This window comes from Cetorhinus maximus, chromosome 8 (assembly GCF_964194155.1).
Source record: "Cetorhinus maximus chromosome 8, sCetMax3.hap1.1, whole genome shotgun sequence".
Lineage (NCBI taxonomy): Eukaryota > Metazoa > Chordata > Chondrichthyes > Lamniformes > Cetorhinidae > Cetorhinus > Cetorhinus maximus.
Window position 1 is genome coordinate 102,477,109 of NC_135886.1, and position 288,358 is coordinate 102,765,466.

General features: G+C 41.7%; 2 protein-coding genes across 14 annotated transcripts in view; both read right to left on the reverse strand.

Annotated features, from left to right (window-relative positions):
- Positions 1–23,861: 23,861 nt before the first annotated feature.
- LOC144683844 (ribosomal protein S6 kinase alpha-6) lies at positions 23,862–182,818 on the reverse strand. 4 transcript variants are annotated; one of them, XM_078547341.1, is made up of 22 exons: positions 182,597–182,693; positions 164,035–164,164; positions 115,300–115,416; positions 107,193–107,274; positions 105,692–105,767; positions 99,553–99,637; positions 98,872–98,978; positions 98,471–98,508; positions 89,404–89,546; positions 88,055–88,125; positions 85,529–85,617; positions 74,934–74,998; positions 74,383–74,485; positions 63,094–63,218; positions 62,786–62,908; positions 43,742–43,831; positions 35,024–35,182; positions 33,043–33,204; positions 30,440–30,516; positions 27,600–27,717; positions 25,868–26,008; positions 23,862–25,039 (listed from the first exon to the last, which is right to left on the reverse strand). In XM_078547341.1, exons 4-22 carry the CDS (start codon positions 107,221–107,223, stop codon positions 24,914–24,916), a joined length of 1,929 nt encoding a protein of 642 aa, XP_078403467.1. In that variant the 5' UTR covers positions 107,224–107,274; positions 115,300–115,416; positions 164,035–164,164; positions 182,597–182,693; the 3' UTR covers positions 23,862–24,913. The 4 variants fall into 4 exon arrangements, with proteins under 4 accessions (XP_078403467.1, XP_078403466.1, XP_078403465.1 ...); XM_078547340.1 differs by having other exon boundaries at positions 182,588–182,693; XM_078547339.1 differs by lacking the exon at positions 164,035–164,164 and having other exon boundaries at positions 182,588–182,818.
- Positions 182,819–229,219: 46,401 nt separating this feature from the next.
- Positions 229,220–288,358, reverse strand: part of hdx (highly divergent homeobox) — a 105,069-nt gene continuing 45,930 nt past the window's right edge. For 5 of the 10 annotated variants that reach the window (XM_078547333.1, XM_078547327.1, XM_078547330.1 and 2 more), the window contains 8 exons: positions 285,960–287,090; positions 277,472–277,525; positions 255,149–255,295; positions 246,507–246,705; positions 245,329–245,462; positions 239,285–239,380; positions 233,769–233,891; positions 229,220–229,472 (listed from right to left, as the gene is read on the reverse strand). In XM_078547333.1, the coding sequence (XP_078403459.1) occupies positions 229,401–229,472; positions 233,769–233,891; positions 239,285–239,380; positions 245,329–245,462; positions 246,507–246,705; positions 255,149–255,295; positions 277,472–277,525; positions 285,960–287,090 (1,956 nt within the window). In that variant the 3' untranslated portion in view covers positions 229,220–229,400. Of the gene's footprint in view, positions 229,473–233,768; positions 233,892–236,206; positions 236,308–239,284; positions 239,381–245,328; positions 245,463–246,506; positions 246,706–255,148; positions 255,296–277,471; positions 277,526–285,959; positions 287,091–288,358 lie in introns of those variants that run through there. The other 5 variants (XM_078547334.1, XM_078547331.1, XM_078547332.1 and 2 more) reach the window with 5 other exon arrangements.

The window sequence follows — 288,358 nt, forward strand, 5'->3', positions numbered from 1 at the left end:
GAAGGTAGTGATTATAACATGCGGAGTTTCAGAAAACTGCGCAAAAGCAGCTACAGTGACACTCAGCCCAGATACTGTAGCAGAAGGAAGGTTAAAAGGATATTGCCAGAATGTCCATAAAATTCCCCAGTTTGAATTGGGATACAGCCGACCTACCATTCAAATTCAGAATGTTTAAACAGCGTACTGAGCTATGGTTCCTTGATTCAGGTGTGTCTGAACCAGACAAACAAGCCATAAAAATTCGCCTAGCAATTGGGAATGAAGGTCTACACAGGCTGAACACATCAGGATTAACAGCAGAAGAGCTAAAGGATCCCTAAAAGATATGGGCTACATTGGAAGACCAGTTCAGAATCAGGTTAAGCTTCCATATTCATCAACTAGAGTTCATGGGGAGAATTTTCACGAGGATGGGCCCAGCACGCCGACGCATAAAATGACGCACCGTGACATCGGGCGTGCGTCCCAACATCACCACACGTCATTCAGATCTTTTATTCGGCCGGCAGGCGTGCAGCTCCGTGCATCAGGGAGATTTCTGCGCTCTTTCGCGCACATGCTGGGTGGGCCTTAATTGGCCCGCCCATGTAAAATGGCGGCGATCGGTTCTGTGCTCGCCTGCGCCTGCTCCCAACCGGCCCGCCCGACAGGGAGAAAATTCTCCCCCATGTCATTTTGACAAGAGCCTACAGAATCCATAGACCAATTTGTCAGCAGATGCAGAGAAAAAGGTATGTGATGTAATTTTTCAAACACAGAGCTAACAGACAGAATTGTTGAGTTGGTGATCACATCCACTTCCTTAGAAGAATTCCAGAAAGATCTGCTAGACAAGCCCAAAGCGTAGAACAAAGAACTGCTCAAGGATGGACACAAGTACAAAGCAATCCTCACAGGTTGACCAAGCTTACAAGTCCCAATTGTTGACGCATTTACTAGAACTCCCAAACCTAGCAAGGCATGTAGAAGTGAGGACTTCTGCATGCAACAAGGAAAATGCCCAGCTTTTCATCAGTTTTGCAAGGCATGTGGCAGAAAAGGCCATTGTCAGCAGCAGTGCACTAGAGCAAAGGCTGATGCAGCTACAAAGAGCCATGCATGGAAAAGATAGATACCATCACACTGTCTGAAGTGTTTGCCAAGGTTCAAATTATCTGCCCCAAGAAAGTTGGTAACTACTCATTATCGGCCAAGATCGACAAAGGGGCAAGTGCTAACATACTACCCCTGCGAATTCTAAAAGACATGTTTCCACAGACATGCAAGGCCATGGCGAAACCTATTGCTATGAAACTTTCGGCGTACAACAGTTCACTAATTCCATGTGCAGGATCCATAGTCCTGGAGTGCAAGTATAACCAATCCTCCTGGGTTCCACAGATGTTCTACATTGTGGAGACTAAAGACCCAGTGATTGCAGATCTACCAGCATGCCATGACCTCACAATAGTAACAATACATGGAATCAGTCAGAACTCATGTGACAGATCAACCTCAGAAACTACTCCTATCACCTCAGTTCACAACTTAACATTGAAATATCCAGAATGTTTCAACAAAATTGACAGTTTCAAGGGAACTGGAACATTACACTTGCAGGAGAATGCAAGTCCATCAATTGATTTTGTGCATTTTGCGTAATGCAAATGCCAGCAGCTGAGAGGAGGAACGGTGAAAGATTCTACACTACAGAAACAGAAAACCATCAGCAAAGGATAGTCTAATTCAATTCAGCATGTTCACCAACACGTGAGACCATTTTGGCCTTATTGGGCGAGCTACCCAGGGAGTCATTTTTAAAGGCAGGCAGGTCTTCATACCAGAATCTTTGTGATCTGATATTCTTCAACAACTTCATCACTTACACATGGGCATAGATCGGACGAGAAGACATGCAAGAGAGGCCGGGTATGAACAATGACATTGAAATCATCGTCAACAAGTGTGAGGCATGTCAAAAGCATATGCCAAGTCAGCACAAAGAACCATTGATTCCACATGAAGTTCCTACCAATCCTTGGTTCAAAATCATATCCAACCTCTTTTGACATCCATTACTCTGACTTCATCGTCATCGTTGACTACTTTACCATGTACATTAGTCATTAGTCAACAATTGCACAATATGTCAAGCACAACTGTCGCATTCATTTTAAGTGCTATTTTCAGTTTATTTGGTGTGCCTAGAGAGATCATCACAGTTAACAGCCCACAATTTATTGGTAAGCCATTTCAAGATATGTGAGAGAAGTGGAATATTGATCACAATACTTCTTCTCCTTATTTCCTTAGTTCTAATGGCCTAGCTGAATGAATGATTCATACGGTGAAATCCCATCTTCTCAAACAGACCAAGCAAGATCAACATGTTGCAATGTTACATCTGAGAACAGCACCTTTAAGTGCAATTATTCCATCACCAGCAGAGCTCATGTTTGGCAGACCAGTGCATAGCAATTTACCTACTTTTATCCATTCTACTCTCTCAGAAGCTAGAGAGAAACTTTTAAAACCGAAAGAGAAGATGACCAACATGCACAATAAAAATGTGGGAACAGAAGTGCCAAGTTTACAGTTGGGACAATAAGTTCACATCCAGAATCCCACAGAAGGTATGTGGCAACCAACCAAAGTGATAAGGATTTGTTCAGAAACAGAGTCCTATGAAGTCATTATACACCAAGCTGCAATGGTGAGGCATAATCAATGATAAATCAGATCCATTCCAGATCCTCAACCACTATACAATCCTAATGCATCGAGGACAAGATCCTAAATGCAGCCAGGAACAACATCCAAGAATGACAATCCCACAGATCACTGTGAGCAATTACAGGCACCTCCATGAAAGGTTAGCATTATAAGATCTGGGTGTATCAGTAGATTACCTCTATGCTTTAGAGACTCAAAGATTGATCAGTTCTTTACACTTATGTAATGGTAACTAAACATGAACACGCATTGTAAATAATTATACTTCTTTGGAAAGGGGGAAGTATCTTTAAAAAGAAAGGGGGATGCTGTAAAATGCCTTTAAGGGATAGAGGCATGACATCATTAGAAAGGAAATGTGTCATGCGATCCAGTTTAGTTTCACTTTTATTTTAAAGCAGAGGGCACACACACACAGCTTTATTGCTCGTGTTTTCAAGATTTATGCCTTCGTATAAATGCTCCCATGTGCCTAATTTCAATAAATGAAGCCACAACATATTTACACAATCCTTTATGAGTGATTGATGCCTGTTTATCGTTATAAAGACACAACAGCATGGACTGCAGTGGTTTAAGAAGGTGGCTCATCTCCACCTTCTTAAGGGCAACTAGAGCTAAGCAATTAATGCTGGCCTTTCTGGAGACACCAACATCCCATGATTAAATATCTAAAAAGTGGACGTCATTAGAATTCCTGTGTTCTTCTTTGAAAGTGTTGTTGAATCTTTTACAGGTGGATGGAGTGTCAGTTTAACATCTTAGCTGAAAGATGGCACCTCCATCAATGCAGGAGCCCTTCAGTCCTACACTGAAATGTCAGCTTTGATTTTCTAATTTAAATTTCATCATTAAATGTGCATCTGAGAAACAAAGAAGTAAAGTTGGTTGGAGCGTGGAGAGTTTCTCTGCAGTATAGGTGGAAGACTGGAAGGTGCAGAACTGAACTGCCGCAACACCACCACTATTCAGAGGACAGTAATTACAATGTGATAAGTTGTCAGTCACCACGTAAATGGAGCAATTTATAAAGGAAGAAAGTTGACACAAAAGTTTGATTTAAAAAACTGTGAAGAAACAACAGTAAGGTTTCAGAGCCAGGAGGTGGACTCAGACAGAAGGTTTCCAATATACTATGTTTAAGACAACTATAAAATATGGTTAGCCCAAGTCACAAGGTGCCGGTGGGCATCAAAGACTAAATAAAAACCTAGATATTACAGATGGTGATATCAGTGGGTGATTGCTTGATGTATTCATAAGACATTTCTTTGCTAACTGTTTTAACTCGCTCATTTTAAATAAAAATTGGAATTTTCCTCTGCCAGTATCACATGGTACTTTCTTAAGGATTAAATGTGTCTGCACAGGAGATCAAAGCCTGAATATAAATGGCAGGAGGGTGGAGTTTGTGTTTTACCTTTGAACAGCATAGTTGTCACAAGTGCACTGTAATGTTTTGAAATACTGCTTGGGTGCAGAAACATGACTCTCTCCTGCCATCTAGAGACCAGTGCATGGCCTTATTCCAAAACATTGAGTTTAGCGGGACTAAGTGCTCATCACAAATTCAAGCACAAAGCGGATCACAATTTTTGATATAGTGCAAGCTCAGGTTGAAGAAGAGCAAACTCCTGCCAAATCTTATGAACAGCACGTAAAGGGTAATTTTACCAAAATTTGGAACATTTTTTCAGTGTAAAAGGAAAATGTCGATTCTGCTTTTTTATGATTTGTTCACACTCCAAGGGATGATCAAGGACTCTCAATGGAGGTGAAATTAAACATTTCAATTCCACCATCAGTATTCTGAAAAGACACCTTTCATATTACAAAAGAGCACATTCTTGCCTACGTTCGTTAACTCCCTATGTCTACAATTATCAGTGAAAACTATGACATAACACCATGACCACGTGACACCTATATATGCATTTTTCTATGGGCAATCTTTACCAGTGCAAGCCAAAAGGTTGTGGGCTTAAGTCTCATTATAGAGATTTGAATATGCAGGCACTTCAGTGCAGTACTGAGAGAGTGCTGTGTTGTCTTTCAGATGTGACATTAAATGGAGGCTCCACTGCTCTCAGATGGATGTAAAAGATCCCATGGCCCTATTCGAAGAAAAGCAGGGAGTTATCCTTGATTTTCTGGTTAATATTTATCCCTTAACCAACTTCACCAAAACAGAATATCTGGAATATACTGTTTTCCCTTTCTGGGAGTTTGGTGCATACAAATGGGTTGGCACATTTCCTGCATTACAACAGTAACTTCACTTCAAGAAGTACTGGTTTGTCTGTAAAGCACTTTGGAACAGCACAATAATTTCTTTTCATTTCCTTTATGTTCTTATCTGAAGTTACATTTAATCACATTACATTAATCATATAACATCCCAGAAGCAGCTATAAATCAGGAAATGGAATGGAGGGAGGAACTCAGGAAAAATACAATCACCGGAGAAGTGGTACTGAGTAAACTATTGGAGCTGTGGGCTGACAAGTGCCCGGGTCCTGATGGACTTCATCCTAGGGTCTTAAAAGAAGTGGCTAGTGAGATAGTTGATGCATTGGTTTTAATTTTCCAAAACTCCCTAGATTTGGGAAAGGTTGGATTGGAAGATAGCAAATGTAGCTCCATTATTCAAAAAGGGAGGGAGACAGAAAGTGGGAAACTACAGGCCAATTAGCTTAACATCTGTCATAGGGAAAATGTTAGAAGCTGTTATTAAAGAAGCTATAGCAGGGCACTTAGATAAGTTCAAGGCAATCAGGCAGCGTCAACATGGTTTTGTGAAAGGGAAATCATGTTTAACCAACTTATTGGAGTTCTTTGAGGAAGTAACACGTGCTGTGTTTAAAGGGGAACTGGTGGATGTACTGTACTTAGATTTCCAGAAGGCATTTGATAAAATGTCACATCAAAGGTTATTGCAGAAAATAAAGGCTCATGGCATAGGGGTAACATATTGGCATGGATAGAAGATTGGCTGACTAACAGGGAGTAGAAAGTAGGCATAAATGGACCTTTTTCAGGTTGGCAAAATATAACGAATGGTGTGCCACAGGGATCAGTGCTGGGACCTCAACTGTTTACAATTTATATAAATTACTTGGATGAAGGGATGGATGGGATAGTTGCCAAATTTGCTGATGACACAAAGATAGGTGGGAAAGTAATTTGTGAAGAGGACATAAGGAGGCTACAAAAAGATACAGATAGGTTAAGTGAGTGGGCAAAGATCTGGCAAATGGAGTATAATATGGGAAAATGTGAAATTATCCATTTTGGCAGGAAGGATAAAAGAGATGTATATTATCTAAATTTTGAGAAATTGCAGAGCTCTGAGATGTAGAGGATCTGGGTGTCTTAGTGCATGAATCACAAAAGGCAAGTATGCAGGTAAGTAACTAGGAAAGCTAATAAAATGTTATCATTTATTGGGAGGGGAATTGAATACAGAAGTAGGGAGGTTATGCTTAAGTTATACAGAGCACTAGTGAGACCACATTTGAAACACTGTGTACAGTATTGGTCAGCTTATTTAAGGAAGGATGTAAATGCGTTGGAAGCAGCTCAGAGAAGGTTTACCAGATTAATGCGAGTTGTTTTATGGGGAAAGGTTGGACAGGCTAGGCTTGTGTCCGCTGGAGTTTAGAGGAGTAAGAGGCAACTTGATTGAAACATATAACATCCTGAGGGGACTTGACAGGGTGGACGTGGAGAGGATGTTTCCTCTTGTGGGAGAATCTAGAACTAGGAGTCACAGTTTAAAAATAAGGGGTCACCCATTTAAAATGTTGATGAGGTGAACATTTTTTCTCTCAGAGGTTGAGAGTCTTTGGAACTCTCTTCCTGAAAAGGCAATAGAAGCAGAGTCTTTGAACATTTTTAAGGCAGAGGTGGATAGATTCTTGGTAAGCAAGGGGGTGATAGGTTTTCGGGGGTAGGCGGGATGCAGATTTGAGTTTACTATCAGATCAGCCATGATCTTATTAAATGGTGCAGCAGGCTCGAAGGGCATATATTTGATCTGACTAAATCATAATAAATCAACCAGATCTTTACAAACATGGCTCTATCTACTGAGCAATGACATACAGCACCATCTATTGGCAAATACACACTTCAAATATCTTGCCCTATTTGAGTTCACTCTATCAAATTTCATATATAAATACTTACCATTAAAATCTTGGATTTGTTTTAAATTTGCCACAACAAATATAATCTAAGAGTCTACAGCAGTTTCACCCATTGTTAAACCAATCAGCTTGCTACTAAATTTGACATTACGCCCTCCTATCATTGAAACATCACTCCTCTTGAAAATTAAATGCAGTTAGATGGAAAACCAAAATGACGACCCCTGTTACTGTCAATTTCTGTGATCACAAGAAACACCTATTCGCCAGCAACCATTCGTTAGGATGTTCTATCCGCATGATCACATTTGCTTTCAAAGTAGGATACAAGCCAATACAGTGGTTGACACAAAACTTGGATGTATTATGAACTGAGAGGAGGATAGTGATAGACTTTAAGAGGACATAGAGAGGCTGGTGGAATGGATGGACAAGTGGCAGTTGAAATTTAATGCAGAGAACTATGAAGTGGCTCATTGCGGTAGGAGGCTGTTGCCCTTGGAGAAAAGAAGATTAAAAGAAGATTTGACAGAGGTGTGCAAAATCATGAGGGGTCTGGGCAGAATAGATAGGGAGAAACTGTTCCCATTGACAGATAGGTTGAGAACCAGAGGCACTGACTGACGATGTTTAGCAAAAGAAACAGCAACATTATAAGGAAAACATTTTTTTACAAAGGGACTGTTTAGGATCTGAAATGCACCTATGAGTGTGCAGTGGAGGCAGATTCATTCAAGGCCACCAAAAGAGAACTGGATAATTATCTGAAGAGAAAATAATTGCAGGACTACAGGGAAAAGTGGGGAGTCTGTGACCAGGTGATTTGATCTTGCAGAGAGCTGGCAAGGGAACAATGGGCTGAATGGCTTCCTTCTCTGCTGTAACCATTCTATGAGTCTAAGTGCAAGATTAATGCTCTTTCGTCTTCCTATAATTCCTTAGTTTGCCAATCCCAGCTTTTGAGTGTTTTTCTATCATAAAGTGAAAATGAGGCACTATGAGACAAATTTTAAGTTGGTCACCAGTGATTAACCTTTAAAATACTTTTTCCTATAATACATTTTCAGGAAAATGCTACTGTTGATGTTCCTGCAAAACACAAATGGAATAATTTAACAATCTGCTTTTTATAAATGCTTTTCTTTTAAATTTCTCCCTCTTCTTGCTGTTAGTATAGGGCATTCTGTCAGTTAAAACGTTCATTGAACATATGCTGGTTGTCATGAATACCTTATTGTATTTCAAATGATTGTAATATTTTATTGCTAATGGAACACTGTGTTCATGGAAGGTATTTGTAAAACATTTTTTGTCTGTGGAGGGTGAGGGACCATGTGTCATTTATATCAAAATTCACATTAAACACAAGCAGGGGGATGATGTATTTGAATGCAGTTTATAACATGGTGTCTGCAAACAAATGGATAAAGCTTTGCCAAACACTTCTTCATACTATTAAGAAAAATAAACTGCTGTTATTTATTTAGTAGTCCATGTCCAAATGCAACAAGACCTGGACAATATCCGGGCTTGGGCTGACAATGGCAAGCAACATTCACGCCACACAAGTGTCAGGCAATGACCATCTCCAACAAGAGAGAATCCAACCATTGCCGCTTGATGTTCAATGGTATTATCATCGCTGAATCCCCCACAATCAACACCTGGGGGTTACCATTGACCAGAAACTGAACTGGACTAGCCATATAAATACTCTGGCTACAAGAGCAGGTCAGAGGCTAGGAATCCTGCGACGAGTAACTCACCTCCTGACTCCCCAAAGCCTGTCCACCATCTACAAGGCACAAGTCAGGATTGTGATGGAATATTCCCCACTTGCTTGGATGAGTGCAGCTCCTACAACACTGAAGAAGCTTGACACCATCCAGGACAAAGCAGTCCACTTGATTGGCACCACATCCACAAATATTCATTGTCTCCACCACCAACGCACAGTAGCAGCAGTGTGCACCATCTACAAGATGCACTGCAGGAATTCACCAAGGCTCTTTAGACAGCACCTTCCAAACCTATGACCATTACCATCTAAAAGGACAAAAGCAGCAGATAGATGGAAACACCACCACCTAGAAGTTTCCCTCCAAGTCACTCACCATCCTGATTTGGAAATATATCGCCATTCTTTTACTGTTGCTGGGTCAAAATCCTGGAACTCTCTTCCTCACAGCACTGTGGGTGTACCACATGGACTGCAGCATTTCAAGAAGGCAGCTCACCCCCACCTTCTCAAGGGCAATTAGGGATGAGCAATAAATGTTGGCCCAGCCAGCAAAGCTCACATCTAATGAATTAATTTTTTAAAAATTAGAACCAAACACTTGGATGTATCCCAGATTCTCTCTCTCAGCTTCATCATCCCTTATGTGAGCATTACAGGGTTTGAAGCAAATGGATGATGACTTAGCTGCTCCACCTAGTGGCAAATTTAGTTATAAACAGTATGAGCTCCAGAGTCCAAGTGTGACTTAGCTGCTCCACCTGCTGGCCAGGCTAACCTCACGGGACAGCAGCTTGCACTCTAAGGTCCTCCTAAGAAATAATAATTTCCTGATTTTCCTTCTAAGGCTAGGTTAGATGCGCAGCAATGCAACTGTTAAGAGCAAACTGAAAAATAGTATTCTATACCATCATAGCAGATCTGCTGGATTTGATCAGAGGCATTAAGTGAGCAGATGCATGGGGCATCTAAGAAACAATCCCTGATTGATCCAAGCAACAGTTTAGAATGAGTGAATCTTCCTATCCTTTTGCCAAGCTGTCAAGCCTGAATTTCCTCTCTGCCCCGATTCATGGGCACCATGTAACCATGGGCACCTGGCACCAGTACTGGGGAAGGAGAGAACAGTTCCTTTGGAACAGGCTTCATTTCAACCATGCTGGGACCAGTGTCCTGGCAAATCATTTAACTAGAGTTGTAGATAGGACTTTAAGCTAATTAGTGGGGTGGCGGGGTGGGGGGGGGGGGGGGGGGAGAAAAGAATTCAATTGAAGGGAAGTTTAAAAAATCAAAAAGAAACGAGAGAGCAGAGGTGCAGGGTAGTGAAGAGGCAAATGATAATCAAAGTGTGACAAGAAGGGACAGAAAATATAAGCAGAAGAGTGCTGCAGAGATTGGAACCAGAATGAGTAATAATGGTAAAAAGTTGAAGCTTAAGGCTCTTTATCTGAATGCACGCGGCATTTGTAACAAGATAGGTGAGTTGATGGCACAAATAGAAACAAATGATTATGATTTGATAGCCATTACAGAGACAGTGGTTGCAGTGTGGCCAAACTGGGAACTCAAATTTCAAGGGTATTCGACATTCCAGAAAAATAGGCAAAAAAAAAGAGGTGGGGTAGCTTTTTTAGTAAAAGAAGATATCAGTGCAGTGGCAAGTAGTGATATAGGTGCAATAGCTCGTGATGTGGAATCAGTCTGGGTGGAAATAAGGAATAGCAAGGGGAAGAAGTCACGGGTGAGGGTCGTCTATAGGCCCCCGAAGAGTTGCCTCACTGTAGGACAAAGTATAAATCAGGAAATAATGGAGGCATGTAAGAAGGGTGCTACAATTGTCATAAGTGACTTTAATCTGTATATTGACTGGACAAATCAAATTGGCAGAGATAACATGGAAGGCGAATTTGTAGAGTGCATCAGAGATTGTTTCTTAGAGCAATACATTGCAGAACCTACCCAGGAACAGGCTATTTTAGATCTAGTAATGTGTAATGAGGTAGGATTAATAAGAGATCTCATAGTTAAGGATCCTCTAGGGGCTAGCGATCACAACATGGTAGAATTTCAAATTCAGTTTGAGGGCTAGCAACTCGGGTCTCAAACAAATGTCCTCAACTTAAATAAGGGCAATTACAGAGGTATGAAGAAAGGGTTGTCTAAAGCGGACTGGGAAAATAATCTAAGGGGAAGGTCAGCGGATGGGCTGACATTTAATTAGATATTTCATAATGCTGAGCAAAAATTTATCCTGATCAAAAAGAAGGACTCGGTGAGAAGGTTGAACCACCCATTGTTAACAAAGGCAGTCAGAGTATCCCATCAAAAACGAAGGCATACAAAGCGGCGAAAACTAGTGGTAGAGCAGAAGATTGGGATAAATTTTTTAGGAACCAGTAGCAGATGTCTAAAAAACTAATAAAGAGGGAGAAAATTGATTATGAAAGTAAATTGGCAAGAAATATAAAAACAGCAAAAGCTTCTACGGGTATATAAAAAGGGAGTGGCTAAAGTGAGCGTGGGACCCTTGGAAGATGCAACTGGAGAATTGATAACGGGGAACAGGGAAATGGCAGATAATTCAGACCAATAGTTTGCATCAGTCTTCATGGTGGAGGACACTATAAATATCCCAAAGTTATCAGATAAGCAAGGAGCTAATGGGAGGAAAGATCATGTAACAGTCTCTATCATGGGGAACAAAGTATTTGAGAAACTAATGGGACTAAAGGCAGACAAGTCGCCAGGACCTGATGGCCTTACATCCAAGGGTTTTAAAGGAAGTGGCTGCAGTGATAGTGGAGGCATTGGTCAAAATATTCCAGGACTCACTGGATTCTGGGAGGGTCCCAGCGGATTGGAAAACCGCTAATGTGATGCCCCTGTTTAAGAAGGGAGGGAGACAAAAAGCAGGAAACTATAGACCAGTCAGCCTAACATCTGTCATTGGAAAAATGTTAAGGAAGAAATAGCAGGACATTTAGATAAGCTTAACGCAATCAGAGTCAACATGGTTTTGTGAAAGGGAAATCATGTTTGGCAAATTTACTAGAGTTCTTTGAGGATATAACAAGCAGAGTTGATAAAGGGAAACCAGTCAATGTAGTATACTTGGATTCCCAGAAGGCATTCGATAAGGTGCCACATAAAAGGTTATTGCGCAAGTCAGGAGCTCACGGTATTGAGGGCAATGTATTAGCATGGATTGAGGATTGGTTAACACACAGAAGACAGAGAATCAGGATTAATGGGTCTTTTTCAGGTTGGGAAGATGTAACCAGTGGAGTGCCACAAGGATCAGTCCGAGGGCCTCAATTATTTACTATCTATATTAATGGCTTGGAGGAGGGAGCAGAGTGTATAGTGTCCAAATTTGCTGATGATGCAAAAATAGGTGGGAGGGCATGTTGTTATAAGGACATAAGGAATCTGCAAGGGAATACAGACAGGTTGAGTAAGTGGGCAAAAACTTGGCAGATGGAGTTTAATGTAGGAAAGTGTGAGGTCATACACTTTGGTGGGAAAAATTAAAAGGCAGACTATTATTTAAATGGAGAGAGACTCCAAAAAAGTGCAGCACAGAGGGATCTGGGTGTTCTTGTGCATGAAGCATAAAAAGTTAGCATGTAGGTACAAGAAGTAATTAAGAAGGTAAATGGAATTTTGGCCTGTATTGCTAGGGGGTTGGAGTTTAAAAATAGGGAAGTCTTGTTACAACTGTAGAGAGTCTTGGTGAGGCCACACCTGAAGTACTGTGTACAGTCTTGATCACCGTATTTAAGAAAGGATATGCTGGCATTGCAGGCAGTTTAAAAGAAATTCACTAGGCTGATTCCTGGGATGAAGGGGTTGGCGTATCAAGAACGGCTAAACAGGTTAGGCCTTTATTCATTAGGTTATGGAAGAATGAGGGGTGATCTTATTGAAACGTACAAGATTCTGAGGGGGGCTTGACAGGGTAAATGTTGAGAAGGTGTTTGTGGGGGAATCTCAAACTAGAGGACATAGTTACAGAAAAAGGGGGCACTCATTCAAAACTGAGATGCAAAGGAATTTCTTCTTTCACAGGGTAGTGAATATCTGGAATTCTCTACCCTAGAGAGTTGTGGAGGCTAGATCACTGAAAGTATTTAAAGAGGAGGTAGATAGATTTTTGAAACATCAGGGGATTGAGGGCTATGAGGAGCTGGCATGAAAGGGGAATTGAGGCCTGAAGCAGATCAGCCATGATCTTATTGAATGACGGGGCAGGCTTGAGGGGCCGAATGGCCTACTCCTATTTCTTATGTACTTATGCCCCAATAGGAAATGAGTTGCTTCCACCTTGCTGAAAATCTCAGCAGGTCCGGCAGCTTCCGTCGAGAGAGAAACAGAGTTTCAAGCCTGGATCCTTTCATCAAAACTTTCAGGCCTTTCAGGTTTCCAGCATCCGCAATATTTTTCATTTGTTCTCCTGGCCCTAGCTCACTTTCTGGAGCCAGCAGTGTGTAAGATACTTTATCAGGTGCCACATCATAATGACACAGCTCAGCTGAGGTGGCGTGGGGGTAGCTACGATAGTTAGAAACTCTAGAGAAACCAGTCTTTCCTAACATGACACCCACCCATCCACCTACCACCTTCAGCAATGCTGCATACCAGGAACATGTTGCTCGAGCACAAATTGTGATCAGACATTGTATGGCAGATTTCCTTCATTCACAGGGGATCCTGCGGGAATTTTCAGGCATCCAAACACGGTTGAGCAAGTTTACACATTGTATTTTGGGGAGACAGGTGCAAGTCCTGACGGATGGTGATGGATTGTAAATATGGAGACAGTAGTGGATCAGAATGAAAGCATCATTCAGAGCAGCAGCAGAAATCCTTGATTGCTGAGGGAATCTGTTCCTTTAGCATTGCTAGTTCTGTGTAGGTACAAATTTTGCTGTCGGGCTTTATAATGTGATCCTTACATTACATTGTCTTCAAAAGTAACTAATCAGTGTCTAATTACAGTTGTAAGCAAATGGTTTAAACAGATGGGTCTTGATTTCGACAGGGGAGGGCAGTTAGTGGATGACAAGTCCAGCAAGGTCAAGGATGTGGAAGTCCTTCCAACCATAACAGTAGTGCCTCATTAAATGAATATTTCCAACACCTAGTCAGACCACCTGAGGCAGGAATGGCAAACAGCAAAAGGTTTAAAGTGTAAAAGTGATTAAAGCTATTTAACATACCAAAGATTACACTGAGTATTCTGTTACCATTTTCAGTCACCATCTTGAATCACACGTCTCCTCAAGCATCTTTTACTTTGAGACGGTGTGTGGAAAGGATCTCTTCACATCACAGTGTGAATGGCTGTCTTTTCAATGAGTATTAAGGGGATGCCAAGGCTGATGAGGCCCCGTGACCCCTTGAGGGGATTGGGAGGGGATTACTGCTCTGCCTGGCCCAGAAGGAGTTCAAAAGTTTTAAAACTTACCTGGGCCTCTTCTGCTGTCCAGTTAGGCAGCAGACAAAACAGGACTCACCCAGACTGGGGCATAAAATTACACTGTGGGCCCAAATCATTGTCATTAATACTGCAGCAGATGAAAGTGTGGCAGGTTGCAGGCAGGATCCCAACTTTTAGGATGGTAACACTTCATCGTATCATTTCTTGCCCCTCATGGGTTTGGTGGTGGGGGGGGGGGGGGCGGTGGAGGGCAGATTAATATCAAATTCATGTCTTTTGAGTGGGCGAATGAAGAAAAATAAATGGAGACGGGGATGAAGGTTGTGGTTGGAAAAACCAGTTGACTATGGGCAGGTTTTCCAGCCCCGCCCACCACCGGGATCTTCTAGTCCCACTGGAAGTCAATGGACTTTTGGCTGGGCTGCCGGATCTCCAGCAGCGGGTTCCACCACGACAGGGCCGGAAAATCACGACCTATATCTTGGCAATGAAATATTGCACTACAGGATGAGACATACAGACATGGAAGCTACCAGGTTCTTGAGAATGAAGTAGCAGCAGGCCTTTGTTTAAATTTTCATGACCTCAGGACAAGAAGAATGCCCCAGCTCTTCTTCGAATAATAGCGTGGGATATTTTGCATCCATCTGCAAGCAGCCAACACTTTGGTTTAACGTCTCATCAAAAACTCACATATTCAAAGACACAGAACATGATTATCTAAAAATGGGGAGGGGAAAAGAGCTGGAAACCTGGTGCAATTGTTTCTTGTCCCTACTCCGTGCCCAACTACATTACAGTGATTTTATACCGACAGGCAGTGGGAATTTAGGGACCATATTTCCTTAGTGAAAAGAATATAAACATTGACTAAAATTTCATCATTTCACATCTTTCTCCAATTTCCTTACTGAACTGAAATTGCACATCAAATATAGCCAAATATTTTCTTTCAATGTCACCTGTGGGAAGTACATCAAATATTTACACTACCTGCAGCCTATATTAAGCTGATGTTAAAAACAAATTTTTTTACTTTTATTTGAGGATTCCAAAAATACAAGGACATTAGTTTTCAATAAACTATGTAAGGCACCATGGCACTTCATAAGGTAGGCACTTAACAGCTATTATGAACTCACTGTTAAAGACATTATGAGATCACAATCCACCTCTCATACAAGAAATTTACCTTTTGAAAAATGAACTGTGTAATCATTGCTTATCATCAACCTTGAACAGGGATTGCACACACTTCTGTCCATGAAAGAGATATACTTTCTAAATAAGGCTGTGATAAGTATGTAAGTGAACAAATTATTTGGGACACTGACTTTTTGAAAAGTGCGTTTTTAGGGGTTATCACAAGAACATTGCAGTCATGTATTTGGTGTTTATCATGATATGTTCAATTGTATTTTTGCTTCATTTAAAAAGTGGGAGATATATCTACAAAATACAGTTATCGGTACATTATCAATAATTTACCAGAAAGTGATGTAGAGGAATGCTTTAAACTTTGTAACAAAAAGTGCAAGTTGAAAGGAGCCAGCCAGAAGGATTAATTTCTGAAAGCAAGTTGAGGTTTAAAGCTTAAGAATGATTGTTGGTGAAGGGTATGTCCACTAATCTCTCCAACAGCCCTTTCAAGGCTTTGGTTTGAAAGTAAAAGTTTTGGCATATTTATTTCTGAAAAACACTACTTGTTTCTCCCAGCAGAAGGCAGCAAATTCTAGCAATCGCCGTGAATAAGGGAACCGAACCGATTTAGCCAAAGAGACTAAATTCACACAAATTATAATGGATGAAGACCATGCTGAATGCACTCCTCCTGCTCTACCACAAACACTGAATGAAGACAAGTATTTGGAAATCTCTTCTAATCAGAAAACATTAGGTTTGTACAGCAGGCATTGGTGTTATTTTTTACCCAAGAGAAACTTAAGTATTCTATTCTATTCCTTTACTATATACTTTCCCCTTGAGATAATATTCCCCTTCAAATTACCTGTCCTTTGCATCTGATCAGTGGTCTCTGATGATACAGCTATCTCACATTGAATATTTACAACACAAGTATAGAATTTCTAGCATGGCTTTGCTCAGGTACAAGAATTGTTATATATTTACTTCAATGTCTTATAATATTTGCATAACCTACTAGTCCATTGTTTTTTTTTGCCTGTTTCACACTTACATTTTATATTGTATAGGGAGAAAAGGTTGAATCCACCCCTAATATTTGATTTCTGATCCTGGAAACACTTCTCTGAGGAAAATTTGTTTGAATCTGTTCATGAGGTCACAATATGCTTGGGATGTCATTGCTTTTTATGACCACATGGTTACCACTGATCAATGACAGATGAACTTTTCACATTGGCTCCCACAGACCAATCCCAGTACTCAATAAGTTACCATGCAATAAGAGTGACATGGCAACCAAAGGACCAGTGAGCTATTGATGAACCCCGTCCATCTCTATTAACTTTACAACAAATGGAAGGAAAATGCTGAACCTCCATTTGCGATTACCTCTTAAAGTACATAAAGAACTTGTATTTCTGTCACAATTTTAACATAAAAAAGCTCTCAAGGCGCTTCAAAGACATGTAGATGAAAAATTGACCAAAATAATAATGTGGACACTGGTTATCATCATTGTTTTAGGGAAAGCTATTCAGTTTAAATATACTCAAAATTGTAATATTATGGGCAATGTAATCTCCGACTTGCTCTTTACTTAAATTTATTTAGTAATAGACCACAGGATAGTTACAAAGCCTGCATTATATTTGCTAAATGGCAAACCAATATTGTCACTTTCCATTACAGATCTGGATGCTATTTTCAACTTGGAACAATCAAAGCTTCAAACAAACTATAGCTTTGAAAAGCCTAGATGCCCGAATAAAAAGATGCCATCAAAACACCCAATACATCTGCATGAAATGGAAGTAAGTTTTACAATCACAGAATGTAAACCAATCAATATTTAATTTTTTTTAAAAATCAGAAGGCATTAGAGGTGAGAAAATTACTGTTGCTTGTTTTGGTGGATGATGCTTAATGAAGTGAAGTTATATAAACCCATAACACATCCATCTGTTTTATTGCCAGCAGACATCGCTGCTCTAAGAGTCAAATTAATATTTTTGCTGATATATGCAAATCTCTTGAGTCGACAAGTGAGTTATTAAAACCCAATTTGGACCCAATATAGTGTGAACCTGTGTAAGGGTAGAGCTCTGAACTCTGTACCAGTCTAGCTCCGGACCTCAGCATCAACAGAGTTCTTAATCTTAGTATAGGTTATATCTCCTGACCTTAGCACCAGCGGAGACATTAACCTCTATACTGATATAGCTCTGTTTATGGTTACAGGATTGTTATAAAATAATTGAAGCTCTCAAATAGATGATACAAAAAAAATTGAATTCACGCCAGTCAGAACTGTAATGTCAATAAGATATGAATGGTGAAAAGCTGTTTTCTGTTAAATAAACTTCCATTTTTCTTATACCTAAAGAAGATTTTAGCAGAAGAATTTGCACAAGACAAGACAGAAAACTTCAAGCCAGGAAGTAGCAAAGTAGGAGAATTCAAACCAGATGAATCTGGATATCGATATTTGAAGATTGGTGGTATGAGAGTCCTGCCTGTGCCTGTTTCTGGGCCAATGTTCTGGTCTGAAAAAAATAAATAAGCTGTGGTTAAGAATTTGTATGGAGTTTACTTTAATTTCAGCATGTTGCACAGTGTGAAATTTATTGGTTCAATCAGTACCATGTCAGGAAGATTTACTAATCTATTGATACTGTGACTCCCTTAGGAAATTGGTGAATAGGATAACATTGGACCCAGAGTTTTCTGGAGTAGGGTATGTCATTGTTTACAAGAATGTTGCCAGGGTTAGAAAAGTGTAGCTACGAGGAGAAATTGGATAGGTTGGGGTTATTTTCCTTCAAACAAAGAAGGCTGAGAAGTGACTTGATTGAGGTATACAAAATTATGAGGGGAATAGATAGAGTGGACAGGATAAAATTGTTTCCCTTGGTGGAGAATTCTAGAACCAGGGGACATAGATTCAAGTTAAGTGGCAGAAGGTGTAGGGGGGCATGAGGAAGAACTTTTTTACAGAGAGGGTAGTGGGTGTCTGGAATTCGCTGCCCAAGTTGGTGGTAGAGGCAGAAACTCTAAACTCTTTCAAAAAGTACCTTGATCTGAATCTTAAGTGCTGTAAGCTGCAGGGCTATGGGCCGGGTGCAGGAAGGTGGGATTAGAAAGGGCACCTGGATGTCCTCGGGCTGGCACGGACAAGATGGGCTGAATGCCCTCCTTCTGTGCTGTAACTTTTCTATGGTTCTATGGTGCACATTGTTAGTTTGACTCCCTCCCTTACCCTTCAGCATCCAAGTTTTTGTTACTTTGTAAGCAGCTCCTCTAAGCAGCTCGTCCATGCAGCAACCCAAAAGTCACCCCTACAGAAGGAAACAGGAATGGCAGTGAAGGAAATAGGATGAATTTGAGTCAAATCAGGTACATAAAGAGAAATAATAAGAGGGAAATATTGGATTAAAAGAGGGAGACAAAAAAGGAAAAATTAAAACATTTGACTTTTTAAAATCTATCAATTTACTGGCTGTAGGAATGAATATCTAGTTTCAATTCCATTGCAGGCACATAAACCTTATTGAAAAGTTACTTAAACTGTTAAGTAGATGCCCTAATTTTTCGCCGACTGTTTAATTGGCAATTAATGTGCAAATCCAACAATTTTATAAAACTTACAAGGAGATTGAGGGCGAGTTGTCATTTGAGAGTCTCACAATAGCACAAATAGGCTATTCACAATTCATAGGGTATCTTTTCCTTGGTACATGTTGCTGGACAACTTGCACATTAATTACGGTGAGCGCCATTATTTTGGCAGCAATATCTGCGGCTCAGCATTTGACAAGTAGTTTTCATTCAAGAAGATCAATTGAAGGTAGTTTTGCCCAAGAATATCATTGATTTTAGCAGCTGTTAATGTGGTTCTTTGAGCTGTCAAGAGTATATATATCAGGTGCCAAGTTTAAAAGTTTGTTATATTTTGGGGCTGTCTTTTTAAGGTAAAATGAAGTAGTGAAGAGGGTCTTGAGACCTGCTCCAAATCCTACCTGGCAAGCCTGGATGGCTTGGTTGCTATGGGGACAGGGGGAACCCCAGATTGATTTACTGGAAAGAAGGTACAAGATGTTGACACCTGTGGACAATGGCAAGGGCATCTGTGATGGGAACACCATTACCTCCAAGTTTCCCACACCATCCTGACGGACACAAATTGGCATTCCTTTATTGTCACTGGATAAAATCCTGGAACACTAACAGCACAGGAGTAGCTTCACCAAATGGACTGCAGCATTTCAAGGCAATGGCTTGCAAACACAATGTCAAGGGCAAATAAGGAGGGGTACCAAGTGCAGGCCATGTCCATATCCTGAAAATGAATTTTAAAAAGATGTGGCTGTTGTCAGAATTTAGATTGCTGGAGTCCCATTGGTCCCAGTAAGCCCCAAAAGAGGAAATCTTGCTCCTTCTGGCAGGGTTATCATCCGCTGACCACCGGTGAGTTGATTGTGCTCAGATTCCTGTTTTGAGAGATGTTGCTGTTTTCAATGCAATCAAAGGTAACATTGAGAACCCATGGGAGTGATGCAGCTGGAGAAATGCTGTGACAAATATTTTAATAAAATGAGCTATGCTTAAGAATTCCTCCTTGTAGTCTAAGATATTGCACGCAATGAAATCCTTCATAAATTCTCAGTCTCTAATCCACAACTCGCTCACTCTTAAGTGCAATTAGGGGGATTGAGGATGTGAAGTATTTCTTCCTTTGGACAATTATTTATTGAAACAAAAACCAAGGTCAAGTAGAGGGCAATTGTTTTGCACAATGCCACTTGTGGTGTTTCAAGAAAAAAATCAAGCAAACCTTGCTCTATTCACTTCCTTAGCAATGGTACATGGTGGCAGCAATTTGGCTGTAAAACCCCAATAAAACAAGAGCCCCCTACAAATGCTGGAAATCTGAAATAAAAACATTAAATAGTGGAAAAGCACAGTAAGTCAGTCACCATCTTAAAAAGGAAAAGAGGGTTAAATTTTAGGTGTGCCCCCTTCTTCAAACTTCAGTTATGGTTATTGCAGGAAGACTGTTTTGACAAACAAAAAGGAAGTTCTGTCTTTAGTTTTGTATAGTTTCACTCCAGGTAATGCAGTCCTAACAGCAGCTCACAAATGGGCATCAAACTCTCCACCAACGAGCTCCAGATTAATTGTGGCACTTCAGATAGTGATCCATGATTATGACAAGATTGGCCATCAGTGTGTACTCAACCTGAATGGAACCTAATTGACATACTTGAAAGGTTCAAGTATATCAGAATTAATTTGATAAACAATAAAGAAGTAAACAAATACCAGAATTTCCAAGGGTAGCTATTTTTAAAAAAAACTCAAGGCTGGTTTTGAAGGTGAGGTTTAGGCACCATGGGAAGTTGACTACCTTCAACATGGTATGTATGTGCAAGAGTTGAACACCATGCCACAATGACGGGAAGCTGTGACTGAGTGAGACCTACTTACAACTTCACCAGCTAACCACAGACATATTGAGCTGTTTCAATGTCTGTTTTTTTTTAAATACAAGATAAGACCCTGATCAAAAAAGGCTATGAGTCACCTGACGTCTGATACTGTAAATTGACCACTTCTCTGGAAATTTCTATATGCATTGCACTGCAGACCTACTGCATGGAATTTTATACCGGGGGGTTGGGGGGGAGGCGGGTTTGGCAAAGTCCGCTTCAAACAAGGACTTTCTTGAAAGGAAGGCATTAAAAATGCTGGCTTTTGATGAGCTGTAGTTCCTTCAAGATAATGGGAACTACTAACCAGCCAGATACTCATCAGGCATTCAAAACCCCCTGTGGAGGACGAAATAACCCCATTTCCTATTGATTTCTATCTTAAAAAGTGTCAAAAGTTTTGGAGATGAAAAAATGAGATTACTTGCCTGCAACACAGGCTAATCAACTTCCTTTCTGGGAATATACAGACAGGAGTTTTAAAAACTGGTTCTACACATCACAGCCATCTGAAAACACTGCTGGAAAACAGAACAGATCTCTCTCTCTTCAACAAAGTGCAGGCCTGAACCAAGTCAACTCCAGAATTCTACAGAAAATTAACCAACTTCAAACAGCCACAACGCTCAACAACCTACGCCTCAAAGACAAAGGACTAAATTGTATATTCTTCTAACTTTTTATTGGATGCCAACTTCCTTACTTTTGATATCTGCGTGTGTGCATCATCAAGTCTTTATTATTTTTTCTCAGGTTCAGTAGCTAATAAACTTACCCTTTGAAGCAAAAAAACCTGGTTTGATTGGCTCCTTGGCCTGAATTTTACCCTCAGGGTGCGTCCAAAGTCAGTGCAGCCGGAAGTGGACATAAAACCCGTTCCTGGCTAAGATCGCGCTGTGAATGCGATCTTACGCTGGTTGGCTAATTAACAGCCAGCCAGCGTGCAACACGCCCAGAGAAAGGCTCTGCTCTGCCATTGGGGGCAGGAGGAAGGTGGGTGCCAACGCACCACAGGTGTTGGTAAGCACTTCATTGAGTTCTCTAAAGGCAGACAGCTGCCTCAGGGGGCTGCAGACCTCCAAATAATAAAATAAAGCACAGAACTGCGGCAAAGAATGCCTGTGCAACACAATCAAGCACCTGAAAGCATACCTCATTAAAAAAAAGTCCCCAGATATTTCTTTTTATTTTAAATCCTAACAGATTCCATCCCGCCCTTGGACGAGGTTTCAACAAAAATGTAAAGCTGCCTGGCCAATCGGCCACGAAAAATTGCTTTCAATTGGGCCGTTAATGGGCTTAATTGCCCACTTAATTGTTGGCGGGCGCTCTTCCAGCTTTTGTGTGCGCCCGCCAAGCGAAATATCGCGCTAGTGCACCATGATGTCGGGACGCTCCCTGACATCATCTCACACGATCTTACGTCGTCCGGATCGAGCGCGTGCCCGCCCACAGGACGTAAAATTCCAGCCCTTATTAACAAATAAATACATTTTGATTGGAAAAGGCATTTATGGGGAGAAGAAATTTTAAAACTTTTGTTGCGACCAATCATGGGCTGAATAGGAGAGCCAGCTCTCTCCTCCTCACCTGGTAATAACAACCATCACTGAAAGATTAACGGATGTCCCTTCAAGATAGTTAAGTTCCAATTGCACAGGTGCCAAGAAATGCTCATTTTCAGCCTTCTGAGATTGGAGTTATGGTGGTCTTACAAATGCTACTAGAAAAGCTAGTTCTTCAAATCCTCTCTTCAGGCTTGGGATAAGCTGTTCTTGAACAAATTGTAGGCCAGAATCAAAATCTTTAGAGGCTCTAATTTAGCCATGACCATTACTATTTTAGCAGTCACCATTACAATAAAGTTAAGATATTTACAGAAAAAAAGGCTTGCATTGTACTATCTGCAATCACCAGTAATGGCCCGGAAATTTGTTGAGAGCAAAGAAGGAAAGACTTGCACCAGTTCACCTCAAGTAGTTGCCCAGAGACCTTTAGCGGATTTGTCAGCAGAGATTTCTACTCCGCAGGAATCTAGTTGATTTGAGCTCTATGGAGGACCTGTGGCTCTGTGAGCAGATCAAGCAGAAAGATGCCATTAGACCAATCAACATGAAGATCCCTCATAGGTGGCAAAGCATGAAGCAAAAAAAACAGGAATTCTAAATTACATTTAAATCATTGCACAGGAAGTAAAGATGAAGATATACACATAGATAAGACATAGAAGACCAAAACACAAAAAACAATATAAAAATTTTCTAATTTTATTTTATAAATCCAACTTTAATTTTCATTCGAAGGAATGAAATTTCACATTTGTGAAATTCATTTTTCAGAGAGGTTGCTCAGCGGTAATTAGGCTTACTACACTGTTAAAAACTCAGAATTACTCCTGACTGAACAAGGCTTAAACACTCCCATTGGTCTCTAGTGTGAGAATAGTGGATAATAAGAATCAGAGTCATTAAAGGACAGGAGGCCATTCGACCATTGAGTCGATGTCAGCTCTTTGAAGATTAATCCAATCAATCCCATTCTCCATTCTATCCCCATAGCCCTGCAACTGCCCATCCAATTTCCTTTTAAAGTCACCAATATTCTCCAATTCCAGCACCCTCGTAAGCAGCGAGTTTCAGGTCACTACCGCTTGCTGCCTAAAAGATTCTTCCCCACAACCCCTAAACGGCCCAAGTTCGCAGTGCAGACTCCATCTGCGAAGACTGCAACAGCACCATCCTGTGGAGGAGCAGAGTATCACCAACAGCAACTATTGGATTTCCGCCATCAACTACACCCATGCGGGCACAAAAAGTTGCTGTCGGTTTTACCCAGTAAAAAGGATGAGTGCAAATAGCCTCGCTGTTATCAGTACAGCAAAATCAGGGCCAGATTCTGCATAAATACCTCTGCACAATTCACCAATGTGACACATGAATTCAAGAAAATTGGCACATTATGAATAATTGCAATGATGTCCCTCAGAGACATTTAGTTCACCTGGCTTGCAGGCAATTTCATAAGCATCAAGGGATTATAAAGAGACACTTATGTGAATTGTACCAGTCAGGCAGCAAATGTCAAGGACTTTCTTTCACATATGGACAGCAACGATTGTAATCAACACTGAAGTTGTGCAGGACCCTCATAACTGGACGAGAATATATAATATAAAAGTGAAAGCAACGTTGAAATGTCTCATCTTTATTGTAGTTTTCCATTTGTTTAGGGCCAAGATTCCAATTCGGTCCAATTACACAAGTTGGTTGATTTTGAAAATATGACTAGAATATGGGACAAGTAGTATTGCAGTTTTAGTCTCACCATGCAAATGACATCATTAGCTATCTTCAACTTCATAAACCACAGAAAACTGAAGAAATCAAAATGTTATTGTGGTGAACATGAAGATGAAGCACATCAACACGATACAGTACTGTTTTCATTTGTGTCTTTAGAAATTACTTGAAAAAAACTGCAGGATCTTCTACCTTAGCATGGTTAATGCGCCTGCCCTAAATGTTAACATTTTCTAGATTTCACTGTAATCTCAACAACAAAAGGTGAAACATTGTCAAATGTATTTCTTGGATAATATTTATCCAATTACTAAAATGCAGAAATTCAAGTGCTGTCTAGCAATTTCAGAAACAGTGGAAAACCAAATAAAGGACATTTGTTAAGGAGCAATATTAAGGCTGTTGGACAATTTTATACAATCCAGAAGTGATGTGCAATATGACATTTTAATGACAATATATAAATTGACATCAAAATAAAACTTTATCTAAAAGTACTGTATTTCTTGAAAATAAAAGTAAATAAATAAAATACAAAGTTTAATTAACCATTGTCTCAGAACAAGATCACAGAAAAGCAAAATAGCTCTGAATGTGGCCACCAGTGACTGACCTCCTTACTTCTCTGATCCCATTGCCACCTTGATTAGAATTATTTTGCCCTTTTCAAAATTGCAATGATAAGATTCAACTTTCATGATGTAAACCTGTCTGTGTTTAATGAGATGAATTAGCCTCTGTAACCTTTTTGTAATTGATAAAATCTTATCATTCCATCTTCCAGTGAACCTAATCCTTCGTCTTGATTTGGTAGCGTGATCGCCCAATACTCAAAGTAAAAAATAAGGAAAAGCAAAAACTCTTAAGTTAGTGCAACCTCCAGGAGCTTGCTGCCATTCAAGTCAATTGAAAAAGTCAGATATTGTTGGTTCATACATATTTCATAAGTCTGTTGAGGTAAGTTTTTTCATGACTCTGCGTTGGGCTAAACTTGAAGCTGCAACTGGCTCCAACACCGGACGAAGGGTTTTGTGGTTGAGGGCAGAATATGTAGCAGCCATGGCACCCTAAGGATAAGGATAGATCTTTATTAGGAAACACAACACTGAAATATCATCTTCCTTATTTTAGACCATCAAAATTAAAGTTTTTATTCCTGCACAATTTTGGAAATAGACATTTATGAGGATAAACTGGGGCTGAAAAAAAAAGGGTTCTTCACTCTGATGGATCATTAATTGATCACTGGCAGTTTAATTGCTTACCAGAGTTACATTACACTCTTGGCTGGTATCAATTTCCATAATTACAGGGAAAACATGTTACTTCAACATATCACAGACAAAAACATTTTAGGGAAACTCTTTTTTTTCTGTCCTTGAAATTTTCCCCCCAATAACTCCTGAATATGCCGCTTCTGTGGTGGGGTATAGTACCACTGGAGTCAGCTGCCCCCCAAAGTCCCTCCATCTCATCTGCCCATGTGACTTCTGCCCACTATCACCTGTGTAACACGACAACACATGAACAAGCAGATTTACAGTGAATACTTGTTGTGGATCTCAGCCGCTTTTGTAATCATTTCACTTAACTCATCGCTGGACTGAACAATTTTGGACATATTTAGTGCACTATATTGATATTTTTGAAAAATGTATTACAGCAAAATGCAGCTTTTGATAATTAGTAATAGAAAAAGTCATTAAATTTAACAAATTCCTGTTGCATTTAACTTTTGGAAACTGTGTTGGAAGCAAAATTTTCTACGGAGAAAACAACAGCTAAGAGTACTTTTAGAACTCTCATGTAAAACATGTAAACATACATGGGCTATGCAAGTTTTCATGTTTAAACACAACAGGCAAAGTATCATTTCATCATGTGATAATACCTACTTTTACCAGATGAGGTGCATCCTGTCGATTTAGTTGGAAATGTGGTAGCTGATCCCGGCAAGCTATCCAGGGATGCTTAAGCACCTGTTCTGCTGTGAATCTTTGATGGGGATCAACATGAAGCATATTGGACAATAAATCCTAGAATTGAAGGAAAGTATTAAATAACGAAAAAGCACTCTTCAAAGATAATTGCACAATTGGATACTTTGATATTGACATAAAGTATTTAAAGAATAATTGCAGATTAATTGATGGACATGGCTACTGCATTGAGTTAAAGACTTACTTTTTAACTCAGGGACATTAGTTTAAACCTGGTTCAAGCTGAGTATGAGTGTCTCTGGCAAAACTAAGAGGAGAATAATATGGGAGAGACGAGCAGAATGTTCTCAGTTTAAACAATTGCCCTATAATAACTCACTCACTACTGAACTATTCCTTATATTGATTATATCCAGATCAACATCTCAACTGTCTACCAGAAGCCTGTACCTATACAGAATTAAGCTGCATTAAAAAAAATCCTCATGTCACCTCTGGTTCTTTTACCAATCACCTTAAATTTGTGTCCTCTGGTCACTGACTCTTTAACCACTGGAAGCAGTTTCTCCTTATTTAGTCTATGAAAACAATTCATAGTTTTGAGCATTTGTATCAAAATCTCATAAACCTCTGCCCCAAGGAGAACAACCCCAGTTTCTCCACATACCTGTAGCCCCTCATCCCTGATACACTCCAGTAAACCTCCCTGCACCCTCTCGAAGGCCTTCTCATCCCTCCTAGTGGTGCCTTTAGCTGAAAGCAACACTCCAGCTGTGGCCTAACCAGTGCTGTATGAAAGCTTAGCACAATTTTCTTGTTTTTGTACTCTACATCTATATTTTAAAAATAAGGATCTTGTATGCTTCTTTAATGGCCTTCTCAACTTGTCCTGCCACCTTCAAAGGTTTATGTACAGACACCCCCAAGTCTCTGTGCTCTTGCACCCCTTTTAAAATTGTACCATTTAATTTATATTATTTCTCCTCATTCTTGTTACCAAAATGTATCTCTCACTTTTTGCGACTGAATTCTATTTGCCAGGCCACCCATAACAGAGCTCATGCAAGCAATGTTCTGGTGTGAGCAAAGCCCTGATATAGTAGTCTTCAGTTAGGAAGTTAACATTGAGAATTTGAGGGGGAATGGGGGAAGATTTTTACCCACTGTCTGACAATTCAAGACTGAAGAAGTCCTTTAGCCTGAACATAATGGCCCATTCAACATCATGAGAGAAGTTTCCCCACTTTTAACTTAGGTCTCATTGACTTGTGCCAACACCAAAAAATTCCAATAGTTCCACATTAATCAAACTCAGAACCAACACAAAAGGAAGCAGTCCAATTGCTGAAGCACGGTGTGAATTTTGCTGTTGAGCTGAAATGTACAAGTCTCAAGGCTGCATAATGGTGCTTCTAGGTGCAAAGAAGAAAAGTATTTCTCTCTCAACACTAATACTCACCTTGCCTAATCCTGGATGACAACTCAACTCACTTAAGTGATAACGTAATCAAAACTCACTCAAGGAGAAATGCAGTTTCTGGGATATGCTTTTTTCACCAGTCAATTAACCCACCAACATCACTGGATTACACTTTGCTTACCTTTATTTTCAAAATGTTATGCTTGCAAGCAATTTTTTGGTAACTTAAACGATACGCAATTGTCTGGCATTATAAGTATGTTTTACCTTAGCTGCATCTGAGACTGTATCCCAGTTGCCTCCGCTCAGTGAGAATTTGCCACTTCCTATTCGTAATAAAATTTCTTCTGCAGTATCATTTGGTCCATTGGCAAAAGGAGTATAACTAGTGCATGAGAAAAAAATCAGTGATTTAACAAAAACTCATATGCCTATACCTTCCAATTTTCTTCCCTTTCTTGTGACAGCACTGAATATGGCTCTATGGATGCCAGTTGCCCTCTAATGCCTTTCATCAGTGGCCATGTTTCACACATAAGCCTAATGCAGCCTATGTGTGGCATCACAGCCGAACCTGACCTCATCTCACTTGACGCCCTCAACATGTGCTTAATCAGCAATAGGAAGCTTGGCCAATTATTTCTTCCCAATCTAGGGCCAACTATAGCATTCCGAATGCCACTGCAGCTTGTCGAATGGAGGCAAATTGTGCTCATCTGTGTGGCTCATTTGTACATCATGCCCCAGCCATTAAGAGAAGCAAAGTCATTTATTTTTCTACAATAATTGCCCAATATAGGCTGAAGTCAGTAAAGCTGGAACATCAATCAAGAGCACCAGTAAAGCCCATCTGCGTTTCTTTGGGGTTTTGGGCAAGAGAGGGGGTGGGGGTGTCAGGAAACGAAGTACTTTATGGCTATATTGATAATGTATTTTCAACAATATAAAGACAGCTGCAAAGTAACTTTGAGTACTCTCCTTCCTTCTAAAAGGCACCCTCACTTGCTGCAATCTGCCCCAGACTTGATAGCATTTATCAACAGGGGACTTGCACACCAGCTGTGTTTAAGAGTGAACAGTGCTAAGATGTTCGATCCGATATGCTCAGTTGTACAATTTGTAAAGTTTGAAATAATTGCTGTTTTACACAAATAAAACTTCCTCACCGGTTATGTTTGATGATAAAATATAGTAATTAATATTGAATGGGTGTAAATGTCCATAATTCAGTTTAAAGAGATGTAAAACCAGAAACTGGTAGCCTTTCTTCCAAACCATTTACTAAGTTCAACTTAATTCACCAGATAAAACTGACATAACAGATACAATTAAACTGGAAATTATGTTAATAGCAAATGAATATTTAATGCACTTACACAGCATCCGTTTATTATTCCAGTTTAGATGTTACCCCATTTAAAATAAACAAATCCATTTAATCATTTTAAATGGATAAGCCCACTCTTAAATAGTAAATATAGAAACATCATGAAAGCATGTAAACTATCTGTTCATTAATATCAGCAACAGTACTTTCTAATCTATTTATACCCACACGTCACTACAAGATCACCTGAGCCAAACCTAAAAGGTTCATGCACTGGCCATTACACTGACCAGGATAAATTTACATTCAAAGAGAGTAATGAAAGGATAATTCACTGAAGTAACAGGCTCCTCTTATTAAAGCAATGATTAAAAAATCAACCAAGGTGCAAAGGCAGTGGAAAAAATTCAACTTTTCGAAAAAGTAACACTGCACGATAGCAGTTCATCTGATAACACTTTTTATAGCGAGCGAGGAAAAATTTCAGCGAGCAATGAATGGGGCTAAACTAGGACTGTAGTATACTCAAATACCCTTAGAGATCCAAACTTTCTAAAATGCTTTCAGTTGTATTTTAGCTTGGATTTTGTCATCATTTTACAGATTAGAAAAGCTCACTAAACAGTTTTGGTTTGCTGGGAGTTTTGCTGTTTAATGAAGACTCAAAACCTGAGCAGGAGCATGGACTTTAAGTTACATAAGGTTGAGTAGGCATTTTGGGTGTAGTGGGAAGGGAGGATGCAGCTAACAAGTGAAATACTTGTGGAGACAGAAGACAAGTATGGAATTCCATTGAACATCGAGGAACCTGGCACTGGCCACAACATAGGGAAGATCACTAATTATCATCTCTTATCACATCTGATTATGTATTGCAGGAGAAAGCATGACAAGCTATTCTGGTCTGGAACTTCCTGGGCAGCTAAAGCGAGGTGCAAAGATTTCAGGCAAGGAAAAATTGGGATAAAAAGGAAAAACGTATTTGGAGATTTTACTGGGAGTCCTCACTAAAAACATTCTATGCCAGAACAAAATCAGAAGCAACTAAACAATCTGCGCAAAGGGCAAAACTGCATACTTCCAGGAGCCCATTTAAACGTACTAATTTAAGCACTAATTTTGTCTTCATACTTGGAACTTTCATTTTCACTTCTCTTTCTGCATCATTATAGAGCAGTGGTCCAACATTGTTATTCATTAACAATCTAGGCACCAGAAACACGACGGTCTGCAGCAGTTCAAGGCGGCAGCTCACCACCACCTTCTCAAGGGCACTTAGAGATGGCCAACAAATGCTGGCCTTGCCATCAACACTCATATGCCATGAGGAATTAAGGGCAAGAAACATCAGGTTTGACTTCACATTTTTGTTTAACCACAATCAGAAGAGAATAGTATGGCTTACTCAACAGTACCCAAGATCAAGATAAAGGCAGTAATGTAAAACAAAGTAAATTAAGAGATTTAAACACTAAACTAAATAACACTTCCTAATGTAAAGACAGCTCAATGCAAAACTATTCTGAAACGTATTCAGTTTGCTAAAACTGAAATGATGTTGGAACACCAGAAATCTCCCTCAATTTAAAACACTTCATGAAACACAAAGGTCAATGCAGAAGCCTGATAGCCAAGTCAATTCTGCAAGTTCTCAAAGATCTCGTTTAATATGTTGGAGAAATACTGATCTGAGAATAATACTGAACTGTGACATAACCCTAGATGCAAAGGCCAAATGATGCAACACAAATAAAACCCTGGCGCGTTTAGTTGTACTTACCCAGCCAGCATAGTGTATAGGAGCACTCCAAGGCTCCAGATGTCACAGGCAGCATCATAACCCTGTTGCATAAGAACCTGAAAAGCAACAAAAGGGTGCACTTTCAATAAATTTGTCACAAAAAAAACAAGCCTGATTACTAAAATATTTTTGTCTGATCTGTTATATGTTTCCTTGTTTGAAAAAACCTCGATCATATAGCATCAGTTTTGTTTTCAAAGCAGCTGAAGAGTCTTCAACTTTGTTTATATCTTTTAATTTCTCATTATATCTCCTTTCTTCTCAGGTGAATATCATTTCTGCCATTTAATCAACTCTTGTTCTCCATCAAGCACTTCACAGGCCATTCTATTCATTTCCTTGTGCGTAGTCATTCTTCAATTCTACTCTTTTTTAAATGCTTCTCATTCATAATATCTTTCAGTTCTGAGGAAGGATCTAGACTCAAAACATCATCTCTTCTTTCTCTACAGATGCAACCTGATTGCAGTGCACTCAATGTTTTTGCTTTTTCAACCCTCACGGGTCACAATAAAGTTTAAACCAGTTGTCTTTGAGCACATGGCCACACTTCGCTTTAGCAAATTCTGCGTTATCAATATGTTTCTGATGAGGCATTAAACCAAAGCTCTGTTTGACCATTCAGCTAGCCATGTAAAAATCCCATGACCATATTCAAAGAAGAGCAGGGGAGTTCTCCTGGTGTCCCAGCCAACATACTTTCCTCAATCAACACCAACAAACCAGATCAACTGGCCTGTAATCACACGGTTGCACGTGGAACCTTGTTAAGTGAAAGGGTCGCTTTGCTCCCTACTCCATTGTGACTGCATTTTGTTGTAAAGCACTTTGGGACATTCTGAAGATGTGATAAGGAGACATGTAAATACATTTTTTTTTCATTCACTTGCACATTTAACAAGGTGCTGGTGCAAACAGATACTGGCACTTTGATTTAGAGTTTTCCACAAAGGTGGTGGTATGTTAAGAAAAGCCCTTTCCAAACACACAAACTCTCAAATTCAAACAAGGCAAATGAAAAATAAAGAAACAGAAAATAGGACAGTTTTCTGGCCTTGGTTAAAAAAAAAGCTTGCAATCATACAGTGCCTTTCATGATCTCAGGACACACTGAAGTTCTTTACAGACAAGGAAGCATTTTGGAAGTGTAGTCACTGCTGTTAAGTAGAAAAGTCAGCAGACAATTGGCACAATGTCCTACAAATAACAATGTGATAATAGCAATGGGCCAAATCTTGCTGAAATGATGCGTTTCGTGATGTACCAAATTGGTTCGATCTTTTCTTGCAATCTTCAGCTCAAATTTAATCTTCACCATATCTTGCTGGAGTGCAAGCTGACAATGTAGCATCTGGGACTTTAATGAAAAACTGATTCAACAAGGTATCTCCTTAACCCAAGAGATTTAAGAGTTGAAAAAGAAACAAAAGGAATGACAGAGGAGGAGGATGAATTAGTCAAATCAGATACAGGAAAACTGAGAAGAGAGCTGGAAAGGAAAAGAAAGAAAAACGTTTAAAATTTGAAATTAAAATCTCTAACAATTCAATACCTGAAGGAATAAGATTCAGCAGATTAAATTGTTCATTTTCTCAGCCAGGGAGATTGACTAGCATTACATTGATTATTATGCTGTGAAAAAGATATTTAAGCTCTTAATTATGAGCCCTAACTTTCTACAGTGAGTTTAAAATGGGCAATTAATGGACAAGTCCAGCAAAAATAACTAGAAGGCTAAGGGTGAGATGATGCTTACGAGACACAAATGGTAAAATGACATAAATCAATCAACAAGTCTGGAAATACACACCTCGGCCTCTGAAAGTGCTGGCCAATTTGGACATGCATGTTGTAAGTGCACTGTTAAGTTTCAAGGAAGGTTTGGTCCAATATATTTCAATTACATGGGTTGGGGGCTAAATATTGATCAGAGCACTGGGAGAACTCCCCTCGTCATCTTCAACTACTGACAATGGGATCTCTTATATCCACTTGAGAAAGCAGACAGATACTCGGGATAATACGTCATCTGAGAAACAGCAATTCCAGTAGCGTAGTCCCGCCCTCAATACTACTCTGAAGTATCATCTTAGCTTCTGTGCTGAACAAGCTGCTGGAATGGGACATCAACTCAAAAATTTCTACCTGAAAAGCAAGAGTCTTACCACTAAGAAAGTGTACGTTGGCTACATCGCCAAGGCTCAGGCAGTGCATGGTCCATATGAAGTAGCTTGGGGATGGAGTAATATCATCTCAGTTACATTTTGATATAAGCTAGTTTTCATCTAGGGCAGTCCAAGTAAACTGCAGTTCAGGGGAAATCTGTAGACCATTCAGCACCTGAGCTACTTGATTATTTTAACTCTTGCTAGATTCTTTTGTTCTAATCTTACACCTTCTTGACTTCCATTTGGCGCTGTTAGGTCATGTGGCAGTTCCACTCTTTAGAATAGTAAGTAAAAGGTTATAACAACTGATTATAAACTTATCCCAGGTTTCAGGTGAGGGGACTGGCAACTCTCAACAGTTTATTAATAAAGTATTAGTTTAAGTACAGGAGGTAAAGAGGGATGTTGGCATACCTCAGGAGCCACAAAGTTGGCTGTGTAACACGGGGTCATAAGCAGGCCATTTTCACCACGCAGCTGTTTAGCAAAGCCAAAGTCACATATCCGGATAGATTCAGGATCACCAGATTCATCCATATACAAAATATTACTTGGCTTTAAGTCCCTATGCACAACCTTTATATCAAAAATAACAGATTATTCAAACATTAAATGAGATATTGAAAGATAGTTTCTATCATAGGAACATTATGAAAAGTTACAACAAGTCTTACAGAGAGATCCCTCTTGATGAAATTCTGCAGTCTGAACAGGAAATTCAATGGTGGGGTCATGGTCCAGGGAGAGGTAGGAGGAGGTGTCTGCGAGTTGACGCTCAGCATCTGCGAGGTAGAGGTCAGTGCGCCAGACAATAATCCACCCACGGTGGTTGACAGGGCCCTCAACCGTGTCCAGCCCATCTCCCGCGCATCCGCCCTCACACCTTCTTCTCCCTCCCAGAAACATGATAGGGTCCCCCTTGTCCTCACTTATCACCCCAACAGCCTCCGCATTCAAAGGATCATCCTCCGCCATTTCCGCCAACTCCAGTATAATGCCACCACCAAACACATCTTCCCTTCACCACCCCCCCCTCACCCCCGGCAGTATTCCGTAGGGATCGTTCCCTCCGTGACACCCTGGTCCACTCCTCCATCACCCCCTACACCTCAACCCCCTCCCACGGCACCTTCCCATGCAACCGCAGAAGGTGCAACACCTGCCCCTTCACTTCCTCTCTCCTCACCGTCCAAGGGCCCAAACACTCCTTTCAAGTGAAGCAGCATTTCACTTGCACTTCCCTCAATTTAGTCTACTGCATTCGTTGCTTCCAATGCGGTTTCCTCTACATTGGAGAGATCAAACGCAGACTGGGTGACCGCTTTGCAGAATACCTTCGGTCTGTCCGCAAGCATTACCCAGACCTCCCTGTCGCTTGCCATTTCAACACTCCACCGTGCTCTCATGTCCACATGTCCGTCCTTGGCTTGCTGCATTGTTCCAGTGAAGCTTAACGCAAACTGGAGAAACAGCACCTCATCTTCCGACTAGGCACTTTACAGCCTTCCGGACTGAATATTGTGTTCAACAATTTTAGATCATGAACTCCCTCCTCCATCCCCACCCCCTTTCCGATCCCCTTTTTTTTTCCAATAATTTATATAGATTTTTCTTTTCCCACCTATTTCCATTATTTTTAAATGTATTTCCATCCATTGTTTTATCTCTACCTTTTAGCCTTTCTTGATTCCTTCACCCCACCCCACCCCCACTAGGGCTATCTGTACCTTGCTTGTCCTGCTTTCTACCCTTAATTAGCACATTCCTTAGATAATATCACCACCTCCAACACCTCTTTGTCCTTTTGTCTGTGACATCCTTTGGTTATCTCCACCTATCACTGGCCCTCTATCCAGTTCTACTTGTCCCACCCCCCCTTAAACCAGCCTATATTTCACCTCTCTTCTATTTTTACTTAGTTCTGTTGAAAGGTCATTCGGACTCAAAACGTTAACTGTGTTCCTCTCCGCAGATGCTGTCAGACCTGCTGAGTTTTTCCAGGTTTTTTTGTGTTTGAGTTGAAACTGTTGTTCAGCCACTGAATAGCACAGCAGGCTCAAGGGGTGGCCTATCCCCAACCTATTTATTTCACTTTCCTTCTAAAAGTCATTGTGTGCAATATGAAAAAAAATTCAAATAGCTTCCTTTAAGGGCTCACCACTACCTCCAAGGACAAATAGAGGTGAGCAACAAATGCTGGCCTTGCACTTAAAGAATTAACAAAAATGCAAGGCGCTGTATTCAAGTCGTTCAAGACAAAGAATCAGAACATATTTTATTGGCATTTATAAATGTGCATTTTTAACAGTGAAACAAAAACTTAAAACACAAGAATGCTGCACATGTAGGCTAAGGCTCTAAGGAATTATGATCTGCTACAGGCTTAATGACTTACCCCTTGGCAGTGAAGATATTCTACTGTTTTTGTTATTGTGAATAGCACAGCACTGGCTTCTCGTTCAGAAAAGTACTTCTGCCGAAGGAGCCTATCGAGCAGCTCACCCCCTTTCAATAGCTCGCTGACAAGGTAAACATATCGGCCATCATCATACACCTGTGCATGCAAAACAGCCAACATCGAATTACACCATAATTTCCAATTTAGGGTCCTTCCTAAATAAACTTTAAATTTAAACAAATATATTTGCAGCACTATTTACACAAAATATAGCAATCCCACTATAGTTTAAACTCACATTCGACAGGCTGACACAGAGTTGATAATACGTTTTGGAAAAAACTAGGTGTGCATTTTTAAAATTAACCAAAAGCAGCCAAAATTAATTATGTACAGGTACAAACATTTATGCACTTGCACAAACAGACATTTACACATTAACAATTCATTTGCACAAACAATCATGAGCGTAGATTTATTCAGTTACAAACATTCAGAGTCCAGCACCCCTGCCCCCACCCCAGAGTCCAGTGGCCTGCACCCCTCCCCACCCCCAGGTTCTTGCTGCCTGCCTCGCTCACAGAGTCCAGTGGGCTGCCCCAACATCCCCCAACCTCCCCAAAGTCCAGACTCCATTGCTTTTGAATACCATTTCTCGTCACATTTCTGTTCAACATTTGGACAGATATAGCACAAGGATTGCTTTAGGGTTTGCGCATTTCTTTATATTATGCCTTAAACTCCAATGACCAAGTGATGTTATTGTTTGGAGGGATTGGGGGGGGGGGGGTGCGCAGGGCAGAGGGCGGTGGCGGATACTTAATTCGAGGAGACAAAGTTACTGGAAGATATATCCCAAATTTTACCAGTTACAATTTTCCAAGAGGAATTACCTTTTGTCATGGACACTTTAACCACAGAAAATGGTTCACCTTCATGGACTAAGAGCATTCTGCAAGAATCTGTGTTTTAAGAGATACTGTCCATTAAAGGATTAATGCAGCACTGATTGCTATTCCTAGAAAAAGCATCCTTTTAGAAGAAAAGATATTTAAGCAGTTTAAAGATGCTGGAAAGCTCTCGACCCTGGTGGGCTGCGTACAAAGGGGGTCACATGGCAGTTTATGGCTCTGGCCATGACAAAAGGCAATTCCGCTTGAAAAATTGTTACTGGAAAACTGTTTTTAAAAGTTGGTTTTGCTTTGAGAAGAAAAAGGACTAACTGCTTATGAAAGGAAGACAGCAGCCTTTTTGCAGTCCAGAGCCAGCCCACAGTCAGAAATGAATATAAGCTGCTTCTAAATTTCTCCATGCTGGAAAAGAGTACCTCCAAGTGCTCCTCAAGTTCGCCTGAAAAGCAGTGCAAGAGTAATGGACTATTTGGCAGATCAGTGCTGAAAGACCAACTGTATACCCCGGATGCCACTTCAAGCACTCCACCATCTCTGCTTTTCCCTCGAAGCAATGACTTTTAACATTTAGCAGAGTTCCCCTATTTTTTTTGGTGGATGGGGCAGGGTTGGTGAGGGGGCAGGCACGAGGCTGGGTGAGTAAGCAGGGGTGGGTGATTGCATGAAGGAGCGGAAGCGGGTGGGAGGGAGGGAGGAGGAGTGCATGGGAGGGAGGGGTGCATCATATTCCATACTGGATGTGAATAAGCTTTGCCGTTTATTGAAAGGGGCCTGGTTCAGGTCTCTTTCAGAGTAGGTTGGCAGGCAGAACTCATGAGGTTTATGCATCACTGTCAAAAGAGGTTTCTGTTTATTATGATGTAGTAAAAAAGGCTCCCTGAGGCGTACAGGCAGAAATTTCGAAATGTAAGGAAACAGCCTGAGCAGACCTATACTGAATTTGAGAGGGTAAAGCAAAGTAATTTTGACCGCTGGTTGTGGGCATTAAAGATAAAGATGTTTTAAGCTTTTAGGGAAATAATTCTCCTGGAAGAGTTTAAAAATTCATTTCCTCCAGTAGTTAGAACCCATGTTGAAGACCAGAGGGTTAAAACAACTAGACAGGCAGCGGAGATGGCTGTTGATTATGAGCTTGTCCATAAATCCAAACCCTTTGTCCATCACCGTAACAAACCCGAGAAGGATAAAAGATGGGAAGGTGAAAGGAAGGCAAGTAGCCAGGGAAGAGAAGTTGGGAATACACTGGAAACTTCTCTCAGATCAGAAAGGAAGGTGCTGAGGGTAGAAGTGATATTCGAAAGCTTATGTGCTTCCATTGTAGCAAAGTTGGACACATTCGTGCAGATTGTTGGAAGTTGTGCGAGGAATCATACATATTGGGCTATGTATGGGCAATTCAGGAAAAGGAGCCCTGATTGAAAATACAACAGATCAAGTTATAGCATTAACTGTAGCTGCGAAACTGAATGTGAACACTGCTGAGAGTTCAGGAGAGTTGAATGAGATACATGAGAGTTAAAGAATTTTTGTCCAGCAGAAAAGTAACCCCATATCCCTCAAATGAGACAGCTAAACCTATAATCATATTAAGAGATACAGGAGCCACTCGAACACTTTTGCTGGGGAAAGGTATAAGTTTCCCCCAGAAAGAGCTTTAAAAGTTTTAATAAATGGTATTGGCAAAGAGTATATACCCGTACCTTTGTACCAGGTGCACTCAGAGTGTGACTTAATGTCTGGGACAGTGACAGCAGGGGTTGTTCAGAAGCTATCCATAGAAGGAATTAACTCACTCTTGGGAAACGATTTAGCTGGAGCGAAGGTAGGAGCTTCGCCCATAATTACAGAAAGCATAACTGAGGTGAAAGAGATGAAACACTTACAGGAAAAGGTTCCAGAAATTTTTCCTCCTTCTTGTGTAATGACCCAAGCAAAGTCCATCATCGGAAGTCAAAGTAATACCACAGGCAGATGTTTGGTTATCTGAAACTTTCTTTAAAGGCTTAGATAATCCAAAAGAGATGTATAATAAATCTTCTCTAGTTGAGGCTCAACAAGCTGATCCAGAGTTAACTAAGATAGCACAATCAGCCCAAACTGAAGCTGAAGGTGAGGGAGTTCCAGAACATTTTATATTAAAAATGGGATACTAATGAGAAAGTAGAGGCCTCCTCATAGACCAGCAGATGAAGAGTAGACGGTTGTTCATCAGATAGTTGTACCGCCCAAATATCAGAGAGAGATATTACGGATAGCACATGAAATTCCTATGGCGGGATATGTAGGGATACGGAAAACCGACAATTTTACTGGCCAGGTCATCACAAGGACGTGGTACAGTTTTGTAAAACGTGACATACATGCCAGATGGTGGGAAAACCACAACATACAAAGGTGCCTGCACCTTTAATTCCCATGCCAGTTTTTGGGAAACCATTGAGTGGGGTGTTGGCAGACTATGTGGGACCATTGCTGAGAATGAAAGTGGGACGTCATTGCATCCTTGCTATTGTGGATGTGACTGCTCGATTTCGAGAGGTTATCCCTTTAAGAATGATTACAGCTAAAGCAGTGGTAGAGGAGTTAACCCAATTTTTTACTCGATACGGTTTACCAATGGAGATCCAGTCGGAACAATGTTTCATTCTTAAGTCTAAACTTATTCAAAACATAATGAGTAGTTTGGGTATAAAACAGTTCAAGCCCAAAGCATATCATTCACAGGCACAGGAAGCCTTAGAGACATACCACCAAATTGCAAAACAATGCTTAAAGCATATTGTCATGAATATCCCCGTGATTGGGGCAAAGAACTGGACTTTCTTTTATTTGCTACCCGAGATTCACCAAATGCATCTACTGGCCTTTTTAGCTACTTAGCCCTTTTTTGAATTAATTTATGGACATGAGATGAGGTCCTCTGAAATTACTCAAAGAAAAGTTTTTAGGACAGAGGGATGAATCCCCTGTTAGCTTGTGTCTGTGTTCCAGAAACAGCTCACGGGAGTCTGAAAATTGGCTCAAGAAGTTTCATAAACAAAGGTGAAAGAATGAGCAGATAAGCAAGCTATGACCCAAACACTGCAACCAGGGGTGAAGTGTTAGCGTTATGGCCTTTACAGGGGAAACCTCTGAAAGCACGGTTCAGTGGTCCATACAAGGTAGTTAGGACAATTGCTAAAGTAAATTATTTGTAGGGCACCCCAGATGGTAGAAAGAAGAAGCGGCTGTGTCATGTCAATATGTTGAAACAATACCACCGTAAAGAGGGTAAGAAGGAGAAGATCTAGTGAGGTTTCTTACAGAATTTAAAGGAATCTATAGGGACAAACAAGGATGTACAACCTTAGCCATACATTATGTAGATGTAGGAGAATCCCCTTCTATAAAACAGCATCCTTATCACTTAAGGCCAGAGAGGCAGGCTTAGGTGAAGGCAGAGATCCAGTACATGTTGGAAGGTCACTTCATTGAATCCAGCCAAAGCAGCTGGAGTTCCCCTGTTGTGTTAGTGCATAAGCCAGATGGTACAACCAGATTCTGTATAGACTACAGAAAGGTCAATGTAGTAACAAAAGCAGATTCCTACCCAATTCCTCACTTGGAAGGCTGTATTGGCAGAGTTGGCAGTGCCATGTTTCCTACCAAAAAAGGTCTGTTAAAGGGATATTAGCAAGTTCCTTTAACACCCAAAGCAAAAATAATATCAGTCTTCGTCACGCCAGTCTTTTCCAATGCTGAGTGATGCCAGTCGGGCTAAAAAGACACCCCAGCGACTTTTCAGAGGCTAATGAAGCAAGTGGTAGATGGTGTTCCTAATTACGTGGTTTATCTTGATCTACTCATATATATTGACACTTGGAAATCCCACTTACAACACGGTCCTTAGATGGCACCTTCCAAACCCATGAAGGACAAGGGCAACAGACACATGGGAACACCACCACCTGGAAGTCCCCCTCCAAGCCACTAATGATCCTGACTTTGAAATATACTGCCACTCCTTCATTGTCGCTGGATCAAAATCCTGGAACTCTCTCCCTAACAGCACTGTGGGTGTGCTTACACCACATGGGCTGCAGTGGTTCAAGAAGGCAGTTCACCATCACCTTCTCAAGGGCAATTAGGGGTGGGCAATAAATGCTGGCCTAGACAGCGACTCCCACATCCCATGAACAAATTTTAAAAAAAGCTGATTTGGTAATAAACTTTGCAAAGGTAAATTCAAGTAACTTATCTAGGACATCATAGGACAAGGACAAGTGTTGCCAAGAACAGCAAAAGTACAGGCATTGGTGGAGTTCCCTGCCCCTAAAACTAAGCAGAAGATGATCATGAAGTTTTTGGGGATGTGTAGGTTTTACCACAACTTTGTACCAAATTTCAGTACCATAGCTGTCCATTGCCGGACTTGCTGCAAAAGAAAGTCAAGATAGTATGCGCAGGGCAATGCCAAGCATCTTTTGATCAAAATTGCTTTCAGCCTTTCAATGAACCAGTGTTGACTGCTCCAAATTTCACAAAACCCTTCAAAGCAGCAATCGATGCTAATGACCTGGGGGTAGGCGCAGTCCTATTACAAGATGGTGAATTGGGCATAGAAAAGGTCAGTGGGATACTTTTCCAAAAAGCTGAATCAACACGAAAAAAGATACTCTGCAGTGGAAAAGGAAACCCTGGGCTGTTAGCTCAAACATATTAACGTGCATGTCTGCCATGGATACAGGGAGACACTGGTATATACTGATCACAACCAGTTAGCCTTTGTGGAAAAATTTAAAAACAGAATGCCAGACTATTTCGGTGGAGTTTATTATTACAGCCTTATCACTTAAAGACTGTCCACATTGCGGGGAAAAACAATGTAATTGCTGATGCTTTGTCTATGTCATGAAGCTATTAATGTATGTAATATTTTGGTAAATATTTTTCTTTTAAAATATAGGTTTAGTCTGCAGGTATGTCTTAATTGGATTAAAGCCAGCTAGATATGTACTAGTTTTGATATGTAAGAGAGATGGCGTGTATTTGCATTTTTTGAATAGAGCATTCAAGAAGTGGGGCGAAAACTTGACGCCTTTCTAACAGCTACCAAGCAATATGTTTATATTACTAATAAAATTGGTACAATGAATGGGGTTTCATTGTTAAAATGTAAAGTTCAAAGAGACTACTGAGACAATGAGAATGTGAATTCAATCAGTGGTGGTACTTCAGTTTTCAGGTGTGCAGGCAGAATCAATGTAAGATCGAAAGGCAGCTGCAAGCCTCCAACTGGCTCCACAGTGAAAAGAACCTCATTTTGAATTCTTAAGGTGAAAATGCTTTGCCTGGTGTTTGGTTAAGTCTATGGGTTGCTGTAGCCTTAATGGAGATTAATTTGGGAATTTGTTAAAAGTTATGATAGTAGTAATTTGTAGCCATGTGTCCATATATTTTAACCTGCGTAGATTAATAAAATGTTTCATTTAGTTAATGTAAAACCTTGAGAACTAGTGGTCTGATTCCCGCATTTAGAGTCGCATCTCAAACATAACACTTAAAATTATTGGTTATGACAGTTGTTTAAAGTTTTCCTCTGGGATTTTTAAAATAACTCCACTTTACCAACTGCATCAGTTATAACAGCCTTAAATTTGCGAAAGGCCAAAAATGAGAGAGAATAATTGTATTAGGCTTTACATAAAAAGTGAACGAATGATGTGTGGGTGTGTTTTAGTATTTTTGTTTATGTTTTATTACAGTTTGTCATGAAATGCATATGAATATGGCATTGCCTTTCTCCAAGGCAGAAGTATCATGAACACTTTAATCACAGATAATGGTTCATCTTCAAGGACAAAGAACATTCTATAAGAATTTGTTTTTAAAATGCACTGTCCCTTAAAGGGTTAATGCAGGACTCTGATTGCTATTCCTGAAAAAAACATCCTTTTACAAGAAAAGGTAATTAAGCAGTTTTAAAAAAGCTAGAAACCTCTTGACCCTGGCAGATTGTGTACAAAATGGTAACTTATAACTCTGAAATAAACCATGCCTGGAAAAAGGAGTGTTTAAAAGTCGGTTTTGGTTTTGCTTTGAAAAGAAAAAGGACCAACTGCTTATGAAAGGACGACAGCAGCCTTTTTGCACTCCTGAGCCTGTCCACAGATGTTCCTCAGTTGCTATGTGCTGGATTGGAGAATCTGCAAATGTTCCTCCAGTCTGCCTCAGAAGCAGTGCAAGAGTCATCAACTGTTTCGCAGATCAGCACTAAGAGAACAATCGTGTAACTCGGACGCCATTTCAAGGACTTCATCTTTTCTTTTCCTTTGAACCACTGACTTATAACCTTAGGCAGAGTTCCTCTATTGTTATTGTTTATTTTTTTGGTGTGTGTGTGTGTGTGTGTGTGTAAGGCAGACTTAGGGTCTCTTGAAAGACCAATTAGTACACTTTCATATTCCATATTGTGTGTTGATTACCTTTGCCTTTCTATTTGACTAATAGACTAATAAGTTTGCTGTTTATTGGAAGAAGTCTGATTAAAGTCTCTTTCATTCTGGGTAACGGTAGTGAAGGTAAATGATTGGTCATTTTGGCGAGTGACTCAAACTTTTAAACTAATGGTGCGACCTGTGGAGTAGTGGGGTTAGATAACTGTGCACTCCTCCCATCCTGGTCATAACATTATCGACCTGTGCAGACTTGTGAAAGCTGAATTATATTGCTACTATTCAAAGCAATCCAAAAGTAATGGTATAACTCCAGTTTCAGGCCAGGGTCAAAATGTCGAGTGTAAAAGTAGTTGGGGAGTGGTGGGGTGGGGGAACAGGGTATCATGTTGCATTGATACTATTTTGTTTATGACTCCCACACAGAGTACAACGAAGCCTCAATTAAACAAGATCAGGGTGGTATGAGTTTATGCAAAGATTAAACCTTTAGAGAATGACACTGCTCCAACATGCTGTCAATACATTCGCAGCAACCATTCAGGAGGGGACCTCTGGATGCAAATATGAAAACAGACAATATGTGGATTTGCATTGGATCAACATAAACAAGGTACTACAGCTATTAGAGGTTTGTATCAACTACCTAAACTGTCCATCTGAGTCACTTTCGTTACGACAAACTCTTCAATGTTATTTTAACTGGCAATGTCAGTATGTGTTGCCCATCCCTAACTGCCCTTACTGGGTGGTGGGTCTCTCCTTGAGCTGTTGCAGTCCTTGTAGTGAAGTTGCCCCCACAATGGTGTTAAGTAGGTAGGTAGCGAGTTCCAAGATAGTGACCCAGCAATGATGGAACAGCAATGCTTATTCAAGTCAAGATGATGTGTGACTTGAAGGAGAACTTGGTGGGGGGGAAGTGGGGAGGGGGGGGCGGCGTGGGAGAGGGAGGGCATGGTGGTAATGGTGTTCTGACTGTGCATTATTGAAGATGTTTGATCATGAAGTGTCAAGGGTATATTTTGACGCTGACAGTTTGCCATACCAAAGGCTTTCCTCCGAGGAGCCCTCAGTAAGTAACACTTCGCCAGAAAGTGCAATTCTAAAACACAGTTTAAAGGAATACACCACCATATTGCAGCAAATATATTTTGTTGGTAAACAACATAAGTAACAGGCCAGTAAGGCGACTGATACAGTATAATTCAGAAACTCAATTAAACAAATAGAAGCCCGATTGCCTTGAATTCTTCAAACCCTGTTTAATAGATAAAAGAAATGTAAAATAAACACCTAGAAACACCTAGCAGAATTAGCCTTCAAAAATGTTGCATTTTATAAGAGCAATTAGAATTAAACAATGAGCTTACATCTTTCAAAGTAATGATGTTTGGATGCTGTCCATAGCGCATTAGTATCTCAATCTCCTCTGAAGGGTCTCGTTTGCTCTTATCAATTATCTGTAAATTTAAAACAATTTAATTATCAAAGACAAGCTGATGGATATTTCAGTTAATCATAAAACCAATCCCCAACGACTGAAGTTTCTGTTCACTTGTGCATGCTTACTGACCTCATGTGTTTGTTCTGGATAACTCCAGAACACAAAGCCACAAAACAACTTGTACATTTAATGTATTTATATCAAAAAAATTACAGAGCACTTCACAACAGCATACTGAGCTACAGGAGGAGAAAATCTGAGGAATGACCAGAAGCTTACTCGAAGAGGTGGGTAATAAGGAGGATCTCAAAAGGAGCAGAGAGAGGAGAGGATCCAGTTGTGATCCATGACGGGACCAACATATGATGAGTAGACAAGAGGTCCTCTTCCTACCAGGAACTAAATTAAAGAGGAGGAACTCAAGGATTATAAATCTCTGGATTATTACCAGAGTCACCAAACTGGTTTAGGGATGAACAGATTAGGGAGGTGAACACATGGCTGAAGTAATAATGTGGGAAAGAGACGTTCCACTTCATGGGACACTGGCACCAGTACTAGGACAGGAAGAAACTGTAACATTGAGTCAAGCAACACCTGGACTGGGTTTGGACCAGGGCCTTATGATAAAAGTAAACTGGACAGTCATAAGGACTGTTACAATTCTCTCTCTCAAGACTGAAGTTCTTTTTACAAAATGGAAGGACCTGGCATGATCTGGTCAGGATGCTAAGCTGGGTTTTTTTTTTAAAAAAGGTCATAAGTTCACCTTGGAACTATAAACAAGCAGGCCTCCTCCAAAAAAATCACCTGACGTATACAGTAGTTGAGTTGTTGTTTGTTTGTGTTGAGCTGCAAAGAACTTTAACTAATGAAGCTGGGAGACAAAAGGGCAATCACTTGGCAGAGGGAAAACTTAAATTGTGAACCTGCTTGTTTGGAAAACAGTCTTGTTCTCCCTTGACTGGCTCCTTCTCTCCACCTTGCCTAAAATTGTGTGTGGCTATCAACTTGTAACCAGAGAACCCTCATCTGAGTGTGTCTGCATTTGGACCTGCGAAGCTAAACCAGTTGGTGAGAATTTCCAGGCGTCCACTGGGACCAGCGGCCCGTCTACACACAGGAGAACTCCAGATCGACAGCGTCAAGACTCTGTGGACTTTATCCTTTATTTTACAATGCCCATCCTCCGAGGCCCATTGCTGCAGAGAGACTCTGTTTGTCCTTTGTTTGTCTGTGTGTCCGTGCACACTGGGGGAATTCTTCAGGAAGAGATAAATTGTTACACTTCCCGGTCAACAAGCTGATCTGAAGTGAAGTAAGATAGCACAATCAGCCCAAACTGATGCTGAGGCTAAGGCAGCTCCAGAATGTTATTGTGTTAGAAATGGAATTCTAATGAGGAAGTGGAGACCTTCTCTCAGACCTGCATTTGAGGTGTGGATGATTGTTCATCAGATAATGGTACTGCCCAAATAGCGCAGAGAGATATTACGGTTAGCACATGAAATTCCTATGGCAGGACACGTAGGGAGATGGAAAACTCAAGCACGGATAAACCAACAGTTTTATTGGCCAGGTCTTCATAAGGATATGGTGCAGTTTTGTAAAATGCGCCATACATGCCAGATTGTGGGAAAACCACAATATGCAATCGAACCGGCACCCTTAATTCCCGTACCAGTTTTTGAGGAGCCATTCAGTAGGGTGTTAGTGGATTGTGTGGGACCGTTACCAAAAACAAAAGCAGGACAGCAGTACATCCTTACTATTATGGGTATGACAACTCGATTTCCAGAGGCCATCCCTTTAAGGACCATTATGGCTGAAGTAGTGGTAGAGAAGTTAACCCAAAGTTTTACTCAATATGGATTACCTGTAGAGATCCATTCGGAACAAGGTTCCAATCTTATGTCTTAAATCTTTCTGGACATAATGAGTAGTTTGGATATAAAACAGTTCAAGTCCAAAGCATACCATTCATAGACACAGGGAGCTTTAGAGAGGTACCATCAAACTCTCAAAAGGTGTCATGAAAGTATAATAATTCTCAATATTATTGTGATTTATTATAAAAGTAGGTTAATAGTGGGGTTTGGATAGTATATCTGTGTATGGGAGATTTAATTGAATTGGAGACAGCTGGTCTGGAGGCTTTGACTTATCAAAAGGAAGCTAGGTTCGAAATGCTAAATACGTAAATATGGCTGAAGTTGTAGAAGGTGAAGTGAGGAGAATTTGCAATTTTTTTAGATAAATCAGAGTAGTTTGAATTTCAAAGAGATGGTAGGATGTTAAACCTATCCAGAGAAGCTAGGCCAAGCAGTGCGTTTCTTTTTCCCAAAGGTTACTGATTGTCTTAGCACCATGAAAAGATTTATATTAAGAGAAAAGTAGAGTTCCAAAGACATGTGGGAACAACGGAATTTGCATTAAAAGGGAGAAACATGTATAAAAGGGAAGAGGCCATGTGTCAAAAAGGAAGGCATTGTAAGATCTACCAGAAATGTGAAATGTCTCCAATATTAGTGCATTAAGCTGCTGTCAACAGAAACCCAAGCTGGGAAAAGCCACTTTGAATTCTACTGTCCAGGGCATTGTGGTGATTTGCCTGGGTCTGTTCAAAATCTATTTGTTTTTTACTGTTGCCTTAAATGGGGTGTAACTGAAGCCAGATTAACTAGGGGTTTTAGGAGATATTATAGTTGTAATTTGTATACCTATGTATGTGCTCGAAGCCTTTTCTTTTGTTAATAAATGTTTAATTTAGTTTTGTAAAAATATCTGAAGTCGCAGTGGACTTATTACTTCTGAATTCAGGGCATGCATCTTGAAATAAAATACAAATTGCAAAACCGTTGTGACCACATGATCAAGTTTCCCTCGTGGATTTGATCCGCCCAGCATACATCATCTGCTGTCTCATAACCAAGGTCATAAGTTCACCTTGGAACTGTAAACAAGCAGGCCTCTTCCAAGAAATCACCTGACCTATACGGTACTTGAGAAGGAATTGTTTGTGGTGAACTACAAAGCACTTTAGTTAATGAAGCTGGGAAACAAAAAGATAATCACATGGGAGAGAGGGGGAAAACTTAAGGAAGAGGTAGATAGTTATGCTTCCCGATTACAATTGTGTGTTAACCAATACTTGCAACTAGCTAACTTATTTTAAAACAAAACTTTTAATTATTGAGTTTTTGAAAGAAGCCTGGTCAATCTCTTTTCTAGGTACTAGAGGTATAGGTACACAATTGGCCATCCTGGTGAGAAAATTAAGCATTTAAATTAACGGTGCGGAGTAGTGGGGCTTGATTATTCACATACTCCTCCCATCCCAGGCGAAACAGGACTTTAAACTAATAAGTTGGGGGGATGCGAGGAGGCAAGGAGCTCAGATTGAAAGGTAACAAAAATAGTGTGAAAACAAATAAAACAGAAGAGGACAAAGTAACAGTCAGAAATTGTGCATTCGGCATGACAGGTTAAGGGAAAACTAAAAGGTGTGAGTTAACTAAACCAGGAGAGAGAAATAGGGAACGTGAGTAAAACAATAGAGAACGAGGACAGGTAAAGAAGCGTGACCCAAATCAGCATTCTTTTATCCAAATGCAAGGAATATAAGGAATCATGTAGAAAGTAGATATACTGAGACATGGCTGCAAGACAGTCAGGACTGAGGCCTAAATATACCAGGTTTATGAAGTCTACAGGAAAGCTAGAGAAAATGGCAGAGGGGAGAAGCCTTAATGATTAATTACACAAGCATGTAGCAAAGGCAAAGTGATTTTAATGGGGGGTATTTACTTTCATATAGGTTGGGATAAGCAGACTAGCACTTGTCTGAAAGGTGGTGAATTTCTTGAGTATGTTTAGGATAGTTTTCTACAGCTTTATTTCCTAGAACCAACAAAGGGGCATGCCACATTCGATCTAGTAATGAGCCAAGATTTAGTTAACAACCTAATAGTGTGTGAATGTTTATCTAATAGCAATTATAATACAATCGGGTTCAGCGTAATGTTTGAAAGGGAAACAGCTAAGATTCTAGTAGAAGCAACATAAAACTGAAAGAAAATGAATATAAAAATGCAATAAAACACATACTGACAAATGGGAAAGATATGAAGAGCAGCAAAGGTTGACAATACAGATAGTAAGAGCAAAAGAAAAGCAAGTATGAGAAGAAACTTGCAAGGGATATCAAAATCAACCCCAAATCTTTTACAATTATATTGGAAAAAAGAGGATGGTCAGAAACAAAACAAAAACAGAAACAGAAATACCTGGAAAAACTCAGAGGTCTGGCAGCATCGGTGGAGAAGAGCACAGTTGACATTTCGAGTCCTCATGACCCTTCAACAGAACTAAGTAAAAAAAGGAAAGGGGTGAAATACTCCAAATAAAAGGTGTGGCTATGGGTACCCACATGGTCCCCAGCTATGCCTCTCTCTTTATGGGGTATGTGGAACATTCCTTGTTCCAGTCCTACTCCGGCCCCCTCCCACAACTCTTTCTCCGGTACATCGATGATTACTTCGGTGCTGCTTCATGCTCTCGTCGGGACCTGGAAAAACTTATTAATTTTGCTTCCAATTTCCACCCCTCCATCATTTTCACATGGTCCATCTCTGACACTTCCCTTCCTTGACCTCTCTGTCTCAATTTCTGGTGATAGACCGTCCACCAATATCCATTACAAGCCTACCAACTCCCACAGCTATCTCGACTACAGCTCCTCACACCCCGCTTCCTGTAAGGACTCCATCCCATTCTCTCAGTTCCTTCGCCTCCGTCGCATCTGTTCTGATGATGCCACTTTCAAAAACAGTTCCTCTGACATGTCCTCCTTCTTCCTTAACCGAGGTTTTCCACCCACGGTGGTTGACAGGGCCCTCAACCGTGTCCGGCCCATCTCCCGCGCATCCATCCTCACACCTTCTCCTCCCTCCCAGAAACATGATAGGGTCCCCCTTGTCCTCATTTATCACCCCACCAGCCTCCGCATTCAAAGGATCATCCTCTGCCATTTCCAACTCCAGCATGATGCCACCACTAAACACCCTTGTGTTCACCCCTCCTGGCGGCATTCCGTAGGGATCGTTCCCTCCGTGACACCCTGGTCCACTCCTCCATCACCCCCTACTCAACCCCCTCCCACGGCACCTTCCCATGCAACCACAGAAGATGCAACACCTGCCCCTTCACTTCCTCTCTCCTCACCGTCCAAGGGCCCAAACATTCTTTTCAAGTGAAGCAGCAATTCACTTGCACTTCCCTCAACTTAGTCTACTGCATTCGTTGCTCCCAATGCAGTTTCCTCTACATTGGAGAGACCAAACGCAGACTGGGTGACCGCTTTGCAGAATACCTTCGGTCTGTCCGCAAGCATTACCCAGACCTCCCTGTCGCTTTCCATTTCAACACTCCACCGTGCTCTCATGCCCACATGTCCGTCCTTGGCTTGCTGCATCGTTCCAGTGAAGCTCAACACAAACTGGAAGACAGCACCTCATCTTCCGACTAGGCACTTTACAGCCTTCCGGACTGAATATTGAGTTCAACAATTTTAGATCATGAACTCTCTCCTCCATCCCCACCCCCTTTCCATTTTTCCCCCTACTTTTTTGTTTTTTCCAATAATTTATATAGATTTTTCTTTTCCCACCTATTTCCATTATTTTTAAATGCATTTCTATCCATTGTTTTATCTCTACCTTTTAGACTTTTTAGTATTCCTTCACCCCAACCCACCCCCACTAGGGCTATCTGTACCTTGTTTGTCCTGCTTTCTACCCTTAATTAGCACATTCCTTTAGATAATATCACCACCTTCAACACCTCTTTGTCCATTTGTCTGTGACATCTTTTGGTTATCTCCACCTATCACTGGCCCTTTACCTAGCTCTTCTTGTCCCAACACCCCCCCCGCCCCTTAAACCAGCTTATATTTCACCCCTTTCCTATTTTTACTTAGTTCTGTTGAAGGGTCATGAGGACTCGAAACGTCAACTGTGCTCTTCTCCACCGATGCTGCCAGACATGCTGAGTTTTTCCAAGTATTTCTGTTTTTGTTTTTGTTTTGGATTTCCAGCATCCGCAGTTCTTTGCTTTTATGGTCAGAAACAATGTGGATTCCTTGAAAGCAAATAACAGTGATATTATCAATGAAAATAAGTAAATGGCAAATATGCAGAATAATTACTTTGCATCGATGTTTACAGTAGAGGAAGAGGATAGCATGCCAGCATCCCAAAGAAGCTACTGAATGAGGGACAAGGTCTCAGAAAAATTAATGAAAACGAAATAACAATCATGAAGAAAATAATGGCACTAAAAGCTAACAAATCCCCAAGAGCAGATGATTTTCATCCTCAGGTTTCAAAAGAAGTATGAGAACCTTGTGGCTGTCCCAATTATAACCTTCCAAAGTTCCCGTAATTTAGAAACCATTCCTTTCGATTAAAATATTGCACATCACTATTTAAGAAAGGAGAGAGGGGGAAAACCAGAAAATTATAGACCAGTTAGCCTAACTATTGTCAGGAAATTATTAGAGTCTATAATTATAAATAAAGAGATTGAACACCTTGAAAATTTTCAGCTGATTAGAGGGCCAGCATGGATTTATAAAGGATCGGTCACGTCTAGTGAACCTGACTGAGTTTACTGAAGTGGTGATTAAAGTAGTGCACAAGGGAATGTCTATGGATGTTATTTATATGGACTTTCTGAAGGCATGTGAAGGCAAAATCTCTCATAAAAGATAGCTGAAGTTGAAGCTCATGAAATTGAGGGCAAGTTATTGACCTAGTTAGGAAAATGGCAGCGTGGCAAAACAAACATGGGATAATTGGCAGGATGTGAATCTGTGTTGACCATATTTATTAACAACTTAAGTGATGGGATAGAAGCCACATATCCAAGTTTGCCATTGTCAAAGATGTGTGTGGTTGCAAGCAGTGTAGATGGAAACAGAATGACTGGGCAAAATTGAAATCCATTTGCCACAAGGTAGGCAAATAGGAGGTCATCCACTTCAGGATTGTACGGAGTATTTGCTATACAGTGAAAAGCTAGAAACATTGGAGGTCTAAAGAGACTTGCAGGTCCAGACACAAAGATTAAAATAAAAACAGAATTACCTGGAAAAACTCAGCAGGTCTGGCAGCATCGGCGGAGAAGAAATCAGTTAACGTTTCGAGCCTTCATGGCCCTTCGGCAGAACTGAAGCATAGTTAGAAGAAGGGAGAAATATAAACTGGTTTAAGGTGGGTGGGGGGGGGGGGGGGGGGAAGAGAGACATTGAGGGTGTGGTGATTGTGGAGATGAGCAGATAATCAAAAGATGTCACAGACAAAAGGGTCAAAGAGGTGTTGGTCTTTGTCTAAGAAAAGTGCTAATTAAGAATGGAAGACAGGATATTCAAAGTACAGCTCTAGTGGGGGTGGGGTGGAAAGACTAACAAGGTTTTAGTTTTAGATTTAAAAATAATAGAAATAGGTGGGGAAAGAAGAATCTATATAAATTATTGAAAAAAAAGCCGGGGGGTGGGTGGGCGGGGGGGGGGGGGGGGGGGGGAACGGGGTGGGGATGGGGGGAGGGGGAGTTTAAGATCTAAAGTTGTTGAATTCAATATTCAGCCCAGAAGGCTGTAAAGTGCCTAGTCGGAAGATGAGGTGCTGTTCCTCCAGTTTGCGTTGGGCTTCACTGGAACAATGCAGCAAGCCAAGGACAGACATGTGGGCAAGAGAACAGGGTGGAGTGTTAAAATGGCAAGCGACAGGGAGGTTTGGGTAATGCTTGCGGACAGATCGCAGGTGTTCTGCAAAACGGTCGCCCAGTTTGCGTTTGGTCTCTCCAATGTAGAGGAGACCGCATTGGGAGCAACGAATGCAGTAGACTAAGTTAGGGGAAATGCAAGTGAAATGCTGCTTCACTTGAAAGGAGTGTTTGGGCCCTTGGACAGTGAGGAGAGAGGAAGTGAAGGGGCAGGTGTTGCATCTTCTGCGTGGGCATGGGGAGGTGCCATAAGTGGGGGTTGAGGAGTAGGGGGTGATGGAGGAGTGGACCAGGGTGTCCCAGAGGGAACGATCCCTACGGAATGCCGTCAGGGGGGGTGAAGGGAAGATGTGTTTGGTGGTGGCATCATGCTGGAGTTGGCGGAAATGGCGGAGGATGATCCTTTGAATGCGGAGGCTGGTGGGGTGATAAGTGAGGACAAGGGGGACGCTATCATGTTTCTGGGAAGGAGGAGAAGGCGTGAGGGAGGATGCGCGGGATATGGGCCGGACACGGTTGAGGGCCCTGTCAACGACCGTGGATGGAAAACCTCGGTTAAGGAAGAAGGAGGACATGTCAGAGGAGCTGTTTTTGAAGGTAGCGTCATCAGAACAGATGCGACGGAGACGAAGGAACTGAGAGAATGGGATGGAGTCTTTACAAGAAGCGGGGTGTGAGGAGCTGTAGTCGAGGTAGCTGTGGGAGTCAGTAGGCTTGTAATGGATATTGGTGGACAGTCTATCATCAGAAATTGAGACAGAGAGGTCAAGGAAGGGAAGAGAAGTGTCAGAGATGGACCATGTGAAGATGATGGAGGGGTGGAGATTGGAAGCAAAATTAATAAATTTTTCCAGGTCCCGACGAGAGCATGAAGCAGCACCGAAGTAATCATCGATGTACCAGAGAAAGAGTTGTGGGAGGGGGCCGGAGTAGGACTGGAACAAGGAATGTTCCACATTAGCTTTTTGTTTTTATCTAAAGATTAAAATGTCAGGAACAGGCACAATAAATAATCAACACGGCTAATGAAATGCTGGTCTTTGCCCTTAAGGCAAAGTCAGTTACCTTCTTAAAAGATTAAGAACACAAGAGGGCAGAAGTTGTACTACAGCTACACAAAGCCGTCATCAGACCACATGTGGAGTACACACATAGGTTTGACTATTCAAACACACTTTTGCCTGGTCTCCCACATTTTACCTTCCGTAAACTCGAGGTCATCCAAAACTCTGCTGCCCATGTCTTAATTTGTACCAAGTCCAATACCCCTGTACGCACTGACCTAAATTGGCTCTCAATCAAGCAACTATCCTCGTTTTTAAATCCATCCATGGCTTCGCTCCTCTCTCTGTAATCTCCTCCAGCTCCACAACCTCAAGATATCAGTGCTCCTTTAATTCTGGCCTCTTATGAAACCTCAATTTTACTCGTTGCACCACTGGTGTAGTTGACTAGGCCATAAGCTCTAGAATTCCCTCCCTACACCTCTCTTCACCTCTTTCCTCTTTTAGAGATGCTCCTTAAAACCTCTTTGATCAAGCTTTTCGTCACCTGAACTGATATCTCCTTATGTGGCTCGGTGTCATATTTGGTTTTATAATGCTCGTGTGAAGCACAGAGAGGTTTTATAAGATTAAAGGCACTATATAAGTTGTTGTACTGTGGGCAGTTTTGGGGACATCTTAGGAAGGACATCTTGTACTTGGAGGGAGTGCAACATAGGTTTACCAGAATGATACCTGGATTCCAATGGTTAAATTACAAGGAGAGATTGCACAAACTAGTGTAGTGTTCCCTGAAATTTTGAATGCTATGAGGTTATTTGATCAAAGTTTCCACGATATTAAGGTGAACAGGTATGGTAGATAGAGATAAACTATTTCTGTTGTTTGGGGAGTGTAGAATTAAGGGGAAAAGTTAAAAAATTAGAGCATGACCATGAGTGAAATTAAGAAACACTTCTGCATCCATGGGGTGCTGAAGGTTTGGAACACTTTCCACAAACAGCAATTGATGCTACATCGATTGTTAATGCTAAATCTGAGATTGATTTTTGTTAAACAAAGGCATTAAGAATTTTTTTTTTTACTCATTTAAGGCATGTAGACATCACTGGCTAGGCTGGCATTTATTCCCCATCCCTAATTACCCTCGAGAAGGTGATGGTGAGCTGCCTTCTTGAACCGCTGCAGTCCATGTGGTGTAGGTACAGCCACAGTGCTGTTAGGGAGGGAGTTCCAGGATTTTGGCTCAGCGACAATGAAGGAATGGCAATACATTTCTAAGTCAGGATGGTGCGTGGCTTGCAGGGGAACTTTCAGGTTCTGGTGCTCCCATGTATCTGCTGCCCTTGTCCTTCTAGATGGTCGTGGGTTTGGAAGGTGCTGTCTAAGGAGCCTTGGTGAGTTTCTGCAGTGCATCTTGTAGATAGTACACACTGCTGCTACTGTGCGTCGGTGGTGGAGAGAGTATATGTTTGTGGATGGGGTGCCAATCCAGTGGGCTGCTTTGTCCTGGATGGTGTCAAGCTTCGAGTGTTGTTGGAGGTGCACTCATCCAGGCAAGGGGAGAGTATTCCATCACACTCCTGACTTGTGCCTTGTAGATTGTGGACAGGCTTTGGGGAGTAAGGTGGTGATTCATTCACCGCCGGATTCCTATGCCCAATGCCATTGAATGTCAAGGCGACATGGTTAGATTCTCTCTCATTGCAGATGGTCATTGCCTGGCACTTGTGTGGCACAAATGTTATTTGTCATTTATCAGCTTTCCATACTGCCTGTAGATGAATACAGCTGGCAAACCTACATTTGGATGCGGCAGAAGCCTTCAGAACAAACTTCCGCAATCGCCCCTGTTTGCGCCTATATTTTAAGCACTGACTACAAGAGGTAACCGTAATGCAAATCACCCTGCATTTAGTGATGATTAAGATTTATAGCTGGATGCATGAAGGCACAGAATAAAAATCAAGTGATCTGAAAGTTCTCTCAGCAGGACACACTCACAAGATTCACAACTGTGCATTAGCGTACTCCTTATAAATTAACAGGTAGAAACATCTTCTGCAAGGCAGAAATTGGACTAAAAGATTCTGATGAATCCATTTGCATAAGGCATAATTTCCTCGCTCAAAAAGTTTAGACTTTGCACCTCAGGAACACTGCTGCAAACATCAGCTGCAACATTCAAGAGTGATTATTCGATATTATTTCAAAAGTCACTACTCTTCAAAAGTACTTCACTGAATGTCAAGCATTTTGGGATGTTGAGGTCATGAAAGGTGTTATATAAATGTGAGTCTTCCTTCCTTCTTTAGTCACTCTAAATGGTTGTGCTTTCTAATTTTTGTGTGACAGGAAATCACAAGAGATCTACCTCCAGGAAACATGAGGAACACGATGCATGGTCAATGAGAGATTGCAGGCCAATTTAAAATTGAGTTGTATTTTGCAGCAAAACATAATTTTTAAACTGAATTGAGTACAATTTATGCACAAGCTGGTGTTACATTCTCATCTCTGAATCCATGACAAACTCTACATGCCTGGCGTGAAAAGGAAATCAAAAATATGTAAGGCTAGAACAAAACAATAATTTCTTATGGCATCTCTAAGGTAGCCTGCTAACTGTATTATCTCAAACATTGAATAAATCTGCCTGTTAGACCTCACACAGCAATGCTAAAAGATAAGCAGAGGTACTGAATTTTTTTTTGATTGTTTACCATGATTGTGTTGCAGCCCAAATGCAACTATGTGCAAATTTATTCAAACAATATATTACATGACTGGCCTGAGATAGAAATATTGCACATCTTACGCTAAAAGCTCAGACCTTGCAGGTATAATATCTGCAGTATGTTTAGCTATTACTTTACAAACTTTGAATATATAAGTAGCTATGTTTTATCTCCCCTCTCCAAAACTTCAAGTTCTCAATTATTTGCATTCTAGCACACTTTTCTTTTGATTCAATTTCTACAATGGATTTGCAGAATACAAGTACGTAATTTATTTCCTTTCTAATCTTCCCCCACAAAAATAATATTTGTTATTTACACACAAATTAATATTTTCCCCCAACTGTTAACTTGAACAACTTTCTGAAGCTGTTTTTGGTGCAGCACCTACTAGGCAAGTTTTCCCCATCACTCAGATTCCAGTAACCACTGCCTCATCAGATGCTTACTTGTCATGAGTTGGCTGATAGGCTGAAGCCACATAATCTGGGCTCAGCATTAAAGTGCCTCAAACATGCCCCTCTATCACCCCGACACAAAATATAAAAATCTTTTTAGCTCTGATTTTGTATTTTATGGTACAGTAGAAATGAAAGCTACTTACGTTATTGCTCCCACTTACGTTATTGGTCCTTTGATCACACCCCTCACTAAGTTGTAAATTTTATGCCTTTGTATTGCAGTTCCAAATAAGCAGGCTGAAAACTATAAATCCATGACAATGATGCATTTTTCTTTTCCACGCAGAGCTTATCCATGGCTGATGGAATTTTAAGCACTCAAGATCGAGGTCACATTTCCAACTCGTGCCCCAAACTCCAAACAGAAGCTCCATCCACTTCGTCCTCACACTTCCATTTCAGGTTTAATTATCAAACCCATTTACCAATAATTAAGCTCATTGTAAAATTATGTTCAGTTATCTATGGAAAGTATGTATAAAACTGAACTTTGCTTCATATTCCCAGCTGAAAGATTTTCTACTGGCACCACAATAGCTATTTTTTTTTCCAATTTAATATTAATCAGCTTACTATAGAACAGCAAGTAAATCAAAGGGAAGTGTTAAGTGACTTCGAAATAAAGACAAAAAGTGAAGGTGGCATTTGAAATTCCCATAGGGAAAAGTGCATTGAGACAGTTTAAGTACATAAATTATTTGTAAGTATGATTAAATTGAGCCAGTAATGGTTCAGTATATAAAAAACATTAGAATGAGGACTTTATAGAAAGTTATTACAAACTCAAGTTTATATCACTTGCAATATTACTGCTGGATTGGACCTGATGCACATCAAGTTTGTGTACAGAATTTGATGTCAATAACTCAGTTACTGACAAGTTATTGACAGTGTCAAAAACTCATGTGCTGCATGCTGGGAGGGGAGGGTGTGGTGAAAGTGGAATGTGACTCTTAAAGACTGAAAGAACAATCAAAATTTATTTGAAAACACCACGGCTGGGCGAAGCATAGCAGCAAATGTCAGGAACGGGCATCAACCAGAGGCAGCACAAAGTGTGGACCAGCAAAAGAGCTTGCAGAGTCACAAAAATCGAAAGGAAAACTGAGGAAGACCAAGAAGGAACATGGTAGTGAAGGAACTGGTTGGGCCATGTGAGGTATATAAACACAAATCCAATTTTAAATCGAAGAGCAGATATAGAAAAAAGTGTTTTCTTTTTAGCATTACAAAGGTGTAAATAAAGTAAATGCAAATCTGCCAGCACATGGGTCAGGTCGATTTAGTCACTGTTCCAGGGTAAACCAGTCGACACATTGATAAGGAAATGGCAGAACTTTACAGCATCTGCCCTCTGATTTGTGGAGATGTTACTTTTAATATGTTTCCAGTGTAAGTGGAGGAAGTGACATGAATCTCACATGTCTGCCATTATGCAAGAAGAGTCCCATGTCCATCTGTAACATACTAAAAGGCTTCCATTAATATAATCATCCATGACCGCTGGACATTCTAATGAGCTTTACAGCTAATTAAGCATTTTGAAGTGTAGTTACTATTATGAGGCAAGAAACAGGGCTGCCAATTTGTGCAGAGCAAGATCCCAAAGGTGACAATATAACAAACAAACACTGTTTTCAGGTGCCAGTTGAGAGCTAAATGCTGGCAAGACATCTGGGAGAACATCCCCACTCTTCTTTGAAGAATGAATGAGATATTTCACATCCAGCTGAGAGGGTAGACGGTGCCTCAACTTTAACATCTCAACTCAGAGACAGCACCTTTAACAGCGCAATACAGTAGTGCATTGGAGTGTCAACTTAGGTTTTGTGCTTTTGTTCTTGGGGTGAAACTTCAATCCACAACCTTCTTGCCTCAAGATAAGAGTATTGCCACTGAGTCCTGGTTGACACTTATTTCTCTCTACAGCTGTGTAGCAACAGTGGGCACATATTACAAATTTATTATTCCACATACCAACACCAGAAAGGTATCGAATGGAATCAAAGGGCACGTGCACTCTGGAAATATAGTACTAAATATAACTGGAATTGTAACTATCGCTCAATTCTGCCAGAAAACCATTGTGGATGCTTTATGGTATAACAGTTTCAATAATGGAAATATGAAAGCTTCCACTCTTCATTACATATTTTATACCACTTGGTCTTGAAATCAGAACAGCAATCAGAAATCTGTTCTGCCACTATTTCACATCTCACAGTGAGCCAATCGGAAACATCAATCAAGGCATCATCTTGAGTAACGGTGATGCGCAAAATACAAGGCAAGTCATTTAGCGATTCTGAACTTATTAAAGACTAAAAAACTGGAAGCAGCACTGGTAAAGTGGCATGCAAGTACAAGGGAAGGGATGCATGGAATCCCAGTGTCTAATTCAACAGAATCGCATTACATACAACTCTAGTTTGATGATGTTTTTCAACAAGTACTCATGGATCTGAAAGATGCACAGTGTTGAACCACTGCGGTGGATAAAATCATGTGATGTAACCAACAAAGCAAGTTAGCTATTTTTGCTCATTTTAAAATGGTGAAATATTTGCTGAAGCTATTAACAATGTTGTCTTTCAAGTACAGCATGCTGAAAGGAATTAAATTTTCTTTCAAACAGTTCCAATAATTCCTTCAAGAGGAACAGCGCAGCATCAAGATAATGGTGCCATAACCATGTATTCAGCTCCTGTAATAGTGGGATGTCACATCACATTGGTGATAAAACATGAGGAACCAAACCAGCTCTAAGCCATTGATCAGGAAATGCTTTGTGCTAAGGGCAAATTTGTAGACAAATTCATTAGAGGCTTCAAAAATTTGTTAGTTCTTTGAGGATGTAATAAGCACACTGGATGAAAGAGAAACAGTAGGTGTAGTGCAATTGAGTTTCCAAAAAGCATTTGATAAAGTGTCATATAAAAGGTAATTGCACAACATAAGAGCTCATGGTATTGGGGAGCACTGTGTTAGCACGGATACACATTGGCTAACAGAAAACCAGAGCTGGGATAAATATCGTAGATGCCAGTGTATAAGTCAACCTTTGTAGCCTCAGAAAATCCCTCCAAAAACAGAGGTCAACTTATACACTGAGCATAAATGTGAACAGTGTGTGTGGGTGGTCGCCATTTTGAAATGTCATCAGCATCTGACGCAGAGTGGGCCAAAAGGTGCCAACATTGGCTCCCAGTCAAGCAACATGACCTACATTGGTTCCCAGTCAAGCAGAGTCTTGATATTAAAATTCTCGTCCTTATTTTCAAATCTATCCATGGCCTCCTTCCGTCCTCAGCTCCGTAATCCCTTCCACCCCACATGACTCCAAGATATCTATGCTTCTTGAATTCTGGCCTCCTGTGCATCTGCGATTTTAATTGCTCCACCATTGGTGGCTGTGCCTTCAGTTGCCTAGGCTTCAAACTCTGGAATACTCCCCCTACAGGTCTCTGCCTCTCTACCTCACTTTGTTCCTTTAAGACATTCCCAAAAAAACTTCAGTCTTGGGTAAAATAGAAAGAGCTAAAGCAGCCTTGTCGTCTGAATTGACAGAAAATATGGAAAAGGCAATTTATTTTTTCAGCTTACTAAAGTGCTTTCTTTACTTAAAACTACTATGAATAGTGAGAAAAATAGCTTAGTTGTTTCTTCAGATCAACAAACAATCAGGTAGAGATAAAACATCTCTGCATTTGGAGAGGGGTTGGCTCTCATGACCTGGAGGGTAAAATTCGGAGAGACACAGCTTCCATGTAAATTCAGTGAATATTTGGTGGGGGGGGGTGCTGGAAACGACATCTGGGAACCAGGGAAGAGTGTGATGTGGTGAAAAGAGAATGGGAGGGCGAATGACTGTTCAGTTAATTTTTGGGGAGGTAGTGACATTTATTCTACCTACAGATCTTTTTAAATTTAAAAAATGTGAAATAATAAACAGGTTCACCATTTTTAAAGTAAACTGTCTCTCACAATATATACAACAGTAAATTGGGGAGAGGTAGTACAGGTATTTGGAAGAATGCAAGGTTTAAAATGTCCCATGAGTAAACCTCACAACAACCTTTGCATTAGTATTTGGAGATCTGGGCTAGGAATCCAAACATTTTCACAAACTCAAAGATAAAATCAAAATACTGCGGATGTTGAAAATCTGTCTCTTATGGGATATCTGTAACATTCCTCGTTCCAGTCCTACTCAGGTCCCCTCTCAACTCTTTTTCTGGTACATCAATGACTGTTTCAGTGCTGCTTCATGTTCTCATCTGGACCATGAAAAAATTATCAATTTTGCTTCCAATTTCAACACCTCTATCACCTTCATATGGCCCGTCTCCGACATTTCCCTTCCCTTCCTTGACCACTCTATCTCCATTTCTGGTGTCCATCAATATTCATTACAAGCCCACCGAGTCCCACAGCTACATCAACTACAGCTCCTCACACCCTCCTTCCTGTAAGGAATCCATTCTCTCAGTTCCTTTGCCTCCACTGCATCTGTTCCGATGATGCCACTTTTCAAAACAGCGCATCTGACATGCCCTCCTCATTCATTAACCGAGGTTTCCCACCCATGGTGGTTGACAGGGCCCTCAGCCATGTCCAACTCATCTCACGCGCCTCTGCCCTCACACTTTCCCCTCCCTCCCAGAACCATAATAGGGTCTCCCTTGTCCGCACTTTACACCCCACCAGTTTCTGCATTCAAAGGATCATCATCCATCATTTCCACCAACTCCAGCATGATGTCACCACCAAACCCTCACCCCGTCAGTATTCCGTAAGGATCGTTCCCTCTGGGACACCCTAGTCCACTGCTCCATCATGCCCAACATCTTATTCCCTTCCCATTGCAGAAGGTGCAACACCTGCCCCTTTATCTGCTCACCATCCAAGCCCCCAAACACTCCTTTCAAGTAAAGCAGTGCTTCACTTGCACCTCCTTCAATTTGGTCCACTGCATTCACTGCTCTCCATGCAGTCTCCTCTACATTAGGGAGGCCAAACGCAGACTGGTGATCGCTTTGAGGAGCACCTTCGGTCTGTCCGCAAGCATGACCCAGACCTTCCTGTTACTTGCCATTTCAACACCCCATCCTGCTCTCTTGTCTACATGTCCGTCCTTGGCCTACTGCAATGTTCCAGTGAAGCCCAACACAAACTGGAGGAACAGCACCTCATCTTCCGATTAAGCACTTTACAGCCTTCCGGATTTCACATTGAGTTCAACAATTTCAGATTATGAGCTCTTTCCTCTATCTTCACCCCTTTTCCGATCGCTTATTTTAAATTTATTTTTATTTTTTATCTACTTATTTTTATCCATTTGTTCATTGTTTATCCCCTTTATCCCTTTTTCTATCCTTTTTCCCCAACCACCGCCCCATCCCCCACTCCACCCCCTAGAGGGCCATCTGTTCCTTGTTCCATGTTGTTCTTTAAGTCATTATTAGCACTTTCTTTAGCCCTTACCACTACCATTAACACTCCCTTTGTCTTTTTGTCCATGACATCTTTGTCAATCTCTCCGTAGCCCCCATCTATCGCTGACCTTCTATCCAGCTTCACCCCCCTTAAACAGTATAAATTTCATCACATTTCTACTCTCTAGCTCTGAAGAGTCATATGGACTCAAAACATTAACTCTGCTTCTCTTTCCACAGATGCTGTCAGACCTGCTGAATCTTTCGAGCATTTTCTGTTTTTATTTTCACAAACTCCCTGGAAATGTCGAATGTCTTTGGGATCAATCTTCCTTTAATAATTCTACAAAACCCGCTGCTGCAGAATGACTAGATCAGTGGTAGTAAGTGGTCCAAAACATCCTCTCTTAATAACTTAAGAATTCTCAACATTTTCTTTCAACTAACCTCCTGCCTCAGGTTTGTCACCTCTCCCGACTCACCTCTTCCCAACACTCCCGCTCGCCGCCTCTCTCAACTTGTCATTTTCCTCTCCACCCCCGACCCTTCCATTTGCTGCCTCTTCCTAATCACCACTTCACCTATCTCCCACCCTCACACTCGCCGGCTCCCTCCCACATCCTCCCACTCGTCAACTCTCTCAATTCGCCACTTCCCCCCGCCAACCTTTCCCGATCCTCTCACTTGCCATCTCCCTCCTGCTCACCATTTCCCTCTCCTGAACCAAGCTCAGGGAGGGAGAGAGTCAAGAGGGAGAGGCAGTGAACAAGAGACTCGGGGAGAGAGGTGGTGAATAGGAGAGGTGGCGAATGGGAAGGTTAGGGAGGGAAACAGCGAGCCAGAAGGAGGCTAAACGAGAGATGGCGAGAGGGAGAATCCAGAAAATATCAAAAATCTAAACTTTGTGGGTGATGAGAGTCACGTCTCCAAAATTTACCCCCATACTATCACAAAGATAAATGGCATACATTATGCACAATATACCCAATTCACAATTATTCTGAGTGTTACCCATTACATGGACGTTGACAATAGTTTAGAAAACCTGAAAGAAAAGCAGTAAACAATAGAAAGTCATCTAGTTAAAATAAATTGAATTTTCTTTGAATAATTTGCGAGAGGGTAAAATACAAATAGTTATGATTTGTGACTGCCAATAACACATGGTGTAATAACATTCAGCTTGATTTTACTTTGCAATCGGCAGCAGAACGCAAGTAGAAAAATCAAACTGTAACTTGTCATATGCGCTTCATGAACAGATCTTACGGGTTCATTGGAGAAACATCCCTTTCATCTCCAAACTGCCAATAAGCCACCTCGCAGAAAACATGTGCTTGTTAAAAATTATAATGAGAAAGTAATACTCAAAGTTGATCAGGCAATACAAACGTAATGAGCCAGCTTATTTGCAGAGTTTAATTCTAAGGCTGAGCAAACAAGGTAGAAAGGTAGACACAGAGGACCACAAAATAGTTGTTAAAAACCTACACTATACGTGTGCCAGCAAATTTTTAGCATTCCATATTAGGATTAAATTCATTAATTACCTTGACTGCAAACTCCATATTGGTAACTCTATGTATACAACGCTTGCAGATAGAGTAGGAGCCAACTCCAATATCTTCTTTTAGTTCATATCCGTCATTGAATTGCATGCTGTTCCCATGCAGCTGTTTCAACCAAACAAAAAAAAATTAAATCTGTAGGTTTGATTTTTACTCTGGCATTCCTTCATATCAAAAATGAGATTTATTTTTAAAATACAAAATCTTGCCCAGAATTAGCATGTAGTCTATAGAGATTTTATAACTTTAGCATCACAATTGCTTGGTATTTGGCCATCTATGCATCATACCTGTACAATAGGGTGTACTGCTGTGAGTGGGTTGCTTTGGACTTCTTCCACTGCACTAGTTGCAACAAAACTAAAACCTCTGAAAAGCTGATGTGCATTAGCACTTGGTGGAATTCCAGGTGAATCTAACAAAGGAAAAACATTCAATTACCAATCATTTCTTTGAATAATAATTACGAATATTGTAATTCTAGATATGACAATCCCTGAACTCCTGTACATGTACACTTAATAAAATTCAATCTTTGAGATATTAAAATGACAAGCTAACAACACAAATACAATTCCCAGAAACAAGTTACTTAAAGAGTTTAGTTAAATATCTTGAATGTTCTTTTAAATTAAACATTTCTATCCACAAATTAAAAGCTATCCTTAGAACAAAATGGTACTTTTCTACTCAAGACCTGATACAATTTCACCTGAGATTTCAAACACTACAGGACTCACACATTCTGAAATAAATGCCTGTTGCCTGTTAAGTACGGCCACAACTCTGTCAGGAGCTATCATATAACTGTCAAAAAGGGGATCTATAATAACCAATGGATCACCATCACAGATCCCAATTTAAAGATTTGGGCCTTGAAATTAGTGTCGGAAGATTAGCACATAAACACTTTATCTGCTCAGATTATATTCCTGAGCCAGCTATTTTAACAGAGACAATGACTAATTTGTTCCAAATGGACAAGCATCTCTGCTAATACAGTTGTTACGATCCCAGCTGATGTTAATATTGGGCAAGTCAGATTCCAGAGTGAAACCTGGCTTTATAAATCCTAACTTTAATTTTTTTTTAGAAATTATAGAGGTAAGTTACTGAACAAGTCCACTGGAGTCTACTGACGAACTTTTAACACAAAGAATAAAACATTTATTAAACAAGAAAAATGAACTACATTACACCAGACAAAAAGGTTGGAAAGATCTCAATACAAACAGAAGAAAATGATTCAAATATTCACTATTCCTTCATCTCAGCTATATCTCTACAGATACATACAAATTAGGAAAGATAAGACAATTTATCACATCCATTTTATACTCTAATACGCAGGGTAAGTGTGCAGTACATGCAAACTAACTGGCGAATTGTGGTTAGACACACCACACTGCAAATTAATTGTCAGATGCAACCAAAGCGGATTCTATGGATTTCTCAACAGCCCACCCACACACTTGTCACACCATGAGCCAACCAGTCTCACTGAAACTCTGCCTTTCTCACGAGGGTTTCCAATATCCACGTTTGAAGAACTCGCCTTGGAATTCTCTCCAAATGTTGCTCCCATTCGCATGGTTTCAACAAGGATCCACCTCCAGGGTTTCAATCTTGCCTTCCAAGATTCCTTTCCCCTGGATTGCTGGGTACACTCAAGCTTCACCTCACAAGCACATTTTCAGATCTTCGGCCGTGCCAAGCAGAACATCACTGCTTAAAAGGGGTACCTTTGCCTTTACTGCCCACAGCATGAAGTCACCAACCTTCGACTGCCCTCTTGGACCTTCAGTGCTTCTCTCAAGCCCACTTTGTTTCAAGTCTGCTCCTCATAGCTCTCTCTGAGTCTACTACTCTGCTCCTTTCTCTTAACTTTATTTAACGGGATCTGTTTCTAATCTCTGTATTTCCTGGGACCTTCTTTTGGAAACTGTTTTTGCCCCACTCCCTGCTTTGGAATCTTCTTCGTTTGGGATCTTCGCCCTGTCCCCCTCCCAGTGTACTGCTCCCTAGGACACCTTCTGTTGAATGGTGCTAGTCTTCAGGTCACCTAACCTGCAGTTTTGTGCTGTTTCACTTTTCTTTTTCTTCTGCGCATGTGCGCAGGGCTGGTTCCCAGTCTGAAGATGTGAAGATGGACAAACTGTGTATATGCAGTTCTTTCCCAGCTGGCGCACACACAGAAGTCCTGAGGTCCGTCGGGAACTATGGTTCCCGAACTCCCGATCTAAACTCAAGGTAAGTATCAGAGTTCATTACACAGTGGGCTAAAGAATTTAGTATAAATGCAGAAAGAGTTTGAACTATAGTCTTCAAGCAATAAAAACCTGAAGAAGTGTCAGTCACAATCTACCTGCATTGACAACATGCTCCCATATGAACCCAGAAACACTTCCTTCCATATTCACATGCAGAAACATGTGTGAGATGAGTAGGAAGGCATGAATGCAGATAGAATTCATTTTTAAACTGCTTCTGAGGGATTGGGTTCCATCGACAGGACTTAAATCCCCAGCTTTACTCTTCCCTAAATAAACCCACAGTAAAAGAATTTGTTTTGCATAATATATGTCAGAAGGTTGGCATCATTACAAAATACTAAACATAGGACTAAATTTGAAAATAAATTTTGTAGAAAACATACCAATGTAGGAATAGGTGTAGGTTATCTAGTCCCTCATGCCTATTTCACCTTTCATAATGACTGATGTGCAACTATGCTGGCCTTGGTCCTATATCCCTTAATACCATTAGGTCAACAAAAATTTCAGTTTTAAGTGTAAAAATTAGTCAAGCATTAATTGCCTGAAAGGGCTGGCTCTAATTTTAATTCTAGAATCCTGAACCAGCCAAAGGAAGTAGTTTATCTACTCTACTCGTTCCCCTTGGTATCTTGAAAACTTCGATCAAATCACCCATTCACATACTAATTTCAAGGGAACCCAACCCAAGTTTGTGTAATCTCTCCTCGAAGCTTAACTCTTGGGAGTCCAGGTATCAATCGAGTAACTTCACAATGCACTCACTCCCTTCAAGGCCAATATATCTTTTGTAAGGTGTGGTGCCCAAAACTGCTCACAAATGTTCCAGGTGTGGTCTAACCAGGGTTTTTTTTAAATATAGCTGAAGCATGACTTCTACCCACTTGTATTCTATTCCTTTAGATATAAAGGCCAGCATCCTATTAGCCTTTTTTATTATTTTCTCAACCTGCTCATGAAATTTTAGGGATCAATGTACCTGGATCTCAAAGTCTTCTTGGACCTCCAATATTACTAGCTCTTTTTTGCCATTTAGAAAGTACCCAGTGCTACCCATGTTCTGGTCAAAGTGAATGGCCTCACATTTGCTGATATCGAAATCCATTTGCCACAATTTTGCTGAGTCATTTAATTTATTAATATCTTTGTAATTTTACACATCCATCTGCACCGCCTACATTACCACCTATATCAAAATTTGCTGATGACATAGGTATGTGGCTTTCTATCCCATCATCTAAGTCATTAATGAATACATTGGTCAATATTTGAGACCCCGGCTGCTCAGCCAATTTCCCAACCATAGAATCTTAGAAGTTACAGCACGGGGGGGGGGGGGGGGGGGCGCCATTCAGCCCACCGTGTCTATGCTGGCCCTCTCTGCCTTCTCCCCATAGCCTTGAACATTATTCCTTTTCAGATAATCCTAATTCCTTCTTGAATGTCTCAATTGAACCTGCCTCTACCACACTCTCAGGAACCGCTCACTGTGTGAAAATGGTTTTCCTCATGTCACCAATGCTTCTTTTGCCAAATATCTTAAATCTGTGCCCTCTGGTTCTCCAGCCTTTCACAAATAGGAACAGTTTCTCCCTATCTATCCTATCCCAATACCTCATGATTTTGAATACCTCGATGAAATCTGCTCTCAACCTTGTCTTCTCCAATCTATCGACACAACTGAAGTTCCTCATCACTGGCACCTTTTTTACAAATCTTTTCTGCAACCTCTCTAATGACTTCACACCCTTCCCAAAGTGTGGTGCCCAGAATTCCAGTTGAGGATGAACCAGTATTTTATACAGGTTTAACATAACTTTTGTTTTTGTACCCTGTGCCCCTGTCAATAAAGTCCAGGATGTCGTATGCTTCATTAACTGCTCTCTCAACCCTGTCCTGCCACCTTAACTGCTCTCTCAACCTGTCCTGCTACCTTTAATGATTTATGCACGTATACACCCAGGTCTCTCTGCTCCCGCACCCCCTTTAGAGCTGTGCCTTTTATGTTATACTGTCTCCAAGCTCCTCCTACCAAAATGAATCACTTCACACTTCTCTGCATTAAATTTCATCTGCCACTTGTCCCCCCTTTCCACCAACCAGCATGTCCATTTGAAGGTCTACACTATCCTCCTCATGGTTTGCAATCCTTCCAAGTTTTAACTTCTGCAAATTTTGAAATTGTGCCCTGTACACCAGGGTCCAGATCATTAATATATATCAGGAAAAGCACAGGTCCTAACACTGACCCCTGGGAACTCACTGTAAACGTTACTCCAGTCCAAAAGACAATTGTTAACCACTACTCTGTTTCCTGTCACTAAACAAATTCATATCTTTGTTGCCCCTGTCCCTTTTATTCCATGAGTTCTAACTTTGCTCAATAGTCTTGTGTGACACTATCAAACCAGGACAATAATTTGCCATCCATTCCGCGAGCTTCAACTTTAGCTAACAGTCTCATGGGAAAGTCTTCATCAAATGCTTTCTGAAAGTCTACATAAATAAGATAAACAAACATTCACCTGTCCACTACTTTAGCCCCCTCTTCAAAAAAAAAATCAAATTCATTAGGCATTGCTTACTCATTACAATTTCATACAGGCTCTCTCTGGTCAGCTGAAAATTTGCAAGTGTACAGTCACTCTAGCCTTAAGAATAGATCCTAATGATTTGCTGACAACAGATGAGACCTTAACTGGTTTATAATTCCCTTGTTTCCCCCTCTCACCTTTCTTAAATAGCGGAGTGACACGGGCAATTTTCCAATCTAAAAGGAATAGTTAACAAATGGAGAGGACTCTGGAAGATTATAGTTTAGGCATCTCCAATGTTCTCATCTACTTCCTGGGATGGAAACCATCAGGTGTTGAGGATTTAGTTTTTCCTTAACTGTTAGCTTCTTACGTTAATTTTGTTTAACCTCTTTCCCTGATTCAGTAATTTTCTTTGGGGTGTCTGGCAGGCTGACCTCTCCTATTGTAAATACATTTGCAAAGTAATTATCCAGCATGCCCACTGTTTTCTTATTTTCATTCACAATAACACCTTATCAGTTTTCAAGGGGCATACATTGCTTCTAACCGCCCTGTTTTACCTAATGTAATTCTAAAAGTTTGTGTTGACTTTGATGTCCCTTGCACGTTTTTTTCATACTTCCTTTTTGTAGCTCAGTTTTGTCATCCTTTGCTGTTCCTTGCATCTTTCCTATTTTCCAGGATCTGTGCTTTTAGTTTTGGTAATATGTTGTCTCTTTTCTCTTCAGTTGTCCATGCCTGTTTATTTTGGCAATTAGAAGTCTTGGTCTTGGGTATATAAAACTTGTCCTATATCAGAAATTCTTTTTTGAACACCCGCCACTGACCTATCATTTTACCTAATAGCAGACTTTCCTAGTTTACTGTAAACACAGTTTCATCCCATTGAACTCAACCAAGTCTAGAATCTTATTAACTGTTTCATGTTTCTCTCTTTCAAATGTTGCATTGAACTCAATCATATTATGATTATTAGCTGATAAAATGTCCATGCGCCATTAGGCTGTGAACCAAATATGGTAATTACTAATGACTATTTCGAATATGGCCTGCCCCTTTGCTGGTTCTGGGGTCAAATTGTTGCAGAAAACTATCAAAGAGGTTCCCTTCCCTTCTGACATGTGCTTGTCTCCTTATCGCAATCTATATGAAAGTTAAAATCCCCCATTAAAATCATTCTGCCTTTGTTACATGTTGTCCAATCTTAGTATTTATACAAGATACAACTTCACAGCAACTATTAGGAGCCTGTACAGAACACCAGCAGCAGTCTTAAGTTCTTTTCTATTTCTTAATTCTACCCTTAAAAGTTTCCACTGCCTGCTTACCTCTCATTATATCCTCTCTTATCATTGAAAAGATTCCATCTTTAATGATTAAGGCTATTCCTCTCCCTCTATTTTCCTTATCCAGTAGATCTTATAATCTGGTATATTTTGTTTCCAGCCCTGACCGTCCTACAGTCATGTCTCAGAAATGGCTACCATATCATAACCTCCAAGTTGAATATGCCCTGCAAGTCATTCAAATTGTTCCTTATACTCCATGCATTTGTATAAAGAACACTTATTTGGGTCACACACCTTAACCTGTCCTTCTGTTCCACTGTTTCATTCGCACGTTTCCTACTTCTCTCTCCTGATTTCATTACTTTACATCTTTTAGTTTTCCCTTTACCTGTACTGCCTAACGCACAATTTCTGACTGTTGCTCTGCTCTCTCAGCTTTAGTTTTTCGAGCTATTGTCAATACTACCTTCTCCACATAAGCCCTCACCCATCCCCAACTTACTAGTTTAAAGTCATTGTCACGGTCTAATTTATCCTTTCACTAGGACCCTGCTTCCAGTCTGGTTCAGGTGGAGTCTATCCCAACAGTATATTTCCTCACTGTCCCAATATTGATGCCTATGTCTCATGAATTGGAATCCTTCAGTTTTAATTTTCCAAAATTCCCTAGATTTGGTGAATTACTGCTGTGGATCTTGTACATGGTACACACTGCTGCTACTGTGCGTGGGTAGTGGAGAGAGAGAATGTTTGTGGATACGGTGCCAATCAAACAGACTGCTTTGTCCTAGACGGTGTCCAGCTTCTTCAGTGTTGTGGGAGCTGCACTCATCCAGACAAGTGGGGAGTATTCCAACACACTCCCAACTTGTGCCTTGTAGGTGGTGGACAGGCTGTGGGGATCAGGAGGCAAGTTACCCGTTGCACGATTCCTAGCCTCTGACTTGCTCTTGTAGCCACAGTATTTATATGGCTAGTCCAGTTCAGTTTCTGGTCAATGGTAACCCCCAGGACGTTGAAAGTGGGGGATTCAGTGATGGTAATGCCATTGAACATCAAGGGGCGACGGCTGGAGATGGTCATTGCCTGACACTTGTGTGGCGCGAATGTTACTTGCCACTTGTCAGCCCAGGCCTGGATATTGTCCAGGTGGGTCTTGCTGCATTTGGACATGGACTGCTTCAGTATCTGAGGAGTCACAAATGGTGCTGAACATTATGCGAACATCCTCACATCTGACCTTATGATGGAAGGAAAGTCATTGATGAAGCAGCTGAAGATTGGTTGGGCCTAGGACACTATCCTGAGGAACTCCTGCAGTGATGTCCTGAAGCTGAGATGACTGACCTCCAACAATCACAACCATCTTCCTTTGTGCTAGGTATGACTTCAATCAGTAGAGAGCTTTCCCCCTGATTCCCATTAACTTCAGTTTTGCTAAGGCTCCTTGATGCCACACTCGGTCAAATGCTGCCTTGATGTCAAGGGCAGTCACCCTCATCTTACCTCAGGAGTTCAGTTTTTTGTCTATGTTTGAACCAAGGCTGTAATGAGGTCAGGAGCCAAGTGGCCTTCGTGGAACCCAAAACGGGCAGTGGGCAGGTTATTGCTAAGCAAATGCTGCTTGATAATACCGTTGATGACCCCTTCCATTACTTTACTGATGGAGAGTAGATTGATGGGGCAGTAATTGGCCCAGTTGGATTTGTCCTGCTTTTTGTGTACAGGACATACCTGGACAATTTTCCACATTGCTGGGTAAATGCCAGTGTTGTAGCTGTACTGGAACAGCTTGGCTAGGGATGCGGCAAGTTCTGGAGCACGTCTTCAGTACAATTGCCGGAATATTGTCAGGGCCCATAGCCTTTGCAGTATCCAATGCCTTCAGCAGTTTCTTGATACCATGTAGAGTGAATTGAATTGGCTGAAGACTGGCATCTGTGATGCTGGGGACCTCCAGAGGAGGCCAAGATGGATCATCCACTAGGCACTTCGGGCTGAAGATTGTTGCGAATGCTTCAACATTATCTTTTGCACTGCTGGGCTGGGCTCCTCCATCATTGAGGATGGGAATATTTGTGGAGCCTCCTCCTCCAGTGAATTGTTTAATTGTCCACCACCATTCACGGCTGGACGTGGCAGGACTGCAGAGCTCAGATCTGATCTGGTTGTGGGATTGCTTAGCTCTGCATATCACTTGCTGCTTATGCTGTTTGGCACCCAAGTGGTCCTGTGTTATCGCCTCACCAGGTTGACACCTCATTTTTAGGTATGCCTGGTGCTGTTCCTGGCATGCCCTCATGCACTCTTCATTGAACCAGAGTTGATCTTCTGTCTTGATGGTAATGGTAGAGTGGGGGATATATGCTGGGCTGTGAGGTTACAGATTGTGTTTGAGTACAATTATGCTGCTGCTGATGGCCCACAACACCTCATGGATGCCCAGTCTTGAGTTGCTAGATCTGATCGAAATCTATCCCATTCAGCACAGTGGTAGTGCCACACAACACGATGGAGGGTATCCTCAATGTAAAGGAGGGACTTCATCTCCACAATGACTGTGCGGTGGTCACTCCCACCAATACTGTCATGGACAGATGCATCTGCGGCAAGCAGTTTGGTGAGGATGAGGTCAAGTACATTTTTCCCTCTTGTTGGTTCCCTCACCACCTGTTGCAGACCCAGACTAGCAGCTATCTCATTTAGGACTCGGCCACCTCGGTCAGTAGTGGTGCTACCGAGCCACTCTTGGTGATGCACATTGAAGTCCCCCACCCAGAGTACATTCTACACCCTTGCCACCCTCAATGCTTCCTCCAAGGGATGTTCAACATGGAGGAGCACTGATTCATCAGCCGAGGGAGGGTGGTACATGGTAATCAGCAGGAGGTTTCCTTGCCCATGTTTGACCTGATGCCATGAGATGGTGATGGTGATTTCTGGGACATTATCTGTAAGGTATGATTCCGTGAGGATAACTGTCAGGTTGTTGCTTGACTAGTCTGTGAGTCAGCTCTCCCAATTTTGGCACTAGCCCCCCAGATATTAAGGAGGAATTTGCAGGGTCGACAGGGCTGCGTTTGCTGTCGTCATTTCCGGTGCCTAGGTCGATGCCGGGTGGTCCGTCTAGTTTCATTCCTTTTTTGTGACTTTGTAGCGGCTTGTTACAACTGAGTAGCTTGCTGGGCCATTTCAGAGGGCATTTAAGAGTCAACCACATTGCTGTGGGTCTGGAGTCACATGTAGGCCCAACCAGGTAAGGACGCCAGATTTCCTTCCCTAAAGGACATCAGTGAATCAGATGGGTTTTCACAACAATCAACAATGGCTTCATGGTCATCGTTAGACTTAATTCCAGATTTTTATTGAGTTCAAATTCCACCATCTGCCATGGCGGGATTCTAACCCAGGTCCCCAGAGCATAACCCTGGGTTTCTGGGTTACTTGTCCAGCGACAATACCACTACGCTATCACCTCTCCCCCATCCCTTGTGAAAGGGATATCATATTTAACCAATTTATTCAAGTTCTTTGAAGAAGTTAACATGTGCTGTGGTTAACGGGGAACCAATGGATATACTGTACTTGAGATTTCCAGAAGGCATTTGATAACGTGCCACATCGAAGGTTATTGCAGAAAATAAAAGCTCATCGTGTAGAGGGTAACATATTGGCATGAATAGAAGGTTAGCTAGCTAACAGGAAGCAGGGTAGGCATAAATGGGTCTTTTTCTGGTTGGCAGTATGTAACGAGTGGTGTACCACAGGGATCAGTGCTGGGGCCGCAACTTTTCACAGTTTATGTAAATGACTTGGATGATGGGACCAAAGGTATGCTTGCAAAATTTGCTAACGACACAAAGAAAGGTAGGAAAGTAAGTTGTGAAGAGGACATGGGGAGGCTACAAAGGAACATAGATGGGTTAAGTGAGCGGACAAAGGTCTGGTAAATGGAGTATAATGTGGAAAAATGTGCAATTGTTCATTTTAGCAGGAAGAATAAAAAAGAAGCATTATCTAAATGGTGAGAGGCTGCAGAGCTCTGAGATACAGAGGGATCTGGGTGTCCTCGTGCATGAATCACAAAAGGATAGTATGCAGCTACAGCAAGTAATCAGGAAAGCTAATAGAATGTTATCGTTTATGGCAAGTGGAATTGAATACAAATGTAGGGAGGTTATGCTTCAGTGTTACAGGGCACTGGTGAGACCACATCTAGAGTGCTGTGTACAGTATTGGTCCTCTTATTTAAGGAAGTATATAAATGTGTTGGAAGCAGTTCAGAAGGTTACTAAGTTAATACCAGGAAAGGGTGCGCTGTCCCTTATGAGGAAAGGTTGGACAGGCTAGGCTAGTCTCCACTGGAATTTAGAAGAGTAAGAGGCGACTCGATTGAAACCTGAGGGGTCTTGACAGGGTGGATGTGGAGAGGATGTTTCCTCTTGTGGGAGAATCTAGAACCGGGGTCACTGTTTAAAAATAAGGAATCTGCCAATTAAGGCAGAGATGAGGAGAAATTTTCTCTCTCAGAGGGTTGTCTTTGGAATGCTCTTCCTCAAAAGGCAGCAGAAGCAGAGTCTGAATATTCTTAAGGCAGGGGTAGATAGATTCTTGATAAGCAAGGCGGGGGGGAAAGGTTATCGGAGGGAGGCGGGTGGTTACAATCAGATCAGCCATGGTCTTATTTAATGGCGGAGCAGACTCGAAGGGTCGAGTAGCCTACTCCTGCTCCGAATTTGTACGTTCGTCTGTTCACAGACCTCTCCTTTAGTCACATATTCACCTCCTGATCTGCTTATCTGTATGCCAATTTGCATGCAACTTGGGTAATGATCCAGAGGTTATAACTCTTGACGTTCTGTTCCTTAATTTAGCTCCTAGGAGGATGCCTCATTTAGTGGGGTTTCAATCTTTTAAAATTATTTCAGAAGTAAGAAATAATGCAGCTCTTTCACCCAAAAGCATTGGTAACTCCATTATCTTTCCTCTTAATTACCTTTCTGTGAATATTTCTCAGAAATCAGGAAAATGTGCATGGTACCAAGCCACCACCAATTAACAGCTACAGGAGGAGCTAGCCAGGACAGCTAAGAAAAAATGCTTTCCTTTAACATGTACAAATGTAAAATTTTATTTTAAAATACCACAGCTGAAAGCATTTATACTTTACGAACACGAATTATGTAATACTAACAATGTGGGAAAAGTGAAAAGAAGGCACTATAAAAATCACAGAAGAGATCATCTTAAATATCCATGTGTACTTTATGACTTGAACAATGCAATAGGTTTTAATGAATACTGTAAATAGCATAAAGTTAAATCAAACTTAATTTTTTAACAAAATACTGCAGTTATTTTGTAAAGATGAAACTTCCTTCAATATCCATGACAAAACACAATGAATTTTGTTTTAGGGAAGGCAGTGAGTTAGGTTTTCACATTGTACATAGTGACAATAAAAGAGTAATCACCTGTACCTTTTGGTGTTTTAGCTGTAAATTCTGGATCAAAGCAGAAAGTATCTTCTGGCTTACCAGAAGCAGGTTTAAACGGAGGTTGAATTTCCTTTCTGACCAGTTTCTGAGAAAAAGAGAATGCTTCATTTTCACATGTCTTGGTCACTTTATTTTGAATGACAATGCAGACAATTATGAATACCCAAGTATGTTACTTTGAATTGTTGGTTTAATATTTAAAGAAATCAGGATTTACACAATTTCAACACCCTTTGACAATTTACAGGTGCAATGGGTACTAAGACCTTAGAGAAGAATTCATACATTTGATTAGCACAAGAGTTACAAATTCTATACGACATGACATTTCAGTACAAATGTTTTAGTATTCCAGAAAATGAATAATTTTTTTTAAAATGTTTCATTAACAGCAGAGGAATAATTTTTTCAAGCAAGCAATGAGTTAAAAGCATGAACATTTAGATTTTAACTTGGGTTTTTCAGGAGTAAAAAGCATTACATTTAACAGCTTTGTGACCTTGATCTTGCTTGTTGGAATGGGAAACACCTACATTCCAGTCAATGGTAGCAAAGAATGGATGCCTTTTGATCTCTTCAACTCCATCAGGGCCAGCTCCTACAAGAATTAAGATCACGGGATGTTTATTTGTAGTTTTGGCTGTATGAGGGCAGAGGCCAATCTCCAGCCCAGTACAATTAACTGTTCTTGCAAGTACCATGTACTGGAGATAAATGAATGCTGCTACATCACTGCACAATGCTGCTGAAGCAGTGCAACACGGTGGGCAGTTTGCATTTTACACAAGCCAACTCCACAATGTGCAGGAATGTAGGAAATTAATTACACATTTCAGCACAGGTATTTCCAGTGCATATCAGCACTTCAGAAGAAATTCAACTATAAGCAACATTTTTCATTTGATGCACCAGTACTAATACATGGTTGGGTTTCTTCAGTATGTCTGGAATTGTACTCTGGCCTTCTCAACATGTGAAAATAGGGAGAAAACGGTTTTTATGTTAAGCTAAGCAAAAGAAGTGGGAGATGAGCTTTTCTCTACTGTGTTCCCCAATGCACCTTAGCATACTGTGGAAAAGACCTAGTTTTTCCAATAGCTGCTGAAAAATACAGAAAATGCACAAATTCTGCTTTTATCTGGAATTAAATTCAAGACTTTTTTTTTGAACAAGTGGGAATTTGGTTACTTACCTTTAGCTCTGTGTCAAATGTTTCATCAAATTCAAGGTGACCACTAAAAGAGAGCAAGGGCTAAAAATTCAATAGGCCAAAAACAGGCACTGGGATTACAATGCCAGATTGACCCACAGCCGTTCAAAGTAATACACCCAGCATGCAAACTTTATGACGCTTGCTAACCTTAATGTTAGTGGCATGCAGCCCAGTTCTAAACATACTGCTCAGTGGTTGCACACCTCAGCAGGGGGCCCAATAAGCGAGCACCACAACGCCAACCTGCCCCTCTTAAAGAGGAGGTACATTCTGGCTGCAGGAGGTACTGGAAGTTAGTGTCTGACCTCGAGGAAGAGTGAAGATGGTGCAACATGGCAGAGAGCAGGCTCCCAGATTTTCTGATGCACCACTCGAGTCCCTGGGTAAAGGAAATGGACAGGGAGAGAGATGTTCTGTATTCACAGGGGGCCAGAAGGCCCTCTACACAAGCACATAGAAGGGAATGGGAGCAGACCCCTACAGAGATAAATGCAGAGTCATCAAGGACCTAGATTTAGAGCTGCAAGAAGTCTAACAACCTTCCAAGCGCAGTCAAGGTCAGTGAATGTCTCTTCAAATGCCATATCCTTACAACTGAACCACGAGCCTCACGTGTTGCTCAATTCACCAAACCCCCTTCTCTCACCTACCAACAAATCTCTATCTTACACAAACTCATACCTCACCCTCACTCTAAACACTGCTGCAAAACACAGACCCACATTTCACAGGTTGGACACAGTGCCTTCACAACGGTCAGGTTTTAGAGGATACAACAGATCACCATGAATTGGGGCACGACTCTAGCAAGTACTGAAGAGTGCTCCAGAGTGCCCATAACTATTGCTTTCACACCTCAGTGGTCAGTATGATGTTTCTCGTAGCAACATGGCTCAATGTATGCATACAAGCTACATCTGGTTGGGCTGCAGATTGCAGTCATGAGTCAAATGTAGTTACCTTGTCCCCCAACAGTCACCTCTGGTTTAATGGGGTAGCCGAAAGATTGAAGAAACAGCGGATCAGTACAGAATGGAAGCCCCATGACAGCTGCAAGAATACCAAACATTTACCAGGCTGGTGTGCTCATTGTCACCACACACCAACTGCACATTAAACAAGGGGTAGCCTTTGCAATTGCATTATATCTCAACATTGAGATGTGGCACCCACAAAGTTACATGCCTGCATCATGAGTAAGTCGGCTATCCTGGCAAAGCCACATGCATGCTCCACCTGTTTCTCTTTGTTCAGAGAACACAAATCCCACAATGAATTCCCCTCTCCGGGCAGAAAGAGCATCTGTCAGCTCTGGTGCAGCAGTGGAGAGTGAACTGGGAGATGTTGCCTGCTCCAGCCTGGAAGGATCTGAAGGTGAAGTTCTTCACGCTAAGCCACTGGCAGGGCCATCCTCACCATGCTCTGAGGCTGTGGGTCTGGTTGCAAGAGGTGGCAACAGTTCTGTGAGCAACTCCTTTATAAAGCACACACTGCTCCTGGCTCAGGTGGAGGTAAGAGATGTGTTCTCTGAAGACCAGAGGTGGGTAAGGCCTCCTGCTGAGTGCTTTCGCTCCTCCTCTCTCTTCGAGCAAACTGTCCTTCTCTTTGCTCCGTCTCCCCCTCATGCTACAGTCCAAGGGGAGTTGCAACTATAAACACATGATTGGGAGCAGGTGCCGTGTACAGAACCCTTATAGACATAACCAAGGCCTTCTCCACATGCAGCACCATTCCCTGCAGACCTCAACTTTAACCTCCCCGAAGCTCAGCCTGGAGTGCGAGAGGACCACCCTGGGACAGGCAGTCAGCAGCATCTAGAGGAGAGTGCAGGAGGACCACCATGGGACAGGCAGTCAGCAGCAGCTAGAAGAGAGTGCGAGAGGACGACCCTGAAACAGTACCTAGAGGGTCTAGTCTATCTAGAGGATCTAGCATCTAGTCTATACTCAAGCAGGAGTAAGGGTAAAATAAAAGCAAGGGTCCACATTCTATTTAGTTAAGATATGTCTGGGGAGCCTAGTTCCATGATTTGCACATCCTGTGCTATGTGGGAAAAACTAGATGCTCCTGGAGGTCTGGATGACCATTTGTGCAGGAGGAGCAACTCCAGCTCCAGGTTTTGGAACTTGAGCAGCAGCTGGGGGCACTACAGTGCATTCATGAGGCTGAGAGGTTCGTGGATAGTACATTTCAGGATGTGGAATCCCCTGAGTGCATCGCACTTGCAAACTGTTTTTCAGCCTTGGAAAACGGTGAGTGTGACGGTTCCTCTGCAGAGGCCAACCAGAGGGAAGGCCATGGCACTGTGGGTGGTCCAGCTGCTCAGGGGGGCGAGGAAGAAGTGTAAAAGGGTAATAGTGGTAGGGGACGCGTTAGTGGGGGGAGTAGACAGGCACATCTGCAGCCTTAGACGTGACTCCAGGGTGGTATGTTGCCTACCAGGTGCCAGGGTCAAGGATGTCATGGAACGGCTGCAGGGCATTCTGAAGGGGGAGGGTGAACAGCCAGAGGTCGTGGTCCATGTTGGGATCAATGACACAGGAATAAAAATAAATGAGGTCCTGCAAGCAGACTTTAGGGAGTTAGGTAGGAAATTGAAAAGGGCTTCAAAGGTAGTAATCTCCGGAATACTGCTCGTGCCACACAGCAGAGAGTATAGGAACAGAAGGATAGAGCAGATGAATGCATGGCTGGAGAGATGGTGCAGGAGGGAGGGTTTTAGATTCCTGGGGCATTGGGACCGTTTCTGGGGGAGGTGGGACCTGTACAAGTTGGACAGGCTACATCTGAACAGGAACAGGACCAACATCTTCACGAGGAGGTTTGCTAATGCTGTTGGGGCAGATTTAAAATAAATTGGCAGGGGGATGGGATTCTGAAAAGTGGTCCAGAGGGAAGAGAAGCTGAGGTGGAATTAGAAGTTAAAATGCTAGTGAGTCTGGAAGGCAGAGGAAACATAGGTTGGATAAGAAAGAAGTGAGTTTAGCAAGGCTAATTGGAATATATTTTAATGCAAGGAGCCTTAGGAATAAGACAGGCGAGCCAAGGGCACAGTTAGGCACGTGGGAGTATAATATCATAGCTATGACTGAGGCTTGGCTAAAAGGGCAGGATTGGCAGCTCAACATTCCTGATTATAGGTTATTCAGACGAGATAGAGATGGGGATAGAGGAGGGGGATGGGGGTGGGGGGGGGGGTCACAATACTGATCATGGAATCAACAGTGAGGAGGAATGATATCTTGGAAGGATCATCAAACGAGGCCATATAGATAGAAGTAATAAACACAAAAGGGGCAGACACGCTGTTGAGTGTGTACTGTAGGCCCCCCAAACAGTCAGGGAGAGATAGAGGGTCAAATATGTAATCAAATTTCAGAGAAGTGTAAGAATAATAAGGCATTAATTGTAGGGGATTTTAACTGCCCAAATATTAACTGGGATAGTTTTAGTGTGCAAGGTAGGGAGAGCGCAAAATTCTTAAGCTGCATCCAGGGGAACATTTTTAGCCAGTACATAGAAAGCCCAACAAGGTGAGGGGCAGTTCTGGACCTAATATTGGGAAATGAGCCCAGGCAGGTGGAAGGCGAGCATATATATAGTGAGCATAACTCAGTTAGACTTAGGATAGCCATGGAAAAGGATAAGGTTGGGCCAGGAATAAAAGTTCTAAACTGGGGAAAGGCTAATTTTACTAAAATGAGATATGATTTGACCCAAGTGAACTGGGAGCAGCTACTTGCAGATAAAACTGTGTCAGAGCAGTGGGAGGCATTCAAAAAGGAAACAGCGAGAATACAGGGCAAATATGTTCTCATAAAGACAAAGGGAGGGGACCAAGTCCAGAGAACCTCGGATGTCAAGGGACATAAAGGTTAGAATTACAAAGAGAAGCTTATGGCAGATACCTAGGGCTCAATACAGCAGAGTCCCTAGAACCATAGAAAAGTTAAAAGCACAGGAGGCCATTCAGCCCATCTTGTCCATGCCAGCCTGAGGATACCCAGGTGCCCTTTCTAATCCCACCTTCCTGCACTCGGCCCATTGCCCTGCAGCTTACAGCACTTAAGGTGCAGATCCAGGTACTTTTTAAAAAGAGTTTAGAGTTTCTGCCTCTACCACCAACTAGGATTGTGAATTCCAGACACCCACTATCCTCTGCGTAAAAAAGTTCTTCCCCATGTCCCCCTACACCTTCTGCCACTTATCTTGAATCTATGTCCCCTGGTTCTAAAATTCGCCACCAAGGGAAACAATTTTATCCTGTACACTCTATCTATTCCCTTCATAATTTTGTACACCTCAATCAAGTCACCTCTCAGCCTTCTTTGTTCTAAGGGAAATAACCCCAACCTATCCAATCTCTCCACGTAGCTACACTTTTCTAACCCTGGCAACATTCTTGTAAACCTCCTCTGTACTCTCTCCAGAGCTATTACATCCTTCCTGAAATGTGGTGACCAGAACTGCACACAATACTCCAGTTGTGGCCTCACCAGTGTTTTATACAATTCCAACATTATATCCTTACTTTTATATTCTATACCTCTGCCAATGAAGGAGAGCATTCCATATGCCTTCTTTACAACCTTGTCTACTTGAACTGCTGCCTTCAGGGACCTGTGTACTTGGACGCCAAGATCTACCCCTTCATCTACCCCTCTTAGTATATTCCCATTTATTGTGTAATCCCTGTAACTGTTTGACCTCACATTTCTCTATGTTAAAATCCATCTGCCACTTTACCACCCACTCCACCAACCCATCTATATCGTTTAGGAGATTATGGCTATCCTCTACACTATCCACTACTTGGCCAATCTTTGTGTCATCTGCAAATTTCCTAATCGTGCCCTCCCCCACGTTCACGTCCAAATCGTTAATATATAACACAAACAGCAAGGGTCCCAACACCGAGCCCTGTGGTACACCACTTGAGACAACTTTCCATTCGCAAGGGCATCCATCGACCATTACCCTTTGTTTCCCGTTACAAAGCCAACCTTTTATTCAGTTTGCCACATTACCCTGAATCCCAGGGGCTTTTACTTTCCTGTCCAACCTGCCATGTGGGACCTTGTCAAATGTCTTGCTAAAATCCATGTACACAACATCCACTACTCTACCTTCATCAACCCTTCTTGTCACTTCCTCAAAGAATTCAATCAAATTTGAGGCAAGACCTTCCTTTAACAAATCCATGCTGACCATCCCTGACTAGTCCATGCCTTTCCACATGACAGTTAATCCTATCTCTCAGGATTGATTCTACTAATTTGCTCACCACCGATGTAAGACTAACTGGCCTATAATTGTTTGGCATTTCCTTTGATCCCTTTTTAAACAATGCAACTACATTTGCATTTCTCCAGTCCTCCGGCACCTCCCCTGTAGCTAGTGAAGATTGGAAAATCATCTTCAGAGCATCTGCTATCTCCTCTCTAGCTTCCTTCAGAAGCCTCGGAAACAATCCATCTGGCCCTGGTAACTTATCAACTTTCAAGGACTTCAACCCTTCGAGTACTTCCTCTCTCTTTATGACTATCCCGTCCAATATCTCGCAGTGTTCCTCCTGGACTACAATATCTACATTCTCCCTTTCCTTTGTAAACAGAGAGACAAAATATTCATTCAAAACCCTTCCCACAGCCTCTGCATCTACACGCAAGTTTCCATCTTCATCTCTGATAGGTCCCACTTTTTCCTTAACTAACCTTTTAGCATCAATGTATTGGTAAAACATCTTTGGGTTATCTTTAACTTTATTTGCTAATCTTTTTTCATGCCCTCTCTTTGATTTCCTTAGTTCCCTTTTTACTTCGTCCCTGCACTTCCTATATTTGTCTAGGATATCTGCAGTGCTTAGTTCTTTGTGCCTATCATACGCTTTGTTTTTCTGTTTGATCTTCCCCTGTATTCCTCTAGACAACCAGAGGGGTCTAGATTTGGCAGTACCACTCTTATTTTTGTAGGGCACATGTCTACTTTGTACAATTAGGATCTCGATTTTCAGTGTTTCCCACTGTTTTTCCACTGTTTTATCCTCCAGCACTGCTGCCCAGTCCACCTTAGCCAAGTCCCTTCTCATTTCTGCAAAATTTGCCTTCCCCCAGTTCAAAACTTTTACTCCTGCCTTATCTCTGTACTTTTCCATAGTAATGCTAAATCTAACTGAATTGTGATCACTGTCCCTGATATGGTTGCCAAGTGTCACTTCACCCACTTGCCCTTCCTCGTTCCCCAAGGCTAGGTCTAGATTTGCATCTCCTCTTGTTGGATTTGTCACTAATTGGTTGAAAAAATTTTCCTGGACACACTGCATGAATTTTTCTCCCTCAGTGCCCCTTATATTGTTTGAATCCCAGTTGATATTAGGACAGTTGAAGTCTCCTACTATTATTGCCCTCTAGTTCTTACAAGCAGAAATTTGCCTACATATTTGCTCTTCTATCTCCCTTTCACCATTTGGGGGTCTGTATTATACTCCCAGTAGTGTGACTGCCCCTTTTTTATTTCTAAGCTCAATCCATAAAGCCTCGTTTGTTGAACCATTTAGTACATCATCCCTTCTCACAACTGGAATTGATTCTTTAACCATTAGTGCTACCCCCCCCTCCTTTTTTAATCTCCTACTCTATCGTGCCTGAAGACTCTATAACTGAGGATATTAAGCTGCCAGTTTTGTCCCTCCTTTAGCCAGGTCTCCGTTATAACAATGACAACCTACTGCCATTTGTCTACCTGTGCCCTTAACTCATCTACCTTGTTTGTAATACTCCTTGCATTGAAGTATAAACAGTTTAACCCCGTCAATTTCCCTTGCTGGACACTTTTTAAGCTTTGCTTCTCCTGTAACTCCATGTCTATCACAACGTCCCAAGCTAATGTTCTACCTCCATTTTTCTGATCTGAATCTGACCTATCTGATCCTACTCATGGGATCCCATCCCCCTGCCACACTAGTTTAAATACTCCCCAACAGAACTAGCAAAAGCCCCTGCAAGGACACTGGTCCCAGGCAGAGAGGAGTATAAAAAGTGCAGTGGGGAACTTAAAAAAGGAAATTAAGAAAGCTAAGAGAGTGCACGAGAAAGCATTGATGGGTAGAATAAAGGAAAACTCAAAGGGGTTTTTTAAATACATAAAGAGCAAGAGAATAACTAGGGAAAGAGTAGGGATAATTAGGGACCATAGAGGTAATGTGTGTGGGGACCTGGAAGATGTGGGTACAGTCCTCAATGAATACTTTGTTTCGGTCTTCACAATGGAAAAGGATGACGCAGATATAGACATAAGGGCGGAGGACTGAAATATTAGAGGAAATTAACATAGAGAGGAGGTACTAGTGGGTTTAGCAGTCTTAAAAGTGGATAAATCCACAGGCCTGGATGGGATGTATCCCAGCTGTTGAGGGAGAAAAGGGAAGAGATATCAGGGGCCCTGGCAGCAATTTTCAAATCCTCTCTGGCCACAGGTGAAGTTCCAGAGGACTGGAGGACTGCTAACATTGTTCCATTATTAAAAAAGGATGGAAGGGATAGACCAGGAAATTACAGGTCAGTCAGTCTAACCTCAGTGTGGGGAAGCTACTAGCAAAAATTCTGAGGGACAGAATATATCCACACTTGGAGAGACGTGGATTAATCAGGGTTAGTCAGCATGGATTTGTTAAGGGAAGGTCATGTTTGACAAATTTGATCGAATTTTTTGAGGAGGTAACCAAGAGTGTTGATGAAGGTAATGCATTTGATGTGGTCTACATAGACTTTAGCAAGGCTTTTGATAATGTCCCTCATGGCAGATTGGTCAAGCAAGTAAAAGCCCATGGGGTCCAAGGCAAAGTGGCACACTGGATCCAAAATTGGCTCAGAGGCAGGAAACAGAGGGTGGTGGTAGAAGGATGTTTCTGTGACTGGAAGTCTGTTTCCAGCGAGGTTCCGCAGATTTCGGTGCTGGGGCCTTTACTGGTTGTGGTGTACATAAATGATTTGGACTTAAATGTAGGGGGTATGATCAAGAAGTTCGTGGACGACATGAAAATTGGTGGGGTGGTAAATAGTGAGGAGGATAGCCGCAAACTGCTGGAGGATGTCAATGGACTGGTCAGGTGTGCAGAGCAGTGGCAAATGGAATTCAACCTGGAAAAGTGTGAGGTAATGCACTTGGGACGGGCTAACAAAGCAAGGGAATACACTATGAATGGTAGGACCCTGGAAAGTAGTGAAGATCAGAGGGACCTTGGTGTGCATATCCACAGATCCCTGAAGGTAGCAGAGCAGGTAGCTAAGGTGGTTAAGGCGGCATATGGGATACTTGTATTCTATGCCTCAGCTAATAAAGGCAAGAGCAGGGAGGTTATGCTGGAACTGTATAAAACGCTGGTAAGGCCACAACTGGAGTACTGCATGCAGTTCTGGTCACCACATTATAAGGAGGATGTGATTGCACTGGAGAGGTGCAGAGGAGATTTACCAGGATGCTGCCTGGGATGGAGGGTCTGGGCTATGGAGCAAGGTTGGATAAGCTAGGGTTGTTTTCCTTGGAGCAGCCGAGTTTGAGAGGGGACCTGATAGAAGTGCATAAGATTATGAGGAGCATATATTGGGTGGATAGGAAGGCGCTTTTTCCATTAGTAGAGGGGTCAATAACCAGGGGGCATAGATTTAAGGTAAGAGGTAGAAGGCTAAGAGGGAAGTTGAGGAGAAATTGTTTCACCCAGAGAGTGGTGGGAGTCTGGAACTCACTGCCTGAAAGAGTGGTTGTGTCACAAACTCTCATAACATTTACGAGGTATTTAGATATTTATTTGCGTTGCCATAGCCTCCAGGGCTATGGGGCCAAGCGCTGGAAAATGGGATTAGTCTAGTCAGATCTTTGTTGACCAGTGCAGACACGATGGGCCAAATAGCCTCCTTCTGTGCTGCAAATGTCGGAGTCTAAAATCAAACTGAGCCAACAGAGAAATCAATAACTAACCTGCAAGTTCACGATCGCTTTAAATATCACTGATGGGGGAGGCCTTCCTGTTGCTGAATGCATGTTCAGCTGTGCAAGGTTAAGAGAGGGTGTTAGCTAAAGCAGCAGAAATGGCAGCACTGGTATCAGATCGGCTTGACATGCTGACTGGCACCAGATTCCAGCACAGAATCCTCAAACTCATGTTAACACCCTCACTAAGGTCATGTTCCATGCGTGGCACACAAGAAGTGAACACACGTGGTGCTGACACTATTTTGGTACCAAAATGACACCCCCAGTTTCAAAGCCACGGGTACAAAAAAGTCCAATTTTGTGGCCAAATCTCTGGTTCCACTTGGCCATAGCACACAAACCAACACAAGCTGAGAGAAAGTGAACTTCCAGTTCAGATTTTATTGCTTTCTACTGGTGAATGTGTGGAATAAGCTGAATGGGTGATTGGTGGATTGTGTCTGTAAATTCATGGGGGTGAATGGGGGCATGAGAGGTACAATGATGTTGCCTAAATTTTGGTTGGCTGATGGATTGTGATAGGAGAAACAACAATAGAAAAAACTATTATTTCTTCACATTAATATGTTGGGCAGCCCAGAGAGTAGAGAACTCTGTTCAGTGCCCAAATAGATATGTAATGTATTTGCACTGGGGGAACTGTTGACACCAAAAAATGGAACTTCCTCCTCACAATTTCCTGTTCTATAATTTTAAAGATTAAATTTATAGAAACCAAAGGAAATATTCTTTAAAAAGGTGTTTCCAGTGTACAATAGACAACAGCGTAAATAGACATGCAACAAAATATTGCAATTTTGTTTTTTCTCATTGCCAATAGGCCTTCATTAACCATCAGATACATATTTGTTCAATATTCAACAATAATTGGAAACAATAACTTCAATATAGAGATGGATGATGATAAAAAAAATGAAGCAGTACCTAGTCTGTTCCCAGGATTTCGCTTGAATAACATTCTGAGAAGACCTTGAGCTTCTGGACTAAGAAACTGAGGCATTCCTAATTTAGCTCTTGGAAAAAGTAAATGGATTCATTATTTTATTTAAATTATACTCAACATTGCATACTAATACACAGCAGCTGTTCTACACAGCCTTCACTGAATTTAAAAAAGCAGCTTAAATACTGTAAGTTCACGATAATTCTCATTTCACATACGATAGCCAGGATAGGCTCACGACAATGAGCAACAGGGTCAAGCATTCTACAGTGCTCCCATAAGTGAACTTTAATCACCTAAGATACACGGCATCAATGGCATAAACCCGCAAAAAGTGCCAAAGACTGCCATGGTGTAGGGGGAAGTGCTAACAGAATGAGGTCTCTGGCAGTTACTTGTCAAAGTTCTCATTCTATCACATACTTCCCAGGCCACCGATTTGCAGGTTTCACAGGAAATGGGATGGGATCCTAGAGTATACAGGTCCAAATCCCATGTAATAGAGTTTGACTGATTCAGTGACCACAAACCTAATTACCATAGACTCAGAGCACAGAAGGAGGCTATTCAGTCCATCATGCCTATGCCAGCTCTGAAAGAGCAATCCAATTAATTCCATTCCCCTTCCCTCCCCCACAGCCCTGCAACATTTCAAGTTTATTTTTTCATGTCTCTATCCAATTTTTTTTTTAAAGTTACAACTGAATCTTTCATGCGTTCCAAGTTAAACATTCTCACCTCCCCTTTGGTTCTTCTCTCACTTATCTTAAACATTCTATGTAGAAAGAATACAATCTCCCTAAATAGTACAAATCCCAAGTAATAAAAACAGTATTTGACTTTTAAGTCATTGTAAATTAGTGGCTCTGATAATCGACTTGAATTCTTCCAGTAAGATTAGCTAATCTTAAAAATACAGTTGTGTAATTTATATACATTTTCATGTGTTTCAGTAGTGTTTGAATTTAATTTTAGAAACTGTTTTATATAGATACATTGTTCTGCCTAGCTCTACTAACTATGAAATAGACATTTGGAAATTTAAAATTGCCTTTAGTTTGTCATTATGATATAACATGCTGCTGGGGGGTATTTCCAATTTCAGTTTGATGCTGACCAAATGATATTTTTTCCTGAGAAAGGCCAGATAGCCAAGTTGGCTTCAAAGTGTCATTATATGACACTAGCATCCTGATAACAATAAATACTTTGCTGGTCAATCTGGCAACATAGGCCAAGTGTTTATTCCAAAAATGGCTCAATAAAATCCTGTGTTAATTCAGAGTTAAGGAATAGTATTTCTTTGCAATATTTTAGGGCACAGCTATCAGTTCCAGTGCTTTAGTCTTTAAGAATGTAAACTATGTCACTCCAGTGATTCATTTCTGAATGTGGAAAAGAACATTTTCAATTTATTCTGAAGTAGCTGTTTAGAATACACAATGCACTACACATACAACTGACCAGGACTATTTCTGAATAAGTTTGAAGTGATGATATTCCAATATTTAATCTCATGTTCAACACCATAACATATTAACTATGTGGAAATGCAGAGTTATCCAACTGGGCAGCTGCAGCCAGCACAAAGAAATTAAAAAATTAAACCAGCTTACATTATAAACAGCAGTGATTGATTTTCAAATTGGAATTTCATTATGGTTTCAGATGAAATTTGCAATTTGCTGCAGTTTAAGCTTGTTTATGACATGAGCTGTAATCCTCAATTAGATTTGTGCATTCTAATCACTCTCAGGTATCCATTATTCCCCATTTAAATTAGACACCTCTGTCTACTTCTGAAAGATTTATGTGCAATTGATGCAAGGCATGGTGCAGGTGGAAGCAGGGAGCACTAACTGCAAAGTCACAATCTAGGACTTGTGTTTCTCACAAATTATCCATTTAGTATTACGACCATCTAAACTAACTGAAGAACATTTAAATAAACTAGTCAAGTTCGCCTAGTGACTCTCAAGGCCAAACATTCAACCTCTAACTTGAAGGCTTTTCAATCAAACTGCTACCTGGACTTGCATTTTAACCTGCCTGCCTAGATTGAGTGAATTTTGATAGATTTGATGTTAATTTCAGATAATAAGCCCCTGCCCATCCTGAAACACCAAGAATAAATACAAGTCCTATATTTCTCATAGTTCTAACTGGCAGGAGTTTGTTTTATTTCACTCAATCAGCCTGGAGCAAACAGCAGAAACCATTAATAGAGAACATACAATTGCCAATAAGGTGGAATGGAAAATATAGAGCTATATGCACTATCTTTTTTCCAGTTATTAAAGACTGAATGAATTGGCATGTCTATTACAGGCTCATACCTAAAATAAACATTTATGATAATTTTTTTCCAATATCCGTTATATTTTCTTGTAGCCTCAAAAAAGGTCACCAAGGGTTCCACAGGGTGTTTATCAAGTTAATTAGCATCAAACTCCCTGCAAGCTAGTACAAGAATATGAATTGCACAAAAGTACATTTAACAAACTTACTTGAGTATCATGTTCATAGTTTCATTCCGGTCTTTACCTTGAAATGGCAATGTACCAGTAAGCATCTCAAACTAAAAGTAAGAGCAAAGTATTGACAGTGGCATCAAAACAAAATTGGGCCTTAATATTTATTAAGTATATAACTAATTGTTTTGCTTAAATCAGTTACAGTTTGATGACCAATGAATAACATTCATTGCAGTGGAAATTATATATAATAATGGAATTCATCACAGTTAAACATTAGCAAAGATACTTATAAGCCAGTACAATATCTGTGTACAGGCTCTAAGAAAGAAGCACATTATTGGCTTTCAAGCTTGTTTGAAATTTTGCAGAGTGACAAAGATGGATATATATGTAAGAACAAAGACATTTTTTCTCTAGTCCGGAATTCTCTTCCCCACAAAGTAGTGGAGGCTGAGTCATTGAATTTATCCAAGGCAGAGTTAGACAGATTTTTGATAGACAAGAGTCAAGGGTTATTGGAGGCAAAAGGCTAGAGCTGAAACACAACCAGATCAGCCATGATTTTACTGAATGGTGAGCAGGCTCGAAGGGTTGAATGGCCTACTCCTGCTCCTAAGCTCCTAACTTCTGTTCCTATATTCAAATAAATAAAGGTTAACCAGTTATCAGTACAACAGTATAGCATGCATATTAAAAAGCAGGAGGAGTTATATATATATAAGATAGACGAAACAAATTTGATAGGATGTAAGCCAGTAACATCTGGTAATCAGTGGTGCAGTATAAAAATAAGTTGCAGTTTCTTGCTAACAAGTTGGTTCTGTCTTGATTAAAATGACAAATAATTTAGATATTTTAAGAGCCAGAGGGTGAAGTTGCAGTCCAATTTAGTACTGCCATGAAAGTTTCCACTTGGCCTCAATACTAAAGCTGGAACATAAACGTGATCAGGAGCCCAAATCCTTGAAGCACTCAGGATCTGATGGTGAAACCCCAACCAGTCAAGAATTTCACACTAGTAACCTTACTCAGCGCAAATACAGTTCTCGGAGGTCCCAGCCTCCAAATGAAATTTCTGTAAAACTGGAACCTTAAACCATCACACTGATGTCAGAAACGCAAGTGGAGCTTACAATTGGCTTCAGAATTACGGACTGAGAGCAACCTTGAAGTGGTCACATAACTGAGCTCTCCATATTTAACAACCCTTGAGAAAATCACCCTTTGTGCGGTACCAATGTACCCAAAGTAACCTGGATGAGGACAATGCGCAAATGGAACAAAACTGAAAATTCAATACCAGGATATATTCAGTCACTTTCACTAATTAAAATATGAAAGAATAATATAAAGTTATGCAGACAAAATCTCTCACATACCATAAGCACACCAAATGACCACCAATCTGCACTCTGTGTGTGACCTCGCCTGTTAACTACTTCTGGTGCCATGTACTCCACAGTACCACAAAATGAGTATGCCTTCTTTTCTTGGTCAACTGATTCTTTACTTAGCCCAAAATCTAAAAACAATAGTAATATCAAAAATATGAACACTGTAAATAAGCAACTTCTATTGTTTTAAAAGTGATTTAGCACAATTGTATTAACATATATACAAGTAATGCAAGTAATGGTCGATCTTGTGTAAAAGTTGACCCCCGACTTTTGGCCAAAAAAGCATTAATTTTTCATAGACCTCATGTACAAGTCCACCCCTGACTTTTAGCCAAAAAATTCAAACACTTTGTACTTACCACCCACTCGCCACTGAAGTCAAACTTGCCCTGGTGCAAACCTACTTGATAGAATCATAGAATAGCACACCATTGAAGGCAGCTGTTCAGCTCTGTATCTGTGCACATCAACACACGCTATCAAAGCTACCACCTCATTGGTTAACGCCTGTGTTCCCACCCTCTAATATGGCAACATGGTATCAAGAAGGAACGGAAGATACACAGCCCAGTTCAAACTTAAAGTCGTTGACATTGCACAGCAGACAAATAATTGTGCAGCAGCCAGAGAATTACATATATCAGAGAAGAACATGAGAGGCTGAAGAAGCTCTCTACACAGCTTAGGCAGGCGCCCAAGAATAAATGTGCAAACAGAGGAATATCTAGCATGTGACCGCAGTTGGAAAATGAAGCTGTAAAATACGTCAATGAAAATTGCCAATTTCTAAAGGATCTATCTGAATCTTCGACTTGAAACAAGAAAATTAAGCATTGCGGATTTCAAAGCCAGCCCTGAGGAGAAACAATTTTGTACTCCGACGGATGACCAAGATTTCACAGCGTCTTCCTGTAGAACTTGATGACGGACTTATCGCATTTCAGTGGTTTATAATCAAACATCGACAAAAGAATCTCAAGGGCAATTAAGGATGAGCAATAAATGCTTGCCCAACCAGTGATGCCCATTCCCCGTGAAAGAATTAAAAGAAAGAATGAATACAGATTGGCCTGTATTGGGAACATGGATGAAGCTCCCTTGAATTCTGACTTGCCAGTCAAACAGTGCTAATGAAGACAACTGGCCAGGAAAAAAGAGTAGGTTCCCTTTTGTGCTATTGTGTGTGTCCAACCAAACAAAGCTTAAGCCAATGGCAATATTCAAGAGAAAAACCCTCCCAAAACTGCAACTCCCCAAAAGGAGTAGATATCCACATTCACGATAAAGGATGGACAAAGGCGAGGAAAGTTTGGAGTTTCTGACCAGGAGGATTACGTAAAGAAAAAAGTCTTCTCATCTGAGACATGCTCAGATCACACCTTGTTGATGATGTTGCTGAAGTTAGATTTCTAAACAGTGATATTGCAGAGATTCACAGTGGTCTAACCAGCTTTGTTCAACCACTGGATGTCTCGCTAAACAAGTCCTTCAAAGATAGCATGAAAAACAAGTGGAATGATTGGATGATTGGAGGAGAGAAGACATTCACCAAGGGAGGCAGCATATAGGCTCCAAGCATTAGCAATTCCGTGTGAATGGGTTGCTGAGGCCTGGGATGATATCAGAACAGAGATTGTCATCAAATCATTCAAGAAATGTGGGATATTCATTGCATTTAATGGCACAGAAGATGATGATTATTTGTGGAATGACATGGCCGATGACAATATGATTGCTGATGAAGGTGATGTTGATGATGCATATGATGATGGCATTCAAGAAACATTAGGACGTATTAGTTGGGTCTGAAGATGAGGAGGAGGGTGATTTTTATGGATTTCAATACACGTTCAATGCATGTTCTGCTGCTAAGTAGTGTTCTTTTCTGTACTGTGGAAAAACTTGAGTGAAATTGTATAAAGTTGTATATATGGCTATTGTTTTTGATGAGTTTGATAAATTTGATTAAATTAATGTACAGGAATTAATATCCGTCTCCATGGAGGTTATTATTTGGTTATAAATAAAAATTTAACAATACAAGTTCAATAAAAATACTTTTGGCTCCTTTTACACTACTTTTGGGGGCGAGGTTGGCAAGAACAGTCTCCGGCCTGGCAACACTGATAATGGGACAATGGGAGAGAATACACTTTAACTTCTCCAAGATATTATTTCAGTAAAAGCTGACCCCCAACTTTTAGATTAAAAGTTTCATCTTAGAAACTCAACTTTAACACATGTACAGTAAGTTGGAGAGGGTGCAGAAAAGCTTCACACGAATGGTGTGAATGAATTTCAGTTACATACATTGGAGAAACTGGAACTGTTCTCCTTGGAGAAGGCAAGATTTGATAATGGTATTTAAAAATCATGAGAGGGCAGGAGGCACTACTTAGGGAGAAAGTCTTCCCATTAATGGTAGGATGAAGAACAAAGGGCACTGGTTTAAGGTGAGTGGCAAAGAAAGCAATGGCAACATGAGGAGCAGCGCGTGGTTCTGGAATACACTGCCTGAGAGTGTGGTGGAGGCAGATTCAATCGTGGATTTCAAAAGAGAATTGGATCCTTATCTGAAGAGGAAAAAGTTTGCAGGGGTATAAGAAAAAGGCTGGGGAGTGGTACTGGGCGAATTTTTCTTGCAAAGAGCTGGCAGGGAGACAACAGGCCAAATGGCTCCTCCTGTGCTGTAATCATTCTATGATTCTAAGTCGTGACTCATTATTAAAATGCCCATGTGTATGCTCACCTGTAGTTTGACTAGCTTAGGGGCAGGGGGGGCAGGGTGTTGGTGGTGGTGGTAAAACAGCTCATTGTATATTTCTTGCCCCTACCAAGTTAATCTACGCAACACTACAATTCTGGGAACAATTTCAAATTTTATCATGAGATTTGCTGAACATTAATAAATAAAATACTTAATGGTCAATTCATAAACGATCTGGAGTTGAAACTCCAATATATCCCACCAACCAAATAAGGATTATGACAACATAACCACATACTAGATGCTATTCTAATTAGCAAATAGCAGAAATCACTATTCAAGACTTGTTCTTCCATTCAAGCAAAGTCCCATCCAAGCAAACATCTTTGCTGTTATTCCCTATGTGATTATCTGAACCAGTTTCCTATATTATACAAAAAGGCTTGCAAATGTAAAATGGAGGAATTTGTTCAAAGATCTATAATGAAATACAGCAATGACCTCAAGGATAATTTTAATCAGGTATTTTTATGGCACATAAAGCCTTTAGTGAACAATCTAGTATTTAGTTTTATTGTAAATAAAACTGTTCAGAACCATTATAGGTCCTAGACACACTCTTCTCTGAAGGTAATTTTAAATGAAAATTTTATCTGACATAAATGATGCTTTCTGCCCATGTCAGACATCAGCTGACCAAAAACAAATTAAAATGACTAATCATTTTGGACATCTTCTGAAAAAAACTTGTGGTTAAGATGCAAAGTTTTCCTTACACGGTATTACTTTTCATTTCTTTCAATAAATCAATTTTTCAGCATGAATGCAGATTTTTATTTGCCTTGGGACATTTTAGGACTTTAAGGCGCTACACAAATACAAGTTGCCATTTTTCATTTGAGCTTTAATTAAAGCAACTGCTGTGATAGTACCTATAATAACTTGAGAAATTCAACTACAGGAGCTGGGCTATAATTTTGATGCATAAAGTTGAATATACCAAGGGCTTTTTTTAAAAAACTTTTAAAATTCTGTACTTTACATGTATTAATTTCTCAAAACAGTTTCAACTTTTTTTTTAAACTTCATGTGCACTGCAAATTTTAATTACATTTCAGATTGTTTCTAACTATTGTGTCTGGACCCAAATCCAGCTTCAGTTCACAGAAAAGCCACTTGCTATAAATTGATTTCTTTATATCATCTGTTCAAAATTAGCGTGAAGTTGAAAAGGCATTGGATGGAATAATAAAAGTAAGTGGACTATTTCATAACAAATACACACCATGCCTTCCAATATTTTAAAAGCAACAAAAGGCTATAAAGTTAACTTGCATGGGACCCTCATATCTTTATTTAAGGATCTCAAATCTTCAGCAATTAACACACCCAGTGACTGCTTCCATCATTCACCTTAAAAGTAGGGCTCCAGGTTGATCTTTCAAAGTGAACAAAGGTTAATCACATGGTTTTGTTGTGAATGTAGCTATTTCCTGTTGACAGATTATGTCCATTGTTCTTTTTATAATCTCATCTTTATTTAAATGAATTAATCTAACAGCAAATGCTGTCTTTTTCATTATTAATTGAACACAAGGGAGTCAAGAAAGGTTACTTCTAAGTAATGAAAACTAAGCAATAAGCTATATCACCATAATATAAAAGCAAAAAACTGCGGATGCTGGAAATCAAAAACAAAAAATAAAAATACCTGGAAAAACTCAGCAGGTCTGGCAGCATCTGCGGAGAGGAACACAGTTAACGTTTTGCGTCTGTATGGCTCTTCAACAGAACTAAGTAAAATTAGAAAAGAGGTGAAATATAAGCTGTTTCAAGGGAGGGAGGGGGGTGGGGGGGGGGACAGGACAGGTAGAGCTGGATAGAGGGCCTGTGATAGGTGGAGATAGCCAAAAGATGTCATAGACAAAAGGTCCAAAGAGGTGTTGGAGGTGGTGATATTATCTAAGGAATGTGCTAATTAAGGGTAGAAAGCAGGACAAGCAAGGTACAGATAGCCCTACTGGGGGTGGGGTGGGGTGAAGGGATCGAAATAGGCTAAAAGGTAGAGATAAAACAATGGATGGAAACACATTTAAAAATAATGGAAATAGGTGGGAAAAGAAGAATCTATATAAATTATTGGAAAAAAAAGGGGGGGATTGGAAAGGGGGTGGGGACGGAGGAGAGAGTTCATGATCTAAAATTGTTGAACTCAATATTCAGTCCGGAAGGCTGTAAAGTGCCTAGTCGGAAGATGAGGTGCTGTTCCTCCAGTTTGCGTTGAGCTTCACTGGAACAATGCAGCAGGCCAAGGACGGACATGTGGGCATGAGAGCAGGGTGGAGTGTTGAAATGGCAAGCGACAGGAAGGTCTGGGTCACGCTTGCGGACAGACCGAAGGTGTTCTGCAAAGCGGTCACCCAGTCTGCGTTTGGTCTCTCCAATGTAGAGGAAACCGCATTGAGAGCAACGAATGCAGTAGACTAAATTGAGGGAAGTGCAGGTGAAATACTGCTTCACTTGAAAGGAGTGTTTGGGCCCTTGAACGGTGAGGAGAGGGTAAGTGAAGGGGCAGGTATTGCACCTTCTGCGGTTGCAAGGGAAGGTGCCGTGGGAGGGGGTTGAGGTGTAGGGGGTGATGGAGGAGTGGACCAGGGTGTCCCGGAGGGAACAATCCCTGCGGAATGCCGCCGGGGGGGTGAAGGGAAGATGTGTTTGGTGGTGGCATCATGCTGGAGTTGGCGGAAATGGCGGAGGATGATCCGTTGAATGCAGAGGCTGGTGGAGTGATAAGTGAGGACAAGGGGGCCCCTACCATGTTTCTGGGAGGGAGAGGAAAGTGTGAGGGCGGATGCGCGGGAGCTGGGTCGGACACGGTTGAGGGCCGTCAACCACCGTGGGTGGAAAACCTCGGTTAAGGAAGAAGGAAGGCATGTCAGAGAAACTGTTTTTGAAAGAGGCATCATCAGAACAGATGCGACAGAGGCGAACGAACTGAGAGAATGGGATGGAGTCCTTACAGGAAGCAGGGTGTGAGGAGCTGTAGTCAAGGTAGCCGTGGGAGTGGGTAGGCTTATAATGAATATTGGTGGACAGTCTACCACCAGAAATTGAGACAGAGAGGTCAAGGAAGGGAAGGGAAGTGTCAGAGATGGACCGTGTGAAAATGATGGAGGGGTGGAAACTGGAAGCAAAATTAATAAATTTTTCCAGGTCCAGACGAGAGCATGTAGCAGCACCGAAGCAATCATCGATGTACCGGAGAAAGAGCCTTGGAGGGGGCCAGAGTAGGACTGGAACAAGGAATGTTCCACATATCCCATAAAGAGACAGGCATAACTGAGGCCCATGCAGGTACCCATAGCCACACCTTTTATTTAGAGGAAGTGAGAGGAGTTTAAGGAGAAATTGTTCAGTGTGAGAACAAGTTCAACCAGACGGAGAAGAGTAGTGGTGGATGGGGATTGTTCAGGCCTCTGTTCGAGGAAGAAGTAGAGAGTCATCAGACCATCCCGGTGGGGGATGGAGGTGTAGAGGGATTGGACGTCCATGGTGAAGAGGAGGCGGTTGGGGCCAGGGAACTGGAAATTGTTGATATAATGTAGGTGGGAAGGGACAGGACAAGGGGAGGGAGATTGGAGTCAAGATAGCAAGAAATTAGTTCCGTGGGGGAGGAACAGGCTGACACGATCGGTCCGGGACAGTCCTGTTTGTGGATTTTGGGTAGGAGGTAGAAGCGGGCCGTCCGAGGTTGGGAGACTATCAGGTTGGAAGCTGTGGAAGGAAGATCTCCAGAGGAGATGAGGTCAGTAACAGTCCTGGAAACAATGGCTTGATGTTCAGTGGTGGGGTCATGGTCCAGGGAGAGGTAGGAGGAAGTGTCTGCGAGTTGACGCTCAGCCTCTGCGAGGTAGAGGTCAGTGCGCCAGACAACAACAGCACCACCCTTGTCAGCAGGTTTGATGACAATGTCAGGGTTGGACCTGAGAGAACGGAGTGCAGCAAGTTGAGAGAGAGACAGGTTAGAGTGGGTGAGGGAGCAGAGAAATTGAGACGGCTAATGTCACGCCGACAGTTCTCAATGAAAAGATCAAGAGAAGGTAAGAATCCAGAGGGAGGGGTCCAGGTGGAGGGAGAATATTGGAGGTGGGTAAAAGGATCCATTGAACGGGGAGAGGACTCCTGCCCAAAGAAGTGAGCATGGAGACGAAGGCGGTGGAAGAAGAGTTCAGCATCGTGCCGAGCCTGAAATTCATTGAGATGAGGGCACAAGGGTATGAAACTAAGTCCTTTGCTGAGCACTGAACGTTCAGCATCGGAGAGGGGAAGGTCAGGGGGTATGGTGAATACACGGACGGGGCTGGGATTGGAAGACGGGATGGGGACAGAGGGACAGGCAGGGGTGGAGGCTCCTGGATGGGTGTTGGTGTCAATGAGTTGTTGGAGCTTGCGTTCCTTTGCATCTGAAAGAAAGAGACAAAGTTTCTTGTTGAGGCGTCGGATGAGACGAAGAATAAAATGAAACTGGGGGCACGGGCAGCTTAGAAATAGGGTGTGGCGGTGCTTCTGGAGGGAGAGGTCGAGTGTGTTCATATGGCGGCGCATGGCACTGAGTATGGGTCTCAGAATGCGACGAGAACAGCAGTCCGAGAAGCATTGTATATCCCAGAGGTACCTGTAATCCTGGGTGGGTTCGAAACATGAGGGATGGAACTTCAGTTGAAATCCACATGGGGTAAGTCGGAGACGGAGACAGTCACTGAGGAAGGAAATATGGCTGTGAAAGCGGGTTTTCGTAAACACCTTGTCGAACACCAGGAAAGAAATGGAAAGCAATGAAGGTGAACAAGGCAAAAGAGAGATATGGAAATCCTGTCAGAGAGAAGAGCAATACTTCTTCAAGGTAGGCATTCCTTGAAGAGAAGTGGCAGTCAAATAAACACTAAGATAAAAGCAAAAAACTGCGGATGCTGGAAATCCAAAACAAAAATAAAAATAACTGGAAAAACTCAGCAGATCTGGCAGCATCTGCGGAGAGGAACATAGTTAACGTTTCGAGTCCGTATGACTCCTCAACAGAACTAAGTAAAAATAGAAAAGAGGTGAAATATAAGCTGGTTTAAGGGGCGGGGTGGGACAGGTAGAGCTGGATAGAGGGCCAATGATAGGTGAAGTTATATCAAGTGTTTTGCTTTGGCAGCCATCCTGACTTCATCCAGTTTTTGTTGTCAGGAGATATAATAATTCTCAATGTTATTGGAATTTATTATAAAATAGTGGTGCGCACATGTGTGTGCATGCGCACACATGAGAGAGAGAGACTTAATTGGATTAAAGGCAGTTGGTCTGAAGGCTTTGATATAACAGAAGAGAATTAAGGTTTGAAATGTTAAATAGGTAAACATGAGCAAAGTGTTAGAACGTAAGATGTAAAGTGACATTTTCATTTCTAAATAAAACTTGACTAGTTTGAATTCAAAAGAGGGAGTGAAATATTACAACTAACCAGAAGTTATGAAACAGTGTTTATTTTTCCTAAAGAAATCTAGTAAAACTTAGTGCTATGAGAGATTTTTATTATCAGGAAGGGAAAGTCCAAAGACATAGTGAAACAATGGGTATTTGCATTCAAAGGGGAAAATATGTCTAAAGGAGCGAAGGCTGTGTATAAGGGAAGGCAGTCTAAAATTCAACAAGTGTGAAACGCCTTCAGCCTATATGTACCAAACTGCTGCCTTCAGGGACTGAAGTTAAGAGAACTCACTTTGAATTTGACCACTCGGGTCATCGTTTATTTTGCTTGGGTCTTTTAAAATCTGTGTGTTTTACTGTTGCCTTAACGAAGGTGTAACTGGGAATCAGATTTAACTAGGGGATTTAAAAGTCATTGTAGCAGTAATTTGTAGACATACGTATATGCTTATAATCTTTTCTTTTATTAATACGTTTAATTTAGTTTTATAAAAACCTCTTAAGACTCGGTAGTCTTATTATTACTGAATTCAAAGACCGCATCTTGAAGCATAGAAATTGAAAATTAGTTGTGACAGTTGTTTGAAGTTTCCCTCTGGGATTTGAACAGCTCAGTATTTACCATCTGCTGTGTCACAACATTGTCAGTTTGTCTTTTGACTGCAAAGCAACAAATATTTCCTCCATTTTGCATAAGAAATGTTGCCATCTGCATTCAAACTACCTCAGCGAGAGACATTATGCCATCATTTTACAAGTCTAAGCAAATTCCAAGCCAGCTTTTCTTTAAAAAGATCTACAAAACAACCTTGATCATTTATAAAAACAATTTTCTACATAGCTGACACAAGGGGTGGTGAATGTACCTACCTGTTAACTTGATATGTCCTCCTTCATCAAGTAAAATGCTGAAATTAAAATTCACATTCTCCAATACATGTACATAAGTTTAAATGAATGCTAAAAAATATTCAGTACAATCATATTGAGTATTTACAAATTAAATTGAGCATTTGCTCTTAAAGAATGTATAGCAATCTACATTAATTTTATATCAGAACATTCGCAGTGCAAAATTTAAAAAGGTATTTCAAACTATTATAAAATTTCTAAAAATGTATTAATCTATAATTCAATTAGTTCTAATCAGCAATGTAATAATGGCATTTAAGAAAATGATTAAATGTACAAGGTTACTATTTAAATATTCACAAAATGCATAATGAAAAATGTACAATATAAATCCAAAAGAAAATAAATAAAGGATTTACTTTTCTGGCTTTAGATCTCTGTACACTATTCCCAAGCTGTGTAGATGATCCAAAGCAAGGGCCAATTCTGCGAGGTAGAACTTGACATCTTCCTCAGTAAACATGACCTATATGAGGAACTACATTGTCTTATCAGTTTCTATGACCTCATTACATTTAACTGCACAGGCAGCAGATATATTTATTAATGTAATTGTAAATCTGTTTCGCAAAGAGAGGTTTTGAAGAAAAATCCACTTATCTCACTAAATATAGATTTCCTGCAAATGCATAGGTATGCAATTTATTAATGGTGCCACAAACACAAAAGATCACCAGCCTAAACACACTACACCAACGAAGGGAAGATTAGGGGGGAGAAGCAACAAAACAAAAACAAAATTAAATGAAGCTAGAAAAAATTCCTACATTTTTGTCGGGACAGTTTCGAATCAGGTTAACGCTGAATTAACAAGGAAGGACGAGATTATTCAGATACCCTTCCTGCTATTCTGTTCTGTTCCTTTTTGGACACTTGAGGCTTACTCATTCTCTCTCTGATGACTAACTTTATTGACCTACAGAAAATAAATTCAGATTCTATAACTATCAGCATCTCTTTTTCCTTTGCTCCTTTGTTTATTCAACTTTTATCTGCTTTTGCAAAAATTGATTACATGGAAAATATATCAGATATCTTACCTCTTTGGATAAGCGTGTAAATACATCCCCTCCCCTGAGGAAATCCAAAATTAGATAAAGTTTCCCTTCAGTCTGAAAGGCTGAAGTAAAAATTGGTGAAATGAGTGAAGAGGCTGACACTAGTGTAAACATTTTTGGTATATTATACTAGTAACAGATTCAAAACTAAGCTTAAATTTCTATGCCTGAACACAATGAGAACAAAGCATATTCTATGGGCTGCAAAAAAATTTCTACATCACAAAAGGGTTTGAAAATGTGTGAATTGGGAGCCTCAGACACATGCAACATGCAAAGCGGAATGGTGGATTCATTAGAAGAGCTCATTACCAAAGCAAAAAGGGCTCTCTACACAAAGAAAAGAATCTAATACCAAACTTAATTTTGAATGATTAACCAAGAGTATTTTGATCTTAAATTTTTATTTGAGTGATACCAATCACATGATTTCAACTGTTAGGAAGGAAAGAAACAGCGTCAAGGCATCCCAAAACATAGATTAACTACATTTAAAGTTCCAGCATTTTCTGTTTTTGTTTCAGATTTCCAGCATCTGCAGTATTTCGCTTTTACAGTAATTACTATATTTTACGTGTACTGTATGGAAACTGAGCAGACTACTCGTGTACAACTAGGCCCCACACACAGTAAGGAGATACATGGCGAGATAATCAGTAATTTTGTTTGCAGGATAAATGCTATTCAGGACCTCACCAGAGTTCCTGTGCTCTTCTTTGATAAATGCTTCAGGACAGCATGCCCATCACTGCAGCACTCCTGCAGTGCCAAATTGAAGTGGCAGCCTTAATTACACACTCTAATCTCCGGAATAGGGCTTGAACCCGTGACCATCGGACTCAGAAACAAGAGGGCTTCCATCGAGTCAATGCAGGCACTTTCTGGCTTCAAACATTTGACACATAGTTCAAAATCTTGAGTTTGCGAGAGCTTAGTTTCTATTCAATACAATTCGTTCAGATTGGCAATTGTGAAGTGTGAGGTGCTCCAAGCAGACCATCCATCCAATTCACAGTAAAGTCAACCACAGTGTCACTCAGCATACATGCCTGTTTGGACACTTGCCCAGAATTCCATTCCCTGAGCTACTTAGCTCTACTGTTAGGACAAAGCAGGATGAGCATTTGTTCCCTTAAAAGTGCACATGGAAAGCTTAAAAAGCAATCTGAAAATGTGGTCTTGCACCAAGTTGGTGTGAGTTTAAGCGATTAGAAAACAAGTTTCAGCTGGGTTTTTGCCCACATCATCATGAGGTCAGGATCCCACTCCCAAGTTCTATTAATACCTCCATACCAAAGCATATCCAAAATCACCATGCATGGAATGAAATGTGGTGCCATTATGATAGACCAGGTGCATGCAGGTAATTTGTAAAATATTTTCTTAAGTATTCAGGGGAAAATTAAGATGACTTCACCTTATTTCCAATTTCTCATTATGCATTATCACTGTCACACAAGTGCATTTGCAGAAGACCTAGCTGAATAGTATTTTGCTGCATGTCATACTTAGCATGAAATTAGGCTTGAAAGTTCAGTTAAATTGAATGAAGTGTTATAATTTTGGTTCAAGAGCTTCTAATGAGAAACAACTTTGATTTCAATGTAGGAAATACTACCCTATTCTCATAGGACCCCCTTCTTAAAAATTACAATCAAGTATAACCACCGTGCAGTAACACTTTAAACCATTATTGTAGAGAATTAAGACATAGTAATTCGAATATGTGCAATTTTCTATAGTTAATTTCATAATAGTATTAATTTCAATTGTAATGAATAATTTTAGAATACTAAAGCTAATATGTAAATAAATAACAATAAATAAAAATTATACTACAACTGAGCATACATTGCAAATGATTTGATAGGATGCATTTTAGAGAAAAAAAATCAAACAAAGAGTCATGGTGGCCTCATGGTTTATGGGCAGATTTATCCACGTGATATGCTCCAAAGCAAGTTCCTTAGCTCTTTTGGTCAGGAGCACAAGTACTGGGTGCAGACCTTTTGCCAAACCTCTTAATTGGGGGAGGGAGGGGGCAGAAAGAAAATAATTTTTTACATTTAAAAACAAAATTCCAATAAAAAGGAGAAACTGCAATCAGATAATGTTGGAAACACACAGCATCTGTAAAAAGAAAAAAAAGGCTGATAAGGGGTCTGGAGTGTTTCCCCCATCAGGAACATTCTAATGAAGTTTACATACATCAAAACCTCCTTCTTCCCTTTACAAACTGTAACCTGCTGCATTCTTCCAGAATTTTCTGCTTTTTATTCTAATCTTAATTCTTGCATTAGTAATTACTTTTTCAAACATAACACAACATCTATTTATTCAATCATACATGCTATCCATAACAGTTGCTGCTACACTCTCAATGCCTGTTTACATATATACAAATCCAGGCTGTAGTTACAAATTAACCTAAAATAACATTTTAAACTTCTTATAAAACCACTTATATAGTTGTCTTGTAATCACTTTCCTCAATGGTGTACAATACTCATTAAATACTCAATTCCCAAAATACTCACTTTGTTAGTTATACACATTCTTTTACAAGCCATTTTGGCCCCAATACTCTGGTTCATGCTCATCTGCTTCCATGTATCAAGTTTAAAGTACAAATATCCTAGTAGAAACAGAATTCTGAAGACAAAGGATATTCCGACCACGAATATGGAAACAAATACTACATCATAAAAAGTAAAATACTGGGCAGTTTCCATTTTGGGTACAATTGGAGAAATTGCACAAGTTTCCAGAAGTGTTTCTTTCTCATGTTTCCACCCAAACTCACTTGCATGTTACCAAACACAAAATCTGCCATAAATTAGCACAATCAGGCACTGTTTTACATCTATTTTCTTTAAATCTTGCCTTTCTTTCATATAGTTAAGAGTGGTAACTTCACACAATTTGACTAGTAGAACTGAAAATGTGTTTAATCACAAAAATTGCATTTGTAATCACATTGTCTTGCCCACCACCTGAGCAATCCAAAATTAAATTTCTGAAATATACAGCATCATTTTCTAGTTATATTGGGGTGCAGCAGCTAGTTTTAGTAAATTAAAAATTACATTCAAAAGCTTTTAAAGTATGCCTAATTAGGTGTCCTTGCGGCCAAAAAAACATGTTTTTAAAGTTGTCTTGAAGTCCTGCAAATCACCACAATAAATTAAATTCCGAATGGTTATTAATCTACTTTGGAGACATGCCCAGTTTTCTGGGTGGAGCCAGTTTATACACTACTGATTTTTAAACTCGAGTAAAAGATTGCAGAAACTTGATTTGTGCTATATATGGTTTACGCATAAAAAAAAATTCCCATCTTTTGTATGCGTTATGGTGCAAAAAGCCAGTGTTGAAATTTCCAAGCAGAAGTTCTTCCCCACCAGCTTTAATTAATTATGCATGCAGAATGCTTTCTGTTTCAGTTACAATGAAGCCGCAAAGTATTTTGACAAAGTAATGGCAGAACATTCCCCATGAAAATAAAAGTCTAACCAAAAAATTCACTTACTTGAATAATTAACTAAACACATTGCTTCATGTAGAAAACAATTTCAGGTTACACACTCCTTTCCCTCTTGTCAAATGTAACTGATTCAAAACCATCAATTCTAATTATTCTATATTTACAACAATAATGCATGGAAAACTGGCACTCCTAATACATATTTAACCCAAATATCTGAGGAAAATTCACTCCATTATCTTAGCACTCATTCAGATTGTATCAAATAGCACTGTACTGTGTGAGAACACAAAATGTAGAGCGTGACAATGTACTTCAGAAGAGAGACATCTTCATCTTACCAATTTGCTTTTTTTTGCCTTGAACTTATTTCCTTCTAGACTACTTTCCTTACCATTTTACTTTCAGTTTGTTTAGTAACTGTCTTTCTGCTCACTAACAAACATCAAGCAACTACTGCCAAAAACAAAGGCAGCTAGAGGCCCAGATTGGGAATAGAAAATTTGGGGTCAGAGATGCTGAGTCTTGAGCAGTAGATTGTTCACTGATAACCAGGGCACTGATAATAAATACATCAATAGCCCTGGGATTAGTCTCTGACAAAGGGCATAGACAAGCACACAATTTTTACTATGTATGTCTTATTCTTCTTATCCTCCTTTGATTATTTGCTTTCTCAAGATCCCTATTAAACTTCACTTCTTCATTAATAATATTAGCTTGGGAAAACAATTCTGTCTTCACATCAACAATTTCCAGCAGCTATCACTGAACAACTTCCTTCCTTCCTTGTCCCAAGTTCTGATTTTCGTATGTTACATTATGGAACGTTTGCTGCACTTTAGGGAAAACTTTCCACTTGCCTGCATGGGTGCAGCTCCAACAACACTCGAGCTTGATATTATCTAAGACAAAGCAGCCCACTTGATTGACACCCCATCCGCAAACATTTACTCCTTCTGCCACTGACGCACAGTGGCAGCACTGTGTACCATCTACAAAATGCACTGCAGGAACTCACAAAGCCTCACTTTCCAAACCCACGGCCACTACCATCTAGAAGAACAAGGGCAGTAGGCACATGGGAACACCACCACCTGGAAGTTCCCCTAGACTCCATCTAGGTGTCTATGGCTTTCACATGTTTTATTGAATCTTCAAATGTGATGTTATTGTAAAACTGCTCCAAGCCATTCACTATCCTAACATGGAAATATATCGCCGTTCCATCACTGTCACCGGGCCAAAGTCCTGGAACTCCCTACCGAACAGCACTGTGGATGTACCTGCACCACATGGACTGCAGCAGTTCAAGAAGGCAGCTCACTACCACCTTCTCAAGGGCAACTAGGGATGGACAATAAATGTTGGCCTAGCCAGCGAAGCTCACATCCCATGAACGAATAAAAAAATCTAGACAAAATACATGGATGACTATCAATAGTGGCAAAATAGGTACTGTTACAAATATGAAGTTTATACGGTGATGCTGTTTTGAGATGGTCTTTAATTTAGGGTAAAATGAAGGGGGGGGGTCATGTGACCTGTTCTGAATTCTGCCCAACAACAGGCTTGGCTAATGACTAAGAATTAAGGGAGATCTGGGTTGCTTGCTGGAAAGGTGGTGCAAAACGTTCACATTTGGAAACAATCACAGTAGCATGTGTTTACTGTGGTCAGACTGCTAGTCTCCAAAGTCCCAGGAATGTGCCGAGAATGTCAGGTTGTAAATAGTTACTCTTTAAACTGCCCATTTACTTCCAAGATGAAAGAGTTGGGGTCTCATGGATAGCTAATCAACATTTCTACATGGATACGAGGCCCATGTGATTCATATTGCCATGGAGATGGACTTTGAAAGGGGAAAGGTTTCTAAAGAAATTCCCCAAACTCAGACAAGTCAGTCGACCAGGGTCCAGGAGAAAGCAAGCAGCTAGGAGCCGAAAGTCTCTATGGTTCACTGTGCAGGAATGAGGATGAGAGCTCGCACTCAGATGGAGAAGACAAAATTTGTGAGGGTTTGAAATGAGGCTGAAAGGTTCATCTAGCTTGTGATAGAGGGAGAATCTCCAGAAAAAACCCTCACGAGAAAGACAGTTCTGGGATTAACAGTTACTGGGCTGAGAAAGGAAAGAATCAAAAGTGAACCCTTGGGAGCTAGGAATCACTTCAGATTAGATCCAGGAAAATCAACTGATTATTTAAGGGACAGTGTAAAGAATATTTGTGAGATAGGTTTTTCACTTGTATTAAAAGCAAAAGGGGGAAGTTTTGTTCTGTAGTTTGAAGTATAAGTTGTACACAACATAAGTGTTTAGTTAATAGTGTTTTAGTCTGTTTATTACAGTAAAGCCTTAAAGTGTGAAATCTTGTCATGTCATCCTTTCAGCTATCAAACTGGAAATTCAATTCTTTTTTTTTTAAAAGTTATCAGTCTCTTCGGGATCACAACAATGTAAAATACACTCTTTAGGAACACTTTAAGATGCATTACTCTAAATGAGAATGACAGCATTGAATCTACACCGTGTTGATAAGGAGATCTCCAAAATACAATAAGCAACAGAATAACCTTACTTAAAGCAACCTAAAAGTCTAAGTTATATATTAGGAGAGAGGGTTTAGTACTTGCCGTAGTGTAATTTGACTATAAAGGGATGATTTACTTCCACTAGAATATCTCGTTCCATTTTTGTTCGGACACGATCCCGTACTGAAAATTAAAAAAATATGCAATCATTGAAAACAAATATATACGTTCATAGAGCTGTAGAAACCACATCAAAGGGGGTGAGCATTCAGCTCCTTCAACCTGTAGCTATTTAACCAAGACAAATGCCCTGCCCTTTCCCAACAGGAACTAAAGCCATATCCTTCAGGGACGCTTACTTAATAACAAATAAGGAAAAAAGTAAACAAGACTAGCACATTAATTCTTCACAGCTCGCCTAGATTTTTCCTTCTTAGTTACAAATGTACTCACTGAATTATTTACCTGAAAAATTAATCTACTGATAACATGCACAAAAACAAAAGCAAAATACTACAGACGCTGGAAATCTGAAATAAAAACGAAAGAATGTTGCAAATACACAGGTCAGACAGTATCTGTAAAGAGAGAAACAGAGTTAACATTTCAGGTCATTCACTTGTTATCAGAACTTGTACTTGTTCGCAAGGCTGTTCTTCAATAATCAAGTCTGTTGCTTCCCTAGGTTTTCTTTTCTATCAGGTTGCGACACAAAAACCCAATGAATACAAATCAACATGGTGGAAAACTGAGGAAGGGTTATAAAACGCAGAGAAGTAAAGATGTGATCAAGAAACCTACCCTTCCCCAACCTCCAGGATGCTTCATTTCAGGTACATAAGGCTTTCTATTTCTCCCAAGGAAAATTGCTTCACCAACTTACTCGAAACAGTTGACATATTTACCAAAACTACTGGCAATGATCTGAAAGCCTCATCAGTTTAAACTCCCATTCCAAATGAATGACATTGCATTTACAATCGAGAGTGAAATATTGTCAATAATGTCAAATGTTTATAAGAAAAAGCTGAGCTAAACAATCTGACATTTGCCATCTGTCAGAATTCACTTCCCTCACAGGTCTTTGGGGATTGGACTTAAAATGCACCATTGCTCCTTAATTTGTATTATCTGACTAACCAGCTGGTTAAACCAATTGAGGGCAGAAAGCCTCTTTACAAATTTAAAAATATTTAAAGCATATTAAAAAATTGGCAACCAATATTTTCTGGAAGTTTTTTATGGTTAAATATTAAAAATTGAAGGTATGTTAAAGTCCATTTATCTATCATTACAATCCATTCCAGAATATTGTAAAAATGGTTAAATAAAAGTAGAAGCAACTGGAGGACAGGTAACATCAATGGGGAGAGAAACAGAGTTAACGCTTCAGGAATGACCTTTCATCAGGACATTCAGATTCTTTTATTTTCCCCCTCAGCATTTTCTGTTCATCATTTCAGATTTCCAACATCCACAACATTTTGCTATTGTGTTGTAAAAATGGTAACCTGTTTACTTCGTGTTCCCTATCCACCTTCGCACAGGGTGGGCAATTGACTATTTAAAAGTAAAACTTGTAAGAAGAAGAAACGGATTCAGGCTTGCCTTTCAGAGTAGCTTTCTTGAGTACTTTCATGGCATACAACTGTCCAGCATCAGGGCCAACCGCCTTTCTAACTAGAAAGACCTGATTAAAGAAACATGCAAAGACAATAAGTTATAATGTTGCTGAAAAATGAAAATTCAGAACAGGGAGGCAAAATAACTTACGAAATATCCAGGTTCATTACCATGTGGAGGAATCACTGACTGATCAAGTAGAGGAACAGAAGTAGGCCTTTGCTTCATAATCCCTCGAGACCCCTATCCAACAAAAATCTAGCAATCTCAAATCTTAAAAATTTCAATTGCTCCAGTATTGCAGCCTTTTGTGGGACAGAATTCCAAATCACCATTAACCTTTGGGTGAGAGAAGCGCTTCCTCATTTCATTCCTTAAAGGCCAGGCTCTAACTTTAAGGCTACATAAGAACATAAGAAATAGGAGTATAAGCCATTTGGCCCCTCAAGCTTGCTCCTCCATTCAATAAGATTATGGCTGATCAGAGTGTGGCCTTACCTTCACTTTCCTGTCTACCCCACATAATCCTTGGCTCCCTCGCCAATCAAAAATCTGTCTAAATCCACCTTTAATATATTTAATGACCCGGCCTGCACTGCTCGCTGGCTAAGAGAATTGCAAACATTAACGACTCTCAGAAGAAATTTCTCCTAACCCCTAACTTAAATGGGAGATCCCTTATTTAATGCTCCCTTACTCTGGATTCACCTCACCAAAGGAAGCAGTTTCTCTCTATTTACCCTATCAAAACCTTTTATCATTTTAAATACCTCAACAGGAGGACATAATTTGTGAAAAATATTTTCAAAATAGCTGGCAGAACAAAGCTGAATGTTCAATTAACAAGTAATTATTCCAAATAATATAAACCTTACATCACAACAGTCCTGTAGAAGTGTCTTAATATGTAACTTTCACTTTGCTTCTTACTTGCCAGTTCTGACCACACTGCTACACTTTTCCAGTATTTTCCGATTTCAGATTCCGAATACCATTACTTATTTTCTTTTTACACATCAGTGGTAGATGTAGGATAGTAACCAGATCAAGCAAAATGGGAAAAAAAGACAAAGCACACAGTTGGTGTGCTAGGCTAAGACTTCAGTTATACTTCTGTGTTGTGAAATTTGCAGAGATGGACAAATGGCCACATAACTCGTGAGTCAGGTCTTGATCAGATTTCTGAATTAGCGAAGGTGCAACCCATCAAGGAGTTTATTCCCCACTGCTTGGGCTTGATGTCCTACTGAGTATAACTCCACAGCAGCTGAAACTAGTGTGGCTACTGGTTCCCTGTGCAATTTATAATCTGCAGCACTGCGTATGGTTTTTGAATGCTATGAGTGTGATTACTCCTGCCCTTGCTCTCAAGATACTCTAAATATATTGACTAGGTGCCAAACTCTTTGCAGGCATGTAATAAATCCGGAACAGATTTTAGAACTCTCCCTCACTCTGTGCAGTGTTCAATGTGCAGCAGGGGAACCCACAATATAACCTGGGCATTGTTGGTTATCTTGTATTTTGCATGGACTACAACTTGCCTTTATATAGCATCTTTTAAAGAGTAAAAGGTCCTAAGGTGTTTCACAGAAGTGTCATTAGACAATGTTTGACAGCAAGCCATGTAAAGAAATATTATCACAGGTGACCAAAAGTTTGATCAAACAAGTAGGTTTTAGTAAGTGACTTGGAAGAGGGAGATATAGAGGCAAATAGGTTTTCTAGGGAATGCCAGACTGAAACAATAGAGAGAATAAGGATCAGAATGTAGTTACTCAGGCTGGCAAATGGTGGGAAGTGGTGTACCACCAGGATTGGTGCTGGAATCACTTTTGTTCACTCTAATTGAATCCAGGATTCCTTTTACTACCTTGGTAACTTCAATCAAATCATCTCTTAGCCTTCTATATTCCAGTGATTACAACCCCAGTTTGTGTAATCTTGTCTCATAACTTAATCAGTGGAGTCAAGCATAAATTCTGGTAAATCTATGCTGCACTGCCTCCAAGGTCCATATATCCTTCCTGAGGTGTGGTACCTAGAACTGCTCACAATGTTCCAGGTGTTGTCTAACCAGGTCTTTGTAAAACAGATGCATGACCCCCTTGTATTCTAGTCCTCTAATTTTAAATTCCAGCACTCCATTAGCTTGTTTAATTATTTCTGTACCCATTCATGATATTTTAATGATGTACCTGGACCTCCAAGTCTCTTTGGACCTCCAGTTTCTAGTTTTTCACATTTAGAAACTATCCTGCTTGATCTTTCTGAGGTCCAAAGAGGATGAGCTCACATTTGCCTTCAGTGAAATTCATATGCTACAGTTTTTGCCCATTCATTTAATCTATCAAAATCTTTTCCAATCTCTGTATCAGTAACAAATTTGGATAAGTGGCTTTCTACTGCATTAGCCAAGTTGTTAATGAGCATGGTGAATAGTTGAGGCCCCAAAACAGATCCTTTCAGGGCATCCTACCAATTACAGTACCTGCCCATTAACTCTACTCTGTCACCTGGAGCTCAGTCAATTTCATAACCAGGCCAATAATTTGCACTTAAGCGGGAAATGAATGGAAGGTTATGTTGCTGGGGCTTGATGAAGAAAGATGGAAGGAGGCTCATGTGGAGCATAAACACCAGCTTGAGCTTGCTGGAATGAATGGCTTACTTCTGTGCTCTAAATGCTTGTAAATATTTCTTCATAATTAAAACAGAACATGCAAAAGTTATTGAAGAACTTTACTGGAAGCATTGCTAAAGGATTGAGAGAGCCCTCTGGCATGACTTGAAGTGTGCAGGTTAAAATCCTTGAACGAGAATGTTTACAGCCAGCACCTTCCACCAAAACCAGACAGGATGTCCTTTTGAATGCAAAGGGTATTTTGAAAGTAAAGTCAATACTCGAAGAGCTAAATTACACTGGCTGCATGCTAATATGCATCAAGCGGTGAACTTCTTTCCTAGTCCAAAATGTAATTGATATCGCTAGAGAGCTGCCTCCGAGAATAATATAAATAAATGAATTACAAAAACTGATGCATATGAGTCAGCATTGCATTACAATATAGTTTGAAGCAATTGGTTTTCTCATTCTAAATGCTGCCAGGGCACTTTAGAAAGATGAGTCTGAAAGAAAATACTCAATCAACCACCAACTGTCACAAGCTTTCATGATTTTAGAAGTCCTTCTCATGAATTAAGACATGAATATACTGTGGTAATGCACCAAGCACAATGCCAAATTAATCTTAGCAGATTTACAGAGGCCAGCACCCTAACCGGATTTCCCGAAAACTGCTCTTAGACACAAGAAAATAATGATATGATTGGGCAGAGCCAACATGGATTTATGAAAGGGAAACCATGTTTGACAAACCCGTTGGAGTGTTTTTGAGGGTGTTACTTGCAGCATAGATAACGGGGAATCTGTGGATGTGGTGTATTTGGATTTGGAGAAGGCTTTCGATAAAGTCCCACTCAGGAGGCTAGTAAACAAAAGAGTGCATGGAATTGGGGGTAATATACTGCTATGAATTGATTAACAGACAGAAAACAGTAGGAATAAATGGATCATTCTCAGGATGACAGGCTGTTACTAGTGGGTTACTACTAGTGCTTGGGCCACAGCTGTTCACAATCTATATAAATGATTTGGATGTGGGGACCAAATGTAATATTTCCAAACTTCCTGATGACACAAAACTAGGTGTGAATGTGAGTGAGTAGGATGCAAGGAGGCTTCAAGGGGATTTGGACAGGCTAAATGAATGGGCAAGAACATGGCAGATGGAGTATAATGTGAATAAGTGTGAAGTTATCCACTTCGATAAAAAAAACAAAGACAGGGTATTTCTTCAATGGTGAAAGGTTGAGAAGTGTTGATGTCCAAAGGGACCTGGATGTTCTTGTTCATGAGTCACTAAAAGCTAGCATGCAGGTGCAACAATTGATTAGGAAGGCAAATGGTATGTTAGCCTTCATCACAAGGGGTTTTTGAGTACAGGAGTAAAGATACCTGCTGCAATTGTATAGAGCCTTGGTGAGACCGCACATGGAGTATTGTGTGCAGTTTTGGTCTCCTTATCTAAGGAAAGGTGTATTTGCCATAGAGGGAGTGCAACAGAGGTTAATCAGATTAATCCCTGGGATGGCGGGATTGTCTTACGAGGAAAGATTGAGGAAACTGAGCTGTATTCTCTTAGAGTTTCAAAGAATGAAAGGTGATCTCATTGAAACTTACAAAAATTTTACAAGGCATGACAGTAAATGTGGATCGGAAGTTTCCCTTGGCTGGTGAGTCTAGAGCCAGGGGACAGTGTCAGAATAAGGGGCAGGCATTTAAGACCAAGTCGAGAAGGGATTTCTTCAGAGGGTGGGGAATCTTTGGGATTCTCTACCCCGCCCCCACTGAGGGCTGTGGAAGCTCAATCATTAAGCATGTTCAAGACAGAAATCTATAGATTTCAGGATACTAATGACATCAAGGGATATGGGCATAGTGGGGAAAAATGGTGTAGAGGTAGATGATCAGCATGATCTGTTTGAATGGAGGATCAGGCTCGACGAGTCAAGTGGCCTACTCCACTTCCTATATTCCCATGCTCTGCGTGTATTTGGCAAGTTTACTTGGGTCTTCCCACTAGGTGCATGAAGCTTGTGGCACTTGTCACAGCTTTGCCAGTGCAATATTTGGTGTAAAAATACTTGGGTTGTAAATGTCCTATGGAAATGAGACAAGATCCATCTGTTCCTGTTCCATTGTTTTCATGGTACTGGTTTTGGAATCTTTGCAGCCAGGCAGCACTTAACGTCTCAGGGCAGATTTCAGCCTGGCATTGAGGATATTTGTCAGTACAGCTTCTTGCCTCACTCAGCTCAGGAATGAAAAGAAAAACCTCTCTAGTGATGCATGTAGTCATTAATTCAAGTAATGATGCTGATCAATCAGGGATCGAGCAGTCAGTGAAACATTTTAACAAGAGTGTTCTATGAAAGGCTACATTAGATCCAGCTTGGTAATGATCATAGTGAGTTAGAAGATTTTTTGTTGATAATAGGGGTATTTATGCCATGCATAAGGATAAATCAGAGCCACTGATTTACAGTAATCGAGTTAGTCAAACTCCAGTCTTATTTAAATGCATTCTGAGATTTGTACTGGTGCTTTGACAACTGTCATTATTCTGTGAAAAATGTAAATAAATAGTCTTTATACATATTCCGATATATATGTATACTCTAAAGGAGGATACGCAAATACCTGAATTGGAGGTTATGTCAATTAGCAGTACTAGGGTGGGGAAACGGGGTTCAGGTTTATTTGTGGGTAATCCTGGGTTTTGATAGCTTTGGTGGGGGCGGGGGGGGTAAGAGAGAAGAGAAAGAGAGAGAGGAGAGATAAGAGAGAGAGAGAGAGAGAGAGAGAGAGAGAGAGAGAGGGAGAGGGAGAGGGAGAGGGAGAGGGAGAGGGAGAGGGAGAGAGAGAGAGAGGGAGGGAGAGAGAGAGAGAGAGAGAGAGGGAGAGAGAGAGAGAGAGGGAGAGAGAGAGAGAGAGAGGGAGAGCGGGAGGGAGAGAGAGAGGGTGTGAGAGAGAGGGTGTGAGAGAGAGGGTGTGAGAGAGAGGGTGTGAGAGAGAGGGTGTGAGAGAGAGGGTGTGAGAGAGAGGGTGTGAGAGAGAGGGTGTGAGAGAGAGGGTGCGAGAGAGAGGGTGCGAGAGAGAGGGTGCGAGAGAGAGGGTGCGAGAGAGAGGGTGCGAGAGAGAGGGTGCGAGAGAGAGGGTGCGAGAGAGAGGGTGCGAGAGAGGGTGTGCGAGAGAGGGTGTGTGAGAGAGGGTGTGTGAGAGAGGGTGTGAGAGAGAGGGTGTGAGAGAGAGGGTGTGAGAGAGAGGGTGTGAGAGAGAGGGTGTGAGAGAGAGGGTGTGAGAGAGAGGGTGTGAGAGAGAGGGTGTGAGAGAGAGGGTGTGAGAGAGAGGGTGTGAGAGAGAGGGTGTGAGAGAGAGGGTGTGAGAGAGAGGGTGAGAGAGAGAGGGTGAGAGAGAGAGGGTGAGAGAGAGAGGGTGTGAGAGAGAGGGTGTGAGAGAGAGAGGGTGTGAGAGAGAGAGGGTGTGAGAGAGAGAGGGTGTGAGAGAGAGAGGGTGTGAGAGAGAGAGGGTGTGAGAGAGAGAGGGTGTGAGAGAGAGAGGGTGTGAGAGAGAGAGGGTGTGAAAGACAGAGTGTGAGAGAGAGAGGTGGGAAGGTCCTGAGGTTTGGCAAAACTGGGGTGAGGGCCCTGAAATTGCCTCCTAGAATAGAAGCAAACAAATGCTCATGAAATTCCCTTCACTATATTTAACAGAAACAGTAATCCATATATTCAAGAGGGGTAATACGTCAATTGACAGAGCATCAATAAAATTTTCAGATGGCTGTATTAAATGTCTATATGCTAGTATTCCATGGGTTTTCTTCAGGGCATTTTTTTTACTATTGAAGCTCATCACTGCCCATAAATACAACCAGTATACTTATCATGTTTGAATATTAATCAAAAACACTGCACATAATTGCATCACTAAATTTATTATACAATTAATTTGTTTACAACACTGCTGCAGTGAACTCTAACTTTAAGATTTGAAGCATTCACATGCCAAAGAATGTGATCTACAAATTTACTCAAATATAGTTAATTGCAGCCTCAAAAAGGTGTAATCAGAATTTGTCAATTGCTCATAAATTTTCAATTAAACCAAACAGAGTAATGCAAATTTAGTCAAAATTTTAAAGCTGAGAAATCAGCCAAGCTGAGTGGAATGTTAATTACTATTTATAATCACAAAGAAAAAATTATTGATTTCAGAAAATATTCAAACAGCATTATGGATTTAACAGCTACAGTACGAACAGCTACAAATTTAAAAAGCTGACCGAGGTCCTGCAAAACAAGTTTATCAAGTGTATAGCTGAGATATGCAAGCATGGGATGTCCTAACTTCAGTCCCCAGTCTGAGTGTTAGCTGATGTCAGGTGGGGAGGCAGTTGGGGCATTTCAGATGGGATGGGCAAGTTAGTCAAAACTCCTGATCCTAATGACAATCACTGCAGATGGACAGACATCAAGGTCGTGTTTGACTGAGATGGGTACCAAGGTTTGTATATGAATTATCGTCATCTAGGCCAGGCGTCAGATGGAAACTAATGTTCATGGAATCACATCCCAGTAAGGAATAAAACCCTCAGAAAAAGAAGAGTGGGGAGGAAACTGGTGAGAGGGGAAAAAAATGGAATGGTGTCAGGTTTTTTTGAGATTGGTCAGCATAGGCACGTTTTGACTGGAAATACTAAGGTTGATCTGCAAATTTCACAGCATGCATATATTATTTAAATTGTGTACACAATTAAACTTCTGGACACTTGCTTTCTGCACAGCTCGTTCCCAAGTGGCAGGTCATCGTGAAAAGGCTTGGACATTAGATGTCTATGAGCTACTTGATCATGAACACCGTGTCCCCTGATTCCAATCCCTTTTTCATCCAACGTCCACACAAATACACTTCCAACAGGTGTCATTGTCTATCTATCAGAAATGGAAGCCCTCATTAATTTCTGTCTTCACCAGCCTAGGAACAGAGACTAATTATGGAGCCTTCTCTCTGCCCCAGCATCCTTGACTGAAATTGACCAGACCAGGGATGAAATCTTCTGATCTGTGGCCTTTAACTCCACACAAGGAGACACACTTACCCATTCTTTTCCAATGTCACACACTGTGCATGAACCATTAACTGGTCCTGTTTTACTGTTACCTGACAAGATATTTTTGACATACAACTAATTATAGGCAAAGGTAGCCACAGCAGTTGGAAATCAGGCGTGCACCAGATAAACCATTCCAGCTTATGACTTACAGTAAAAGAATGTTCACGTAACAGTGAAAGCTGGATCAACAGAAAACGTGATCCTTTGTAATAAGTTCACACTCAAAAAAAATGCCTCTGTAAACTTAGTGAAAAAGGATCACATGGACAAATTCACTTGAATTTCTGCCTGTTTATACTCTAGTCAAGTTTCTCTCAACAACCTGCTGTAACCAAAACTGCAAAAACACTTACCTTTCCAAAAGATCCCTGACCAAGGACCTTTAGCAATTCAAATTGCGTGGGATCAGCCTTCTCACAGCCTTCTTTCACATGATGCGTGATTGCAATCTCCTTGAATCTTCCTTCATCCTGAAGATGCAAAGTTTAAAAATAAGGCTATAAAATTAAAAAGCAAGAGGCAACCAAATATTGTGTTACAGCAAAAATAATCTCTCAGCTATCAAGCGAATAGGCTGACCGACTTCATTAATATTTTTCCTTTTGTTACTATAAGGAACAGACTGAAAGCGAACAGTTTTAGTGGCACCATGGAACCATAAGACATACAGGAAAAGGGAGTGCAGAAAAACTCAAAAATAAGCCTGCAGAACCAAAATTGGTCTCAGTATTCTCAGATGAGAGGAGACGACAAATCACTCAGCATTGCTGCTTCTGATCACAATCCACTGAATCATCTCATGGACAGTGTGCATCTAACATGAGATGATGACAAGATCAGGTTTTGCTCAAGGCCATTCTGATGCCCTCCATGGTCAAATAATGCAATATTTACTGCCAAGGCTTACATACAAGTAATGGTACTGGATCCTTACAGGTGCCCAGCAAGATGGAAGGGGAACAAAATTGGACTGGAGATGGTGTGGTAACAAGCTTGCACAGCTTTGTAAAGGTGCCAGCCCTTACTAACACGGAGGGGCCGTGTCCAATTTGTGGCCCCTGCATCCAACCCTCAAAAGCAGAGTCAACTTAATCTTGTCAATCCAAGGAAAGATCAAATGCCAACAGGACACAGGCAACAGTACCGCAGGCGCAAAGGTGCTCCAAAACTCTTGTTGTGATCGCTGATCACTCATGCAACTGCTTACAGTAAATCTGGGGAAAGTGCTTTCAAGGACAAGGTTGTTAGACCATGTATTTCAAAGCACAAAGTATTATCCCGCTGCTATAATTGTACCTTAAACCTAAATATTGCAAAATGTAGGAGTAAAGGAAGTCAACCAGAAACAGTAAGAAACAATAAGAAAATAGTTCAAAAGGATGAATTATTACTGAAAGAAAAGGAGACACGTCAAACCTTTTCATCTTGCACTCATCAGGACACTTCACAAGAATACCAGTACAAGGGGGAAACAACAATTTATACTGTATGTGAAGAGTGTGCTGATTGGCTGGCAGGTAGACTCCGAGCTTCATGTCTCTTTTTTCAACAATCACAAGGGTGAAATAGTAGGAAAATGTTTTACATACGAATTAGCCGCTTGGACTGATGCAATAAACTGCTCTTGTGCTGCATACTTGCAATCAACTTAACATATGCATAAGGAATTAATTTGTTAGGTCAGTTATGTATTCCTGAGCTTAAAAAAAAGTTCTGCAAACTGATACAATTTATTTCAATTTGTCCTGTACTTTACTAAAGTACTTTACTCCTGTACAGTAACTTTCTTTGCCTTTTCTAAATCTGTATCACAGGGAATATGAATGCAGAACCAAACAAACAGAAACAAATTTGCATACCACATCAACACAAACAAGATTCTGTTATATAATGGTGTACACTGTGCACTAAATGCCTTGCACATAACAAATTAAATTGAACAAACTGGGAGTTGATCCAGGAAAGAAGGATTCATGACTCAAATGTGGAAATATAGACGCACCGTTCTGATCAAAATGCCAAAACACCCACACTGCAACCCACTACAAGCCTGAAGCACACATGCACAGTTATTAACAGTGTTTCAGTCACAAGGATCTATAATGCAAAAAAAAAAATTCTAGGATATTTCTGTTGGATACAAATCCTAATTTATAACCTGTTTTCTGATCTGATGCACAGGTAATTATCTTTCTTATATTGAAATTCACAGCATAGAAGCAGGCCATTCGGCCCAAAAGATCTATGTTGGCACTTATGCTCCATTTGCGCCACCACCCATCCTCAGCGTATCAACATATCGTTCTATTCCTTTCTCCCTCATATGCTGATCTAGCTTCCCTTTAAATGCATCTTCCATTTGTAGCCAAGGTAAAACGCATCACATTGCACTCAACGAGCAAATGGAGTTAGACCCTAAGACGTAGGAGCAGAAGTAGGCCATTCGGCCCATCGAGTCTGCTCCGCCATTCAGTGAGATCATGGCTGATCTGATAATCCTCAACTCAACTTCCTACCTTTTCTCCATAACCCCCGATTCCTTTACTGATTAAAAATCGGTCTCAGCTTGAATATACTTAACAACCAAGCCTCTATAGCCCTCTGCAGTAAATAATTCCACAGATTCACTACCCTCAGAAGAATTTCCTCCTTATCTCTATCTTAAATGGGCAACCCCTCACTCTGAGATTATGCCCTCTGGTCTTAGACTCTCCCACAAGGGGAAACAATATCTCAGCATCTTCCCTGTCAAGCCCCCAAAGAATCTTATATGTTTCAATAAGGTTGCCTCTCATTCTTCTAAACTCCAATGAGTACAGGCCCAACCTACTCAGCCACTCCTCAAAGAAAATCCCTCCATACCCGGGATCATTCTAGTGAACTTTCTTTGGACTGCCTCCAATGCCAGTATATCTTTCCTTAGATAAGGGGACCAAAACTGTTCAAAGTATTCTAGGTGTGGTCTAACTAGTGCCTTGTATAGTTTTAGCAATATGACATTCCCTTTGAAATAAAGGCCAACATTCCATTTGCCTTCTCTATTGCCTGCTGAACTTGTATGTTAACTTTTTGCGATTCATGCACGAGGACCCCCAAATCCCTCTGTGCTGCAGCTTTCTGCAGTCTTTCTCCATTTAAATAATATTCAGCTCCTCTATTCTTCCAACCAAAGTGCTTAACCTCACATTTTCCCACATTATATTCCATCTGCCAAGTTTTTGTCCACTTAACCTGTCTATATCCTTCTTTAGGCTCCTTGTCTCATCCTCAACATATGCCTTCCCACCTATTTTTGTGTCATCCACAAACTTGGCAATAGTACATTCAATTCCCTCATCCAAGTCATTAATATATATTGTAAATAATTTAGCCTCAGCACTGATCCCTGTGGCACTCCACTAGTTACAGGTTGCCATCCTGAAAATGCCCCCCGCATCCCAATTCTGTCTTTTATTAGTTAGCCAAACCTCTATCCATGCTAATATACTACCCCAACACCATGGGCTCTTATCTTATTAAGTAGCCTTATGTGTGGCACCTTATCAAACAGCTTTTGGGAATCCAAATATATTACATCTACTGGTTCCCCTTTATCTATCCTGCTTGTTACCTCCTCAAAGAGTTCTAATAAATTTGCTAGGCATGATTTCCCCTTCACGAAGCCATGCTGACTCTGCTTGATTGGGTTATGCATTTCTAAATACTCTGCTATTACATCCTTTATAATAACATCTGTCATTGGGAAAATGTTAGAGTGTAAGCTAACTGGCCTATAGTTACATGTTTTTTTTTCTCCCCCCTTTTTGAATAAGGGTGTTACATTGGCAGTTTTCCAAACCTTTGGGACTTATCCAGAATCTAAGGATTCTTGGAAGATTATTACCAGTGCATCTGCTATCTCTGTAGCTACTTCCCTTAATATCCTGGGATGCAACCCATCAGTTCCAGGGGACTTATCGGACTTTAGCCCCATTAGCTTCCCTAGTACTTTTTCTCTAGTGATAATTATTGTATTTATTTCCTCTCCCCCTTTTGCCCCTTGGTTATTTAGTATTTTTGAAATGCTATTCATGTCTTCTACCAAGAAGACTGATGCAAAGTATTTAATCAACTCCTCTGCCATTTCCTGGTTCCCCATTATTATTTCCCCAGCCTCATTCTCAAAGGGGCCTATGTTCACTTTGGCCTCTCTCTTCCTTTTTATATATTTAAAGAAGCTCCTACTGTCCATTTTTATATTACTTGCTAGTTTACCCTCAAAGTTTATTTTCTCCCTCTATTATTATTTTGGTCATCTTTTGTTGGTTTTTAAAACTTTCCCAATCCTCTGGCTTACCACTAATCTTTGTCACATTGTATGTTTTCTCTTTCATTTTGATACTACCCTTAACTTCCTTGGTTAACCATGGTTCGTTTATCCTCTTCCTAGAATCCTTCTTCCTCATTGAGATATCTCTTTGTTGTGAATCATGAACTATTTTAGGTTGACAACTTCATTCTTAAAATAATTAAGATGTATGAAGCAATATCACTAAAATTATGCTACTAAAAATGAACCAGAGCCTACCCTTAATAATTTATGCCACTAAGATGCAAATCAGTCACATCTCTGCAAGTACAAACAGGAATTAGAAAGCTTTAAAATTTCAAATAAAGCTGTATTTTAGTCCAACCGTAATATTTAATACAGCTCCACATAAATTATTAACTTGCACTTTCAGCAATATCCTAACAGGGAATGTCTTGAACAACTACCAAATCTAGCTCCCAACTGATAGACTCACAGTCAATGGGTACGCCAATGGAATAAGGACTTAGCAGCTCGCAGATCAGGAAGTGGCTCACAGAACTTAAGTCTCCGAGAATCCAAACTGAAGCAGCACTAGCATAAAAGTGGCTATAATTAGGAGACAGGAATTAAAATTGAAACAGCTCCTGGATAAAACATGATTTGTTCTGTTACCACTTAGTTTGCCAAAACAGTGAAAATTGATTTAATCAACATGTGCAATGACTGGGCTGAAGAAACCAGCAGATATATCTGGTGTAATTTTGATTGTTCAACTTTTACCCATCTTTCTTAAATTGGAAAGACTTTACACTACTTTTTTCCACAATAAAGCTTGTTAAGTGAAAGGAATCTACATGGACATTTTCCAAAGAAGCAAACCATTGTTTCATGAATTTTTTCTTTCTTTTATCCAAAATAAAATTACTATGGGGTTGCACTAAAGAGATGGATAACAACAGTCAAGGTATTTGTACAGCTGGCTTTAAATGGCAGACCACGTAATGTTTAGAAAAAGAGGCATCAAATATTTTAGTGCTACTTTAAATGCACAAGTAATGGAAGTTTTCATGATTTCAAATAAAATAAAATTCTGTTAAAGGATAAAACATAACTTGAATCAAGTATTACATTTCTGAATACTGATTAATAGGTTTCAAAACAAAATTATTTGCATAAAGCACATAAAGTGTTAAAATGATAACACTGGCTTCCTTGGGTTTTTAGAACAAATCAGGTCATGCTTTCTGATTGTGCACACCTTTACCCTGATACCATCTATGTTATGTTTGGCCAGCATAAAACTTGACAGGAGTGTGGGGAAATTGAAATTTTCCCCTTCACAAATGAACACAATTTGCCAGGTTTGATGAAAAAGTAGAGCTGTGAAACAATTCTGCTTACAAACACTTGACGATAATTTTGGTACTAAGTTGAAACAAGACAACTTTTGTTTCACAATCACAATAATTGATAAATTAAGTGAAATGTGTATCAAAAAGGTGAAATGACTTGCATTTAGATAGCATCATTCATGACCTCAGGGTATGTCAAAGCTCTTTACAGCCAATTGGGTACTTTTGAAGTGTAGTTACTGTTGTGATATAGGGAAATAACAGTTAATTTAATTTGCACACAGGAAGGACGCACTAATAGCAATGATGCAATGATACAATGATATATACAGCAATAAACGCCGGCCTGGCCAGTGACACCCACATCCCATGAACGGAAAAAAAAAAATTTCCTTGTGGTTTCTGCTTCACTGATCATCATTCTAACCTGATCCTGGTAAAACTCATCATAGTAGAAACCCATAGCAAATGTGTCACAGAAATGGGTATATTTTAAGAACATAAGAACTTAGAACTAGGAGCAGGAGTAGGCAATTCAGCCCCTCGAGCCTGCCCCACCATTCAATACGATCATGGCTGATCTCATTCTGGCCTCAACTCCAATTTCCCACCCTCTCCCCATAACCTTTCAACCCATTACTAATTAAAAATCTGTCTACCTCCTCCTTCAATTTATTCAGCGTCCCAGCATCCACTGCACTCTGAGGTAGTGAATTCCACAAATTCACGATCCTTTGAGAAAAGTAATTTCTCCTCATCTCTGATTTACCGCTACTTAGCCTAAAACTATGGCCTCTCATTCTAGAACGCCCCACAAGGGGAAACATCCGCTCCACATCTACTTTGTCTATCCCCTTGAGCATCTTATGTACCTCGATTAGATCTCCTCTCATCCTTTTAAACTCTAGCGAGTATAGTAAGTACAACCAATTTGCAAAGAGCAAATCCTACAAATAGCAAATCCTACAAATAGCAAATGAGAACAATTATAATTTAATCAGGTTTTGGTATAGTCAAACTTACCAGGAAACTTCCTTACTCGTTCCTCTTCAAATAACACTGATAACTTATGTTTAAATACCACCTTTAATGTAGGAATGCCATTTAAATCAACAAATTTGTTCATATATATTCACATTTGTGCCCAAATGTTTAGAACATTTTATTTCAAAAGGGTTTTTTGTCTTAATTGAGGTGAAAAGATGCCAATTCTGAGGCACTGAACACTTGTCATTGCCACCAGCAAGCACTCTTTGATCAGTAATAGCACAATTAGATTCAGAATAAAGCTACCCAGTGCCACAGAGTGCAACCATCTCAAAATAACCTTACGGACGAAGAATTTCTTTTCTGAATATTGATCACTCATGTTCTGAAAGAAAATGCAAGCAGCAAGATACTTAAAAAAACAATGAAATGAATGGCTAGTTAGTTTGTTTTTGGTGGTGTCAGTTGAGGAATAAATGTTGGCCAGGACACTGGCAGAAATCCCAACCTATTCTTCAAATAGTGCAATGGGATTCTTTACATTCAACTGAGGGGTAAAACTGGATCTCCGCTCAACATCTCATTAAAAAGGCTTGAGGTACTCCTTCAGCATTGTACTGACGTGCATGCTTAGATTGTGCATTTTATTCTAGGAGTAAGGTTTAAGCTCTGAGCTTTCAGAGAGGTAAGAATGTTGTCATGCCCAGTGTAGGCATATCATCTTTTGAACTTTCAGTCAATACTTTCAAAAATTGGACACAAACAAGCTGTTAAGATGGCTGCCATAAATCTCATGACTTTTGGCAATTTGACCACAGACAGTATCAAGTCCCCAGCAAATACCTAATTAAAATGGACAGAAGTGAGGATACCTCAGCCATTTGTGGAATTCACACGTCATTGTTTAAAGATGGGCCAACACCTAAAGACAACAGAGTTTCCAGACTGCCCGTCTCCATGTTTCATACTGGAAAAAAGGAAAAATCGAAATTCAATGGTACTATCAAATTTCCACTGTATCACGGTAGCCTCCCCATCCAAATTAGGCCGGGTGGGCCTCTGAAGCATTAACCCAGTAGACATGTAATCAAAACTAGTTTCAGGGACTGCACCCCAATTATCCCAAGATCCAACAAATCCATCAGAAACATCCATAGTCAACCAGTCTGAGAACCAGAGTCTGAAACTAGCTGCAAGTCATCAAGCAGCCAAAGTGCCTAACCTGCTCCAGTTTCAAAGTTCACCTGAGACCCAACCTCCCAGATATTTGACTACAAAAAACCTCACAGCCTCCTGTGAACCCTTCGCTTTACAAGTACCTCGCTTCAACTTTAAATCATCAAATCCATTCAAGGAACCACAGGCCTGCCACATGGGAGAGTGAAAATTGTAAATCAGAGACTGAATTAACTGTAATCTGTAAAAGTGCACGTGTGCACATGCGCATTCGTGAGACCAAGTGTGTGACATTGTGTTAATTCGGGGAAAGTCTGTGAGAATTAACAACATTCTTCATTTTAAACACTCAAAAGCTTGCTGCTGAATTATTTAATTGGAATATACATTCCAAGAGTAAGAAAATGCACACCTCTTTCCATACAAAACATACTGGCCATGGACATTGAGAGCGCACAGTACTGATGTACATGCTGCCTGTGACAAAGAGCCACAGCTAACACTTAGAGGGCTAAATTCGATGGCACTTTAGAATAGGTGTCAGTATTGAATAGAGTGATTGATCCACACCCATTGATTACAATAGAGGAAGCATGGCAACGTCATGCTGCCGGCTCATTTCAATGATTTAAGTGTTAACCACACTTTTGATTGGCTGGACATGTCAACAGGGAGCCAATATTGTGAGCAGCTAGCACCACTTAAATCTAGCAGCATCTCTTAAAAGGGGAGGTGTTTAGTCCAGGAAGGCAGAAAGTGACTTTAATCGGGGAAACTTTGAAGAATGAATGGCACAATGTTGGAGAAAGTGAGCTTCAAGATTTTCCAATCATCAAATAATACGGCACAGGAGGAAGCCAATTGGCCCATCGAGTCTACACCGGCGCTTTCAAAGCGCAATCCAATTAGTCCTACTCTGTCATTCTTTCCCCATTTCCCTGCAAATTTTTTTCTCCTTAAATGTTGTTATCCAATTCCCTTTTGAAGGGTGCATTAGAATCTGTAACCACCACCCTATCATTCCAAATCCTAATCATTCGTTGCATAAAAAGCCCAACCACATCTTCCGCTACTTCACCAATGACCATCCTTCTATCGTAAAGCCAGAAGTAGGGATGTTCGCTGATGATTGCACAATGTTCAGCACCATGCACGACAGCTTAGATACTGAAGCAGTCCATGTCCAAATTCTGCAAGACCAGGACAATACCCAGGCTTGGGTTGACAAGTGGCAAGCAGCATGTGCGCCACACAAGTAGCGGGCAATGACCATCTCCAACAAGAGAGAATCCAACCATTGTCCCTTGATGTTCAATGGCATTTCCATCACTGAATCCCCCATTATCAACATCCTGGGGGTTACCATTGACCAGAAACTGAACTGGGCTAGCATATAAAATACTGTGGCTACAAGAGCAGTTCACAGACTAGGAATCGTGTGACAAGTAGCTCACCTCCTGGCTCCCTAACGCCTGTCCATCATCTACAAGGCGCAAGTCAGGGGTGTGATAGAAAATCCCCACTTGCCTGGATGACTGCACATCCCAGAACGCAAGAAGCTTGACAGCATCCAGGACAAAGCAGCCTGCTTGATTGGCACCACATCCACAAACATTCACTCCCTCCACTACCGACACACAGTAGCAGCAGTGTGTACCATCTACAAGGTGTACTGTAGGAATTCACCAAGGCTCCTGCAACAGCATCTTTCAAACCCACGACCGCTACCTTCAAGAAGGACAAGGGCAGCAGATAGATGGGAACACCACCACCTAGAAGTTCCCCTCCAAGCCACTCACCATCCTGACTTGGAAATATATCGCCGTTCCTTCACTGCCGCTGGGTCAAAATCCTGAAACTCCCTTCCTAACAGCACTGTGGGTATACCTACACCACGGACTGCAGTGTTTAAGGCAGCAGCTCACCACCACCCTCTCAAGGGCAACTAGGGATGGGCAATAAATGCTGGCCCGGTCAGCAAAGCTCACATCCTGTGAATGAATTTTTTTAAATGTTTTTTTAAGTTATTCCTCATGTTGCCTCTGATTCTTTTGCCAATCACCTGAAATCTGTGCCTAACTATTGACTCTTCAACCACTGGAAAAATTCTGCCTTTATCAACTCCCTCTAAACCTTCCAAGATATCTGCGATCCTCCAATTCTGGCCATCCTTTACTTTAGCCACTTCTTCATTGATGGCTATGCCTCCCTAAACATCCCTACTAGGCTGATACCGAGGATGCAGGACTGTCGTATAAGCAGGGATTGGCTCGACTGGGCCTGTATTCACTAGAGTTTAGAAGAATGAGAGAGGATCTGATTGAAACGTATAAAATTCTAACAGGGCTAGGCAGACTAGATACAGGGAGCATGTTTCCCCTGGCTGGGGAGTCTAGAACCAGGGGCCACAGTCTCAAGATAAGGGGCAGGCCATTTAGGGCTGAGATGAGGAAAAATGTCTTCTCTCAGAGGGTGGTCAACCTGTGGGGTTCTCTACCACAGAAGGTTGTGGAGGCTAGGTCACTGAGTATGTTCAAGAAAGAAATTGTTAAATTTTGGATATTAGGGGTCTCAAGGGGTATGGAGAGAAAGTGGGAATATGGTGCTGAGAGACAGGATCAGCCACGATCATATTGAATGACAAAGCAAGCTTGAAAGGCCGAATGGCTTAATCCTGCTCCTAGTTTCTATGTTTCTCTTCCTCTCTCTCCTCTAAGATGTTTCTTAAAACCTACCTATATTACTTCCCTACATTACAATAGTGACTACACCTCAAAAAGTACTTCATTACGCACATACTCAACAGGGCCAGCCACCTCCTGTGGAACGGAGGCGAGTATTTTAAACTGCCCACTCTGGAGTCGGCCCGCCACCATTCCTGCCTCAATGGACAGCAGACTGCCTCCAAGCCAATTAAGGTCTTGATCCTCAAAATTCTGCTCCCAGTAGACTGGTGACAGTGGTGGGCTTGTGACCTGGAATTGAACCGCCTCCTGATTCCCTCTTCAGGGTGGGGAGAAATCCAGCGCAGGGAGTAAGATGAAGCAGAAAATGGAACAAGTACTGGTGTATATCACAAATAACAGGCTGATGAAACAAGTGGGGACAAGGCTCAATGTAGCAAGTTCAGAGAGAAAGTGAAAGGAAATAACAAGGGCAAAGGGTATGAGGGGAGTCTGGTAGCTAACATAAAAGGGTACCCTTTTAAATGCAAACAAATAGTAAAATTGCAGTAAGAGGAGTGGAGCAGATTAGGGGGCAAAAAGGAGACCCATGCATGGAGACAGAGGGCATGGTTGAGATATTAAATAACTGCATCTGTCTGTACCAAGGAAGAAGGTGTTGCCAAAGGCATAGCGAAAGAGGAGGCAATTCAGATTCTAGATGGACAAAAAATTGATAGAGGAGTAACTAGAAAGGCTGGGTGCACTTAATGTTGATAATTCACCAGGACTGGGTGTGATGCAGCCTTGGATGCTGAGGGAAATAAGAATGAAAACTGCAGAGGTACTGACCATATCTTCCTTAGATATAGATAAAGATCCTTAGATAGGTTGTGCCAGAGGACTGGAAAATTGCAGTGTTCAAAAAAGGGTCTAATGATAAAACCTACAACTATGCACTATACTCCAGAAAGCCTGTTGGTGAAGGATAAAACTGGAGCCAATCTTCACACACTTACATGACAAGCAAACTCTAACCCCATAATCACAGTTTCAGTCTGTGTCTGTTTATAAGGGCACAAGTGAATCCCTAATTAATGCCCATCACCTGCATACAACCTTACCCTTGTGCCTTTGTCCTTTCAGGTACCAAAAAACTGCAACCTGGCCAGATATTGGTGGAAGAACACAGACAGTCATGATGAACACATTCCCACTTGCAGCCACCAGCTCAAATACTGACACTGAGCACAATTTAGCAGATAGTACAGAACTGGGATCAGCACATGCGCAGACACCTGGCATGAGTGGCCTCCAGCAAGGACAGGGAACAAGGATAGCGCAGGCACCAGCTCAGAGAGCATAGCAGCATGCGAGTTCTGCTGCAGAGGACTCAAATGAACACTTTGATGAGGCAATCTACAAAACAAAATACTCAGTGCATTGAGAACCCTGCCATTAACTCAATATCAAGCAGCATGGTAGAATCTGGGACCAACTTGGCACACAGACAAAACTTGAAGCCCATCCTTTCAAGCATTACAGTGGTGGCCAACTCCATTCACACTCTTGCAAATGCAACCATGATGCAGCACCTAATAGCTGATGTGGCAGCTTTTGTTAAAGCACTAGCAGCAGCCACCAAGTGTCTGACTGCTGAAGAGCAAGATCATATTTCTGTCATGCAAGCTCTGAATGCTGACCTCATGGTTGTTGATTACAGTGTGCAAAAGGGCTTGCAGGGTAGCACAGCAGTCCAGCGATCTACACTCAGATTACTAGGAATGTTGAGGTGCTGCCCTAGGGGAATTGCGGCTCCATGGAGAACAGCTTGCTGTGCTCTCACAGGAGGACAGATTCATCTCCCCATGTCCACCAGTACCGCTGCTGTTACCTGTCAACCAGCCAAGACTGCACTATTTATGCCTGGATGCTAGCAATCAGCAACCATGCCTTCTAGGCCCAGGGCCACACGGGATCATTCTCCAAGGCCATCTGCAGTCTCTTCCACTAAAAGGTAGCAGCCTTCCACCAGCCATGCAACAGTTACTGGAGTAGTACTGCATAACAGCACCATACAAGGCATAGGTACATGGAAGACAAACCATAAAGGAATCCACAAGGGTTTCATTCAATTTGGTCTGGAATAATTTAATTGTGGTACTTTTATTTAGCATTGTGGTAAAGCAGATGCTGTGATCCAAGAGGAGGAAGGTAAGGTATGGGACTGTTGGGGAGTAGGGATTGGGGGTCATGGTTCCTGGTATCACCCTGGGATGAGCTCTTCACAGGCACACTGCTCAGAAAGGGGCAGTCTTGGTTGCCTCCTCCCTTCCCCTCTTCCTCCTCCAACATATGCTTCTGCTCTTCAGCTGCTTGTCATATAGTTGGCTGCAAGGGCTGTCCCATCATGGTGGCAAGATTGCGTAGCATGCAGTGGACCATAACGAATCTTAACATTCACTCTGCCGTGTACGGCAAGGTTTCTCCAGAGCTGAAGCATTGTTTCAGAGTAGACCATGGTATCCAATCACATTTCATGTGGCAGCATGGCTTTCATTGTATTCTTGCTGCACACATGTGGAGCAGCTGGCCCTCGTCACTCAGTAGCCATCCTTTGCTTTGTCATGGTGGCTCGAATGCAGACTGCAACAGAATGATGGCATTATGACTGCTGCCAGGATACCCAGTGCTGAACTGTCCAAGCTCACATACCAACTGGACGTCAAGGGAGTGTAATTGCTTTTGGTTTCGGTGCTAAGCAGAGTAGGTATGCTGTGTCTGCAAAGCAATGTGAGCGTAATCAATGATACTATGCACCATGGGGAAGCATACAATCCTGACGAAGATGTTTGTTCGCTCTACCTGTTTCCATCGGACAAGGGAATGACATACAGTTCTCTCACTGAAAGCCTCAGTGACCTCCCTTATGCAATCATGGATGGCAAACTGCGAGATGTTGCAAATAAGTCCAAGCTCCAGCTTCAAAGGATCTAGGCACATGAAAGTTCATTGACACAGTCAAATTCACAGCCACTGGCAATACAGTCCTTTGCCCTGCTCTGGGGTTGGAGTTGTGGCTATAGCAAAGGGTTGCAGATTTCAACAAGGATGTCCATACTCGAGTACAAACAACTCATGCATTGTTCCTCACTGGGGCTTGATTAAGAGAATTGATCCGTGAACTCACTGGGTGGATATGTTCTCTTACTGACAGCTCATTCACCCACTCTCTTCAAACAACTGCTCCGCGTGCCCTTTACTCATTCTCCAAGTCACGTTATGTTCCAAGAGAGTTACCTTCCTGTGCATACATACCTGGGAGGAACTAGTATGTGCAGAAAACTTGAAGTCCGCAAACGTCCTTCAGTATTTGCCACACCACACCATGAAGACTTCTGCAACTTTAAACCATAGAAAGCACAAAGTGCTTGCAGAATCAAAGCAATCCTTAAAGGAAATCAAGTAAAAACTAACCTGCAAGTAGTTAAAGATACCTTTAAATTCAGCTACTCAGGGATCCTTCCTGCTGGTAAATGCACGGTCAGCTCTGCAAGATTAAGAGAGGATGTAAGCTGAAACATTGAGCCCCCAAATACATCCTTGGCTTCAAATCAGTCCTGGGATGATTAATGTCATGTGCCTGTTCTGCATACTGTTCAATGCACATGCCAACACCCTCGCCAGCTTGATTCACCCCAAAAGTGCGCGTTCAAGTGATTTCGGAGCTCTAAGGGCATTCAATGCCCAAAAATTCAGGGCAAACAATCACAATTTCTCAGCTTTAACTTCTGAGTGACTGACTCAACCTCACAGGAGCACCCTTAGTGGGCCAGCAAGTCAGCTTTCCATTTGATATTTCCTGTGGCATCTGTATTAATGATTGCTAATAAGTGCCAAATTTTGCGCCAGAACTGCATACCGTAGGTTGAAACTTTGAACTCTTTTCATGTAGAACCCATAGAAAAGGCTTCCAAACCAAACAGTTTGACCTGCATTTGAAATCACATACCAGAGATGAAAGTCCATTTTCTAACCCACTGAAGCACAAATAACAACTTTGTAAAGCTACTCTTGGAAAAAGGTGTGTCTCAAGTTCTGGTTACGTGACTTCAGATACATGCCAAAATTCACTCACAATGGGCATCTTAGGTGAGAGGAACACTTCAGGATGAGGAAACTTCAAGCTTCCCTGAACTGAAACCTGGTAGCTACACAATGCCAGTTACTTTTTAGTGGGTACATTAATGCATGCAAGTATTGTTTCAGATATCAAATGCCTAACCCATCATGACCCTGTCTGTCAAAGCATCTTGCACAACATGATGAAACAATGTTATTTTGAAAAGCTGAAATAGGGTTTTTGCCTTTACCAGAGGAACAGTTTTATTCATTTTTTCAAGGCAGCAACACAATATTTTTACGTAAAATGAACTAAAAACTGATGAACAAAGAAAAAACTGTGAATGAGTCCACATCACTACCTACAGAAACTAGATTTTTATGCCCACTGTGGTTAGGAATAAAAATATAACCAAACCTAGGAAATCAGCTGTAGGTACATATACACAACTATAAGTACTTAGAGATCCAAGGTGTTAGATTGTCATAGAGCAAGATGTTTCATCCATTAGAATATTTTATTTTTTAAAATTTTAGGATTTAAGTTATTATACATGGAAGAGAACCTTGCTTAAGTCTGAAAATCCCAAAACTTAACTTTTTCAAATCAAACTACTTAGGAATGGAAAAAGTTGTCCTTCCTTCCACTTTATGTTAGATCACTCATTTGAAAACGTTGCACCTCCACCAGGTTTAAATAAAAGGCTCCTTCTGATTGATAGAGTTTACTTGTGGTATTCAATTCACTGTGTTAATATGTTGCGATTTCCCAATTAAAGCCAAAGTCTTCTGATAGTAAACATTTGCTTTTGCTCTGCAAAATCATAATTGCTTGCAGGAACATGCAAAACTTGAAAAAATCAGAAAGCCAAACTATGATCCATTTTTGTTTGTGTCTCGCTTCTCTGGGGCCATTCTAACTTCATATTATGGTCTTATTAACAGACCAGTGGCACCGGCACCAAGGATTTCTGATCAACTCAATGTTCTAGAACTGAGATTAACAAAGCATGGCAAGCACTGGAGTCCTGTTATGCTACATAGTAAATAAGGAGCATACACTGCTTAAATATCAGTTGTAAACCAAACACAAACTTTTTCACACAGAATTTAAAACAAATCATCACCTTAAACATTTGAAATTTCATTCATGATTCCTGTTAAATCAGCAGTTTGAGCACAAGCATGGTCTTGGCTACAGTCGAGTTTGAAGAAGTGCTGTTTTATGTTGTGTAACTTTATCACAGTTAATTATTTTTGTTGATTGCAGTAAGAGCACAACTTAACTATTCAGGGATAAAGTTACTTGCTCTTCTGATTCAACATTAATTCATGTCCACATTTACATGGAAATTGTAAACAAGTGGACTGGATTGTTATGTTCGTTTAGCTCAGTAATGAATTTTATCAAACTCCTGGGTGCAAACTGCAGTAAACCAAGGCATGAATGCTAAAGGAGACAGGGGTGATGCTCCAGAATACAGGAAAGAGGCATAGGATCGCAAATCATTGGTTGTTGCAGTAGTGAGATGGGGCTTCCAAGATCTTCTGTTAATGGGAGTGGTGTGCTGGGAGTATGGAAGTGAGTGATGGAAGCGTGATCTTGCGATATGAAAACACTTGGGTAGTGGTGGCAAGCTGAGCAGACCATTAAAGGTAGGAAGGAAAGTGATGAATGTGGGAAGCACTGGAAGTGGATCTTAGTGGAACAAAGGAAGAAAGTTGCATGATGCCATGGAGAATAGCAACATCTAAGTTTTATGCATGTCAGAAACAGTAGAATTGAAAGCTGCTCGACAGGGTAATGTTACACAAGATACAGTGTGACACTAAAAATGCATACACATGAAGTGTTAGGTGAGAAGATGCACATTTCTCATTTCGAATGTCATCACATCATTGTAATAATAAAAATACAATTGTGAAATACAATTTAGTAACAAATAACTAATTTTAATCCAGAAATATAAATTGTATCATACTCAAGCACATCCGTACACTAAACTTAGTAATGAGAGACAGGTAGTAGAATCCTTTTAAGCTACGTTCATTTTTAAACAGAAAATTTGGAGTTACTTGGCTGGAATCAAACTATTAGTGTATGCTGTGCTTTCCACCACGCACATCAGATCAAGATTTCTAACAATAGGTTTGGGTAGAGATCACAGCTGAGTCAAGGTGCACAGTATAACAGACTGGCCAGATGAACAGGCAAAAATAAACTTGGGGACAGACTAGGTTCTCTTATTTGCTAGTCTCAAATTGTTTGCAATAGGAATACAACAAATGGGGGCTTGAAATAAAAACAGAAAATGCTGGAAAAACTCAGGTGCTGCCAAGCCTGCTGTGGAGAGAGAAACAGTTAATGTTTCGATTCTGTGTGACTCATCTTCACAGCTCGAGTCACCTAGGCTATGACATAATGCATCATCAATTTGAACATATATTTGAACATCAATTTGAAATATTCTGAACAAGAAATAGGTGTTGAGTTTTAAATATTTGGAAACATAGGAACAGAAATAGGTTGTTCCACCTTGAGCCTGTTGTGCCATTCAATTACATCATGGCTACCTTTACCTCAACTCAATTTACCTGCCTCGAGTCAGAGTCACTGCAACACAGAAGGCAGCCGTTTGGCCAGGAAGCCCATACCGACTCTCTGTTCAGCAATCCAGTCAGTCCCATTCCCCCTACACCAACCCCAGAGCCCTGCAAGTTTATTTCCTTCAAGTGCCTATCCAATTTCCTTTTGAAATCATTGATCATCTCTGCATCCACCATTCTCGTAGGCAACAAGTTCCAGGTCACTACCATTTGCTGTTTAAAAAAAGGTTCTTCCTCACATTCCTCTGGTCTCTCTTGCCCAAAAACCTTAAGCCAGTGCTCCTCCTTGTGCTGCCAGCCTTCCATTTCATCAAATGATGGTTTGCGCCGTGGTGATCAATTCTGTGTTAAGAATCACTTGGTGCAGCTCAGGAGCCCCAATCTGGCATGGCAGTCTCTGCCACATTTGCTACAGAGCAAAACGGTGGGCTGAGAAGGTTGCACGATTCACTGACCTCTGTTTTCTCTGTGTCCTCTTCTCGGCCATTGAGCTTTTCATTTCCTCATGCTTCTTCCAACGCCCTTCCAGTCAGCATCCAGAGGTCACAGCTGTCAATGACCGTCTCCCAGCTGTCAGCGTCTGCCATCTTCATATCTCACTTGTAGGTGTCCTTGTGGCGGAGATATCGACACCCAGGAGGTCATGACCCAGTGGCCAGTTCACCGTACAGGGTGCATACAGTCGTCATCCAGCCAATAAACATGGCGGGCTGACACAAATGTCATTGGGTTAGCAATAAGCATGCTGATGGAATTAGCACGCTCCAGGACCTCGAAGCTGGTGACCTTATCCTGCAAGACATGCCAAGGCAATGCCTGAGACAATGAAGGTGGAAACTGTTCAGCCGATGTTGCCCAGGTATCATCCCTGTAGAGGAGTGCGCTGCGGATAGAGACTTGGTTCAATGTTCTCAGTCAGGCTGCTGTTGCTCCACACTCTTGTACTCAGCTGTAGCTCTTGCAATGCATGCGGTGATTTCAGCATCCAATGACAAAATGCTAGTTACTGTAGCCTAGATATATGTGAAGCCAACAATAACTTCAACATCACATTGTCAGTACTGATAGATGGCAGTATGGTAATATCCTGGACCATGGTATTTGTCTTCCTGACGATGATGGTCAAGCCAAACTCTTCACAGGCACGAAAAAGAGTTGGTTCATTTGCCGCTGAAGGTGCTCCTCGATATGGAATGCTTGCGCAGAGTAATAAGATGGAACAACTCTCTCATGAGGATTTGGTGCACCTTTGGTCTTGGATCTCAGGCGAACAAGGCTCAACAGTTCTAGTATGTACGTTAACAGCCTCTGTAGATGACCTGAAGGCATACAACAGCAGCAAAGAGAAGAATATGCCTAAGAGTATCGGTGCCAGACACAACCAATTTGATCCCACTGCGGATCTCAAAGGGTTCCGATGTTGCCCTGTCATAGCTGACCTTACCCCATCATGTTATCATGGAAAGAGGATATCGTACTGAGCAGCTTTGGCAGGCAGCTAATTTTCTCCAGCAGCTTAAACAGACTGCCTTTGCTCTGGCCGAATGACCTGGTGAGATCAATGAAGGCAATATACAGTGGTCTCCTTTGTTCATGACATTTCTTGCAGCTGCTGGACTGAGAAGGTCACATCAATTGTAGATCTTCCAGTTCAGAAAGCACACTGGGATTCAGGGTAGATGCGTTCAGCCAAGATCTGTAGTCTGACATTGGCAGCAAGGGCAAATAATTTCCCCACAATCTCAGCAGGGAGATGCCTCGATGGTTGTTGCAATTACTGCAGTCAACCTTGTTCTGATACAGGGTCACAATCTTTGGCTTACACATATCCTATGGCACTGTCCCCTTCAGCCAACAGAGCCAGAGAAGTTTGTGCAGATGCTGCAAGAGTGCTGGTTTCCCGTGCTTGATGAGTTCAGGTGGGATAGCATCAGCACCTGGAACTTTGCCCATGGCAAGTGCGTCAATAGTTTTGCTAAGCTTCTCCACTGTGGATTCGATACCCAGCTCTGCCATACCAGCCAAGCTTTCCAAGGTGGGTAGAGCTTCCTCAGTGACAGTGTTCTCCCTAGAGTACAACTCAAGACAGTGTTCCACCCAAATCTCCAACTGTTTTGCAGTTAGTGATGGCTTTCCCTGCCTTAGTTTTCAATGGAGCCATTTTCTTTGCTGATAAACCGGTTGCCTTTTTGATCCCTTCATCCGTGCCCCTAGCATTCCCTGCATTGAAGGATAGCTGGATATTCTGGAAGAGGTATAACAGTAGTCACTGACACATCACCTCGTAGTCTGCTGACTTTACATCGAGCGGCTCTTAGTGCATTCAGAGTTTTCTCAGTCAGATCTCTCGTGATTAAAGGCAGTGGAGTGCTTGGCTTCGATGACAGGTTCCATTGCAGTAATGTTAAGCCTCAAAACAGTCAACATTTTTCCACTCTTGCTTCCCATATATTGAGCGTGTAGTATTGTACATGGTGTTTTGAAGTATGTTCCATTTTACTCTGTACTCTGAGAATACCTGTGAGCGCCCGATCAATTGAGTCTTGGAACTGTTGCTTTTTATTTGGGTAGGTGACATGGCTGAAGCTGATACAAAGTTGGCTTTTCTGCTTTGGATGGAAAAACTTCAAGGGTTACATTCTAACCCTGGTGCATGTCAGGGAGTGATCTATATCACAGTCAACACTGTGGTAGCTGCGTATGTTCAGAATGCTGTTCAGAGATGTTTTAGTGATGATCAGATCCAGCTTGGTCTTGGATTTCTCCAGGGCACCCTATGGTATGGTTTGTTCCCAAAAGTGTTAGTTACCCAAAATTCGTGGTTGCAGCAAAGCTCAAGTAGTGTCTGTCCATCCTTATTTATCTTTCAACGCCATGATGTCCAATGCGCCATGCCTTATGGTCCAGGCCCAAATAACAAGTAGTGTTGAAATTCCCCAGTAGGTAAAGATGTTCTGACTTAGGGATTCTGCTGATAATAGTGTGAGGTTCCTCATAGAACCAGTCTTTCGCCTCTATACTGGAGTACAGTATTGGTGCAGATACTGATTAGGTTAACTGGCCCTGTTTCATTTAAGAGGTGGATGGAGAATACACATACTGAACCATTTTGGTGGAGAGGGGGGGAAAAAAGGGTTCTATCCTCAACAGTAGTAAGTTCCTTACAGCAAAGCCTACACCTTGCTCATGCGTTTCTTCTGAATGTGTTATGCTTTTCTTTCAGTGATCCACTCTTGGCAACCCTTTTAGGGAAGCCATGTTCAGCCTAAAATGTTCCATATTGATTACTGCTGCCTTACATGCATTACCGACTGACTGCAAATTGTCTTGTCAATCCCATGTTCATGGTCTTGAAGTTCCAGCTTGCCAGTTGAAGAGTTGGCACCTTCAGTCTTTTCATTTGTTTCCTGGTGTGCAATGGATTCCGCCAACTTGTTCAGCCTAAATTCAAAATTTCACTATGCAGAAGCAGCAAGGTTATTATATATTATAATATACTATTATTAAAAAAAATTATATATATATAATAAAATATATTATTTCTGTAATTTATTTACACAATGAGAATAGGTTAATTTGCTATCATAGGTTCAACCACCACCTGAAGACCATTTACCTGAAAATAAAATGTTAAACATCCTTCAACCTTTAAGGAGATCAAAGGTATGATCATTAGCATGCACCATTATAAGTATGCAGTTACTGCAATTCACTACACTGCCGACATTTCTAAAGCCAAATTGCTATGAACAATGGTTTATTTTATCCAAAAAAAAAGAACCAAAAGGGAGGTGAGAAGAAATGCTTTTATTCAGCAAGTTATGATCTGCAACGAACTGGCTAAAAGAGCGGTGAAAGCAGATTAGTAGTAATTTTCAAAAGGGAATTGGATATATACTTAAAAAAGAAAAACAAATCAGGGCTATGGGGGAAAAGGTGGGTGTGGGACTAATTGGAAGGTGCCTTCAAAAAGCCAGCACATACAGTGGCTTCATTCTTTGCTATGTGATTCTGTGAAATTATGCTGAGCCATTTCAACAAAGATTTTGGGAATGACTGTTGAGGTTAAGGACTTGACATTTGTGTTTTGATAGAAACTGTAACTCAGTTAGCCAATGTTATCCAATCCAATGAAGAGCAGCCTACCTACAATCTCATGAGAAACGTTGACTTGTTGGTTGACATGCAGGAATTTAGCATGTCAGAGTCAAAAGAAACGCTCCATTCAAACGTCTGTCATAGCTGCCTGTGTATTCCTGATAACACTTAATAAATGCTTCAGTTTTAACAGCGAACTAATTGAGATACATCTGAACTCTGTCTTCAGCCTACCACATTTGCCAATGAAAGCACAAATGCCTTTGTGGCAAAGACACAGACACTTTAAAATGAGACAATTAGTGTTCAGTGCAATTGTTAAAACCATATTTACTTTTAGATTTGTCACCCAATTGACTACTTTTAAGAACATGAAGTCTGGATGAAAGCAGCGAAAGGCTACAAACAAGAAAAGGTAATCGAGACTAATTTACAACTGCTGGAGCTTTAACTGGAGGAAACAAGGGACATTAACAATCATGCTCCATATAACTTGACAGCTATCATTGGATGCACACTGCCTCAGTACATGAATCCATAACTCATTTTAATGGAAACAGCCTTTGAAAGTCTGTACACATTGCTTCATATCCAATTACACTTTGAAGAGATTTCTGCAAAACAAAAATACTTTCAGATGCTCCACTAGTGTATCAAAGCTGTATTAAGTCACCTCAACAGTCAAGTTCTCTTTTGAATGTTGTGATATTAGCTAAGGTTCATCAAAATGCATGGCTTTCAGTGGAATACACAACACTGGCCTTTCATACACAGCCCTTCATCTGACTTGCTGGGCAATTTTAATATTTTCTGATTTTGTTTGAAATTTGGAATTTTCTTCAACATCATTCTTAGCGCACAGTAACAAAATGCAATATCACTTCTTGCTATTCTAGCAATGGTGAAAAATGTTCTGTTCGCCAGGGTAGCATGTTCTTAAATCAGAGTTTTCTCAGAACACACATTATTTATAGCATAGGCTTTCAAGATTATGTCTACATGAGCATACTGTCTGTAGAATTCATTTTTGCTTTACTTACCAGCATGTTTCCTTTGTTGCTCTACATCAACAAATGTTTTCTACAACAATAGTATGTTTTCCCCCCCTTCAGAAATTTGGGGGGGGGGGGGGGGGGGGGAGAGAGGAGAGAGAGAGAGAGAGGCATTCCTGAGAGGGTGTCATTATTTGTAGAGATTCCCCTTAGGAGTGTGTCATCATTTACTATGGTTTGCAGAGCAGAGAAAGAAATGAAAACTAATGCAGTCCAGTTATCCAGTGGACTGGATTTTGCAATCAGGAGTGAAGCATTGCCACTTGCTGCTGACCTTGAGGAAAATTTCCCACAAAGGCCTACTGATCTCTGTAGTGTGGTTTCTCCTTTCCTGACGGTAGTTTAAATCTGACACCAAGTTGAGAGAATAGCTTGGCACACAGCAGCAGTAACATTAGGAAGCAGGTAGGCAGCAAATCACGTTGAAACATTCAAAAACAGCAAACGAGGAAGTTAACAACAAATAACATCCCTCACTTGAATTTTCAGATAGTAAAATAGGTGAATATGATTGGAATTGTAAGCTAAAATAAACAAACTTGAAAAATTTAAATCGTTTTTTTTTAAAATGAAGAAATTTGACATTCCACAAATACAAAAATCCTATATGCTGGGCCAATGATGGTGTTTAGCAGTAATTATGACATTAGAATGCTGTTCAAAACCCAACTACATCTCAATCAACAAGGCACAACTTTAAAGGTTTCTAACAGTGAAATGAACAGCATTCTGGGCAATATTCGGGTTTGATATTTGGGGTAAAAAGTAGCAAGTAACATTTGTGCCACACAAGTGACAGGCAATGACCATCCCCAACAAGAGAGAATCTAACCATCTTCCCCTGACATTCAATGGCATTACCATTGGTATCAACATCCTGGAGGTTACCATTGACCAGAAACGGAACCAGACCAGCCATATAAATACTGTGGCAACAAGAGCAGGTCATAGGCTGGGAATTCTGTGGCTAGTAACACATCTTCTGATTTCCTGTCCTGCCCACCATCTACAAGGCACAAGTCAGGAGTATGATGGAATGCACTCCATTTGCCTGGATGAGTGCTACTCTAACTCAAAAGGAGCCTGCTTGATCAGAAGCCCATCCACCAACTTAAAAATTCATTTTTTCCACACATTCACTAGGATCATTGGCAGCAACTTCTGGATTTCCATATTATTCTGCACATCTGCAAACTCCAGAAGTTGCTGTCAGTTTCAGTGGAGTAATGATGACGGTGAACATTGCCAGTTTTCACCATCATCACGATCGCAAAATCCAGGCCAGTGTCAATCACAATCAGATGATATAAAGCACAAACCATTCTCTAAAGAGCGTACCAGCAGTTCATTCCAGAGCAAAAGAGTGATTGCAATTGAACTGAAATACCTTTACCTTTCTTGTAACTATACTCATTTCATCCTTTAAGGAACAAATTTTCGCTTCAAAAAGCAAGCCAAGAGATCAGAGTCCAGGTGTAAAAGAGTGAGGGCAGACCAGAGGTTCAAAAAGCACACAGGAGCCAAATCAAACAAGAAAAACCAAGAAGTGACATCTATGACACTACAAACAACAGTGAGAGCAGCGAAACAAAAAACACAGGCCAGGCTGACTATATTGGTAAGCTTTCTAGAAACTAAGACTTGATCGATTCATTAGTATATAAACTAAAGCCAATTTGATCATTTATCATAAAATCAGTGCTCAATTAATCAGTTATAAGGGATAAAAAGTAAATAATAAGAGATTAGCAAAATTAAGGAAGTCTGAATTTCCCAGTAACCTGTAATCCAAGGTTTGAGATAAGTAAAAAACACTTCAGTTAACTTCTGTACAATAGGGACATGAACATTGAGCTGCTTCTCTTGTGCTAAGTAGCTGGTAACTCTATTTAAATAGGAAGTTTAGTAGTCCAATAAATGGAGACATGGCAGGGCAGCTCAGACCGAGTGCACATCCTATTCCATTTGGGAACTCCAGGATGCTTCTCACGTCCCGGATAACAAAATGTGCAGGAAGTGCCATCAGCTGCAGCAGCTCGAGCTCCAGGTTTTGGAGCTTGAACTGCAACTGGCATTTCTCAGTGCATCCTTGGGTTTGAGCGCATCGTGAATAGCATCCATAGATTAAAGGGTATGCAAGCACAGAGAGAATGGATGATGGTTCAATGGGGAGTGCAGCCAGAGGCAAGTTCACAGTACCATGGCTAGCACAGCAGTACAGGAGTGCACAGTGGCAGGCCAGGAAACAAGGAAGATTGGAAAAGCAATAGTGATTAGGGATTCAATAGTTCGGGGAAGAAATAGGGTTTCTGCGGCCGCAGATATGAGCCTAGGATGGCATGTTGCGTTCCAGGTGCAAGGGTCAACAACATCATTGAACAGCTGCAGAGCACACAGAGGGGAACGTGAACAATTGTGGCTCATATCAGTGCCAATACAAGCAGAAGTGGTCCTGCAGGCAGTGTTAAAGGGAGCCAGGAAGGAAGCCAACAAGCAGGGCTTCAAAACAAATTTTGAGTGTGGGACAAGCAGCATCGGTGGGGTGCTGGAGTGCTCGACACTCCTCATTTAGAGGGCTGCATTCCTAGCAGGCTTTATGACTGCTAGGAACAGTGCTAAGTTCAGGGTTCCAGCCAGGGGTGTAGTGCTGCCAAAGCACTGCTCCAGCACCTCCTACTTAAAGGCTTTAATAGTCACCGCTGGATGGTAAATTTGCCTTTGCTGATTGGCTATCCGTACTGCTGCTCCATATCTGGCTGTGATGGCGGTGGTGGCTGGGGCAATGTGGCCGGAGGTCCGGCTGGGGCAATGTGGCCAGAGGTCCGGCTGGGTCTGCCCGAGAGGCAGCGGGAGCTGGTGCTGCAGGGTCCGGAGGTGGAGGAGTGGGAGGGCGGCCTGGACCCTGGGCTATACTGGCTACCACTGCTCAATCACTTGGAGCTGGGGGCTGGCCCACAGCAGCTGCCGCCTGAGCAGTGCAGCCCAAGCCAGCTCCGAAGCCTGTTGCTCAGGTTAAATCAGCTGATCGGCCTCCCGGCCGAGCTGGGCCACCCGAGACAGTCACTTTACAGCCCTGAGAATGGGTGTCAGGTCAATATATATAACCTTTAATCACCTTTCTATAGCGATATTTTCTGAGGATAATCCCTATATAACATTTAATAACCTTTATATATTGCTGAAAAAAAGAGACATGTCTAATCTTTTCATCTTGCATTAATCAGGACACACGCAAGAATACCAATAAGGGGGAAAACAACAATTCATACCATATGTGAAGAGAGTGCTGATTGGTTGGCATGTGGCGTTGACATGGAGAATGCACCAGTGATGGTGACTGACAGTTAACTACCAAGCACTGTTTGAAATTTAAACCAGGCAGCTTGACCCCAATTGGTCAAGGCATTGCCCTGAGGAACGAGTCAGCAAATGGCTGTCACTTATTTTGTTTAGCTAAAACAGGTGCAGTGTGTGTACATGTTCTTTCTGTCTTCAAAGAACAAGGCCCTGCGTATTAATATATGTAGCTTCCAGTGCATGCAAATGCACCACATTGCAAGCCCGACTCAACTTAATCCTTAGCAGATCGAGGATTATTTAGAAAATGTGGTTCAATCGCGGAATCACACCTAATGTCAGCCATTGTTTTGAGTTTTGCAAGCACATGCTGTTTGGGTACAGTCTGTACTCTGCCCATTGCGAACAACGGCTAGGACATGCTGTTTGAAATGATCCACCGGTCTTTGGGATGTACGGTCTACATACCTAGCATCACACTGGCACTGAAATTCATATACCACATTACTCATTTGTGTGATAGGCAGAACGTTTTTTTGGCTTCACGGCAGCATCCTGTTAGTGACAAATACCACTTGTATTGTAACTGCGTAGTAGCAGCGGGCAACAGCTGGTTGCTCAACTTTGAGATATCTTGCCCTTCCAGGGTAATGAGGTAAACTGGGCATTTTTCAGGGTTGAAAGTGACAACCTTAAGCCTGTTCATAAGTTTGCGTGAGAAACAGCTCAAAATGATCTGATCAGGGAATCCATTATCCTACAGGATGACTTTGATGCGCCCGATTGCAGCATCAAGCTTGCATGGTGAGCAAAAGGCTCGGGCCCTAGTTACACGGTTGCCAACAAGACCAATCTTATAGTGTGTGGAACTGTAAGAATCCCAACACGTATATTGACCAGTGAAGGTAGGCTTGTGGTAGACCGTGGCAGAGAATCCCCTGACAGGTTTTTTAACTGGCACATCCAAGGAAATGGAGTTCATTTGACTGCTCCATTTCAGAGGTGAATGAGAGCCAGGATGGAGCCCATTAAGACATGAGGAAGTTGTTACATGCAGCTGCAGATTTAAATATAGCAAGCGCATCATCCACATATCGGAAATATGCGAGGGGTAGGAGGTTAGGTGTCATTCCATCGAAGGCACGTTTCTCATGGAACCCAACAAAGGTGTTTGCAAGAGCTGGGCCTAGAGGGGATCCTATGGCAACACCATTTATTTGGGCATGCATGTATCATTAAAACTGAACTCAACTGCGCAAGTGGCTGAGTTCATAACCCTCATAGTTTTTCTATAATAATTATATACATATATGTATACACTGTGTGTGTATATACATATTAACCTTTATTAATGTGGCAGCCGAAGCTGCCTGATCATCTCAATGTGGCCTCAGTGCTTTCTTAGAATTTAATAACTTTAATAACTGTATAATTTTATATATATGATATTTAATAACCTTTCTAAAAATATGGCAACTAAAACTCAATCCTCTCAATGTGGCCTCACAGTGCTTTGTTAGAGCTCTTTATTCCTTCATGGGATAGGGCATCACTGTCAAGGCCAACATTTATTCCAAAGGGGAGTCCTAATGGTACAAAAATGTTAATTTTGCTTCTCCCTCCACAGAAGCTGCCAGGCCTGCTGAGGTTTTGCAGTATTTTGTTTTTATTCCAGCATTCATTGCCTTAATTGTTCCCGAGGTGGTGGTGGCGAGCAGCCCTCTTGACGTCTGAATGTTAGGGTCAGGGTGAACATCTCGCTTACCTATTTCCAGGATGTTTCCTTTCGCGGTGCAATGCAGAACTAGAGGGTACAATTTAAAAATAGATAGATCCCATTTAAGACAGAGGAGGAGGAATTTCTTCTCGAGGGTCATTAGCTTTTGGAATTCTCTCTCTCAGAGAGCAGTGGAGGCTGGGTCATTGAGTGTGTCCAAGGCTGAGTTAGACAGACTTTTGATCGAAAAAGGGAGTCAAGAGTTGTGGCAGGGGTGGGCAGGTAAGAAATGGAGTTAAGGCCATAACCAGATCAGCCATGGTCTAATTGAAGGGTGGAGCAGGCTTGATTGGCCTAATGACCTACTCCTGCTCCTATTTCTTATGACCTTATATGCCCCACCTGGTTTTTCTTTCCACTGATCTCAGTGGAATCCACTCCATTAATTGTCTGGCTGGATTTTCAATCTGTTAGATTGGCATTGATTCCAGGAGTAACACATGCAGAGTGATTTTACATAATAATGGAAACAATCAGAACTGGAGGGAAATCCTCTTGCAACCACGTAAGGCTGTGCAACATGTGACGCAGAGGGGGCTGGCGCGGGAACCATGTCAAGTGACTTCGGTGCTGCTTCATGCTCTCGTCTGGACCTGAAAAAATTTATTAATTTTGCTTCCAATTTCCACCCATCATTTTCACATGGTCCATCTCTGACACTTCCCTTCCCTTCCTTGACCTCTCTGTCTCAATTTCTGGTGATAGACTGTCCACCAATATCCATTACAAGCCTACCAACTCCCACAGCTACCTCAACTACAGCTCCTCACACCCCGCTTCCTGTAAGGACTCTATCCCATTCTCTCAGTTCCTTCGCCTCCGTCGCATTTGTTCTGATGATGCCACTTTCAAAAACAGTTCCTCTGAAATGTCCTCCTTCTTCCTTAACCGAGGTTTTCCACCCACGGTGGTTGACAGGGCCCTCAACCGTGTCCGGCCCATCTCCCGCGCATCCGCCCTCACACCTTCTGCTCCCTCCCAGAAACATGATAGGGTCCCCCTTGTCCTCACTTATCACCCCACCAGCCTCCACATTCAAAGGATCATCCTCCGCCATTTCCGCCAACTCCAGCATGATGCCACCGCCAAACGCATCTTCCCCTCTCCCCCCAACCCCACCGTCAGCATTCTGCAGGGACCGTTCCTTCCATGAAACCCTGATCCACTCCTCATCACCCCTAACTCATCCCCTTCCCTCAGCACCATCCCATGCAATCGCAGAAGGTGCAACATCTGCCCCTTTACCTCCTCCATCCTCACCGTCCAAAGCCCCAAACACTCCTTTCAGGTAAGGCAACACTTCACTTGCACCTCATTCAATTTGGTCTACGGTATTCACTGCTCCCAATGCGGTCTCCTCTACATTGTGAACACTAAACGCAGACTGGGCAACCGCTTTGCAGTACACCTTCACTCAATCTGCAAGCATGACCCCAACCTTCTTGTTGCTTGCCATTTCAACACACCATCCTACTATCATGCTGTTATGACACAGTCGATGTTAAATGCTGAGCTGTTCAAATCCCGAAGGGAAACTTGAAACAACTGTCACAACTAATTTTCAATTTGTACAAAATTTTGAGATGCGTGCCTTGAATTAAGTAGTAATAATACCGAGTCTTATAGGTTTTTAGAAAACTAGATTAAACATTCATTAATGAGAAATTATTTTAAATATATACATAGGTCTACAAATTACTATGATAATTTCTAAACCCTTTATCAATCTAACTCCCAATTACACTTTCGCTAAGGCAACAATAAGACACACAGATTTTAAAAGATCCAGGCAAAGAAACATGATACCCTGAACAAGTGGAATTCCAAGTGAGTTTACCTAACTTAAATTCTTTGAAGACAGCAGTTTGAGGCAGAGATGCTGAAGGTTTTTCACACACTTGTAAGATCTTGAAATGCCTCCCCTTACACACAGCCCTTGCTCCTTTATACATATCTTCCTCTTTGAATGCAAATACCCATTGTTTCACTATGTCATCAGACTTTATTGCCCTGATAATAAAACCCTCTCATAGCACTCAGTTTTACCAGTAATCTTTGGGAAAAATAAACACACCATTTCTAAACTTCACCTGGCTAGGTAACACATTTCACACCTCCTTTGAAAACAATCTATTATGGTTTATTTCAAAATGCAAATGTTCCCTTGACACCTGTGTTTCTAAACTTCCCCATGTTTATCTAATTAACATCTCAAACCTAACCTCTCTTTTTAGATCAAAGCACCCAGACTAATACAAGTCTTAAACACACATATCCCACTATTACTCTATTTTACAATAAATTCCAATAGCATTATGAGAATTATTATATCTTCTTGACACACACCCACGTCTGTGGGTGCTGCAAAGTTCCAGTGAAGCCCAACGCAAACTGGAGGAACAGCACCTCATCTTCCGATTAGGCACCTTACAGCTTTCCAGACTTAACATCGAGTTCAACAACTTCAGACCATGAACGCTCTTCTCCCTCTTGACCACTTTTTAAATCCAATTTTTATTTATTTATTTGTAATTTTATTTTCTTTTATTTATTTTTTTCATTGTTTTTATCCTTTCGTCCCAAAACCCCCCCTCCCCTAGGGCCATCTATCACTTGTTTTTATGTTTTGCTTTCACAGAGTGCTGACCCTTGTTCTGCTACCTTACCTTTATGCCACTATCAGCACCTTCTTTACTCTCTGCTGCTACCATTAGCACTCCCTTTGTCTTGTGTCCATGACATCTTTGTCAATCTCGCCTTAGCTGTCAACTATCCCTGACCTTCTATCTCATTCCACCTGCTCCACCCCCTCTTCAACAGAATAAAATCTATCCTATTCCAGGAGTTCCAGGTAAGATGGGAACAGATTTGGGAGGCAACAATATGTTTAAAGATTTTGGGGAGGGAAGGGGAGTTGGAGATGAAGTGGTAGTTTACAAGGAGGGTTGGATCAAGGGTCAGCTTTTTGCAGAGAGGGATGATGACAGCAGATTTAAAAGAGAAAGGGACAGCACCTGAAAAGAAAAAAAACACTGACATTACAAACTAACAAGAGGGGAAACTGGGAAGTCAGCAGTTAACAGGAAGGTATCCCAGTCATCTGTGTTACATTATTGAGGCTACAATTTCAGAATCAATCCGAACTGTTTCAACTGAAGGAAGACAAGGTATCAGCTGCGCACTTTGTGAGTTCAGTCAAAAACATGTTTGGGCATGGGTGGCTACAAGGCAGTTCATATGTCTATTTAAAGTTACAGCTTCCAGGGCTTTCACTGGGGCTGTTTCAAGAATACTTGCAGTATTTCTCTGGTAATATGATGGAGTGCCCTTGCAGTGAGATGACCTTATCTGGTGGGTCACTATTGGACATATGGGCTAGAAAGGCCCTGGGTTCAGTCCTGACCTGCACTGTATTAGCTCTTGGGAATGGCAGCAGTAATTCAATGTGAGATGGCATAAATCAAGAAAAATCCAAGATTAGATTACACTCCCCAAATACAGCTAATATTGCAAATATTACATTTTCTAATAACTCAAACCTATGTGGGCAGGTAATGAGTAGAAAGGAGATGTGTTTTCCTTCAAGGAGACTCATAATATATTGTGTAGATAGACTGAAAAATGGCAGAAGGATTTCAATGTACACATAAATATTGAGTAACTCAAAGAAGCATGCTTACATGATGTAAAGGATTCAATTTTGTCTCCACTGCCAGAGCTCAAAAAATAAAATATTTTGTGATCATCTTTAATCAAATGAAAGCAAATTCCTGCATGCCCTGGGATGCACTGGAGCTTCAAGACAGAATAAGTTGTAATTATACGGTGTAGCAATCAATAATGAGGCAAATTTTGGGGTGCAGTAGCAGTTTTGCTTATCCAAGCTCAAAAAGGTAACAGATATATTGCAGAAGTGTAGTGTAATCAGGACAGTTGTAGGTCTTAGGGTTGTGAAGAAAAACTCAATTGGTTAAACTTATTTTCACTGGAGAAAACAGAAAACATAAAGCAGGTCTTCAAAATAATGAAAGGGTTGAAGTCATCAATGTATGCAAAGTAGGGTAATAGGGAAAGCACTAGACGAACAAATAGATTTTTCAGAAACAAAACTGCACTAACATTGTAAGTTAGAAAAATATTTTCTCGTGCAGTACATGGAAATGTGGAACAGATATCCAGTGAGCATAAAAACAGAAAATGGTGAAATAAGCAGCATCCGAAAAGATGTTAACATTTTGATGTTAACGTTTTATATTTTGACTATGGGTCACTTCGCTCGCGAACCGATTGCATGCTTATCTGTCGGCAGGTGAGTTGATTACAATATTCGGCAGACAGAGAGACCAATATGAAATGAAGCACATTTACACAGAGCATTAACATGATGTCTGCTTCTCCAGCCAAACCCTACTCTAGACTAACATTTACATGGTAGCACACGCTACACAGCTGTTGCAGTCACGTGCTCAATCTGCTCAGTCTCTTAAAGGTGTATTGCACCTCAGATTACCGCATGTTTACATACACACAATATTTAGTGTTTAACAATCAGGGAACTAAGCATTCTATTAAGGTTCTGAGTGGGAAAGAGAATCAACTAATTCGCCAGTTAGGAGGAGTTAAAATGCTTATTAGCAAAATGTTGGGTGATTTAAAAAATCACTGAGGCGATAAAGGCATGGAAAGGAACATAGGGTGGATAATTCAGCACCCTCATCCCCGAGAAAAAACAGGCTTGCATTTAAATATCACTTTTCATGACCACCTCACATCTCAAAACACTTTACACCTATCAAGTACTTTTGAAATGTAGTCACTGTAGGAACCCTATTCTGTTAAGGATAAAAGAACATGAAAATAGAAAAATACACAAAAAGAAAAGAAAATTTGAGAAAAGGGGGACTACAAATGCATTAAGTCTGAAATAAAATAGTCGTTGGTCAAACACAGTGGCTCTGCCAATACTAAGAGTAAACAGGTCAATTGATCACATTGCAGGCTTCCCTCCTCCTCCTCCCCCCACCCCCAAACAATAAGGGTCTCCACTATATTGTTAACCTGTCTACCCTCTTCCCGGACACCAACAGATCTGTCTCATATCACCAGTGCCTGCTTCTACTAAGAAATGGAGGCCAGCTTATTGCTCTTGCTCACTGGAGTCCCCTTTGCAATCTTCAATAACCTTGACTGTACACTGTGGTAGCTGAAGAAAGCCCCTGAAAACAAACTGCTTAAAGTATTGTGTGGAGGGTACTTCTTTTTCTACCCCGAAGGTCGTTTTGGGAAGTCATCAACTAGTACATGTACAGTGACCTAGGTACAGGGATGAATAAACAATTCACAAAAGCAGCTGTTGTATGTTCTTGGTGAGTCACTTTACCCTTTTCTCCTCAGGACTCCAATTAGTTTCGATCTCAAATCTCCAGCTGAGCTGGTTTCAGAATTTGGGGGAAACTCGCCACATTTGGTTTGCAAAACACAGGTTCAACTTCAATTTTCACATGATAGGCAGCAGGTTATTCATTTTGCTTATTTCTTCCATACTTCCTCCTCCTCCTGGTACCATGTCCTAAGTGGGTGTTGGCGACTATGGACTTTCATTGGATTTGTGCATGATTAAGCTTGGCAAAGTACTGCATGGTTTTCTGTTGCCTTCTGCAGAATGGCTGATCAGGAAACTTTCCCACTTTTACCACCTGCCATCAGGCGTACTGGAAGGATCTACAGGCCGATAATTAACCCGTTTGACCACATTATGAACACACCTTCCATGGCCATCAAATCCTGAAGTGGAACTTTGGCTCAAAGATACGGGCCCTACCACTGCACCATATTTGCCATTTAGCATAGCTTATGCTTTAATATCTGGACATAAGTTCAAGATACATAACGAAATGAGATAAGCCAACATTTAAATCAGGGACAAAATACTGCACATGCTGGAAATCTGAAATTAAAACAGAAAATATTGGAAATACTCAGGTCAGGCAGCATCTGTAGAGATGAACGCTGAAAGACCATTGATCCCAAATGTTAACTCTTTCTCTCTCCACAGGTGCTGCCTGACCTTCTGAGTATTTCCAGCATTTTCTGTTTTTATTATTTAAATCAGGGGCTTTTTCCAGCTAATGAGGTAGGATTGCCAATTAGTTTTAGCACATCAGAGAACAGCAGTAGGCCATTAAACCAGTCAAGCCTGTTCCACTATTCAATTAGATAATGGCTGTGCTGTACCCCAACAAAAATCTTACCAATCTATCAGGCAAATCTCATTCAACCCAGCATCCACAGTCTTTCTTGGGTAGAGTTCTAGATTTCATCACCCTTTGTGTGAAAAAGTGCTTCATAATTTCACTCCTGAATGGCCTAGCTCTAATTTCAACACCACCTTCTATCACTAATTAATGATTGAGAGTAGGCTAATGGGTAGGTAATCAGTCAGATTGGGTTCGTCCTAACACACGCTTCCCGATATAGACCCTATTGGACCCATTTATTTTTATTTCTTTAATCATTCATGGGATGTGGGCGTCACTGGCTAGGCCAGCATTTATTGCCCATCCGTAATTGCCCTCGAGGTGGTGGTGTTGAGCTACCTTCTTGAACTGCTGCAGTCCATGTGGTGTAGGTACAGCCACAGTGCTGTTAGGGAGGGAGTTCCAGGATTTTGACCCAACGACAGTGAAGGAACGGCGATATATTTCCAAGACAGGATGGTGAGTGGTCTGGAGGGGAACTTCTAGGTGGTGGTGTTCCCATGTGTCTGCTGCCTTTGTCCTTCCAGATGGTAGCTGTTGTGGGTTTTGAAGGTGCTATCTAAGGAGCCTTGAGTTCCTGCAGTGTATCTTGTAGACTCAATTAGACCACCCCTCAACCTTTTGAGCAAAAGGAGATACAAGCCAATTAAAGCAACCTGCCTTTGTAATTTAACCTTTAAGATCTGCCATCATTCCAGTGAATCTGCTCTATGCCCCCAATTAAGACCAATATATCTCGCTTGAAGTGCAATGCCCATAAGTGAACCTTGGACGGGTGCCACTCAGGCTCTATACAGCTGAAGCACGATCTCTTCCCCTTGTATTCCTGCCCCTTAAGATAAAGGCCAACATTCCCTGGGTTTTTGATTACAAAGGTAGTGCACTGGTAGAAAAAGTAATGTGTACACAGACACCTAAATCTCTCTGCTCCTCCATGGTTCATAGTTTGTTGCCATTAAGAAAATAAACTGATTTTTCATTCTTGGATCCAAAATGAATGACATCACTCTTCCCCCACACGCCATCTGCCAGTTTTTCCCACTCACTTAATCTGTCTCTATGTCTTTGTACTTCTTACTCCAACCCACATCATTGTAAAAGGAAATCATAGGAAGCTAACCAGTTGAAAGACATGCATAGGCCATTATCTGCTATTTCCTACTGAATGAGATGCATTTGAGAAAATGCTAATTTTAAGCAGCTTCTTAAACTCATTGATATATTTCCATTTGAAAATTTGAGATGTGTTATTTATACAAAGTTATAGCTGGATAATATATCAGAAGTGAGAGAAAGCTATGGCTGCAAATTATGTGCCAAACTTACTTCAGTGCTTGATTTGATTTTTTTCCAACTTATTCTTGATGTGGGTGTACCTGGCATTTACTGTTATCTATAGTTGCCCTGAGACAGTGTTGATGGGACTTCAAATTAATAGCTTTCTGGGCCACTTCACAAAGCAGTTAGGAGTTAATCACCTTGGTGTGAAACTGGAGTCAAAAAGAATAGTAAATTTCCTAAAAGAACACTAGAGAACCAGTTGGGCTTTTTTTAAAAAAAACACACAGTAAGCCAACATCTTCAAGATCACTTTTGCTGATATTTGTTTTTTGTAAAAAGAAAAATTTTAATTCTCAAACTGTCATGGTGGGATTTGAACTCATGTTGTCTAGACTATTAGTCCAGAATTCTGGATTACTTGTCCAGTGATACAGCATCATTTGGTTAACTCAGCAATAACAATAGATGTCTGTGACATCTTTTGATTATCTGCTCCTATCACTGCTTGCTTGTCCCTACAACCTCAACTTCTCTCCCCCCACCCCCCACCTTAAACCAGCTTATATTTCACCCCTCTCCTAACTATACTCAGTTCTGTTGAAGGGTCATGTGGACTTGAAACGTCGACTCTTTTCTTCTCCACCGATGCTGCCAGACCTGCTGAGTTTTTCCAGGTAATTCTGTTTTTGTTTTTAATAACAATATCTAGTCTAACTTCATTCATAGCCTCAACTTCATCTCCCACCACTGTACTTCTCTTGGTACACCCTTTGCTATTCCGACACAAGCCAAGCCCAGTAAAGATTCCTTCTCAACCACGCACCCATGCCAAGCCCTCTTCCCTTCTATCTCTTGCCATCATATCAATTTGCAAAATTACAGCTGTAACCTTGATACATAGTGCATTCAAAATACTGGATAAATTTAATTATACTGAAAAAAAATTAGCAGTTTAATAAAGTTGCCAATTTAAGGTGAAGTCAAATATCTCTCTGTAGCGCCATATGTGACAGTGACAGTTTTCAGGTCATTTTAGATTCAAAGGATCAAAACCCCGAACATTTCTGAATTTATCGGAGTACAACCCAGTCTAAAGCATACAAGCTTACACAATTCACTGGACATTTCAAGATACAGGGTGAGGGCATTATTCTTCAATGTATGTTATAAAATCCAAGTAGTGATGAGAGTAAGTTAATGTTTACAAAAGCCCAAAAATGGATTCCATGCTTACATGTCAGGTTTTTGCTAACAAGTGAATCTGGTGTCAGTCAAAGATGCAGCAAAGCCCCACTGTTTCAAAGCTTAACTCAATCAGTGGCATCTGACACATCCAAGTCCCAATTGTTGCTCTGTCCCCATGATCTCAACTGCCATCTGGTTGCTAAACTAAATAAAACTTCAATATAGTCCAACTCCTATTTGTAAAAATTTTGATAAAAACGTGGTGACCCTTATGAAATACTGGGCTTAAACAAAATTGACTGTTATCTCTAATCATCAAATGGCGGCGCATAGGAGGCAGCGATCTGGGGCATTTTGCCTGCACCAGTTTAGTGCAAACCTTGCTTAATTCCAACACTCCAAATGGAAAGCACAAAATTTCATTACAATGCAGAGAATGACATATATGACAGACAACTAACAGGAGGAGGCGACTCCATGAATATCCCCATCCTCAATGATGGTAAAGCCCAGCATGTATGGGCAAAAGGCATTGCAACTATCTTCAGCCAAGGTGTTGAGTGGATAATCCAGTCTTCAGCCAATTCAATTCACTCAGTGTGATGATGAGCACATTGGATACAACAAAGGCCACAGGTCTCAAAAACATCCCGGCTGTTGTGCACTGTGAACAGCGCCTCTAGCCAAGCTGTTCCAACTTAGCGACAATATTGGCATCTACTCAGAATGAAAAATTGTCCACGTATGTCCTATCCACAAATAGGAGGACAAGTTGAATCTGAGTAATTACCACCCCATCAGCCTACTCTCAATCATCAGTGATAGAAGTCTCATTGACATTGCCATCAAGGAGCATTTACTCAGCAATAATCTGCTCACTGATGCTCAGTTTGGGTTCCATCTGGACCACTTGCCTCCAGACCTCATTAGAGCCTTAGTCCAAACATGGATAAAAGAGATGAATTCCAGATGAGGCGAGAGTGACTGCCCTTGACATCAAGGCAGCATCTAACCAAGAATGGTATCAAGATCCTTAGTAAAGTTGATGTCAATGGAATGAATGGGAAAATTCTCCATTGGTTAGAGTCATAGTTAGCACAAAGGAAAACTGTTCTGGTTGTTGGAGGCTTATCATCTCAGCAGGAGTTCAAGGTAGTGTTCTAGATCTTCAGCTGCATCATCAATGACCATTCCTCCATCATAAGGTCAGAAGTGGTGACATTCATAAATGATTGCACAAGTGTTCAATACCATTTCCAACTCCTCAGATACTGAAACAGTCCATGGCCACATGCAGCAAGACCTGGACAAATTTCAGGCTCGAGTTGATAAGTGGCAGATAACAAGTGCACTACATAAGTGTTTGACCATCTCCAAGAGAGAATCTGATCATCTACCCTTGACATTCAATGGCATTACCATTGCAAAATCCCTTAACATCAATGGCTGGGGTCACCATTGTGCAGAAACTTAACTAGACCAATGACATGAACACTGTGGCTACAAGAGCAGATCAGAGGTTGGATATTGTGTGGCGAGTGACTCACTTTTTTACTCTCCAAAGCCTGTCCACCATCTGCAAGTCAGGACATGGAATAGTCTCCATTTTCCTGGCTAAGTGCAACTCCAACAACATAAGGAGCTTAACACCAGGCAGGAAAAAGCAGCTTACTTGACTGGCTGTGCATAGTGGCAGCAGTGTGTACCTTCTACAAGATGTCCTGTAGAAACTCTCAAAGGCTTCTAGCACAGCATCTCTCATACCCATGACCTCTCCCCTCTAGAAGGACAAAGGCAGCACAGGAGCATTACAACCTCCAAATTCCCCTCCAAGTCTCACATCGTACTGATGAGGAAATAGATGGTCGCACCCTCATCATCACTGGGTCAAAATCCTAGAACTTGGGTGCGCAAGCACAATTTCAAAATTTGCAGATGACAAAATTTGGAAATATTGTGAACCGTGAAGAGGGTACGGATAGACTTCAAGAGGACATAGGCTAGTGGAATGGATGGGCACAAGGCAGATGAAATTTAATGCAGAAAGGTGTGAAATGATACTGTTTGATAGGCAGAATGGGGACAGGCAATAGAAAATAGAGTACGATTCGAAAAGAGGTGCAGGGGCAGAGGTACATGCACACAAATTGTTGAACGTGGCAGGACAGGTTGAGAAAGTGGTTAATAAGCATATGGGACATTGGACTTTATAAATAGAGACAGGGTACAAAAGTAAGGAAGTTATAGTGAACCTTAATAAAACACTGGTTCAGCCTCAACTAGAGTATTTTGTTTCCCACTTCAGGATGGATGTGAAGCCACTGGAAAGGCTGCTGAAAAGATTTACAAGAATGGTTCCAGAGATGAGGGACGTCAGTTACGCAGATAAAATTAAGTTAGAGCTGTTCTCCTTAGAGAAGAAATGGTCGCAAGGAGATTTGATAGATGAATTCAAAATCATGAAGGGTCTGGACAGAGCAGGTCAAGGGATTCTTCCCATTGGCGGAAGGATTAAGAACCAGGGGACACCAATCTAAGGTGAATGGCAAAAGAACCAAAGGTTGACATGAGGAAACTTTTCACACAGGATATGGTTAAGATTTGGAATGCACTGCCTAAGACTGTTGTGGATGCAAAATCAATCGTGGTTTTCAACCGGAAAATGGATAATTATCTGGAGAGAAGAAATTTGCAGGGTTACAAAAGAAAGGGTGGGAGTTTTGAGAGAACATGCATGGATATGATCAACCAAATGGTTACAACATAAAAAGGAGGCTATTCTATGATTCTAACTACTAATGCTATATTACAATGCAAAAGATAGACAGAAACTATGACAACTAACTACGTTTTGAATTTTTGTGCACTATGGCTTCTGATTTGCAAGGAACTGTAATATAAGAAGAGGAATAAAATGCAGCTACTTGACCTATCAAACCTTCCAAACAGCACACCCAATATGCTCTCTCATATTAACTCATTGACATCGCTTCCCTCTGCTCCCACCCTGGAAAACGATTCTGGCATTAATCCCTATTGCACTGTCCTTCCCTGTAAAATATCAGTAACATTTCTGTGGCTTTTTGCATCTTGATTTCAATTATTTGCTTCCACTTTCCAAATTATCTATTTTGGAAGCATCTTTACATTGTCTAATATCCCCACATCCAACAGAATTCTGCTGTTCTGAGGAAAAATATAAGTTGTTGAAAAACACCAGACAATGGGGGAGCAGCACCCTTTAAAGTTTTGGTTTCAGGCAATTTCTGTTCAAATGCTATTGCCTTTTGCTTTTTCCACAGTCCACAAAACATCTTTTGTCCTTCCATCCAACCTCTCCATTCCCTGTTCTCCATCCCTTACCCCACAGCTTGCTTCTGAATTGTAAAGCCCATGTAGCAAAGCTTTACCCACCTGTCAACACCATCTAGTAGTTCTACATCTGTGTCCCACCCAACCCATGAAGGGTGCTGGAGATTATGCTATTTCATGCAGTTCTCTGGTTTCAGAAACCAGTACAGAATTGGCATCTTTAATGCTACTAAAATGCTCTCAATTTCATGAAGGGGGGGTTACTTTGCTGGGCCCCAGTCCCAGTACAGTGCCTCGCAAGATGGGACTGCCCTTCACAGAACTGCCCCTGTAGCTTTCATTGTCCCCATGGTCCATGCTCCTGTCAAGCGAGACACCATCTGGAGAGTAAAGCACGATAGAAAAAGTATAATTTTATCTGTTCTCGCCAGAGAACTAATCTAGGAGGCATTTTCTACAGCAATTTTAAGTAGTACCATGACGCTTCACCTGAGGATAGTAAGTTACGGCAACAAAACACACTATTTACTGTAAATTATAACCAGCCAGCTGCAACATACAGCATTCAACCAAATAGGCTCATGCACCAAACACAAGTGATTAATACCATTGGTAAAGAATATTTCAGATCAAACTCCGACATTAGTCATCTACTGCAGTGATCACTGCCCTCATCAGCACCAGAAGTAAGGCTCAAAAAAAAAGGACAAGGAGGAAAACAAATGTAGGAATTCAAAAACAGCAGCTCAGAGATTTTAAACAGTCCCATGCTAACTATTTCTCTTAACAGAAAAGGCAGATTTGTTTTAAATTAATTTTATCCTAAATGATTCAACACCCTGAGATCCCAGAGTAACTATTCGCATGAAAATCGTTAATCCACCGCCAGATGAAATGCAAATTAAATCAAATACAGGGTCGTCTTGTTTTATCATTAATCATTACTTCAAGAAAAGCAGAATATGCAAACAAAAGTAAAACACACATGAAACAATGATCTATAAAGGAAACAGAAAAAAATCAATAATTCACAAAAAATGAAAGTTTTTAGAAAGTCCAAAATGAATGAGGAGGTCAGATATCAGCTTGTACCAAAAACAACAGAATGGGAACATCCGGCTCCTTGAGAAAATGTGGACATGCCCTCAGAATTGTAAATGTTACCTGTAAATACACACCACTCATTGATGAAAATCATACACAATCAGAGGAAAACAAAAGGTAGAAGTTGGCTCCCGGCTTCTTTGCTCTGTAACCGAGATCACTTTCACTTCCAAGACATGGCCAAACTTCATTCCTACCTTTGACCACTGCCAAATCCCAGGTCCATTGCTTCTTCATCTCAAGGCTAGAATTCTCAATCTCCTAACCAACACTATACCTCAGTTTTACAAAAGTTAAAACTTACTAAAAATGCTACAGTCGACGACTACACCTCCACAAAGCTTCAGCAGCTACCCATGTCCCCCAAAATTCTAATAAGCATTTTCAACCTGCATGATATCACCGGGTATAAGTTTAGTGATTTCCTGCAGGTATACATCATTGCATGCATCCTCTGCTCTTCTAACATCGGACTTCTACCTTGGCATTCACTCCGCCTATTGGCTGATGGTCGGGTGCACATTGTTCTCTGGAATTTCCCATTATTACTACCAGCCTTGCTTTCAATAGCCTTCTCAAAACCCTTGTCTGAAAGTGCCTGGCTCCCTCCCACCCCAGCTGACTATCTCTTGCTCAGCATCCATTCATGTCCTCCACAACATCTTCCTTCACCTGAAAGAGGTACCACAGAAATGAAAATCAATGCTGTGCACATTGCTTTTCTGACATCCACACCCTAGCATCAGAATCATTCATTTAAGACAATGTTTGGTGGGAACAGAATTGAGAGAGCAGGAAATGGGCCTCATGGGCAAGATGGACTCAGAGGACATGAGGGAGATAGGAGAGAAACTAGAGAAAGATGCAAGTTCAGGGTTAGGGCAGGGGAGTACAAGAAGTAGTTTAGTTAACTGGGTTTTTGGGCACCCCTTCATACCTTCTGAGACCATCTTGTCCATGAAACCCAGCACCCAACTTCCCCTCCTGGTCCCCATGCTATTGTTAATGGTTCTCTCCTTAAATCTGCCATCACCACCCTTGTCCTCAAAAAAACTAACTCTTTATTCGACCGTCCCAACTCCAACCTCCCTTTCCTCTCCAAAGTCAGTGATGTCACCTAGCCATTCCAATTTTCACGAAACTACATTTGAATCCTTCCAATCAGGTTTCCACCCCTGCCGCAAGCCGTGTGGATGAGAGTGGGGTCTGCAGGGAGGAAGAGCGAACTGACCACGGCACTGTGCAGAGAGCCATTCAAGTGGGGGGAAGAAATGGGGGCGTAGTAGTGGTAGGGGACAGTATAATTATGAGGGATAGGTACTGTTCTCTGCAGCCATGAGTGTGAGTCCCAAAGGCTGTATTGCCTGCCCCATGTCAGGGTTAAAGACATCTCTCAGGGCTGGAGAGGAACTTGGAGTGGGAGGGGAGGGATCCAGTTGTCGTCATTCATGTTGGTACCAACGATATTGATAGGACTAGAAAGGAGGTTCTGCTGAAAGAACTTGAACAGTTCTGAGCTAAATTAAAAAGCAGAACCTCCAAGATAATAATCTTGGGATTGTTACCCGAGCCACGGGCAAACTGGCATAGGGTAAATAAAGTCAAGGAGTTAAATGGGTGGCTCAGATATTGGTGTGGGAGGAATGGGTTTAAGTTCATGGGGCACTGGCATCAGTACTGGGGGAGAAGGGAGCTGTTCCGGTGGGACGGGCTTACTTGAACCGTGCTGAGACCAATGTCCTGGCGAACCGAATAACCAGGGCTTTGAACTAAATAGAGGGAGGGAGGTGGGTTCTGGAAAGGGGATGTGTAGCTTACAAGGCAAAAGGATATTGCAGCCTTGCAGGGCAGCTATTTAGGTAATGACACCCAGCGTGTGACAGGAAGGGACAGAGTGTACAAACATTTTTTAAAAAGCAGCAAATAGGGTCAAAGGGGGAAAAGGTGGTAAAAAGGCAAAATTAATGGCTCTTTATGTAAATGCACATAATATTTGGAACAAAATAAATGAATTAACACCACAAACAGAGGTTAATGGGTATGATCTTATAGCCATTACAGAGACGTGGTTACAAGGAGATCAAAGCTGGGAACTAAATATTCAAGGGCATGCGACTTTTTGAAAGGACAGGCAGGAAGGAAAGGGTGGTGAGGTAGCTTTGTTAGTACGAGATGGAATAAGTATGATAGCAAGGAAGGATCTTGGATCGTAAGATTTAGAATCCATATGGGTGGAGGTAAGAAGTAACAAGGGGAAGGCGACACTGGTGGGAGTAGCCTATAGGTCCCCTAACAGTAGCTATACTGTAGGACAGAGAATAAATCTGGAGATAATGAGGCCATGTAAAAAAGGCAGTGCATTAATCATGGATGACTTTAATCTTCATGTAGATTGGGGAAATCAAATTGCAGAGGTAGACACAAGCAAGAATTCACAGAATGTATTTGGGACAGTTTCTGAGAACAATATGTTTTGAATCCAACCAGGGATCAGGCTATTTTGGATCTGGAAATGTGTAATGAGGCAGGTTTAATAAACGATCTCAGAGTAAAGGATCCCCTAGGAAACAGTGACCATAATATGGTAGAATTTAACATTCAGTTTGAGAGAGAGAAACTTGGGTCGGAAACAACTCTGCTAAACTTAAGTAAGAGTAGTTACAATGGAATGAGGGCAGAGTTGGTTGGAGTGGACTGGGAAATCAGTTTAGCAGAAAAGATGGTTGATGAACAATGGCAGATGTTTAAGAAAATAGTTCATGACTCTCAACGAAGATATATTCCAGTGAGGAAGAAGGATTCAAAGAAGGGGATAAACCAACCATGGTTAACCAAGGAAGTTAAGGACAGTATCAAATTGAAAGAAAAAACATACAATGTGGCAAAGATTAGTGGTAAGCCAGAGGATTGGGAAAGTTTTAAAAAGCAGCAAATGATGACCAAAATAATAATAAACAGGACGAAAATAAACTTTGAGGGTAAGCCAGCAAGTAATATAAAAATGGACAGTAAGAGCATCTTTAAATATATAAAAAGGAAGAGAGAGGCCAAAGTGAACATAGGCCCCTTAGAGAATGAGGTTGGGGAAATAATAATGGGGAACCAGAAAATGGCAAGAGGAGTTGAATAAATACTTTGCTTCAGTCTTCACAGTAGAAGATACTAATAGCATTCCAAAAATACCAAATAATCAAGGGGCAAAAGGAGGGGGGGAAATAAATATGATAACTATCACTACAGAAAAAGTACTAGAGAAACTAATGGGGCTAAAGGTCGATAAGTCACCTAGACCTGATGGGTTGCATCCTGGGATATTAAAGGAAGTAGCTACAGAGATAGTGGATGCACTGGTAGTAATCTTCCAAGAATCCTTAGATTCTGGAAAAGTCCCAGAGGATTGAAGAATGGCCAATATTACACCCTTATTCAAAACGGGAGGGAGACAAAAAACAGGTAACTATAGGCCAGTTTGCTTAACATCTGTCATTGGGAAAATGTTGGAGTCTATTATAAAGGATGTAATAGCAGAGCATTTAGAAATACATAATCTAATCAAGCAGAGTCAGCATGGTTTCATGAAGGGGAAATCATGCCTAACAAATTTATTAGAATTCTTTGAGGAGGGAACAAGCAGGCTAAATAAAGGGGAACAAGTAGATGTAATATATTTGGATTTCCAAAAGGCATTCGATAAGGTACCGCACATAAGGCTACTTAGAGCACATGGTGTTAAGGATGGCATTTTAGAATGAATAGAGGATTGGCTAACTAATAGAAGGCATATAGTTGGGATAAGGGGGGCATTTTCAGGATGGCAACTTGTAACTAGTGGTGTGCCACAATGATCAGTATTGGGGCCACAATTATTTACAAGATATATTAATGACTTGGATGAGGGGAGTGAATGTACTACGCCAAGTTTGCAGATGACAATAAAATAGGTGGGAAGGCAAGTGGTGAGGATGACACAAGGAGTCTACAAAGAAATATAGACAGGTTAAGTGAGCGGGCAAAAGCTTGGCAGATGGAATATAATGTGGGAAAATGTGAGGTTATACACTCTGGGAGGAAGGATAGAGTATTATTTAAATGGAGAAAGACTGCAGAAGGCTGCAGCACAGTGGGATTTGGGAGTCCTTGTGCATGAATCCCAAAAAGCTAACATACAAGTTCAGCAGGAAATAGGGAAGGCAAATGGAATGTTGACCTTTATTTCAAAGGGAATGGGGTATAAAAATAGGGAAGTCTTGCTAAAACTATTCAAGGCACTAATTAGACCACACCTAGAATACTGAACAGTTTTGGTCCCCTTATCCAAGGAAAGATATACTGGTGTTGGAGGCAGTCCAGAGAAGGTTCACAAGGTTGATCCCAGGTACGGAGAGATTTTATGAGGAGGTTGACCAGGTTGGGTCTGTACTCATTGGAGTTTAGGAGAACAAGAGATGACCTTATTGAAACATAAGATTCTTCAGGGGCTTGCCAGGGTAAATGCTGAGAGTTTGTTTCCCCTTGTGAGATAGTCTGGGACCATTGGGCATAATCTCAGAGTAAGGGGGCACCCATTTAAAACAAAGATAAGGAGGAATTTCTTCTCTCAGAGGGTAGTCAATCTGTGGAATCCTTTACCGCAGAGGGCTGTAGGGGCTGGGTTGTTAAGTGCATTCAAGGCTGAGATGAACAGACTTTTTAATCATTAAGGGAATCAAGGGTTATGGGGAAAAGGCAGCAAAGTGGAACTGAGGGTTATCAGATCAGCCACGATCTCATTGAATGGTGGAGCAGACTCAATGGGCTGAATGGCCTACTTCTGCTCCTATCTCTTATGGTCTTATTGCGAGGGGAATTGAATACAAAAGTAGGGAGGTTATGCTTTATATAGAGCACATCTGGAGTAGTGTGTACAGTGGGTCTCCTTTATTAAGGATGGATGTAAATATGTTGGAAGCAGTTCAGAGAAGGTTTACTAGACAAATACCAAGGGCAGGTTGTATTATGAGGAAAGGTTGGGTGAGTTACGCTTGTACCCGCTGGAGTTTGGAAGACTAAGAGGCGACATGAATGAAACATGAGATCCTGAGGGGTTTTGACAGATTCGATGTGGAGAGGATGCTTCCTCTTATGGCAGAATCTAGAACTAGAGGCCACAGTTTAAAAATTAGGGATTGGTCATTTAAGACAGAGATGAGGAGAAATTTTTCTTTCTCAGAGTCTGAGTCTTTAGATCTCTCTTCCTCAAAAGGTGGTGGAAGCAGTCTCTAAATATTCTTAAATCAGAGGTAGATTCTTGATAAGCAAGGGGATAAAAGGTTATCGAGGGCTGGCAGGAATGTGGAGTTGAGGTTACAATCAGATCAACCATGGCCTTATTCCTGCTCCTCGTTTGTATATTCATATGTTTTCAAATCCCTCCATGGTTTCGTCCCTCCCTATTTCTGTAATCTCCTCCAGCCTATAAACGTCCTGCATTCTTCTAATTCCGCCTTTTGAGCACCCCCAAATTTTCATCATTCCACCACTGGTGGCCACGCCTTCAGTTGCCCTCTCCACACCTCTATATCACTTTCCTCCTTTAAGCATTCCTTAAAACCTACCTCTTTTATTATATCCATCGTATGTTGAGGAAAGAATGAGACTGAAGCCGTCTGTACCTTAGAACAGATTATTTGCAAGCCTGCAGAGTAAAAACAGACTCTTCTAATCCCCCAACACCCAGTGTGCACAGCTTTTTATGCTCTTGTAATGAAGCCCTCATACTTCCCCAAATGGGGACAGCTGCTCTTGATCACCAACTTAAAACATGCACTCTATTGCAGCACAATTCCAACATTAACATCTTTGACTAAGCTTTTGCCTCATGTGGTTCAGTGTCATATTTTGTATTATAATGCTGCCGTGAAGTGCCTTGGGATGTTTCATGTTAAAGGTCCTATGTAGATACATGTTGTTGTTGTTGAAGGTATATAGATGTCATGAAAAACGAGAGCAATGGGAGCAAGATGATGCAACAGGGAAATGGCAATGGGATGAGTCGACAGTGCTGGGAATGAGGAAATTGCGGGGGAAACAAGAAGGGAAGCATCCCTCTCATTAACCCACAGAGCTCTCCACGACTAAAATACTCCATAACCATTGGCAATAGAACTGGTAACTTGCTGGTTTAATGTATACTGGCCGTCCTGCCTTCTGGTAATTCAACTGCAGAGTTTCTCAATACTTGCCACTATTTCAAATTCTTACATAAATTCTACAATGTGAAAGCATCACCAACAGCCACCATTTGCACAAAACAAACACCAAATAAATGCCAAACATAAAATGCTGACAGTGTCTACTTAATTTATTACTGAATTCAAATTGAAGATTAGATACTTCAAATTAAGAGTAGACTGTATGGTATATAAAAGAAATGCTAGAATAATTTCAAGGTTATAGTCAAAACGCTCGGTTCAGATACTGATTCAACATCCAAAAGAGTTAAAAACAGAAAATACTAGAAATACTCAGCAGGTCAGGCAGTATCTGAGGAGAAAGAGTGTTAATGTTTCAGGTTGATAACCTTCCACCAGAAATTGATGAAAGATCACTGATCCGAAACATTAACTTTGTTTCGCTCTCCACAGATGCTGCCTGTCCTGAGTATTTCCGATATTTACTTTTATGTCAGGTTTCCAGCATCCGCAATATTTACCTTTTGTCCAAGGAATGACTAGATTAGCGTTCATCACATCCAGTTTCATCAAACCAAGCTCAGCAGGAATTTATAGGACGGATGAATAGCATTATAGCAATTTCTAAAGGAACTACTTTTCAAATTAATAACCGAAACCTCAGTACAGATATTTATCTAAATCCACCTGTACAAATCTTACTTTACTCTAGCTATTCTTTTGCCTTCTCCCTAACAGTGCCAGAACCACTCAATAGCAACACTATCCCACCGTACATTTTGTAGATAGTTTGATTTTTTTTTTAAATTGCAACCAACATCACAGATAAAAAGGGAATGAAAATAAAATGCATTTTGAAAGAAAAAGGACAAAAAAAAATCAATCCCCAAAATACTGATTAACAATGCAGAATCTCAGATAATAAAAGTCAAAATTTGACGTATCTGGTCACCATGGGAAAATTCCACCCCCACCCCCGTTTTGTTGGGGGGGGGGGGGGAGAAAGAGTGCAGGAACGGGAGCAGGCAGGTGCCCCCAATCAGGGGCATGCTGCCATTTTACATGGGCGGGCCAATTAAGGCCCGCCCAGCAGGACACCCACCAGGAAGCGCTATGCACTCCCTGTGCAGGCAGGAGGAGGAAGGGGAGAGATTCCATCAGCCGAGAGTGTGCTCTTTCGCGCATGCACGCAAAAGATCGCACTGTCCTCCATGAGGCTAAGTGCTGCCTCAGAGAGATCGACTCCAAATTTTAAAATGTTAAGCAAATGATAGCAACATTTCCTGATGTGTCCCCTCATGTGTTGGGACATGTCCCTCACTTTTACTGAGAGCTTTATTAAATATTTTAAAACCTTCATGAAACCTCATCCCGCCCGTGAATGAGGTTTCATACTTTATCTTAAGCTCGCCAGGGCTCCCGGCCTGCCCGTGAACCCTAAGGTTGGATGGGCAGCTCCATTGATGAGCTTAGTTACTTTTTAAATGGCCTCAATAGGCTGTTGACAGGTTGGCAGGCGCACAGCTGACTTGGCTGCGCCCCTGACCTGAAAATGGAAATGACACGGGGTGACGTCGGGAGTTCCACCTGACGTCATCCCGCATCATTTTACGCATTGGCAAGCGGGCCCCGCCCCCGCTCGCCGACCGGAAGATCCTCCCCCATGAAGCAATGGCCCTGATTATCATGATTTATTATGTTGCAGCAAAATGAATCCCGCTAACAAAAAATATTAAGGGAAAAAAAGGCTTATTCCGTCAAATCCAAAAACATCCTTCACCTAAGGCTACTTTGCAAAAATAGAAAAATAAACTTGAATTATTGCAAAGCTTAAGAAACTCAACATTGTACCTTTACTGCTAATTAAGTACATCTTAAACATAGTCACAGTTGTAATGTAGGCAAATAAGACAGCCAAAGTGGTGCAAAGTTCTGTCCCACTTACAGCAATCTGTTTTGACTGTGTTAGAACCATATCTTCAAGAACTTCATTTTCTTTCAAAATTTGGAAGGACATTGTATTATTTGGACACTTGGCAACTGATGTGGTTTTTTTTTCAAAAAGGGTCATAAGTTCACCTTGGGCTGTAAGCAAGCATGCTTTTTCCCAAAAAAAATCACATGACCTCAGCTATATGGCCAGCATAGCAAATGTGGAGGAGAGCTACTCGTTTATTTAAACTGCAAACACTAATTGATGGAAAAAAATTGCTTTAAAAGGAAAAGGCCCTCATGATTTACTGGAAAGCACCTGATGGAGATGAGTTTTATGTTTTGAGTTTGTTTTTTTTTAAAAACTCAGTTGGAAATAAATCGAGAAGGGGAAAACTGCCCAGCTCGCACTCTCCTTGCCTTACCTGAAATACAGTGTGGTTATTAGTCGCCAGCTAGGAATCCTCATCTCAGTGGAGCTTGTCTATATTTGGGAACCCAAAGAGCTGAAACAAGAAGGATTGATCCAGCTCTATTCTCCTCCATGCTGAAGCTCTGTTGGTGAGAACATCCAGACATTTACTGGGACTAGCAGTCCATCTTCACACGATGGAGCACCAGATCAACAGTGTCAAAACCCTGCAAACTTTATCCTTTTTATAAAGTTCATTTCTTCAACTACCCATCTCTGCGGAAACCTTACATGTTTGTCGTGTGTGTGTGTCTGTGTCTGTCTGTCTCCGTGCGTGTGCATGCTGGGGAATTTTAAAAGGGGCAGATAGTTACACTTCCAGTTTACAAATTGTGTGTTAACTAGTTCTTGGAACTTGCTTTAAAAAAGAAGTTTTGTTTCATAATGAGTCAATCATTGAGTCCATTGAAAGAAGCCTGGTTAAAGTCTCTTTTCTTTTGAGTCTAACAGTAGAAAAGGTAAATAATTGGCCATTTTGATGAGCAAATTAAACACTTACAATAATGGTGTAACCGGTGTAGTAGTGGGGCTAGATAAAATGGATACTCCTCCAATGCCGATCATCACAGGTGTTGGATGAGAGACAGATGTTAACCAGGACAGTGGGAAAACGCCTTCCTATTTGAGCCATGAGACCTTTCACATCAACCTTCACAGATAAATGCCCGAACTGAAAGATGGCATCTCTGACAATATAGCACTCCCTCATTAAAGTGACAACCTCAGCTACAGTGGGGCTTGAACCCACAAACTTCTGACTCAAAAGCAGGAATGCTGCCATCCAGCCATGGCTGACAGATAAATATCTTTACTGAAATTGACTTTAAATTGATTTTTAAAGTACAATTAGAAATATAGCTAACCTAACGAGTAAAACATCAAAAGTAATTAGTTTGAAAGGGAGAAAAGTGGGTCTAAGACTAGTATCTTAAACTTAAATAAGGGCAACTATAAGGGATGAAAGCTGAGCTAGCGGAAGTGAACTAGAAAACTAAGCTAGAGGATAGATCAATAGAGAAGCAGTGGCAGACATTTAAGTGGATATTTCAAAGTATTCAGGATAAGTGCATTCCTACTCTAAGAAAAATTCAAAGGGGAGGACACAACATCCATGGTTTACTAAAGTTAAGGAAAGCATCAGACTTGAGGAAAAAGCACACAACTCCACGAGGATGAGTGGCAGGACAGATGATTGGACAGAATATAAAGAACGGCAGAGAATATTCAGGAGAAAGAAATTAGAGTATGAGAGGAAGCTAGCTACAAATGTAAAAACAGATGGCAAGAGTTTCTACAGGTATTTAAAAAGGAAAAAAGTTAAGTGAGTGTTGGTCCTCTCTAGTGGGGAGTCAACTGTAGATAATAAGGAAATAGCGGAAGAGATACAAATATTGTGCTTCTGTGTTCAATGTAGAGGATACAAAAACATTCCAGTAATAGCTGCAAATCAGGTGGTGAACGGGAGAAAGGAACTTGGTGAAATTGAAATCACTAGGGAAACAGTACTGAGCAAATTGATGGAGCTGCGAGCTGGCAAGTCTCCGGGTCCCAACAGACTACATCTTAGGGTTTTACAAGAGGTGGCTAATGAGGGAGTTGATGCGCCGGTGTTAATTTTCCAAAATTCGCTAGATTCTGGAAAGGTTCCATCAGATTGGAAAATAGCAAATATAAACCCTCTATTCAAGAAGGGAGAGAGGCAGAAAATAGGCCAGTTAGCTGGACGTCTGTCGAGGGGAAGTTTTTAGAATTGATCATTAAGGAGGTTATAGCTGGGCACTTAGAAGAGCTCAAGGCAATCGGGAAGAGTCAGCATGGTTTTGTGAAAGGAAAATCATGTTTAACCAATTTATTGGAGTTTTTTGAAGGAGTAACATGCGCAGTGGATAAAGGGGAGCCTGGAGGCTTACAGTACTTGGATTTCCAGAAGGTATTTGACAGGTGCCACATCAAAGATTATTACAGAAAATAAAAGCACATGGTGTAGTGGGTAACATATTAGCAAGGATAGAATATTGGCTGGATGGCAGAAAGCAGAGAATATATATAAATGAGTCTTTTTCTGGTTGGCAGGATGTGACGATACAGGGGTCGATACTGGCGCTTCAACTTCTTATGATTTACATTAATGACCAGACACTTGACATTAATGAGGGGAGTGAAGACATGGTAGCTAAATTTGCAGATGACACAAAGATAGGCAGGAAAGTATGTTGTGAAGAGGATATATGAAAGGTTGCAGATGGATATAGATAGGTTGAGTGAGTGGGCAAAGATCTGGCAAATGGAGTTTAATGTGGGAAAATGTGAAGTTGTTCACTTTGGCAGGAAGAACAAAAAAGCAGAGTATTGCTGAAATGGAGGACATCTGCATAATTCTGTGGTGCAGAGGGATCTAGGTGTTCTAGTACGAGTCACAAAAAGTTAGTATGCAGCTACAGCAATAATTCAGGTGGCAAACGGAACGCTGTCTTTTATTACAAGAGGGATTGAGCATAAAATGAAGGGTGTTATGCTTCAGTTAAACAGGGCATTGGTGAGATTGCACCTCGAATACTGTGTGGTTTCGGTCTCCATATTTAAAAGGAAAGGTTTTTTGTTTATTCATTCATGGGATGTGGGCTTCGCTGGCTGGGCCAACATTTATTGCCCATCTCTAGTTGCCTTTGAGAAGGCAGTGGTGAGCTGCCTTCTTGAACCGTTTGGTGTAGGTACACCCACAGTGCTGTTAGGAAGGGAGTTCCAGGATTTTGACCCAGCGACAGTGATGGGACGGCAATATATTTCCAAGTTAGGATGGTGAGTGACTTGAAGGGGAACTTCTGGGTGGTGGTTTTCCCATCTATCTGCTGCCCTTGTCCTTCCAGATGATAGTAGTCATAGGTTTGGAAAGTGCTGTCGAAGGGGCCTTGGTGAATTCCTGCAGTGCATCTTGTAGATGGTACACACTGCTGCTTCTGTGCGGTGGTGGTGGGGGGAGTGAATGTTTGTGGATGTGGTTCTCTCTTGTTGGAGATGGTCATTGCCTGACACTTAAGTGGTGCGAATATTACTTGCCACTTGTCAGCCCAAGCCTGGACATTGTCCAGGTCTTGCTGCATTTGGACACAGACTGCTTCAGTATCTGAGTCGTCACGAATGGTGCTGAACATTATGCAATCATCAGCGAACATCCCCACTTCTGACCTAATGATGGAAGGAAAGTCATTGATGAAACAGCTAAAGATGGTTGGGCCAAGGACGCTACCCTGAGGAACTCCTGCATGGATGTCCTGGTGCTGAGATGACTGACCTCCAACAACCACAGCCATCTTCCTATGTGCTAGGTATCCTCCAACCAGCAGGGAGTTTTCCCCAATTCCCATTGACTTCAGTTTTGCTAGGGCTCTTTGATGCCACACTGTCAAATGCTGCCTTGATGTCAAGGGCAGTCACTCTCACCTCAGGAGTTCAGTTCTTTTGTCCATGTTTGAACCAAGGCTATAATGAGGTTAGGACTGAGCGGCCCTGGTGGAACCCAAGCTGGGTGTCAGTGTTGCTAAGCAAGTGCCGCTTGACAGTACTTTTGATAACCCCTTCCATTACTTTGATGGAGAGTAGGCTGATGGGACGATAATTGGCCAGGTTAGATTTGTCCTGCTTTTTTGTGTACAGGACATACCTGGGCAATATTTCCACATAGCCGGGTACATGCAGGTGTTGTAGCTGTACTGGAACAGCTAGGCTAGGGGCGCGGCAAGTTCTGGAGCACAAGTCTTCAGCACTATTGCCAGAATATTGTCAGGGCCCAAAGCCTTTGCAGTATCCAGTGCCTTCAGCCGTTTCTTGATATTACGTGGAGTGAATCAAATTGGCTGTAGACTAACATCTGTGATGCTCGGAGCCTCCAGAGGAGGCCAAGATGGATCATCCACTCGGCACTTCTGGCTGAAGATTGTAGCAAATGCTTCAGCCTTATCTTTTGCACTGATGTACTGGGCTCCTCCATCGTTGAGGATGGGAATATTTGTGGAGCCTCCTCCTCCGGTGAGTTGTTTAATTGTCCACCACCAATCACGACTGGATGTGGCAGGACTGCAGAGCTGAGATTTGATCCGTAGGTTGTGGGATCGCTTATCACTTGCTGCTTATGCTGTTTGGCACGCAACTGGTCGTGTGTTATAGCTTCACCAGGTTGACACCTCGTTTTTAGGTATGCCTGGTGCTGCTCCTGGCATGCCCTTCCTGCACTCATTATTGAACCAGGGTTGATCCCCTGGCTTGATGGTAATGGTAGAGTGGGGGATATGCCAGGCCATGAGGTTATAGATTGTGTTCAAGTAGAATTCTGCTGCTGTTGATGGCCAGTCGCGAGTTGCTAGATCTGTTAGAAATCTATCCCATTTAGCACAGTGATAGTGCCACACAATACGATGGAGGGTATCCTCAATGTGAAGCCGGGACGCTATCTCCACAACAACTGTGCAGTGGTCACTCCTACCGATACTGTCACGGACAGTTGCATTTGCGGCGGGTAGGCTGATGAGGATGAGATCAAGTATGTTTTTCCCTCTTGATGATTCCCTCACCAGCTGCCACAGACCCAGTCTCGCAGCTATGTCCTTTAGGACTCAGCCAGCTTGGTCAGTAGTGGTGCTCCCAAGCCACTCTTGGTGGTGGACATTGAAGTCCAGAGTACATTCTGCACCCTTGCCACCTTCAGTTTTCAACATGGGGGAGAACTGATTCATCAGCAGGAGTTTTCCTGCCCATATTTGACCTGATGCCATGAAACTTCATGGGGTCCAGAGTCGATGTTGAGGACTCCCAGTGCAACTCCTGCCTGACTGTATATCACTGTACCGCCATCTCTGCTGGTTCTGTCCTGTCGGTGGGGCAGGTCATACCCAGGGATGGCGATGGTGGTGTCTGGGACATTATCTGTAAGGTATGATTCCGTGAGGATGACTATGTCAGGCTGTTGCTTGACTAGTCTGAGAGACAGCTCTCCCACCTTTGGCACTAGCCCCTGGATGTTAGTAAGGAGAACTTTGCAAGGTCGATGCCGTCCGGTTTCATTCCTTTTTTGTGACTTTGTAATGGTTTGTTACAACCAAGTGGCTTGCTAGGCCATTTCAGAGGGCATTTAAGAGTCAAAGGAACCAAATGGAACCAAAAATTTGGAGTCACATGTAAGCCAGACCAGGTAAGGATGACAGATTTCATTAATGAACCAGTTGGGTTTTTACAACAATCGACAATGGTTTGATGGTCATCATTAGACTTTTAATTTGATTTTTATTGAATTCAAATTCCACCACCTGCCGTGGTGGGATTCGAACGCGGGTCCCCAGAGCATTACCCTGAGTCTCTGGATCACTAGTCCAGCGACAATACCACTGCACCATCGCCTCCCCCTAGAAGTAATTGCATTGTAGGCAGTTCAAAGGAGGTTTACTAGATTGATACCTGGAATGAGTGGGTTGTCTTATGAGGAAAGGTTAGGTAGACTGGGCTTGTTTCCATTGAAGTTTAGAAGAGTGAGGGGTTTTATGATCCAGCAGTTGGTAAAGGCTGAGTTGTTTAAATCCCAGAGGGAAACTTGAACAACTGTCATAACCTATATTTTCAATTGGTATGTTTGAGATGCAACTCTGAATTCAGGAATAAAACCACTGAGCCTCGAGGTTTTTTTTATACAAAACCAAATGAAACATTTATTCATTTAACAAATTAAACACATACATGTCTACAAATCACTACCATAGTAACTTTTAAACAAATCCCCAAATTAATCTCTCCCAGCTAAATCTCCAAGGCAATAGTAACCTATAGACTTTAAACAGACACCAGGCAAAGCACATTGGCCTTACAAATTCACAATGAGGTTCCTTGAAATTTGGTTCCTTTGCAGACACGGTTGGAGGCTTACAGGCTGGTTAGGTCTTAAATGCCTCTGACTTACACACACAAACTCCTTTCTGTTTATGCCTAGCTTTTCCTTTAAATGTAAATTTTCCATTGTATCACCAGGCTTTTAACGTTACATCTCCCAACAATAATATCCTTTCATTCCACCAATTTTATTAGTAAGCTGAAAATAAACACATTGCTTGGCATCTTCTAGCTAGGTGCAAGATTTTACTCCCACTCTTGAATGCTTTGTTCAACAAGTACAAATTTACATTTTACCTTCTATCCTCCTTACGTTTATCTAATCAGCATCTCAAAACTACTATATATCAAAGCACCCAGACTAGCTGGCTATAATCTAATTAAGACACACACAGACAAACACAGACCCCACTACAATTCCATTTTAGAAATAATTTCCAATAACATTATAGACATTAATCTCTCTTCATAACAGGGATGATTTGATTGAAGTATACAAGATCCTGAATGGATGTTAAAAAGATATTTCCTCTTGTGAGTAAGTCCAAAACTAGGAAGCACTGTTTTAAAATTAAGGGGTCACCCTTTCAGGACAGGGATGAGGAGAATTTTTTTCTCTCAGAGGGTTGTGCGGCTTTGGAGCTCTCTGCCTCAGAAGGTGGTGGAGGCAGGGTCATTGAATATTTAAGGCAGAGGTAAATTGATTCCCTAGCTTAAGAAGAATTTCAGGTTATCGGGGTTAGATAGGAAATGTGGAAATCGAATCACAAGATGATCAACCATGATCTTATTGAATGAGAGCCTCGAGAGGCTGAATGGTCTATTCCTGTTCCCATTTCTTATGTTCTAAATCTTAATCTGAATGGGTGAAATTCAACTTTTAAGTATTGCAAAGATTCTGAGCAGGATCAGTTTACATGCTGACAGAGGAGATGGGCTGACTGGAATCATACAAGGATGAAGTCAAAATATCGTCTCAACAGAACTTGTTCTATGATCCCTTCCTCTCTACGACCCCATGCCTTCCCCTACCGACCCCTCACCTGCACAAGACAGGCAGAGGTGACATTCCTTATCCCAATTCTTGAGAGCTGGTTGTCTGTAGATAATCCCTTCTGCAGGTATCACTGTAGAGAAACACTAACATTTAAATTAATCAGAAACTGATTCAGTATACACACTGGGAAGGAATCTGCCATTAGAACTGTGGGAATGTATATGGCACAGATTTTTAAACTGGGATCCCTCGATCCTTACTGGCTCACGTGTTTTCTTTTGCACTTTCTAAACTCAGACGGTCTCTTTTGGAAGAACATTTGCAGGTGATCCCACATAACTATTTCGGAATTGCTCTATGGGAAGGAGATGCCCTGAAGTCATTTCGGGTGATATTCCAAGCTTGAACCACTACGCAACCTATTTATAAGTATCGAGGAAAAAAACTGAAGGGTTTTTATAAGGCAGAACGCTCTCAGATTCCACAAACTTGAAAGTTTTATAACTGAAGTTAATAAACCCCATTTGCTAGCAAACCTATACAAAGGCGCTCAACAAAACAATGGATGACAGAAGGGATTCAGAGAACACAGGAATATAATTTACACAACCCAAGTGAAATACAGTTTGGTTCATGTTTACCGATAGTTTTTTTACTATTAAAAAATGCACCACTACTATTCCACCACAGAAAGCCTGATAAAAATGAGGTAAACTACGATGCAAACTTGATGAATACATCTCAATGTTGTCCTGGGATCGCATTCTTTTGGTTTAGTTTCACAGGCTGACAAGAGTAACAGTAGACTACGATCCAAAAATCTGGGACATGTACATAACATTATAGCATCTGCATGCACTCAATCAAGTGATTCTTTCCTCATTTGAAAGTTTTTTTTTGCCACTGCCAACATTGGGCTGGAGTTCCTGATCCATGCCATCTGCTTCGCAGTGAAAAAGCAAATAGAAAAGATTAATTTTGAACAAGCAAATTTGGGGAAGGACTGAGAAACCTTTGGCCTCTGGGATACTGTGATCTTTGACGTGTGCTCTTGGATAGTCATCAAGAGGAAGAAAAAACTCAGATTCTGTTAAAGATTTCTGATTGATCAGGTTGAGGAATATCAGCTAGCTTGGTTTGCTGGTTTTATTATTAATTAGTATACATGTGCTTTTCTCCATTGAGCAATGCTTCAGCAGCGGGGGAAGGGGAGACTTATGATGTGCAGTCATCAGAAAGAATAGATTTGTATCGCTCAGAAACTTCTCAAAGCCCTTCACACACAATTAGTTACTCTGAAATACAGTCAGTTATGTAGATAAATGCAACAACTATTTTTCACATAGCTATAAGAATAACAAATTCATGAGTATGATGCATTTTTGGGGGAAATAAAGTTGATAAGGACACTCAAAGAACTCCCCACTCATCTTCCATGTCTTTTAATGTAAACCTGAGCCACCTCAGCAGTTTAACATCTCATCCAAAGGATAGCACTTCTGACAATGGAGCTCATTGTTCAATTAAGAATTGAAGTTCCAGTCTTGATTGTTCAGGTCCTGGGTTATGGGTTGAACCAACCAACTTCTGACTCAGAAGTGAAACTATCACCAACTGAGCCAAAATAACAAATAACTGGCACTTGATACTGTTTGTTTAAGCTGATTTTCTCCTCAGACTGTTATTTCTAACACTGTATTAAAAATAACAAAAATACAGAGACACGCTTCCTATGCCAACTGCATAATATGGTACAGCACAAAATACGATTGATACCTTATAATTCAGTTCCTTTCACTGTATAAGAATCAGAGACCTGTGTGATATTTCCGGTTTCCCTTTATCAGCATATACCTTATCTATGAGGTCACATATGACAGACAAAACCCTCGCATCTCCCATCAAACCTGGATCATAAGGGACCACAATTCTTGTTATTTAACATTCCATGGATACTGTCAAATAGTTCATTCCTGGCAACAGTAATGTTATAATAAGCTCAATCATGTCCCAATTTCCAGCTGAGTCTGAACTTTTGTTACAAATCATAAAACATCAGCAGCCAGATATCACCAGCTATTTAATATTGCTGTTGAAATAAATCCGTTATTAAAGTGCACTGGGGCTGTCACTAATATGATTTTGGCCTCGCCTGGCCAGAAATTTCTAAAATATAAATTAAAAATCTGCTTTCCAGCTTATTTCTGTGCCTTATGATATTTAAGTTAAAGCTTTCACATTCAAAGAACATATAAGAACCCAAGCCATAATCCCAATCCACTTCACAAAAATAAAATCTAGGATGACATTCCAGTGTAATACTGAGGGAGTGCTGCATTGTTGGCGGTGCGCAGTTTTGGATGGGATATTAAACCAAAGATCCACCTGCCCTCTTAGGCGGAAGAAAAGCAGGGGAGTTATCAGTGCCCTGGCCAATATTTACCCTCAACCATCACCAAAAAACAGGTTACCTGGTCATTATCTCACTTCTATATAAGGAACTTTGCTGTGTGCAGTCGATGGCGCATTTTCTACATTACAACAATGACAATACTACACAAGTACTTCGTTGGCTGCAAAGTGATTTGGGAAGTCCTGAAATCATGGTCATGAATAGTAATATATAAATAAGTCCATCTTTCATTATTATTGCTCCATTTGACTATGAACTAGGAAGTGGTGACAGCCTTGGGCCTCAGTGTGATATGAAAATAATGACGATAGTTTTTAAGAGTAGGACAGGAATAACGCTGCAACTAACTACTGATGCAAACCTATTGTAGTCACTCAGCTACTTTACACTCAGTCGGACAAAATAGATTTCCCTTTGCTACAAAACTAAATTTAATTACAACCTGATAACTCACAGCTGAAAGCAGCAACATCTGGTGCCAAGTTGATCTGTGCATTCTGAAGGAAATTTGTCAAGGTGATAGCTTGTCACGCTCAGAGGCAAGAAGTTGCTCATACAAACACTGAAATGTCCTTCATACAGTTAATTGCTGTTAAAACTGAAGAAAGTTACATTTCAGAAAAATTAAACTGCATTTATTTCCTGGGGACAGTAGCATTGTGGTAACATTACTGGACCAGCAATCCAGAGGCCCGGGCTAATGCTCCAAAGACAAATTCAAATCCCACCATGATAGCTAATGGAATTTAAATTCAATTAATTGATAAATCTGAAATTTAAAAAAAGTCTCAGTAATGATGACCATGAAACTACCAGAGTGTCTTTAAAACCCATCTGGTTCACTAATGTCCTTTAGGGAAGGAAATCTGCCATCCTTATCTGGTCTGGCCTACATGACTCCACACCCACAGCAATATGGTTGACTCTTAACTGCCCTCTGAAATGGGCTAGCAAGCTACTCAGAAGGTAGCTTACCACCTTCTCAAAGGAAATTAGGGATGGGCAACAAATGTTGGTCTTGCCAGTGATGCTCACATCCCATGAAATAATTTTTTTAAATCTAACTTAGAGTTGAACCCAAGACTTCTCAATAACTGGAAGTAAAAATGTCCATTCTTGTCTGATTACACTTTGGGATGTTTGCTATGTTAAAAGCTCTGTAAATGCAAATGTTGTTACATAGGATATTATTCTGCCACCATCATGTAGCTGTACATAAAGTGACTTGCCTGTAAGGTCAAAACGTGCAGATGACACACTTTGTTACAGCCACAAATTCGTTTTTTTCCAGCCAGACCCTGAACCTTACAAACATGTTCAAATTTGCAAAGCTACCTGACCAACAGGTGCAAAACAATCTTAAAAGTCTGGAAAAGGCAGTCATGTCCGACTGCTGCCAACATTCTAATTCACCAACATAACAGGCTGCACTGCAAAAGCAAAACTGAGTCATTGGCTGTGAAACTCTAACTTCCTGGGGACATGCAGGGTGCTACATTATTACAAACACTTTTCTTAATTAACTGCAAGAGGTTTGATCGAGAATTGGCCTCAAACTGACTTCCTGATCCCCTAAATACAGCAACAAAACCTCTTGACCTTACAGGCAAGTCACTTTATGTACAGCTACATGATGGTGGCAGAATATATCCTATGTAACAATATTTGCATTTACAGAACTTTTAACATAGCAAACATCCCAAAGTGTAATCAGGCAAGAATGGGCATCACACCAAAGAAGTTGCCAAGAAAGTTGAAGTGGGTTTTTCAGGAAGGTCCTAATAAAGAAGGTGGAAATTCCTGTACAGAAGTTTAGGAAAGGGGTGTAGGACCAAGCGTGCCATATCAGACTGGCCAGCATGTGCCTCAATGGGACTTTTGGGGAATGTCGAGAAGGAACAGGAGGCTGCTGAGCTTATCCAAGAGAGATTTAAGCCTGGGACAACAGCAGGAAAATAAGGCGGCAAAGGAGTAGTGACAGGTTGTAGAAGGGATTGAAGAGCAAAGAACTCAAAATGAGAAATGACAGAACGGGAAGCAAGAAATGGAGCATGACAAAAAAGAGAGACAGCAGTAATGGATTTGGATCCAAGAGCTGTCTAATATGCATGGAAATTTAAATAGAGGGAACGCAGTTATATAGGAATAGCAGAGATTATGATATCCCAGTTGTAAACAGAGGGGAGATAGTACAAACGATACCAAAGTTGTCCTGCAGCTACCGGAGGTTGGCTTATTGACAAGTTGGGGTCAACTTGAAGCATCAACAAACCAGTATCCAGGTTCGCAGATAGTTTTAGACAGAGTGAATTCGAAGCTGTTCTGGGGCAGAATGTCAGTGGTCAGAGGTTGCCCAGTGGAAACAAAAGGGCCAAGAAGTGAAGGGTCAACCACAAACCAACAGAGGTTGAACCATAGGCTCTAGCAGAAGTGTGCAGTGGCCTCAGGTGCTGGCAATAACTGGGTCTCCAAGCACTTTGCATTTATGGGCTGCATTAGTCATAAAATGGAGTCTCAGGGGCTGCATATAAAGTTTTAATCCATGTTACCATGAATTTTCATATATCGCAAGTTGCTGACATGAAGAAATCTTAGTATTCTGGCTTAGGCAAGGACACCAACAGCCCTGCATGCCCACATAATTGGACAGAACAAAACTTCGCAGGTACAACTAAGTTGCTGAAATTTCAAGGGCCAGGTTTCTAGTGGTCTTTATTGAGATATCTCTGAAATAAATCAGAACAGTACACCCTAGCTTGCAACAGCAATGCCACAGAAAACCCACTAGCATGCACACATCAGTGACAAATAGTCTAGAACCCTGGAATAACCAGTAAATTCCACACTAAGGAAGCCCCTAATTCATATGTCAGCTTTATTGGGTAAACAGCTTTAACAGGTAAATAGGTTTTCCTCATTCATAAGATAAACTAGGTATTCACTACTCTCAATTACAATTTATTATATTTATACAATGGTATTTAGATAACAAACTTATACATAGACTGATGAAACACTGCAGCACTCACGTGTCCTTAATTGTCCCTTCTTTTGTGCCAAAACTGAAAATCAAGCCCAGTGTAAAACAAATTCTACCATCCAAAAATGGCATACAAAGCTCAACAAATCTTGTTGATACATGAATACAGAAAAATGTATTCAGACCACGTATTGTTTGGCATCAAATGTAAAATATCTCCAGCTATAATTTTAAAGCACACTTCTAGACCTTAAACAACGCAGGCAGTCCTTTGTTACATCACCCACACACTTCAGCGATCCTGCGTCAGACTTCCTTACTGCACTCAGCAATATCAATTGCCAGATCCTCCAATACATCAGCCTTCACTCCTCCACAAAAAAGCAAAACAATAGAACCATGTTTGGTTCCGGCATTACACAAAATTTAGCATATTCCAAAAAAAACGTCACAAAACACCAGCTGGAAAACAGTATATAGCGCAAACAAAAGGGAAAGCATGCTATTTATTATACTTGTAGAAAACAATTAACATCAGTCACGAGTTAGTTTTGCTTCACTGAACTAAATTAATCCATTACACCTGAACCCCCCACTCTCAACAAAACATACCGATTTATTCGTTAGCTAATTGTTCAACCATTGTGTGGAACGATGGCAATAAGAGGGAAGAACACAAACTGGTTAATTTACAGGCTTCAAGTCCAAGTTTCTTAAATGTGTTGCAAACAAACTCGTGCATAATATTCAGAACCCATGTCACCACAGAACTACTTGTTTTATGCAGATTACAGCACTGAAGGAGGCTATTTGTATCACACTGTCTGGCAGGCTCTTTGCATGAATAATCCAAACTAATCCCACTACACTGATATCTTCATATCTTGTATCTTTCCCTATTTCAAATATGTAAGTATTCTTCCTTCCAACTTACAATGGTCTCTACTCAGCCACTCCCTATGGCAAAGCATTCCATGCTCACACCCTGCATAAGGAATTGCCACTTCGATTCAATTGCTCCATCGCCAATGCTCCAACCAAAGGAAATAGGCCTAGATCCAGTGGAGATCATCCCAGTATTCTTAATTATTGCTTCCTATCCCTGGCACGAGTGAATCTACACTGTTCTCTCTGGCTTTAAAGCATTGTATGTAACTAAAAAAGTTACTAACTGGGGAAGCCTATTAAAATTCATCTGTGACAAGCTTAACTGCACAGAGATTCCTCTCAAAAGCCCTATGTTAGTAGGGCCAGAAGTACCAGAAATTATCCCAAATCCAAGTTATTTCATTGTCAAGGTAAAAAATGCAAGCAATGGATAACAGAGCATTTTCTGACCCATTTGGAAATTAATGCCAGCCAAAGGCTGTTCAGATTAGGTTTATGGTGGACCACATGCAAACTGCACTCTATCTCTGCTCCAAAACAGGCCACGACCCTCATTTTACCACAACACACAATTACATCCATCTTGAATGTCAGAGTCAGACTATTATTTTGTGAAGTTTTGTGCTGTGAACTCATGGCCACTCAAAAATGGCCGAGAACATCCATGAAAAGCTTCACATCAATCCTTCTATGGCACTGCCTTCTGATTAATACACAGCAACGGGCTGTTTCTACATACAAGAGTACATAGCACAGCACTAATAAATATGGCCAGTGTTTGCTCTAATATACGCAGCGCACACCTTTATGTTACAATTGGTTTGTTGGGGCTGCTGTCAATCATAATACTTGAAATCATCCAGAGAGAAATTATGCCACCATGCTACATTGCCCTCTGCAATTTTGATAGGTGAACAAAAGGTGAGTGCTATTTTCAAACACTGAAGTTTAAATTAATATATACACTAGGATAAACATTGCAGGAGCATGTCAGAAAAAGAAAGCTTGCATTATATCTTAATTACAAATTCATGGCATGTTGCCGATGCCTCAACTGTTACTAGATGTACTAAGACTTAAAACTTGATGTCCCCACATAGGCCTCAGGTCCTGGCACCCCTTCCCCTTCTAAAAATCTAGGGCACTGGAAGCCAAAGTCGAGAAAATAAACACCAATTACACTAGCCTCTGAAATGCAGCATGATGACAGCCCGGATCATGATTCTTGCCACCAGCTGTCGTGTTTTATGTTAAAAAGTAACACTTCAATTGAAATTTATCCTTTTTAATTATATCAGAAGTATTTTCCTGGCTATTGCTCACGGATAAAACTGTCACCAATCTTAACATGAAGTATTCTCTAAATATTTCAAAAGACTGGATTTCTCCTTTAAGGGACCCACCCCCCACCACCCCAAATTTTTGGCATTACGTACTTTAAGAAATATTAACTTTTATTGAGCCCAAACTTCAGCTCAAAAATGAGCTAAACATAATATAGTACCTACACATTAATCTAGTGCTTAATAGCTTGCTATTTTTTTCCTATTTTGAACACAAACCATGAATCAAAATCGGCTTAATAAACGTGTATTCAGAAATCATGAGAGAATTTCAGTGACGTTGTTATTACGGATTAATGAAATTTGAACTGATGTGAAATTTTCCTCTTGCTTTTTCATTTCTTTGACTCTTTTTTCATAATGGATTTTTTTGAACATTATTTTACCCCCCTATCAGAACTTCCTGCAATTATCAACCCTTTGCCAAAGCTGCTCTCGGTCACTTGAAGCACAAACAACTCAGTTATGACTCTCTCTAGTGCTCACTTCCCCAGCCATGATGAGGCAGTTGTCTTCAACTGAGCACCTCTAGATCATTAGCACCAAGCTCAGAAATTTTTTTTACTCATACTTTCTTCTATTATATTTTCTATCTCCCTTACAACCAGATGAGCAAGTTCAGTTAGTGGATTTGGATGGGGGAAAAACAAAATCTGTTGGGGGCCGGGGAGGGGAGGGAGGCTGTGCATTGCTGCAAACAAGGCAACAAAAGAACTAGAAAGAAAGAAAATGAAGGAAAAAAGAAATCAGGTGTTGTGAAAAATGGAAAACCAGAATGTTGATGTTACCAACTCTGACAGCCTGGGAAACAATGCCCAGTGGGAAACAAATTAAAATTTCAACACTGAAGCTACACAGACCTGTGGGACCCAACATATTGGCAGCGAATGACATTTACGTAAATGGTCAATACAGTACTGGTAGTGGGAACACTAGGTCTCTGCAATGAACAAAGCAGAGTGGCAGGTAATCGAAATTTCACATTGCCATGGAAAGCTAGCGCAGACATTTGAACATCCATGAGCCACAGCCTGACAGCTTCAAGTATTTACGATTTGTATTATGAAGAGATAGCAAGTCAAGGCTGGATAACTTGTTTTTCAAAACACATTGTAATAAGACATGCTCTGTGGTTTCCCACTATATTAACGACAATTTAAAAGTAGCTGATGCTTGTTCAGTAGCTCAATTTAAAGTTTAGATTCAAATTTTGCAGGTTATAAAAATACTTATCAATTCAAAGCTTCCCCTCTGTAGCAGTGCCCACCTCCTGCTACTACACCTGCTCCTATTTCTTGTGTCCTTGTGTGTTGAGCTCATTTGTTGCTGAAACCCTTTGTCATGCCTTTTTTTCACGTGAAGCTTTATTATTCCAGCGCTCTGCTAGCAGGCCTTCCATCTTACATTCCCCTCCATAAAGTTGAACTCACCCAAAACTCTACTGTCTGTATCGTAACACGCACCACGTCCCATTCATCCATCATCCCCATGCTCTCTGGACCACATTGGCTCCCTGTCCAGTCCAGTCCTTGTCCTCAAATCCTCCTATGGCCTTGGCCCTTCCTACATGTGATCTCCTCCAGCACCAGAATCTACTGAGATCCCTATGCTCATCCATTCTGGCCTCTTACACATTCCCAATTCTCGTCAATCCACCATTGGTGGCCTTGCTTTCAGTTGCAGAGTCCCCAAGCTCTCCCCTCTTCTCCTTTATGACACTTCTTAAAACTTACTTTGTCCTGGTCCTAAAATCTCTATGTGGCTCAGTGTCAATCTTGTTTGAAAATGGCTCTTGTGAAGCGCCTTGGAACATTTTACTACATTAAAAGCCATTATATGAATGCAAGCTGTTGCTGAACCTAAGTGGTAACCTTATTCTATCTCAAGTGAAATGCCAATATCTGTATAATATTGCTAATTATATACAGAATTACAGAACATTAATAACCACATTAAGGTCAAATAAAATACAGCACAGAGAGTAGCAAAACATTTAAACAGGACACGTTTTTAAATTGTTTAGGTAACTCCTTCATATGGAAGCACAAACAGGTATATTCAAAGGGTAGCCCAAGGCAGGCCAGGGGGAGGGGGGTAACAGAAAAAAAAATACTAACTGTGCAAATTGCCAGTCTACAGCTGCAAAGCAAGATTTACTTTGTGTTGTGTGTGTGTGTGTGTATGTGGGTGGGGGGTTGGAAGGCATAAAGAAAGAAATATTAATCACGCTTGCTGTCTTCCTGTTACCATATGCTCTTCCATTATGCAGAATGCCCAGCTCTCAAAACCCTGATGCGCACTCTGATAAGGTAGCATAAGGTTTGCTTCATAGGGAAGATCTCTGCTACTCTCCCTCTACCACCCCCAATTTACTCTCTTCAGGAAGCGTGAGCACACACTTCTAAGGCACTCCATGCAACAGCCTCAGAATCTGTAAAACTCATGAAAAACCAAATCCCAACAAATGAGAGGCAAGGTTTTCATGGCCAAACTTAGTGGATTGACAAAATAGCAAACCAATCATTTTAAATCTTTGTTCCTTCAGTTTCACAACAAAACCTGCTTTCTACTCAAAATACTGAAATTGATTTGGGACAGCACGTGTGGTGCAGAGCAGCAGGATGTGGGTTTGCCCACATGATTCTTACCATACTGAGACACCAGTCTGCCAAGTGTAGGCGAATTCTGAAGCTTCTCAGCCTCAAAATTAGAATTCTTCAGCCTCAAAATGTCTGAGGAAACTGCCATAGTGATACTTAACAATGACCCCAAAACAATGCTTTGTAATGCTGAATGACATAAGTGCAATAGTTCAGAGCTAATTTAGAATATCAGGAAGTACTTATACACACAGACTGATGAACTCCTGGAATGGGTTAACAAAGAGTGTGATCAAGGCTCATTAGCAAACAACTAGGCAGTAATGGAAAGACAACAGAGATGTCATTCTGGACAAATGACATGAAACATGTGAAGGGAACCTCTCCACTGAAAATCATTTCACAAAACAACAGAAAAAAATCAGCGGAAAAAGTCTATTTGTCCATAGATCTGCTTGCAGTCAGCTCAAGGGCAGCAAAGGATTAGGAAATGGCTCTTTGTCTATAAGCTCAGCAATGAAATAGGATAGGTCTTTAAACCAAAATAATCCTATAAATCACCCAGTTTATTAATACGAGAGGAATCCTCTGAATTACAGCCTTCAACTCCCTGTTCAATATGTAAGAAAACAGCAGCAATTTAAAAACATTTGTTTCCAAATTTTGTTAAGCAGCAAACACACAAACATGGAACAGAGATGATGTGACTTGATTAAATAGTAACAGACCTACGAAACCTGAAACTTAATGCTTGGCACTGAATGACGTATGAAGTCTTTTCTCCCCTGGCAAGAGTGATGGGAAACAAACTGTTTTGAAAAGCCCAGTGTCCAACAGCAGGGTAGCTTGGTAATGCAGTGGTGAGTGACAGGTCTCACAGTTAGAGGAGACCACCGACAATGTGGTACGAAGAGTTAGCCAGCCCCTCCTGTCTGTTCCGAGTCAACACCGCAGAGACAGTGAATAGGCCATTAGTTGAGAAAGGGAACCAAGGGCAATTAATTCAAGCAATGTAAGTTGATCACTGGCACCAAGGCACCAAGATCAACAGAGCAACAATCACTTGGCACAGATAGGGGATGGGCACCAACTTGGGGTGGGGTTTGTGAATGGAGACTCAGGGCAAGTGTGACAAGGGGGCTGGCACAGACTCGAGTCTGGACGGGGTAACAAAGGGATGGGCACATACACTGGGGGCATAAATTGGGGTGCGCACAGGCTATGGAGAGGGTAACTGAGGGGTGGACACATAATCTGGGGGGATAGGCACAGACACAGTAGATGGCTAGGGGGTGAACACAAACTCTGAGGGGTGGAGGGGGGGGGATGCTGTGAGACTCCAGCAGTCCATGCCACAGGCGACGGCCCCTCACCCTCCCGCCGACCCCTCGACCCCCTCCGCCGCTCCTACCTCACTCACACTCGACACTTCCATTTTTTGCCAGGATTCCTCCAGTTGTACAAACGGCATCCTAGTCCCGCCACCAGACACGGCCGCTGCTCATGGTGCTGCGGGCTGGTGGGCGGGCCAGCGGGCGGAGGAGAGCGACTGGTAACCGGCCGAGACACAGTAACAGATTCCGTGACCGCTACCCTTCCCCACCATCTCCCACCCCCCCCCCGCAACGCCTCCGCCCACAACAACATGGACGACAACAGCCAATCATCCGGCGTCGCACACTGACGTCAGCGCGCTACCGACACCCGCCCCCGTCAAACGAGGCGCGCGCTCCCGGATCGGTCCCGGTGTACGAGCCCATTCACCAGACAGATTGAGGATTAATGCTCCTCTCTCCATTTATCCTCTATGGGGATTAATGCTCCTCGCTCCATTTAGCCTCCATGGGGATTAATGCTCCTCACCCCATTTATCTCCTGTGTGGATTAATGCTCCTCGCTCCATTTATCCTCCATGGGGATTGATGCACCTCACCCCATTTATCTCCTGTGTGGATTAAAGCACCTCACTCCATTTATCCTCCATGGGGATTAATGCACCTCACCCCATTAATCTCCTGTGTGGATTAATGCACCTCAGTCCATTTATCTCCTGTGTGGATTAATGCTCCTCGCTCTATTTATCCTCCATGGGGATTAATGCTCCTCGCTCCATTTATCTCCTGTGGGGTTTAAAACTCCTCACTCCATTTATCCTCCATGGGGATTAATGCTCCTCACTTCATTTATCTCTTGTGGGGTTTAAAGCTCCACGCCACTCAATTTATCTCCTGTGTGGATTAATCCACCTCACTCCATTTGTCCTCCATGAGGATTAATGCTCCCTCACTCCATTTATCCCCCATGGGGATTAATGCTCCTCACTCCAATTTTTGGGGATTAATGCTCCTCACTCCAATTTTCCCCTTTGGGGTTTAAAGCTCCTCACTCCCCTGTGGGGTTTAAAGCTCCTCACTCCATTTATCTCCTGTGTGGATCAATGCTCCTCGCTCCATTTATCCTTCATGGGGATTAATGCTCCTCGCTCCATTTACCTCCTGTGTGGATTAATGCTCCTCACTCCATTTATCTCCTGTGTGGATTAATGCTCCTCGCTCCATTTATTCTCTATGTGAATTAATGCTCCTCATTCAATTTATCCTTCATGGGGTTTAATGTGCCTCACTCCATTTATCACCTGTGGGAATTAATGTTGCTCTGTTTTATTACCAGTGTAGTATTATGTTCATCAGCAACTGTATACTGGTTGGGCATTTCACGGCTGTGTGATAACAAGAACATTTTCAGATTGTTTTCCCCGTGTCAGCAACTGTTTTCTTTCTGCTTTTCATATATCAAGCTCACCAACAGATATTGCTATCATATGACTAGGTCAGCAACAATGTTTATTAAATATATTGGCTTAATTTAATTGTATATTAAGTAATCACACCAACAATTACAGTCCAGTAACTAACTGGGACATCCCCAGTGTTTTACATCTGTAAATGCTTTCAGCAGATATTATTCAAACTCGATCCAAAGAAAGCAAATTTTACAGCTGAGGGTTTTTCACGGTTCAAATGAATACAATGCAAAACTTTTACCTGACCATATTTTCCTGAATATCTGGTGATAACATTATTTGAGTTGAATGACCTGTTCCTGTGCTGTAGATACTAAATCGAGGGAACAGATTCAGGACACAGGCACCAACTTGCCAGTTTTTATACTCCACATGGACCTCCACCCACTCTAATTACCTCTTTCCTCCCTGCTCCTGAATCCCTGTATTCCCTACTCCCTCAAACATGCATCAGCCTTGCTTTAGCTGCAACAAAGCCATCTGCATTGTAATGGCAGTGGATCACAGATCCGAATTACTCACGGGCATATTGAACTTTTTTAAAGGAAGGCATGTATTTTTTTTTAAAAAGATATACAAGCAAAAGTTGGCTGAGAATGTAAAGTAACCACTTTCTGGAAAATTCCTATGTGGATTATACTTGACTGACTAGTCCTGACAGAACATGGACTGTCGCACCTAAAAAGGTGTTAAGGCCTAGTTCAGACATAGACACTTGAAAGGAAGAGGTGCAATGCAAAAGACTGAATTCTAATCTCCTGTGGTTATGGAGACAATGGAGACTGATTACCACACCTCAACAGAAACCATCTCATGTTGTGTTATATCTCAGAATGTAGAAATGGCCTGAGTTAAAAGAAAGCAGATTCTGGGCGAAAGACATGTTTGTTTTTTCCCTTCCAGGAATACACATGGGTTAAAAAGTCAGCTGCAAACCTGATCTGTGTGTTTTAGTTCTGGTGTGCTAGTGTGTACTATGAAAGTCACAGCAGAAGAACATCAACTGGACATCTCTGCAGCTTGCAGATAAAAGTCTATCTCTCTCTCTCTCTCTCTCTCTTTCCAGCTGGAGGCAAGTCAGCAAAGCCAGAGTCACAAAGGAAAATCCTTTGCTAACCTGCAGAACACAGTGTCTCCAAACAAACTGCTCAACTGCCAAAGTCAGTTCTACCGGAATCACCCAAATTAACAGCAGCAACATTTCAACATCTACTCCTCAAGGACAAGCCAAAGACTGATTCATATATCTTTTTTAACTTTTATTTTTGGACTCAACTTATCATTTCTGATCTGTGTATAGGTGTGTTTCATTTTTATTACTTTTTTCTCAGGTTTTTAGTAGCTAATAAACTTATTCTTTATTTGACTCAAGAAAACCTGGGAAAATTGTCTCCTTCTAAACATAAATGCATTTGGGCTGGAAGAAGGTATCCACGAGGGAAGGGATCCCTTTTAACTTGAACCTTGTTGCAACCAACCAAGGGGGTTGAATAAAGAAGAGAGTCAGCTCATTCCACCTCATTCTTTCCCGTTTGAGAAGTTAACAATTTGGGGTATCTCATCCAGGATCATAACAAATTGGGGGACCACTCCATACGGCAGCTTGTTTCACATACTTACCACTCTATAAAAGGAATTTCCTCTAAACTCCTCATTTTATCTGTTAGGGCGGAATTGTCCCAGATTTGCACTAGGCGCGGTAGCAGGCGTGAAAAATGTTATTCTACCTGCCAGCCACAATGGTAGGTTTTCACGCCATATTGCCCCCTTCCCACCTCATAAATTATGCAGTGACAGGAAGCATGGCAGATCACTGGCGGCAGGCCTCCAATTGGCCTGCCACACTGTTACCTCGCTGCTTCCTCATGCTGTGCACCATATTTAAAATGCAGCCGTGTGCACACTTCTCAATGCTTGCGGCCCAGGACTGCTCCAGTAAAGACATGACCTCAAAAGCCAGGAAGATTGCAGCACCACGATTCATTAACTCGCCCCTGCGAAAGCTTCTGGACGCCGTGGAGGCCTGCCATAATGTCCTCTGCCGCACTCTGGCCACAGGAGGCCCATCAGTCTCACCACTCCAGCTTGGGAGGTGATGGCACAGGTAGTCAGTGCCAATGCTGCACACACAAGAGATCAGCCATCCAGTGCAGAAAATTGATGAATTATGTCATCCGCCAGGGTAAGTCGACCATCTCATCAATCTCAACTCACCCACTCAAGTCCATCACACATTCACTGGCATCTCACTCACTCTCTCACACACACCCTCACATCTCCATCTGGCCTCATCTCCTCTGGAGACTGTGTCCTCATCCAGTCTATGGCTCCATTCAGCACACACACAAGCCTGCCATTTTTCTCATTTGGCTTGGCATGTACCTTGCTCACACTCTTTCCATCTGTCTTTATGCAGGACAAGATTGCGCACAATTGCCGGAAATGATCCCAGACCAGGGGTGGAGTGTCGGACATCAAGGTCCTCATTCCATTCGTGAGTCAAGCATTGGAGCTGGTTGGAGAAGATGTCAACCATTCCTGCAGCAACAGTGAAGTTGGTGGCAAACACTCACATGAGGATCATGCACCACATCATCCCGCTTCCAACGCTACTCTGAGCTCACTGTTTTGTGTTCGACATGGCTGCCAAGTACTAATAATCTCCATTTTCTCTCCTAGGCACATCTGACATGTTGTCCTCAGACAAAAGTGACCCCAAGCCCAGCGCCAAGAGCACCTTGGATGAGGACCCTGAGGGCAGTACCATTGAAGAGCTGTCATGGCACTCACCTAAACCCTCCACCAGCGGAGTGACACATACCTCAGTGGGACCCAGATGTAGAGTAGCCTCAGGATCACAATTTGGCGGTACACCACACAAACTGTTCCACAGCAGACAGAGGCAGGGACATCCTTGGTCGCCAGCACTTGGAGGACTGCTGGAGGCAAGGAATCTGCTGAGTCCAAGTCAGATGATGAGCCTCTGGACTCGGTCCTCAATCAGTTGTTGCAGCTGCAAAGATAATCACGGGAACATCGAGAAGGGATGTCCACTGCATTCCGCAGATTGCAAAGGACGATGGAGGAGTCCGTCAGCCTTCAATCTGAGGTGATAGTGCTGGCATGCTGACGCACCAAGGTCAACACTGGCAGGATGGCAGCCGCCATGGAGACCTTGGTCCAGTACATGGGTCCTACACTGCTGCGCGGGCTGAACTCCATCGCTGATGTCATACTTGGCCTCCAACAGCGTCAACGTGAGAGGGATGTGGTGCAGCTCGATCTCACTCCAGCTTCCCCTTCTCCTTAAGGAATCAGCCAGTGGCCATCAGGCTCCCATAGGGAGGAGGACCAGCAGCTCGACGCCACATTCCCACATGACTCTGGGAATGTCCAGCTGAAAACCCCTCTTCCTTGACCTCATCATCTCGAGCTCTGCAGGCCGATGAGCATGCAGCTGACCCACAGCAGGACATCTAAAGGAGGACCCTCATGCTCTTGGCCCTCCAATGGATGCCAGTCAAGGTCAGCACAGACAGTCAGCAGGCTGTCTCCACCTCTGCTGTGGATATCTGGGGAGCACCAAGATGTAATAGCAGGGTTAAGAAGGTTAAGAAGATGTAACTGTTCTGTTACAAAACAAATAAACTAAATTAACAAAGTTGCACAACCTGGACATGGGTGTTAATCACTAATCATCATAATGTCCATTATCTTAAATAAGCTCCCAAGAATGTCTCCTTGCCTATGGCTCCTTGATATGATGAGCAGTATTTGTGCCATTCAGATCTGAAACCTTGGTTCTTGCACAAGATAAAGGCAGGTGTCTCAGTCCAAGGCCTCTTCCCTGTACAGAGCACCTTCAGAGCAAAGTGATGGTCACTGGACACATTACTGATGCCTGCACCTCGATGGTGCTTGTCATTGCTGCCAGAATGTTGTGGGCAGGCATCACAGAGTTCCGTTATTCTCTCTGTGTGCTTTCAGCAACTTTGTGGTAGGGTTGGTCCCCTATCTATTCAACCTATGTGACCAGTGATACTGTGCTTCCGAAGGGTGCTGAAGGCTGACAAAGGATCAGGTGCATTTAAAGTTTCATGGCTGCGTCTTCATGATATGGCCCTGATCACAGAGCACAAGCAAGTTACCCTCAGCCAGACAGGAGTCAGACATTCATGGAGGGTATGTGAAGAGCTGGGAGAGTCTTCACTGCATGTCATCATCCTCCTCCTAGAATCTAATGACTATTAGGGCCTCTGCTGCGTCTCCATGACATGAGCCTGAGCACTGAGGGTATGTGAGCTCCCATCAGCCACACAGGAGTCAAACATTTACAGATGCAAGGTGAGGATGTGAGGACTGTCCTCACTGCATCTCATCATCGTCCTCCACAAATCATGCGGCTATGAAAGCCTCCTGAGTACACCTGCCTCATCTGGCCCATACGATAGCCTCACCGCCAACATCCTCGCCTTTGAAGACCTCATCACCATCATCCCCTTTGACAGCCTTCAGCCTCTTCAGAGTGCAACTCTTCAGCCTCCTCCGCAGCCTGTTCCTCTCCTCATTGCAGTGCCAGGTTGTGTAGTGCGCAGCAAGCTATGATAATGCATGACACCCTCAGTGGATTGTATTGCAGTGTTCCACCAGTCCAGCCATTAGAATCTCATTTTCAAGATGCCTATCGTTTGTTTCATCAAATTCTGGGTCGTGCCATGAGCCTCATTACACCGTCACTCTGCTGCAGCCTGAGGCCACCGCACAGGCATCATCAGCCATGTCCTCTGTGGGCAGCCCTTGCCCCTGAGAAGCGAGCCCTGCAGCCTCTGCACCTTGGAAGATGTCAGGGATCTGAGACCTGCTAAGGATCTAGGAGTTATAGACATTCCCTGGGAATCATGCACAGACCTGTAGAATGTGTTTTTGGTGGTCGCACACCAGCTGAACATTCAGCGAGTGGAAGCCCTTGCGGTTGACATAATTTTGTGCTTGTTGCCATGAAGATCTAAGCACCACATGAGTGCAGTCAATGGTACCCTGCACCTGTGGAAAACCTGAGATGGGCGCAAATCCCAGCACTCGTGCTTCCTTGCTTTACTGAACCAGATCAAAATGCACAAATTTCTGTGCCTTCACGAAGATGGTGTCCATGACCTCCTGGATGCACTTGTGGGTAGAAGCTTGCAAGATCCCGCACAAGTCACCTGTGGAACCCTGGAAGGAGCCACTGACATAAAAATTGAGCACCACAGTCACTTTCACGGCTACTGGCAGTGGATGCTCTCCATGTCCCCATGGTGCCAAATCCTGCAGTAAGTGGCTTATGTAACCGACCAGTTTCCTAGACATGCACAACCCTAGACATGCACAGTCTTTGGCGCCACTGGTTCTCAGTTAACTGCAGGAATGAGAAGCATCATCTGTAGACCCTGGGTCTAGCGAAGCGCCTACAAGCAACAGTTCCCTGTGGGTCTTCAGCTGCGTGCGCGCAAGGCCCTGCTGCCTCTTCATCTTGAGGAAGGTGCTCCTCCCTTTGCCAAGCCAGGCACCTACTTTGCACTCCTCTTCTTCTTCTCTGCTCCCTGTAAGCCATGAGACATACCGCTAAATCACCAGGCTCCATGATCCTGACGTTCTTCTCTTGCAGGATCAAAGAGAGAGACGCGCATGTTAGCATAAGTATCCTAAGAACCTCTCTTGGCTAAGTCTGAAGGCCCCTTCAGGCATGCAGGAGAATGCTGGCCATCATTTGGATAGTCAGTGTGTAGTGCGCTTCATGGCTGTCCGAAACCCCACTCACCTCCGCCCCACTCCACTTGACCGATTGGCGACAGCTTCAGCCACTGGACTGCATGCTGTGCTCTCAGCTCAGGCACAGAAATTCTCCTAACCCTCAATGCAAGGCTGTGCTTTAGCTTAAACCATGAGGGATACTGGTCCAAACTTTAATAAAGACATTGCGAGGGACTCTGAGTGACTCCACCAGTGACTGTGCCATGGCCACCTTTCGCAAGGGGATTCTACAACTTGCCCAGTTGGCAAATTGTTTTGCTGCCCCATAAAATGCACATTAATTTGCAGTCTGCGCCCGAGGAGTGAAAGGTTCTGGAGCATTTGGTGACACATTCATGATTTTGCGTTGCTTGAGTAAGCAGAAATGCTTCAGAGGCCCGACTCCAAGCATGTCACTGGAGCTGCTGCTGAACAGTCTCAGCTGTGGAAGAATGCTCACTTTTGACAAGTTTTTCTATGTGCATGGCCGCTTTCTTCACCCACCTCCCCTTCCCTCAGCCCCCATTTCACCCTGGCATGTGCTTGTGCACTTCCATCAGTCTGTGCTGCCTTGGCCCCCACTTCCCCCCCCACCTACCCCCCACACCCTGGCCTGATGCACACTGGAACCCTTGACCCGGCACCACACTGAGAGCCAGCCGGGAAAAAGCGACTTGCCCATGCCTGCCGCCCCCCCCAACCACCAAATGCGCAGCGCCTCTTCTTTGATGTCCTATGGGTGATGCTCACAAGCGCTGCGCAAGGTTGTCTGCACTCACCTCCAAGTTCTCCTCGAAGTTCAGGTCGCCAAGTGCATGCCTTTTAAAGGCAGTCATGAACCCCGCTCTTCTGAAGTCACGCCGACGTGGGCAGTAAATTTGATGTGGGGGGGGAAGAAAAAGCAGGGCATATAATGAGATGCTAAAGTATAGAAATTAGGTTCCTGTCATGCAATGCCAGGAAACGCAGCCCGCCAATGATGGGTAGAGCGGACGATCACAAACTGGTTTCACAATGGCGTGAAACCAATTTTTGGCCTTCTCGCAATATTGTCCACTCACACCCACCATGACACCCACCGCCAACAGGACCAGACGATTCCGCCCTTAGTACCTGTCTTATGGCCTTCTCTTCTGGACTTATATAAAAAACATTCAGAAGTAATCCTAATGAAATAATCTTTTGCAAGATCTGCATACCAGGAGAGCCTGATCTCGACTGAAATGATGTGTGTATAAATAGGCTCTTAATCTCTGTCATCATGCTTGACAAACCTGACAACATTATTTTTAGAAGGTGACAGATCTATTGAATGGGGCAAAAGCAATCACCTTTGAAATAGTACCACTGGGGAGACGAGCGGAGAAGATTAAACGGGGTGGAATTAGGGAGAATGTAGAAATAATAAAGCTTCTTAGAAGATTGGAGACAGAGTAGATAATAATGGTTTTTCAAAGTGGCTAGAAGTGGGAAACAGCGTGCCACAATATTCTGGTCTGGGACAGATTCTGTTCGCTGGCTGCATCAATGATTTGGATGTGGGCTACAGGGCATGAATCATAGAATCATAGAAATTTTACAGAATGTAAGGTGACCATTCGGTCCATTGTGTTTGCACTGGCTGACAAATAGCCATCCAGCCTATTCCCATTTTCCTGCTCTTGTTCCTTGCCTTTGAGCATTACAGCACTTCAAGTGCATCTCCAGGTATTTTTAAAATGTTATGAGGGTTTTTGCTTCTACCACTCCTTCGGCAGTGAGTTCCAGGTCCCCACTACTCTCGACGTGAAAATATCTCTTCCAGAACCCCCTTTAAATCTCCTACTTCTTGCTTTAAATTTATGCCACCTGGTTATGAACACCTCAACCAAGGGTAATGAAGTCTTCCTCTCCATTCTGCCTAGACCCCTCATAATTGTATACACTTCAATTATGTCTCCCCTCTCTGTTCCAAAGAAAGCAACCCTAGCCTATACAGTCTTTCTGTATAGCTAAAATTTTCTAGTCCAGACAATATCTTTGTAAATCTCCTCTGTACCTTCTCCTCTGAAATCACATCTGTTCTGTAGTGCAGTGAGTGCAACTGCACACAATACTCCACCTGTGGACTAACCAATTTTTTATCCAATACCAGTACAGCCTCCCTGATCACCCAATAAAGGCAAGCATCACATATGCTTCCTTAACTACCTTATCTACCTGTCCAGCCACTTTCAGGGATTTGTAGACATGCACTCCAAGTCCCTCTGTTCTTCTATACTTCTCAGTATCCTACCTTTATTGTGTATTCTCTTGCCTTGTTTGACTTCTCCAAATGCATTATCTCACACTTCTCCAGATTGAACTCCATTTGCCACTGTTTTGCCCAGCTGACTAGTCCATTGATATCGTCCTGCAGTCTACAGATTTCTTCTTCATTATCAACCACACATTCAATTTTTGTACCATCTGCAACCTTCTTAATTATATTCCTGATATTCAAATTTAAATCTTGATGTATACCACAAAAAACAGGGGACCTTGTGTTGAGCCTTCCCGAATCCTACTGGAAACAGCCTTCCAGTCACAAAACCACCCATTGACCATTACCCCTCACTTCCTGCCTCTGAGCCAATTTTGGATCCAACTTGCCACTTTGCCTTGGATCCCATGGCTTTTACTTTCTTAACCTGTCTGCTATGTGGGAGCTTATCAAAAGCCTTGTTAAAATCCATATAGATTATATCGAATGCACTGTCCTCACCAAACTTCTTGCTACCTCCTCAAAAAATTTAATGATTTTAGTCAGACATGACATTTCTTTGTGCTGCCTGTCTTTGATTAATCGATGTCTTTCTAAAAGAAGATTCATCCCAGCCCTTAGAATTTTTCCCAATGATGTTCCCACCACTGAAGTTAGGCTGACTGGCCTGTCCCACTCTATCCCTTTCCCCTTTTTTAAACATTGGTAAAACATCTTCCAGGCTTCTGGCACCAAGCCTGTAGCCAGAGAAGATTGGAAAATGATGGTGAGAGCCTCCACTATTTCTTCTCTGGCTTCCCTTAACAACCTAGGATACATTTCACCTGGACCTGGAGATTTATCTGTTTCAAAGATGTTAAACCCTTAATACTTCTTGTCTCACTGTGATAATTTCATCTAATATTTCACATTCATCTTCCCTGATTTTAATGTCTGCATCGTCACTCTATTTTGTGAATACAGTTGCAATATATTCATCAAGAACCACACCAACGTCCTCTGCCTTCACACACATAGCCTTTGGTCTCTAATCAACAAATATTTTCTTTATGTATTCCTCTTGCTCTTTATGTATTTAGATCCACTCTTTGTGTTTTCCTTGATTTCACTTGCCAATATTTTTTCATGCCCTCTGCTTTCCTAATTTCCTTTTTAATTGCACCCTTCCTTTTTTCTTTACAGTTCTCTTGGTTTTTTGAAGTACTGAGCCATTGGCATATGTTATAAGCTTCCCTTTTTTCTTTATCCTGTCTTTTAAGCATGGCATCCTTGGCATCCAGGGGACTCAAATTTGTTAATACCACCCTTTTTCTTTACAGGAGCATACTTGCTCTGAACCCTTAATATCTCTTCCTTTAATGCCTCGCACTGATCTGGCACTAATTTATCTTCAAGTAACTGTTCCCAGTCCACTTTAACTAAATCACATGCCCGTTTAGTAAAATTAGCTTTACCCCAATTGGGAACAAAGTTTAAGGGTGGTTCCATGTGTGACCTCTGTAAGACCACAGTTGTGGTACTGACTACAGCTTTGCACCATGCTATAGAAAGGATAATATCTATAGGCTGAAGGGAGGGTAGAGCACAGGTTCATTAGTACAAGGAAACAGAGATGTGAAAAAAAACTTGAAAAATTGGGGCTGTTTTCAATACAGCAGAGAAGGTAATGGGGTGTTTAGATAGAGGTATTTAAAATGAAGTAGAGGGGTGAGACAGAATAGTTGGAATAGACTACTTCCAGTGATTGATGAGTCAAGATCAGGAGGAAAAGATTAATTGTATCATATTTAGGACAGAAAGTAGGAGAATCTTTCTAGCACAGACACTGTAGACTGTGCTGTCAGAGTTAGCGATTGAAGTAACAACCAAGTGAACATTTAACTGTAGGTTAGATAGATGACTGAAAGAATGGGATAATAAAGAGGGTTTGGGAAAGAATGGGCTCATGTGATTGGGACTACTGCTCATGTAAAGATAAACATAGACTGGTTGGGCTAAATAGCCTGTTTTTGTGTTGCAAATTATATATAATTTTATAGAGCAGCACTCAAGTGCCAAGTGACAGTACGTCCTATTAATATAATGTAATATTTAAATAACTCATAGATTCTATTGGGCATAAGTCATTTTTGGCTTTTTCACTTATATGCTATGCATTTGGGTCCAATTATTAATTAAATATCATATCATAATAGGGTCCTTGCATTAGTTTCAATTTAAGGCCACTGTGTTTTGTTCTTCTGCTTTAAAACTGCCCTCAGTTCAAATAATCTTCAACTCATTTATGATAAGTAAAAATAATCCTTCCTTGATTCTCTCCTCAGCTACCTATTATGGAGTGGCTGCTTTTCATGCCTGAACACAACTAAAATATTGCAGTAATTAAGGAAATTATTAATGAAGGAAATAATTGAATGTAAGTCATATATTTTTCAGTGCATGCACTCTGCCTCAACAATACATTGACAAAAATAAAATCTCCATGGTTACTATCTGTGTAGCTTTTTAGATTATTTCATTCTCATTACAAATTTTTGAAATGTCCAATTTAATTCTTTGTATATTACCTGAGGTGATTGTATATATTTACGATTGTATGGAACTTTATGTTCAAACTCATACACTGGCTACACTAGGATTTCACTACTCCATCCATCCAAATAGTGAAAGTTCGTTGGCCAGAATTTTACCAGCCCATTGGCGATGGGCTGGGAGGCAGAAAGGCTGGCAAAATGGCATTGGAATGCATCAGCAGAGTGCCAGATGTATTCTCACAGCCATATCATTTTGTGAGCAGCAGGGGAGGTGGCTGACCGACCACCCGCCAGGAGGCCAATTGAACTTCCCACCTCCATTGGCATTTTGCCCATGTCAGGAGGGCCCACTACCAGATGGGGAGATTGTTCAGTAAAATCATGCTTTGGGCTCCAGGTGGGCCCTCCTCTTTAGGCATTCCATGGCCCAGAAAGCAATGGCAACGGCGCCATTGGTTCGTAATGAACCCCACCCCCCATAACTTCCCCTCCGCACCTCCCCCCCCCACAACCTCCATCACCAATCATGGGAGCCTGCCTGTCTGGCCCCAGCATTCCACAAACCCAATTACCCCTCTTTGAGGGTGCTCAACCACTGAGACACCCTCTATTGCAGCTGCAGCCTGAGCAATGGCCATCGATACTGGTGGCATTGCTAAACTGCCAGCCCAATCTTGAGGGTGGGGTTGGGGGGGGCAACAACAGTCTTGGCAATGGCCACTTAATTGGCCACAACCAGCAAAATTCCCTCTGGATCTTGCCACTAGCCAAAGCAAAATTGCCTCTCGTTTTTGGCCTCAGTAGTGGGATCTCTGCTGCCCTACTCAATTTAGATCATCCATTCAGTAAATAGCTATGGTATTACATATTTTAAAGGTGTTACCCTTGGAATTTGGCTTCAGAAGTGTTACACCTCCAAAATATCCTAATGGGCTTAAATAACTAACCATCTGTTAAGATGCCAATCAAATAGCTCATTAGTGGGAACTGGTGAAAAATTAACAAAAAGTAACAACAAGGAATGAGTAACCAGCCAAAATATCTTGCAAAAAGAACCCTCAATTTTTTCAAAGTCACAAAGCAAAATCTACAACAAAAGCGAAGGATCAACCTACTTAAATAATTTATGTTTTCATCCATCGTTTTCCTTCTTAAGTCATGTCATTGTATACAATTAGACATAAAACTTCAAATAAAGCAAGCAGTTACCCTTGGAGCACGAAGAAAGAGGGAGCAAGGTTGGGGGAATTGGAAGGATTCAAAAGAGCAGGACCACGCACGATCAGCCACCAATAGATTAGAGGGAGAAGGCATAGGTCAGAAAAGCAGAGAGTGTGACCTGTGATGGATTGCAGGAGACGTAGAAGTAGACTGCAGAAAAACCACGGTGGGATTTGTAATATTGCATGAGGTTTTGAAATCAATGTATTGGGCATTGAGAAGTGAATGGAGAAAGGTAAGGTGTGCAGGGTCTAGTATGCAATGGTATGTAGGTGATGGAGTTTTGGGTGTTGAAACTTGTGTATGAGCAGTCATGATGAGAGCATTGGAAACATTGGGAGCTAAGGTGGTGAAGACATGGGTTAGGGTTCCAGAATCGGTGGGGGGTGGAAGGGTGCGGGGGATGGGGTTGTGGTAGGAGTGAGGTAGAAATGGTGGCAGGCAATATTTTAACAGATGGAAGTTAGTGATCTTTGTGTTGGATCTGATGTGAGACTCAGCTCAGGGTTAAACAGGACACCAAAGCTACACATTGAAGATGATGAGGATAATAGAGGCAATGAAGTCAAGGGTGTGGAGTTCCTGGTAAAAAATCCACTACATAGGAAAATGATGTATTGTCTTGTTCTCCCATCTGGGACCTGATGGAAATTTTACCTGATCCTGGGCGAAATCATCCCAGATTTGCACTAAGTGCGGTAGCAGGCGGGTAAAACAATGTTTTCATGCCAGTGGGTTTTCAGGCCGTATCATCCCAAACCTGCCATATTACTCATGCATTCCTGGGAAACACACCATTTCCATGGTGGAAGGGCTCTCGTTTGCCCGCCACACCATCACCTCGCCGCTTCATCACGCCTAGCACCATATTTAAAGTCCCGCCGGGTGCACATCTCAGTGCTTCCGTCATACAACTGCTGCAGGGAAGATTTAGCAGCAACCATAATATGATTGAATTTTACATTCAGTTTGAGAGAGAGAGGAGTGGGTCTGAGACCAAGTTTTTAAACTTAAATAAGGGCATTTTTTTTATTCATTCATGGGATGTGGACATCATTGGCTAGACCAGCATTTATTGCCCTGTTCAGAGGGCATTTAAGAGTCAACCACTTGCTGTGGGTCTGGAGTCACATGTAGGCAAGACCAGGTAAGGGCAGCAGATCTCCTTCCCTTTAGGACATTAGTAAACCAGGTGGGTTTTTACAACAATTGGAAATGGGTTCCTGGTCATCATTAGACTTTTAATTCCAGATTTTTATTGAATTCAAATTGCACTTTCTACTGTGGTGGGATTCAAACCCCAGTCCCCAGATAATTACCCTGGATCTTCTGGAATACCAGTCCAATGACAATACCACTACACCACCACCTCCCCCATGAGGGCATGAGAGCTGAGTTGGCTAAAGTAAATTGACAAATTAGGTTAAGTGATAGGTCAGTAGAGATACAGTGGCTAATATTTAAGGGGGTATTTCAGAATGCACAGCATCGATACCTTCCAACGAGTAAGAAAAAGTCCAAGGGACGGACACACCATCTGTGGTTAACTAGAAAGGTTAAAGGTAGTATCAAACTTAAAGAAAAAGCATATAATTGTGCAAAGACTGGTCGCAGGCCAGACGATTAGACAGAATATAAGGAACAGCAAAGAATAACTAAAAGACCAATAAGGAGGGAAAAATTAGAGTATGAGAGAAAGCTAAAAAGACAGATAGTAAGAGTTTTTGTAAATATATTAAAAAGAAACGAGTTAACAAAGTGAGCATTTCTCCTATAGAAAGTGAGTCTGGAGAATTGATAATGGAAAACAAGGGGATGGCAGATGAATTCAGCAGGTATTTTGAATTAGTTTTCACTATAAAGGATACAAGTAACATCCCAGAAGCAGCTATAAGCCAGGAAATAGAAGTGAGGAAGGAAGTCAGGAAAATTACTGTCACCAGAGAAGTGGTACTGAGTAAATTGTTGGAGCTGCAGGCTGACAAGAGCCGGGTCCTGATGGTCTTCATCCTATGGTCTTAAAAGAAGTGAAATAGTTGATGCATTGGTTTCAATTTTCCAAAACTCCCTAGATTCAGGGAAGATTCCATTAGTTTGGAAGATAGCAAATGTAACCCCATTATTCAAAAAGGGAGGGAGACAGAGGGCAGAAATTTTCACTTGGCGGGCAGGCACGCGCCCGGCCCGCTCAAGCGTGAACTGACGCACGTTGACGTCGGCCAAGCATGCCGACATCAATGTGTAGTCGCGCATTAGTTTGGTCAGTGGGCATGCGCCGCAGTTGGCAGCGCGCCCACCAACAATTAAAAGGCCTGTTAAGGCCATTAAATAATCAATTAACCTAAATTTTTCACTGCCTTTCCAAGCTAACAGTTGGCAGGCAGGCGAAAAGGCCAAGTGGCCTTTGCATTTTTTTGGAAACCTCATCCACAGGCGGGATGAGGTTTCCAAAAGCAAATAAAAATAAAATAAAAGTTTTACAATTAATTAATAACATGTCCCTGCTCATGTGACAGAGTCATATGAGGGGACTGGTTTTATTACATTTTTCTTTTCTTTTTTTAGCAACGCTTCATCTGCCTGAGGCAGCTCTGTGCCACAAGGAGATTATGAAGCGCGCACTCGCGCACATGAGTGAAGTTCGCGCTCGGTCCACTCGCCCTCCTCCGTCGCCACCCCAGCCCAAACAGGCAGCGCTGAGTGCTGCCTTTCACATTTCACGTTGGGCGGGCCTTAATTGGCCTGCTAACGTGAAATCGCAGTCCAGTGCCAATCACAGGTGGCAGCCGACTTCCCGAACGCCCCTGCCCGTCCCCGCCAAGCCCGCCTGCCATGGGCAAGATTCTGCCCAGAAAGTGGGAAACTGCAGGCCAGTTAGCTTAACATCTGTCATAGGGAAAATGTTAGAAGCTATTATTAAAGAAGTTATAGCAGGACTCTTTGATAAGCTCAAAGTCAACAGGCAGTGTCAACCTGGTTTTGTGAAAGGGAAATTGTGTTTAACCAACTTATTGGAGTTATTTGAGGAAGTAACATGTGCTGTTAATGAAGGGGAACCAGTGGAAGTATTGTACTTTGATTTCCTGAAGGTATTTGATAAAGTGCCACATCAAAGGTTATTGCAGAAAATAAAAGCTCATGTATAGGGGGTAACATATTAGCATGGATAGAAAGTTGGCTGGCTAACAGGAAGCAGAGAGTAGGCATAAATGGGTCTTTTTCAGATTGGCAAGATGAAATGAGTGGTGTGCCACAGGGATCAGTTCTGTGAGCTCAACTGTTTACCATTTATAGAAGTGAATTTGATGAAGGGATGGAAGGGATAGTTGCAAATTTGCAGATGACACAAAGATAGGTAGGAAAGTAAGTTGCGAAGAGGACATGAGGAGGCTACAAACAGACATAGATAGGTTAAGTGAGTGGGCAAAGATCTGGCAGAAGGACTATAATGTGGGAAAATGCGAAATTGTCCATCTTGGCAGAAGAATAAAAGAGAGGCATATTATCTAAATGGTGAGAGATTGCAGAACTCTGAGGTGCATAGGGATCTGGGTGTCCTAGAATATGAATCACAAAAGGCTGGTATGCAAGTACAGCAAGTATTTAGGAAAGCTAATAGAATGTTATCATTTGTTGCGAGGGGAATTAAATACAGAAGTAGGGAGGTTATGCTTAAAGGGCACTAGTGAGATCACATTTGGAGTACTGTGTACAGTATTGGTCATCTTATTTAAGGAAGGATGTAAATGCATTGGAAGCAGTTCAGAGAAGGTTTACCAGACTAAAGCATGGAATGGGTGGGTTGTATTATGAGGAAAGGTTGGACAGATTAGGCTTGTATTTGCTGGAGTTTTGAAGAGTAAGAGGCAACTTGATTGAAACCTATAAGCTCCTGAGGGGTCTTGACAGGGTGAATGTAAAGAGGATGTTTCTTCTTGTGGAAGAATCTAGAAGTAGGGGGTCACTGTTTAAAAATAAATGCTTGCCCATTTAAAACAGGGATGAGGTAAAAAAATTTCACTCAGAGGGTCATGAGTCTTTCGAACTCTCTTCCTGAAAAAGTGGTGGAAGCAGAGTCTGTGAATATTTTTAAGGCAGAGGTGAATAGATTCTTGGTAAGCAAGGGTGTGATAGGTTATCGGGGGTAGATGGGATGCAGATTTGTGGTTACTATCAGATCAGCCATGATCTTATTAAATGGTGGAGTAGGCTCAAGGGGCTGAATGGCTTACTCCTGCTCCTCGTTCGTATGTGTGTTCGTAAGTTCGTATGTCCACGAGAGGCAAAAAGACTGCAGCCCCCAGGTTTAGTGACGCAGCACTGGAACACCTTTTGGATGTGGTGGAGGCCTGTTGTGATGTCCTCTAACCCTGCGCTGGCCTCAAGATGGGCAGCGGCATGACCAGCCAGGCTTGGGAGGTGGTGGCAGGTGTGGTCAGTGCCACCACCCTTCAAAAGAGGACAGACACCCAGTGCTGCAAGACAATGATTGATTTCCTCCGTTCCACCAGGGTAAGTCACCCTTCTCACACTCTCAACTCACACACCCACAAACCAATCACACATCCACAGGCCCCTCATTCATTGCTGGTTCAAGGGACATCACCATTCACTCTCTCAAATATACCCCCATTGTCCTTATCCTGTCCATGGGACCACTCACCACCCGCACATGCCAGGCACACTTATCATCTGGCCTGGCAGGCATCCTGCTTACGTTCCCTCCATCTTTATTCATGCAGGAAAAGCTGGCACACAACGAGCAGGAGAGGTCGCAGACTGGTAGAGGAATGCCTGAAATCAAGGTCCTCACAGACTTTGAAAACAGAGCCATCCAGCTGGCCGGCGACGATCTGGACTGGTCCTGTGTTGACGGTGAGGTCAGAGGTGCTCTACCAAGTGGGGGTCCAGCAGTGCAACATCCGTCAGATAACCATGCCATGAGTGATGTGTCCTCTTTCACAGGCCGTTGCCATGTACTAATTATCCCTCTTTTCTTCCGCAGGCACATCTGGGAAACAGCTGACAGAGTCCACGACCCAGGGCCTCCAATCAACCCCCAAAGAAACCTCTGGAGAGGAATCTGAAGGCACCCTCCTTGAAGTCTCATTACAGCGCTCACCCACACCCTCCACCAGAGCAGGGACACACAATTCGGTGGGACCTACATTTAGAATAGCCTTGGGATCACAATCTGGTGATTGCACCAAGGTCAACACTGGCAGGATGGCAGCTGCCATGGAGACCTTGGTCCAGGACATTGTTCCTGCACTGCTGCGTGGGCTCAACTCCATCGCTGATGCCATAGTTGACCTGTAACAGTGTACGCGAGAGGGGTGCTAGGCAGTTCAATCTCGCTGCAGCTACCCCTTCTCCTCATGGAGTCAGCCTGGGGCCCTTGGACACCCAAAGGGAGGAGGATCAGCAGGTGTCCCCCCCCGGGGCCATCCATCCAGGTGACTCCGGGAGTGTCCAGCCCATTTGAATCCCGTCTTCCTGTGACCTTAGCAGCTCCAGCTCCACAGGCCGAAGGGGTGCCACTGCCACACAGCAGGACCCCGAAAGCAGGCTGGGGCCCACCAGGTCTCAGCCCTCCAGAGGACGCCCACCAAGGTCATCACTGACAGGGCGTCACAGTCAGCAGGCTGCCTCCACCTCCACTGTGGATGTCCAGGGAGCACCAAGACGTAGCAACAGGATTAGGAAAGTTAAGAAGACGTAGTTGCACAGCCTGGGCACAGGTGTTAATCATTTGTACCTACTTTTCACTATTGTCAATAAACTCCCAAGAATGTCTCCCTGCCTATGGCTCCTTGTTCTGATGAGCAATGTTCGTGTCACTCAGATGTGAAACCTTTCTGCACAAGATAAAGGCAGGTGTCTCAGTCCAGGGCCTCTTCCCTGTGCTTTGTGCAACCTTCAGACCAAAGTGATGGTCCAGCCTCACACTCCCTGGGCACATTACTGATGCCTGCACCTCGACGGTGCTTATCATTGCTGCCAGAATGTCGTGGGCAGGTGTCACAGAGTTCTGTCATTCTCTCTGTGTGCTCTCAGCACCTTTAAGTTGGGGCTGGCCCCCATCTCTTCAGCATCTGACCAGTGATGCTGTGTTCCTGAAGGGCTCAGGTGCTGAAGTTGGACAAAGGATCAGGTGCTTCCAAAGTTTCAAGGCTGCATCTCTATGAGATGACCCCGATCACAAAGTGCAAGTGAGCTGCCCTCAGCGAGACAGGAGTCAGACATTCTCTGAGGCTGTGTGAAGATCTATGGAGTGTCCGCACTGCATGTCATCATCATCCTCCTGCGATCGAGCAACTATTGGGGCCTCCACTGCTATCCATGACAGGAGCATGCTCACAGAGGGTATCCATGCTGCCATAAGCCAGACTGGAGTCAAATGTTCACAGATGCAATGTGAAGATCTATGGGGTCACCTCACTACATGTCGTCATCATCCTCCATGAACCTAGCAGCTATGAGGGCCTCCCGAGCTCACTCGCCTTGTCTGGTCAGTGCGGGGACCTCCTCACCCTCATCGCTGTCAGTGTCTTCCTCATTCGAGGAGACCTCCAGCTCCTCCATCTCCTCCTCAGCCAGCTCCTCTCCCCATTTGCAGCACCAGGTTGTAAATGGCCTGGCAGGCGCCAATGATGCGTGACACCCTCTGCGGAATCTATTGCAGGGCTCCACCAGACCAGTCCAGGCACCAGAACCACATTTTCAGCATCCCAATGGTCTGCTCCACCAAGTAGCAAGCTGCAGCATGAGCCTCATTATACCTTCGCTCTGCTGCAGTCTGAGGTCACCGTATGGATGTCATCAGCCACATCCTCTGCAGGTAGCCCTTGTCCCTAAGGAGCCATCCCTACAGGTTCTGTGGACCCTGGAATATGACTGACTGAAAATGTAGGAGTCGTGCACACTCCCTGGAAACTATGCACAGACCTGCAGGATGTGTTTCTGGTGGTCGCACACCAGCTGCACGTTCAGCGAATGGAACTCCTTGCGGTTGATGTAGTTGACCGTGTGTTGTGACGGAGACCTGAGCACCAGGTGAGTGCAATCGATGGCACCCTGCAACTGTGGGAAACCTGGGATCTGGGGGAATCCAATCACTCTTGCATCCAGGCTGTCCTGGTTCCGGGCAAAATGCACAAAGTTATGTGGCCTCGCGAGGATGGCATCCGTGACCTCATGGATGCATTTGTGGGTGGAGGCTTGGGATATCCCACAGAGATCACCTGTGGAGCCCTGAAAGGAGCCACTGGCATAGAAATTGAGCGCCATGGTCACTTTCACAGCCACTGGCAGTGGATGCCCTCCATGTCCCCGCGGCGCCAAATCCTGCAGCAGCTGGCAGGTGTGACCAATCAGTTCCCTAGACATGTGCAGTCTTTGGTGACACTGGTTCTCGGTCATCTGCAGGAATGAAAGGTGGTCTTTATAGACCCTGGGTATCCCTAAGTGCCGACCAGCGATGACTCGCTGTGGCTCTTCAGCGTGTGCAGGAGCCCCAGTCCCCGCTTCTTCCTGAGGGTGCTGCACCTCCCTCTGCAAAGCCAGGAGCCTCAGGGCTCTCTCCTCCATCATCTCCGCTCTCTATACGCCATGAGGCATACAGCTAGTTCACCAGGCTCCATCACCCTGATGTTGTACTCCTGCAGGATGAAAGACAGAGACACATGGGTCAGCATGGGTGTACTAAGAACCTGTCCAGGTTAAGTGTGAAGGCCCCTTAACACAGAGAGTGCTGGCACCACTTGGACAGCCAGACATTAGTGCACTGCATGGCTGCCCAACACCCCATCCACCTCCGCCCCACTCCACCTGACCAATTGGCGGCAGCTTCGCCCATTGGACTGCATGCTGTGCTCTCAGCTCAGGCACAGGCATTCTCCTAACCTACACTGCAAGGGTGCGCTGTTGGCTTGGACCATGGGGGAGACTGGTCCAAACCGCGATGTTGACATTACAAGGGGCTGTGAGCGCCTCCACCAGTGACTGCTTCACGCCCAGCTTTAGCAATGAGATTGTACAACATGAGCAGTCATCCAACTGTTCTGCAGCCCACTAAGACGCTCATTACTTTGCCGTCTGTGCCCGAGGGGTGAAAAGCTCTGGAGAACTTGGTGGCACTTTGATGCCTCTGCATTTCTTGGGTGGGCAGATAAGCTAGAAGCCCAGCTCCAATCATATCAATGGCTGCGCCTGAACTAACTCAGTTGCAGAGGAATGGTCACTTTATATAAGGTGTCCCAAGTGCATGGCTGCTTCCCTCGCCCACCCTATCCCACCACCCCAAATGCAACTGCAGGGCTGCCCTTGCCCGCACCCCGTCAAACATGCCTCAAACTTGAAGCCTAACATGCGACCCTGGTAAGCCCTGCACAATGTTACTGTGTACGCACTTCCAAGTTCCCCTCAAGGTGCAGCTTACTAAGTGCATGCCTTTTATATGCTGTTGTGAAGTACGTCGGCATGCTTTCCCGCTGACATGGGCACACAATACAACATTAGGGGGGGCAGACAATTCCGACAGGTAGGCCTAATAATAATATACAGATGTATTACAATGAGGTTCTCGACATCTGATGGCGGAAAATGTGGCACGCCATCGGTGGGCTGAACAGATGATCGCAAACTGGTTTCACACCGTCATGAAACCAATCGTGCCATATTGTCCGCTGACGCCACTGAACACACCTGACGCCAGCGGACACAGAAAATCCCAGCCCCTGACTGCACAATTTCCAGCTGCTGTGGACAACAGGGCGTGATGCCATTGCATCATGGGAGTTGTAGTTTTCACCCTCCTCTGATGGAGCATGAATCTCCAGAATGTATTCAGCCCACGTCACATGACAACCAACTCAATAAAGGGTTGGAAATTACAGAATCATAGAATCATGGAATGGTTACAGCACAGAAGGGGGCCATTCAGTCTTTCACGTCTATTCCGGCTCTGCAACAGCAATTCACTTAGTCCCACTCTCATGTCATTTTCCGTACCCTGCAAATTTTTTTCTCTTCAGGTTCTCCAGGAGCGCATTCCAGATCCCAACTACTTTCCATGTAAAAAAGTTTTTCCTTATGTCACCATTCCTTCTTTTGCCAATCACCTTAAATTAGTGCCCTCTGGTTCTCGATTCTTCCTCCGAAGGGAACAGTTCTCTCTAATTACGCTAACCGGACCCCTCATGATTTTGAACATCTCTATCAAATCTCCCCTTACTCTTCTCTTCTTCAATGAGACAACTCAGTTTCACCAATCTATCCCCTCAACTGAAGCTCCTCATCATTGGAACAATTCTCATGAATCTCTTCTGCACCACTTCTAATGCCTTCACATCCTTCCAAATGTGGTGCCCAGAGTTGGACACAATTCTCCAATCCAGCTAAAACAGTGCTTTATAAAGGTCATAGCTTCCTTGCTTTTGTACTCTATGCCCCTACTTATAAAGCCCAGGATCCCATATGCTTTATTAACCACTTTCTCTATCTGTCCTGCCATCTTCTCCTGCCATATACATATACACCCAGGTCCTTCTGCTCCTGCACCTGCTTTAGAATTGTGCCCTTTATTTTATGTTGCCCCTCCTCATTCTTCCTACAAAAATGCACCACTTCACACTTGTAAGCCACTTGTCCGTCCATCCCAATAACATGCCTATGTTCTCCTGAAGTTTATCACAGTTCACAATACTTTCACGTATTCAAGAAATTGTGCCTTGTTCACCCAAGCCTAGGCCATTAGTATATATCAGGAAAAGCAGGGGTCCAAACAGCAGTCTGGGGAACCCCACTACCATAGATGTTGGTAGTCGACCGTATGAGTCAACCTTTGAAGCTTCGAAAAATCGCCCAAAAACTGGGCTTGACTTATATGCTGAGTATAAAAGTGAACCACCAGCATGGGAGTGAGTGGTCAACACCTATGTCATTCTCCACACAGAGTTTGCTCTGTGTGGGCGTGTCTTAAACTCCCATGCGTCTTCACAACTCAGCCTATATCACCTGCTTGATCCCTTGCACCAAGCTATAAGGTACCAGTAAGTAAAACATCTAATTATGGGGTGCAAAATTGAGGCTGACTATTAATTAGGGTTGCCAACTCAGAGTGAAGCTATTCCAGGAGATTTTTTTCCCCCAAACATGATGATGTCATCAATTGATCTTTGACCTGTCGTTTCCAAACCTTTTTTTTATTCATTCACGGGATGTGGGCTTTGCTGGCTGGGCCAGCATTTATTGCCCATCCCTAGTTGCCCTTGAGAAGATGGTGGTGAGCTGCTTTCTTGAACTGCTGCGGTCCATGTGGTGTAGGTACACCCACAGTGCTGTTAGGAAGGGAGTTCCAGGATTTTGATCAAGCGACAGTGAATGAATGGAGATACATTTTCAAGTAAGGATGGTGAGTAACTTGGTGGTGGTGTTGCCATCTATCCTTTATCCTTCTAGGTCGTAGTGGTCGTGGGTTTGGAAAGTGCTGTCTAAGGAGCCTTGGTGAATTCCTTGCAGTGCGTCTTGTAGATAGTACACACTACTGCTACTGTGCATCGGTGGTGGAGGGAGTGAATGTTTGTGAATATGATGCCAATCAAGCGGACTGCAATGTCCTGGACACTGTCAAGCATCTTGAGTGTTGTGGGAGCTGCACTCATCCAGGCAAGTGGGGAGTATCCCATCACACTCCTGACTTGTGCCTTGTAGATGGTGGACAGTCTTTGGGGAGTCAGGAGGTGAGTTACTCGTCGCATGATTCCTAGCCTCTGACATGTTCTTGTAGCCACAGAATTTATATGGCTAGTCCAGTTCAGTTTCTGGTCAATGGTAACCCCCAGGATGTTGATAGTGGGACACTCAGTGATGGTAATGCCATTGAACATCAAGGTCTAATGGTTGGATTCTCTCTTGTTGGAGATGGTCATTGCCTGACACTTGTGTGGCGCAAATGTTACTTGCCACTTGTCAGCCCAAGCCTGGATATTGTCCAGGTCTTGCTGCATTTTGACATGAACTGCTTCAGTATCTGAGGAGTCATGAATGGTGCTGAACATTGTGCAATCATCAGCGAACATCCCCACTTCTGAGCTTACGTTGGTCATTGATGAAGCAGCTGAAGATGGTTGGGCCTAGGACACTGCCCTGAGGAACTCCTGCAGTGATGTCCTGGAGCTGAGATGACTGACCTCCAACAACCATCTTCCTTTGTGCTAGGTATGACTCCAGCCAGCGGAAAGTTTTCCCCCTGATTCCCATTGACTCCAGTTTTGTTAGGGCTCTTTGATGCCACACTTGGTCAAATGCTGCCTTGATGTCAAGGGCAGTCACTCTCACCTTGGGAGTTCAGCTTTTTTATCCATGTTTGAACCAAGGCTGTAATGAGGTCAGGAACTAAGTGGCCCTGGCGGAACCCAAATTGGGCATCAGTGAGCAGGTTATTTCTGAGCAAGTGCCGCTTGATAGCACTGTAGATGACCCCTTTGGGTAGATGCCAGTTTTGTAGCTGCACTAGAAGAGCTTGGCTAGGAGTGTGGCAAGTTCTGGGGCACAAGTCTTCAGTACAATTGCCAGAATATTGTCAGGGCCCATAGCCTTTGCAGTATCCAATGTCCTCAGCCGTTTCATGATATCATGTGGAGTGAATCAAATTGGCTGAAGACTGGCATCTGTGATGCTGGGGACCTCCGGAAGAGGCCAAGATGGATCATCCACTCAGCACTTCTGGCTGAAGATTGCTGCAAATGCTTCAGCCCTATCTTTTGCACTGCTGTGCTGGGCTCCTCCACCATTGAGGATGGGGATATTTGTGGAGCTTCCTTCTCCAGTCAGTTGTTTAATTGTCCACCACCATTCATGGCTGGATATGGCAGGACTGCAGAGCTCAGATCTGATCTGTTGGTTGTGGGATCACTTAGCTCTGTCTATCATTTGCTGCTTATGTTGTTTGGCATGCAAGTGGTCCTGTGTTATCACTTCACCAGGTTGACACCTCATTTTTAGGTATGCCTGGTGCTGCTCCTGGCATGCCCTCCTGTACTCTTCATTGAACCAGGGTTGATGGTAATGGTAGAGTGGGGAATATGCCAGGCCATGAGGTTATAGATTGTGTTCAAGTACAATTCTGCTGCTGATGGCCCACATGGATGCCCAGTCTTGGGTTGCTAGATCTGATTAAAATCTATCCCATTTAGCACAATGTTAGTGCCACACAACACAATGAAGGGTATCCTCAATGTGGAGGCAGGACTTTATCTCCACAATGGCTGTGCAGTGGTTGCTCCTACCAATACTGTCATGGACAAATGCATCTGCAGCAGGCAGTTTGGTGAGGACGAGGTATGTTTTTCCCTCACTGCCTGCCGCTGACAGTTATGTGATTTAGGCCTTGGCCAGCTCGGTCAGTAGCCACTTTTGGTGATGGACATCAAAGTCCCACCCAGAGTACATTCTGCACCCTTGCTGCTTCCACCAAGTAATGTTCAACATGGAGATGCACTGATTCATCAGCTGGGGGAGAGAGGTTTCCTTACCCATGTTTGGCCTGATTCCATGAGACTTCATGGGGTCCAGAATCAATGTTGAGGACTCCCAGGGCAATTCCCTCCTGACTGTATATACCACAGTGCCGCCGGTAGGACAGGACATCCCAGGGATGGTGACGGTGGTGTCTGGGACATTATGTAAGGTATGATTCCATGAGGATGACTATATCAGACAATCTTTCAATTTTGGCACTAGCCCCCAAATGAGAGTAAGGGGGCCTTTGCAGGGTCAACAGGGCTGCGATTGCCATTGTTGTTTCCAGTGCCTAAGTCAATGCTGGGTGGTCTGTTACAACTGAGTAGCTTGCTAGGCCATTTCAGAGTCAACAACCTTAATGGGTTTTTACAACAATTGGGGCAATGGTTTTATGGAATTCAAATTCCACCATCTGCCATGGCAGGGTTTGAACCCGGGTCCCCAGAGCATTACCCTGGATTTCTGGATTACCAGTCCAGCAACAACACCACTACGCCATCACCTCCCCTGTGCACAATAGAGCCATCATTTTTTATTTTAGTGTGGGTGCCACCTCCACCACCACTGGTACCAGATGTGCCAGAATGCCCCTCAGCAGAGTCAATAATCACTTTGGGGTGTTTTGAGCTGTGTAAACAGCTATTAAAACTATTAGGTGAGCTTTCTTGTAGCTATAATGTAAACAGCAGGCAGCAGCACTCCTTTTACCAAATTACCATGGCTTGATTGGGTCTCTCTACTCAACTCATGTAAAGTCTCCTGGTGGAAAGCTAAGTTTGGTTTTTAGGACTTTTTAATCAATGCAATTTTTCAAGCCCAGCAGCAAAGGAAGATGCTGGAAGCAGAAGCGTTCCCTCTTACTCTAGCGAGTCTTGGCCTCTCTTGGGACTTTCTTTTCAGCTGAAGTGCGGAGAGCCGCTTCTAGGCTGGGTTGGACTGGTGGAAGCGTGCGTATGAATTTTCTAGAAAATTCCAGGGCGTGGACCAGTGATTTCCAGGAGATGTAAGTTCAGACAGTTCAGTTGCCCTACTGCTCACTCCTTTACCTTCTGGCTGGGCTGGCTCATTCATTTGTTCTCCAACTTCTCTGAGTCTTGAATCACCCAAGGACTCAACTCGAGGCTCGCTCGCTCTCAGGCTCAGCGCCAGCTGCTGGCGGGAAAAAAAACCATACAGGGCAGCAAGCAATGATGTCCATGAGCGCAGTACACATGCATGGCTGCGACACAAACATTCTATGTCATCACACTGGCTGTGCCTGCGCGGGGCTGCTCCCTAACCTGCCTGCGAAATGCCATTCAGTTTAATGGACTCTGTGGCCGCCGGCAGTTGATTAATGGGGAATGCTATCATTTTAAAATCTCCCATGCTGCTTTCAAAAGCTGCCGGGAGATTGAGGGTGATTCCTGTAGTCTCCAGGCTATTCTGGGAGGGTTGGCTACCCTACTACTAATGCGAATATAGCATGTTGTGGCTGAAAAGTGGAGTCGACTTATACACCGAGTATATGCAAAAATATGATTTTGGGGGGCCAAAGAAGTGGAGTCACCTTATATGTGGGGTTGCCTTCTATGACTTATACCGTATGTACATTCCTCCAGTCCAAAAAACAACCAGTCATCACAACTCTTTTTGCTACAAGGATATTCCATGCGGTTATTGGGAAAATCAGTGACATTAATCAGTGTAAAACAGGTCACAGCTTGGCAGAACAAACCATTTCATCCACTTTCTCATGAACAACTGGAGCAGAGTTGCAGGATTAGAATTTCGAAAAGCTCATCAAGAATCATCAGTACGATCTAGTTTGTTAACAAGCAGTGCAGGCTATAACATAAAGAGGTGGAAGTGAAGCAGAATTGTGTCATGAATCTGCAGCTGCCACCTTTCAAAATCCCAGTTAGTTGAGTCTCCCGAGGAACTTTAATGTTTTCTTTTTATATTAGATGAGAAAGGCAGAGGTTGAGTTTGAGGGACTGCCAGGCAAGAAGCACATTTAGAAAAGTGCCAGTTGAATGGTACTACCAATATATATATGCAAAACATGTAACTTTGACTATCAGTAAAGTGCATCATATGCCAGTAATTACCTAAAAATGTAATTCTTGGGATATGGGTGTCACTAGCAAGGCCAGCATTTATTGCCCATTCCTAATTGGGCTTGAGAAGCTGATGGAGGTCTTCTCCTTAAGCCACTACAGTCTGTGTTATGAAAGTATTCCCAAAATACTGTTACTTCAGGAATTCCAGGATTTTGACCCAGTGAAGAGGAAGCAACAGGAATATATGTCTAAGCCAGCATGATGTGTGACTTGGCTGGAAACTTGGAGGTGATGGTGTTCCCATGCAACTGTTGCTCTTGTCCTTCCAGTACATAGCATAATGTAGCACTTCAACACAATTTTTTATATACCGCAATAGGTAAATGCACATCGGGTCCCGGGTCAGTAAAATCAGAGGAGACATTCAGCAGTAAACATCCATCCTCAAATATCTACAAGTCCAATACGCACATATGAGTTAGGAGGAGTCGGCCACTGGGCCCCCAAGCCAGGTCTCCCATTCAATAAGATCATGGCTACTCTGATTGTAACCTCAATTTCACATTCCCACCTACCCCCGATAACATTTCGCCTCCTTACTTATCAAGAATCAATCCAGCTCTTATCATACTTGTAAAACATAAACATGTGCATTGAGTGGCATGCTAAAAATAATGCTGTGCCTGCTCACATGTACTTTCCATCGTGGCATTTTCTTAGAAATTAAAACCGCAACCGACTTCCTGTCTATTGCATCGAACCAAAATAATTTGCAAACCAAATAACTATTGTGTAATTTTTTTTTTCTACCTCTTTGGGACATTGAATACAGTTTTAAGTAATCAGATGTTTAATAGGATGTAGCAGATTGAAGTGGGTTCTGTACAGTTCCTGCAGGATAGCTTCAATGAGAGTCGAAATGCAGATTCTGTCTATTTAAGTGGTTACTGACCATATCCTAACCTCTCCCACTTACAGAAACTCATTGTGGCTCAGTATTTTTTTCTAAAAAAAAGCAACTCTAAAATCAACACTGATAAAAAGCATACTGTATTATTTTTAGTTTCCTTTTAGTGTTTGCCTGTTACTTGTGCAATCGCTACTGCCCACCTAAACATGGCACACTTTAGAAAAAGAAATGTTGAATTTTAACAGAAAAGATTCATGAGTAAAATCTACTCTTGGGATATTGAGATGAATACTAAGGATCCTTTACGCCCTGGTTTAGAAACAAGAAATGTAAAAGTGATTCAAAAATTAGAGAGAGAAGAACTCCTGGAACAGAAAGATATCATCTAAAGCCAAAGCAATGAAGGATGGAGTGAGAAGCAATCATTAACAAAATAACTTGCATTTATGTAGAGCCCTTAGCATAAAAAACATCCCAAGGCATTTCATAAAGGTGCAATTAAACAGAAATCGTTGCCTCGCCAAAGAAAGAGCTATTAGGAGGGCTGAGCAAAAGCTTGGTCGAAGAGGTGTGTTTTAAGGAGAACCTTCAAGAAAAAAGAGGGAGTGGAGAGGCAGGGAGGTTTAGGGAAAGAATCCCAGAGTATACAGCCAAGGCGGCTGAAGACACGGCTATCAAGGGTGGGGCAAAGGGAGAGGAGGTTAAAGGGAGGAGGTTACTGAAATAGGGAAGGATAAGGCCATAATGGAATTTAAATAGAATAATTAGATTTTTAAATTGGGGTCTAGGAGTCAGTGCAAGTTATAAAGGACATGATTGATGGGCGAGAAGATGCTATGACCAGATGAAAGGTTAATTAGATAAAATAGTTGAGGTGGACAGCGAGTTCAGAAACCAACTATTGGATAATACAATAAAAGTCAAAAAATAAATAGCTGAGCACCAACTAAGTAGAGAGTGGGTAAATAGATATACTGCAGCTTGGAGCTTCAGGGCACCACACATTAGGACCACACATAATGGAATCATCGCACATTAAAGGATCTATAATGGTATTAGTTAGGGTACATGGAAGCCATGTGATTGCTTGGGGGACAGAAAAAAACAGATTAAAAAACCTACGTCAACAAATTTTGAAGTATTCTTTTCTTGGATGATCAAAACTAGTCCAGAACCACTCTGGTCCTGATTGTCTCATGATAACTATCTCACATACAAGATGATCTCCATCCCAGTCAGAAATAGATTCTGCTCTTGCTTGAAGGAATTCAATGGATCAGTATTCACCTCACAGTACTCTCTCAGTACTTCTCTGAAGTGTCATCCAACATGGTTGTCTCTGGAATGGGCCTGAAATGCATAACCGTCTGATTCAGAAGCAAGAGAGCCACCACTGAGTAAAGACAGATAATGTTGGCCAGCTATTTAATCACATGCAGCATCATATGCTAACCTCAGACTCTCAGCTCCGATGGGAATTCCTACTTGTGAGTCCTGACCTGTGGGTTCTGAGGCCAATTGTAGTATCCTCCCTGCCACTCTGTCGAGATCAGCAGATTCAGCACACAGACCCACACAGCTCAGGATGGTTATCTATTGAGTAGCTGACCCAACAGGGAAGCACACGGCGATCTGAAAAGATCTGTCTCCGAGTAATTTTTCCCTCATGTAATGGAACCAATCCTGGTGCATGGGCAGTGGCATATTTGATAGTGCTTTGGCGATAGTGACTTCTGTCACGAATGTTGAACTTTACAAGACAGCTATGTTCTGAACTGAGAAATATACTTTTGACTCAAAGTAAAACAGAGGATTCCAGATAAACACCTCAGTTCAGGGACATGCCCAGGTGATCCCATTGCTATGGGGAGAGAAACTCAAACAGAAACCCAAACCCAAACAGAAACCCATGGAAATGTGATAGCCTTTGATCCAGAAGCAGTAACAGTAAGGAAAACTTGCAATTACTTTAAAATGTGTGGGGAATCCGTAATTGTTTCTGAAAATGTTTAAAAAGGACTTTTAAGAGTTTGCATCACTTGTAAAGGAATTAATTTTATTTTGGGGTAATTAGAAATACTGGTCCATGTGACCTGGTGACTCTTGCTCTGGAAGCAGTACCAACAGCAAGGAAGTTAAAATACGGAGGCCATATGGTTGGCAGACAGAAAGAAGAAAGCAAAGCACGAATTCTTCTGGATCCACACTAGGTCAACGGGTGTTGACAGCTGAAAAGGTTCCTGAAAGAAGTACACCTTACAGGGAAGACTGAATGGGTAGAACCATGCTTACGTGGAACCTGGTGCTTGCAGAGAATCAGCTAAGTCCTTGAAGGAAAGGGACTGGAATTCTGTTTGGAAGAACTGTGTGACATAAACTTGGACCACACAGGTGAAGTGAACTGCCTACTACCTCCATGAGGTATTCTTTGTTGTATCTGCTATTCCATATGTATCAACCATGATTTGCCTGTTAATTTTTCAGATTCTGATTCATGTTAAAGCAAAAGTTACACAAAGTGAAATTTTCTTGGTAACTTCTCCATTTGTGGATAGTTTGTTAAATTGCATTATTTTGGTTTACAAATCCCCCATGGAGATTGTAACACTTCTCATTATGATGATGTTGCTCTATTTCATAAAGACCCATAGGCCTCCCTCACCACCATGACTATTAACATTGTGAAAAATTCTGGGAGAAGTTAGCTTGTGTAAGGGGAAAGAGCCAATGATTAGAGGGCCCTTCCTAATGAAGTTTACCAATTACCTTGCATACTTTCTGTCAGTGAAAGGTTAGCATTATTTAGTGAGTATAAAACAGGTGCTCTTCCACCCACCCCCCACCAAGATAGTGAGATACCAGCCTGCGGGCAGGGGGCAGGGGAGTTCCCTCAGCCAAGAGTGCGCTCTTTCACTGCTATATTGGTGGAGGATGAAGACGATATGCATTGAGAAGGCACCATAGATACTCACATTGCACGTGTGAACATTTGACTCCTGTCTGTCTGATGGCAGTGTGCATACCCTCTGTGATAAGGCTCCTGTCATGGAGACGCAGTGAAGGCCCATAGTCCCTACATTCTAGGAGGATGATGATGGCATGCAGTGAGAAAACTCCATAGATCTTCACATAGCCTCTGTGAATGTTTGACTCCTGTCTGGCTGAGGGCACTCACTTGCACTCTATGATCAGGGTCATAGCATGGAGACACAGCCGTGAAACTTTAAATGCACCTGATCTTTGTCAGCTTTCAGCACCTGACCCCTTCAGGAACACAGCATCACTGGTCACAGATGCTGAAGATATGGGGGGGCAGCCCCACCTCAAGGGTGATGAGGGCACAGAGAGAATGATGGAACTCTGTGACGCCTGTCCACGACACTCTGGCAGCAATGACAAGCACCTTCATGCTGCAGGCATTAGTAATGTGTCAGGTGAATGTGAAGCTGGATCATCACTTTGGTCTGAAGGTTACACACTGCACAGGGAAGTGGTCCTGGACTGAGACACCTGCCTTTATCTTGTGCAGGAACCAAGGTTTCACATCTGTGACATGAACGCTGCTCATCATAACAAGGAGCCATAGGCAGGGAGACATTCTTGGGAGTTTATTTACAATAGTGAACATTATGTACATGTGACTAACACCGATGCCCAGGTTATGCAATTACACCTCCTTAACCTTCCTAACCCTGCTGCTACGCCTTGGTGCTACCATAACATCCACAGCAGAAATGGAGGCAGCCTGCTGACTGCTATGCCCTGTCCACGATGACCTTGATGGGCGTCCTCTGGACAGCTGAGACTTGGAGAGCTCCGGCCTGCTTTCAGGGTGCTGCGGTGTGGCAGTGGCACCCTCCTCGGCCTGTGGAGCTGGAGCTGTTGAGGTCACAGGAAGAGGGGATTCAGATGGGCCGGACACTCCTGGAGTCACCTGGTTGGATGGCCAGGTGAGCACTTTCTGATCCTCCTCCCTATGTGTGCCTGAGGGCCCCTGGCTGACTCCTTGAAGGGAAGGGGTAGCTGGAGTGCGATTGAGCTGTCTGGCACCCGTCTCGCGTTGACACTGTTGGAGGCCAACTATGGCATCAGCGATCGAGTTAGGCTCACGCAGCAGTGCAGGACCAATCTCCTGGACCGAGGTCTCCATGGCGGCAGCCATCCTACCAGTGTTGACCTCGGTGCGTTGGCATGCCGGCGCTATCACCTCAGACTGAAGGTGGATGGATTCCTCCATCGTGTCTTGCAATCTGAGGAGTGCAGTGGACATCCCTTCCTGATGGTCCCGAGCTTGCCTTTGCAGCTCCAGCAACTGAGGTATGACAGAGTCCAGAGGTTCCTCATCTGACTCAGACTCAACAGAATTTTGGCCTCTAGCAGTCCTCCAAGTGCTGGAAACCTGGGAAGTCCCTGCTGCCGCCTGCTGTGGATCAGACAATGCGATGTCCTCAGCAGATTGTGACCCCAAGGCTACTCTAGAACTAGGTCCCACCAAGGTGTGTGTCTCTGGGCTGGTGGAGGGTATGGGTGAGCGCTGTGACGGGTCTTCAATTTGGGTTTCAGCAGATTTCTCTTATGAGGTGTCTTTGGGGCTTGAGTGGACTCCCACGGCTGTTTCCCAGATGTGCCTGGGAAAGCAAGGAGAGATAATTAGTGCATGGCAGTGGCCTGTGAAACAGGACACATCACTCACAGCATGGTTGTCTGATGGATGTTGCACTGCTGGATCCTCATTTGGTAGAGCAGCTCCGACCTCACCGTCAGCACAGGACCGGTCCAGATCTTTGCCGGCCAGCTATATAACTCTATTTTCAAAGTCTGTTAGAACCTTGATGTTGGACATTCCTCAGTCTGCAACCTCCTCCTCTTGTTGTGTGCCAGCTGATCCTGCATGAATACGGATAGAATATAAGCAGGATGCCTGCCAGGCCAGATGATAAGTATGCCTGGCACATGAGGGTGGTGAGTGGTGTCATGGATGGGATGAGGACAATGAAGGTGTGTGTGCGAGAGTGAATGGCGATGTCCCTTGAACTGGCAGTGAGTGAGATCCCTGTGGATGTGTGATGGGTTTGTGAGTGTGAGAGTTGAGAATGATGAGAAGGCAGAACAGAGGAGAATATTCTTCGGTACAGTGTGGCTTTCTGCTTTTGCAGGGTGTTGGCACTGACCACCCTGTCACCACCTCCTAAGCCGGATTGGTGATGTTGCTGCCCCTCCTGTGGCCAGAGCAGGGGAAGAGGACAACACAGCAGGCCCCCACGGCTTCTAAAATGCATTCCAGGGATGTGTCACTAAATCGAGGGGCTGGAAGAACTGAGAGGTATGTGTGTGGCTGCAATGTAAATACAGTGGCCGGAGTGAGGAAGCGGCAAGGTGATGGCTTGCCAGGCGATTAAGAGCCCGCCTGCCAGCATAACAGCGTGCTTCCTGGGAATGCATGATTTATGAGGTGGGCTGATGCGGCGTGAAAAGCTGCCATTGCGGCTGGTGGGTAAAACATTATTTTTCCCGCCTACTACCACACTTAGTGCAAACCTGGGACAATTCCACCCTTAAATTTAGTTTCCACACAGAAGCAGCCGCCTTTATAATAGCAAACAAGTTGTAAAAAGCTTTGCAACGTTGGGAGTTATTCCAAAGAGATTTATATTGACTATGTTCAGAATGCACTCCAACACTTACCCAGCCCCATGATTTCTACTGAGGAAGGCAAAAGCAGCAATATCATGGGAACATGTCCAAGTGTCAGACCATGCTGAATTGGACACGTATGCCGTTTCTTGATCGTTTTTAGGATAATATTCATGAACTTCATAAAAGCATTGTGGAAGCTCCATCAACACAAGGAATGCATTGGTTCAAGGCCGCAGTACACACCACCACCTCCTCAGCTTAACTTGATATAGGCAACATACTGCCTCACCAGTGTCTTCCACGTTCCAAGAAGGAAAAAAAAATCAAATACTGCATCTCTGTATTTTGCCCCAAAATCCAAGTTGCATTGCTTCGTCTCGTGAAACAATTCCTTAAGTTATTGAAATGGCCAAAAATCTTCTGATAACAATATCTCATTAGGAATCATGATTTTTAAAATACTAAGCAAAGTGTTTTTTTGTGCTCGCTGTACGAGGTTCCCGTTCACTTAGGCCGATATTAATAAAATCAATATTACTTCGGATGTCGGAAGCTGTGGTTTTTCACTGATACATTTAATTCACAAAGCTTTTTGAAAAGCTCATCCCCGAGGAGAAGGTGAGTCATGAAACCGATTAATGAAAACTCAGTACAGGCAAGTCCTCTGCTGGCTTCACAATAGGGTTTCAGTTAATAAATGTCTCACACAAGCAAGACCACTGAACAAAGGACTTGTTGGAAGCAAATAACAGTAAAATTATCCAAACTGCCTTCACACACTGTCACTTTAAGGTTCAAGTTATGGAAATACATAATTTGCTTCAAAATTTAGCTGTGGAGATTTTAATGGTTCTCAGTTGCTTCCGTGAGTTGAAATTCAAGGACAATAGCATTACAGGGAATATAAAGTTATAGTTGCAGCAACAGTGGGCATATGCTTCTACCAGTCATTGAACCAAGACTGATAGAGTAAGGCTGGAGACTGAAAGGGCAGTAGGGGAAAAAATAATCAGTAAGAGGAATAGAGAAGGAGGAGAAAAATACACACAAGTAAAAACCTAGGGCTGAATTTTCCCCCCGTCGTGGGGGATGTTGATGGGCGGGCGTGCTTCCGATCGGTGCCCCCGATCGGAGGCGCAGTGCCATTTTACGTGGGTGGGCCAATTAAGGCCCGCCCAGCATGACGTCCGCAGGGAAGTGCTATGCGCTCCCTGTGCGGGCAGTGGGGGGGGATTCCTAAAATCGAGAGTGTGCTCTTTCGCGCATGCGCACGAAAGAGCGCACATCTCCCTGAGGCTAAGTGCAGCCTAAGGGAGATCGGCTCAAAATGTGAAAAAGATAAAAATAGACAAAATAAAATTTCCCTAACATGTCCCCTCATGTGACAATGTCCATAATTTCCAAAAAACTTTATTAAAATTTTTAAAACCCTACATGAAACCTCATCTCGTCTGTGGATGAGGTTTCATGTTTTTTCCAGTTCATGCCGGGGCTCCTGGCCTGCCCGCCAACCTTAAGGTTGGACAGGCAGGTCCACTAATTACTTTAATTGATCTGTCGATGGCGTCAATTGGCCACTGACAAGTTGGCAGGCGCGCAGCTGATTTTGCTGCGCCCCCGCCTTCCTGAAAATTTAAATGGGGCGTGGTGATGTCGGGAGTTCCGCCCGACATCACCGTGCAACATTTTACGCATCAGCGAGCAGTCCCTGCCCCCGCTCGCCGACGGTAAAATCCAGACCCTAGTGTACCATATTAACTTGCATAAAGATTAGACTTTTGAAACAAATAAATTGGGGTGGTGCTACCCTAATGCACATTTGGCATGGCCAATATTTCTGTCAGCACTGATTGAAAATCATAATTTTTGTTAACCTTTTGTGTGTTTAAATATCAATCTCATGTGGAGGTGAAATTATTCCCACCAAGAAAAACCTCATTGTAAGTACAACATGGGAATTGGAGAAATTTTGGAAGAAACACTGAGGGTAGCAAGGCCATAGAATGTACTCTGGGTGGAGATTTCAATGCTCATCACCTAGAGTGGCTTGGATGCACTACTGATTAACCTGGCCAAATCCTTAAATATGTACCTGCTGGTCTGGGCCTGCAGCACGTGGTGAGAGGACCAACACAAATGAAAAACCTGCTTGATCTTATCCTCATCAAACAACCTCTCGCAGATGCATCTATCCATGACAGTATTAGGTGGAGTGGCCATCCCATAGCCCCTTGTGAAAACAAGCTCCCATCTTTGCACTGAGGACACCATGTATTGTGTCGCGTGGCGCTACCACTGGGCTAAATGGGATAGGTTCAGAACAGATCTAGTCGTTCAAAACTGGGCATCCATGAGGCACTGTAGGACATCAGCCGCAGTATTGTATTCAACAACAATCTGTAACCTCATGGCACAGCACATCCCTCACTCTACCATCATCAAATCAAGGGACCAACCCCAGCTCAATGAGGAGTGCAGGAAAACATGCCAGAAGTAGCACCAGGCATACCTAAAAAAGTAACAACCCTGATGAAACGACAACACTAGAAAACAGCAGAAGCAACATATGATAGTGTTAAGGGTTCTCACAACAAATAGATCAGATCAAAGTTTTGCAGTCCTGCCACATCCAGTTGTCCACTTGTGTAAAAACAACAAACTGGAAAGGGGGCTCAACAAGCATCCCTATCCTCAGTGATGGTAGAGCCCAGCATTTGAGTGCAAAAGAAAAGACTAAAGTGTTTCCAAACATCTTCAGTCAGAAGTGTTGAGTGAATGACTCATCTCGGCCTCCTCCTGAGGTCTCCACTGTTTTGAAGGGGTTTTACTGTAACCATGCTTTGGTCTTTTACCATGTTTTACTGTCTTACCATATCTTGATGAGGCTTTGCTTATTCTATGATTGACTTGAGGTAGTTAGTATATAGTTTTTCTTGAAACTATTTATTAAGAATAGAGGATTGGTTAACTGAGAGGAAGCAAAGAGAGGGCAAAAATAGAACTTTTTCAAGCTGGCAGGTAGTAAATAGTGGAGTGCCACAAGGGTCAGTGTGGGGCCCTCAGCTACTTACAATCTATATTAATGACTTAGATGAAGAGACAGAGAGTAATGTATCTAAGTTTGCTGATGATACAGAGCTAGGTGGAAAGGTAAGCTGTGGGGAGGATTCAACGAGGCTGCAAAGAGATATAGGCAGGTTAAGTGAGTGGACGACAAGATGGCAGATGGAGTATAATGTAGGGAAGTGCAAAGTTATTCACTTTGGTCGAAAGATCAGAAGAGCTGATTATTTTTTTAAAAGGTGAGAACCTTGTAAGTGCGGAAGTTCAAAGAGACTTGGGTGTGATCATACAAGGAACGCATAAAGCTAACATAGAGGTGTAGCAAGCAATTAGGAAGGTATGTTGGCCTTTATTGTGAAGGATTGGGGTACAGGAATAAATAAGTCTTGCGCGAGTTGTACAGGGTTTTGGTGAGACCACATCTGGAATACTGTGTGCAATTTTGGTCTCCGCATTTAAGAAAAGACATACTTGCATTGGACGCAGTACAGCAAAGGTTCGCTAAATTGGTCCTTGGGATGAGGGGTTGTGCTATGATGAGAGGCTGAGCTATTTTCTCTGGAGTTTAGAAGAATGAGAGGCAATCTCATTGAAACATACAAGATTCTGAAGGGGCTTACCCAGAACAAAAAAAAAGTACAAACTCGGAAATAAGGATACTGGCCTGAACTGGTCTTGTATACCTTAAAATGAAACACCAGTAAAAACTGGGAAATAAGAGTACTGGTCCGAACTGTTTTTTCCCTTCTGGGTAGACGGTGAGAGGTTGTTTCCACTGGTCAGGGAATCTAAAACACAGAGGCACAGTCTTAGGATAAGGGCTGATCATTTAGGACTGAGATGAGGAGAAATTACTTCACTCAAAGAGTTGTGAATCTTTGGGATTCTGTGCCTGAAAGGGTTGTGGATGCTCCAGCATTGAATACATTAAGGCTGGGATAGACAGATTTTTGGTTGCTCAGGGAATCAAGAGATATGGAGGATGGGCAGGGTAGTGGAGTAGAAGCCCAAGATCAACGTGATCGTATTGAATGGCAGAGCAGGCTCAAAGGGCCATATGGTCTGCTCCTGCTCCTATTTCTTGAGTAGGAACTATTTACAAAGGCCTCAGGGTAACCATATGGTTTTCAGGACACAGGCTGTTCTACGTCTTGCCCTCTTGGAGCCTCTTAGTCATCTGACTCTCATGTCATGCTTACATCATCATTAACATTATGGTTTTATTAACATAACCATGAACCCATTACTCTACACCTACCATCATTGACACAAATGTTCAGTCGTCAGTGCACTCTACATGATTCACTTGATGTCAGGGTGCAGTTAAGCACACCAGAGACAGCAACGGCGATGGATCCTGACAACATCCCAGCTGTAGCGCTGAAGACTCAGTCCAGAATTAGCCACATCTTTAGCAAAGCTGTTCCAGCACAATGATAATAGTGGCATCCTATGTCCAGTCCAGAAAAAGCAGGACAAATCTAATCTGGTCAATTTCTTCCCCATCAGTCTACTCCCACACATCAGCAAAGTGATGAAATGTGTCCTCAACAGTGCTGTCAAGTAGCACTTACTCACCAATAACCTGCTCACCAATGCTCAGTTTGTGTCCCACTTAGCTCCCCACTCATTACAGCCTTGGTCTAAACATGGACAAAGAGCGGAATTCCAGAGGCGAGGTGAGAGTGACTGCCCTTCCTATTAAGGTAGCATTTGAGTATGGCATTAAGGAGCCTTAGTAAAATTGAAGTCAGTGGGAATTGGGAGGAAAACTTTCTACTGGTTGGAGTCATACCTATCAAAAAGGCGGGTAGTTGCAGTCATCTCAGGCCCAGGACATTGCTACAATTCTCCAGGGTTGTGCCCTAGGCCCAACCATCTTCAGCTGTCTTCCCTCAATCCTATGGACAGAAATGGGGATGTTCGCTGTTTATTGCACAATGTTTGGTACCATTTGGAACTCTACAGGTAGTGAAGCAGGCATTAGCAAGACCTTGACACTATTAAAGTTTGGGCTGATATGTGGCTCAAATTTTACTTGCCACTTATCTCTAACAAAGAGAAAATCTAACCATCTCCCCATGACATTCAATGGCATTATTGCAGTAGAAGGGTCTGGCATAGAAGGGGTTAACGTGGGACTGGGTACAGTAATGTAAAGGAACATATAACTGAAGTGTGAATCTGTGTGGATCGCGAGCGGCTACCTGTGCGGGCGGGGGGAGGAGGGAGAGTCAGGTCCAGCGTTCTTTCGCACATGTGCATGAAAGGGCACTTCAATCTCCCTGAGGCATGGAGTTGCCTCAGGGAGATTGAAGTGCTTTTAAAAAAAATAAATACATACAATAAAAATTTAGTGAAACATGTCCCCTCATGTGACTGTGTCACATGAAATGGGACATGTTTTTATTTTTCAAAAAAGTTTTTATTTAATTTGTAATAGCTTTATCCCGCTCGTGGATGATGTTTTCTAAAAAATGTAAAGGCCGCTTGGCATTTTCGCCTGCCCGCCAACTGTAAGGTTGGATGGGCAGCATAAAATTAAGGTTAATTATATGGTTAATGGCCTTAATAGGCCTATCAATTATCGGTGGGCGGCAGCCGACTCTGGCACACACCTGCCGGACGAAATATTGCACGACTTCGCGATGACGTCGGGACATATGCCTGAAATCATTTAACGTTCCGCCGTATCCAGCGTACGCCTGCACGCCGAATGGAAAATTATGCCCATTCTGTCCATAGTTACCAGTAATTAAACACTTACTGTTAAAACTAGACAAGATTCAAAGCCTCTTCATGAGATCTACCAAACTACATACAATACCTTACAACATGGCGGCAGTGAAGGATGGACCCCGAAATCATGAAAATGTAAAGAGCAGCATTCTGATCTGATTGAAAGCACCAGAAGCGAAACCGCAGAGGGAGATCACATGAGAGAAGCTCCAAAGCAAGATTGGAAGCAGAAGGCAGAAATAAAACTCCACATTGCAACACAAGTCTCCATTGAATCCTATGGAAGTCCAGCTTCGATACCCAAGGTCTTGGCCAGAACAAGTTTTAAAAAGCTTTTAAGTCAGCAGCAGTCAGAATTGCGATTTCTAAACACACTGTAAACAGCCTGAGTCCCAAGTTGGCACCTGACTAAGTGGTGGCCAAACTCACTCAGAGCGAAAAAAACAAATTAAATTAAATAACAAATAATCGGCAGTTAAAGGACCCAGCAAAAACCGGGAATCGACGGTTTCACGACCTGAAAATACTTAGATACTGCAGGGGAGACTCAGAATGGTCGATCCAGGGAGTTGCTGCTGAAAGTTTTGAAACACAGAAATCATGAATGCCGTTATTTAATTTAATTTGTTTCTTTGCTCGGAGCAAGCGTGGCCACCACGTGGTCAGGTGCCAACTCAGGACTCGGGCTGCTCACGGTATGTTTTAAAACAGTACCTCTGACTGCTGCTGACTTTAAACCTTTTTAAAACTCATTCTGGCCAAGAGCTTAAGTCCTCTAGCTCACACCTGCAAGAGCCCGCCAAAACCAACAAGCACGGGAAAGCTCATTAAGAAGCAGCAGCGCCATCTTGGATTTCCTTAGCTATACACACTTTTAACTTAAAGGACCATGGACTAAAAATCTACCTTGCCAGACCAGTTTGGTCTCATTCAAGGCCCAAACCAATCACAAAATTGGGGACTTTGGAGAAAGAGATTCCTTAGATACATGATTGCTTCAGGCCCAGGCAAAAAGACAAAAGCTGAACAGTTTAACACACAGCTTTATTCAGTGGTCCAATAGCTGACAATATAATAGGTAGACAAGGAATCAATGACTCTGCAGCAAAATTGGACCAAGTTTTACAATAATTTAACATATTTTAATCTGAGCAGTAACAGGGTCCTTGAAAGAGCAAAGTTGAACAAATGTGTCTAACAGCCAGGAGAACCTTTTGACTCCTTTCATTAATAAGCTATAGAGAACAACTGAAGGCTGTGACTATGGTCACCTGAAAATTAGAGCCAATCAGGGACAGAATTTTTATCGGAGGATGCACTCTCAGACATGCTTCAAGCCAAGGAAGATTTGACCCTTGAAAAGGCCATTCAGATTGTCAGGCAATCCAAAGTCCATTTACAGCACAGATCCATCTTAAGTGCTGAAAGCAAGCTATGGTACAGAGCAACCCCCACTGTCCAGCTAGTAAAACAGCAGAGGAGCAGGGACAAAAGCAAAAAACTGCAGATGCTGGAAATCCAAAACAAAAACAGAAACAGAAATACCTGGAAAAACTCAGCAGGTCTGGCAGCATCGGCGGAGGAGAGCACAGTTGACGTTTCGAGTCCTCATGACCCTTCAACAGAACTAAGTAAAAATAGAAAAGGGGTGAAATATAAGCTGGTTTAAGGGGGGTTGGGGGGGGGGGGTTGTTGGGACAAGGTAATAGGTCAATAGGTGGAGATAACCAAAAGCTGTCACAGACAAAAGAACAAAGAGGTGTTGAAGGTGGTGATGTTATCTAAGGAACGTGCTAATTAAGAGTAGAAGGCAGGACAGATAAGGTACAGATAGCTCTAGTGGGGGTGGGGGAATACTAAAAGGTAGAGATAAACAATGGGTGGAAATACATTTAAAAATAATGGAAATAGGTGGGGAAAAAAAATCTAAATTATTTGAAAAAGCAAAAAGGAGGGGGAAGAAACGGGAAGGGGGTGGGGATGGAGGAGAGTGTTCAAGATCTAAAATTGTTGAACTCAATATTCAGTCCGGAAGGCTGTAAAGTGCCTAGTCGGAAGATGAGGTGCTGTTCCTCCAGTTTGCGTTGAGCTTCACTGGAACAATGCAGGAAGCCAAGGACAGACATGTGGGCAAGAGAGCAGGGTGGAGTGTTGAAATGGCAAGCGACAGGGAGGTCTGGGTAATGCTTGCAGACAGACTGAAGGTGTTCTGCAAAGCGGTCACCCAGTCTGCGTTTGGTCTCTCCAATGTAGAGGAAACTGCATTGGGAGCAATGAATGCAGTAGACTAAGTAAGTTGACTCCCACAGCTACCTTGACTACAGCTCCTCACACCCCGCTTCCTGTAAGGACTCCATCCCATTCGCTCAGTTCCTTCGCCTCCGTCGCATCTGTTCTGATGATGCCACTTTCAAAAACAGTTCCTCTGACATTTCCTCCTTCTTCCTTAACCGAGGTTTTCCACCCACGGTGGTTGACAGGGCCTCAACCGTGTCCGGCCCATCTCCCGCGCATCCACCCTCACGCCTTCTCCTCCCTCCCAGAAACATGATAGGGTCCCCCTTGTCCTCACTTATCACCCCAACAGCCTCCGCATTCAAAGGATCATCCTCTGCCATTTCCGCCAACTCCAGCATGATGCCACCACCAAACACATCTTCCCTTCACACCCCCCCGGTGGCATTCCGTGGGGATCGTTCCCTCCGTGACACCCTGGTCCACTCCTCCATCACCCCCTACTCCTCAACCCTCTCCCACGGCACCTTCCCATGCGACCGCAGAAGATGCAACACCTGCCCCTTCACTTCCTCTCTCCTCACCGTCAAAGGGCCCAAACACTCATTTCAAGCGAAGCAGCTTTTCACTTGCACTTCCCTCAACTTAGTCTACTGCATTCGTTGCTCCCAATGCGGTTTCCTCTACATTGGAGAGACCAAACGCAGACTGGGTGACCGCCTTGCAGAACACCTTCGGTCTGTCCGCAAGCATTACCCAGACCTCCCTATCGCTTGCCATTTCAACATTCCACCCTGCTCTCTTGCCCACATGTCTGTCCTTGGCTTGCTGCATTGTTCCAGTGAAGCTCAACGCAAACTGGAGGAACAGCACCTCATCTTCTGACTAGGCACTTTACAGCCTTCCGGACTGAATATTGAGTTCAACAATTTTAGATCATGAACTCTCTCCTCCATCCCCACCCACTTTCCGATCCCCCTTTTTTCCAATAATTTATATAGATTTTTCTTTTCCCACCTATTTCCATTATTTTTAAATGTATTTCCACCCATTGTTTATCTCTACCTTTCAATATTCCCCAACCCCACTAGAGCTATCTGTACTTTGTCTGTCCTGCCTTCTACTCTTAATTAGTACATTCCTTAGATAACATCACCACCTTCAACACCTCTTTGTTCTTTTGTCTGTGACAGCTTTCAGTTACCTCCACCTATCAACCTATTACTGGCTGCTTGTCCCAACAACCACCCGCCCCCCCCGCCCCCTTAAACCAGCTTATATTTCACCCCTTTCCATTTTTACTTAGTTCTGTTGAAGGGTTATGAGGACTCGAAATGTCAACTGTGCCCTCCTGAGGAGCAGGGACACTCCCGGCCAAGGGAAGCAATATCCTAACTGACCACTAGAGGGTGGGTGATTACTCCAGCGCTGTGGAGCCAAGCAACCACAGGGCGTGACCAAAGTCCTGCAGTCTCAGCACAGCGTTTCAGTGCAACCACATAGGACACTTTGGAAAGTTAACAAAGCAAACACCTTGATGCCATTGACGCTGACATTTCATAAAGCTAATCTGCAGTATCATGTTTTCCATTCTGTATGTTTCAATGAGTAAATTTCTGTTCAACTGTGGAAACTGAAACAGCCAGAGTGGGACAGAATCAAAGCTTCAATGCAATACATAGCGATAGATCTGCCTTTCTTTAATACTGATTTTTTTCCCCCAGTACATGCTTATGCCTGTTTAAAACTCATATGCACTTTGTTGCTTTGTTCTCTACCGACAAAGAAAATAAAAAATAATTGTAATGGACATTGTACACATCCAGGGACCAAGACTGATGGTGGAGTGGGTGGGGGCTGTATATGTTTTGTTCTTTGGTGAAGCACTGCATCTCATCTTCAGCTGGCATCTCCTCCCAAATGCTCAGCCAAAAAAAGCATAACTGTTCTGTGTTAATCATGTAAGTCTCACATCAGTGTTAAATGCAACATGCATTGTACCAAGTTGTTGCAAATAAAAAGTAATTGATGACATGCCATTACATGGCAACTCAGAATATCTGGCAAATACCGTAGTTACTCAGAACACCAAGATTCATAGACGATTCCGTCATAATTTGAGCTCATTTTAGTTTTAGATCAGTGCATCTACTTGGGAAAAATTAACTAATGGATTAAGGATAGTTGACAGTTTCCACCAAAGCCCTGACTGCACAAAGGTTGTCCTGAATTTAGGCTTATGACATGAAAACAAATAGTTACAGCAAAAATACAGGTGGTCAAGCAGTTGTCAAAACGTACGTTGCATCCAGAGTCCCTTGAATTAGAAATCCTTCCTTTGACAGATTCAATGCATCATCCCACCATCCTCTCTGATTGGTCAGGAAACTCAGAGTTGGGTGCTAATCAGTTAAAGAGCCATGGTGAAGCCCAATCTAGTAGCCATTACATTCCAGACCCTACTATAGATCTAAACATTGCACCAAGAACTCAGTTTAAAATGGTGTTCGTCACCAATATAGCATTCCAGGTGAACATTTCCATTTCTTTCTCCTGTAAGTTAATAGAAATTTACAAAGCAGAATCGCTTCCAGATATCATGAATCCAGTGTTCTCGTGGGGAGGATTTTTCTTATGGCAGGTGGGCTGGGCGGGAGCGGGCGTGGAGCTGATTACCACCTGCAATTGGCTGCGTGCCGCCATTTTACGCGAGTGAGCCAATTAAGGCCCGACCAGCGTAATGCACAGCCAGTGGTGCTCAGCACTACCTGTGCAGGTGGAGGGAGGGAGAGAGAGATGGGGCCTGCGGTCGTTTGCGCAAAAGAGCACAGCAATCTCCCTGAGGCACGGAGCTCAGGGAGATTGAATGGATTATAAAACTTTTTAATAAATGAAGTAAAAATTTATTTAAACATGTCCCCTCATGTGACTGTCACATAAGCTGGGACATGTTTGTGAAGTTTGGAAATTTTATTTAATTATTTTATAAAAACTTCAGGAAAGCTCATCCCGCCCACGGATGAGGTTTCCTGAAAAACGCGAGGTTGGTTGGGCTCCTCGCCTGCCTGCCAACCTTAAGGTTGGATGGACTTAACTAAGTTAATTACTTTTTTAATGGCCTTAATAGGCCGTTGACATTTCAGCAGGTGCACAGCCACCTCTGGCACACACCCGCCAAACGAAATATCAAAATGTCACGTGATGATGTTGGGACACATGCCCGACATCATTTTACATGTCGGCATGTCAGGCCCGCCCCTGCACACCAACTGGAAGATTCAGCCCCACGTGCACTCAATTACATGGGAAGCCTTTACAAAAAGAGAAAGTGAAACAAAAAAACATTAAAAACCAGGTTGCTGAAACGATAGTATGGAATCCTAATGTATTAACATTTACTGGACTGATTCTCTTCCTGGCAAGCATCACTGTTCACAGGGGTGCTGGGCAGGAAGAGCAAGCTAAGAGGTCCTCATTCTCCATTAATGTACATGGGCAGAAAACCAGGGTCTGCGAATGCATTATTCCACAACCAGCACTCACTTCATGCACAAACTGTCAAATCACTGTTATATTAACTGATTGTGTGGACTTATTGGTTAAAATAAAAGGGATAATACCCACAAAATATCTTGCAGGGATTTCAGAAGAACGAGTTAAATGTTTGTTTACTTGCATTCCAGTGTAATTTCAGAGCCAGGGTTTTTTTTTTAAACAAAGTAGCTGCTTGAGGAAAAGAAACGCTTCTCTCCGATACTGCCCAGGAATTCCTTAGGCAAATCCTCCTCCTAACTCCAGGATTGTTCCACTGTACTCATTTCTTTCAACGAGTACATGCCTTGTGCACCTTAGAAATGACAAATGTTTTGTTTTCTTTTGGAAAAGAGGGGGTAGAATGCTGTCAGGGCTAGGTCACCCTTTCCTTCTACTTCTCCACCAGGTACAACTCTGCCTGTCTCAAAAACTGCCAAGCTGCTGTATCACAGGCTCATTTAAAACAGGACGCAGGTAAAATGAAATAACTTGCATCTACGGAATGTCTCAAAGCACTCTACAACCATGTAGAGTGCAGTGATACCCAGGTGTTGAAAAGTGGAGGCAGATTAGACCTGGCTACATGCTAATTTGAAGCTGAAATGTGGAGTAGATGTCTAGTCAAAATGCAGAACTGCTACATAAAAAGAGTGTGGACATGTGTGGCTGTGTTAATTGAGAATCTGGAGTAAGGTTTTTATTGCTCTGCAATATATAATGTATGCATGGCCAAACTCTGGCCTCTACAATCTCCCACCTCCCTTTAAAAAAAACAATAACACTAGCTAACAAAATCCATTTTATTCTGCAGTTGTTTCATCTCAGGATCAAGCTGTAGCACAAGCAGTCTTATTTTTGAAACATGTAAAAGATTTAACAATGATACAAATAATTTTAAAGAAGTTTTTATCACTTCCAAAAGGTTGTTTCACACTCAGTAAGATCCTCTGATACAGAGGAAACCTAATCAGCTTTGTTCCCGGTTGCCAGGTGAATCCATGTTGCATTCAGTATCAGGAGGCAAGTTCATCAGCAACATCTGTAAGGAGAAAATGTCAACATTTTTATAAATAGCTGTGTCAGAGCAGCTATTAAAAACTGAAAATGGTGTTGATTCAAGTGTCTGGTTAAAAACACCGTCTAACATCATCATGAAAAAGTGCTTGTGGAATTTATCCTTAAAAGAGCAGAATTTTTACACTCTCAAATCCTCCTCGTTTCATACAAAGTGCATGCTAAAAGACATATAAACTGTTTTTTCTGATCAGGGTTATATATAAATCTTCACATACCCAAAATAAGTCGCAGGGATTTACAGTTGATACGTGGTTGGCCCATAAAAATTTACTTTGCTAATTTATGAACACCCTCTTACTCCACAATTTTGTTTGAACTTTCCCGAAGCCAATTATTTGCAGCAAATCCATTGTTACGAATTTACCTTCTTCTTTAAGAACTTTTTATTACTGGGCTGTTGTGAGGCAGACTGTATGGATGCTACAATCAAAAGGACGTTGCCTCCTGGGTTGAAGGGAGTGAAGTTTGGTGCTCACCTTTAAAATGTAAAAAAGTGTGATCACCCAAAAAACCCAACTTTCCCAATGATATTCCTATGTCATTTCTAGACTAATCCCAGGCAATGGTATCATGAAGGAGGACTCAATTATTGCATATTAATGTATTCATATTGAGGGAGAGCTCCAAAAGGTGCCAGGTCCACTCAACAGGAGCTGGTTAAGGGCAGATTCAGAAATGCAAAAGGCTAGGTGTTTTCAACAGCAAATGTGAAACTTATCTCCCACTGAGTGTTTTACAGCATCTCTCAAGGGATGCCATTCAATAACAACTTTGCGGATTGAATTGAGAACAGGCAAGAATAATCACAATTATGCTTGGCTATGGTATCACAGAATCGTTTTAGTGCAAGCGGCCACCATTCAGCCCATCGTGTCTGCACCAGTTCTATAAATGAGCAATTCACTTAGTACCATTTTCCTGCCTTCTCCCCATAGCCCCTGCACATTCTTCCTCTTCAAATAACAGTCTAATTCCCTTTTGAATGCCTCGATCGAACCTGCCTTCACCACACTCTCAGGCAGGGCATTCCAAACCTTAACCACCCACTGAGTGAAAAAGTTTTTTTCTCATATTGCTATTGCTTCTTTTGCGTAAAGGGCGTGGCTGAGAGCAGAGAGGAGCAGCGTAAAGGGCAAGGCTGAGAGCAGAGGGAGCAGCGTAAAGGGCGAGGCTGAGAGCAGAGGGAGCAGTGTAAAGGGCGTGGCTGAGAGCAGAGGGAGCAGCGTAAAGGGCGTGGCTGAGAGCAGAGGGAGCAGCGTAAAGGGCGTGGCTGAGAGCAGAGAGGAGCAGCGTAAAGGGCGAGGTTGAGAGCATCGCATGGCAGCGTAAAGGGCGTGGCTGAGAGCAGAGGAAACAGCGTAAAGGGCGAGGCTGAGAGCAAAGAGGAGCAGCGTAAAGGGGGAGGCTGAGAGCAGAGGGAGCAGCGTAAAGGGCGTGGCTGAGAGCAGAGCATGGCAGCATAAAGGGGGAGGCTGAGAGCAGAGGGAGCAGCGTAAAGGGCGTGGCTGAGAGCAAAGCATGGCAGCATAAAGGGGGAGGCTGAGAGCAGAGGGAGCAGCGTAAAGGGCGTGGCTGAGAGCAGAGCATGGCAGCGTAAAGGGGGAGGCTGAGAGCAGAGCATGGCAGCGTAAAGGGGGAGGCTGAGAGCAGAGGGAGCAGCATAAAGGGCGTGGCTGAGAGCAGAGCATGGCAGCATAAAGGGGGAGGCTGAGAGCAGAGGGAGCAGCATAAAGGGGGAGGCTGAGAGCAGAGGGAGCAGCGTAAAGGAGGAGGCTGAGAGCAGAGGGAGCAGCGTAAAGGGGGAGGCTGAGAGCAGAGCATGGCAGCGTAAAGGGGGAGGCTGAGAGCAGAGGGAGCAGCGTAAAGGGGGAGGCTGAGAGCAGAGCATGGCAGCGTAAAGGGGGAGGCTGAGAGCAGAGGGAGCAGCGTAAAGGGGGAGGCTGAGAGCAGAGCATGGCAGCGTAAAGGGGGAGGCTGAGAGCAGAGGGAGCAGCGTAAAGGGGGATGCTGAGAGCAGAGGGAGCAGCGTAAAGGGGGAGGCTGAGAGCAGAGCATGGCAGCGTAAAGGGCATGGCTGAGGGCAGAGGGAGCAGCGTAAAAGGCCGAGCCCATGAACTCAACAGAAGGAAAATAAAATCGCATAGTGACATCACAGGACAAGGAGGAGCACAAGGGTGAGTCTACAGGTCAACATTTAATTTAATTTACCAATAATGTAAGCTAGGTCAATTAATTAGCATAAAAATTAAAAGCCAATCTAATAAAATACATAAGCTAACTTACCATATTTTATATATAGTGGATAATTTCAGATAATTATGATCAGTGTTCGAGTTAATTTTAATTTTGTCTTCCTCGTTCTGATTAAGGAGGGTTAGTAACATTAAGGGGCCCAAAAGTTTTGAGTAAATTATCTATATATCATAGATTTTAAGAATTAAATAAAAACATTTAAGTTTACCTGCTGACAAAATAAAGTCATGTCAGCACAATGGAAGGAGCTGACTGATAAGTTTATTTAGGTCTTAACTTGTTTCTCTTAATTTAGGAATAAGTCTAATAAATGGAAGTGCGGAAAGGCACTTCAGTCCCATCAAATGGGCATCCTGTACCAAATGGGAGCTCCAGGACCTTCTTGTGTCCTGGACAATCACATGTGCAGGAAGTGTTTTCAGTTGATTAAGTTTTTTTGATGAGGTAACAGAGGGGATTGATTTGGTCTATATGGACTTCCAAAAGATGTTTCATGAATTGCCACATTAGACTTGCTAGAAAAATAGAAGCCAATGGAATAAATGGGACGATGGCAACATGGGTACGAAGTTGGCTGTGATAGAAAGCAGAACAGTGGTGAACAATTGTTTTTCTGGCCAGAGAAAGCTTTACAGTGGACTTTCCCAGGTTCACTGTTAGGGCTTCTGCTTTCCTGGATATACATTAATGACCTAGACTTGGGTGTGCAGGGCACACTTTCAAAATTTGAAGATGACAAAAAACTTGCAAGTATTGTGAGTGTGAGGATGACAGTGGTAGATCTCAAGGGGACATAGACAGGCTGCACAAATTGTTGAAGTTGGCATGACAGGTTGAGAAAGTGATAAAAAAGGCACAAGGGATCCTGGGCAAATAGAGGCATAGAATACAAAAGCAACAAAGTTATGGTGAACCTTTATAAAACACTAGTTCAACCTTGACAGGAGCATTGTGTCCAATTCTGGGCTTTGCATTTTAGAAAGGATGTGTAGGCATTGGAGAGGGGGCAAAAAAGAGTCATCTGAATAGTTCCAGGGATGAAGAACTTCAGTTACGTGGACAGGTTGGAAATGCTGGGGTTGAGAGGAGCTTTGATTCAAAAGCCTGTGGGATCTAGACAGAGAGAAATTGTTCCTATTGGCAGAGAGGTCGAGTACCAAAGGACACAGATTTAAGGGAACTGGCAAAAGAATCAAAGGCTTTATTTATTTCATGCAGTAAGTGGTTAGGATCTGGAATGCATCAACAGAGGCTGATAGAGGCAGATTCAATTGTGACTTTCATAAAGGAATTTGATAAGTACCTGAAGAGAAAACCTTTGCAGGGCTACAGGGAAAGGACTCGGGAATGGGACTAGCTAAATTCCTCTGGCAGACAGCTGGCATGGACACGGCAGGCTAAATGGCCTCCTGTACTTCAACCATTCTATGATTTTATGAAGTGCAGAACTTCTCAATTTATACTACTCAGAAAACAATTATGTTCTGCAGTATTAAGTTCCAAAAACTTCCTGCCAAAGTGACCTCATTATAACAAAATATTTTATGATTCATTATTTGCTTTTCATATCAGGACTTTATCATAGCTTCCAATAAATCAAAGAAAAGCTCAACATCAAATTTATATACCAATCAGTACCCTTCAATTCAACAGTTATATAATGCCTTGCAGTACAAGCTCCAGATTTACAAAAAATTCTAGAATGATCATAAACTTGCATTGATTGGTCCTGAGTACCAAATATTGTTGCAAGATTTACAACTGCCTTCCATCACCAAGACAAAGAATAGTTCTCCACTTGTCTTATTCCATATTGATTTCGCCAGCTCCTGGCATAGCTCAACTGTGAGAGATTTTGAAGCAGCCACATTTATGTCTCAATGATCATTTTAACCCGTTTACATCAACCTTTTCCAAACTAGTGTCACAGCAGTACTCAGAACAGCCTAGAATAGTTAGTCCAGAATGTGATCCTGGTGAGAACTCTGCTGTGCACTAAACCTACCTGCTGCTGTTCTGTGTCATTCGTTTTAACTGCAAGAACTAAACTCGTAGTAAAATTCTGAAGATGGAGGTATTTCTGTTTCTGTTTCTCCAGTTCGTTTTCAAGGTACCTAATTTTGTCATTCTAAAAAGAATAAGAAGCAGCATTAAAAAAAATTCTAGACTCAGGGGGTCATATACAACAGAGAAAGAACAGCCTACACCAATTTTAAGGCCTCAACACATGTCTCAAAGTGCTTCACAGAATTCAGTACGTTGATGTGCAGTGACTCCAGACAAACATAGCAGCCATTTTGCGCATAAGATGATCCCACAAACAGCAAAGAGATGAATGAACAGTTAATCTGTTTTTTGGTTATGTTGCTTGGACAAGTGTTCGCCAGGATATTTGGAGAACTCTCTGCTCTTTGAATAATGACATCTCCATCAATACAGTTCTCCTTACACTCAATTGTGACCTTTGATTATGCGCTCAAGTTCTGGAGTGAAGCGTGAACCCTCAACCTCCTGACTTAAAACTGAGATAGGATAAAGGATAGAACACAGCTGTACAACATATAATTTTCTAGAGAGAGTGAATATCAATACCCAACCTAAGAACATGAGAAATAGCAGAATAGCCAGTACAGCCCCTAGAGCCTGCTTTGCCATTCAATACAATCATGGTTGAACTTGTACCTTAACTCCACTTTCTTACCTGCTCCCCATATTCTTTGATTCCCCGAGAGATCAAAAGTTTGTCTATCTCAGCCTCAAACATACGCAATGATGGAGCATCCACAACTCTCAGGGGTAGACAGCTCCAAAGATTCACAATGCTCTGACTGAAGAAATTTCACATCCAAGTCCTAAATAATTTACCCTAATCCTGAGACTGTGCTGCCAAGTATCAAATTCTGGACCAGTGTGGAATTTTTATGCAATATTTTGCACACGATGGTGAGGGATGTCAATAAGGAAGCGTGGAATGTTGAAAGTAGTTACCAATCCATTTTTGGCCACTTTTGGCACACCATGCTTGTAAAGGCACTAGGGCAGGCATGCTGTGCGTACACTGGAAGTATGGAGAGTGGGCAAATCATATCATCCAGTGTCTAAAGTTTTGGTGCCCAGCTTGGGCCTTACAGGTCATGGTAATGCCTGCTCTTAACCACTTTCAGCTGAACATGCACTCAGTGATGTTTGAACTTTCCAACAAGTTCAGTGGAGTTTGAAAGCCTGGTATGACTAATTGTGGCTGGAGCAGAAAGGGGAAGCTGTGCTCAGAAAGGGGAGAAGGGCTTTCAATAGAAAGCTATACCCAGCTATAATTGCTGTCAATTGCTTCTCATACCTTCACTGCAGCCAGGAGCAGTATCTGAGGCAGCGATGATTCACCCAGGAGGAGGTCACCCAACAGTGCCACCTCCTCCAATTGGATCTGCATCCACTGAACAGGGAAAGGACAGTGTCAATGGCCACAAAGGTCACCATGGTCCTCAACTTCTGCTCCAGAAGATCTTTTCAGTCTAGTGTTGCTAGCACTGCCAATATCTCAAAAAGAAAATTCACTGCCAACCTCTCAGTTCGGCATGCATTACTGCATCTGAGACGTAACAGATGCTCTGCAAGCCAGGAGAGGGGACTTCATAGTCTTCTCTCTAACTAGAGAGAAGCAGGAGGAATGGACTTGTGGCTTTGCCAGTGTTATGGCATTCTGAATGGTGCAGGGTGAGGTATCGACTGCAGATATTTGGTTCTGCGAGCACCACAGCTCAATGGGGAGATGTACCAGAACTGTGCATTTAGTGCACGATCATATGCAGAGTATGACATGCACTATCCCTGGCTGAAGCCATGATGCTTTCATCCTGCGCTATAGTCAGCTGTTCCTGCCATATTCAAACTACCATGTCTAAGCAGAGGCTAGCTGCTGCTAGGTGACAAGGGCTACTGTTCTACATGTGGGCAGCTTTCACACAATGAGTGCCACACTGCCAATAGCAACATCATGGGGCAAACCACTGATGTTCTAAAACAAGGGCTTTGATGTCTGGACCACTTAGCGGGAGCTCTCTACCAGCTGGAACATATCTCCAAATTTGTGGTGGTTTGCTGTGAGCTTTACAACCTGGCTCTCGTGAGAGCATGGCTCTTGGACAGATGTGGAGGCAGCAAGCAAGAGGAGTTAGCAGAGGCATCCAAGACCCCATTGCTCCAGTTGGGCTAGGTGTCTGTGGTCAGTTAATCAGCCTCTGGTTCAGCCAAAATCATCCACATATCACCTTGCTATGTAATTCTACATCTATCTATCCAATTGCTCCAATTTCATGGTCCCCTTGGTCAAAATCCTGAAATAAAAGAAACCCCCTCCAAAAAATCACATAACTATATCCAACAACACTTCTAATAACACAAACTGAATGATTCATCCTTGTGTATTCCCTCAGTACCTGTCTTGTGACTGCCTTTGACTTTACTAGTGCTCCTATGCAATGCTAGATCAGTGGCCACACAGCACTAGTTTTCTGTTGCTGCCCCCTGTTATGTGCAAACTTGTCCTGCAAGAAAGAGGGGAGAGTTTCAGTAAGTGTGTTGCAAGGTGCTTGGGTGTGGTGCCTGTCATAACTGAATAGCTGGGAGTATGTTGGAACTGCGAGATGTAGGCGTAAGGCTTGCAGCGGTGGTTAAGTGTATGAAGGTGAGGTTGAGCAAGTGTATGTCAGGCATAATTGCTGACTGCTCGAGATTATTGGTAGATGAGTGAATGGGGTGCATTGAGCAGTATGTATGTGAGGTTGTGGTATGGTTGGTCGGAGAAGTCATCTGAGAATGTAATTACTGACCTTGACTGTGAATGTGAGGCCATTGAACATTTTCTAGCACTCTATTTGGTTCCTCATGACCTGATTCCTTGATAGACCTCTGTTGCTACTTGCTCCGATTCCCTTCTGGCATGTGCACAGAAGACCTCCCAGCCCCCTATGGAATAATGTCCTTGACTGGCCTTTCCACCTCCAATGTCATTTCAGAGAACCTGGGAGCCCTCTCTAGCCTGCTGTTCCAATAGAACCCTTACTCCTTCTCGCAAATACTTTTTTCAATTTGTGTACCTAACCCTCCCCTCCCCTTTAAGAGGTGTAGGCTGCCTTTAAGAAGTGCAAGCTAGCTATAATTTGTTCTGGCCACAGATGCATCTGGGCCCCCTGCTGAGCACGCAGCCAGTCAACAGAATGTTTTGTGCCATGTTGCACCCTATCATGGCACAGGGTAAACAGACTTCAAGATAACTGTGCTCCTAATGGCCCTACTGAATTTTTAGCCCAAGATCTTCCATGTCATGTAAACATGACTAGAAAGCTCAACAGTAACTTTCATTATATTGTACTTTTAGAGAAGTGATGTTGGAACATTTGTAAGAGATGGTTGAAAGCTTGGTCAAAAAAAGACTATAAGAAGGCTTTTATGAACAGGGAGCTAAGTAAGAAACATGAAGTTAGATGGAGACTAGGTTGTTGACTCAAGCAATTCAATGATTTTGCCCAATGCGAATGAGAACGCCTGAGCAATTGTTTGAAGCAGCAGAACGAGGTGGGAACAATCGGCATCCCTTAGGGATAAGAACATTGGAATCCCATGGATGGGCTAAGAAGGAACTGGCTGAGGTGCTCCAAGTCTGCAAACCAGATGGCTGAAGCTGGTAGCCTGAATCCAGGCTGTGGACCATAGTTTTGCTACTCTTGCTTTATAAAAAATTTTCTAAAACAATAAAACTATTTTTCATAATACCCACTTGCTCCCAATTTAATATAAAATATAATTTATAGGATTTTAGGTGTCAATTAGAATATTTGTATGGATGAAAAAGCCGTCATACTATGAGATTGGCAATGTGGTATTATGCATCATATCCAGTAGCAATTTAAATGGCTGACAGAAGCCAGTACTTGGCAATAAAATGGATTTCTGTGAATTATGGAAACCAGAAGACATTCCTTATTATATACAATGACTTACATTTTTCTACTACCTTTAATCTAGTAAAATATTCCCACATGCTTCACAGGAGCGTCATCAAACAACATTTTACATTGAGCCACATAAGGGCAAATGACCAAAAGCTTGGTCAAAGAGACAGATTTTAAGGTGTGTTTTAAACAAGGAAAGAGAGGTAGAGAGGGCAAGAGGTTTAAGCAGGGAATATCAGGGCTTAGGGCGTTGGCGGCTGAGGGTGAAGCAATTAATATGGGGATGTGCAGATATCTGAGGGTTAGAGGGCTGGAGGAGGCTTTAAAAACAAGGATGGGAATTTTAAAATCAAAGTGCAACTTAACTGGGAGCCAATATTGGTCACGAAGCACGAGGATGATGGGTGAACAGGCAAGAGTGTTTTGGATGAGCTCAAGTTTACAGAAGGTGAAAAATAGGAGGTCAGCCAGGAGTGCACTGGAATAAACAAGCCTAAAGGTAACAAGGGTATTGTTGAGGGGTTCAGCAGCAGATAAGCTGAGGGAAGGGTGGAGTTGGGTGATGTTAGAGGTGGAAATAGGTGGCCTTAGGTGAAGGCATGGATGTGATCAAAAGCTTACCTCAGAGTCAAATATGACACCAAGGTTGCAAAGTCTGGTTCAGCCTCAGGTCATTAACCTAACAGCATCCACTATAACAACTAGGCCAGACAATTAGATTGGCTAGACAATGGCTGCTATTTCATGAAAAATTTACAAAATGAATAAAAATGTATAAATTAGATTAATGACAATTTGTAACTATTCTCAAAATAGGATCCTTGATAGAACAAGGTTTCATTCCCTACAGTTGTTCTTGATTTCTAATTTGTCTTTTTTCCTTTCCTAATTGATTTATTCTGTTCCATGCCATCCTTTATTTTTCTACTTCCAAAAAGAAGCCACAAAAAAATCCACAAATAAACTCAAATTTCATAGCATGATAATCAGTGAAGTACTGAATTCAGTTTCAAGCAATGCTTGAGTGCAGACTCGATGGAGCTGCATATTTACCAAGCTAAATCTCAGCAGGAAAGCTTCATGACTATAATTTAAAATTGTACGTTACACAACCCATCAGTACTTGTGAAAATGAGGAAATGATCAAAAAACAGTCAACTGATACAGGATGGTTATGAGCAAATTTTCCTCCAGTACATAATGTTATACATTGGAATATCAGAACAAAACCCATCTAGGGATGGTCCTGTTAAACAGAAAATAGGCATCTATTACAAGTCTTTCATATCTAATCTTGATATCAATGATGAAAAATTGAATGCAAGATTTCCACCAACTTCAAGCCCAATCAGTTTGACAATATAAACAAAAATAATCAGAAACAACTGTAATTATATGATTAACTACTCATTAACTAATCTAAGAATTCTCTTCATCCTTGACTCTGCCAAATATCTCATTCAGTAAAAAGTACTCAATTCATTCATGAAAAATAAATTACTGTAAACATATAAAAATTGGGACATGTTTGGACAGTAATCTAATTTTCTCCAATGTTGACAGATCTTACCCTAAAAGTTAGTAGTTTCTGGAGCTGCTCAACTTCAGGTGTTACACGGTCACAACTGCTCATCTCAACTGCATCGTCATCAAGTACCTCTAATTTCTGTGTCAAAAAAGACCAAAATTAAAATAGTGCTTTAAGATTGAGAAATCTCCATGTTGTCATGATCAGTCCTTTTTGACCATTTTAAAAACAGCATATTGCTCAGCACATTTGCTTCTTTAGTTGCTCCCTAATGACATCATCTCCCTTTTTTGTCATTCACCAGGTCTTTTACACTGCAGCCCAGAGGAGAGCATCATTGCATTTGGTAGCCAGCTGCCAGAAAGATCCAAGTGAGATGTTCCTCATTCTACCACCTCCCTTCATCACATTTCCCCCATGGAAGACATCTCCACACCCAACATATATACAGATAGGCAACTGAGACAAACTGGCATCTTTCCTCACATTATGACATTAAACATCACAGCAATTTCACAATGCAAGTCTTCTACTCATATCGCTGATTAAATGGAAAAATTGCATCATTTAAATGATTACTTGCTTTTAGTGCAGCACAAAAAGTGGACATCCTTTGCTCAATTTGTTTTGAGGGTTGTATATATAGTACAAAGTTTTTGGTACTTTTTTTTCAGGTTCAGCAAAAAACAATTGTATTGAGATCAGACTATTTCACAATTTTTACTCGCTGTTTGTTAGGAGAACAAAAAGACTTGGAAAAATTCTCAAAGCCTAAATTTTGCCAACTTAACCCCTATTCAGCAAAATTATTAACTCTGCATTTAGAGCTTTGAAGGCAGAACAAGTTATACACAAGTCTTTGCTACTGAAATTCACTATAGATAGAAGCCAAGGAACCAACCTCATGCAGCTGGGAAGTTTACAATCATTGAAGCACCAGTGGGTAGGCAACATTATTAACCACTGCTCTATCATTATTCATCCAGGTTTTTAAATACACGTTGTGATTATTACTTCACCAATAATTAATTGCGTTGGAAATTATTTTCTTTATTGTTTATTGGAGATATTAAACTGTCCCTCAGAATAATGGAACTTAACAGGAACTTCATATAAATACCTTAAACTCTCATCTGACAACATGCACAATGTGTAATTTCAAGCCCTTGATCTTTCTACACAACATCTGACTCCGACTGTCTTGTTCGATTCATCGTCCTGCAGCCACTCAACTTTCAGGCCAGGAGTTAGTCACACTGCGGAATTTGATCACTTTTAATGACCCCCCACCCCCCACCCCCCCACCCCCCGCCATTGTCCAAATAAGTCAAACTGTGCTCATATTACTGAGATTTTTTACCAGTGCTTTGAGGTTTACAGTGGCTCCATTTGTTTTTCTAAGCAAATCTCAAATCAATGGCCTTTGTCATGATCCAATGATTGTATCCTCTAAGCAAATTGTACATAGAGTTTGTCAGGACCTTAGATTTTGCCACAAGAGGCCAACTTAGCAACAATAATAGAAACGCCAGGGGCGCCACTAACATTATATTAAGCAAAGAACCCCTCTATTTCTGGATAATTTGGTCAGTGGCTGGAAACAGGCTGTTATGACAATACCACAGCGCCTTCATTATGGTTTTCATTAGTTGTAAGGTCATTTGAAAAATTTGCTTAAGTGCACAGAGCTTCACTAGCTTAATTATATTCTCTGAAACCCTAAACTAACCAGCCTCGTTGCTTCTTTTGTAAACTTAATCTGCTTGAACAGGAAGCTTGTCTTTCTAATAAATTAAAACATTATTTTGTAATTAGCAGGACTTTATTTAAAATACATAAGTCTTGAAATTGTGTTCACCCATCACTTAATCCCAAACGTTCTCACTTAGACATGTTCATTTATTCCTTTATCACAGCTGTGCTCTAATGCTTTAAAATTGATCCAGCAGCCAGCAATTTAGCTGGAAACTCATCTAAAGCAACATCAAGAAAGTCAAAAGTTTGAAGACAACAATTTATGAATAATTTGACTGAAAAATAATTTTTAAAAAGTACAGGGTACTTTCATCTTAAAAACATAAAACCCTAGGATAGATACCAGCCTACATGTTAAGAATGCATGTATCTCTCATTATATTACTTAGGATTTTGTGGCAATTAAGTAAAATATGCTACCACTCAAAATTTGAAGTTAATATGAAGTGCTTACTTGCACAAAATTTAGCCCTTAAACTGGATACTCAATTGTAGCTGCAATGTAATGCTGTGGGAATCTCAAGCCAACCTTTCAATTACCTGCTCACTGGCAGTCCACTATACACTGTGCAACAGATTATGCTAGAAAACATGGCGAGATTGAAATTCTCCCCTTTTATGTGAGGTCCCATTACAAAAGTCCAAATACACAAAATTAAAGAGATTAAGCTATGGTAGCAAAAGACCATGCTCCATTTCAACAGGAAACTGGTAGTCTCAATATTATGGAAATGGAGCTGAAAGTACTATGTTAGCAAGTTATACTCCTTTCACATACCATTTCACCATTAGTATATCCATCTTTTGGACAAGACGTTTTGGATGCCTTGTCGTCGATGTGAAAGATTACGCAGTACTATTTTGAAGAGTAAGGAGTTATCCCTGGTGTCCCTCAATCAACATCACAAATACAGGTTATCTGCTCATTATCACATTGCCATGCGCAAATTAGCTGTTGTGTTTCCTACAGAGCAACAGTGACTACACTTCAAAAAAAGTACTTTATTGGCTGTAAAGCACTTTGGGACATCCAATGGTCATGGAAGGTTCTATATAAATGCAAGACTTTCTTTCAGTGTGGATTAAATCTGTGAAAAAGTCAAGATGAAGCAGTCTTTTTGTACTGCAAAGTCCAAAAATAAGTTATTTGCAACAACAGAACCTGCTGGCAAACTATACTAGCCAAGTTAACAATGCTGATCACAAACAAATCATACAGCAGTACTGAATTATATTAAACACTGGATGGCAGTATTTATCTCCGAATTATACCTTTGATTTTTGTTGGCTGCAACACTCTTCAATCGAAGTGTGTAATTTCCAGCAAATGCAACATTTAAACATATTTTAAATGTCTTCTTACTAATCACAAAGTAATACTAATTTAATGGACAGGCTGCACTAAACTCACTTAACATTGCAAAATCTACCATGCATGAGCGAGTAGCCTCGGGAAATAGCTCGAGAGTGAGGGATGTTTACAAGCAGTAGCAATACATACTTTCTTTTTAAACACATTTTTTATGATAAGAAACTTCAATTATATGATTTTGTCAGAGGGGTAGGAAAAACAATGGTTCATATCGAAAAGCCATCTCATGCAGAGTAACATATAATTACACCTCTGCTGCATGCATTGATTTCAACACAAGAATGGTGTTATGTGCGTTAAAGAGATATCATTCCGTGGATGCCGGTAATTCTAAAGTTCTGATCATTTGGTTTTTCCATGTAAACCAGTGGAATAAATCCACCACTGCCTGCCTTGATCATGTTGTGACCAGTCATTGTCAGCAACAATCACTGGATTGTGATCAGGAGCAAGAACCCTTACCTTTTCTCTCTTCTTCTTTAGCCTGACACCTCAGATCAGTTACATCATCCATTCATGGCTAAGACTGGTTAACATAGCAAAGATCAGGGATCAGCCCTGGCAGTAGGATTTTTATATCCCCAAGTGAGGCAGCAGGATAAACAAGTGAATAAGTCTATTTTCAGCCTCAGGTATGGGAATGAACTTACAGTGTGAGACAACATGCATGTCTTGCTTTGCCTTGAGGAAGGAAGAGCTCATTAAAACATCTATTTTTATTCATTTTTAAATAAAGGATTTTGGGATTACATTTTACTGCTTCAGTAAGATCAAATACAGAAACAGCTTTTAAAAAGTCATGGTTGAATGCAACAAAGGAAATTGCTCTACTGTCATTTTAGTGTTGGGCATTTCTTCACTAGCGGATGCACCTGAATGAACATTTCTTCACTGGCTCACACATCAATATTTATAAATAAAGTTAAATTCAGTATTAAGAGTTGAAGATTTTTTTATACTGCAACAAAATAAGCAAGTGTTATTGATATTTCAATGTGTCACACTCACGCAATATGGAATCTCAATTTATCTGAAATTAATATTTTACCTTAAAACAACATGGATAATGGACACACTGCTTTTGAAGCAAAATAGCATTCAGAGGTCAGGTGACTTTTTTCTTTTCTGTCAATATACATGGAACTACACAAGGTCCTGGAAGCTAGCCTGCATGCCTGGATAAGAGATTAAACTGCAAATGGCCTTTCTTGCTGCATTAATGGCTTTCCTTATTCAAATAATTGGAGAAACTTGTTCACAATTGACTTGCAGATTTCTCAACTGCAGAGTGGAATTGCAAAGAATGGGTGTGGAAGAAACCCATTCTATTAAGAGGATATGCAAATGGCAGAAACTGAAACACCATTGTCTGTCAATGCCAAGGTTGTCAGAGACCATTTGTGAGGACAATAACAGAGCAGATACAAAAACAGAATTACCTGGAAAAACTCAGCAGGTCTGGCAGCATCGGTGGAGAAGAAATCAGTTAACGTTTCGAGTCTTCATGACCCTTCGGCAGAATTCTGCCGAAGGGTCATGAAGACTCGAAACGTTAACTGATTTCTTCTCTACCGATGCTGCCAGACCTGCTGAGTTTTTCCAGGTAATTCTGTTTTTGTTTTGGATTTCCAGCATCCGCAGTAGCTTTTAGCTTTTTGTTTTTAACAGAACAGATACTATGGTCACAATGACAGAAAACAGGTTTCCAATGAGGGACATTTATTAAGACACATTTTCAGAAAAGTTCCAGACCAGCAAAGCAACAGGATCCTGTCTGAGATCCATCAAAAGGCAGAGAATTCAGGGTGGCCTTTTACTGACTTATTTGTAGAACCAAGCCAGGTTTTTGCTGCACAGGTTTGACTGGAGTTAAGCCAGAGAAACCTGTTACTGAAAGTAGTCAGCCATTGCGAATCTATTTTCAGAAACCTCCAACCTCTATTTCTTCACTGGCCTGCAATGTTCCTAGCCTTCATGTCAAGAGAAGCAAGTGGGAGAAATGTGGGATAGTGAATTTTCGGACTTTTAATACCTAAGTGCATGCTATTTCTTTTAAATCGCCTTTTCTAGTGTATGTGCGTGTGCACGTGTGAGTGGGTGCTGTTGCGAATACTTTTTGGATGTTGGATAATAAACATTTATCCATTTTTTAAATTTATGAGCAAACCTGTCATTGCCTGTTCTTAATAGTCACAACACTCAGGCTTAAAGCACTTCTTTTAAACCTTTTAAATTCAGTCAGTAGAGTGGTAGAAAAAGGGAGAACAGTCCCACGCTTAGGACTCTAAATGACTCAAACTAATCCAAAAACAGATGAAGCACTTGCAGAATATTTTTCATTTCCTTTAACCTTCCTTCCTTTGTTCCCAAGTGTTTGTTGGAATTCGAGCTGCACAAGGACTGCCAGGCTAACCCAATTCAGCTTGCCATGGATTGATTCTTTCTTCTGGCTGGGAAGCAGCAATTCTCCATTCAGTAGGCCCCAATTCTTCCATCCATCCTTCCTCCCACAGTCCTGGCTAGAAACATGCATTTTGTGGAGCTATGTATACAAGTCCACAACCAGCTACTCTGCATTGTAGTGCTGTTTTAATTGGCAACCTGCAGTATGCATAAATTTGGATTGATGCCAAATTTCAAAAACAGCATTACCAACTTTCAGTGGGCTTATAAGCAGAGTAATCTTGAAGATATATTACCTGTACATTTGTTCAACAAATACATAGGTGGCATTATTTACAAACCAAGCTTATAAGTAATTCAGTAATTATTTGAGAGAGATATCTTGATTGATTTGTTCCTTTGATTTATCCAACCAACTGAGGACGTGCTCTGCTCATTTATGCTTCTGATTTGCGCTTTATTTGAAACTAGCAGCATTTCATTGAGCAAGTAGTTTATCTGCCCATTTCCAACTGACTACTACTACTTGTGAATTCTCATATGAAAAAAAAATTACCACTTTTTCTAATGTTGGAATACTGCACGATCCATCACTAACACTTTCTCCATCCCCATTCTCCTCTGCTGCTTCTTCATCCTCTTCTTCTTCCTCCTCCTCCTCCTCCCTTTGATCCAATTCACTTGGTGCACCTATGAAGACAGGATATGAATTTGCAACTTAAGAGCCATGGAAAACAAGAATAATGGAAAGAAGTTGGGTTAGGTACTAAATGACTAGTGTTTTAAACAAAGAAATGAGAGGAAGCGAATCAAAAATGGAACCATAACCTAAAAGTGTCAAGTGCTATTAGTATTGGCAAAGGAGATGCGTTAGGATGCCAACGTAAAACCATTGTAATTTAGGGAAAATTAAGTTTTCACGGGCAGGATTTTTCCCCTGTTGGGGTGGGGGGGGGGGGTTGAAGTGTGGGCACACAGAGGTGTGCCTCCGATTGGTGCCCCAAATCGGGGGCACGCCGCTATTTTACGTCGTGACATCCGCACGGAAGCGCTATGCGCTCGCTGTGTGGGCAGGGGTGAAATCCCTAAACCTAAGAGTGCACTCTTTCGCACATACACACGAAAGAGCGCACTCATCTCCCTGAGGCTAAGTGCTGCCTCAGGGAGATTGGCTCTACTGTCAAAAATATTAAAAATAGAAAAAAAAAAATTCCCTGACACTGTCACATGAGTTGGGACATATCTATAACTTTATAAAAAACTTTAATTAAATTTTTAAAAACCTGCATGAAACCTCATCCCGCCCGTGGATGAGGTTTCATGCTTTTTCTAGTGCCTGCCAGGGCTCCTGGCCTGCCCGCCAACCTTAAGGTTGGTCGGACAGGTCCATTAATTAGTTTAATGACTCTGTCAATGGCCTCAATTGGCCATTGGCAGGTCGGCGGGCGCACAGCTGATTTTGCTGAGCCCCTGCCTACCTGAAAATTTAAATGAGTCGCAGTGATGTCGGGAGTTCCGCCCGATGTCACTGCACGTCATTTTATGTGTCGGCGAGTGGGCCGCACCGACGGAAATATCCTGCCCCATGAGTATTTCAATGTACCTAATGACACATTTAAGAACACATTTTTATGCTAACAAAACATTTGCATCCTCATCTGAGATATCTATCTGAGCCACACTTCTACATTTAGAACTCCATATCGCACAAAAGTGTGCTTCAATAGATTGTACCTTCAGATAAGCTGACATCTTCTTTGTTCTTCTCATTATCCTGTGAATTTTCAGGAACCTTTGTCATTTCAGCTTTGACCACAGGCAACGAGGCTGACCCTGATTCAGGTAGCTTGGAAAAGTCAGCTGGTCCACCACGAGCAGGAGGTAGCTCAATTCCCAACTGGCGGTATTTCCTTCTCCGATTTCCTATCCATGTCTTTTCAGAAGAGCATTGGGGGGAGGGGGAGGGGTGGTGGCAGAGGAGAGAAATATAAGTACTTAAGTAAGAGCAAGGAAGACCATTTTATATGGTGAAAAAAAATTGTATGAATAAAAGATAGGCGAGCTAGCCAACCTGACAAAGCAGGCATATTTGGAGGGGAAAAAGGGGAAGGCGTGCTTTGATACAATACTGAAGCCTTTCTATTTCTATTCTCAGATGTTCTTTTATTTATTTGTTGGGGAGAAATGAACAACAATGATATGGCATTATACAATGTTAATCCTTCTTTGCCCAGAGGACACTAAGTGTCAGCTATGTAGTTTAGAAGTGGAAAACAGGTAGGCCAAATTGGACTGGCATGGCATGTTCCCTTTGTTGAAAGACATTAGTGAACAGGTTGGGTTTTTAAGGCAATCCAATAGCTATCATGAACAATTTCCAGTCAAAATGCCAGGGTCAAGTCCATTATTAGTTGGCAATGAAAAAGACATCTGAATATGCACTGCATTTTCTCAAAACATTCTGAAGTGGGATGGACATAGCACCTGGAATAGAATGTGTTCTCTCAGATCTGCACCAATGAAACTTATGAGAGTAACTGAATTGGTAACCTTCCAAGCAAAAAGCAGCAATTGGTACTTAGGTACAAATTATAATTCAGGGTAACAAAAACGCCTCGTGTCCCCCCCAAGAATTCTTGTTGCACAAAACGACGAAGATCAAGACCATAAAAATGTTACTCAGATAGAAACTGAAGGGCTGAAGTAAAAATACATAACTTGCCTAACGCAATCAGGCCATGTCTAGGTACGGTGCATTATCAAGTTGCTCAGTGACCCTGTTGATGTTTAAGTGGCATTTTAAAATTCAGAAATTCTGCAGTGGATTTTTTAACTGCAAATACAGATTGAGGATACCCTTTACATTTCAAGTTTAAATAAAAGACTTCAGCAATACTCTGTACATTACACACTATTTGAATCTGGCATTGACATTGGCTGACAGCATAACACATGTTAGAGTTCATAGCTGAGCAGATTGGCAAAGTTGGGTAAATTCTTGGTGAGAGATTTTCAGTTGCAGGCAAACACAGAGAAGGAATTGCCCTCGTGCCATAAACTAACATCAGTAAAAGCACAAAACGTGTCTGCCATAACAGTAGCAGATGCCATTTGGCCCTGCTTTAAGTTTACTGTTCTGTCTAATCACATAGCTGCTTTGGGTCATTGGGCTCTCACAGGAACTGCAGTTACACAGTAGGCTTTCACCATTGATACAAATGCTAGGATAGTCCCATTTCCTTGCATTCTAGTGATCAAAACCAAGAGAAACTGTGAAGTTAGGAGTTCAGATAGATAACAATTCTCAGCCAGGAGTATGAGATGCTAATATAACAGGAAATCCTTGAAAGATGGAAATTCAGGTACAACATCACAGCTCTTTATTGCTAATAACAACTCATTCAGTCGCACAACTGAATACAATCTTGCTACAAGCTTTTGAAAGTGGGATTCTCCATTTCTCATGAGTTCTGTAATGTTCATCTGATGTTTCATTTTTCTATGTTTGCCTTGTTACCTTTTCTTTCTGTTGCAGCATGCTGATAAAAACAAACAGATAGACTATGCCTTCAACTACACATTTGGGTCTGTCAAAGATACTTTCACTGGTTCGACAATGTGAGTCGTAAATCATAAGTGGCCCAATCTCTTAAGCTTTATGGCACTTGACACACTTCCCTGAGGTTTTATGGGATTTGACACATTTCCCTGAAACTACTTGTTTGACAGCATACCCCAGAGATATAAAACTAGCACCCCCTTAATTATCTGAACTGGATATTCAGGATCTTTGCATGAATGCTCCTACACTCTGCCCAAAGGCTAGTCGAGCATACGCTTGTTGATATGAGGCTTAAGATAAAACGTTAAACTGCTTTATTTCACAGCAAGTGAACACAGAGAGCAGTTATGATTAGATTTGTTTAGTTCAATCAGTACAAAATACATTTACAACAAGATTAAGTATATGTCACACTTCCTCACAACTGTGGGTAAATTTAACTTAAATATGTTCTAAATATCTTACAGCATTTCCAACCTCTTCACTTCAGCAAAGGCCATAATAGCCATCCCTTCAACAAGACAGGTTTTCATTGCACAGTTCCTGTCTTTCAATGCCTGTTTTACTGTGTATCTCTGCCTCTATTTGTTAATCTCTGACTCTTCACAGGTAGGTAGAGATCTAAGAGCTTTCCAACACAAAAGGTTTGAGGAATTCTCAGTTGCACAGACAAATTAATTAACTGCTTATTGATTAATCTCTTGAATACTACTTAGCATATGAACCACCTTTTGTTCAAGTGTCTTTTTAAAAACTTGTTGGAATAACCTTGCTTTTAAAAAAATTCAAAACAGTCTTTATTTTCTAATCCTTCAGCAGAAAAATGATGCAAAAATCCTAAAATTGGACACCCTCAACTCCAACACATCAGTGAAAAAAGCACTTTGGTATAGTAATGTGGTAGTTATGTTACAAAACTAATAATTCAGGTGTCCAGATTAATAATCTGTTTCAAATCTCACCGTGATGGCTTGAGAATTCAAATCCAGTTTAAAGAAAGCTAGCATTAGTGGTAATGAAGTTCACAGAATTGTTACAGTGCAGAAGGAGGCCATTTGGCCCGTTGTGTCTGCTCTCCAAATGAGCAATTCACCTGGTACCATTCCCCTGCCTTCTCCCCGTAACCCTGCACATTCTTCCTTTTCAGATAACAGTCTAATTCCCTTTTGATTGCTTCAATTGAGCCTGTCTCTACCACACTCTCAAACAGTGCATTCCAAACCCTACCACTCACTGCCTAAAAAAGTTTCCCCTCATATCACTTTTGCTTCTTTACTTATTTTAAATCTGTGTCCTCTTGTTTTCAATCCTTTCACGAGTGGGAACAGTTTCTCCCTATCTATTCTGTTCAGACCTCTAATGATTTTCAATACCTCTACCAAATTTCCTCTCAACCTTTTCTCTAAGGAAAATAGTCCTACCTTCTCCAATCTATCTTCATAACTCTCTTCACAGATGAGAATGGTTCTCTACCTGTGTATCTTTTCTGCACCCTCTCTAATGCCTTCACATCCTTCCTAAAGTGAGGCGCCCAGAACTGGATGCAATACTCTAGCTGAGCCTGAACTAGTGACTTACACAAATTCAACATAACCTCCTTGCTCTTGTACTCTATGCCCCTATTATGAAGGCTAAGGATACTGTATGTTTTATCAACTGCTCTCTCAACCTATCCTGCCACCTTCAATGACTTCTCCACATATACATCCAGGTCCCTCTGCTCAACCACCCCTTTTAGAGTTGTAGCCTTTATTTTCTCGATGTACTTTCTACAAAAATGGATCACCTCACACTTCTCTGCACTGAATTTCACCTGCTACCTGTCCGCCCATTTCACCAACTTGTCTATGTCCCCTTGAAGTTCTACACTACCCTTCTCACAATTCACAATGCTTCCAAGTTTTGTATCATCCACAAACCTTTAAATTTTGCCCTGTACACTAAGGTCTAGGTCATTATTCTATATCAGGAAAAGCAAGAGTTCCAACACTGACCCCTGGGGAATTCCACTTCCAACCTTCCTACAGCAGGAGAAACATCCATCAGCCACTACTCTCTGTTTCCTAGTCGCTCAGACAATTCTGTATCCATGTTGCCATGGTCCCTTTTATTCCACACACTATAACTTTTCTCACAAGTCTGTTGTGTCGCACTGTATCAAACGCCTTTTGGAAGTCCATGTACACCACATCAACAGCATTATCCTCATCAACACTCTTGGTTACCTCCTCAAAAAAACTACAGCAAGTTAGTCAAACATGATTTTCCCTCCAGAAATCCATACTGGTTTGCCTAAATTAACCCACATTTGTCCAGATGACTATTAACTTTGCCCTGAATTATTGTTTCTAGAAGTTTCCCCATCACCGAAGTTAAACTGACTAATCTATAGTTGCTGGGCTTATCCTTGTACCCTTTTTTGAACAAGGGTGTAATGTGTGCAATTCTCCAGTCCTCTGAGAGCAGCCCTGAGTCTAAGGAAGACTGAAGAATTATGGCCAGCGTCTCTGCAATTTCCAATCTCAGTATCTGTGGATGCATCTCATCCGGTCCTGGTGCCTTATTAACTTTAAGAACAGAAAGTTGTAGGGTGTCATAAAAGCTAACAGCATCACCAATGCTCTTTAGGAAAGGAGATGTCCATCCTTACCAGTTGTGATCTATTGTCAGGAACTAGAGATAATTTAAATAAATTATATGTGTATTTGTGTGTGTTAGGAATAAGGGTATATCTTTAAGTTTAATTTGTGTTTCTGTATTGGTGTGTTAAGAATGTGGCAACTTGAGTTTTAGTCTCAATTTAAAAGATGTCTGCATTTTAATGAGGTTTTACAACTCGAGTTAAAACAAACAAGGTAGAAAAATTGGGTTGTTGCCTAGCAACAGGAGGCCCAAAAAGAGACAGGAAGAAACAGAAAAGCAGTTTGAGTTCAGTTAGTCATCATGCTCTCAGATGAAGGAAGCAGTTTAAGTCTTTCTCTAGCTGGACATACTGGCAGAGTGCTGAGGAGAATAAATCTAAGAATCTTAGTCGAGTTACTCTAAAGTTAAAGTAACAGTGAATGTTGAGTGAGTTCTGGATCTCAAGGGAGATACCAAGTTGTCAGCAGTTTCTGGGAGAGAAAACTGCAGGGAGCAGGTCATAAAGAAAAAGGATAAAGGTCCCAAGAAGCCCTTTAAGTTATGTCAAAGGACAAGGACAGGAATTTGGAACAAGATCCTGTTCAGTGGAAATGAAAGTAAGAAGCAGAGAGGAAGGCTCCAAACTTAAAGGGAGAAAGCTGTAGGACGCAGACTTAAAGCAAGATAGACTTTTGAGAAGCCAGAAGATCCAAGGAGATAGCCAAAGGTTGGTGACTCCTTACTACGGGCACGCGAAGCAGTGGTATTCTGTTGGCACAACTGAGTACCTGAGAGCGAGTGTGTGGAAGGAAGCGTGAATGCATATGGCAATCCAGGAGAGAGGAACATCGGAAGGCGAGTTCGAGACCCTGGAGGTGGACCCTTGTGGAAGGTATCCGAGAGAAAGCGTCGTTTGGGAGAAGATTCCAAAGCAGGTTCTTCGAGAGCGGAGATTGGAAACCCTCGTGTGAAAGATGAAGTTCAGTAAGACTGGTTGGCTCATGGTGTGGCAAGCATCAGGGTTGGGGGTGGGGTTGATCAGAAATCCATAACATCTGTCTGGCGTGGCATCTGTCACTTGGTTTCAGAATGTGGTATGCCTGACCACAGGTCACCTATTGGTTTACATGGACTGTGTACTTACTGTGAACATGAGAGTATAAGATAACTTTTGTAACTTGTGTTATCCTTACAAATCTGTATATATCTGTAAAGGTATAGTTGTGGGTGAAGGAGTATTGTAATAAACCTTTTCCTGTTTAATAAATATTTTATTATTTTGTTAAAAGTTCATCAGCTGACTCCTGTGACTCTGTTCAGTAGCCACTCGCAACGCTTGTAAACAAAAAATAGAAGTTAGGATCCATTAGGCTGGGTTCCACCCTGGGATCTGACTTGTCCAGTAGTAACATCAGCTGGGATTGTAACACTATACATGACTCCAGAACCAACATAGTCAATTCTTAACTGCCCTCCCAAAATGGCTTAACAAACCAATCATTTTTATCAAGCACTTCAAATATTGTGGGAAAACCTTCGGACTGCATCAGTTCAAGACGACAGCCCATCATCTACTATGGGCAAAAAAATGTCAGCTTTGCCGGAGAATGATTAATTTCAGGAATGAAATCAGGAAGCCCCTCTCCACACAAAGGGCAGTGAAAATCTGGGGCTCTCTCCACCAAAAACGGTGGAATCTGGATCAACTGAAATTTGAAACTGAGATTGAAAGACTTTTGTTGAGTATTGAGGGATATGCAATAAAGATGGGCGAATAGAGTTGCAGCACAGGTCAGCAAGGATCTAATTGAACATTTTTGAGGGGCCAAATCGCCTGCTTAAGTTACTATGTTTTAGTGTTACACTAGGGTGTTTCTTGTATTTAAGCAATGAATGACTACAAATCAAAAAGTAGTACAGCTTGTATGCTTAGACAAAAGTAGGAGTCAACACCATTGAGCCAAGGATATATAAGATAGGAAGTTGAAAGGATTGAAACATTTTGGTGTTGCCAAATTAGTGTATTTTTGCTAGGATCTAGGCAACAGGTAAGTTTAACATATCTAATATTCTTGAATTTGGGGTTTAAGTGTTAGAGAGGGAGATTCAGGGGCTGATTAATATATAAATCTCCCAAGATATATTTAAATGGTGACATTCGCATTTATTTGTGGCTGAGAGGAGGAAGAGTGACTTTTGCAGATAAATTTGTAAACTGGACACATGGGGGAAGGAAAAAAGTAGAGATAGTGATGCAGTAACTGTGATACAAACCTATTGACTTTGGTATCCAGGTTCAAATCCAGTTCAGACCAATACAGCAAAAGTTGGCTGTAGGCATAGTTACAAAGAAAGTTACAAAGGAACATAGATTCAGTGAGTGTATAAAATATGGCAAATGCGAGTTCAATGTGGGAAGTTTGAGATTATCCACTTTGAAGGTAAAGCAGTATATTTTCTTAATGGTGAGAAACGAGGAGCTATGGAGGGGCAAAGGGATTTGGGTGTCCATATATACAAATCACTAAAATTTAATGCATAGGCACAAAACATAGATACAGAGAAACTTCGGTGGAGGAACCTAGAACAAAGGGGTGCAATTTCAAATTTAGAGCTGGACTATTCTGGAGTGAAATCCGGCACCACATTTTCACACAATTTACAAGGAAATCTGGGACTCAGCATTCCACAGCTCCTTGAGGCAGAGGTCAACTGAAATGTTCAAGACTGATCAATACAACTTTATTAGGTTAAGAATATCAAGTCATATGGATCAAAGTCAGGTAAGTGGATTGAGATACAGATCAGCCATGATCTAATAGAAAGGAGTTGAATGGCTCAGAGCACAAAATCTTTACTTCAAGGACAAAGAATGGCTGATACAGGAGATGTAGACTGCCATGCTGGTTCAATAGGGGATGTTCTTCCGAAGTTGGAATAAAGAACATAGTTGTGACAATAAGTGATGCTGACAATGGATATTTAAAATGGGAATGTTTTCTCCAAACACAATTTTAAAAACTGGACAAACAGGATTACTCCCCTACTTCACAAAGTCAAGTAATATTTCCCATCTTACTCTATATGTACCAGACTACTCATCTTGCATTTGATTTAGCTCACTTTGCTATCATTTCAGGCAAAGACCAATAATTGCTACATGTTTGTAGTTGGTGGTAGCATGAGACATTACTGTGTGGGTCTGATTCTATGATGGAATTTCAGGCTGAGTTAAGGCTGAAGGCTGTGCCAGGGTCTGAGGTTATGCTAAGTGGAGCAGGAGCACTCAAGCTTAGGGACAGTGTTAGGGCCTGGGTCTTAGGCACTGAAGGCGAGTAGGCCCGTCCAGGTGCAAATAAAATACAGAGCTGAGGCAATGAGTTGGGGAGGGTTTTGAGCTGGGAGCAGGTAACCAGCCTTGGTTGCAGGGTGCGGAATAGAGGGCTGCAGGTATAACTTTACCTTTGTATTTGCAGAAGTTTGTGGGGTTGTGTGCATGTCTCTGCCGGAAATGATAGGGAAGTTAAGGATAACCAGCAACTCATTTTGCATAAAGTAACTAAATGTCGCAAAGGGGTGAGGTGAAAGCATTGCAACCCTTCGAGATGAAACATCCTCTTTTACTTCCTCTCCTCCTTTCAAACTCATTCAGGTTAATGCAATGGTAACCCATTTCTGACATGATTACAATGACATCAAAGGCACTGCTTTCAAAATGATAGCAACAAAATAATCCAAGGATTTTGGCATGAAGACACTGTCATTTTCACGTCCCACATATTTGTATATGTAGTAATAAGAGCTGGAATCTTCAGAGTCCTCTGTATGTGCAAGATTCTGAATAGAAATATAATCCATGATTTAGTTTTTATAACATTGATATAAAATATCAGTCCGGATAAGATGATGCAAGTCATTCAATAACTCTGGAACCTTCAGAAAGCATAGCCGGCAAAACCGGTCTATTTTTGGCACAGATTAATAACATCTCAACCTTAGTACATGAAGCAGCTGACGTTGCACTTCATTGTACAGCACTGTTGATCTATTTTAAGAAACAATCAAATAAGATGTACTTGCATATGGCCTTGTGTAAGCTTAGAATGGCTTCATCAACGTCACTTAAGCCTCCCAAGATACAAAAAAAACTACTGATAAGGAAAATGTAAAAGCACCAAGGCGACATTCTTACCTTGACAATCTCACAGTCGACATTTGATTCCATGGCGACTGCTTCTATTTTTTCTCTGCATATTGAACCCAGGCTGGTCATACCCACATCCCAATATTTTTTCAGAACAGCCAGATCACTTTCACTAAACTGGGTACGATCCTGCAGCTTAAGTAAAGAGAAAGCTTAGTATGAAGAAAAAAAAAGTGTTGATAATGCATTATGAAAACAGTAAGAGAAATGCTTCAAAATGAGGCAATTTGCAATTCCGAATTTACATAAGGCATTAAAATTATTTTGATTATTGGTGTTGCTTATTAGGTATAAAATTACTGTGTGAATCAAGCCAGGAAAACATAAGTTGGTCTACCCTTTTTTAAAATTAGAGAACTTTGCTATTTAAAATCTTCAACTTAGTGTTGTAAACTATGAGCTGCAGTTTCCATCTTGTAACTCCAGCAGAAGCTAAATCTTTCTACTGTCATATGTCAGAAAAAGATTTTGGTGCATCCTGAAATTACAACATCTACTTAAGTTTGTGTGGTGATTTAATTACTCAACTGCATTAAAATGTGAAATAAAGTTAAATAATAAGTTAAACAACTAAGCTACCACTTTCTGGACACTCAGGAGTCATGTGGAATTTCTAGGCTAGGCAGCAGGAGAAAATGGCCATTGCTTACTTCATGCTATTCATGTGCTGCACTGAATTGTGCACTGCAGTCAAGTTTGATACTAAGCATGAAGAATGGAAGCTGTTTTAAAAGGAGAGCCTTTGCAAAATATGTTAAATGACTCTTTCAAACATTCCAGAAATAGTGGGAAACCAAAGGTCTAGCAGGAATGAGAAATTTGAAGAAATCAGTACGAGTTAAGAAATAGTACTGGAGAAATTAACGGGACAAAAAGTTTACAGATCCCCAGGATCCCACAGCCTACATCCTAAGGTTTTAATAGAAGTAGCTACATAAAGAGTGGAGGCATTGGTTTTAATTTTCCAGAATCCCCTAGATTCTGGAATAGTCTCCACGGATTAGAAAGTAGCAAATGTAGAAAGGGAGGGAAAAAAAACCAAGGAATTATAGGGCAGTTAGCCTGAAATCAGTTGCAGGGTAATTGCTAGAATCTAATATTACGGAAGTGGCAACAGAACATTTAGAAAATCATAATATGGGTAGGCAGCATCACTGATTTGTGAAAGGAAAACAGCTTTTGACAAATCATAACATGGGTAGGCAGCATCACTGATTTGTGAAAGGAAAACAGCTTTTGACAAATCAGTTAAGGATGTTTTGAAATTGTAACGAGGAGGATAAATAAGGGGGAACCAGTAGATGTACTGTTGTGTATCTGAATTTTCAAAAAGCATTCAATAAGGTGACATGTAGGAGGTTACTGCACAAAATTAGGCCTCATGGGATTGGGTGTAATATAATAGCATGAATTAAGGACTGATTAATGGACAAAAAACAGAGCAGGAATAAATGGGTCAATTTTCAAGTTGGCAGAGTATAACTATAGGGGTACTGCAGGATTTGAGCTGGGACCTCGGCTATTTACAATCTATGTCAATGACTCAGGTTGGGGGACCAAGTGTAATTTCTCCAAGTTTTCTGGTGATACAAAGTTAGGTTGGAAAGTAAACTGTGGGGAGCACTGAAAGAGGCTGCAAAAGTGTTACTGACAGGTTAAGCGAATAGGCAAGAACTTGCAAATTGCATGTAATGTGCAGAAGTGTGAAGTGACCCTCTTTGGAAGGAAAAAATAGAGAAGGAGAATAATATTTTTTGAATGGTGAGAGACTGGGAAATGTTTGCATTCAGAGCCACCTCAGTGTCCTTGTACATGAATCACATTAAGTTAACATGTTAACTGTAAGCAATCAGGAAAAAATTATGTTAGTTTTTGTTACAAAGGAATTGGATTACAATAATAATGACATCAAACTATAATTATTTCAGGCCTTAGTGAGACCAGGTTTTGAATATTGTGTAGATTTGGTCTCTTTACCTAAGACAGGGAGCGCAACAAAGGTCCCTAAGCTGATCCCTGAAATGAGAGATAAAAACAAAATACTGCGGATGCTGGAAATCTGAAACAAAAACAAAAATTGCTGGAGAAACTCAGCAGGACTGACAGCACCTGTGGAAAGGAAGACAGAGTTAATGTTTTGAGTCCGTAAGACTCTTCATCAGAACTAAAGAGGAATAAGAAATGTGGTGAAATATAAGCTGTTTAAGGTGGGTGGGACAGGTGGAGCTGGATAGAGAGCCAGTGATAGGTGGAGGCAAAGGAGAGATTGCCAAAGGTGTTATAAACAAAAGGACAAAGGGGTGTTGACGGTAGTGATATTAGCTAAAGGATGTGCTAATGGTGACATTAAGGGTAGAAAGCAGGATGAGCAAGTGACAGATGGCCCTAGTGGGGGTGGGGTGGGGGGAAGGGATCGAAGTAGGCTGAAAGGTGGAGATAAAACAATGAAAGGAAATAAATTTTAAAAATAATAATAGAAATAAGTGGGAAAAGAAAAAAATATATAATAATTATTAGAAAAAAGGGGATCAAAAAGGGGGTGAGGATGCAGGAGAGAGTTCATGATCTGAAGTTGTTGAACTCAATGTTGAGTCCGGAAGGTTATAAAGTGCCTAATCAGAAGATGAGGTGCTGTTCCTCCAGTTTGTGTTGAGCTTCACTGGAACATTGCAGCAGGTCAAGGACGGACATGTGGGCATGAGAGCAGGGTGGAGTGTTGAAATGGCAAGCGACAGGAAGGTCTGAAATGAGAGGACTGTCCTACGAGGAGAGGCTCAGTAGACCAGGCTTATGTTCTCTTTAGCTTTGAAAAAGAGTCGCATGGACTTGAAACGTTAACTCGGTTTTGCTTTCCACAGATGCTGCCAGACCTGCTGAGCTTTACCAGCATTTTCTGTTTTTATTTCAGATTTCCAGCATCCGCACTATTTTGCTTTTATATTATATTCCTTGGAGTTTAGAAGAATGAGAGGTGATCTAATTTTAATATATAAAATTCTTGAGGGGCTTGACAGGGTTGACATTGGGAGGATATTTTCCCTGGCAGCGGTCTGGAACTCGGGGTCACAGTCTCAGAATAGAGGATTGGCCATTTAGGACTGGGGTGAGAAGAAATTACTTCACTCAAATAGCTGTGTATCTTGAATTCTCTACCCCACACGGCTGTGGATGCTTAGTCATCGAGTATATTTGAGACAAAGATCAACAGATTTAGGGATGTGGGGATAGTATGGGAAGGTGGAGTTGAGGTAGAAACAGCTCTGCTATGGCCTTACTGAATGGTGGAGCAGGCTAGAAGGGCTAAATGGCTTATTCCTGATCCTAGTTCTTACCTTCAAAAATTCAGGGAAATAAATCAAAAGGGAGTTATCAATCAAAACTTCCAGGGGAGATATGGGACCTACCCTCAGGCTGATCCAAATGAACATGAACCATTGTTTCCAGTGCTCATGACCCTGTTCAGATTTCTAGTTCCTACCATTGCAAGACACTTGCAGTAAGCTCATGCCCCATTTCACTCTCAGCACAATATCAGTGCCTTTAGGCTTCTTATTTGTCTGTTCTCAGGATGTGAATGACGCTAGTAAGCTTGCATTTACTGCCCACTCCTAGTTTTTCTTTTGGGGGCCAGATTGGAGGCCATTAAGACTCAATCACAAATTGTAAGGTTGGAGTCACAAGTAGGCCAGGGGAAGTGGGTGAGTCAACTAGTTGGTTTTTATTCCAATCTGGCAGCTTTTCAATGGTTACTTTCCTGGTGCTGGCCATGAGTGACCAAATTTGAGTTCTGTTTCATAATTTGCCATGATGGGATTTGCATGCACAACTCTAACCATCTAGGCCATTGTACACATCTACCTCAGAATGTGTGGAAGCTTTACAGCGAATATGAATACCTACATAAAATTGACAATGATCATGGTTACTGCAATACTAACTTGCATTTATATATCGCTTTTAAAGTTAGGAAGTGTCCCAAGGCACTTCTTCATATGCGCATGATCAGACAAAAACTGACAGCAAGTCAAAGGAGGAGTTATTATGAGTGATGAGCAAATAATTCTGGAAGAAGAGGTGGGAGATGAAGAGGCTTGGGGAAGGAATTCCAGCTTAGTGAGGTGAAGGGACTGTGGGGAGGAAGGGGTTGGCAGGAGTGTAAAATCACAAGGGACCAAAGTTGGAGGAATGCAGAGTTTGAGGAATGGAGGTTTGGAAGAGGTTAGGCTATGGTGGGATTTGAACTCTGACACTGTTAAGGAAAGAACAAAGTGAACTGGAGTGAGCTAAATGGAATAGGATTGAATTAAGCAAGCAACCTATAAACAAAGCACACAAGACCCTCTCTATCTAAAATCAAACAGGAAGAAGGTTGGGTGAAGTACCCAAGTGCTGAAGGATGGTGACCTTCTCAGCAGTCAACAAAGTGTAGCAAAACGTTTAAGAATTGACAAGATGATGGTCAAGGGTCTGCCAGGAATATGCAAGCTCCACAATTCTGATGAAAGGTCATTGATCTGAAATTTTAACTGTTTCTCTCTACACAGATGCTGCCAGACCTGGTGAGCATTCTCTGTCTTTATTTCAAATTCCCAGCATTTGCAGTATTTGGTTTTTATTCAAGTCAATGCAACCCTATTTTAGGTGCTCAGTTCCAAGTCCGACTTCTTCTAAAAGAACCACAACCATATGTCAGTTTTATTCATTGAATTACAAAGGCAAGCGCAGATGAAACAGAAAATTAGCTCTGGTTTGTCTTGCTCCTTTGTTCTACAGAAACTAATGATCTCACTTAGCACAGCAGCTAACTGTTTGTCATATGCCTCCAGAGCTTGGACCTCTCACTATCCAAACAGAAGGCCATCCTATATATTGGCTATCCTTTGTGAAGAAGTACTTTGTGACATCACCTACTTCTCCTTGTATCATATTTTAAACTGATATATCACTCCAGATGAAATTTACGGTTCCATTCAGTACTTTACACTCTTACTCAACAAAGCCCCATATTCACCAACCTGTCAATTACACAGAAAACCAGAGCTCCCTTAAATAGGAGTGACTGATTTCAAAGGTAATTTTTGTACTCATTTTCATTTCTTGTAACTGTCCTTAAATAGTCTTTATGACAAAAGTAGGCACAGAAGGCATCTCATATGCAAACGTAGGGGGTGGGAAAGACAGAACTCCCCCAAAACATTATGTAAAAGGCAAAACAAGATTACAGTCACCAACACCAGCTGTTTGGCAATGCCTAATAATTTGTTTGAGGGAAACCCACAATATGCCTAACCAAAGCAGAGCACTATGAGGGCATTGTATACTAGGGCCTGAATTTTTCCCGCGTCAGGAGGGCTCGGCAAGAGCGGTTGTGGAGCCGACCGCAGCCCGCGGTTGGTTCGACACCGCAATTTCATGCGGGTGGGCCAATTAAGGCCCACCCAGCGTGGATCGCAAGCGGTAGCGCTGAGCACTACCTGTGCGGGCGGGGGGAGGAGGGAAAGTCGGGTCCAGCGCTCCGCATGCGAAAGAGCGCTACAATCTCCCTGAGGCACAGAGCTGCCTCAGGGAGATTGAAGCGCTTTTTAAAGAAATCATTAAAAACATAAAAAATTTAATGAAACATGTCCCCTCATGATGGGACATGTTTTTATTTTTTTTAAAAAAGTTTTTATTCAATTTGTAAAAGCTTTAGGAAACCTCATCCCGCTCGTGGAAGAGGTTTCCTAAAAAACGTAAAGGCCGCTTGGCCTTTTCACCTGCCCGCCAACCGTTAGGTTGGACGGACAGCGTAAATTTGGAGTTAATTAGTACGTTAATGACCTTAATAGGCCTTTCAATTATCAGTGGGCACGCAGCCAACTCCAATCCATACCCGCTGAACGAAATATCGCGAGACAGCACGATGACGTTGGGACGCACGCCCGACGTCATCACAAGTCATTTTACGTTCCAGCGTGTCGGGCCCGGCCCTGCACGCCGAATGTAAAATCCTGGCCTAGAAAAACATAAGAACAAGAAATTTTGTATTCTAAATACAAAGCAAAGTAAGTGAAACAATACTTGGACCAGCCATAATACATGGACACTTGTAACATTGAATTAAGAACAAAATATATGAGGTACAGCAAATTCTTAATTTAAATTATGTGATAAATAAATGTTTAAGTACTAAAATTGCCACTTTAGCTTTAGATTGTTTAATTCAAATAGTTGAAAAATTCAATATTTTAAGGGCTTAAAGCGACTTTGAATCATCAGGATTACAGGATTACACAACTGATGGGATTTTGTAAGTGTCCTGTTTCACATTAGCTGTATTCAATTTGGTGTGAGAAGATGGGCACATTGACATGTTTACTTGCCATCTGTTTCCTGAAATGTACATATGACTTTGTCATCTACCTGGCAGCAGCTAATTTCAAATAAATCAGGGGAATTAGTAGGACATAAAACAGGTGATCCACCCTAGGCAAGCAAAGTATACTCAGAGATTTGGGCTCAAGATCCACTTCAGGTCATGAGAGAAGTAGATTGAGTTTGCTTTTATCATTTTTAAGCCAATAATGGTCTGTATAAAACATTTGAGTTGCAGCTAAAGTAATACGTACAGTTCTGGTCACCGCATTACAGGAAGGATGTGATCTCACTAGAGAGGGTACAGAAGAGATTTATGAGGATGTTACCAGGAATAGAGAATTTTAGTATTGAGAAAAGATTAGTTAGGGTGGGCTATTTTTCTTTGAACAAGGAGGGGAGATTTAACTAAGGTGTATAAAATTATGGGAGGGCCAAGATCTAGTGGATAGGAAGAATCTAATTCCCTTTGCAGAGAGGTCAGTAATCAGAAAGCATAGAGTTAAAGTATTCGGTGGAATCATTAGAGGGCAATTGGAGAAAATTGCTTGCCCAGAGAGTGGTGGGGGTCTTGAACTCACTGCCTGAAAGGTTGGTAGGGACAGAAATCCTCATCGCATTTAAGATGCACCTTAGATATGCTCAAGGTATTGTAATCTACAGGGTTACAGACCAAGAGCCAGAAGGTGGAATTAGACTGCTCCTTTTTGGCTGGCAGAACACGATGGGCTGAATGATCTCCTTCTGTGTAGAAAATCCTTCTATGTTTCTACGTAACAGGAATTTGTAGTTTCTATAATTCAATTTTCTATTAATATTACACAAATACTTAAGAAGATAAAATGTGTCCAGGAAATCATAGATCTGTCAGCTTAACATCGACAGTAGAAAAAATAATGGGACCTCTGCTAAAGGAGACAATAGAAAAACATCTAAAAGTCAAAAAACAAAATAATGAATAGTCAGCATGGATTTCAAAGGGAAAGTTTTGCTTGACCAACCTCACTGAATTCTTTGAGCGGTTGACAGAGAGAGCAGATATAATTTCTGACCTTTAATAAAGTGACACACAATAAACTAACGAATAAAGGTCAGAGCATGCAGAGTCAGGGGACAGACATATAGCAGAGAGAATAACTAGTTAGCTGCAAGACAGAAAGCAGGGGTAAAGGGTAGTTATTCAGAGTTGCAGAAGGTGGAAAGTGGGATCCCATGAGGATCCCACAGTGCTAGACCACTGTTGTTCATAATTCATATTATATTAGCAATTCAGACTTTGGAATTAAAAGCATAATTTCTAAACTTGCAGATGACACCGATTTTTAGGTCCTGGGTAGGAAGGATAGTCAATACTAAGGAGGACTGCAACAAATTACAAAACAACAATAATAACTGCAGAAGAGGCATATAGTTGGCAAATTAATTACAATACAACTAAATGTGAGGTATTACGTTTTGGCAAGAAAAATAAGGAGGTCACATATTACTTGGGAAATGAGAATCTAAATGGAGTAGAGGAGCAAAGGGATCTGGGAGTTAGCTTTATTTCTCGAGGGATAGAATTGAAAAGCTGGGAAGTTATGTTAAACTTGTATAAAACCTTGAAACAACTACACATAGTGAGTGTATTGTTAACAGTTCTTGTCGCCATATTATAAAAAGGGTATAGGAATAATGGAGAGGATGTGAGGAATATTTACAAGGATAATACCAGAAATTCGAGGTTATATTCAATCAGGAAAGGATGAACAGGCTGGGGTCTTTTCTTTCAAAAATAGAAGTCTGAGGGGTTACCCAAAAGAGATCTTAAAAATTATGAAAAGATTTTAGTAGACAGATACAGAGGCCGGAATTTTAGGGAACTCGCTTGAGACAGAAGGCTGTGGGTTTAAGTCTTACTCCAGACACTGCAGCAAAAAAATCTAGACTTATACTCCACTGCATTACTGCGACCCTGTCTGCCCTTTAAGGTAAATGTAAAAGATCATATAGCACTGCTTCAAAGAGCAGCAGGGGAGTTCTCCATGAAGGACTGGAAAGCATTTACCCCTCAACCTACATTACTAAAACATTATTACACTGTTGTCTGTAAGAATTTGCTGTTGTATTTCCTACACAACAACAGTTGACTACACTGCCAAAATACTTAACTGATTGTCAAGTAGTTTGGGGCATCCAGAAATTGTGAAAGGTGCTATATAAATGAAGGTCTCAAGTCTTCTTACTTTCTGTTTGAAGCAATTTTAGCTCTTTCTGAAAAAATTGAAAATAAATCAATTTGGCACACGGTTGAAACTATCTACTTCCTTACCTCAATGGTTCACCATTATCTCTTCTAATGACAGTGGCTATTTACACTGCAACTAACATCTTTGAGAAGCAGTTTCAACTGCACCAATGTGACAGTTAACTACTTACATCTTATATAGCACCTTTACTTATAAAAGTATCTTGAGACACTTCACAGAAGCGTAATAAAAAAATGTCAAAGCAAAGGATATTGGAAGGAGTGAACTGAAGCTTGTTCAGAAGTTGGTCTTAAGAAGAGTCTTAAAGAAGGACAGTAGGAAGTTTAGAAGGTTAAGAATAGAATTGCACATGGACTTGGTGGCCAATGCCACAACCAATAGTGGTGGGGGTAAAGGGAGAGAGGGATGTTTGCTAGGCCAAAGCCAGTAGGAGTCTGTATTGAGGTGGGGGTTGGGGGGGTTGGGTGTCTGAGTGTTGAACGAGGTTACAGAATGTTGTCGCTATTGAAGGGCTAAGAGGATTATTGCTAAATAAATTAGGTCTTCCCTGTTTCAAAATACAAAACTAAATATCAGCATTAAAAAAAAACTTTAAAATATAATCATCAGTCTTCTATGAATCCAAGTAACTTCTCAACTAAATACATTTTCCAAGCTCCATCCTAACCAACTCCTAATGGGAATAAGTGGAAAATTTAACCAGCAGCTCTCCTGTGGCATTGCTCAATGTTTGCGTGGGATACAGTGTGATGGGTAGCTGTTATACTCTATGCCCATCCCTTTAAGGTCAAGTTGTCTCCTTCTTGCATATGACATTTTGCAGCTTTACAAGTCTAAGTCCAAGTTGGACAAGCAAGTTAGGTGGATTGGCTGGAATCCTGCTGCAAACCTTTGCACGGCACATTCATTCATAGCTCAACAATGCAGTACACTTTGTGGGGAAAATGGTGTTAAATGGACAATTCCAGACAATTGTAGCTGCTTGTAAATCCTGAGAACGCGATGAATGATAAACAGAGACCCTTTTATGACCTCTGGATATACAAAGTGCTCCTCAGCCAATAAATTACTTTTACAAGGTGTAGTCAGTTATTTTATCGGCAAACACAGCAGCCAGTTTGTACACAAGGAGATAAATGTCCAGAAAATCTGTTTGTGGTATTGGTTGAAAGATAAATGTTGACCAGAATAATGGGAGAACCTCCCTTCTCTTCTTCCAGTCATGCTATGGGATATTTTACATCCATCTGTGCAGGCAGAAGGGACTCAGTTAATGTTGAATTGGAAAGTGGCAGCTTTGACAATGCAGCACTCCCTCAGAACTGCATTGAGTTACCAACTTAGATTACGTGGGAGATTATGCTTAAACACACAATTGTAACTGCTTGTGGATTTCTGCTTCAAAAGAAGCGAGTAGTGCAATGTGTGGCTTTCTTTGCCTTTGTAGAAAATTATGACCATCTGTAGCGCAGTGATACTCAATATTTTATCCAAGACTAACAGATGATCTGTGGCATTGTACATGATGAGTCAGATAACATGCTGTTTTATAATAATAGCTATACCCCCTAGTTCTGGAGTTTGAGGCTATCTCAAGTATATTATTAGTGCTTATCTATTTCCTTTCAGAATCTTGACAGGGTTTGAAAGGATGGACAAATTTGATTAGAACTATTTGCTTGCAGGGAGGGTATATGCAGATACAAACTGGTTGAGTCAAAGATTATCTGTGTTGTGACAAAAATCAAGAGTAAACTTGGCCTTTCTTGAGAATAGAAATGAAAAGCAGAGTATGAAATTTCTCTCTTTCTCTTTCCCACCTTCCTTTAAAGATTTTTGCAGGCAACACATCTTTAGCTGTCAAAGTATTCATGTAATTTAGCCCCAAGTCACTTGTGCAGCACCTGCTTGACAGCAAGGTCTGATTCTAAAATAAATAATAAGCAGGCAAAAAAGTTGCACCTAAACATCTTTTTAAATACCTGAAATAATACATGAAATTAAATACCTGTAGTGCTATAGTTCAGACCTTTTCTCAAACTGCTGGATAGCAACTGAATCTCTATCAAGTTGAAAACTGGGTCTTTTAACCTTTGCTGCAATCAGTTAATGTAATCTAAGTCTAACAACTAACCCTGACAACTCTCATTTTCGGTGCCCACTACAATGTCCACCAATTGGGAGACAAGAAAATGTCAAAACTGGCTCATTTCTTACATGTTAAGTCAATGTTGAATTATATTTACAATGGAAAATATTGACACAAGCAAACAGGATACAAAAATTAATGCTTCCATCAAAAAGGTGGCAACAGCCCACTAAAGTGTAACATGCCCTCTTAATGTGCACCAAAGATATTACTTTCAGGCTTCTGTTAATGGTTTCTTGGAATGCAATAGCTTCTTAGAATCAGATAAACATTCTCTAGGTCTTTAGTAAACAGAACACTTTCTCAAGATTTACATTTTGAAATGAGGTGTTTCTACATACTGTACTATAGCATAGTGCAATGGTTACAATTCTATAACTAACATCACATATCATGAGATCAATGGAACAATTTTAACCCCCAAAGCTGGATTGGTTGCAGTCAGGTGGGATGTGATTATCTTTAGAATCTCAAACCCAACCCCAATCCAACCACGTTTGGGTTTAATGGAGGTGGACAAGGGGCAGGCTACCAGCCCACTCTGAGGATTCAGTTTGGCCATTTGAATATTCTGAGGCAGGCAGCCTGACATTTAACCTGTCTTATGTGTTTACCTCTGGCGCACCAAGCTTTTCCGGGCTTGAGAAATCTGGCAGCTCAAGGGAGACAAGAACAGTGTTTGGGGAAGAAAGTAAGCATCCTTACAGCACTGCTTCTGGGCCAGGCCAACAGGATTGTTTCCTTGCAGGCCACCATGCTTACCTTTGTCTCTGCCTTGGGACACACTGCGAGTGCTCCTACACCCCCGCCACCCTGCAAGACTAATACTAATGCAGCAGATTACTTACCTGCTCCTGTGGCCTCCTCCTGAGTGTTCCCTGCCTGACAGTGAGCCAAGCCCAATCAAGCTAGCTTCCATGTGGGAAACCTGTTGAAAACAAAAAGACGCACACTGTGGAGTTAAAACTCCACAGCGTGCAGGGTCCCAACCAGAATTCCTCTCCACCCACCTACACAACATATGCTAAATTGATAAGTTAAATACAGCTTTTAATTTGTGGGCAAGTACAAATGTAAAATGACTGCAAACACTGCCAGATAGTTGTAAAAACCCAATTTAGGTACAAGACTCCAGCCCATAATTCACAGTTTACTCTCAATGCCTGCTTGAAGGACCTTGATCATTATTTACTCAGCTGTAAACCACTCAAAGCCCAATCATACTCTCTCTTAAGTTATTAATTCATAAACAAACAACCCTGGCACCAGAAGTCTCTGCTCCTACAAGGTTGTTTCAATTTAAAAATTCTACTCTTCCTGCTTTAAGATATATTTAAATACACAATTCTATGGAGGAAAAATTTCTGAGGGCTAGATTTGCCACCTACTAACAATGAATAGGTGGTTAAATCCAGTCCTTATTTTTAATCACAATAGCCTCATGACAGATGCCATTTATTTAAGGATGCAAATAACATGGTTTAAATTCAGAAATGGAGCTACTGTCTTATAGGTTAAATACAGTGTCCAGATAGCAGCCAAACGAAGGATTGTTGCTCATGTCAAATATTTAAATCTACACCCAGAAATCTACATCCTGGGAGTGTTACTAAAATTGGGCAGACTTATCAACACTGTGCCAGGCATCTGACACAGGTGAAGACTTGGGCAGTCTGAATCCAATCAAATGCTGCAAAGTCCAACTCACTAAAAACAAGGAACTGGTGCTCAAATAGGGGGAGCTGGCCAATGAAGGACTTTATCAGACAACATCCCAAATTTCCCCATCAACGACAAAATCTTTCAACTGAGGCCTCTATCACCAACAAGAGCAGCACCAAGTAACCCACTATGCTGACTTGGATACAGATTGCACAATGCTTCTTCATTATCCTGCAATTCACTATGTACCAACCATCACGGAAACACTATCAGTAGAAGGACACGATCCTTCATCGTATTTTCAGGGTGATTGAGAATAGGCATAGGAGTAGGCCATTTAACCCCTTGAGCCTGTTCCCCATTCAAACAGATCATAGTTGATCTGTATCTTAACTCCATGTACCTGCTGTGATTCCATAACCCTTAGTACCCCTGCCCAACAAAAATCATTGGAGTTCTAAAATTTTCACTGACCTATCAGCAGCTTTAGCTGGAGAGTGTGAGATTTCCACCAACCAGCGAAGTGAACAGCCCAAGTCTAATTTCAAGATTATGCCCCCTTTACCTGGACTCTCCCACCAGAGGAGATAGTTTCTCTCTATCTGATGTCCTTTTAATCCTTTCTGCCTCAGTACCATTTTGACCTATCATCATTGCAACCACCCAAAAGCAAAATATATTCCACTCTGAAGTGCGGTGCTCACAGAAACAGGAGCAGGAGTAGACCATATAGCAAATCGAGCTTGCTCCGCCATTCAATATGATCATAGCTGATCTTGGGCCTCAACTCCACTTTCCCATCTGCTGCCCATATCCCTTAATTTCCTGAGGCCCCAAAAATCTGCCTACCCCAGCCTTAAATGTACCTGACAATAGAGCAACCACAACCCACTGGTGTAGAGAATTCCAAAGATTCACAACCCTTTGAGTGAAATAATTTCTCATCAGTCCTAAATGATCGCCCCTTAACTTAAGACTGTGCACCCCCCCCCCCCCACCCGCCCCCCATGTTTTAGGCTCCCTGATCAGAGGAAACAATCTCAGCATCTATCCTATCAAAACCCTTCAAAATCTTGTATGATTCAATGACATTGCCTCTCATTCTTCTAAACTCCAGAGAATATAGATCCAATTTACTCAGTCTCACATCATAGGAAAATAGAAAATGGGAGCAGGAGTAGGCTACTCAGCCCGTTGAGCCATAGGACAACACCCTCACCCCAGGGAGCAACTGGTGAACCTTTGATGTACCGCCTCCAATGCAAGTATATCCTTCTCTTAATAGAGAGACCAAAACTGCATACAGTATTCCAGATGTGGTCACATCAAAGCCCTATGCAATTGTAACAAGGCGTTTTTATTCCTGTACTCCAATCCCCTTGCAATAAAAGGTCAACAAGTCATTTGTCTTCTTAATTGCTTGCTGTACCTGCATGCTAATTTTCCTTGTACAAGCACACCCTAGTTTCCTTTAACAACATTTAAAATTTCACACCTTTTAAAAAAGATTCTGTTTTCTAGTCTTATGACCAAAGATATAACTTGACATTTTCCCACATTATACACCATTAGCCATCTTGCTGCCCACTCACTTAACCTGTCTATATCTATTTGTAGCCTTTGTGTCCTCCCCTCAGCTTACTTTCCACGTAGCTTGGTATCATCAGCAAACTTAGATACATTACTCTCTGGCTCTTTGTCTAAGTCATTAATATAGATTGTAAGTAACTGAGGTCCCAGCACTGATCCTTACGGCATTCCTCACTGTTTACTACATTTCAGCAATGTCTGTTTATCCCAAATCCTGCTGTTATCCTCACTGTTCACTTCTAAAATATATTTTTTGTTGAATATTTTGAATTGTTTCTTTAAATGCTTCTCACTGTTCCTTTATCACCATACAGCCCAGAACTGAAAGCAGCATTATGGTAATAAATCTTAAGAAATTTTTAAAAATGCACAAATCTTATGATATGGCATATAGCAATGAAGTTCAAGAAAATGGTCTTATTCCAAATGATTGTAAAGATATATAAATTATGCTAATACATGTTTGGCATAACTCTGAAAAAATTAATAAGGTCTTAGGTTAAAAAAAAATGCATTACACAATAATCATCTGGGAAGCTGCTTTGAATAGTCTGACAGTAATATTTAATTATACCGTTAGTTCAGCATTGTTTTCTGGGTGGACTAAACCAAGTCTTATCTTGGTTTGGAAACCCATTACTCCTAAGGTTAAAGATGCAGAACACTTTGAACTGATTGACAGCTGACATGGTGCTAGAATATAAATATTCTGTAAATTTAAATAGCCTTTAAGCTGTACCATTAATGGTTTTTACTTCAAATGAAATCCGAAGGAAACTGAAACACCCTCCACACAATCACCACAAGATGGCGCTTGGGTGCCAATTTTTTTGTTGACGTTTGAAAACTCATTCTTAAAAATATTGTAAACTGGTGCAACTGGTGAGGAGGTATTGCTGTGTTTCCATTGCTATTTTTCAAATATCGAAATCTTAATCTCGATTAAGACATTAGGGCATAATAAAAAGAGAAGAGGTCTGCTGCTGCAGCTACTCGTTTTCAGTCACTTGTTGCTAACGTAGGTCCAAGCTGTAGGCACTTGCAAAGTCTGGAGAGCTCCAAGTTACATGAGAGGCTGCGCATGTTTCTTCTTAACGGCTACTCAATGCTGGCTTTTTGAATTGGCATGGAATACGGAGGTGTGGCTCCAACAGCTCTAACATAAACAGAAGTCTAGTGTAAAAGCAAGGAATCGCTGTGATAGTGCACCAGCTTCATCAAGTTCAGGAGCAAGAAGAGCAACTTCGGCTAATGCAGCTCTTCTAAAATAGTAAATCACCTCAAGAGTAGACAGCAAAGTTGGGTGCAGGGGGTTAGGACAGAGAATGCTCTCTGCCAAAGGTGAAGCAGGAAGGGAAGGAGGAACAACACACAAGACCAGAGTCACAAGAGCAAGTATGAGATCAGTAACATATGACTGAAAAAAGGTTTGAGTCAAGGTGAGGACAAGGCCACGGAGACATCTGTACAGAACAAGGATTTTGAAATCAATTCACTGAAGAAGGAAAGACAGCAGGTGTGGGTATTAAGAAAACAGGTTTTTGTATAAGCTGCGTACTATGGAGTTTTGGGTAAGTTGAAGTTTATATAGGATGCAGCTCAGGAGAGTGGTGAAGAGGGCGTTGGGAGAAAAAAAATCAAACTTATCATGGAGCACAAAAAGAGACCATTTGGTCCATTTTGCCAGTGACAGCTCTTTGAAAGTAGTATCCCATTTGAAAGTATCCCATTAGTAACACACGTTTTTACTTTTATTCTTTACTAAAGCCCTGCAAATGTTTCCTTTTCAAGTATATATTCACTTCAGTTTTGAAAGTCACTATTGAATCTGCTTCCACCACCCTTTCAAACCGTGCACTGCAGGTACACTATACAATAACTATGGGCTATTCTAGATTCTGGAAAAACTAGACATTGTTGTCAGCAGAATAGCTTTATCGCAAGGCAAATTAGAACAAAGGTCTTTTGCTAAGTTTGGAACATGCCTCAAACTTCTGAAATTAACAGTACAGATCCTTAACATTTGCTGGAGATTTCAAAACCAGGCTTGCATTAAACAGAACACGAGGAAGTTTTCAGAGCACTGATGCTGAAGAACATAAAAACACAGTGCAAGCATTGGCTGAGACAATGGAATTAAAAACTACACACTGCCACACAAATAAAAATGGACGAGGCAGAATGGAAACCGTAAAGGATCAAAATAAGTCACAAAAAGCTGGTGAAGTGGTATAAAGAGTAAACAAAAAAACTTTTGAAATGCTGGCCTTTATCTGAAGGAGCTGGAATACAAATGGGAGAATTTTATCCATGTTTTCCTGAAACGAACAGCATATGTAATTCTCAAATCTGTAGGAAATAATTGCCACATCACAAAAAGTAGAGTATATGAAAAACAGGAAAATTGTTTTTTCTTTCTGAATATTGTCCAGGAGCATTCTTCATGCGTCTGAACAGATTTCAATTGTTATTGTTTTCATATCATCTCTTTGACTTAATTGTTCTGATTGGAGCGATAATCTCCCAGCCATAAAATGCACCATCACAGCAAGAAATAAACAGCAGTAGGCCAATCAGTCACTCAAACCTGCTCCACCATTCTGTTAAATCCTGTCTAATTTGTACTTGATTCCAGGGAGGTGAAAAAATGGCGGCTGGGACCTAATTCCAGGATTCCTGATCCCATTCCTGGCTCCAACAATTTTCACTACTGCAGGTTAAGGGAGTGGGCCATAAGCCCACACCCTGCACTCCCAACCTGACCGGCTCCATTGAGGGCTTAAGCATCTCCTAGTCCCCGCAATTTTAATGGAGTTGGGCTAGCTTTCAAAGGACTTGTGGCTCACAGACTATGCAAACCATAGTCTGGATGAGAAAACCTTTAGAAACTCAAGTTCAAAAGGTCTTACCCATGCCAAGCTATGCTCCTCCAACGGCCCTCCCAAATGGCCCCACAGCCTCCATGCCAACCTATGGTACCTCCATCCTATTCACCCACTATACAGAACCAATGAACCCAAAATAACAAGAGGATGTGTGAAAAAGCTTTAAAAAAAATTCATCCATAGCTTCCAATTTAAAACACCTTTCGCTAAAGTCCTATAAAAGCATCAATCACCCAGACCCTTTAAAGTATCAATGGCAGAAATTACAAGCACTTGAAATCTCTATCTTGTGTAAATAAACATTGTGCAATTGACAGATTAGATCACAAAGCAAGGGCTGTCAACTAAGCAATGCTTTTGCTGGGGTGCAGATGTTTCAACAGCCCAATGGAAGTCTGGGCTCCAATTGACTGTGTATAGGGCTGTAGTGAAAGGAGTTTTTTTAAGAAATTAGAAAATGATGAATGAATTACTTTTTTAAAGAAGTTTTTTTCACATATCTAATTGTTATTATAGGGTTCATTGGTTCTTTAGAGAGTCTATAGTGGGCAAATGAGCATGGAAGTACCATAGCTTGGCATGGAGGGTATGACAGAATGGGGGTGGGAAGAGGGGCACAACTTGGTATGGATGGTATGAGGGGCCATGAGGGTGGGTGGGTGGCATGACGTGGCATTAGTTGGGATGGATGGGGCACAGGGAGTGTGTGGGGTGAGCGATAGGGGGCTGATCTTTGTTTTGCTGTCATTATTACAACTGGGATGAAGTCCCAGAGCAGAGATGGGCCTCTTAAACAGCCCGCCTCAGCACTCGACAGACACTGTGGCTCTTTCCAGGGGTGGTGGGCCCGACTCCAGTTAGCACCCACCCCACAGAATGAAAATTCCACCTTTGTTGGTGAATATTGCCCCAAAAGTGGGTGGGCCAAGATTGGAAATTTCCCCAACTCCCACTGTCTGCCTCTAGGGTGAAAATTCAGCGCTTTGATCTCAGATATTACAAAATACTGTTGAAAACAAAGTGTATTAACAGTATTCATTAACAGATTCCAGTATCTCTAAAACTTATGAAAGAAAACCATTTATTGCAAAGAAACTGCACTTTTTATTGTAATAAATATTGACCTAAAACTGGCCTCTGCTAAAAATCTTCACTTGCATAATCTGTCTTGGAACAGACAAATTGATTTCCATAAATGTAAACCCATTTCTTTGTTAATGAAAAGAAATTTCAATAAATTTTAGGAAAAAAACCCCAAACTTTTGTAAAACATCTATCAGATTGATTTGCACTTCGTGATACCACTTAGAGTAACTCACGAAGCCTCATCCAGCTATGCTAAACAATCAGGATTTCTGGAAAATTCTAGGCCTTAACTGTTTATTAATGACATGGTTGTAGTGAGCCATCAGGATATCTGAAGTTGCTCAAGAAGTTTCACAACTTTTACCTCTGACCGCCAAAACGGAATTCTGAAGGGTCTCAGGCTGTACTTAATTTAGAAAAGCAAAAAACTGCGGATGCTGTACGTAATTTATGTTTGACTGTTTGATTTATGATATGTGTTTACAAGCCAGGTGCAGAAGAAAGCAAAAGCAGGAAAAAATTACAGATTGAAAAAGAATGTGTGAAAATTTAGAAACTTTTTATCTTTTTAACTGCTTTTTATCCTCTATCCTTCTTACTACAATTTTATCATCACTGATCAGTTTCATTCATAAATTTTGGGCCCTTTGAATCCAGGACCCAGTAGAGTTGTTCTTATTTCCCCACTTTTTAGACACCACTGGTGTTGGGGATACAAATTTGAAAATAGAAGTTGTTCATAAGCAGCTTATTGTGGAGCTGTTAAATAAAGCCTGTGGAATGTTAATGGGGGTTGGGATTGTCATATACCACAGAGTCTGTATAATATGGGATTTTTCATGATTATTTTTCTGAATGAACCAAATCAGAGTGGGTCTGGAATCAGAGTGGTCCCAGTCATACTGTAACGGAATCTGTTTAGTTTCTGTGAACTCATTCAGGAAAGTCACAGTGGTCTGGTTCAGGGATCTTAATGGCTAAAGGAACATTATGATCAGACGTTCAAAATTCTAGGGATTCTAAACCTTTTGATTATATAGGTGGGCATGCTTAGCATGAAGTAATACAGAGACCATGGCTGAAATGTATCAAGTTACATTGTGGCTTTATTTTGAACATGTACATTCAAATCCCAATTTTATTTTAAAAATAAATTATTCATATTAAGGGAGCACAATTAAACCATTTGGTTTAAAAAATGAAAATCCTCTTTGTTCCATCTTTTTGCAATCACATGGCTATATTTACTTTACTTAAAACTGATCAATTCACTCTGCTCAGAAGAGCCAAGCATTACTGCTCCTTTGTTAGGCGTTTCAGGACGTGGATAAACAGGCACACATCAAATCAAATGCATGTGAAGATATAATGGAATGGAACAGCATTTTTTTGAGCAATCACCAACTCTCCTAATGAGAGAAATATTTTGTCCATATGCATGCAGGTGTTACCTTGAATTCTCAAACTGCTTCATTGTTACAAGAAAAAAACAATTTAGAAGGGAATAAATAAATCTATGAACTTAGGAAATGATTAGTACTCCACAAAGAGTTTTTCAAAAAAACCTCAAACTGGAGAATTTGCTTATTTATTTTTTTACGAGATCGCCTGCTTTATTTGTTCATTGAATTTGACCCCTATTTTGGAGGGCATCGTTTGGACATGATGGGGCAGAAATTTGTCTCAACCCATTTTCTGGTCCCAAATGGGAGTCCAGAGACAGGCTTGAAATTAGGCTTCATTTCAATAATTTAGGTGAGCTGTCGGCACAAGCAATGGTTTCACAGAGTTCACTCATTGCAGATGCATTTTAGGCCACTCACCTTGCCGGAAGCGGGCTTCAGGTTAAGTCCCAGAGGGGGAAAGTGATGAGAGGTGACTAATCAACGCTCTCTAGTAGCCCTGCTGAGTGCTGTGGAGCTTGGAAATACACTCCTGCTCTTTCTGACTCCACAGCAAACAGAAAAAAAAGGTACTTATCTTTCTTGGTGGCAATCACTTGTAAGGTCACATCCCACATTCAGAAAACGGTTACAACAATGACCCACTTCTACCCACAAGTGTCCAATTGTACTTTGTGAAATTAAGAGTGATAGGTCCATTTCATTTTGTAAAGAGTCAATTCTGCATTCATCAGTCCCAAAAATATCAGCCAATGGTGCTCGCTCCCATGTTAAATCAACAGTGTACCTGTGGTTCCTGCTCCTCCTACAAGGGAGACGGTAGGGTAGTGGTAATGTCACTGGACTAGTAATCCAGAGGCCCAGGTTAATGCTCTAAGGAAGTGGGTTCAAATTCGACCACGGCAGCTGGTGGAATTTAAACTTAAGGTCAGCAGGCAAGATGCTAACATAAAATGATTTCTATCCAAGAAGTGAAATTAGTAGAAGTCTTGCCAGTAATTCCTTTGCAGTCACCATCTTTAGAAGGGAGTCAACAGTGATGGAGCAAAACACTCAGCCTGTGATTTGATGACCATTAACCAGGTTTTTGGCAGATGTCAAAACCAACATCACACAGTATAAAAATGGCAGTTTCTTTGATATATTTTGACATGCTTGGTCTTGTTAAGCATTGGTTTGAAGAAACACCAGGTACGAATCACATGCAAACAGATGAAGCGCATCAGAATTTTTAAGTGGCTAAAAGTCCTTCATAGTATTAGTACTTGGCTACACTTTCCTTAAGCAGGCCTAGCTGTTATTGTACAAGAAACAAGTAAAGAAAGATGGAAAGACTTGCATTGACACAGCACCTTTCATGAACTCCAGACATCCCAAAGCACTTTAGAACCAATGAAGTACCTTCTGAAGCATAATTACTGTTATAACATGGAAAGCATGGGAGCTAATTTGCTGTTTTGGGATCTTACTGTGCATAATGTGTTACTAACCAGGTAATGCCTTTTAGTGGTGTTGATTGAGGAGTAATTATTGGCCAGGATACCAGGGATATCTTCCCAGTTGGATCTTAAGTCCACTTGAGAAAACAGGCAGGGCCCTGGTTTAACATCGCATCTAAAGACAGTACATCTGATAGTGAAGCACGCCCTCAGTACTTTTCTGTAGAGACAACCTAGATTTTTGCGTTCAAATTTCTGGAGTGGAACTTGAACTCGCAACTCCCTGACTCTGAGGCAAGAGAGCTACCAACTGAGCAATGGCTGACACCAAGTAGAGCATGAAAGCTCAATAAAAAATGGTTAATTCATCAATCCTGCATTTCTGTCCTCAGAGCACATACTAGGAATCTGGTATTAAGTGCTGTCACACAATCTCTGGCTGACAGTCCTATCAGGTTCAGTTTTCTAAAGAGAGAATAGGATCAGTGAATTTACCCTATGAAGTAAAAACGTTTTCTATTTTATTAAAATTCACATTTTTCTGGCGAAGGGTCTGAATTCAGATGGAGCCAAGATGGGTGGATGGAGTTAGATTGAACGGCAGAACGGGCTTGCTAAAGAATGACATACTCAAGTTCCTATGTTCCCCTTCCGATATCAATGAAATGCCAAAACTTTGGTTTGGAAAAGAAGCTTGCAGACAGAAATCACTATTTCACCCTGGCATTCCAAAATACCTGCATTACAAATAAAAAAAAAATCAGGGTAACTCAAAATATGATGGAGAATTATAACTTTAGTACTTTTAAAGGTTTGAACTTGTGCAATGTTTAAGTTTAGCTCCTTGCACTAGTCAGAGCATACTTCTAATTTGCTGAATCTTGGTCATTCCAATGTATTAAAAAAGATATTTTAGAGAAGGGCAAAAAAAAATCAATAAGAATGATCCCAGGTGATGAACTACGAAGAAAGGTTAGAGAAGCTTTACACCACAAGATTAAAAATGTTTTTGAAGTGGGGAGGGCTTCATTGAAGTGGATAAAATATTAAATGTTATAGATAAAATAAATCCAGATTATTAGTTCAGAGTAAACCAGAGGATAGAGAAGGAAAGCAGAGAGACTTCAAAATATATCAGCAAGATCGTCTTTACTAAGAGACCAATAAATATGTGAAATAATATGTCTTGCAAGCAGGTAATTTAGGCAAATATAATGGGATTTATCAAAGTACAGTTGGATACTTTGATAGGAGAGTTGGATTATAGAGATAAACTTCAATGGGCCAAGTGGGCTTTTCATGTTCTCATGCAATTAGGTTTCTGCACATTTATTTTATTTATAAAGACAGTTAGAAACTGACATGTCATTTTGATTAATACCAGTGTTTATTTTAAATTATGAAAAGGCTTCTGTGGGAAAAGGGCCAATAGTTTGCAATTAGTGAATGAGTAGGATCTTAAAATTAATAGCAAGGTGTGCATAAAATACTTACTGTTCTTTTCCTTGAGGTTCCGGTTAGACAAGGCAGTAGGCCAGAGCCCGACACCTGAAGCAGAAAGTAACATTACTGTTGAAATTATGAACTGTAAAACAGACAATTATTGTGAGCTTCTTCACAATCATCAGATATTCTTAAACCTCAGGTAATTTAAGCAATCATTCCATGTTAAACACTCTTACTAGATAGCCATATTTTGAATATTTTACCATCAATTTTAAGGTTTCAGAGCTTAAAAAAGATTTCATCACAATGGATGATGGACTGACTAAAATCCATGTTTGCACTACCCCGAATGCAGTTTTGCAGATGTTAATTTACAGCAACCACAGAGTTGGGATCTTTTAACAGCTTGTTTTTCTGACGTTCAAGTAGTTCACTAAGGTGTCCAAAACAGGTGAACAGACAAGTGCTGCAGAAAATTGTGCTAATATACTTTGCCTCACTTCAAATTTTCTCTTGTAACTTGAATGGTAGCCAATTTTCTTTTTAGTACACATTTGGACAGGAACGCCACAAGGCTGCTGTTTGCCTACCTTACTCTACACAACACCCTAAATTTACATGGCAATTTATCTTGCGCTTCCTTCCTTAAAGTGAAAGGGATGTAATCTAACTCTAAGCATTATTTAATAATGAACAGTAAAGTTAATTGTTTGTCCCTAGGTTCCATTCACACACCACTCGTAGCTTGGTCATGATGAAGATGTGTGTAAACAGGACTAACAGCAGGTCTCAAACTGCAGTAAACACAGAGTCTTTAGCAGTTTGGGTCCTGAAGGACAAAGGGAAAAAGGCTGAGAGAATCAGGCCTAAGATGGTTCATTAATTGGTTGCCCCCACTGTGAACTAAGTTAAAACATTTTTCTGGTGTCCACAGGTGGCTAAGGAAATATTTCCAGAGCAGCCAGGTAAGAGCAGGGGCATGAGACTAATTGAATAGCTCTTTCAAAGAGCCAGCACAGGCATGATGGCCAAATCGCCTCCTTCAGTGTTCTAAGGTTTAATACAAGATTAATCAAAGCATTTTGTGTTCTTGTGGCATCACTCAATCATCATAATGGTGCAATGTTAACAAACTGCCACCAACTCAGGTCAGGCTTTAGTAATGACAGTATCACTCGACCTTCTAAACCAATCCCCCATGTGAACTTTGAAGAAATTGTTCAGAGTTCTAAGGGTGGTGTAGGAATATGCTGTACAGATCAAACTGACAAAGATCGTCCTCCAGCATAACGACAATCCACAGTGCTCTGTGTTGAATACTCCATATTGCAGTCTATGGGTAGTAACAGGGATGCTAGTTGTTTCAAAATGTTTGGAGTGTATTTGCAGCTGAGCTTTGCAAAATTGAAACAAAAGATTTCCTCATTTCTGACGCAATTTGAACAAATTTAGAACATTACAACCTCTTGCATAAACTTACCAACATTTTTACACATTTTTCCTTCAAAGATTTGAACTTAACAAAACACAAGGTTAACTGAAAATATAAAATGCATTTTAACTCAGCAATGCAGAGCATGCAGGCTGCAAAGAGACCTTGGTAGTCTAAATGCATTTAAGCTCTGGTAAATACATATCTAAAAATGACAATATTCATCTCATAAGCAGTCTCTCGTATATACAGTTCACTTAAGTCTTTTTCCTATCACTATGAAATTGTGCAGTATCCCATTATTTGAATTAAGCAGCTAAAATAACACAAGAAATTGGGAATTTAACATTCAAATGAAGCAGCTAACATGAATTAAGCATTGACTATACTTACATCAGTTTTTTCCAAATCTACTATAGTTCTTCAATGAGACAGATGCAATTGAATCACATTTATTCCTCCCGATCTTAAGTGCAATACACCAAGTGTGCAGAAGAAATTGCTTTGCAGCCACATGCAACTCACTATGGATGAACACTCATCTCCATCATTTGTTTTAGCAATATCTCCCAAAACAAGTAAAAATACCCAGAGAACAGTTGTATGCATTCTGTCTAAGCAAATAATAAATTGGAATGATACACAACACTATTTCAATGCTTCAAACCCAGCACTTTAATACGACAGAATTTTACATTATGTTTAAAAGTGAGGTAGTTCAATCGGAAGCCAGGGTGCTAAATTTGAACATAGGAAATTTTGATGGTATGAGGGGAAAATTGGTTGAGGTGGATTGGGAAAATATATTAAAAGGTATGACGGTACATCAGCAATGGATAGTCTTTAAATAATTATTGTATAGTTTACAGCAATTGTACACTCCTTCAAGGCACAAAAACCCAAAAAGAAAAGTTAGTCAACTATGGCTAACAACGGAAGTTAAGGATTGTATAAGATTAAGAGAAAAGTCCTATAAAGTTGCCAGAAATAGTAGTAAACCTGAGGATTGGGAGGATTTTAGGATGTAGCGAAGGAGGGCCAAGAAACTGATAAAGAAAAGGAGAATAGAATATGAATGTAAACTAGCAAAAAACAAAAACAGACAGTAAAAGCTTCTACAGGTACGTAAAAAGGAAACATTTGACTAAGACAAATGTGGGTCAGGGTACAGACAGAGTCAGGGAAATTTATAATAGGAATAGAGGAATGGCAGAGAAGCTGAAAAATTACTTTATGTCTGTCTTCACTGAGAAAGACACAAGAAATCTCCCAGAATTAGAGATCCAAAGGACTAGAGAGAATTAGGAATTGAAGGAAATTAGTATTAGTAAGAAGGTTATGTTGGAGAAATTAATGAGACAGAGGTTGATAAGTCACCAGGACCTGATATTCTACATCCCAGAGTGTTGAAGGAGGTAACTATGGAGATAGTGAATGCATTGGTGATCACCTTCCAGAATCTATAAAATTTGGAACAGTTCCTGCAGATTAGAAGGTAGTGAATGGTACCTCACTATTTAAGAGAGGGAGTGAGAAAACAGGGAATTGCAGACCTGCTAGTCTTACATTAGTAGTGGGGAAAATGCTAGAATCTATTATAAAGAATGTGATAAATGGACACTTGGATAATAATGAACAGATTGGGCATAGTCAACGAAGATTTGTGAATGGGAAATCATCTTTGATGAACCTGTTGGAGCTTTTTGAGGATGTCACTATCAGAATTGATAAAAGGGGAGTTGGTGGACATGGTATAATTGGATTTTCAGAAGGCTTTTGATGAAGTCTCTCACAGGAGGTTGGTTAGCAAACTTAAAGCACATGGGATAGGAGATAATATACTGGCATGGATTAAGGATTGGCTAAAAGGCAGAAAACAGGGTAGGGATAAATGGGTCATTTATGCTTTGGCAAATTGTGACTAGTGAGGTACCGCAAGGGTTAGTATTTGGGGCCCCAGCTGTTCACAAAATATACCAATGATTTGGATGTGGGGACCAAAAGTACTATTTTCAGAGTTCGCAGATGACACAAAGCTAGGTGGGAATGTGTGTTGTGAGGAAGATGCAAAACAGCTCTAAGAGGGTTTGGACAGACTTGTTGAGTGGGCAAGAACATGGCAGATGAAATATAATGTGGAAAAATGTGAAGTTATCTGCTTTGGTAGGAGTAACAGATGTGCAGAGTATTTCTTAAATGGTAAGAGATTAGAAAGTGGAGATGTACAAAGGGACCTGTGTGTCCTCGTCAATAAGTCACTGAAGGCTCACATGCAGCTCCAGCAGGCAATTAGGAAGACTAATGTAGTATGTTAGTCTTTATCGCAAGAGGATTTGAGTACAGGAGTAGCAAAATCCTGTTTCACCTGTATAAAACCTTGGTTAGACTATACCTTAAGAAGGATATTATTGCCACAGAGGGAGTGCAACAAAGGTTCACCAGACTTGTTCCCGGAATGGCAGGACTGTCCTATGAAGACAGATTGGGGAAACTGGGCCTGTATTCTCTAAAGTTTCAAAGAATGAGGTGATCTCATTGAAACTTACAAAATACTTTAGGGGACAGACAGCGTAGATGCAGGTAAGAAGCTTCCCCTGGTTGGGGAGTCTAGAACCGGGGACACAATTTCAAAATAAGGGGAAGCCACTTAGGACTGAGAGGAGGAGGTTTATTTTTTACTCACAGGGTTGTAAATCTTTTGCATTCTCTACCCCAGAGGGTTGTGGACGTTCAATCATTGAGTATGCTTAATGTAGAGACTGATGGGTTTCTAAATACCAATGACAAAGGGATTATGGGAACAGTGTGGGAAAAAGGCGATGAAGCAGATGATTAGCCATCATCGTATCGAATGGCGGAGGAGGCTCAACGGGCTAAATGGCCTACTCCAGTAGCTATGTTCCTATGTCCTAGCACCTTCATAATCCTTCACAATACAAGCTGGGGTCTTCCTGATCATTCCGCATTACCCACTGAATCCCCAGGGGAAGTGTTACAACCAGGTGATAGGGGTTGAAGTGCTCCCCTCTTTTCCTTCTCCTCGTTTGACCGCAGTAGATTTTTTAAAAAATAGGATATCTTTGTCAATTTAGTGTACACTTAACTATCTATGTGCTGTGATCGTAAAAGAAGCAGTCAGACAGGTTTTCATGGGTTTAACAAAGAAGTTTAGTTTTATTACATTTAAACCGATCTGGGTAAAATAATAAAATACATTCCGGTTTCCGTGTGCACACACATATCCCAAGTTCACACACACAAATACAGCTTACAGGGGAGAGGAGGATAGATTTGGCCAAATTATAGCCCATAAGAAATAAAAGAAGTTCACAGTTCGCTACTTGGAGTATCTGCTGGCTGCAGGCCAATTCCAGTTGTTTTGCTTTCAGTGCTGAGGCAGTTTAAAATTGCAGCTGATCTTTCTGTCTTCCAGGAGACACTGCTGTGGAGTTGAATTCTTTGTTTAAGGAATCTCTGGCTACTGCATAATGGACACTAAATGAAATTAGTAGACAGGTTCCAAGCTTGTTAAAGAGGGGCAAGAACTCCACTTAGCTCAACTGTTAGCTCTGTTCTGCAGAGAAACCCATTTGTTAAAACCACACAAAAAAGAATCTTCACTGGTCATGTGATCTCTCTCTAACTGCCAGCAATTCAAACACAATTGTAGATTCCAATTATAATTTGATTAACTCAACTGGGGGGCTATCTTAAAAATCAAGGTCTTTCGTTCAGGCAATTAACCTTTGAAAGGTTCATCTTCAGCTGTTGAATACTGTAAGTGATTTCCATAAATATCTTGTCAGTTGGGTTAACTTATAGTCATCTGCTATGAGAATTGCCTGTCTGGTTCTTGCAGGTTTTTGTTCCTCCATGTGGGATTTTATGGAAAGGGAAGTGAGTTTTTAAGTTCCTCAAGGAGAATTACACCTCTGAGGCTTTCATAGGTGAACTCTATTTTAAGCGCTCATATCCATTGGTTGAAACCAAGTTGCTTAACCCTCTGAACTTGATGCAAGTTTACTCAGAGAGTTCGAAATTTTTTTGCAGTACACTTCTGGCACCAACTCCCATGTACTTAGGATAGCACGTCATCTCAATTTGATGAACAGACAATCAGGCAATAGAGAATAAACCTCATGGGCTTTCCCTGTTAATTTACTTTGCAATAGTAGGGTCCAATTCTCCAATGGCCTTCAGCTGTTTTGCAAGCATCTCAGATGAGATGAAAAATTCTTCTACATTTCCCTCATCAAACTTAACTGGAGAACTTTAAGAACTCAGCACTCGCTCCTGAGCTAGGGGCAATTCTCTCACTAACGGTGCCCTCACTGGGTACAGTGGTCTTTCCCTACTCAATTCAAGCTGCCTTAACTGGAATTCCTTCTCCTCTCTGTGTTCCTGTCTCTCCCTTTCTCTATCTTCTCTCTCTCTGTTTCTCCTTGTTGGAATTCTAGCTCTAATCTCTGCTCTTCCAACTGTATTTTTGCTAAGGCTAGCTGGTCCGTTTTGGATTCTACGCCTGTCGCTGTCTCTTCAAGTTCAAATTTAACAAGTTTTAGGATTTTGGATTTCCCAGCTTTTGGTTGGATTTTTATTTCTAAAAGCACAGCTATACTCTTTAATCGATAGAGCTTCTAAGATGTCCAAAATTACCTCATTCCGTTATAGGAATGTACTGGCTTTGAATGGGGATATTTTATTAGTATTCTATCGCTGCAAACCACAAGGGAAAAATAAAACTGTATATGAATTTTTAAATTACTTCTAGAGATCAATTTGGGTCCCAACTTACAAATTCTCTTGTTTGTCTGTGGATTTGGTCTTTATGATGAGCCCCAAATTTCTGTTACGACCAGGTGAGGAGGGGTCGAAGGGCTCTCCCCCTCTTTTCCCTCTCCTTGTTTGCCTCAACAGGTTTTTTTGTTTAAAAGTGGGTTACACTTGCCAACTCAAAGAGTACTTAACTGTTTGCACATAGTGATCATAAAAGAACCAATTGGACATGTTTTCTTGAGTTTAACAAAGGAGGTCGTTAGTTTTATTTTATTTAAACTGATCTTTGTAAAATAATAAAACATGCTCCAACTTGCACACACACAAAGTCAACACAGGTTATAGAGTAGGGGAGGATAGATTTGCCAAATTATAGTCTATAAGAAATAAAAGAAGTTCACAGTTCATAGCTTGGATTATCTGCTGGCTGCAGGCAATTGCTTTCAGCGTTGAGGTGGTTTAAAGCTGTAGCGGGTCTTTGTTTTCCTGGAGTTGAATTCTCTCCTTAAGAAATCTCTGTCTACTGCAGAATGGAGGCAAAATCAAATTAGTAGACAGGGTCCAAGCTTGAGAGAGAGAGAGAGAGAGAGACAGGAGCTCCACTTGACTTAGTCCTGTTCTGTGGAGAAACCCATATGCTAAAACCACACAAAAGACTTGGCTGGTCATGTGATCCCTCTCCAACTGCCTGTAATTCAAACATAGATGTAGATTCTAATTATAGCTCTATTAGCTCGTCTGGCAGCTCTTAAAAATCAAGGCCTTTTGCCCAAGCGATTAATATTTGAATGCTGTAAGTGGTTTCCATAAGTATCTTGTCAATAGGGCAGGGAGGAAGGTCTCAGGGGGTGGGGTTGGGGGTTGGGGGGGCGGGGGGGTGGTAGTCAATGTCCTTGGTGAGTTTTGTAGACTTGCCATCTTCTTTCCATAGGACTGGAATGTGAAATATATGGTAATGTCAATTAGTGTTGGCTGTCTTGATGAAGGTTGGAATCACTTCAGTCTGTTTCAAAAAAATGTCTTTTTAAAAGTCCAATTCTTGTTTCCAGCTGATCTCCAACCATGCAAAAAAAAAATTAGTTCCCTGCAATAACTGTACTGTAAACATTCTGCACATTTCTACTTGAAAACACCAGGTGGATGACCGCTTTGGACACAATGTATAACAACACTAAATTAATTCAGAGGATGTTTATAAATTCCACTCCACATAGCAATTGGAGTAATCTTTGCTACAAATTTGCCAAGTGTATGTGCACTGCAGAAGAGAAACTGATTTTAAAAGTGTTGCTCAGTTCAGAACAGTGAAATTCATGATTTATTTCAAAGATGCAAGAAAATAGGAGGTAAAAAGACAGAATTGTATCAGGTGAAGAAGGAATCTAAGCTGTACTTTCACATTGAACATCTTTTCTCAGTTGGGAGCTATTAATGTTCAAGATAAAATATAACACAGCTGTCTTTCTTTACAACTAACTAGCTCACATTAATGTATAGATGAACAAACAAGTGCATAAGTATGTTCGTACCGCATTAAAAACAAATTCAATTTGAGATAGAAAGATTGCACTGCCAACATCCCCTGGTCCAGTGCAGGAGAAGGTGCTCACCAATTGACTTTAACAACTGCAAGTTAAAATGCAGCAACATTTGCAGTATAAACCCTTCCAGAAATTAAAAGGAATACTCTTAAATCCTACACAATAGTTGGAATCTCAAATGATGCATTTGTTTTTGAGCAATGCTTCCTGAGACAGAAAACTTTACATTTACCTCCATGGGGATCCAGCTAGTGGTCTTGCTGGAAGTTTGCGAAAGTCAGAACAAAAACTATCAAGTGCAATTAGAGTGACAACCTTGGGTTTTGATCTCTCAATCTTGCAGGATGGAAGCCAAGCAACTTAATTTTTTGAAACACTAGGCTATCCACAGGGAGATGCTGTTATTGTTTTCAATGTACTGTACAGCTCAGGCTCAGATTCCAATATTATTACAGAACATTTGACCTGTATGCAGCAATAAAGATAACTGATTTTTTGTATATTCAATATATTTCCTTAAAATAATTTTGTTTACATTGCGAAGAAATAAAGATTGACTCCAAGTATAATTGGCTCATAAAAGGCACTGGTTGAAAAATTAAATCAAGAAACAAAGTATACAGTCACAGCATTGGTAATTTACAAATTTAAAAATCAAAAAGAAAGCAAGTGACCAATATGATTCTGAGCACATTACGACATTTTAAATGATTACATATTGCTTTCTCAAGTTTACACAACTGCAACACTATATCCATACAGATCAAAAAAAATAACTAATAGGTACCTGATAGTTGCTCTGACTGGGAGTTAGCCTTTGGTTGCTAGATGATGGAGGGCGAAGGTTGAATGAGTCCTCTGATGAGGAAGCATTACCGTACAAGGTCATTGTTGTCCCGGGCGCTCGGAATTCTCCACTACGGTAGAATACACTTCCAGACACATCCCGCGCACTGACCTGTGATGAACCAGTGCTAATGTTCCTTGCTGGTGTCACGAGAGATGTATTTGAGCACTCCATTTCTTTTGGGATATTCGCTTCAGAAACTCTTGGATGATTTTTCAGCTCCGAACTCATTGATGCAAGCTCCTCCTCCCTTGCATACTCGTCAACATCTCCAGTTTCCATAGCAATGGAAAAGCATCCACTTTCCATTTGACGCAAGTTCCTAAAAGCATGGTCCCCCCTATTTCTAGGCGACTGCTCACTGCCTGCCAACGAGTATACATCCCGAATCTGGAGAGAGCTGACAGCAGTGTCTCCACGGTTAACCTTTGAATCAGATGAGCAACTGGATGTACTTCTCGAGAAAGGAGGCTCAGAACTGAGCTTTCGTGGGCACTGAGACAGCTCTGCAATGGTTGAATTAAACTGTTGTTTTGGCCACCCACCAACTGACTTAGCTGCTGCTGACTGTACTCTATTTATTTCACTCTGAACATAAGCAGGACTGTAGTTCTTTGTACTGGAGGAGTATACAGTGCTGGTGGGACTGTGAACATTTAATTGTCTCGATCCAGGAGTCATTTTTTCACAAATAGGAATTGCAGAGTTTTTGGAAATAGACTGTCTTTGACTACTAGCATGCTGTTGTAATTCAATTTCTGTTATAGTTCTCCCCATTGGTCTATGTATAAGACCCTTAGGAACGTCACACCTGTGGCCATCCTTTTGGTGAGACAACCCTTGTGCGCTGGCAGAATGGGTAGAGGTAAACACACCCGTTACCATTACATTTCTGCATGGTGATGTTAAAATGGTTTGCTGGCTCTGGGATGGAGAGACAAGGCTAGTATTTTTCACTGGTGTATCAGGTTTTCCCACCATACTGTTACCTGCTGGTCCTTGTGTAGAAGGTGTATCATCCAAACTGTATTTTGTAGAATTCAGTTTCCTTCTTTTATTGCCAATCCAAGTCTGCAAAACAGATACCATTAAGTGTGCAAAAAGCATATATTTTTTTAAACTTAGAATTGGCTCAGAACATGTTCAAGTGAAAAGCTTAAAGCTCAATCTAGCCTTCGTAAAAGAAAGAGATAGGAGCGGAGAGAAAGCAGCCAGTCCTCAATACTTGCTGAATTTTAAGTTTGATATTAAAAGGCTCTCACCTACTAAAAAACAAGTTTGGTTGTTACCAAACACGTTTGGTTGTTACCAAACACGTTTGGTTGTAGCTTTAAAAAAAAGTCTTAGAATTTCAATGCAAGTTGAATTTTTGAGATCACATCTACTTTCAGAATTACTGTCACCATCATTTTGCATGCTTGTAGCTTCCAATGACTAAGTCTGAAACTTGCAATGCAAGATTACAATTCCAGCAATTTACCACCAGTTTTTCACATGAAACATTAATCTAATGGAAGGGTTTCCATAGCAAAAAGGGGTGAAGAAAAGGGGATCTTGGTGCAATTAATCAAAGCACCCAGTCAACATAACCTTGCATGACAATTTGGCTAATCACACTGGGCTTAGTGTGTGCAAATTTTGGGCTTCCTTACCTCCAAAAGAATAATGATACATTAAAACAGGGGAGGAGCGATGAGATGATTTGGAATTTAAAACCCAGGTTAGGAAAAGGCCTGAGGTTGAAACTTATCTGGAGCATGGTTCAAGTCTTAACTAAAGATATGCTTAACGTTAACTATTACTGAACTGATCACATTACTATAGCACATAAGCATGGAATATGCAAGCTCCAACAAAACTCAACAATTCAAAGAACTCTCCTCTATCTTTCCTCTTCTCATGAACTAGCCACATTGCAAACTCCCGTTCAACTGAGGATCTATATGGCAAATTAAAATGTATAACTACAAGGGAGCTTCAGTGCAAATTACGGATTATAAAGCATGACTAAACACTACATGAAACAGTAGAGTTCAGTCTTAATGGTCTCACTGAAACACTAAGTGGATGCAAATTTTAGATTGATATCTTGGTGCTTTGTTAGAATATATGCAAGAGTTAAGAACTGATGTCACCTTCTTCCTTGTGGCTATTTGGTTTTCTTCAAAAAGATAAAATAGGAGGAGGCTGTGAAAATGCAAACTGTGCATGGATTGGGGAAGAAGTGGAATCAATCAAATTGCTTTTTCTCATTCCATGAAACACTAGCCACATGCAATCTTAATCATTGCATGGATTTTATGTGTGCTGTGGAAAGTGCAAGTGTGTAGTACTGACAA

Excerpts from the sequence above, each read along its gene's own strand:
- LOC144683844 (XM_078547339.1), bottom strand. The coding sequence starts at position 182,647 with ATGCCGTTTGTACAACTGGAGGAATCCTGGCAAAAAATGGAAGTGTCG. Across the intron at positions 99,638-105,691 it reads CCCTTTATAGTCAAATTACA|TTCAGCCTTTCAGACTGAAG; the intron begins CTACGGCAAGTA and ends ACCAATTTTTAC. Across the intron at positions 88,126-89,403 it reads GGTCATTTGGTGTGCTTATG|TTTGAGATGCTTACTGGTAC; the intron begins GTATGTGAGAGA and ends TCTTACTTTTAG.